Consider the following 284731-nt stretch of genomic DNA (forward strand, 5'->3'; position numbering starts at 1 on the left):
GATACAAAACATGCCTGACAATTCTGTAGGATTACTTCTTCAAATCTCTATGGAATCTGGATGCATCAAGAATTAGTTCGAAAATGGAAGACACGGATCATAATACACACACACAAAAAAAACCAGCTCTGACAGACCATTGCACTGTCGTCTATATTGCTAAAACACAGGAAAAACGAATTAAAAAGCGATTGGAATGGTGGGTAGAATCTTCATCCTCACTAACTGGATCTCAGTTCGGGTTCTGTAGAGGTAGAAGCTGCATGGACAACATTTAAATATTAGTTTTCTCCGTGTTAGTTGGCTTTGGTGAGAGCAAATGTACAGCAGAACTATTTTCGGATATTGCAAAAGTATATGATAATAATCACCCACATATACTATTAGATAAGTTACTACATCTAAGAGCTCCACCTCAGTTTATAGAAGGTGTGCCATCATCAATCAGTGAACGAACTGTATATATTAGAAAGGATACTGGATTCAAGGAACTGCACATGGTGGACAATGGCATAGCACAAGGATCAATACTCAGCCCACTACTATATGCTATACCTATGATATGGAAAGGACAATAAGTCAACCGGTTAGAATTATACAATTTGCAGATGACATATGTGTGTTTACCTCCTGTTTAGTGCTACAGGAGGTGATGAACAACCTTAGGTCATCAATAAAGAACGCGAGTCGGTGGCTTTGTGGAAATGGCCTGTTGGTGGCACCAGAGATATCTTAGATCGTCATGTTTATTAGGAATGGTGATGCACCAAGAAATTGTTTAATACATGTAGATGATAAAATAATACAAGTTAAAGCACTTATTCAGTTCTTAGGAATGCCAGTGGACAGCAAGTTTACTTGGAGGGCATATATTAACACCTTAATTGAAACCAGTGAGTGGGTGATTAATGTTATTCGATCGCTTACTGGAACATGGTGGGGAGTGCATCCTTCGTGCAGGTGCTCCTATATCTCTCCTTCATTAGATCCAGACTGGATTATGGTTGTGCGTATTACAAACAGACGACTTGCAAAATGTTAGAGAAGACGGATAGATTGCGTTATCACTGTATATCCACATGCCAAGAAGTTATGAAATCCACTCGATCAAATGCACTCCTGGAGCAAGGGCAAGAGAGAAGATGCGCATGGAACGATAAATAGTAAAGAAACTATCAGGCTCATAGCATCCAGTCCATCAGATTTTACGGTTGTATTGTCCGCCCCCAGGAAATTGGGGCAGTAAGCCTGTTGATTTCATTTCGACATATAATTATTTGGCACATAAGTGCAAAGATATTACCACAGGTACACAGTGCCCTGCTTACAAAATATATGACTATTTCATCATTAGGGAAAAGCATCTCACTCTAAACGATAGAAGGAAAGTCTGATTTCTTGGAGACAATTACAGCACTGCAAAGACAAAGGGAGGAAACAAGACAATGGGTAATCCACATATACACAGACAGATCAAAGACAGCAGAAGAGGACAAGACAGAATGTGCTATATTTAGTCCACAACTGCAGATAGCCCAAAAATATACACTACTGGCCATCAAAATTGTTACACCAAGAAGAAATGCAGATGATTAACGGGTATTCATTGGACAAATATATTATACTAGAACTGACATGTGATTTATTTTTCACACAATTTGAGTGCATAGATCCTAAGAAATCAGTACCCAGAACAACCACCTCTGGCCGTAATAACGGCCTTGATACGCTTGGGCATTGAGTCAAACAGAGCTAGGATGGCGTGTACAGGTACAGTTGCCCATGCAGCTTCAACACGTTACCACAGTTCATCAAGAGTAGTGACTGGCGCATTGTGACGAGCCAGTTGCTCGGCCACCAATGACCAGACGTTTTCAATTGGTGAGAGATCTGGAGAATGTGCTGGCCAGGTCAGCAGTCGTACATTTTCTGTATCCAGAAAGGCCCATACAGGACCTGCAACATGCGGCCGTGCATTATCCTGCTGAAACGTAGGGTTTCGCAGGGATCGAATGAAGGGTAGAGCTACGGGTCGTAACACATCTGAAATGTAACGTCCACTGTTCAGAGTGCCGTCAATGCGAACAATAGGTGACCCAGACGTGTAACCAATGGCACCCCATACCATCACGCTGGGTGATACACCATGACGAATACGCGATGACGAATACACGCTTCCAATGTACGTTCACCACGATGTCGCCAAACACGGATGCGACCATCATGATGCTGTAAACAGAACCTGGATTCATCGGAAAAAATGACGTTTTGCCATTCGTGCACCCAGGTTCGTCGTTGAGTACACTATCGCTGGCGCTCCTGTTTGTGATGCAGCGTCAAGGGTAACCGCAGCCATGGTCTCCGAGCTGATAGTCCATGCTGCTGCAAACGTCGTCGAACTGTTCATGCAGATGGTTGTTGTCTTGCAAACGTCCCCATCTATTGACTCAGGGATCGAGACGTGGCTGCACGATCCGTTACAACCATGCGGATAAGATGCCTATCATCTCGACTGCTAGTGATACGAGGCCGTTGGGTCCAGCACGACGTTCCATATTACCCTCCTGAACCCACCGATTCAATATTCTGCTAACTGTCATTGGATCTCGACCAACGCGAGCAGCAATGTCGCGATACGATAAACCACAATCGCGATAGGCTACAATCCGACGTTTATCAAAGTCGGAAACGTGATAGTATGCATTTATTCCCGTTACACGAGCCATCACAACAACGTTTCGCCAGGCAATGCCGGTCACCTACTGTTTGTGTATGAGAAATCGGTTGGAAACTTTCCTCATGTCAGCACGTTGTAGGTGTTGCCACCAGCGCCAACCTTATATGAATGCTCTGAAAAGCTAATCATTTGCGTATCACAGCATCTTCTTCCTGTCGGTTAAATTTCGCATCAGTAGCACGTCATCTTCGTGGTGTAGCAATTTTAATGGCCAGTAGTCTACAGTGGTTTTCTCAACCCCCAATATATGTGCTCCATTATGATCTGGTGTTTAAGAGTGCCAGTTTTTTCACGGCAGTTTCGGTGTGTAATTAGAACAGTGAAGCATTTTCCATGAGTTGTGATAGCATGTATTGACCTTCCTGAATTTCGAGCACCTGGGCCGCAGGGTGATTGTTGAGCAGTGCAGTAGGCGGCGTCTGCAGCGAACTCCAACGTCAAAAAACGACAGACACAGTCCTCAGCTGTATCGTTACAGGTAAAAACACTTATAAAGCTCCTCTCTATCCAACGCCAATATGTCGTCTGTTGAACACAATTCCCGAGAAAAATAAATATAGTACCTTCCATACCAGCCTTTTCCTGCCAGCTTGTAGGTGAAGGGATAATGCTATGTAGACTTTGAGTACAACAGCCACTAGGTTCGAGTGGTATTGTGAATTTTCTTTCCTAGCAGGATGACACCACTTGCATGAAATCGTCAATTTTTGAGCTGTATTGCGAATTTAGGCGCTCCTTCTATAGCGCAATACATATAGCTGTGTAATTAGACCTGATCTTTATGATTAATTATGTAATTAGGAACGATCTTTTCTTGAGTTTCCCACCCAAAATAAATACAGTACACTAACATCGCGTCCCTCTCCTGCATCTGGATGGTTTCTCTGTGTTGGGGGGTGCAACTGGGTTCTCTGTCCAGAAGTACCTGGGTTCGAGCCCCGGAAAGACCACTTATCATTTTGAATTTCCCGCCAGTTCCCAGGTGAGGGATGGAGTGAGACGTCAGCAAAGTCTTGATAGAAATAATCCCCCCCCCACCCGTTTTTGAAATTCTGTAAATTTCTAAATTCCTGGCATTCTTTTGAAACTCTCACCAAAATTCGAAATTCCTCCAATAGGGCAGGTGAGGGATGGAAGAGGGAGGGGGGGTGGTAACTCACGTGTCCGCTGGGGAAAGCCCATGATGTCATGTGGGGCTGGGGGATATTTAATTGATAATTTAACTAATTTCCATATGAATTTGATATCAAAATCCGGGTGGTGCTACATCATGTCAATACTATTGCGTATGTTACGGGTAGTCTCTGATTTCAACGTAGATATTTTAGAAGATTCAATATCGATCACTGACGTTGGCGTTGAATATATTGTTAACATCCAAATTCGAACCATTCTGGTCATCTCTGGACGCCCTCCGCGGCCGGGCGGTCATCTCCGTCGGTCTGAGCCCGGCTGCTGGTGTGGCGAGATAGCTGAGAAGCGCCTCCCAAGGCGACAACTAGCGCTACATAACTCTCTGGCCTGGGGCGCTGCAAGTGGACAACGAGATATGAGCGTACGGGGCGTACGAGCGTTTCAGCAATCTCCGATATCTAGTCATGTCAACTACTAATCTACTTTGTGGATTGGATCACGATTTTAGTATGTCGTGTTTAGTGCTTCTCAATACAGTGCAGTGGACTCTGTCTTCCTGTGGTATTTGTTGTTGTTGTCTCCATCCTATTGCGCAGTAGGCACTGCCTCCTACTTCTGAATGTAGCAGAGAGAACCAATTTAGGAGTTCTACAGTGCTTTACGAATTCAGTCGCAACGTGAAGTTCCCAGTTGGCGAATTTTACTATATCTGACAGTGTTACTGATAGCACACAGCTGTCCAGCTCCTCCTGCAGATTGTTCAAGAACGTAGTATGCAACTGTGCTGAAATCTGAAATTTTCAGCTACCTCCAACGTAATGAACTTCCTACCAGATGACTTAACTGTGCCAGTATCCATCAATATGATGCAAGGAAAAACTGGCCACACACAAAGGGTACCAATTCAATGCATAAGTCAGTTAATCGGATACAGTGAGGGAATATTTCCAAGACATCCACAGCTGGTGGGTGGATGGTGGAGGGGTGGGGGGACGGTTTTCTAGGTATCCACTAGTTTTTTCAGGACAAAAGTGGGGTTAGTGCGACACACGACAGATGCTACCTGCTTCTTCTAGAAATTCTTTGTTCCATCCACGGTGAGAACGAAGGGATGTACCAACCACCAACGCAAGGTCCACATGAGTGGCGAGGAGGACAGGGTGAGGGGTGGAAGGGAGGAGGGGTGGGAGAACATCTTGGTCTGCATGCGTTTGCATACATTGGTTCACAGAAACAGGAAGCATCCACTTGAGAGAGAGAGAGAGAGAGAGAGAAGAAGATGGAAAGCATGTGTTTCGACAGGAATTTCTCAGGTATCAGTATCAAATGGTTCCCACCACCTGAAGCTTTTGTTTGAGGGATTAACATGACTTCTGGTCTGTGCACCGCACGAGCTGGCACTATGTGCAGGTCTGTCTTTCAGGATGCGCATCTGGGAATATGTACGACCCAGCTGATGGCGGATGGCGCACGCTTCACGGTCGAAAGATTTTTTTAACAGTGTAATTATGTGCGGTGAGTTACGTTGACGGTTTTCCTTGCACGATCGGAAAAAAATGCGCTACAATTTCTTAAATATTCCACATTGCCTTGTGACCCTCAAAATGTTTAAATAAAGAATATTCTGTGCACTGCAGTGAATTTCCCAGCAAATTCTTTAAATAAATAAATAGACTACGTTCCAAACATAAATCCCATAAATTGTTTAAATAAACAGTATTCCACACATTACCTTGTCTGCCAGAAATTTTTTGAACAATATTCCATACATTGCAATCGATTTCCCTCCTATTTCTTTCAATGGTTCCAATGGTTCTGAGCACTATGGGACTCAACTTCTGACGTCATCAGTCCCCTAGAACTTAGAACTACTTAAACCTAACTGACCTAAGGACATCACACACATCCGTGCCCGAGGCAGCATTCGAACCTGCGACCGTAGCAGTCCTGCGGTTCCGGACTGCAGCGCCTAGAACCGCACGGCCACCGCGGCCGGCCATATTTCTTTCAATAAACTGTATTCCATACACAATCTTTTATCCAATAAAATGTGTAAATAAAGAATATTCCACACATCACCTTCTCTACCACAAATTGTTTAAACGATATTCCATACACTACAATCGATTTCCCGTCAAACAGCCAATCGACTGAGTGTTTTTCCAGCTAGTTTCCAGGTGGAGGAGAGAAGGAGCGAGTGGGGGTGCATGGGAGAGGAGAGATTAATTATTTGATCAATTTAATTAATTAGTCAGTCAAACTGATAGATAGAGTGGGAAGGATCTATTTGAACAACTCTCGCCTGAATGTTTGCTTGTCTTGGCGAGAGGAGGGGGGTGGAGGTTTCCAGAGGGGTGGGCGAGGAGGAGAGGGAGTGGGGCGGTGGGAGGGTTTTTTGGGAGGGCAGATTATCCCCTGTAGGTCATAAATCAACCCCAGGGGATCACAAACCACTTAGCAGAACAATAGGTTAAGGGGAGGGGGAGGAAATCATAAATCAATCAAGTCTTACAATTTAATAAATTTTCATATCATATCAAAAGTGCCACAGAACACAGGTTAGCCCACTACTAACATCATCAGATGGCCAGTTGCAATGCTCCCAATTTTTTGGTTGTGAACTCTGCATTTTGTAAACAGATCATTTGACAGGAAATACAAGGTGCTTCCAACGTGCGAAGCAACAAATGGGGAACAGACGAATCATTTTCTGAACAACGAGAGATACAAGGCACTTCCTTTCTTTCAGACACAAATTCCTTATAATACTTCATGTGTTACATCAAAGAATCTGAATAAGATGTATGGAGATATAGAGGGTCTTCGAAAAGTCTGGTTGCAAACTTCTAGTTGTCTAGTACTTGTAGAGCTGACTGAGTACACATTATTTTGAATAAGAACCCATGTCCAGATTGATAAGCTTGTTCACTTTTGTTTAAAGAATTTAATTACACATGACTCAGTACATTATGTTTCTAACAACCGAACACAATATGGTAACAATTCCGAGGGAAAAATAAATAAATTTTTCTATTTATCACTTTAACACATTTGTCTGTAGTAAAAGTACAATATTTGTACAATGCCTGAGACAGGATTCGAACCTGCGACCGTAGTGGCAGCGCGGTTCCAGACTGTAGCGCCTATAACTGCACGGCCACTCTGGCCGGCCCTTAATTGTAGACCACATTTAGTACCATTACTGTCTGTCCTGTGTACTGCTTTCTCTTCTATTATGGTAAGAGTCAACGGCTTTGCCAAAGTGATAACAACTGCTCAAGATCAGATTGCCGAAGTTAAGCACTGTCAGGTTTGGCTGACAAGCTGGGTGCACTCAGGTCTTATGAGGCCAAAAGAGGAGCTACGCGATTGAGAAGAAGCGGCTCTGGTCACAGAAGCCGAGAGCACCTGGGAGATTGGTGTGCTGATCACATGCCCATGCATATCTGCATCCAGTGACACCCATCAGCTGGGCATGATGTGGCAGTTGTGAGGGGGGGGGGGTGCCTTTGGGCCTTCTGAGGCCTTTTCACATAGAGTTTATTTCCATGGTAAGGGACTGCAGTGTTGAGACCCTATGAGATTGCGGGGAAAGGATAAGCATTTTCTTAAAGAAATAAGTGGGTCGTTAACTTATCAGTCCATAACTGAGTTTCAGCCTTGGGTAGCCAACACAGCAACCACATCCCCCATCCCACACACCCTGGGCAGTTCATGGGAGAACCATCTGCCAGAGAAAAGCACAGCACTGTTCGAAGAATCCTTTTACAAAGATAAAAAATTTAGCCAGGTGTTGCTCTCCAGATGCCAGTGTGAGAACCGCCATTGACTCAGCGGCTATGTTTATATTTCTGAAACAAGCATCTCTGGTCGTTCGTAGCGTTATTATCCGTAGAGTGCATACTTCTTCGTGAGTGTCTACGTGGAAGTCTCTTATTTGTGAGCTTCAGGATCGTATCATGGAGTAGGAGAACTTGCCTGGTTTCTTCCTGATACCATAACACTATTGGTTAATAATAAACGAAGTCCGAAAGAGTAGGAATTTGTTAACCTTATTTCTAAAATTTTACTTGAGGGAACTCGCAATGATTGCTTCTATTGGTTGGGAAGATTCCTGCTCCTATGCAAACAGCCAAGTGTCATGACATTAAGATGGAGAAAACTTGTTGCTAGGAGAGCATGAAGTAAGCACTTACTGCTAGACTTGTGGATGGGAGGTGAAGGAGTAAACACTTGTTGCTAAGCTATGGAAGAGTAATGACTTGGTGCTGGGAGATGGAAGAGACGACTATTGAGACGAGCCTTGCTGTTGTACAGAATGATGTCTCCACTTGGGTACAGAGGGCAGACTGAACTCAGAGTCTCCAGCCAATGCCGCCACAGCCTGCCACATTCACACTACCCGAGTTTGGTGAGATGAGCCAGCGTTGCAAAGTTAGTTTGCTCACTTCAGCAGCCAGTTGTACAGTCTTGCAGCCAGCTAGTTTCTCCCATCATGCACTTTGATGTTCTTTCTGTATTCAACTAATCATTCTTGCTATCACTGGTCATAGCCACAAAATATTTTCGTAACTATTCTTTTATCATACCCATCCAAACGTCCATTCGGTTATTTCAGTGTTTAACTGATATGTTGATGTTTAAGATAATGAAACTGATTATTATGGTGACCACTTGTTTCCATCATAGATAGATGACCCCTCCTCTCATTAATGTGTCGATGTGAATGGTGTGATACTAATATTTTCATGCCTGATTAGGCCACTCTATCAATTATGACTTCGGTAACACGTTCCCAGTTGCGTGACAATGTCATTTCCTTTAAATGAATTTGCATGATCGTATGGTGTGCTTCCCTTCTCTGTACATCACAAGAGGTCAGCCTATAGCATCTAGGTGTTTACTAAACAGCAAAGCCGACACCCCACACCATCACTATCGTGCAGTGAACATATTGCTTGTGTCTTGCCGTTGGTATACTTTACATACGACCACATTCTCTTTGGACTCTCTACCAGATTTCGAGGCAGAGTTTCGCTGTGGAAACTATTAAAAGAATCTCGCATTGAAGTCCGAATTAAATTTCGAGCTTCTGTAAAACTTTGCAGTCTTGGGGATTTTGCGTTCTTTTAAAGTTTGCTTATTTTTTTTCGTTGCTTCTGCAAGTGTTCTGACATGTTTTGTGTACCATAGAGGATCAGTTCGGTCATTTACTAATTTATTTTGTACAAATCTCTCAACTGCGGGCGATACAATGTTTTTTAATATAACCCACACCTTGTCTTCGCTTACATAATTCGGAAGGAATGGAGACAGTCTCTTAGAGAGGCAGCAAGCGAATTTTTTAAGTATATAATTCAATTTTGCGTTTATTTTTGGTTGGTTTTGTGTTATGGTATTCAGTCTCACTACAGTGACCTTGAGGTCATCTGTTATGATGCTCCCTATTTGCTCTGGATTATTTGTTGTTAAGAGGTCAAATATATTTTTGCAACCATTTATGCTTCGACTGGGCTCCTGAACTTACTGTAAAAATAATTTTAAGTAAAGCATTTAGTACAAATTTGGAGATGTTTTACGCCTACCAGCGGCCTTAAACATGTGCTTCGCTTACGTATCGAGTGTGGACTGAAGTCACCACCAACTACAACTATTTGAAAGTTACCTAATTTGTATTTGAAACTTTCAGCACCTGTATCATCTGAGTCAGATGATCTGTAAAAGTGAAACACCACAGCTAAATTTTGGGGATTACAAAATTGAAGCAGCACCCTGGCAGCCATGTGTGAGACAAGCAGGTAGGCAAAGAGAAATATATAACTTCACAAGCGAGCTTGTTTGTACACTGCGAAGCATCTGAGTTAAACCATGCAACCGTGATTGTTTTACAGAAAGACTTTGCAATGACGGAGCAGCCTGTGATATATTTCCACACCACTGGACACTGAGGTATTGATTTTTACATGCATGGAAGCAGTGTAACGGCACAAGTGTACTACTGATCACTATAAATGCCTTCTGATCCTAGCACTGTTATGTGTAGTCTGGCAGCATCCTCCACAGCACTGGCTCCATGTCATTCTCCAGCGTGCTATGGGCCAGCCAGCAGCCGACACCGGTCTGAGCATCCAGATCCACCAGACCAGCTCACGATTCAAAGTCCACCACCGTGGACGTGGGCAACAATGTTCAGTCATCCCACAGTGGCCACAACAGCACCAAACTTCTGCCTTGGAAGTAATGGTTCACAGACAGTGCGGTACTGCCGCCATTGCTCCACACCAGGGCGAGCTCCTAGCTCAGAAACTGTGGCTACCACAGGAAATTCAGCAGACATACATGCTGCTGGCACTGCTCACTTGAGCCCACATAGTGCTAACTCTGGCACGCACTGTTGAGTGGTATAACCAGTGTCAGCAAAGCAGGATGCACAAGTCAATCGGCCATCACACTGCTGCAGCTTTCTGGCGGTATTGGCATTGCCTGTGGACCATGTGCTTCAGAGGCGTATCAAGGGGTGCCACAGCACTCTGACATTGTAATCCAAGCTGAATAAAATATGTTTATCTTGTAGCGGGGTTTTCCTGGCCACCCCCAGGTAGCACTGTAGCAGCCCCATTCACTCCCTGGTCGCTATACAAGGTACCAATATAAATTAATAAATTTATTACATTCTGATTGTCAAGTATAACCTCTACCTATGCTAACTCACAGGAACTATCTTCTTCAGTTTCGCTAGAACGTAAATTGCTTCTAACAGCAATAAACACACAACCACCAACAGTATTTAATCAATCCTTTCTGAACACCGTTAAGTCCTTTGTAAAAATGTTGGGTTGGACTTATCTTTTGCTTTAGCCAGCTTTCAGTACATATAACGATTTGAGCATAAGTGCTTTCTATTAGCACTTGGAGCTCAGGTTCTTTCCCAACACAGCTACGACAATTAGCTACTATAATCTGCATTTACATCTACACCTACATAGATACTCCGCAAGTCACCGTACGGTGAGTGGCGGAGGGCACCTGGTACCACTATTCATTTCCTGTCCTGTTCCACTCGCAAATAGAGCTAGGGATAAACGATTGTCTATATGCCTCCATATGAGCCCTAATTTCTCGTATCTTATCTTTGTGGTCCTTACTCGCAATGTATGTTGGCAGCAGTAGAATCGTGAAGCAGTCAGCTTCAAATGCCGGCTCTCTAAATTTTCTTGATAGTGTTTCTCGAAAGAACATCGCCTTCCCTTCAGAGATACTCATTTGAGTTACGGAAGCATCTTTGTAACGCTTATGTGTTGTTCGAGCCTACTGGTACGAAATTTAGCAGCCGCCTCTCAATTGATTCCTAGGTCTACCATCGTCCTGTGTATGACTTGCATGTTTTGAGACACCGAGAGAAGTGGTACAGTGGCCAGCACATTGGATTCGCTTTCGGGAGGACAACGACTCAAATCCGTGTCTGGCCATCCTGATTTAGTTTGCTACGGTTTTCCTAAATCGCCCCAGGCAAATGTTAGGATGGTTTCTTTGGAAAGGGCATGGCCAATTTCCTTCCCTATTCGTTCTAATACGAGCTTGTGCTCCATCTCTAATGAGCATGCAGTCGATGGGACGTTAAACACTAATTTTCCTTTCTTCCTTCTGAGACTGAAGGCCTTTCTGTTCTTTTCTGAGGTAATCTAACCGAAAAAAACTGCCCAGTCCATCCCACACAGCCACCACCACCTGTGTAGTCGCCTTCCATGTGTAATGGAGCCTTGACCTACTAAGCTTAAGGTCACTTTTTACTGTTTCAGTCATGAATACAGAAGAAAATACAACTTTTAAGGAAGAGCAAAAAGCACAGTACTGTTCTATGGAAAAGCACAAACTCATGTTCGTCAAATTTATCAAAAGAGAATATTCATTTCTTATGTCAGTGACTGAAGTGTAGTAACAACAGCAGAATTACGATACAAGGTTCAAAACACTAAGAAACATTACAAACAAACATTTAAGTAAGATTAATGTAGATACTTTAAAGGTCAGTGTCTCTTGAATGTTCTGTGACAGAAACACTGTAATGTCTTGTGCATCAGCTGTACATGGTCTCTCGAAATGCTTATGGTGTACAATTTTTCCCATGTTCTTTTCAGAGAAAAGCCTTCTCAGAGTCTGAACACTTAATTCTCTTCTTGATGCAACAATCCAAGTATCAGTTCGTTGATGATCTATGTTGGAATCAACAGCAGCTAATGTAGCTTTGAATCTTGGCATTTGGCATTTTAAAACGTCCAGTTGGCTTGGAGAAGATATTGTATCAATCAGATCAACAAATGTTTGCTCCATTTTCTCCTTCTGTTGATTTAAACATGAAATCTCAATGTTTTCACGACTGATTTTGATCCATAGGCTTTCTTTCTCACTTAATAATTCCCCTTGTTCATACATGTGTAATGTATCTTTGAGGATGTCATCATTAACAGCATGAAAGTTATCGAGGTTCGTTGAACTGAATGGCTGGCTTATTTTGCAGAGACAAACGGAATGAATATAAGAAATATGACAACGAAGTCTTTCGCGATGGCACTGATATGTAAAACATTCTCGGTTTTCTTGCCTCGTTAATTCGGGATAAAATCTCGAGCTTTCGACGATAGACGCTATCGTCATCGTCAAGAGCAACTGACTGTCTTCATTGCTACTGTGGTGGCCTTATATAGCCCATGGACAGCATCTGATTGGTCGGCTTGTGATTGGTCAGCGATTACGTACTGCTGTCCCAGACGGTGTCAATGTCTCCGCTGGTGGCGCCAACGCTTCTGTGAGAACATAAACACTGCAAGGAATTTATCTGTTCCTCTTTGCATCGAGCTCACATTTACATGCACCGCTCAGATAATATCCGCTGTGACGGTTAAGTTCCTCTCGCTCATTCTTATTTCAACAGCGTCCTTAATAACAGAATCGCAGTATGTGGAAGCATGGGACAACATTTTTGCTATGCAGATATATGTATTCTATTTTTCAATGCATTCAACCTGCGTACTTGTGCTAATGCTACTGCTGGTACAATATCAGTATGCTCAAAACCCTGCTCTTTTATAATAATGTTTTTGGAGATACAATCAAAACTCAACTGTAAAAGTGCCTTCAGCGGGAATTCCTGTGCTTTTTATCAGACTACAGGCAGCTGGGTCCCAAGGCTGCATGATGGTATAATGTGTTGAGGTTTTGCTGCTGAGTGATTATTTACGTGCAATAATGTTTGTTGACTCCAGAGAAGCACCCTTAAATTTTAGATAATTGCAGATAAAGAAAAGCCTTGTGGAATGCAACTTGTAAAGATTACTAGAATAAAAATTTGAGATGTGATATCTTGAATGTCAAGTACTAGAGCAAAAGTCTCCATTCAATTTACTGTAAAGAATAATGTACCATAATTTTCTAAGTAGGAAAACAGAGAATAATAAGGGAAACAAATTGAAAAGCATCTATGAAAACTGTGGACAAATACTGGTATTCATGCTACAGTGACTTAATAGCTCAACAACAGAGGAGCCTGAATCTGAACAAACGAAATAAGGGGTATGTTCAGCTCCTCAACAAACTACTAGAAACAGGAATGAAGGACACTGATAACGCAAAATATACAAAATTGGAAAACTACCTCTGTTTTAGTGGATTGCGGCGTCTATGAGTTCCCCAAATTTGTCGTATCTGAGGATGTTAATCTACATACAAACTTCTATTATTAAGATTGTGTAAACAACATTTTTTATAAAATAAAATACAAATGATACATTGAAAGTTTATTTGTATTGATATTATCTGTTAAGTCATTGACGTGCAGCATATACAGCACGTTTCCCATCACACTTATTTGAGCATATGTCAGTGGCCCCCAAGATTATGCACTGCGTCCTCTCTATCAAGAAATTCTCAATTCAGTCACAAATCTTCTTTCACACCCTACATGATCGTACTTTCGATGGTGAGTGTATATGTAGTACTGAGTCGAATGCCTTATGAAGTTAAGAAACACGGTCTCTGACTGCTGTGAACCACAGCTTTTGGGTTGTCATGTGACAAAAGTGCAAGTTGGGTTTCACAGGATTAAAGTCCTTGGAATCCATGCTGTTTGGTACAGAGGAGGACATTCTGTTCGAAATAACTGATAACATTTGAGCTCAGAATATACTCTAAGATTTTATAGCAAATGGATAGCAAGAATATTAGATGGTAGTTTTATGGCTCAACACACTGGACACAGCCCCTTGTTCAAGGGATCTTCAATGTACTGTCGTTAAAGGAGGGACTAACTCAGCCACAAATTTGGTACAGAATATGAGAGGAAATCCATCATGTCCTGGAGCTTTGTTTAATTTTAACGACTTCAGCAGTTTCTCTACACCACTGACACTAAAATCCATTGCATCTTTTCACTGATACAAGAATTAAACTGGAGCATTAATCCTGAAGTTTCCTTTGTAAAGAAACTTTTGACAATGTAGTTAAGCATTTCTACTTTTCCTTTGCTACTCTCGATTTTAGTCTTGCCTTGTCCAAGAGTGTCTAGACACTAACTTTGGTGCCACCAATAGCCTTTACATATTCTTTGGGTTTGCTGAAAGTAATATCCTTCTATGGTAGTCATTGAAGGCTTCACGTATTTTTCTCTTGACAGCCAAACATGTTTCATTCAGCACCTTTTATCTATAGCACTGCACTTTGTTTTTAACCTCTTATGCAGTACTCTCTGTTTCTTTAGAAGCTCCTTTACAGTTACTGTACTCCATGCAGACTCCCTTCCTGCATGAAATGTTCTGTTAAGCACATGTCTGTCTAATGATTAACTATTCCTTGAAATTTGAAACATACCTCCTTTATGTACTGTTGTCCTGGACTAAAATTTCAAGTTCCTCATTAAGAGATGATTTAACACTTTTTTTATCTAGTTTACCGACTATTTAAAAACTTATAATTATTTTAGTTGCCCTTTGCACTTTGGTATCATTGTTGCTACAAACGCTGCATGCTCACTGGTACTACTTTTGATGCTGACATCCTGAAAGACGTCAGGTCTGTTCATTGCCTTTGGAGGTAATGTGTTTTCAACATAAGTGAGCTTGGAAACAATCCATTCCAGATAGATTTCAGGATGGTTTGTGATGCCCGTGACTAACAAAACTGCTATTATCCATATTGATTGTCAGATGATTAAAGCTTCCTTTGATGATTACAGTGTGATTAGGGAACTTACATACTAGTGAAGTCAGAATTCCTCCAAAGTTTCCAGTTACATCAGGAGGTGAGCTGGGGTCGCTAGGAGCATCTGATATAATTTTACGTCCACCCCTCATACTGAGTCTTGTCCAAACAATCTCACAGGCAGCTTCAATTTCTATCAAAGTGGATTAGAGTTTTTTGTATACTGACACAAATACACTGCTCCCATTTCCTATCAACCTATCCATTCGACGTACACTTAAATTTTCCCCAAAAATGTCACTGTCGTCAATTCTGGGTTTTAACCATCTTTCTGTCCTAGTATCGCGTGTGTTTCACCATGTTTTAGAAGAATTTAAGCTCTGGCAGTTTGTTGCAAGTGCTTCAGCATTCAAACACTGTGAGAAGCATTTCATCATATCTTACACTAATATTTCTGACCCTCCTACAGCTATCTTTATCTGGACTGGATAGAGAAATGCCTAATCTTAAAAAAAACTCTTTTGTTCACCCAACACTTAGTCAGCTACCTTGACAGCAGCATTTGATCTGTAGTGCACACCTGGCCTATTTACTGGTATCCTAAAGTTTTCCACCCAATGGAGCAAGTCCACTAAGACGCAGCCTAGTTTGTCACAGAACCTTTGCAGTTTTAGCTTCCAGCCTTCCGCTCATCTCTGGATCAGGCGCCAACATTCTGATCTGGAGACAGTACTGCAGATTGTGAATTTCACTGAAACTCCATGATATGCCTCTCCTCTGGTACTGCATGTGTGAAGTATCTCTCAGGTTTTGTTAATTCTTGACCTTAATTTCTCAGGGGCATATATATTTTTGGATAATCTTGCACAGGAGATGATACAATAAGTAACTTATACTCTAGCCGTATCGATGTTTGAGAGTTAATGCCAAGATAAAATTACTTATATCTGATAAATTTAGTCACCTCTAGCTATTGAGCAGATTTTTAAAAGAGTTTTAGTTCATTTTACAAGTTCCAGTATCGTCGAAACCAGTGCTAGGCAGCGATATCACTAGAACTCGAGAATTGGCATTCTATTGAGACAAGTGAACTGTGCCTACACTATGTAACGTAAATTTGCCAGCTTATACTACTGAAAACTTTCAGTTAATAAAGTTATTGGTTGTAAATGTCCACAAAACTATTCCAGATTAATTAGTTCTCCTTCTTAATTAAATCACTTCTATTAAGACTTGAAAATATTAGTTATATGTCCAGTTATATCCACAGCTTTTCACATGTTGAAGCTTTGTCAAATAAAATCCAATATATTCTCTGTTTTCAATATTTCTTCACAGATCAGAAATTTCCAGTACAATGATAGATACCATCCAAGTGACACACAAGCACACAAGGAACAAGAACAGGGAGAGAGAGAAAAAAAAGGGTTACATCACTACTTATAAGAAAAAGGATACAACAAGCGTCACATCTTTGGCTTCTACAGCTTTTAGTTTCTCAGGAATCTAATTATTCCAATATTAATATTATATATTGAATATTATTTTTATTATTAAGAAAAGTTATGACTTATGGCCATATAAGAGTGGTTACGCAAAAGCCCCTCAGACTAAGGACAGTAAAAGTTTGCTTCACTGGCCTCAATCCAGAAAGAACCATGACAACATTTTTTTTGTTTGCTCAAGACAAATAATGGCGTCTTAAATATTTCGTTGTTAAAGTTACATGAACCTAACAGGTTTCTCAACTACATATGTTTACTTATGATATGCATGTTGCTCACTACTTAATCTTAAATATTTCATTAAAAAACCACAAGAGCTTCAACAAGTGGCTCAGCTATAACATATGTTCAACTACACTCCTGGAAATTGAAATAAGAACACCGTGAATTCATTGTCCCAGGAAGGGGAAACTTTATTGACACATTCCTGGGGTCAGATACATCACATGATCACACTGACAGAACCACAGGCACATAGACACAGGCAACAGAGCATGCACAATGTCGGCACTAGTACAGTGTATATCCACCTTTCGCAGCAATGCAGGCTGCTATTCTCCCATGGAGACGATCGTAGAGATGCTGGATGTAGTCCTGTGGAACGGCTTGCCATGCCATTTCCACCTGGCGCCTCAGTTGGACCAGCGTTCGTGCTGGACGTGCAGACCGCGTGAGACGACGCTTCATCCAGTCCCAAACATGCTCAATGGGGGACAGATCCGGAGATCTTGCTGGCCAGGGTAGTTGACTTACACCTTCTAGAGCACGTTGGGTGGCACGGGATACATGCGGACGTGCATTGTCCTGTTGGAACAGCAAGTTCCCTTGCCGGTCTAGGAATGGTAGAACGATGGGTTCGATGACGGTTTGGATGTACCGTGCACTATTCAGTGTCCCCTCGACGATCACCAGTGGTGTACGGCCAGTGTAGGAGATCGCTCCGCACACCATGTTGCCGGGTGTTGGCCCTGTGTGCCTTGGTCGTATGCAGTCCTGATTGTGGCGCTCACCTGCACGGCGCCAAACACGCATACGACCATCATTGGCACCAAGGCAGAAGCGACTCTCATCGCTGAAGACGACACGTCTCCATTCGTCCCTTCATTCACGCCTGTCGCGACTCCACTGGAGGCGGGCTGCACGATGTTGGGGCGTGAGCGGAAGACGGCCTAACGGTGTGCGGGACCGTAGCCCAGCTTCATGGAGACGGTTGAGAATGTTCCTCGCCGATACCCCAGGAGCAACAGTGTCCCTAATTTGCTGGGAAGTGGCGGTGCGGTCCCCTACGGCACTGCGTAGGATCCTACGGTCTTGGCGTGCATCCGTGCGTCGCTGCGGTCCGGTCCCAGGTCGACGGGCACGTGCACCTTCCGCCGACCACTGGCGACAACATCGATGTACTGTGGAGACCTCACGCCCCACGTGTTGAGCAATTCGGCGGTACGTCCACCCGGCCTCCCGCATGCGCACTATACGCCCTCGCTCAAAGTCCGTCAACTGCACATACGGTTCACGTCCACGCTGTCGCGGCATGCTACCAGTGTTAAAGACTGCGATGGAGCTCCGTATGCCACGGCAAACTGGCTGACACTGACGGCGGCGGTGCACAAATGCTGCGCAGCTAGCGCCATTCGACGGCCAACACCGCGGTTCCTGGTGTGTCCGCTGTGCCGTGCGTGTGATCATTGCTTGTACAGCCCTCTCGCAGTGTCCGGAGCAAGTATGGTGGGTCTGACACACCGGTGTCAATGTGTTCTTTTTTCCATTTCCAGAAGTGTATTTTATGTGATAGTCTACGCTGTTGCTCATAACTTAACGTCAGATACATTTTTCAATTACATATGCACAGAAAATATTCCATTTTATATTCTATTGAGCCTAACAATTCGCTCATTAAAAATCTCATGTTTAAAATCGCAACATAATCATCAGTGTGTCATTTTTATACGCAATGAATATATGATGTTAATGTTTTTGTTGGTTTTTTCTTGCTTTTCGACGTCTTTTTCTTCTGACTGGAAGATTGAGTGCCATGTGGCAGACCTACTAGGTGTGTAGTTAGCAGTTATATGTACTGAGATCCAGTGGGATCCTTTCTAGAAGAAGTAATACTGACTTCCAAGGTGTGGAACTACTAGTTCTGTGGCAGTCGGTTATAACAAACGAGACCCAATAGGACCTTTTTTCAAGGAACTCCTGCAAGCTCCAGGGTTGTGGGTAAAGCAGTCTGTGTTGGACAGCTTCCAATATCCAAGCATTGAGACGAGGGACAGTTTTACAACAATCAGGATGGTATAATTACTTCAAAGACCGGGAATGCACACAAGTTTAAGGGTTAGCTGTCTGTCATTTCAGATGTACGCTTTATTTAAGTTCTCATATTTATTACTACCTTCACGATAGATTATCGTTCACTGAATCCGAATCATTTTGTCACTGCTTTATGATCACATTTTTGTTGTATCCTGTCTCATACATCACTGCGAACACTGTAATTCTGGTTTTTTCCACAATTTATGTCAACAATAGTTTGCTTTTGCGTCTGTATTCTTCTCACATGCTTCTGCGAGTCAGTGACTCACGTATTGTTGAGATATCTGTCAGTACAGTCTGCATCGCAAGTGATGCAAGATAGCATATTATTCGAGTCTCTTCACAGTTTGACAATTTAAAGGTTCAGATTCAAGTTAACTATAATCAATCTGAGAATTACAATGTTTTGGTCACAATTGGTTAAGTACAAATAAGCAATTACAGATCAGTACTCAGTTATCCAGAGATTAGTGGACATTAGTACTTGCGGTTAGCATTTCTCACCAAACACCACGAACAAGCCACTAACCTCCAAATGAATTAGCAGAAAATTCTGTTAGCAAAATATGTGACAGGTCCAAAAAAAACTTTTCCTGAATCCAACTTTGGACTTTAGACATGATGAGTCATTTTGTAGTTTTACATATGACACATCTTCAACATTCTCTTGTGAAGCAAGCGCTTTTCATTTACATAAATAATTCTTCAGTTGCATTTTTCGGATTAATAGGACATTTACATTGAATCCATTAAGACAGAGTTATAAAATATTTCCCATAAGAATTAAAGGGCCATCAGTGGAAAAACCAGAAATTATTTCAACTCAGAGCTGAAGGCTCACCGAGATAAAATCATTATTTCTTTCAATTATGATCTGAAGGATTGTCAAGACAAAGTCATCACTGGTTTTAAATAACAACTAAAGGTTCATTAAGACAAAATCATAAATTATTTCAAACATAAGCTGAAAACTCACTAAGACAAAATCATATGATTAAGAACTGATAGCTCATCAGTGATTAAAACTGTTCATGGAATTTTATTCCTTATCACCTATGTCGGAAATTATCCACACAGTTCTTTAAACTACAGTCATTTTATTTGTTTGAACTTCAACATAAATATGCTTTCTTAAATTATGCAATTAATAGTTAAAGACATGAATAATAAAGTATTTTTCATACTTAATTGCTTCATCACTCATTATAAGCCAATGAACATAATACATAAAAAACTTCTTATTCATAATATTTTTAACATATTTGTGAGAATACAATCCCTTTATTATTCCCATTTCAGGGTAGATGACTAAGTAACTCCTTTTATGAGGAATGTCAAGCATGGTATATGGCTAAAAATACATAGCTTGCCTTTTTTATTTTGTTTCTTTATTAATGAAGCCTTTGGATGAGTCTGAAGCAAAATCTGTCGATACATTCATTTCTTTCTACCTCACTTAGCATCAGTTCAGGTATCTTATGCATGGTGGAAGAGTGAGGCAAATGATTAAAAATACCTTCAAAAGTGTACAAGTAGTCAATACATTTGGTTTGTGGCCTGGCAGCATATGATCTGATAAACCTACTGAACTTCCTAAAGATACATTCCATGGGACTGGATACAGGATGAAATGTGGATATTAAGATACACTTAATATTCTGTCCCCTTAGAAATTCTTTCCACTTATGTCCTGTGAAATACAAAGCATCATCAGATATAACTGCATTGGGTTTCCTCAGCTGTAGAATATAGTCTTTAACAAATCTTGTAGAGGTGGCTCCTGCTACTCTTATAGGATACAGTTTTAGATACTTAGTAAATAAATCATATACTGCTACAATATACTTTATTCTAACCCTTGCATAGGGTAGAGGTCCAGTTATATTGCAAGATACCATTTAAAGTGGTTTAGTGATAATAACTGGATGTAGATTAATTTTACTAGATCTATTTATATGCTTAACCTTTTGACATATTAGACAAGATGGTATTAATTTCGATAATTTTTCTTCTTAAATTAGGGTTACAACAGTGTCTAAGCAACTTGGATGCTCGTAGCTCCACCACAAAATGTCCCCAGATGCAGTGAGTAAACTATATAAAGTTTAATTGACATTGGAAGGGAATACACACTTTACACAAATTTACAGCATTATTACCTTTATAAAACAACTCTTCAGAATATAATATAAAGTCATCCTTATCACTATCTTGCGTTAACAATTGCTTGATTCTACTCCTTTTAGGATCTTTGTCCTGTAATCTTGACATATTCTTACACATAGTCATGTGGTGTTGCCTAAATGGAGGGTTCTTTATTAACAGTACTTTAAAGCTACATGATTGTTCAACAATCTCATGGAAGGTTGTTAAAACATTGCAGCAATTAGGAAAGAACATCTGCACCTATATTGTCTTTTTCCTTCGCATGAACTATTTCTACATAGTCATTTTGTTACATTATGTGTAGGTACATGGTAAAAGACCCCCTGGAAAATGGAAAGTTAAAATTTATTACAAAAAAATGAAACAGCAATCGACCATAAGCGTTGACAAAGACATTAATTATAATGGCGCAGGCAGATGAACAAAAAACACATTCACTTTTCTTTGTACATGATTTTGTTTCACTCTCTCTTGTATGTAGAAGGATGGTTAAGATGTATTGCTGGAAGTATGACGTGCTACGAGTGTTGATTCTGAATAAGAGAAGTCTTAACAACAGTTCTAAGTATTTTTATTGAAGTGGAGCCAAGTTCAGAGGATTTTCTTCATTTTTTGACAACACTGTTGCCTTTGGATTCAGATGCCTTCATCTTCAACTGAAATTTAAGAGAGGAAGTCTGAATAGCACAATTTCGTACACACAGACCTTTGCTAATAATGCAGTTGTACTGTAATTTTTTCCATTTATTTATATTTTTTATTTATTATAATACAGCTGGTGACCATGATGGGACCAATTGTCAGGTATCAGTTGTATTTTAATAAATAAAAAATATATAAATAAATAGAAAAATTAAACTATAGTACAACTGCATTATTAGTAAATGTTCTGCATGTACGAAATTGTGCTATTAAGACTTCTTTTCTTACATTTCAATTGAAGATGCAGCCAGCCGACTCCAAGGACACCAGTGCATGTCAAGAAATGAAGAAAATCCTCCAAACTTGGCTCCACTTTACTTCAATAACAATACTTAACACTGTTGTTAAGTCTTCTCTTATTCAGAATCACATATAATACACAATACTCGTAGCTTTTCATACTTTGAGCAATACATCTTAACCACCCTTACATATGAAAGAGAGTGAAACAAAATCATACACAAAGAAAAGTGAATGGTGTTTTTGTTCATTTGTCTGCACCTTACTACCCATTCATAATTAATGTCTTTGACAACACTTATGGCCGATCACTGTTTCATTTTTCTTTTTAATAAATTTTAACTTCACCATATCTGGGGTTCTTTCACCATGTACCTATGCAATTAATACCCATGTGTAAGCCTCACATGACACAATCTACAAGATAACAGAAAACTTACAGATTGGCTATCACAATATCCTTTTATGTGGTTTCGATATATATATTAATTAAATTTTTTCAGTGACCATTTTATGGCAAGCACTTCTGATTCTCTAACTGTATAATTTCTCTCACAGTTGGAAAGAATTTAGCTGGTGAAACTGAAAAGACAAATTTCCTGTTGTTTGCTCACTGTTACTACTTGAAGCAGAAATGCACCCAAACAAGCTAATGCTACATCTACAGTCAAACAAAAATCATCATTCATATTTGGATGATATACAGTAGTAGTTAGAATTTACTGGAGCCATCTTAATTCGTTTATAAGACTCTACATGCACAGGCATCCAGTGCCATGGTGTGTTATTCCTCAACAGCCATTACAAATTATTATTGTTTAACAACTGATTAGGCACCAATTTTCTAAAAAAAATACATGAGACTAGGAAAGGCTTTAACTGCTTTTTATTAGTGGGATTTGAAATATTTCTTATTACATCTAGTTTCTTGGGGTCTCGCATCCGTCGGCCGTCGTAATTTAATATATTATTATTATTATTATTTTGATTGTTGCCGACTTACGTGGTGGGCTTTAATAAAAATGATATTTCATTCAATTTGGATTTACGGTTAATTAACAATATTAAGCTTAAATTATTTGTTACATTAATGAATGTTAGACTCGCTGAATCTTAAAACATGAGCATACACGTTGAACATTAGAATAAACTTTTCAAATTAATTTCTTCGGCTAGTCAGTTCACTTTAAAGCAAAAGATCTTTAGTTATTAATTACAATTGCGGCCCACACACGCGCGAGAGTATTTTTTCTTACCTCCGTTAACCATTGTATTGTAGTCGGTGTCCTGGCTCTGGCTCTCGGCTATGGTACTGAAAATAAGAATCTTAAAGCTACGTATTTTCTGCAATGTCGGGCGGCTGTGGAGAAAAATTAATATTATGTTAATAGCGGGCGAGTTTTTCGCTTCCGATAATTTTTCATAAGTTAATATCGCCACGTAATGGCGTCGTTGTCTGCATCGGCCGCTGCGATTGTTGAACTGTAAATTACTTGAATGCAGGTTAATTCAAGGAAGGCAGACATGAAATCGGGATCACTTCTTACAAATTAAAAGTGCACAATAATATTAAATCAATATATTATCTGCTTAACTCATACAAATATGCTTACATTTGCCAGCACTCGCAGGATGTCCGTCTACATGCAACCAAGACAAGAGAAGAAGTGAAGACGACTAAAAAATTAACAAAAGAGCGTACCTTGTCATCTCTTTAGATCATTTTGTTATATTTCTTTGCACTCGAAACCTACAGAGAGAAATTATTATTTTAGGGCTACATGATAAAAATATATTATTCAATTTTTAAATGTCTCTTCTTTATAAATACTGTTTTTTAAGTCTTTTCGTAATATAGCACTGGGGACGCTATAGGGGTCAGGTTTTATCCTCAAAGGTGATATGGTATGGCCCAGAAATTTAATCTGATTCTTACTGAACTTGGACTTCATTAGGTTCATAGTATCACCATATTCTGCGAATTTTTTAAAAATCCTGTCTAGCAATTCTCCACGCTCGTTCCTCATTTCTGTGACTATTAGTAAATCATACACATAGAGAAGTAGCCTTATTTAGCAGTTCTGGTCCTAAGACTTTGTCCAGAATTCCAATAAATACTCCTCCACTCACATTCTATCCAAAAGGTATACTCTTAAATTGTTTACTTCTTCCAGAGAAGATAAAAGCAGTGTACTTCCTGGGTTCCTTATCTAACATAATTTGCCAATAAGAAATTTAAATCCATAGAAGTCGAGAATTTAAGTCTTAAAATTTTTGTAACAATCCTTTTATGTTTGCTGGACGCTTACATATGGGCAAAAGGATTTTGTTTATGTCAAGCATGTCCAGAACTAAACGAATGCTTCAACCTGGCTCAGCCACAACTAACAATGGACTGCTATATGAATAATTTTATGGTTCCATGATCTGGTAGTCTAACATTTTGCATATTTCTTTGGTTACCGCATTTTTTTTTTACCAAGGGACAGAGTAATGGGCTCTATAAAATGTCTTATGAAGATAAACCTTCATATGATTAAGTAATCCTTTATGAAGCTGGTGCATCGTCTAAGACTTTAATGTGCCTAGACCACAACTGGTATAATTCCTCTTGTTGTTCATTTGTCAGGTATTCAGATTCAGCTACTTTAATTCTAATAAGATAACTTATTTCTAATACCTGTTCTCGAGTTGAGTTCTCTGAACAAATATCAACTGCGATGTGTAGCAGTTTAGGACCAACATTTCTAGTATTAATACTCTGAAAAATATTTACTTTGGTAGGTCCAGATTTGTTGATATCATTGTTTTCTAAATATAAATCTCCTGCTTTAAGGTCCATTATGGTGGGAATTTAAGGAGATGGGACCTGGATAAACTGAAAGAACCAGAGGTTGTAGAGAGTTTCAGGGAGAGCATAAGGGAACAATTGACAGGAATGGGGGAAAGAAATACAGTAGAAGAAGAATGGGTAGCTCTGAGGGATGAAGTAGTGAAGGCAGCAGAGGATCAAGTAGGTAAAAAGACGAGGGCTAATAGAAATCCTTGGGTAACAGAAGAAATATTGAATTTAATTGATGAAAGGAGAAAATATAAAAATGCAGTAAATGAAGCAGGCAACAAGGAATACAAACGTCTCAAAAATGATATCGACAGGAAGTGCAAAATGGCTAAGCAGGGCTGGCTAGAGGACAAATGTAAGGATGTAGAGGCTTGTCTCACTAGGGGTAAGATAGATACTGCCTACAGGAAAATTAAAGAGACCTTTGGAGAGAAGAGAACCACTTGTATGAATATCAAGAGCTCAGATGGCAACCCAGTTCTAAGCAAAGAAGGGAAGGCAGAAAGGTGGAAGGAGTATATAGAGGGTTTATACAAGGGCGATGTACTTGAGGACAATATTATGGAAATGGAAGAGGATGTAGATGAAGATGAAATGGGAGATAAGATACTGCGTGAAGAGTTTGAAAGAACACTGAAAGACCTGAGTCGGAACAAGGCCCCGGGAGTAGACAACATTCCATTTGAACTACTGATGGCCTCGGGAGAGCCAGTCATGACAAAACTCTACCATCTGGTGAGCACGATGTATGAGACAGGCGAAATACCCTCAGACTTCAAGAAGAATATAATAATTCCAATCCCAAAGAAAGCAGGTGTTGACAGATGTGAAAATTACCGAACTATCAGTTTAATAAGTCACAGCTGCAAAATACTAACGCGAATTCTTTACAGATGGATGGAAAAACTGGTAGAAGCCGACCTCGGGGAAGATCAGTTTGGATTCCGTAGAAATGTTGGAACACGTGAGGCAATACTGACCTTACGACTTATCTTAGAACAAAGATTAAGAAAAGGCAAACCTACGTTTCTAGCATTTGTAGACTTAGAGAAAGCTTTTGACAATGTTAACTGGAATACTCTCTTTCAAATTCTGTAGGTGGCAGGGGTAAAATACAGGGAGCGAAAGGCTATTTACAGTTTGTACAGAAACCAGATGGCAGTTATAAGAGTCGAGGGGCATGAAAGGGAAGCAGTGGTTGGGAAAGGAGTAAAACAGGGTTGTAGCCTCTCCCCGATGTTATTCAAGCTGTATATTGAGCAGGCAGTAAAGGAAACAAAAGAAAAATTCGGAGTAGGTATTAAAATTCATGGAGAAGAAGTAAAAACTTTGAGGTTCGCCGATGACATTGTAATTCTGTCAGAGACAGCAAAGGACTTGGAAGAGCAGTTGAACGGAATGGACAGTGTCTTGAAAGGAGGATATAAGATGAACATCAGCAAAAGCAAAACGAGGATAATGGAATGTAGTCAAATTAAGTCGGGTGATGCTGAGGGAATTAGATTAGGAAATGAGACACTTAAAGTAGTAAAGGAGTTTTGCTATTTAGGGAGTAAAATAACCGATGATGATCGAAGTAGAGAGGATATAAAATGTAGACTGGCAATGGCAAGGAAAGCGTTTCTCAAGAAGAGGAATTTGTTAACATCGAGTATAGATTTAAGTGTCAGGAAGTCGTTTCTGAAAGTATTTGTATGGAGTGTAGCCATGTATGGAAGTGAAACATGGACGATAACTAGTTTGGACAAGAAGAGAATAGAAGCTTTAGAAATGTGGTGCTACAGAAGAATGCTGAAGATAAGGTGGGTAGATCACGTAACTAATGAGGAGGTATTGAATAGGATTGGGGAGAAGAGAAGTTTGTGGCACAACTTGACTAGAAGAAGGGATCGTTTGGTAGGACATGTTTTGAGGCATCAAGGGATCACAAATTTAGCATTGGAGGGCAATGTGGAGGGTAAAAATCGTAGAGGGAGACCAAGAGATGAATACACTAAGCAGATTCACAAGGATGTAGGTTGCAGTAGATACTGGGAGATGAAGAAGCTTGCACAGGATAGAGTAGCATGGAGAGCTGCATCAAACCAGTCTCAGGACTGAAGACCACAACAACAACAATGGTTTTCCTCTTGCACAGGAAGTTCTATCTTCAAATACAGGATACCGACATTTTATTTACGACTAAGAAGGTGCTTTTAAGTACTTCCTTCTTGATGATTCCATTTACCTATTGCATCTGCCTAAATCTGAAACATTAGTCTGGTACTGTGCCCCAAAAGCTCTGGTAACCTTACAATTCTGTACCGGAAATACCGAAATTTTGCTATTCACAGTAACCTGGTTGTAGAAATTCACACTCATCATGGATATTACAGCTCCAGTATCTAAAATTACATCTACAGTTAAATATTTTATTGACACTTTAATCATGGTTTATATTATCTTACTCTTGCCAGATATACATTCCCTTATTCACTAATTAACTCACCCTGAATTTTAATTATTTTATTATACCATAGCATTAATACAGTACTTCCAACAGTACCTTCCCCTTCTCTTCAAACAGACTAGGGAGGCTATGATTGGTCAGGCCTAGTTTCATAAAGTGAAAGTGACTGTTCAGTGGTTTCAAAAATTTTAACATTATAATTTGGCTGTGTCCAAGACTGGGCTAGACCTTGTATAGTTTGTGAATTGCTACCTTTACTATTCTCTTGGTTCTGCATCTGCAAATTCTGCTCAGTCGCTATTGCAGCAGCAAATGACTGCCAAAACTCTGAATTGCTATTATGCCACTGGCTATTAAAATTCCTATTATTGCTAAAGTTATTGGAATTAAGTTTATGATCATACCTCCTTTTCCTGCTAGCATTGTGCTCCATACCATTATTGTTATTCTCATCGTCATAAGGATGGAAATTCTGATTAAAATGTATTGGTGATCCTGGAGGATATACAAAATTTCCGTTCCCATTACCGTAACTATTGTTATATCTGTTCCTATTACGATTCTGATTATTATTATTACCCCTGCTATGTTGATACCCATTACTATGGATTCCTCACACTGTTCGATTAGAACTATTGTTTCCATTACCATTAGGTTGTTTCAAGTCTTATTGAATCAAGTCTAATGAAGCTACCATGGACAAAAAATGCTACAGATTTGTGTCTGGCACATAAAACAGTTTTTCTGCAATGTTAATTGGTAATTTTGCTTTAAGGATTTGGAGAACTTCTCTGTGTGAGATTGGTTCAGCCCAATATCTAGTTTTGTTAATATAGTGTTCGAAATATTTTCTTAAGCTATATTTTTGGGTTGTAATATTTACAACTATATATCTCTATACACAATTTTCGTTTGTTGCTCATCGACCAAAATTTGGCTATAAATATTCTTTCGAATTCTTTGAACATTCTATAATGCTCTGCTGCATCGTTGCCCTGCAAAGCAGCATCTCCCATTACATGGAACACAATAAATCGTGGTTTAAGATAATCATTCTACGATCTAGGAAAAAATTTCCTAAAGCTTTTAATGAATATCATAGGATGTGGAATGCCCTTTTCAGATGAATAAGTTTGAAACCATCTACCTTTTGTTATGCTCTGTTCCAGTATTAATAACGAAAGTGATGGAACATTTTTTGCATAATATCCACTGGATCAGAATACATGCTAAACATGTTTTATTCATTGGTGTACCTGGTGTCTGACTTACATTCAGGTGAATAACTTTTGTCTGTTTTAAATCTACGTGGGAATGCGTTCTGCTCTTTCTTATTTTCAATTGGACTTACAGTTTCGATTAATTCCTACTTAAGTCTACTTCACATTGTCACTGAGGAATCTCCAAAACAACTCTGTCTTTGATCCGTCTAAACTCAACTTTAAGCTCTTCTATGATTTCATTAGTATTAAATCGAGATTTCTTGGTAACACATTGCATTGCTGACATTATCTCAGAAGCCATATGCATATTTATTTCAGTATTTTCCTTCTCTATCCATTCAGACACACCATCCTCCTACTTTCTTGACTTCTTCACTAAATATCATCAATTCGTCCGTTATTTTAGAATTCCATATTTTCCGTTTTGTGGGAGAGATCCTACTGTATTTTATGCTCTAGTTTGTGATGCTTTAAGATCTTTAACTGCAATCTGTAATTGGTTTAAAAGGTAGACTTTCATATTTTCAGTTTACTTCAGCTAAATTGTTGTGAATCTGTTCCAAGTCAGCAAAGATTTTCCAGTCTCTCTCATCTAATTTTCTATGCCATTCTGTTTCGAGTTCGACTGATCCTTAACCTTATATGGCTTCAAGTTCGACTAATCTTCAGTCTCATGCAGCTTCAAGCTCGACTTGCTTCCTGTTTCTTTCCTTATCTCTTTCTTCCAGTTTCATTAATAGGGCAGTAAACTGATAGGAAGCTCTATACCATATCGGTACATTATCTGATTTTTCGGGAATTCCCTCAGTTTATTAGGGTAATTTATGCAAAGTACACTCGGAACTTGCATTGCTATGCTCTATATCCGACGCAGAGTCACCAAGGTTCCATGTTTCAGTGACAGTTACTTTATTTCTTACAGGCATCGGACTATTTTCAATTTCAGGTTCATCCAGATCTGTTAAATTCTCTCGCTATTCTAGATCGTTTAACCTAACTTACTCAATTTTTTTCCTTTCCTTGTTTCTACCATTTCAAAAGTAAAACTCATTCCTGTAATTACAAATGTTGTTACTTGTAATCACAAAATCCAAAACCACTTAGACGAAACTCCCTCATAAATATCATTTCAGGGAATCCAACACAACACGTAACAAATGATTGCTGGTACAAGCTAACCACAACTACAAAGATTAATTACTATCTTTCCTTATTTAACACAAACTATTCTACACTGCATAATAACTCATCATGTTAAAGTATGGCAAAAAGGCAAGACGTCCAAATACCTTTGGTAGAGATGACCAGCAAGCAGTTGCTTGTCAGTATTCAGTTAGGTTCTAGCTAAGCAAAACTCATTTATTGAGGCTCATTTGGTTAAAAAAACAAATACAGCAAGTACATGGAACAGATAAAATTGCAGATTAGTTACATGAACATGCACATTTGTATAATGTCCAATTAGAAACATTTACTTAAATGCTGAGGCATTAAATAGCATGTATGACATGTGAAGTTGTCACAATATTTTTCAACTGTGAAGATGATCAATGATCGAAACCGGTTGTGAATAAATATATTGTAAGACAGCACAGTGTTTGCCATGAATTTCTCTAAGTATCCTGAGTTCTGCCTTATCACTGTCTACCTGTACAGAATTCCTATGCTACCATTGGCATGCTAGCCACATTCAGGTAGACAAAATGTGACAGACCCTGTACTCTCATAGAGCAGATAGTATCCACAAGAGGGGACAGTACTTCAGGTACCTTTGTTAGCACTGATACATGACTGTCTATGACTCTCCAAAGACACTCATTTGCAGCTGCTTCCAACAGTTTGACAGTAGTCAGGGCGATATCCAGCTGCTTCCAAACAGCAACTAACCAAAGGACAGTAAACATACTGGAGCAACACTGTGATTGGGGCAATATTTTCGAGAATAGTGAACAAATAACTTCAAACTAAGCTTGCTGATTTTCTATTAATTTATGGTTCTGATATGCTACAAGTATTTCCATTAACCTTTTAGAACTGAAGCGATAAACACTGGAAACGAGGTATCTATTACGAGAACAGAAAACTTGATAGCTTACAGAATTTAATGTTCCTCTGAATCGTTTTCCAGTTTATGGGCGCCAACAAATTCGACAACATCGTAAATTTGTGGTAAGTGCAGCTATCACAATCCACTTTTAAAAGAGGAAACTAATGTGATACAACATATTACTTATTTGCAGTAACAGTAAATCAAAAATGCTGATTTACTATGAAATAAATTTGCACATCACTCTTAACTTAATAAGATTATCAAAAATACATGTTTGAAAACGCTCAAAATTACCAAAAATATACCTTCTTCACGTAACTATACAAAAAATTTGGGAAACATTGCTTTCGAATGAAAAAGCACAAATTAAGGTTGCAGTTAATGATATAGTATGATGTTTTTTGCAGCACTGCCAAATGTTCAAGAATAAAAAAGATATCATATGGCTATTGACACAATGAATGAAAGGTTATGTGAAAATGACAGAAACACTAAAATATTGTAATCTTGAATTTCCAATCATGACTATGTGGAACATGCACTCTCATACAAATAAAAATTCGAAAATTGGCTTATGTGTGCAAATAAACGTATGAATTGCACGATATAACACGATAACAATGAGTATTGACACAATCAATGAAACATTACTCGAAAATGATATAAACAGTGAAGTATGGAAATTCACAATTTGGAATCGGACCTGCTGTAATTGGCATACACAGTCTAAAGGAAAATTGGAAATTGGCTTATATATATATATATAAATATATATATATATATATATACATGTGCCATAGATCAAAACTGCACCATAAGTTTACCACAGTTAAAATTGTGGAAATTATGGAGCACCAACAAAACATGTTTTCTGCTTGGGATGGCTAGCACAGTCTTGTGGCTTGTGAGACAACACACAATGGATATAGCTAGCGCCGAGTTTATTAAACCACCATCTTACACTGATACCATCGTCTTCATACCTCCTGAAATCAGAATGTAAATTATTACACAGCTCAACAGTGAATAAATCTTTCTTTGTGATCTGGAGGATTCTCTCTAATTCAGAATCAGATAACATCTCATATCTTGTCAAGAAATCTGTCTGTGATGTCGACATTTAATGTCTTTCTATCTGCTTCTGTCTAGCCTAAATGACTATTAAAATTTTAATACTCCACTTGAGCAACCACAAATTTTACTTTGAAGCTACCATCTCTGGCCTCAGTTGTTTCGATGTTGGAAGGGCAAGCGCCTCCTATTTCGTTAGTCCCTAGATTTTACATTTGGCATATGCCCTTACTTTAAGATATTTCAGATACATAATGTCCCGAATGATAATATGCAAAGAAATGCCACGAGACAATGCCTGAAGAACAATACAATCCACAGTATTTGACGTAAAGTGACAATGTATGTCTCTCATTCTGCTGCTTCCAGTCACTGAATTACTGGATAGATGTAGAATCAGTCTCGACACGTCAAGTATCGTTGATAGGCGCTCATTATAGTTTTTCTTCGAATGGACCAAAATATCACACAATGGACTTTCATTTTCCTACAACTACTTCCTGATTCATGTGTGTTTCCTTTGTGGCACATTAAATTGCACACCTGGTTGAAACATTTGTCACGTAAGCTACACAAACATTTATAAAAAATTTTGTACCTTTAATTATCGAGCACTTTGCAAAACATCTACCGCCAACTGTATGCAACACGTATGGCTGTATCACGCAAATGGGTCCGTAACAGGCCTGTCACAGGAGAAGCGGGTGCAGTTGGTGTGTTAGCTGCTGTTGCCATGAACCCACACATGAGTACACGGGACATTGCGAGGGCCGGTGGACTGAGTCAAAGTAGTGTCATGCGCATACTGCATCATCACCGCTTTCACCCGTTTCATGTGTCGCTACATCAGCACTTACATGGTGATGACTTTAATCATCGAGTGCAATTCTGTCAATGGCCAGCCGCGGTGGTCTAGTGGTTCTAGGCGCTCAGTCTGGAACCGCACGACTGCTATGGTCACAGGTTCGAATCCTGCCTCGGGCATGGATGTGTGTGGTGTCCTTAGGTTAGTTAGGTTTAAGTAGTTCTAAGTTCTAGGGGACTGATGACCACAGATGTTAAGTCCCATAGTGCTCAGAGCCATTTGAACCATTTTTGAATTCTGTCAATGGGCATTAACAGAGAATGCGTTGCAGTTCTACCTGTTTACCGATGAAGCGGGTTTCACAAACCATGGGGCAGTGAATCTACGGAACATGCATTACTGGTCCGTGGACAATCCTCACTGGCTCAGACAGGTAGAGCGACAGCGACCGTGGACTGTAAATGTATGGTGCGGAATCATTGGCGACCACCTCATTGGTCCTCACTTCATTGCAGGGGCCCAAACAGCTGCAACATACATCGCGTTTCTACAGACTAATCTGCCAACGTTGCTCGAAAATGTCCCACTGGAAACGCGTCGACGTATGTGGTATCAGCATGATGGTGCACCTGCACATTCCGCAATTAACACTAGGCTGACCCTTGACAGGATGTTCAATGGGCGTTTCATAGGACGTGGAGGACGCATAAATTGGCCAGCCCTTTCTCCTGATCTTACAACTCTGGACTTCTTTCTGTGGGGTACGTTAAAGGAGAATGTGTACCGTGATGTGCCTACAACCGCAGAGGATATGAAACAACGTATTGTGGCAGCCTGCGGCGACATTACACCAGATGTACTGCGGCGTGTACGACATTCATTACGCCAGAGATTGCAATTGTGTGCAGCAAATGATGGCCACCACATTGAACATCTATTGGCCTGACATGTCGGGACACACTCTATTCCACTCCGTAATTGAAAACGGAAACCATGTGTGTACGTGTACCTCACCCCTCATGGCAATGTACATGTGCGTCAGTGAAAAAGACCAATAAAAAGGTGTTAGCATGTGGACGTAATGTGTTGTTCCAGTCTCTTCTGTACCTAAGGTCCGTCACCGTTCCTTTTGGATCCCTACGTAATTCTGTGCTCGCCGATACACACGATCGAACAGTGGAGGAGTGGTACTCAAGCGTCTACTTTAGGTTAGAATATCTCCGGATGTAATTAACATTTTACAACGCAACAAACGGCACTGATTACGTATTTGTTTATATGTTCAGATGTGCTAACAAAACTAACGGGGTTCCATTTAAAAAAACGTAGGTTTGTGTTAAAAACACACTTCCGTGTATTTTTTTATGGTTTGTATTAACCAATTACACTAGCCCCTCTCCTCACGTTCAGTCTGTGGAATCGATTCGTCAGTATTTGATGTGGTTGTAACCTCCCCACAAAAATTTACAAGACAATATTATAGAAATGGGAGCCAAGTGTAACTTCCCCACAAAATTTTTTAAAAGAAAAGACAATTTTTAATACAAATCGGAGCCAAGTGTAACCTCCCGTAATGAAATTTACTGTCAACGACAATTAAACAAAAATTAGCAATCTGACTCACAAATAAAAATGAAAAACAATTCAGTGGTAATGAAAATCAGTGGCAGTGAAAATTCAATTAAACCGAAATATCGGTCTTTGGCCCTGTACAAAAATCAGAATTAAATTCTTACCTCATTGTAACTGCTAGTCAAATTTCTGCTTTTATTCTTGCGCACAGCTTGGAGGAACTGCATTGCAAATAATAATATTCCTTTTTTTGTAATTCAACTGAACTTTTGTTTAAGGGAAGTGGAACGAAATCGTTAAAATAATTTTTTTTTTGTAAAATTACTTTTGAAATCAAAATTATTATTGGGGCACTTGTTGGAAATTAATTACAATAAATAAACTTTACATTATCTGATAATTACCTTAATTAATAATATAGCTTATTCAGCATCTTGACCAGTGTTGCCGACAGACTGCATCACACAACCGCACTGGGCTGCTACTACTGACCGACTGCTCTGCACGACGACTACTCCATAACTGCTCTCAACGACAACTAACTGAGTACAGCTCTCAACTAGACAGAGCTACAGACTCGCAACGACTGACCGACAGACTGAGAACCGCTCGCAACACTCGCGCGGTCAAGCGCATACTCTCTGGTCACAGATGCTACAATGCCTCGCCATCGCTGCTATGTTACATACGTGTTTCATAACCCTCCACTGGGGGGGCAAAAATTTGGCAGCGATGGTGAGTCATTTGGACTTGCCATCGCAAGAAATTTTTACAATTTACAGAATATTCAAATTTAGTACATAAATTAAATGTTGTGCACACGCACTAAGTACAAAATATATCAGACAAAGACAAAATGTGAGTACAAAACATAGTAGCAAATCAGAAAAATGTATATACAAATTATTTGACAGATAACAAAGTGCACAGGCACTGAAAAAATTCTTTAGCATATTCAGAACAAATAAACAGACTGGGAAAAAATATTATGTTGACAAGTGACGTGAGTGCACATGCACTGCAGTTGAGAACATGTCAGTAAATGATGAAATGTATATACATTTAGTAACAAATGACATAAGTGCATACGCATTGAAGTATTGAATATACAGAATAGTACAAATCATATTGAAAAATGAGAAAAGTGCACAGGCACTGGAGTTCAGTAGAAAACATATTAACACACAACATAAGTGCACATGCACTGTAGTTCAGAACATATCATTAAAATAAAATACTAAAAAAAATGTATATACAATATAAAAGACAAGAGTGCACACACTGTACCTGAGAACAAATCGAAAAAATGTCTTAGGTATTTTTGCAATAAATAAACATAATGGCAAAAATCATATCGACAAGTGACATAACTGTACTCGTACTGGAGTTCAGCGAATCAAAAAAAAATGTATAGTCATGAACATAAATAATGTTAGCAAAAAAATGATTTTCACTATGTGACAAGAATTAGGATAGGAAAGGGAAGGATCGCATCATGGTTGTAGCACTTTAGATTGCACACAGCTGTTCTGAAAGTCCATATCTTTCCACAGAAGTACAACACCAAGTGACACAATTTGCAGTTCTTTTCCCATCAGAATTCATCAGTGTAGCCAAGACACTGAACTCTCGTAGTAATATTTCATGTTCTCATTTTGGCAGTACATTAGGTACACCAAACAGTGGGACCATAATAACGTCTTCATCGCTCATGGTGGTGGACAGCATGTCGTGTCAACACCACGCTTTTACAAGACACACCAACGTAGAAGTAGTGCAAACCCAAAGGTAGTGCTCCATGATCACTAGGATAGACAGGACAAATGGACATTGCAGTAATTCAGGGTAGTTAGCTCATGAGGTGAAGGACATTAAGTCACATAATATTGACAATTACAGTTTTCATTTGGGGCATTCATAGCCCAGTGTTGAACATTTCTGTACCATGAATGTAGTATTACAGAAAAATGTTCACAAAATTAAATTATTGGCATCATGGGTAATCGTATTACAATAAACAGTGGCAGTCCTTGGACGGTTACAAAGCATATTTAGTATGACAGAATAATATACATCATTGGCACTCAGTGGCCAGCAAGTATTGAATATTACAGAACATTACACTCATTCTTGGCACTCAGTGGCCAGCAAGTACTGAATAGTACAAAACATTACACTCAATCATTGGCACTCAGTGGCCCAGCAATTACTGAATAGTACAAAACATTACACTCAATCATTGGCACTCAGTGGCCAGCAAGTACTGAATAGTACAAAACATTACACTCAATCATTGGCACTCAGTGGCCCAGCAATTACTGAATAGTACAAAACATTACACTCAATCATTGGCACTCAGTGGCCCAGCAAATATTGAATAGTATAAAACATTGTTCCTCATTCAGTATTATTCAGATCATTAAGAAGTAATAACAATTCATTGAGTGACATTCAGATCATTACGAAGTCATTATTAAAAATCAGTTAATTACAGTCATAGCATTATAAGTAGTCTCATTACAATAAACAGTGGGAGTTATTAGCCAGTTACAAAGCATTATTTTATATATATATATATATTTTTTGTATCATTACGAAGCCATTACTGAAGTGACATACTATTCAGAGTTGATCAGTATTATTCAGAACTTTCTCAAACTGGTATCACTATTTGGGACTGGTAATACATTTTTTTGTTAGCAATGCATTGCGTTTGGTAATTATAAGAGAAAGCAAGAAGAGAAAAGGAGAAAAAAAAAATAATTGGTAGTGGGTTGTTCCTGTAAATGAAAAATGTTTAACGTCATTCGTCATGAGTCAGCTGTAGCAAGATTGTGAAACAAGGCAGTAATGTGATCACATGTATAAATGATAGACACAAATGGGTAAAAAAAAATAAATGCAAGTACTAGAACAGGTATAATAAGTAATAGGTTTAGTATGTATCATGAAAAACTTCTCCTGGAAAAAATATAAAATGGATTATTGACCTGAAAGAAGAAACGCACACTATGCTGAAAAGTAGTGAACTTCGAATTAACAAGTAGAGAAATGTGTATAAAATGTGTTCCATAGCTGTCCTTTCCAAAACTTTCCGTCATCCTACTATGCAATGTAACACCTGCTGTCAGAACAAACTGCAACAAATACTTAAACAACTACGTAGCATAAATACATAACTTCAACATTATCCTCATCTGCAAAGAAAAAAACTTCATTATCAATCACTTCATTATCCATATTATCATAACTTCATTATTATCATCACCTGTAAAGAAAAACTTCATTATTCATAGTAGCACACTCTTCATCATTATTCATCATCACTCATTATCATCTGCAAAAAATCACTTCATTACTCATTATACAACTATTCCTTATCTCTAGCATATTTCATCACTAAAACTAAGATGTGTAGTTCTGTCTGACAGCCTGCGTCAATCACCTTGTATTCTGAAAGAAAAAATTAGTTAAGACTGCTATTCTACGATGAGTATAGTATATTCTTGTTAATGCTTGTTAATCCTGATCCATTTACTCTTCTTCATAAGGTTTTTGTATCCTCTTTCGTCTATTCCGTAGGTGAAATTCCCATTTCTGTTGAATTTATTTCTTACACGCATCATTTCTTTCTGAAATTGATGAATAGAGAATAACGTCTTGCATTTAAATCATATACCCACTAAGTAATTACTGATTAACGGTAATATAATTAAGCATACAGCATAACATGACAGAAAACGTAATATGTCGAAAGCATAGACAGTGTTCAAAGACAAAATGTACACGGAATATCACAATGCAGCAGCAAAAAAAAAAAAAGAAAAAGAAAAACGTAAAATAGTCACGATGTTGAGACATCATAGGGCAAAAATGTCAAAGTCAACTGGTGTTTGCTATATCTTAACTAATTCACAGTGCATACAAACAAAAGAGGAAAACAATCATACACACAAAAAAATAAAAAATATGCACGGTCTGATGTGTAACGACAAGAAAAGCGACCTGCTAACCTTACCTTGCCGGGCACTTGCCAAGAAAAAATACGACACTCATCAGTAGGTAATCATATAATTGCATAAGTGAATGGCATCATAGCATGTTACATCATAAAGTGATTTCATTCAATGAACGGTTTAATGTTTGAGATATGGTGATTGCCTTTCGATTTTCTGGTTCTCAAAGTTTCGACGTGTACAACATTGGGGTGAGGAATGCTGCGAATCCGATATGGACCTGCGTATAGAAGTTCAAATTTACTGCACTTACCTTTTAATTTGCTGGATAAATAGTGTGTACGTACTAATATTTTCTGTCCAACGTGAAAGTCGCGGCGTGTACAAACCTGTTTTTGCTGTCTTCTCCGGCGCTCTGCGGCACGTTTGATGTTGTTCAGTGCAATGTCGATTATTTCGTGGTGTCGTAAGCGACGAGATGTAGGAAAATTTACAAATTCTTTAATTTTGTTTGGTGGTTCAACGTTTTTCAGTATAACAGACGGAGATAGCATAGTGGATTCATTTGGAATGGAATTAATTACATCTTGGAATGAGAGTATGTGTGTATCCCAATCAATATGTCTTTTGTGGCAGTATATTCGGCACAGCGTACCAATTTCTTTCATTAACCGTTCACAGGGGTTCGAAGAAGCGTGATACTTGGATATATAGATCGGAGAAATGTTTCTGGCTCGTAACATGTGTGTCCATATGCTACTACGAAATTGAGATCCATTGTCAGAAATTACTTTCATCACATGCCCTACATGAAATAGAAAATGTTTTACAAATGCTTTCGAAACAGTTTTAGCAGTAGCTTTGCGTAACGGAGTGAAAGTAACAAATTTTGAAGTGAGCTCAACAGCGACAAAGATGTAGCAAAAACCTCTGTTAGTTCTCGGAATCGGACCAAAAATATCTACTGCGGCCATGTGTCTTAATTTAACAGGTACAATGGGATATAAAGGAGGAATATGTGAAGTGGTGTCTGATTTAGCTTTCTGGCAAATTTTACAAGACGCTAAAACTCGTCGTATACGTTTCTCCATGTTGTTAAAATAACAGTTCTGTCTCAGTATAAGAAAACATTTTCGTGCTCCGTAATGTGCATAACTTAAATGAGTGTACCAGATTAATTTGTTAACAAGTTCGTCAGGGATGCATAATAACCAATTGTTGCTGTCAGGATGAGAACGGCGAAACAGAATGTCATTGCGTACAGTGTAATGGTTTCTAATCGTAACATTATTCCTATCTTGCCAAAGGTGTTTAATTTCTTTCCACACATTGTCTTTATTTTGTTCTTGTGCTATGTCCTGTAATGACGATGAAATAAAATTTTCAAATGCTACTTGTTGAATGTACATGACACTGAAATTTGTTTTGCAGAAGTTGGTTGCTACGTCTTGCTGATTGTTGCCGAGAGAACGCGATAGTGCGTCTGCTATAACATTTTGTGTGCCGGGAATGTGAACTATTGTAAAATTAAATTCCTGTAAATAAAGTTTCCATCTGCTTAATCTGTCGTGTGTGAATTTAGCTGAAAGTAAAATTGTATCGCTCTGTGGTCTGTGTACACGGTGGTATGTCTGCCATAAAGAAAGTGCCGAAATCTCGTAAAAGCCCATACAACACATAATGTTTCCAATTCTGTAACGGAATAATTTCGTTCAGCAGGTGACAAAATGCGGCTTGCAAATGCGATGTTTTTAATTACTGTAGAACCATCTTCTTCAATTTCCTGGAAAATGTGTACGCCTAACGCTGTGTTGGAACTGTCGGTGGCAATGGAAAAATTTCTGGTAAGATCTGGGTGCGATAAAAGTGGTGCATTCAACAAAGCGTATTTCAAATAACATTCTCATGAACAAAATTCTGCGTGTCAAAAGTATTGCTTACGTTACTGGAATATACAATCTGTACTGTATTTAATCAAATTCTATCTGACGTGTTATTCAATGTACGCTGAAAATTGTGCTCATTAATTTTACGTCTGTCGTGATAGTCACTTCTATACGGCGCATTGCTATAGGAATTAAAATACTGTGTTTTCGGTACGTAGTTATTTCTTTGCTGACGTGCGCTACTATTTGTTGTAGCTGGGACTATACGTGCACGCGGCGGAACATTAAAGCCTGGTTGACCTTGTGCATTACATTGTTGGTTACATATGCTAAGCGGCTGACTTTCATGCTGTTGTGGAGAAAAATGTCTATTGTTACAAAAATGCGTTTACTGTTACTGATAATTTTATACATACTGATGATTAAAATTTTGTCAGTTATTAAAATTACGCTGGTAGTTGTGATTTCGGGAGTGTCTAAAGAGAACTGTCACTTTCGGTATATACTTGTCTTATTGGGTTTGCGTTACATATTCTTAATTCTAAATAGAGCAATAGTTAAAGAGGGGTTTTGATAGATATAAAGGATAGTAGAAGAGAAGGCAGCAGTGCAGAAAACTAAAGATGAAACAGCACTACTACAGCTCGGGGCCCTATGCTCGCTACGGCACATATTCATTAAAGCATAATGAATCCCCTGAGGTTAATTACGCACTGCAAATACTTTTCAGCTTTTGCCTTACAGGCAATGCCGGTAAAAATTCAGAATTAAATTGCTGTATCCATACTAATTCAAGTTTTTGCATTACACGAAATGTTGGTAAAAATTCAAGAGCAAATTGTCGTATCCAGTTCAAAGCTAGTTTCTGCGTTACAGGTAATAGCGGTGAAAGTACAAGAATAAATCGACGTATCCAGTTCAAATCGTGTATCTGTGCTCTGTCATTATTAAATTCCTTAGTTTTTCTTACGGATAAAAACTGCTCGTAATCAACGTTATCGTCACTGAATTTGAAAACACGTTCGGGTTTGTGTGTGAATCTGTTTGTCTGTGTCATTTCGGATTTCAAGTTGCGTAGCTTTTCAGATTTTAATTCGCGTAATCTCTGTAAATTGCTCACATTATACGCGTTGCGCGAGTCTGACAAATGCTCGCAACGCGGCGGGTTCTGTGACGTATTGGTGACTGAAATAATTGTTAATTCTGTTACTGTAATACTTTCGTCAATTTGGTTGTTGTGTCGTGCAAATTTCTCGTCAACTTCCGTATTCGGAGTGTGTGAAACTTCCACTGACTCTAAATTAATTTCGTCGCGAATCTGTACTGCGTTTTTAGGGCATTGTTCGGTGACTGCATTAATTTTGTGTATCTGTGTTGCGTTTGCTGAACATTGTTCAGTGACTGCATTAATCTTGTCTTTATGTGATTCTGTTGTGTCTACACGTGTGCTACTTAATTCTTGTGCAACAGTGCCAACTTCTTCATTACTGTTATTAGCACAAGTCTTAGTATCCACACGTAATTGTCCTCTAATGTCCTGACATTGCACGGTAACAGCTGTATTCTGTTCACTAACTTGTATGCTCTGTTCGTTAAGGTTGTCTAGTTTTTCGCTCGTTAGTTTGAAACTCTCATCAATCGTTTCGCTAAGTTGTTTGTAATGGTTGTCGACACTTTCATTAAATTGTTTGAAATAATTATCCATCATTTCCTCCCGCTGTTCGTACTGTTCACTAAGTCTGTCTAGTTTTTCAAGAATTTGTAGCAACAATGCCTTAAGTGGATCCGATACAAAATTAGCATTTCTATTCTCCGTGCTGTTTAATGGTGGATCTGAAATTGTTTCGCTTTCTGTAACCATTTGGTTATTCTGAGACTCACAAAAAGGTTTGCCAGTCAAATGTACACTGTTGGATACAATTTCGGAATTAAATGGATCCGTCGTACTTTCAGTATCCTGTTCATTTTCATTAGACAAATTTGTCTGTACGTTACTTGAATTTTCCAAATCGGGTATGTTAGGCTGGGCATCGCTCATTACAATAGAGCATTCCGCATCATCGATTGTCGTCAAATCAACAGAAGACACAATCGAGTTCGTTCGTTCATCATTAAGACAAAAGTCATCATTAGTGGTTGGAATACACTGATTGTTAGTGAACGCAGGATTGTCATCATGACACTGCGTGTCACATGTCCTATCGGTAAAGTCGTTCGAGCCGGTAATTTCGTTCGTAATACCTCGCGATACACTATTCACAGTCTTTCGCGGCATTTTTACAATAGTCACAAATATTCACAAAACAAATAAGCACAACTGCAAAAACAACACACAAATACAACAGAGCAACAAATTGCCGTTGACCTGTAGAAAGAAAGTCACAAGTTAATAAAAGCGTTGCGCCAAATCCTAATTATATCTAAGCAAATAAGAGCAGATATCTGACTGTTGTTCAAAAGATTCTCCACGAAATACGATCCTGGACTGGGTGTCGCCAAGTGTAACCTCCCCACAAAAATTTAAAAAGACAATATTATATAGAAATGCTAATGGACATTGCGCTAAGTGTAACCTCCCCAGAAAAATTTCGTAAGACAATTATTTAATATAAATGGAGCCAAGTAAAACTTTCCCACAAAATGTTGAAAGACAATAATTTGAATGTTAACAAGAATAGAACCTAACGTAATCTTCCAGCAGATAAATTTACTGACAATGACAATTAGACAAAAATTCGCAATCTGACTCTGGTGTAAGCTTCCGCAAAAATAATGAAAAAACAATTCAGAGCTAATGAAATCTCAGTGATAATGATAATTCAATTAAACCGAAATATCGGTCTTTGGCCCTGTACAAAAATCAGAATTAAATTCTTACCTCATTGTAACTGCTAGTCAAATTTCTGCTTTTATTCTTGCGCACAGCTTGGAGGAACTGCATTGCAAATAATAATATTCCTTTTTTTGTAATTCAACTGAACTTTTGTTTAAGGGAAGTGGAACGAAATCGTTAAAATAAATTTTTTTTTGTAAAATTACTTTTGAAATCAAAATTATTATTGGGGCACTTGTTGGAAATTAATTACAATAAATAAACTTTACATTATCTGATAATTACCTTAATTAATAATATAGCTTATTCAGCATCTTGACCAGTGTTGCCGACAGACTGCATCACACAACCACACTGGGCTGCTACTACTGACCGACTGCTCTGCACGACGACTACTCCATAACTGCTCTCAACGACAACTAACTGAGTACAGCTCTCAACTAGACAGAGCTACAGACTCGCAACGACTGACCGACAGACTGAGAACCGCTCGCAACACTCGCGCGGTCAAGCGCATACTCTCTGGTCACAGATGCTACAATGCCTCGCCATCGCTGCTATGTTACATACGTGTTTCATGGTTTACGAAATATATCCAGCGGTAATGTTAGGTGACTCACCCTGTATACCTTTTTGTCTAGCAACACAACTTTTTTTAAAAAATTGTGCCAACTATTGTCTCATTTTACAGCAGTTTACCATACAAACTTTGTCGCGAAGATATTTAACGCATTTTGTTTTGGCCATTAATAAACTTTATTACAACTGGTTCCTTAATTCTGATGGCGTATTCCGACTGTTTGTATCATGTGAGGTGTCTCATAATCTCACTCTTACTGTTCAGTACTGGGCTAAGCGGAGTGACATTGACATTAGGTTTAGTATGAAATCACTGCCACTTGATGATGATGTTGCCTTCTGTTCCAGCCCATTCTGCAAACGTTCAGTGTGAGTCGACCTTTAGTTGCTTCTAATCCTGCTACTTCTGGTCATGTTGATGGAGGTGCAGGTGGTTGTGCTGCGCCTGCAGTATTGCCCTTTTAATTTGCTGATGATACAAGTACATTTGAAGCTGGTGCTAAAGTTGGTGATACAGATGAGAGTGGTGTTGCTGTTTGTTGATGTGATCGAAGCAGTTGTGGTAGTGGAATTGCCATGCATTCTAGTGTAGTAGATGCAAATGGAAAATCTGATGAATTTGGTGACTATGGAGACTTATGAGAAACTGTTGGGTTCACCCCAGACGTGAGGAAGGTAGGGAAACGGAGAGAATTCTCAATGGAGGTATAATGCAAACAGATCTAAAGTACTGTGGATGTAGTGGTTGTAGGAGTAACTATTTCTATCCATATAGTTGAACACATCTTGGTCACTGAGCGACAGGCTGTGACTCAGAACACGATGCAATTGATGATGGATGACAGTAGCTATGACACAGGATAATGCTGTTATTGGTGGTTACACTGACACTGACACAGCTGATGATGGCTGCATTCAGGTGACAGGAGTTGGTTAGAGGCTACACAGGTGATGACAGACATGTTGAAGATTGAAAGTGACAATGAAGATGTCAACAACTATGACGAAGCATAGAAGCTTCATTCAAATACGTCAGAAGCTCCTGGGTGTAGAGTCAGCGCAGGATACGGTAGCCAAAGTGCAGAGACCAGTTTTTATCCAAAGAGCTGGGCGAGTTCTTTGTTTGTTCGGAAGGGGGATGCGGCCGACATTGTTTGCCAACTTTCGTCTGGCCAGCGACGACAGAATCTGGGTGCACGCCCTGCAGTCTTTCTCAAACGATTTTAGAGAAACTTTTCCACAAAAAAATTTCATGGTTGCGTTACTTATAGCTTTACATGGCTGGTTCATAATAACATGCCTATCATTCAATTAATGATCACAGTTATTGTGATATTTGCATTTAAGTAACACACTGCTCGAAATTCGAAACGGTTTGCAGTCAAAAATTGGAGTCGCTACGATTTTGCGTTTGATGCATTTTACGATGTATGTTGCTATGTATGAAATTTACCTGTGATGCTGATTTTTCTTTAGACTTTTGTGGAGATCCCTATGTGTCATTAATCACGAGAAAACTGATCTGTTACAGAACACTTGTTTGCCATTGCACATGCCACCTACGAATTAAGTCGGAATAAATTATTCCCAATATTCCTTATATTTCATAAATTGTTTGAGATATCGAAGTTGAGATTTTAGCAAATGATAACGCGCAAAGAGGAAAGTATATTCCCATGTGGTTACTGGGTAAAATTTCATTATCTACCGCGTTATTCCACTAACGACAGACATTTTCTATGAAAGGATGTAATTTTTAAGGCCATCAATGGCTGATGAAACGAAAAATGCTGCGGGTTTGGGAAAAACATAAGTGAAGTTTATTTTTGTGCCAAGGATGTGCTTTCTCATAAGGTATTGGCTTCTCTTTTCCTCAGCTCCTCACTTAAAAAGTCACTGTTTCAGAATTCTCTCGCAATTACATGTGCACAATATGTTAGTGACGTGACATTGTGTAAACTCTGCTGTGTTTTGGTAAAAGGAGCAAATTTTAACATGTCAGCTGAAGAAATATAGGTTTTACTCTAAATTCGCCACACATGACGCTTCTCTGGAAGTTAAAAACAGTTAACAAGCAAGGCAAAAATAAATAGCTGCTTTTGATACACTTTCAGTGGAATTCTTCTTAGGTACTAACCAAAGCATAGGTGACAGTAGCACTTTTTGGATGGTCACCATGCAGGTGTCGGCGTGCATGGGCTCCACTTAACATTCACAAAAAATGACAGCGTAGGCCTCAGTTTAGAACGGCACTTCCCCTCCAGCTCTCAGCGTTCCCCTACAGTGCCTGCCCGCAAGCCTCATGACTGTACTCTGTGCACATGTGCCCTGCTGACTGTGCATCTACTGGTCACATTATTCTGCATGCACTCTAGCACAGGCTAATCAGTATGTGAGTGAATGTGGGGTCCCAAAATTGAGATGTTAAAGTATTTCTGTTAGTGTCTTTCATTCCCCTTTGAGGGTGGACTGTCAGCTGCTAAGTTCTGGCTCTTCATCCATCTTGGCTTTGTATGCATAATGACCACCTCCAGTGGATGGGTGAAGTGTCATCGCTCATTTTCTGATGGGAACTATTTTGAGGTATGATCGTGAGAATGTTGGTAAGTTTGAGGGATTGTATTTCTTGCTGCCTTCTCCTGAGCATGGTAAGTTTCATCAGCAATGAAGCTGGCACTGGTGTTGATGATGCTATAGATGTTGGTGGTGCAGATGTGACTGCTGTACGTGAAACATGGGCGGTTGTGACTGTGGCACGCAATGGCGATGTTGATAGTTGAACTGTTGGATATACAGCAATGTCAGCAGCTGCAAAACAAATGGTTGGTGAATTCGATGAATCTGAAGAAGTGAGGGGAAAGACTGTAGAGACTACCGTTTGGTGGGGTAGCTGGGAAAAACTAAGAGTACGGGATATAATGACTATGGTGTAAAGGTATATGTAATTGTGGGGTTGCAGCTAAAGGGTGTGTAGATAACAGTTGATGTGCTAGTAGCGAATGATCCATTACTGTTTTTGGTTGGTTGTTTGGGGAAGGAGACCAGACAGCGTGGTCATCGGTCTCATCGAATTAGGGAAGGATGGGGAAGGAAGTCGGCCGTGCCCTTTCAGAGGAACCATCCCGGCATTTGCCTGGAGTGATTTAGGGAAATCACGGAAAACCTAAATCAGGATGGCCGGACGCGGGATTGAACCGTCGTCCTCCCGAATGCGAGTCCAGTGTCTAACCACTGCGCAACCTCGCTCGGTTTATTACTGTTTTTGATTAAAGGTAGATTTATACAGTGTTGAAAGAAGAAATGGGGCGTCATAAGCACAGACATCAGACCCTCACATTGGAGATAGTAGCACCTATACACTAGACATGTATTGAAGATGGAAGAAAATGTGACGGAGGCTGCGGGAATGGCCACCAAGGTAACAATAGCAATGACAGGTGTTGACAGAGACAAAGACGATACAGATGACAGGGGATGACGTTAGCGGTGGCAGTTGAGACGACAACGATTGCGATTATGTAGTTCCAGCGGTGACATCGATGACACAATAAAGTAAATTTTATTCAAACATAGAAAAGACCCTGTGAGTAGGCAGGCTAGTCACACCAAGAATGGATGTGAAATTCCAACTGTCTGAATGTGCATAATGTAGGTACATTATCTTGTTTATAGCTCTTATGAGCTTCACCATGTTCGAACGGATTGTTGAATCCACAGTCACTCTTCGCGCTGGGTAAATCTTCTAAGCGGTTGATTGATAACACGCTTGAGAAGGAGAGTGGCACGTTTGATTACTACATTCGGATACTTTACATGATCATTATCTGTTTATATCTCGTTGAGAAGCAGGAGTCGATGAAAACAGTAGTTAAATAATCGATATAACACCCGCCAAAATGTGTGCCTGTGTACATGAAAGTGTCGCGTTTGTTGATTGTTGATGGTTTGGTGTTTTTACCCGAACAAGCAGTGAATAGAGAATATTCAGAGTGGAAATATAGCTGCTGAGTTTTTCTAGACAAATAATTATCCGAAGATGCCACCCAACAGAAGACCGATGAGATATGCTCACGCTGATGGCCACACAGACGTCTGCTATTCTCAGGATGGCAAGTGAGTTTCGTACCAAAAAACTGAAGGGATGTATCAGGAAAATAGTAATTGTAATTTCAGTCCATTATATTGGTATACCCACTGGTATTTTTTCATATTAGCAACTGGAGTACGTGTTAAATGCTAACATGAAGATTCTGAAGTTCTGACTCTTTCTTCCTTTCCGTAGATACATTCTGACTTGTGGAAGTGACGGCGATGTTCGTATATGGGCGGGACTTGAAGACGACGACTCGACGTCACAGTGTGTTGGTGAGAAAGCCTTGGCTGTCACACAGAAGGTAAATATGCAATTGAAATGCATTGAGAAGCATTTACTCTTATTCTATGCCATTGAAGAAGCATTGCTATTATTACAGAATAATTGTCAATCTCTTGTCTTCAGTCGACATAACTACATTATTGCCTTTATATCTTAATGCATTTTATAAAAGCAGGAGTCAGCGTTATTAGAAGGCTGGTGTGGTATAGTAGACCCTAAATCTTAAGGGAAAGTACGTAGTTCATTTGGTATAGTTACATACATAACGTTGATAGTTGTTTTTTCTATAGCCCATCTTTATTGTATATTTCCCCTAATTAAAAATAACCTCACTATAACAACAAACCGTCTTAGTTTTATAACAATCTGTCACGGATCATCATATGTTATGTACAGTAGATAATGTGATGGAGTAAGACTGAATAAAATAACTTAATATTTGGAAATTCTTTTATTCTCTTAAAATTTATAGTGTTTGGTTATTCTACATGTAGAATTAATACTGTAGTATTTTCCAATCTTAAGTCATTTAACTGTTTTTTTTTCCCCTTAAGTTAAATGCACCTCTTTGACTTCTTTCCACACCTCCAGCCAGTGAAAGGTACATGTTGGACCCCCCCCCCCCCTTCACCCCACTCCCACCCCATCCTTTCGCAATTTTCAATATACTGCAGATGTAATCATTAGGCTTCGTTACTGGTAGACTTGTTACAACAACCAAATTTTCTGCTTTTACATTTTTTGGCTTCACCAACTCACTACCATATTGTCACCTAACAACGTAATCTAGACCTCAGCTGTGCTACAGATCAATTGTGTCACCACAACCAAGATTTCAGATGGGTCCAATACGTAATCGTTGGTCCCCAAGCCACCATTTACTATAGGAACAATGGAATACAATGAATGTAATGTAATTACTTCTTGATGGCCAAGTAAACATGTCAGTTTCAACTGTGTTGCAATCATCACCTTATTTACTTTGATGTATGATTCAGAGTAGAGAACTAGCTGTGACCAATGTTACCACAATTAATGTATGTAGATCCTTTTAAATGCTTATGTATTCATTATTTTATATTAGGATTAACTTAAATTTGTTGTTGCTGAAAGCATTTCAGATTGAAATATTAGCTCATTTTTCAATGGGTTTGAATTCAGGTAATATGGTCTTGGCAATATAACTGCTGATGACAGAAGTGAAGACGATATATAATGTAGATAAGTGTTTGAAAGTCTCTTCTAAATTTATTTGTGTGGTGTGTAGCTGTAGCAATTGAGGGGTACTGAATAATATTGGTGAGAAAATGAATTTGTGGCATGATACAACTAAAGGAATGTAATAGTAATAGGACACATCTTGAAACATCAAGGAATAATTCATTTAATGATGGAGAGAAGTAGAGGTAAAGTTGTCAGCCCAAAGAATGGTTCGAACACCACAGTGCGTTACTGTTACAGATGATATGCTCTTGCCTTCCTGTGACACCTGAACTTACTTATACAGCTAGTTACAGGAGGACCTACAGTTTAATGTGGGCTCCAAACCACAGCGCATCTCAACATTTAACACCGTAGGAAGATTTGCCGGAGATGAAAGAATTTGTAAGTGACATATAAAAATCCTAGAAGTGACTGAGAATTGAATCTAATACCTTTAGATGCATAATCTGGCACTCTATCACTGAACTACCAATCTACACTTGTGCTGATAAAAACTGTAGTCAGGTTAGAGGGTGGTGTTACTGTGTATACAGGTAAGATTATTGCGTAAAACTGTAGATAAATGTAACCATAAATGAGTGGTTTTATTAGAGGACAAAACTAGAATACAGTAGAAGCATTACCTTTTGTCTCTGAAAGATTATCTTTTCACTTGTTGAAAGCAGTTGTAGGTGTACTGACATTTTTATTTTTAGAGATTGAATTAAAATAATACTGATTAATTAAGTTTCATCAGAATTTACATACACTACATGCTCCAAAAATTAAATAAAAACAGTCTCAGTCACATTTTCAGGTTTTTTTTTCATTAGCAACCAGTTTTGTACCGTTCCTCAGGCTTTTCACTGCCATGATGGTTGCTGATGGCGACAGATGGAGCAGGATTTGTAGAGGTACAGTTGTCACTACAGAGTTTTTATTTGACTTTTAGATTACATAATGACAGCTGTACTTCTACGGATCTTGCTCTGTCTGCCACCACCAGCAACCATAATGGCAGTGAAAAGTCTGAAGATATTTGCAGTTGTGAAGCTGTTTCCAAGAGCAGAAAATGAGATAGGTATTCTTTTAAGAAAGGCTGTGGACACTCAAGTACTTACATTAAAGCACATCAAAGCAGATCATCATTTGCTTGTATAGTGAAGCTATGAGTTACGGTAAAGTAGGGCGAAGATGAGGCTGGAGGAAAAGACATGAAGATGTGGTACGGATTGATGTGCAGATGCTGCGTAGAGGGCAAAGAGTAAGGGTTTCAGTGTTATAGTAAATTGGATGATGTACAAGAGAACATGAAATTTAATAGGCAGATAATCAACAATGGTGGAGTATTACCAAAGAAACAGCCTGAAGGATTGTGTTGAAGTATGATTTCACATAATTACAATCTATGCTGTTCGGAGGAATAGGTGCAATTTCTGGTGTTAATAATCATTGCATCCTCTTGGTGACGAAAGCTTTTGTTTATGACTGCTTAGTACTGATTTCCAGTATGAGAAGATGTGCTGTGTGAGATTTTTTGTGAATTTGGTCACAGGGTCAGTTGTAGGCCTAGTCTACGAAGGCTTTGTTGGGGTCTTTAGCACATTCATCTAGTGACTCACCGCCACTATATATATTGACTTGGTGAGTTTTAATGTATATAAATCTTTCTGTGAAATGTAATTACTGTTATGTGTGTGTCTGCACAGTACAACAAAGTTACAGATAAGTAGAAAAGTGATTTTCAGTACTCGCTTATCACAGTGACACTACATTAAGGTGACAGAAGTCATGGGATAGTGATCTGCACGTGTACAGACAGCTTGCCGAGTACAGGCTTGGCAACTACGGGGTTCCTGAGCTGGCAACTGGTAAGCACCGCCAGTCCCTTGTTACTGTAAACTCTGGGCATGCTTCAGCAACCACTGTATGGCGCGGCAGTGGAATGTTGTGTATTCTGGGGAATGGGCTTCTTGGCTTGACCGCCTGGATCACGAGGGTGGTAAAACCCTTTATAAGAAACCCCTCAATCTCAAGGTTTACTGCTCGCTGATGAGATGCATGGCTTTTGAGGTGGAATAGTCATTAGCGGGCCATCTCTGGGGAATGTGCCACACCTCAATTGTATAAGGCTTACTCAGGCACACAGGGCACCGTCTGAGTGGACCCATCTTTCCCTAGCTGCTCTGAGATGGAGATGGAACCTCTGAAATCATCTCCTCCTCCTCCCAGTGGGAAGGGCATACCACCTGGGAGTATTCACACCCAATCCTCCAAACAAAGTAGGGAGGCTAGCTCCTGTGGTAACCTGCATCAGTTGAATTATAGTAACAGGGCTCAAGGAGTCATAAATCAATATGTTATTCTGGTCTTTAAGAGGAAGGAGGGGACGTGTCCCCCTTCTATATCCATTAAAGGCTTGGAAGGACTTGCTGGAAGCCTAAAGTCTATTAAGTGGCTTCGGGGAATGCTTCCCTAACGACCAAGACTCAGGGCAAGGCTGGTGGAACTACTTACGAAGACCAAAAAATTGGATGAATATGATGTAACTGTTGAACTGCATAACTCCCTTAACTCTAGCAAGGATTTGGTCACATGCCATCACATCAATGTAGCCGAACTTAAACAGGAAAGAACGTTACAGGGGATAGTGGATGTGGAGCTAAGGATGCGTAGGAATAATGGAGACATTGAGAAGACTGCCACCTTCATTGTGACCCTTAATTCTCCGACGTTGCTGACCAGATCATGGCAGGTTTCCTCCACCTTAGGGTTAGGCCTTATGTACCTAACTGTATGCGATGCTACAAATGCCAGCATTTTGGTCACACAATGCGGAGTTTCGGAGGTGAAGCGAACTGTGGCAAATGTGGAAAGGCAGCCCATGAAGCTGGGACTGATGGTCCATTTCAGCAATCTGCATTGACTGCTCTGGGAGCCACCCAATCTGGAGCCGAAACTGCCCGCTTTTGCAGAGTCACCAAGCAGATGCCCTATACTGAAGCCAAAAAGGAATAAAAGGCAATGAAACCTCCCGTCTTTATCACTTCTTATGCTTCCATGGCGCAGAAACCTGTTCCTAAGGTCAACGCAGATGTCGTCCAGTGTACAACCATCCACCACCAGCACCTGTACTTAAATGTGTACATGCCACGGCAAAACGAGTAAGGCTAAAGCAGTCCAAGCAGCCACCACAGAAAAGACCAGCAACAGTTCAGATTGAGTGTCAAGAAGGCACACAACAAGCACAGTGCCTGTCAGCGCCATCTTTCCCCCCTCTCCCTTGAAGGAACAGGGTGCAGGGAAAGATTTGTGATGTTCTGGTTAAAAGCTGTCCTGAGCAATGTCAGACGTCATTCTTTCACGTCTGACTGATGAGGATGAAAACGACGATGATGTTTGGTTTGTGGGGCACTCAACTGGGCTGTTATCAGCGCTCGACCATTGCTCAGTCCAATCTCGCCAGTTTCATGAATGATGATAGCACAAACATCCAGTCTTCTCGAGGCAGGTGAAAATCCCTGACCGTGCCGGGAATCGAACCTGGGACCCGACTAATGAGGAGGACATCGTGAAGTTAGATGCCTTGGATCCAGGCAGCCCCTCCACTCCCCCACACTCTGCAAGTGTTTCCCCTCCATGGTGGAAAGATAGGGGTAAATTAAAACCACCTCTTTGAAATGGCTCCCATGCTACAGTGGAACTTGCGGGAGTTCAGGATGCATGTGGAGAAACTCCGTCCCTAATCTCAGGGTAGACCACTATGTCTGTTTCTCCAGGAGACTCATTTCCATCAATCGTACACCCCTGAGCTACAAGACTATGTACTACACCAGGGCTTCCCAACCTTTTCAGCTGGCGGACCTCTTCTACAGTCGAAAATCCTTGGCGGACCCCTAGTCAATCAAGAGCACAGTAACTTAAAATTTCAGAGCGAAACCCATGGGAACTGAAAGCTTCTTAATGCAAGTGCCATGTTCCCAATGACCCCCCCCCCCTCCCCCGAAGTATCAATAGTCTTTGGAGCTTCTTGTGATTGTTCTTCCTTTGGTCGTCCTCCCTCCTCATTCATTTCAACTGGAAACTTCCCTTGTAGTGAAGGCGATGGAGAAACCACATCCTTCTTCAATGATCCTGACTTCAGCCACGGATCCATGTTAGAAGTAATAAACTGGTCAAAAATCGACTTATGAAATAGGTAGTGCACTGACAAAGCAATTTTAACATTTAACGATGTCTGGATCCGCATATGTGCCAGAGAGCGCTGCGATTGGTCGACAAAGCTTGCTCCGCACATGCGTAAAAGGTTTCAGCGCATCTAGTGCCGTGAGCCGGCGCACAAACTACCCCGTTTTGTTGCGAAGCAGTCAATCAGAGAAGCCGCATTCTCCAGCACTAAACTGTGTATGCATTCTCACTTAGGAACCGCAAACGCTGCTTGGGAATACGACCTGAAGTAAAAGTACACGTTTTACACACGAAAAAAAAAATTGTGATGAATTTGATTTTCACATTTTTATTCAATAATTTTACTCATTATTTTACACAATTTGCTCAAAGGTGGCTGCGGACCCCCTAGAAAGAGCCGGCGGACCCCTAAGGGGTCCGCGGACCACACGTTGGGAAGCCCTGTACTACACAGATAGGATGACTGAATGGAGAGAGAGCTAGAGGAGGTGTAGGTATTTTCGTCAGTACTGACTACCACTCCTTGCCCCTCTCACTTATGATGACTTTACAAGCAGTTGCTGTATCAGTGCACATACGTCATCCATTGACAATATGTTTACTTTACTTGCCCCCACATGATGCACTTGATGAAGAGGCCCAAACCGACCTTACTCGTATTACACAGCTTCACTGCCCCTTCATCCTCTGTGACGATTTTAATGCACACAATATGCTTTAGGGCTCTGCAGCTACCTGTCCCAGGGATAGAGCTACTGAGAGGCTTCTCATGTCATGATGCACGTACTTGCTAAATGCAGGACAGAGCTCTCACTTCTGCACACCAACAGGAACTTCTGTGCCATTGCTCTCTTGCTTTGCTCTCCAGTTCTTCCCCCCATTACTCAATGGAAAGTGGTTGATGACTTGTATGGAAGTGATTACTTCCTGATCTCGATTCACCTGTCCAATGGGGTGGGACCCGAAAGGAAACTGCCACGATGGGAGAGCCAACTGGACACTTTATAGCCAGTTGGCCCAGTTCGAACATTTTGCGAGTGTCGAGGCATGGGTGGATCATATTACCAAAATGGTCCACCATGCCGCTGCAGCATGCATTCTACAGTCCACGGGACAACAGAAGAGGCAACTTGTCTCTTGGTGGAGTGCTGAATGCCACTCTGCCATCAGGACCAGGCATGCGTAGGTTTAAGTGTCCTTTTGGGTGGTGACAGCACAGTGTCACTGAATTATTCAAGAGAGCAAGAAGAGGTTGTGGTAACAGTTTCTGAACACCATTAATCGTCCCACCAAAAGTTCCATTGTGTGGGAGACCATCAGGAGAATTTCTGGGAGAGGAGGAAGGTGCCCCGTGATTGCTGTAATGGGGAAAGGCAATCTCCAAACTAATCAGCGAGGCATTTCCCAGACTATGGTAGCGTATTTTGCCACAGTTACTGCAACAGCCAGCTAGGATCCAGTTTCCCAGTGCCAGTACCATAGGATAGGACGGCCCCCATGAACCATGGACCTTGCCGTTGGTGGGGAGGCTTGCATGCCTCAGTGATACAGATAGCTGTACCGTAGGTGAAACCACAATGGAGGGGCATCTGTTGAGAGGCCAGACAAAAGTGTGGTTCCTGAAGAGGGGCAGCAGCCTTTTCAGTACTTGCAGGGGCAACAGTCTGGATGATTGACTGATCTGGCCTTGTAACACTAAGCAAGATGACCTTGCTGTGCTGATACTGCAAACGGCTGAAAGCAAGGGGAAACTACAGCTGTAATTTTTCCCAAGGGCATGCAGCTTTACTGTTTGGTCAAATGATGATGACGTCCTCTCGAGTAAAACATTCCGGAGGTAAAATAGTCCCCCATTCGAATCTCCAGGCTGGGACTTCTTTAGTGAAGTTCGGTGTCAGGAGGAACAAGACTTCAGGTCAGCTGAATACAGGGTTATAAATACAAAATCAAATAGGGGTAATGCAGGAGTAAGTTTAACAATGAATAGGAAAATAGGAATGCGGGTAAGCTACTACAAACAGCATAGTGAACGCATTATTGTGGCTAAGATAGATATGAAGCCCACACCTACCACAGTAGTACAAGTTTATATGCCAACTAGCTCCGCAGATGACAAAGAGATTGATGAAATGTATGATGAGATAAAAGAAATTATCTAGATAGTGAAGGGAAACGAAAACTTAATAGTCATTGGTGAGTGGAACTCGATAGGAAAAGGAAGAGAAGGAAACATATTTGCTGAATATGGACTGGGGGTAAGAAATGAAAGAGGAAGTTCCCTAGTAGAATTTTGCACAGAGTATAGCTAACACTTGGTTCAAGAATCATAAAAGAAGGTTGTATACGTGGAAGAAGCCTGGAGATACTGGAAGGTCTCAGATAGATTATATAATGGTACGGCAGAGATTCAGGAACCAGGTTTTAAATTGTAAGACATTTCCAGGGGCAGATGTGGACTCTGACCACAATCTATTGGTTATGAACTATAGACTAAACTGAAGAAATTGCAAAAAGGTGGGAATTTGGGGACCTGGATAAACTGAAAGAACCAGAGGTTGTAGAGAGCTTCAGGGAGAGCATAAGGGAACAATTGACAAGAATTGGGGAAAGAAATACAGTAGAAGAAGAATGGGTAGCTTTGAGAGATGAACTAGCGAAGGTAGCAGAGGATCAAGTAAGTAAAAAGACGAGGGCTAGTAGAAATCTTTGGGTAACAGAAGAGATACTAATTGATGAAAGGAGAAAATATAAAAATTCAGTAAATGAAGCAGGCAAAAAAGGAATACAAACGTCTCAAAAATGAGATCGACAGAAAGTGCATAAAGGCTAATCAGGGATGGCTAGATGACAAATGTAAGGATGTAGAGGTGCATATCACTAGGGGTAAGATAGATACTGCCTACAGGAAAATTAAAGAGACCTTTGGAGATAAGAGAACCACTTGTATGAACATCAAGAGCTCAGATGGAAACCCAGTTCTAAGCAAAGAAGGGAAAGCAGAAAGGTGGAAGGAGTATATAGAGGGTCTATACAAGGGCGATGTTCTTGAGGAAGATATGGAAATGGAAGAGGATGTAGATGAAGATGAAATGGAAGATACAATACTGTGCGAAGAATTTGACAGAACACTGAAAGACCGAAGACGAAACAAGGCCCCGGGAGTAGACAACTTTCCATTAGAACTACTGACAGCCTTAGGAGAGCCAGGCCTAACAAAACTCTACCATCTAGTGAGCAAGATGTATGATACGTGTCCTATTCCCTTGCAGGCTGTCATTTCCGCTCTACACAGGAAGTGCATGCAGTTGTGTGATGAGGAATGGCTGGTGGTGACAGCCAATAAGCTGCGGTTGGTGAAGTCAGCAACCCGGCTGTGGCATTCCATCTGCCAGTTGCGCAGGTGGGATGAAGTGACCCTCACGCGTCTTAGAATTGGGCACTGCCCTGTCACACATACCTCTTTACTACAGCGAGAGGATCCCCCATTTTGTGATGCTTGTGGTGTGCGCATTTCTATCTGCCATATTGTAACGGAGTGCATTTTATATCGTGATGCAAGGGAGATTCAAATATTGTTGGGGATCTGCACTCTATTGTAGCTAATGATGAGACGAGTGTAACTGAGGCTTTAAAGTTTTGTGACGTGTCTGGACTCTGGCCTAAACTTTTAGGGTGAAGATTTTAGTGTGTTGCTGAGTGGGTGGCTTCTCCTGTTTGCATTCTTGTGGTCAGCCAGCCATGTCCATCTGCTATATTGTTTTAGCTCCTTATACCACTTTCTTCTTGTGTCGTTAGTATTTTACTGCGCTCCATGTTTCTGTACCGGTATGTACACAGTTTTCCAACTTTCGTTCCTGTGTTTTATGTGCTGTTTTATCTTCCTGTTTTGTATATTTAACTGACACTCGTCTCAATCTGTTTTTACGCGGGCACTAAAGAACTTGCTGTCATATGCCCATACAAACATGTCCATGTCCATGTACAGATGGCGGTAGTATTGCGTACACAAGGTATAAATGGGTAGTGCATTGGCGGAGCTGTCATTTGTACTCGGATGGTTCACGTGGAAAGGTTTCTAATGCGATTATGGCCACACAAGGGGAGTTAACTGTGTTACTGTGGTGATAGGTAACACCTGAAATTTGGTATTCTCGACACTGTCTTGACACTGTGGATTCCGAGATACATGGTATCAAAAGTGTGCCTAGAATACCAAATTTCAGGCATTACTTCTCACCATGGTAATGGAGTGGCCAACAACCTTCACTTAATGACCAAGAGCAATGGCATTTGTGTAAAGTTGTCTGTGCTAACAGACAAGCAACATTGCGTGAAGTAACTGCAGAAATTAGTGTAAGACATATGACAAGTGTATCTATTAGGTTAGTGTGACCAAAATGGGGCATTAATAGGCTATGGTAGCAGACAACTGGCGCAAATGCCTTTGCTAACAGCATGACATCATCTGCAAGATGTCTCATGGGCTATTTTGGACTTAGACAACTGGAAAACCATGGCGTGGTCAAATGAATCCCTACTTCAGTTGGTAAGAGTCAATGATAGGGTTCACATGTGGCGCAGACTCCTTGAAGCCATGGGTTCAGGTTGTCAACCAGACAGTTTGCTTATAGACTCCGTGTTCCCAAACAACAATGGAATTTTTATGGACGACAGTGCGTTATGTCACCAGACCACAGTTGTTCGCAATTGGTTTGAAGAACATTCTGGACAGTTCAGGCCAGTTATTTGGCCAGCAAGAGCACCTGACATAGATCCCATCAAACATTTATGGGACATAATCAAGAGGTCAGTTTGTGTACAAAATCTTGCAATTATGGACGGCAATTAAAGGAACTCGCCTTGCCTTGTTAAGTCAAGGTCACTGTACTTGTGTTTTTACTTTATTTTATCTTGCTGTGAAAGAACATAGAATATTAACAATTTTCTGTTGGATCCCGTCTAGTTTCAAAGTATCTGAAAAGTCCTATGTTTCATCTCAGTAAAAATTAAAAATATCACAAGAAAATATAAATATTTTTATCAGGCTCGGAAGTTAGAGAAATAAAATTCATTATTGTTACATTTTCTTGACTTTAAAATGTAAACACCACCTATGCATTAGGTCTGAGGCTTGTTTTGACTGACCAACTGCTGTCTACAAGGAAGTAAGAGTAGCGTCCATGATCATAGGACAGTGGACAGCATGTCACCAATCCCTCCAGCTGTTACTGCCAGTAGGTGAATCCTTATGATGCTGCTACTTCTTTATTCAAGCAGCTCCTCATTTGGCCTCATGAGTCTGAGTGGGCCTTGTATCAGACCTTCCTACCTCAGAAAAGTCCGAGAATGTACCAGGAATTGAACCAAGGTCCGTTATAACTGAAGGCAGAGGTGCAATCGATTTGGCCATGGCAGAGATCTTTCATAATTTTATTGAAAATATTTGTTCTGTATATATTGTAAATGAAAGCCTCTTGCTATGGTATCTGTCTGTATGTGTAGGGTAATCTCAGGGTCTACTGTAGGGAATTTGATACGGTTTTCGCTAATGGATAGACTTAGTCACGAGGGAGGTTTGAGATTATAATTTGTTGCTCCTATGCCACACAAGTTGTCTGGATGTAGATACTTATTACTTACTGCTACCAAAAGGCAGAGGTGGATTCGATTTGGCCATGACTTCAAGAAGAGTATAATAATTCCAATCCCAAAGACAGCAGGTGTTGACAGATGTGAAAATTACCGAACTATCAGTTTAATAAGTCACAGCTGCAAAATACTGACACGAATTCTTTACAGACGAATTGAAAAACTGGTAGGAGCCGACCTCGGGGAAGATCAGTTTGGATTCCGTAAAGTATTGGAACACGTGAGGCAATACTGACCTTACGACTCATCTTAGAAGAAAGATTAAGGAAAGGCAAACCTACGTTTCTACCATTTGTAGACTTAGAGAAAGCTTTTGACAATGGTGACCGGAATACTCTCTTTCAAATTCTAAAGGTGGCAGGGGTAAAATACAGGGAGCAAAAGGCTATTTACAATTTGTACAGAAACCAGATGGCAGTTATAAGAGTCTAGGGGCACGAAAGGGAAGCAGTGGTTGGGAAGAGAGTGAGACAGTAGGACAGGTATACACTCTCTCACACACACACACACACACACACACACACACACACACACACATATATCCTTCCACACATATACAGGCACAAGCAGACATTTGTAAAGGTCTTTATAAATGTCTGCTTGTGCCTGTATATGTGTGGAAGGATATGTGTGTGTGTGCGAGTGTATACCTGTCCTTTTTTTCCCCTAAGGTAAGTCTTTCCGCTCCCGGGATTGAAATGACTCCTTACCCTCTCCCTTAAAACCCAAATCCTTTCGTCTTTCCCTCTCCTTCCCTATTTCCTGACGAGGCAACCGTTGGTTGCGAAAGCTAGAATTTTGTGTGTATGTTTGTGTTTGTTTGTGTGTCTATCGACCTGCCAGCGCTTTTGTTTGGTAAGTCTCATCATCTTTCTTTTTAGATATATTTTTCCCGCGTGGAATGTTTCCCTCTATATATATATATATATATATATATATATATATATATATATATATATATATATATATAAAGAAAGATGATGAGACTTACCCAACAAAAGCGCTGGCAGGTCGATAGACACACAAATAAACACAAACATACACACAAAACTCTAGCTTTCGCAACCAACGGTTGCCTCGTCAGGAAAGAGGGAAGGAGAAGGAAAGACAAAAGGATTGGGTTTTAAGGGAGAGGGTAAGGAGTCATTCCAATCCCGGGAGCGGAAAGACTTACCTTAGGGGGAAAAAAGGACAGGTTTACACCCGCACACACACACATATCCATCCACACATACACAGACACAAGCAGACATTTGTAAAGGCAAAGAGTTTGGGCAGAGATGTCAGTCGGGACGGAAATACAGAGGCAAAGATGATGTTGAAAGACAGGTGAGGTATGAGCGGCGGCAGATTGAAATTAGCGGAGATTGAGGCCTGGCGGATAGCGAGAAGAGAGGATATGCTGAAGGGCAAGTTCCCATCTCCGGAGTTCTGACAGGTTGGTGTTAGTGGGAAGTATCCAGATAACCCGGACGGTGTAACACTGTGCCAAGATGTGCTGGCCGTGCACCAAGGCATGTTTAGCCACAGGGTGATCCTCATTACCAACAAACACTGTCTGCCTGTGTCCATTCATGCGAATGGACAGTTTGTTGCTGGTCATTCCCACATAGAACGCTTCACAGTGTAGGCAGGTGAGTTGGTAAATCACGTGGGTGCTTTCACACGTGGCTCTGCCTTTGATCGTGTACACCTTCCGGGTTACAGGACTGGAATAGGTGGTGGTGGGATGGTGCATGGGACAGGTTTTACACCGGGGGCGGTTACAGGGGTAGGAGCCAGAGGGTAGGGAAGGTGGTTTGGGGATTTCATAGGGATGAACTAAGAGGTTACGAAGGTTAGGTGGACGGCGGAAAGACACTCTTGGTGGAGTGGGGAGGATTTCATGAAGGATGGATCTCATTTCAGGGCAGGATTTGAGGAAGTCGTATCCCTGCTGGAGAGCCACATTCAGAATCTGATCCAGTCCCGGAAAGTATCCTGTCACAAGTGGGGCACTTTTGGGGTTCTTCTGTGGAAGGTTCCGGGTTTGAGGAGATGAGGAAGTGGCTCTGGTTATTTGCTACCTACACAAGTTCACCACAGGATCAACATAGCCCAGCTCTAACCAACCCTTTTTCGCCTTTTTTCACACCAGATCTACTCCTCAAACCCGGATGGATATGTGTGTGTGTGTGTGTGTGTGCGCGAGTGTATACCTGTCCTTTTTTCCCCCTAAGGTAAGTCTTTCCGCTCCCGGGATTGGAATGATTCCTTACCCTCTCCCTTAAAACCCATATCCTTTTGTCTTTCCTTCTCCTTCCCTCTTTCCTGACGAGGCAACCGTTGGTTACGAAAGCTAGAATTTTGTGTGTATGTTTGTGTTTGTTTGTGTGTCTATCGACCTGCCAGCGCTTTTGTTTGGTAAGTCTCATCATCTTTCTTTTTAACTATATTTTTCCCACGTGGAATGTTTCCCTCTCTCTCTCTCTCTCTCTCTCTCTCTCTCTATATATATATATATATATATATATATATATTCAAGTAACAATGTTCATTTTACAAAAATAAACATTCAAACATAATTTAAATTTATTTTTCGAGTTTTTTTTAAATAAATGGCTATTATTTTGGCTCATGTATATATCAAATTATATCCATTGACTGTCACCTACCTACGTTCATAAAAATTACCGAAAGACCTTACCTTTTCATACAGTGGGTCCACATAGTTCTTTCTGAGCGTATATTCGCGAGGAATATCTTTTCCTGTGTATTGTTTCAAGAAGGTCCTTAATTCTTCATTCTCCAGCTTACTCAAAGTGATGTTTGCTTTTATTAAAGTCTTACAAAGATCTTCATTGAACTCATTTTTGTCGTCCATATGCTTCAAAAATGTGGAGATCAATGGTTGCTGTGAAGTTTTTAACCGTGTCTTGGTTACATTGTTGTGGTGCTGAGATGTCTTTTTATACTGATCCAGTTGAAATTTTTTCTCAACCCTTATCTAAAGCATCGGAGAAGTGAATAAATATCGTACAAAAATGTAAGAAAAGTGTGTACCCGCGAGATGATCACTCAAAAAAGTAAATGAAGACTACAAATAAGTTTCTAAAAATTGAAACTTAGATCCCCTCACGACATTTAACATTTTTTTTATTTTGAAGAATGCTGAAGGTAATTCCTAAAAATGTCCCCCCCCCCCCCCCCATTTGTACATAGAAAACGTGAACAGAAATTTACAAATGCACTTAATAATTGTTTTAATTTCTTTGAAAAATTATCAAAAAAGAAAAAAACAAAATTAAACTTGCCGCTTTTTCACATAGTTGGCAGAATATTATTTTTCCATCCGTTGTGAAAGTGCAATCGCTCCCAATCCATTTCCATAAATTATTGGTTTTTGGCCTGGGCATATTTTTAATTTGAACAGCACGGAAACACATGCAAGAATGATTCATATTCTGAAATACCAACAGTAACTAGTAGGGCATTCAGAATGAGATTTTCACTCTGCAGTGGAGTGTGCACTGATATGAAACTTCCTGGCAGATTAAAACTGTGCCGGACCGAGACTTGAAATCGGGACCTTTGCCTTTCGCGGGCAAGTGCTCTACCAACTGAGCTACCCTAGCACAACTCACGCCCCGTCCTCACAGCTTTACTTCTGCCAGTACCTCATCTCCTACCTTCCAAACTTTACAGAAGCTCTCCTGCGAACCTTGCAGAACTAGCACTCCTGAAAGAAAGGATATTGCGGAGACATGGCTTAGCCACAGCCTGGGGGATGTTTCCAGAATGAGATTTTTACTCTGCAGCAGAGTGTGCGCTGATATGAAAGTGCCCGCGAAAGGCAAAGGTCCCTAGTTCGAGTCTCGGTCCGGCACACAGTTTTAATCTGCTAGTAGGGCATTGTTGGCACATGCAGAGATCAGGTGAGCGGACTGAACATGCATTAACTGCGGGCAACAAATACCAAAGCACGTTTCTACTCCGATAATCTATCTTGCAACAATGCATCATCACAAGTCTTCAGCATCCTTATCTGAGAGACTGCCTAAGTGTAAAAACAAGACTATGTCCCTCCATAAGCTACCCACGTTAACCTGAAAGGCTTTTATTCTGATGGCTCGTCCCGTATTATCTCATTTTGGAAATTTATTGGCGTAATATTCTGGGAGGTTCTTTGGTTGTCAGGGAACAAAACAAACCTCAGTATGACCTCTAAATGTCAAAAATATGCATCTTTATGGCCATTTCCTTTAAGTATGACAATAATATGCTCAAACGCCAAAAATATGCAAATATATGCATTTTAAATTTGAATTTAAAGTAGCCTAGTACCTCCAGAATATCATAATACGTAAAGATACAACACCAGGTACCGTAAAAGAATGATATGCAAAATCCGAACTCCACTTGTGACTGATGGAGTATAGTCCTTCACTTAACAATTGCCTTCCCTGCTCCAACTCCAGTACTACACAGCCTTCTATTCCACCAACACACCCAGCAGTATTTTTCTCCTCCTCTACTTCCCTCCTTTACCACTCCCATTCTCCCCCACCCCTGCCCTCGCCACCAAACCTCATGACTGCTCCTAACAGTGGTCATGGGTGTTAGAGATGGCTTGCATGAATATGTTTGTGTGTGTGTGTGTGTGTGTGTGTGTGTGTGTGTGTGTTGTCTACTGTAGATCATCTTTTGGCTGAAAGTTCAAATATACAATAGTATTTTTATATTGCTCGTCTACAACTCATCGTCCCCTCCATATGGTGAGTAGCAATCTCACCTGGTCCGAGCTGCTGGAGTTGACGGTCATGTATGCATGAGGTGTGTGAATAAATGGTGTGTGTTTCTCTTTCTTTTTCTGATGAATTCTGTGGCTGAAAGCTAAAGTGTAGGTGTCTTTTAATTGTGCCCATCTGGAACTTAACATGTCATCTTTACAGGAAGTAGCAGTTACATTGAGGATAATCCAGCCTGGAGTTTCCATTGTTTAATCTATCCTTTTCATAATATTGTCTTTATTCCATCCTGGATATACCATCATGTGAATTTGTTCTTTTTTATTTTCTTGTATTTCAGTCAGTTTTCTTAAGGACAATCAACTCTCTTTGGGGAAAAATAGCTGTTATTTTGACCTAATCAGCAGTTTTTTTTTTTTTTTTTTTTTTTTTTTTTTTTTTTTTTTTTTTTTTATTATGCTTCGTACAAAAAGAGGTAAAGAATGTGGACGGATCAAAACCATGAAAGCTGATTTCATGTTTTTAAGCATTGTATATTGTTATGGCATTGATTTTAAACTGAGTATCATATTTGGTGATAAAAGCCTTTACCCAGTTTGAAATATTTTTGTAGCATGTCTTTCCTCAGATTGGAAGTCCTCAAGAAGGTACAACTTTTGTGTCGTCCATCCATAAAATGTACTGTAAGAGCATAGAAATTAAAGGTATATATAGCTGTCCACACTTCATTGACTTTGCAGCAGTCAAATAATTTTTTAATTTTATCGGATAACTAGGCATTATAAAGTTTGGTAATATGTTTCAAATTTGTAAATTATATGTTGGACAAAGTACATTCATAAATATTTTTAATGTTGAGTGTTTAATGCCGGAAATCTATTTAATGTGATTGGCTTAATAACATTGACAAAGTTACATGTGGGTTATTGAAAATGAAAAGCGATCGGAAGTGGGAGCATTACAAAAGAAAGTAAATCAGCATGTGGACAGGAATGAAAGTACTGAATATATATCGAGAGGAAGGAGAATGTCGTCTCAGTCGAAGCATACATCCCCGGGGAAAATTTGCAAGAACTGATTTCTTGAATGTCTGGGATGATTTTGATCATGAGTATCTTCCTGACTCACATTGTTCCAGAGAGACTGTTGGATGCACATTGTTCTAGAAAGACTGTTGGATGCCTGGACTTTAGGTTTGATGAGGGGCCAGAGAAGCAGGAAGTTATCTGCTGACAGTAACACCATCTTTTTACCAGTTTGGTGAAATGGTATCATACATTGCTGGAAGCTCATGTAGGTGAGGGCAGTGTGGTTGACTTATGTTCAGCAGCAGCAAAATATGTCAAATGGAAAAATTAAAGTACTATTAATATGCACTTTTTAAACAGTTAAAACTTGAAATGAAAACAAATGTACACACAGTATTCTTTAACTAACACATGCATTAATTACTATAAACAATATCCATGGTGAGCTGAATTCGAATGGGGAATGCTGTGTCGAGAAGGAATCAAGTTGACCTGCGAGCTTAATCAATGAAAGAGCCAAGATCACAAAGACTGGGATCACTCGTGAGTCACCGTTTGATCCACTCTGAGCAGTAGAGGAGCAGAGAGTGGCTGGCAGGACCTAGATCACCCACTCTGTGCAGAGTCAAGAGATGTAGGTGAGGCGGGTGGTGAGTGTCTGCCAGGAGCTAGTTCACGTGCAATCCGTTCTGTCTGGACTCAGGAGCAGTGACGAAAGAGCCTCGCGAGTTACGGTAATTCCTTGAGCTCTATCAGTTCCAGTGAGGTGCTGAGGCGTTAATGCAGCATTATGTAGAGATGAGCTATCTTTGATTTCTATTCTTTTCATGGCTTATGAAAGCTGCTCACAACAGTGAGATATGTAGACACTTACATACATATCTCCCTCAGCACATTTTTCTCCAGCTTGAGATGAATTTCTTACTCTAATGGTTAATGCCATATAGATTATTTCAACAGTTGTGTGGGACACTGTTGCACTGTCTACCCAAGAACTTCTATTCCATCACTGATGACACTCGAGAGACATTTCGGATCTAAAGAGCTACTGCTTCTTTTTTCTGAGTCACCAGTCACCCACTCCATAGAAGGATCTAGCTCAATGAATTAGTTCAGGAATGAATCGCCCATATCTAATAGTAATGCAGCACAAGGTGGCAGCACTGTTGACCTTGTGCAGGGATGCGGTTTGCGAGAGTGCAGCAGAACAGAGGAAGGGGAGAGGCTGGGGAAGAAGGAGTGGGTGTGGAAGGAGTGAATTTAGAGGGTCCAGTGGCAGGTAGGAGGTAGGTGTGGGGCAGGTGACTACCAAAGATCTGGGCCAGGAGGATAACAAGAGCAAAGGATATGTTGCAAGGATAACTCCTATATACATAGTTAAGGAAAGCTGGTGCTGTGGGTAAGAATCCAGATAGCTTGAGTTGTGAATTAGCCATTGAAGTCAAGTATGTTTTGCTAAAAAACATGTTCTGCCAGTGGGTGGTCAGGGCAGTCACCTGTAGACGGTGGCCATTTATTTGGATGGAAAGTTTGTTGGTGGTCATGCACAAATAAAATGCTGTGCAGAAATTGCAACAGGGCTAGTATATGACATGGCTTCTTTCACAGGGGTTCCTGCTTCTAATGGTATTCGATAAGCCTGTGATGCGGCTGGAGTTAGGATGTCGTGGGTGGGTGAATTGGACAGGTGTTGTACCTGGGCCTTTCACAGGGATATGAGCAGCGTGGCGTGGATTTGGGAGTGGTTGTGGCATTGGTATGGACTAGAATATTACTGCATAGATTTGGTAATTAGTGGAATGCCACTTAGTTGGTGTTGGGAGGATGTTCCTTATTTCGCAATAGGTGAAGTCATGATGGAGGATATGATTCAGTTTTTGCAGTCCGGATGATATTGGGTGATGCGAGGATTGCTCCTTTGCAGCTGGTTAATGAGGGTGGTGAGAGTATTAGATGCATGAGGAAATATGGAGCAGAAAATCTGTGGACCATTTTTGGTGCTGTAGTCGATTGGTGTAAGTTCATCCCTGAGTGCTAGCAGATTTGTTGCCAGCTTTCAACCTTGCCACACAGCACAGCTGATGGTGAGACATTGCCGGCCATGCAGTCCTGCCTTACGGCGTACTTGTCTTATAGCAACACTTAGCCAATACCATAGTGAAGTTTACAAAATCACATTACAAGAGGTAAGCGTGCAAAGCTGCCATGCGCAGCCCACTTTCAGGGATCAATGCTGACTCAACTATAGTGCCTGTCTGTGAATTCCTCAGTGAGACCGTAAACACACTGGGCAAGATAATTCTTGTCACTGCAGATGTGCTGCTCACAGTTGGCCAGACTATAAGTATGAATCGAAGGGATGACAGCTGTCAAAATACAGACATCATTACAATTAGTGTGTTTAATATGGATCTATCAGAGAGGAGGCGGTCAGCATCCAGGAAGGTGCCATGTTACGCTGAGGAGGCCACGGTGAAGTGAATGAGAAAGATGGTGTTCAGGCTCCGCAGGAATAAGGATAGGGTGCCTTGTCCAGATCATGAAGAATCATCAATGAACTAGAAGCAGACATGGGGATTGGAGTTTCGCGAAGCTAAAAAGTTTCCTATAGATGGCCCATACACAGCTTAGTGTAGGAGGGTAAATAACTGGAGAGCAGTCCAAGAGAAAACAAATCCATAGTGAGGTTCTGATGAATGAGATAGAGAGAAGGTGTAGGGGACTATTTATTGTAAATACAGCACTGGCCTCCGAGATGCAGAGTTGTTTCTTTTATATTCAGACCACCAAAAGAGGCGCTGCCAACAAGAAACAATGAGAGTTGTGTCTGGAGCCCCAGACTGGTAGTGTCCATGATGTGCACAAATAATTAAGTGGTCCATAAAAATGTCGGGGGGGGGGGGGGGGGACGACACCAAAATTATCCAACAGTTCAGATGATAAAAATGTTAATGTACCAGTATTACTCATTATGTTTTTAAGTTTGACCTGAATTTTCCAGCAATCTGTCCCCTGTGCAACTTGAACATCCACGGACATTCAGTCTGCAGTGATGAGGAGCACATGATCACATATCCCGATATTTTAATGACTATCTTCACAGACATTAGTTACCTTGACAGAAACTTTTCCGATCACAGCATCTTATACCCAGAACATTCCATTCTTTCATAGAGTGCATACTGTATTATCCCTTGTAAGCCACATCTCAAACGTACTCACCTCACTATACACAAGGATTTCTTCTTCCTTACAATACTTTGAAGTGAGAATTGCCTCATTGCTTCCTTCTTTGTCTCACCACACTTGCCATTCCCCTACCCTCCACTCCACTCACAGAATAAAAATTTGAAAATTGTAAAGGTTCCCATACAGTTATCATGTAGTTGCACTATTCATGGCTCCAGAACATTGATCACATATTTGATCATTTTGAATATCCGGTGTTCTATCTATGACAATATTACGAAAAGGATAGGTTGCTACTCACCATATAGAGGAGAGAGATGTTGAGTCGCAGACAGGTACACTAAAAAGACTGCTAAACATGTGAGGTTTTGACCAAAAGGCCTTCTAAAGTGGACAACACACACACCCATTCATGCTGGCACAACTCATATACGAGGGCAGTTCAATAAGTAATGCAACACATTTTTTTTCTGAAACAGGGGTTGTTTTATTCAGCATTGAAATACACCAGGTTATTCCCCAATCTTTTAGCTACACAACACTATTTTTCAACGTAATCTCCATTCAATGCTCCGGCCTTACGCCACCTTGAAATGAGGGCCTGTATGCCTGCACGGTACCATTCCACTGGTCGATGTCGGAGCTAACGTCGTACTGCATCAGTAACTTCTTCATCATCCGTGTAGCGCCTCCCACGGATTGCGTCCTTCATTGGGCCAAACATATGGAAATCCGACGGTGCGAGATCGGGGCGTAGGGTGCATGAGGAAGAACAGTCCACTGAAGTTTTGTGAGCTCCTCTCGGGTGCGAAGACTTGTGTGAGGTCTTGCGTTGTCATGAAGAAGGAGAAGTTCGTTCAGATTTTTGTGCCTACGAACACGCTGAAGTCGTTTCTTCAATTTCTGAAGAGTAGCACAATACACTTCAGAGTTGATCGTTTGACCATGGGGAAGAACATCGAACAGAATAACCCCTTCAGCATCCCAGGAGACTGTAACCGTGACTTTACCAGCTGAGGGTATGGCTTTCAACTTTTTCTTGGTAGGGGAATGGGTGTGGCGCCACTCCATTGATTGCCGTTTTGTTTCAGGTTCGAAGTGATGAACCCATGTTTCATCGCCTGTAACAATCTTTGACAAGAAATTGTCACCCTCAGCCACATGACGAGCAAGCAATTCCGCACAGATGGTTCTCCTTTGCTCTTTATGGTGTTCGGTTAGACAACGAGGGACCCAGCGGGAACAAACCTTTGAATATCCCAACTGGTGAACAATTGTGACAGCACTACCAACAGAGATGTCAAGTTGAGCACTGAGTTGTTTGATGGTGATCCGTCGATCATCTCGAACGAGTGTGTTCGCACGCTCCGCCATTGCAGGAGTCACAGCTGTGCACGGCCGGCCCGCACGCGGAGGATCAGACAGTCTTGCTTGACCTTGAGCGATGATGACACACGCTTTGCCCAACGACTCGCCGTGCTTTTGTCCACTGCCAGATCACCGTAGACATTCTGCAAGCGCCTATGAATATCTGAGATGCCCTGGTTTTCCGCCAAAAGAAACTCGATCACTGCCCGTTGTTTGCAACGCACATCCGTTACAGACGCCATTTTAACAGTTCCATACAGCGCTGCCATCTGTCGGAAGTCAATGAAACTATACGAGACGAAGTGGGAATGTTTGAAAATATTCCACAAGAAATTTCTGTTTTTTTCAACCAAAATTGGCCGAGAAAAAAAATATGTTGCATTACTTATTGAACTGCCCTCGTACACACACATGACCACTGTGTCTGGCCACTGGGGCCAGACTGTGAGCAACTGTGCATGATGGGAGAAGCAACATGGGTGGTTGGGGTGAGGCTGGGGCAGGGAGGGAGGGAGGAAGCAGGTTAGGGGTGGGGGACAGTAAAGTGCTGCTTTTGGGAGTGTGGGGCCAAGGTCGGGCAGCTAGATGCAGTTGGGAGATAAGACTGGGGGAGGGAGGAGGTAGACGAAAAAGGAGATAAGTACAGGCTAGGGAGAGAGAGAGAGAGAGAGAGAGAGAGAGAGGGGGGGGGGGTATTTGTGGACTAGAAGGCTATGTAGTGCTGGAGTATGAGTAGGGAAGGGGGTAGGTGGTTGAAGGACAGGGACTAACGAAGGTAGAGGCCCCACTCCAACACTATACAGCCACCAACACATTCACTAGTGTCTCTTTCCGCCCCCCCTCTCTTTTCCCCTCCTCTACTTCTCTCTTCCCCCTTCCCTCATCTTTTCCACCAAGCCCCCCCCCCCCCTTCTCCCCTCCCCTCCCACCCAACCTCCCAGCTGCATCATTTAGCTGCCCAACACTGTCCCCACCACATCTCTGCATGCTCCCACAAGCAGCACTTTACCCTGCCATCCCTCCCCCTCTCCAACCCAACCTCCTTTATAGCCCCAGCCTCTCCATTACCCCCACCACTCAGATTGCTTCTACCATCACATGCAGTTGCTTACAGTCTGGCCTCAGTGGCTAGAGACAGTGATCTTGTGTGTGTGAACTGGGTGTGCTAGAATGTGTGTGTGTGTGTGTGTGTGTGTGTGTGTGTGTTTGTACTTTTGAAGGAGGTCTTTCAGCTGAAAGCTCGTATGTTTGACTGTCTTTTTGATGTGCCTGTCTGCAACTCAGTGTCTCCTCTATATGATGAGTAGCAATCTATGCTTTTCATAATACTGTCATTAATTTCATTCTGGATTTTCAGTATTATATCTAATTATTTTTGTACAGCTGAGATGGTTGCAGTTTGAAGAGAATAATATGAACAGTAGTATGTTTTCTTTAAATAACACCTTATATGATAATGCAAATTTTGTAAAGTAAAGTTGTCCTCAATCTCAAATTTGGTTTCAACACTACATGGTCCTGTTGCAGGTGATGAGCTATTGCCTTCCTCCAACCTCTGAACTAACTTATCCTGCAAATAATAGGGGTACCTACAATTTAATATGAAATCTAAACCATGGTGCAGCTTGGAACTTTTTGTACTAACAAATCATTGCCATTGAAGTTTATGAAAATAATTTGCTTTATATATGATATTCATAACAACATTTGCACAGGAATGAGGGGTGGAGAAAAAAAAAATGTTTAATTTTCTCCCAGAATATATGCCAGGAAAAACTGAAGAATCACAATTTGTTTCTTATAAAAGAATTTCCTTAAGAGAATTAGTCTAGATATTATGTGTGTAGTTGTTGTAATTAAGCCTAACTTTCCTACTGCCTTTTGAGAAATAATTAGACTTTTATATTATAGAATTTTGGGCAATACATTGTCACTGGTTTGTTTCAGGGCAGCTATTTTTATGTTGGAACAGACAATAATAATGTTCAGGCATATACCTTCCCAGATGCGAACAGAGACCAGATTGTTACAAGATTTTCTGCTCCTGTGACCCATGTAGCTGTTAGTGAAAATGGGAAGAAAGTCTTTTCTGGGTCATTGTAAGTAATTCAACTTGTGTAAGACATTTTGTTTTGTCAGAAACATATGACAGCACCTGACAAATTGTATTTTGTAGTGACACGGAGATACACATCACAGATTTGGACACGTCTCAGTCACAGGTATTGAGTGGGCACACTGCACCTGTTCTCTCTGTTGCAGTCGACCCAGCAGAAAAATATTTGGTAAGTTTCTTGAACTTCTATGATTAGATTAGATGTACTTTTCATTCCAATTGATCCATAGTGAGGGGATCCTCTGGGAAGCACCTTCTCCAGATTCCAATAAAACCTGCCACCAAATATTAAATGTTCAGTGCAGTTAGGTGCATATGATAATTTTATGGCTGTTGTAGCCATGCACCATCAAATAAAAAAATAAATTAAAAAACATTTTACAGCACTTATTATAAATAACCACATTAGTGCACAGACTTAGTACAGAAGTCAGATTTTACTCAATATTAGTATGTGATATTATTAACAACATACATGGACCTTGCAGTTGGTGGGGAGGCTTGCGTGCCTCAGCGATACAGATGGCTGTACCGTAGGTGCAACCACAACGGAGGGGTATCTGTTGAGAGGCCAGACAAACGTGTGGTTCCTGAAGAGGGGCAGCAGCCTTTTCAGTAGTCGCAGGGGCAACAGTCTGGATGATTGACTGACCTGGCCTTGCAACATTAACCAAAACGGCCTTGCTGTGCTGGTACTGCAAATGGCTGAAAGCAAGGGGAAACTACGGCCGTAATTTTTCCCGAATGCATGCAGCTTTACTGTATGGTTAAATGGTGATGGCGTCCTGTTGGGTAAAATATTCCGGAGGTAAAATAGTCCCCCATTCGGATCTCCGGGTGGGGACTACTCCAGAGGACGTCGTTATCAGGAAAAAGAAAACTGGTGTTCTACGGATCGGAGTGTGGAACGTCAGATCCCTTAACTGGGCAGGTAGATTAGAAAATTTAAAAAGGGAAATTGATAGGTTACATTTAGACATAGTGGGAATTAGCGAAGTTCGGTGGCAGGAGGAACAAGACTTTTGGTCAGGTGAATACAGGGTTATAAACACAAAATCAAATAGGGGTAATGCAGGAGTAGGATTAATAATGAATAAAAAAATAGGTTTGTGGGTAAGCTACTACAAACAGCATAGTGAACGCATTATTGTGGCCAAGATAGACACGAAGCCCACGCCTACTACAGTAGTAGAAGTTTATATGCCAACTAGCTCTGCAGATGATGAAGAAATTGAAGAAATGTATGATGAGCTAAAAGAAATTATTCAGGTAGTGAAGGGAGACGAAAATTTTAATAGTCATGGGTGACTGGAATTTGGTAGTAGGAAAAGGGAGAGAAGGAAACGTAGTAGGTGAATATGGATTGGGGGGGAAGAAATGAAAGAGGAAGCTGCCTGGTAGAATTTTGCACAGAGCATAACTTAATCATAGCTAACACTTGTTTCAAGAATCATGAAAGAAGGTTGTATACATGGAAGAATCCTGGAGATACTAGAAGGTATCAGATAGATTATATAATGGTAAGACAGAGATTTAGGAACCAGGTTTTAAATTGTAAGACATTTCCAGGGGCAGATGTGGACTCTGACCACAATCTATTGGTTATGAACTGTAGATTAAAACTGAAGAAACTGCAAAAAGGTGGGAATTTAAAGAGATGGGACCTGGATAAACTGAAACAACCAGAGGTTATACAGAGTTTCAGGGAGAGCATAATGGAATAATTGACAGGAATGGGGGAAAGAAGTACAGTAGAAGAAGAATGGGTAGCTCTGAGGGATGAAGTAGTGAAGGCAGCAGAGGATCAAGTAGGTAAAAAGACAAGGGCTAGTAGAACTCCTTGGGTAACAGAAGAAATATTGAATTCAATTGATGAAAGGAGAAAATATAAAAATGCAGTAACTGAAGCAGGCAAAGAGGAATATACAAGTGTCTCAAAAATGAGATCAACAGGAAGTTCAAAATGGCTAAGCAGGGATGGCTAGAGGACAAATGTAAGGATGTAGAGGCTTATCTGACTAGGGGTAAGATAGATACTGCCTACAGGAAAATTAAAGAGACATTTGTAGAAAAGAGAACCACCTGAATGAATATCAAGAGCTCAGATGGAAAACCCGTCCTAAGCAAAGAAGGGAAAGCAGAAAGGTGGAAGGAGTATATAGAGGGTCTATACAAGGGCGATGTACTTGAGGGTAATATTATGGAAATGGAAGAGGACATAGATGAAGATGAAATGAGAGATATGATACTGCGTGAAGAATTTGATACAGCATGATAGACCTTAAGTCAGAACAAGGCCCCAAGAGTATACAACATTCCATTAGAACTACTGATACCCTTGGGAGAGCCAGCCATGACAAAACTCTTCCATATGGTGAGCAAGATGTACGGAGACGGGTGAAATACCCTCAGACTTCAAGAAGAATATAATAATTCCAATCCCAAAGAATGCAGGTGTTGACAGGTGTGAAAATTACCAAACTATCAGTTTAATAAGACATGGTTGCAAAATACTAACACGAATTCTTTACAGACGAATGGAAAAACTGGTAGAAGCCAACCTAGGGAAGATCAGTTTGGATTCCATAGAAATGTTGGAACACGCGAGGCAATACTAACCCTACGATTTATCTTGGAGGATAGGTTAAGGAAAGGCAAACTTATGTTTCTAGTATTTATAAGACTTAGAGAAAGCTTTTGACAAAGTTGACTGGAATACTCTTTTTCAAATTCTGAAGGTGGCAGGGGTAAAATACAGGCAGCAAAAGGCTATTTATACTTTGTACAGAAATCAGATAGCAGCTATACGAGTCGAGGGACATGAAAGGGAAGCTGTGGTTGGGAAGGGAGTGAGACAGGGTTGTAGCCTCTCCCCGATGTTATTCAATCTGTATATTGAGCAAGCAGTAAAGGAAACAAAAGAAAAATTTGGAGTAGGTATTAAAATCCATGGAGAAGAAATAAAAACTTTGAGGTTCGCCGATGACATTGTAATTCTGTCAGAGACAGCAAAGGACTTGGAAGAGCAGTTGAACGGAATTGACAGTGTCTTGAAAGGAGGATATAAGATGAACATCAACAAAAGCAAAACAAGGATAATGGAATGTGGTCGAATTAAGTCGGGTGATGCTGAGGGAATTAGATTAGGAAATGAGACACTTAAAGTAGTAAAGGAGTTTTGCTATTTGGGGAGCAAAATAACTGATGATGGTCGTAGTAGAGAGGATATAAAATGTAGACTGGCAATGGCAAGGAAAGCGTTTCTGAAGAAGAGAAATCTGTTAACATCGAGTATAGATTTAAGTGTCAGGAAGTCGTTTCTGAAAGTATTCGTATGGAGTGTAGCCACGTATGGAAGTGAAACGTGCACAATAAATAGTTCAGACAAGAAGAGAATAGAAGCTTTTGAAATGTGGTGCTACAGAAGAATGCTGAAGATTAGATGGGTAGATCACGTAACTAATGATGAAGTATTGAATAGAATTGGGGAGAAGAGGAGTATGTGGCGCAACTTGACAAAACGAAGTGACCGGTTAGTAGGACATGTTCTGAGGCATCAAGGGATCACAAATTTAGCATTGGAGGGCAGCATGGAAGGTAAAAATCGTAGAGGGAGACCAAGAGATGAATACTCTAAGCAGATTCAGAAGGATGTGGGTTGCAGTAATTACTGGGAGATGAAGAAGCTTGCACAGGATAGGGTAGCATGGAGAGCTGCATCAAACCAGTCTCAGGACTGAAGACCACAACAACAACAACAACAACAACACCAACATGCATTAGTCGGTTCTGCTAAGTAATTCATCAATGGAGTAGGAGGAGTTGGCTACCTGTAAATCCTGTACTCTTCTCAAACTTAACTTTACTATTAGTTAAACTTTTAATGACTATTGGCATGTTATTGAAAATGTGTATTGCTGAATAGTGGACTCCTATCTGAACCAAAGGAAGTGACTTTAAATTGCTGTGAAAGTTATTCTTATTTCTAATATTGATTCCATGAACTGAAGTATTGGTTTGAAAAAAAAAATTAATTAATTAAATATTTTAATGATAAATTTTATTAAGAAATAAATATATTGGGAAACAGTAGCTAGCATCCACAGTTCCATAAATAGCCCTCTGCTGGACATTCTTGAGTTCACCCCACAAATAATTCGTATTGCACGTTTTTGGGCTCAGAAAACTTCAGCTTGGCTTGATGTGTTACCCCAGAAAATGATCCCGTATGACATTACGGAATGAAAGTAAGCATAGTACACTAGCTTTCTTATTTTTATATCACATATGTAAGTCCGCTGCTCGTGGTCTCGCGGTAGCGTTCTCGCTTACTGAGCACGGGGTCCCGGGTTCGGTGCCCGGCAGGGTCAGGGATTTTTCCTGCCTCGAGATGACTGGGTGTTGTTGTGTCGTCTTCATCATCATCATTCATCCCCATCACGGTCGGAGGAAGGCATTGGCAAACCACCTCCACTAGGACCTTGCCTAGTACGGCGGTGCGGGTCTCCCGCATCGTTCCCCTACGCTCCGTCACGGAGTATGGGACTTCATCATCATCATGTCTGATAACATTCAAAAATCAAATAGAGATTTGTTTAGGTGCTTCAGCTATTCTGTAGTATGCTACTGTCAGTTAAATTTATTGTCAAGCTGTAATCCCAAGAATTTAACGTTGTCAACTTCTTCTATCTGTTTGCCATATACTAGCAGGAAACCTTTTACAAGTTGTGAACTGCATGTATGGTAATCACACAAATGTAGTGCACACTTTTTTTTTTACCACATGAAGCACTCAAAATTGGTGTGCGTGTAAGATTTGATGGCACATTAGATTTGCGTACAAACTCGACTCATTCACCTGTATTTCTTATCCTATGTGATCTGAAGTAGCAAAACATTCATTAAACTCTAACAAGAAAACATAGATACGATATCTGGTATAGAGTTAAAAGAGCTGCTATATATTTCCAGTTCTGAATTCTGTTCGCAGGCATCGTAACAAAGTCCATTACTGCCACAAGAGGAAATTTCCTTTTGTTGTGGGTTCAAATAGAACAATTTTTTTTTCTTTTTTTTTTTTTTTTTTTGAAAAAAAGGTGCTGTCCTGTATATTACAACGCACTGTTTTACTTCTCAACCTCGTTTCATTATTGTTGGCCTACTACAGTACTTCACATTGTGTTTGCATGAGGTAGTCACAAAATGGAAGGCAAACAGAGAAGAATGTCACATGAAGCTGCTTTCAAGCATAAAGTAATTCTAAAGTAATTCTTTATGCTGAAAAATATGGTAACAGAAGGGCAGGAAGAGAGTTCAATGTAGCTGAGAGTATTGTTCGCATATGGAAGAAACAGAAATTGGGATTATTTGCAACTACCACTACTAGAAAGAAATTTACTGGACCTCGCAAAAGAAGACATCCTGACGTTGAAGTAAATGTTTTGGAATTCGTCTGAGTAAGGAGGAAGAATCGCCAACCTGTGACCAGTGACACCATAATAAAAAAATAAAAAAAAAAAAAAAAAAAGAAAGCAAAAGAGATTTCTGCAGCTCTTAATATAACGAAGCAAGAGTTTAAGGCTAGCCGAGGATGGGTTGATCGCTTTATGAAATGAGTGGGCTTATCTCTGTGACATCGTACAACAATATGCCAAAAGCTTACACAGGATTATGAAAAGAAACTTCAAGAATTTTAGCGGACCAAGTAGGCAATGCTGATGAGACTCTAGTTTGGTTTGATATATCACATAATTACTCGATTGACAAGAAGGGTACAAAAAAAGTTACCATCAAAACATCTGGGTGTGTGTCCGCCGCTCGTGGTCTCGCGGTAGCGTTCTCGCTTCCCGAGCACGGGGTCCCGGGTTCGATTCCCGGCGGGGTCAGGGATTTTCACCTGCCTCGAGATGACTGGGTGTTTGTGTTGTCCTCATCATTTCATCATCATCATCCAAGAAAGTGGCGATATTGGACTGAGCAAAGGTTGGGAAATTGTACGGGCACTGATAATCACGCAGTTGGGCGCCCCACAAACCAATCATCATCATCATCATCATCATCATCATCATCACATCTGGGTGTGAAAAACAGCACTTAACAGTAATGTTGGCAGTCACAGCACACGGGAACAAACTTCCCCCTTTTTTAATCTACAAGCGAGGAGGAAAACCATTCCCTGATGATGTCATTGTTTGGAATCAAGAGAAGGAATGTATGACTGAAACTTTGATGCTTGACTGGCTCCGAAACATGTCGGAACTCATTCCTGGTGGGCTTTCCAAGCAACCATCAATGATTTGTCGTGATGCATTTTGTGATCACCTCACTGATGTCATCAAAAAGAAGATCCACAGCCTTCCCAATGACCTTGTTATCGTTCGTGGAGGAATGACTTCTGCATTACAACCCCTGGATGTTAGTATAAATAAACCTTTCAAAGGTTACGTTCAGGAACAGTACAGAAAAATGGTCTTGCAAATCAAATCGTGAACTAACTCTGGCAGGAAAAATTAAACGTACTGCACCCTATATTATTGTGCACTGGGTTTCGGCTGCCTGGACTTGCATCGAAGCACCAATGATCATAAAATCATTCAAGAAATGCTGTATTTCAAATACTCTGGACGACAGTGAAGATGATATGCTCTGGAATGACACGGAGGATGGTTGGGAAGGAGGAAATGAGTCTATTTCTGATGTAGACTCTTCGAAGAATTCCAGTAATGATGACATTAGTGCATAATGGTGAGTAATGCCTGTAGTTCACAGTATGTTTCTTTGTATGCCATGTTGGTAATCAAGTTAAGTGTTCTTTTCTAATAACGTACATTTCAATTATTACCATAATGAGTAACTTAAAAATAAATTATTGTTCTTTCTAAAGTTCATGTATGCATTGACTATTGTTTGAAATAAAATTAGCATTGTAAAATAAATTTCAACAATACAAAAATACCATACTGGGGATGTGTCAATTTTTTTTTATTATTATTATTATAATTTTTAAAATTGGGGTGCGCTTTACGTTCAGTGGCACATTAGATTCGTGTAAATATGGTAGTAAGTTTTTCAAGGTTTAGCGACAAATGTCTATGAAATTTTCAGTATCCAACCTTTCTAAGGCTATATTTGATTGACTGTTTATAGCAATGTTTGAATTATGTACAAACAAAACAAACTTGGCATCTGGTGATGTTACTGATGAAAGGTCATTGCTATACACGAGAAAAAGTAAGGGCCCTAAGATAGAACCTTGGGAGACACCTTATGTTATTGGTTCCCAGTTGGATGATGCCTGATAGCTTAAACATGTGTCCTTATTGACACCTTTTGTTTTCTGTCAGAGTTATAGGGTTTGAACCATTTTTCAGCGTATCCTGTTACACCGTATTATTCTAATTTACTTAAAAGTATTTTGTGATTTGTACAGTCAACTGCCTTTGACAGATCACAAGTCAGCACTGTTGATCCTGCCCATCCCCAAGCAAACGACAGGCATTAAACTAAGGACCTATTCAAAAATGTATCACTGTGTACCCTTCACATAAATGAACCATTATTAAAAATGTGACATGAGAGTGACTTTGGTTCTCTTGTACTAACACACAGTGCATGTAGCTGGGGTAACGTAACTTGTCCACTTGTAGAGTTGATAGTAAATGAATAGAAACACAACGAAAATGCACAAGAAAGTAAATTAGCAGAACAATAACTACAATAGTTTTGTCCTATTTACAATAAGGGTACATGTTGTAGAGTACTGTAGCACTTTTAAATGATATGTAGCATTTCTCCCTTCTCTTCATTGGAACACATAGTGAGTACACACAAACCTTCAACTGAAGACATTTGACAGAATGACTGGTGTGCATTTCCCTTGCATTTCCATTTGTTTACTGTCAACTCCAGCATGTGGATAAGTTATGTTACCATTGGTATCCTCTCTGTATGGTGGCACAGGTGAGTGTCAGTTTTGTGTCACATTTTTAATAAAGTCATGTTCATGTGAACAGTTCTTGAAGAGAGGAAGTGGATTAAAAAGTAAAAAATAGTGTCATATTTTAAAAAAGACATACTGCTGTTGTTTATTTCATAATAAAAAAAGTTACAAAAAATACAATCATGCTATTTGGTGTCCCCCATGGTAGCTAAGCAACAATTTCTTAATACATGTTTTATTTTGCTTCTGGACGAAAAGTTATTTCAGTTGGTCAAGATATATGGAACTTCTTGTAGATTATTAACGCATGCTATTAAAGTCCTTGAATCATATAGAGTGTGTGTATAGATTTTCTGTTGCGGTTTCTGTGAACATATTTACTAGAAAGCTGTTTAGACATTCTTGGTGTATTTAGATCATATAATACTATAAAAGTTCCTACATCCTTCACATAATTTAGTCAAATTGATGGTAAAATAGTGTGTGGGTTTGTGTATAAGCAACTAATTTGATACAATTGACCAATTAAGTTTGGCAGGAAAATAAACATTAGGCCTTGCTACAGGTCAATCTGTTAGCACAACTTTCTCTCACATTCACATTGACATTCATTAGCACTGGCAACTCAGCCTCTCTCACATTCACATTCATTGGCAATGGCAACTTTCAATCAGTTTATCACCCTTCAACCTAATCTAGATTTCAGGCTACGCTACAGATCGGTTTGTCACCACAAATTTTACGATTTCATACGAATGCCTGTTGTACTGTATTCACTTTAGTGACTCGTGTGTGTAACTTTGGCACAAGTATTTGCTTTTTAGATGCCCGATGCATTGTCTGTAATCACCAAGCAGTGTCATGAGAACATACTTTTAAAAGGTATTACAGTTTACAAGTTTCTGGAGCAAGTGGCTTCTTATTCTGGCAGATTGGCTGAAGGGGAAGGAAGAGTGGTGAAGGAAAAAGGACTGGAGAGGTTTAGGAAAAGGAATAGAGTTTGAAAAAGTCACCCAGATCCCCAGGTTAGGGGAGATTTACCAGGCAGGATGAAAATGATATTGACTACATTTTCTTAAACAGTAAATAAATTGTACAGGATTTGATATACCAGAACCACTTTCGAATTGCAAGTGTTCATAGATTTCAAAGACAAAGAGTAAAAATACATACAAAGAAAGCTAGATTGAAAGGAACAGATTTGCTACCAGGCAGCAAATCCAAAATGTAATTTATGAGAATTTATTAACAAGATGGTCTATCAGATTAAGTTAAGCAATGATTACCTCATCTTAGAAGTTGAATATTATGTAGATATAAATAATAGAGGCAGTTATGTAACAAAGGTACTTCAGAAAACAACAAAAAGTATTGGAGATATTCTAAGAGGACAAAGAGAAAGAAGATATCACATAGAATGAAGCAAGTATTAAAGAGAAAGTTAAACAAAAATATCAAAATAGTAAAGAGTATGAAAAAGACAAGACAGTAGACACAAAACACCATCACTTCGTCAGTGCCAATAGCAGACTGCACAATAACAACAGAGAGAAAATTGTACAAACACTCGGAGACTTCTACAAATGTTTGTGTAGACAAAAGAGTCGAATCAGAAATGCAGATACTATGTGATGAAAATAATGACTTTGTAGAGTTAATGTTGCTGAAGTTAATAAAGCAGTTCAACATAAAGAAATGAAAGGCCCTTGGAGATGGAGGTGTTGATGTGCCAATAGCTAAAGCTGAAGGCAAAGTGGTGCAAAAGGGAAGTTATAATATTGACTACAGACTGCTTTTGGATTTTTTTTCTGCAAAATGTCTTTGGCATAAAACAGTTCTTCAGAAGTGGAAAAATGCTAATAGTACTGTAAGTACTGAGACAGTTTATAGTTGCTGATGTTCTCCTGCATCAGAACTTGGCTGAGGCATTTCTCTTGTGAAGATGATACTCGGTGGATAAGCTCTGCCTTCAGCTGGTTGTAGGGATTACTCTCTGATGGTGCAATATTCCCATCTTGCAACTTGGCTGTTTACCGATGGTTGAGTTGGTTCATGACCAGTGCAAACTTGGTAGCATCAGTGGCCATTCCTGAATATAATAAACTGGCTTGAACTTGAGCACTGGTTTCTGAGTCCAGAAAGGTGGTAATTGTACAGCGAGTCTGAACACAGCAGAGTTGGTCGTTGTCAGATATTCCGTCATCCTGCGATAGTACTTCCTCTAATTTGTGCATCAGGCAAGCGTATGTTACGTCATTGTTAGATATTCTGTCATCCTGCAATAGTACTTCCTCTAATTTGTTCATCAGGCAAACGTATGTTACATTTGGGTCATCAGTTTGGCCTTAGGGCTGAGTACTGGCTTGTCTAACCAGTAAGCCTGCTTAATTTATGATAAATAATGTACAAACGGTATCTCCTTTGCTAGGATGACAAAAACTTTATTTGGTCATAGGTCAAGTAATGCAGAACATCTTTTGAATCACTTTTCATCAACATGAAGTGAGATGTAGAGTTTATGAAGGTTGCAGAGCATGGATAATATTGTGTTCTTTGAGTTAATGAAATTGACCATGTGTTCTGTAATTGTTGTGTCACCCACTAGTTGCATCATACCACCGCCTCCTTTTACACACACACACACAAACACACACACACACACACACACACACACACACACACCATAAGGTAGAAACCTGTTGCAGTTATCTTCATGCAAGAAACAATACTGCAGACTTTTTTTATTGCTTTTGTACTTCGTGCTGATTGCTGAGGGCATGGTGCTCAGTCTGGAGAACTTTCTGCTTAGTCTGACTTCAGGTGAGAAAATGTGCAAGTGGTGCTGGCTAGACAAATGGAGTTCAGAAACTTTTGCTGCCTGTTAGCTCTGGCTTTCTATAGTCCACACTTGTCAACCACTCACATGATTTGGAGTATTTCGTTTAATGAAGAGTTGTACAACTCCAAGGATTCACTGCAGATTCTTTTGTCTGGCATACATAATTCCACATTAAAAATAACAGAATTTGAGTGCAGGTAAAAGCACATTTACAACTTACTTTGTGAAGGACTGCTAATCATGATATAATATGTTGGATATATTCTTGTTTGAAAGCAATTTTAGTCTATCTTAAAATTTTATTTTTGTGGAGAGCCACGGCCTCAGTGAGTTTTGTGAATAAAAACCTGCTCCAGGTGGACTGTATTATAGAGCCTACCTGGACAATGTTTTCATTCACAAAATTTTAGCCTAGATGGAACAATATAAGCCTAATTACAAAAATGATAGTTTGAGTCGCGTGTTCTCTCAAAAGGCAAGGATACAGGATCTACAAGAGTAGACAGTTTATATAACAAAAAAATCTCAGATCTGCCCAAGAAATGAAAGATACTTCCTGAATAAGTTATGTGGAACACTTTTAAGTTCTCCCATAGGCTATTGAAACAGTAGTTTGTCTTCTTTAGCCTCATCAAAAATGCAAATGCATTGAATGGGTCACGAGGTAGTGATTTTGGAGCCACTAGGGCTGATAATGGTTGCAGTTGTTATTACAGAAACTGGTTTAGTATCACCAGTTGATGTTAACGGCAGTCTTGCCATCTGTCATATAATTTTCAGTTATTCACAGCACAGCTATATGCAACTTTCTCTCATATTTTTAAACACTGTTATTATCAGTTATTAGATTGTCCACTTTCTGAAATAGTGGGATATTTTTTGCTATCTTCAGTTTTTTTGGAATTGTGTAAATGTAAAGAATGATGGAAAAATGTTTGCAACAAGGTTATTGTCTGCAGTGAAAATAGTTTTGCAGTGCTTTTTAGGGTTGAAACTGAACTAATTTTGTAGCTTTGATTCACTGTATTGTGTGGAAGCTCTCCTGACATATGATGTGTTGTTCTATGTGGTCCCAGAGATTTTCAATACAGTTCCAGCCCCTGAGGACTTGTGAATCAGCGTAGAAATGAAAACTGAAATACTGAATACACAGTATATTTACAGGGTGTTACAAAAAGGTACGGCCAGACTTTCAGGAAACATTCCTCACACACAAATAAAGAAAAGATGTTATGTGGACATGTGTCCGGAAACGCTTAATTTCCATGTTAGAGCTCATTTTAATTCCGTCAGTATGTACTGTACTTCCTCGATTCACCACCATGATTTCATACGGGATACTCTACCTGTGCTGTTAGAACATGTGCGTTTACAAGTACATCACAACATTTGCACGTTGGAGCTCCCGCACATTTCAGTCGAAGTGTTCGTACGCTTCTCACCAACAGATTCGGTGACCAATGCATTGGTAGAGGCGGACCAATTCCATGGCCTCCACGCTCTCCTGACCTCAACCCTCTTGACTTTCATTTATGGGGGCATTTGAAAGCTCTTGTCTACGCAACCCTGGTACCAAATGTAGAGACTCTTCATGCTCGTATTGTGGACGGCTGTGATACAATACGCCATTCTCCAGGGCTGCATCAGGGATTCCATGCGACGGTGGGTGGATGCATGTATCCTCTCTAACGGAGGACATTTTGAACATTTCCTGTAACAAAGTGTTTGAAGTCACGCTGTTGCATTCTGTTGCTGTGTGTTTCCATTCCATGATTAATGTGATTTGGAGAGCAGTAATAAAATAGAGCTCTAACATGGAAAGTAAGCGTTTCCGGACACATGTCCACATAACATATTTTCTTTCTTTGTGTGTGAGGGATGTTTCCTGAAAGTTTGGCCGTACCTTTTTGTAACATCCTGTATATTGTATGGTCATAGTATGATTTGGGCAACAGCACAGTGGGATTGGTCAAAGTGGTATTGGAGCAACAGCCCAGTGGGATGTCCATCTTGAATCTGTTTGCTAACTTTGTAGTGTGATGAGAAGTAAAGGGGAGATTATGCTTCTGACTTAGTGCCCTACAATATCTGTTTGTTTGCCTTCTGTTAATACAGGTATCTTCAAGCTGTGATGGAACAGCAAGAGTGTGGTCCCTGGATACACTAGAGACAGAGTACACTTGGCAGTGTATTCCGGTGAGCAATTCTTTCTACACAACAGAGGTACTCTGTCGACCATCTTGGCAGCCTACCTCTGGCCGTTATTTGGCCTTACCTGAGGATCGTAATGTACGACTGTATGAGCGTGCATCCTGGCGAAAGGTGGCGTCACTGGGAGATGAGAAGGCGAGAAAGGTTAGTTGCTTGTTGTTGTTGTTACTCCATTGATGGCTCATACTGATAAAATTGTGAAGAATTATTACCTAATAAAGATAAAGAATTAGCTTCAGGCTTCAGAGAGGAAAAATGAACAGCTTGAAAGCACCTTATTGTTTTTGAATCTTTTTGACAACAATGTGCCAGTCTTGAATGTGGATCACTGAATTTTGTGTGCAGTTTTCTATCATCTGAACTCCCTGTGCCCAGATGGTGGGAACAGTAGTGTGTTGCAGATGACAGCCAGCAATCTGAGTTTATATTGCAGTGTACCATACATTTGTAATCAATTTTAGAGGTTTATTTCAGTAGACTCTTATCTGTAAATTGAGAAATTTGCTCTGAGATCATATCAATATTGATATCTTACTGCACTGTTCTTCTCAGAGGTTTTTTAAAATCAGTTTTATTAGTAAATATTGGAAGAAGGACCTGTTTTGGTACTTAGGTTTTTTGTTGAGCAGAGTGTGCAGCCGTGATGTGAAGTGTGACAGGAATGTCAACCTGTGTCTTGGCAGATATTTTTAAGTAGCCAGTGGGAGACAGCAAGCAGACATATTTGTTTCATAGTGATAAATTTAAGACAATCTCTTGTGTCTCATTGTAAACATAACACTTGACGTGCAGTGTATTTGGGAATAGTAAGGGTAGCCGGACACCTGTGGCAGCTAAGCATAACTGTAAAACTCACATGCTTTGGTTGCAGCAGTTTAAACCAGGCCATCTTCTTCCAACTCAGTGACAACCTTGTGTTTTGCTGACTGTTCAAAGAAACATCAAACAACATAGAGTGCTTTCAGTTTTGGTACTGTAAATACGTAATCTGTTTTGTATTGAAATTCTGAGAGAGAACATTCTGGGAAGTGCCAAATAACATATTACTTCCACATATGTCTTACGAAATGAACACAACAAGAAAGACAGGGACATTGCACCATTTGCAAATAAAACAGGAAAGGGGGAAAAAGATAGTGATACCATAAGTACCCTCTGCCACACACCATAAGATGGCATACAGAGTATGGATGTAGGTGCAGACGGTTATCTAAAACCACCACCGAGTGAGGTGGCACAGTGGTTAGCACACTGGACTCGCATTTGGGAGGACAACGGTTCAATCTCACGTCCGGCCATTCTGATTTAGGTTTTCCGTGATTTCCCTAAATTTGCTCCAGGCAAATGCCGGGTGGGTTGCTTTGCAAGGGCACGGCTGACTTCCTTCCCCATCTTTTCCTAATCCGATGAGACCGATGGCCTCGCAGTTTGGTCTCTTCCCCCAAACAAACCAACCCCAACCGAAAACTATCATCCTATTTCCTAAGTGAAACTGACAAGTCATCAAAGGGTGAAGTTGAGCTAAAGCATCCAGGCCTGCACTGACCCTCATTTGATCTACCAGCAATGCCTTTGCTGCTCCTGCCACAATGCTTAAGTGTCTCGCTTGTAAATTCTAATCTGTGTTTATGGACCAGTAGTTACTCCAAGGTGCTCATTGTTTACTATTTTTAGGCATTATTTGTCTCTTAATTTTTCTCCTATTTCTATTTCATAGAAATTATGATTGTTCATCATTATGTTTTAAATATTTGACATTTTTATCATCTTTGTTTTCTGAGCATCTTAACTCTTTAAATGTAGCTGCTGTCATGGCAAGCCTAATTTCATTACACTTTACAGTGCTATGAAGTTCATATACAGGGGATAGGCAAAATAATGCGAACACATGTACTTACTTGGGAACGGCGTATTAATGAGGGGTTGGACCCCCATTTGCCCATAATACAGCTGCGATTCTTCTTGGAATACTGGCATATAATGATTGTAAAGTCTGCAGTGGAATGCTGTGCCATACTCAGATCAGAACCTCTTCTAACTCCTGTAGTGACGAAGGAGGCGGAAATCTGCTCTGGACTCAGTGCTCCAATACTGTCCACAGATGTTCGATAATGTTCTAGTCCAGGGATTGTGCTGGCCAGGGAAGACAATGCAGTTCAGCTGCGTGCTCCTCATACCACAATTGTACTGTCCTGTCTGTGTGAATGGGTGCATTATCATCCCAAAATATAGCATCATCGTTGGGGACGACAATTGAATCATGGGGTGCACCTGATCACCGAAAATGTTCACATAATTGTTGGCAGTAACACAGCCTTTGAGGGTAATGATGGGAACAGCAGAATACCCTGACATGGCTGTCCACACCATCACACTTCAACCTCCATGCTTAACCGTTGAAATCAGGCAATCAGGATTGTAGGCTTCTTTTTGGGGTTCCCCAGACTTAAACCTGGCCCAGTGTTGGAAATAATGAAAACGTTGACTCGTCGGATCATATGGCGTGTTTCAACTGATCAGCCGTTCAGGATTTGTGCTCCTGACACCATGTTTTATGCTTCTTTGTGTTGGTTGTCGTTACTAATGGTTTTGGTATAGCAGCTTGTCCATGAATATTCGCTTTATGGAGTTCTCAGCAGACAGTGTCTATAGATTTGGGGTCTCGAAGATGTCTATTGAGCTCTGCAGTCACTTTAGCCACTGTAGTTTAGTGTTGTTTTGACACAGTTGGTGACAGTGTACGACCATCTCTGTTATTTAGTTTTGATTTGCACCCACTATTACGTTTACACGATGATGTCTTTCCATGTTTTTTGTAGACTGTCATGATAGTTGAAATCTGGAACTGTATTAGATCTTTCATTGCACATTGACTTTGGCCTTTGAATGCAAATACGAAGTGTGCACTACTCATAAACAACCTGCGTTGTTGACTATCAAACACAACCATCCCATTACTACCACTGTTTGCATTATTTTGCCTATCCACTGTATGTGGAATAATTATTTCTGCTCTGGTGTGTTACTTTTCATTTTATGAAGTAGGCCATATAGACGTAAATTTACGTAATGAAGCAGTTAAATGAATGACTTAAGAGCTTAAAGGCATTAAGAGAGGTAACTGAGTGTCAAATAAATATATATTAAGAGTAGTCTTTGGAATCGGTGATGAGACCATTTTATTACACAACTTTTAAGGCAAATTATAAATACTTTAGAAACCCATTATTATAATGTAGTTTCCTGTATTTCATGGAACATTCTCACAATGAGATATCTGAAGGACACTCAGGGGTGCAAAATTAAAGATTAAACCTAGATATTAGCCCCAGGTTATTAAACCATTGCATTACGTATTTCTTTTTTTAAAGGTGGTAGTCATAGAAAAGGCCTCTGTGGAATTTGTAGTTGTGGAAGTGAAGAATGGACAGATTAAAGTTGATGATCATTGTAGAATGCTTACGTGCAGACAGCTTGTCAAGTTCAAATCCCACTCTTGTAAAATGTTTTAATATGTGGCAGAGGTTCAAATTAATGAATAATATGATAAAAGGCAACACTTTCGAATGTTGTCGTAGTCTAGTTCCTAAAGAAATGTTTGCCAGATGGAACTGCTGATCATACAAATTGTGCCACTTAACTTTATTTAATATTGAATCCAGCAAATGCTTCACAATTGCTAAGTATGTGTTAGAATTGAGTATGGGTCATAATCTTCTCCTCCCGCCCCCCATTGTTCTGTCCTCCTCATCCTCCTCCTCTCTTTATCCATCACCTCCCCCTCCCCTCCCTCGCTGTTCATCTACTCCCCCCCCACCCCCCCCCCACCCCGTCTGATGTTGAGCGTTGTTTATCGTTATTGCAGATTGATATTCTGTGGTAGTATTATAACCATAAGCTGGTAAGCCATAAATATGCTTTTTTATTTTCTGTGAAAACCAACTTTTGAGGAAAAAAACAAAGCAGCACTTTGTTGAGTTTAGAATTTTTGTTTAAAAAATGTATGTTGTGGTTGTTGAGTTCAGTCCAGAGACTGGTTTGATGCAGCGCTCCATGCTACTCTATACTGTGCAAGCCCCTTCATCTCCGAATAACTGCTGCAACCTATATCCTTCTGAATCTACTTACTGTATTCATCTCCTGGTCTCCTGCTATGATTTTTACCCTCCACACTTTCCTCGTGCACTAAATTGGTGAGCCCTTGATGCCACAGAATGGGTCCTACCCACTGATTCCTTCTTCTTGTCAAGTTGTGCTACAAATTCCTCTTCTCCCCAATTCTTTTCAGTACCTCCTCATTAGTTACTTGATCTACCCACCTAATCTTCGGCACTCTTCTGTCACACCACATTTCGAAAGCTTCTACTCTCTTCCTGATACTTAAATCTATACTTGATGTTAACAAATTTCTCTTCTGCGCAAATGCTTTCCTTGCCATAGCCAATCTAAATTTTATATCTGCACTACTTCAATCATCATCTAATCTCATCATCTAATCTAGTACCCTCAGCATCACCTGATTTAATTCGACTACATTCCATTATCCTCGTTTTGCTTTTGTTGATGTTCATCTTATATCCTCCTTTCAAGACACTGTCCATTCCATTCAGCTGTTCTTCCAGACTCTTTGCTCTCTCTCTGACAGAATTACAATATTGTCGGCAAACCTCAAAGTTTTTATTTCTTCTCCATGGATTTTAATTCCTACTCCAAATTATTCTTTTGCATCCTTGCACCCTGTCTCACTCCCTTTTCTACCAATGCTTCCATTTCATGCCCCTCGACTCGTATAGCTGCTATCTGATTTCTGTACAAAGTTTAAATAGCCTTTTGCTGCCTGTATTTTCCCCCTGCCACCTTCAGAATTTGAAAAAGAGTATTCCAGTCAACTTTGTCAAAAGCTTTCTCTAAGTCTTATAAATACTAGAAACATAAGTTTGCCTTTCCTTAACCTATCCTCCAAGATAAATCGTAGGGTTAGTATTGCCTCGCGTGTTCCAACATTTCTATGGAATCCAAACTGATCTTCCCTAGGTTGGCTTCTACCAGTTTTTCCATTCGTCTGTGAAGAATTTGTGTTAGTATTTTGCAACCATGTCTTATTAAACTGATAGTTTGGTAATTTTCACACCTGTCAACACCTGCATTCTTTGGGATTGGAATTATTATATTCTTCTTGAAGTCTGAGGGTATTTCACCCGTCTCCGTACATCTTGCTCACCATATGGAAGAGTTTTGTCATGGCTGGCTCTCCCAAGGGTATCAGTAGTTCTAATGGAATGTTGTATACTCTTGGGGCCTTGTTCTGACTTAAGGTCTTTCATGCTGTATCAAATTCTTCACGCAGTATCATATCTCTCATTTCATCTTCATCTATGTCCTCTTCCATTTCCATAATATTACCCTCAAGTACATCGCCCTTGTATAGACCCTCTATATACTCCTTCCACCTTTCTGCTTTCCCTTCTTTGCTTAGGACGGGTTTTCCATCTGAGCTCTTGATATTCATTCAGGTGGTTCTCTTTTCTACAAATGTCTCTTTAATTTTCCTGTAGGCAGTATCTATGTTACCCCTAGTCAGATAAGCCTCTACATCCTTACATTTGTCCTCTAGCCATCCCTGCTTAGCCATTTTGCACTTCCTGTCGATATCATTTTTGAGACGTCTGTATTCCTTTTTGCCTGCTTCAGTTACTGCATTTTTATATTTTCTCCTTTCATCAATTAAATTCAATATTTCTTCTGTTACCCAAGGATTTCTACTAGTCCTCATCTTTTTACCTATTCGATCCTCTGCTGCCTTCACTATTTCATGTCTCAAAGTTACCCATTCTTCTTATACTGTATTTCTTCCCCCCCCCCCCCCCCCCTCCCCCCCATTCCCGTTCTTGTCAATAGTTACCTAATGCTCTCTCTGAAACTCTCTACAGCCTCTGTTTCTTTCAATTAATCCAGGTCCCATCTCCTGAAGTTCCTACCTTTTGCAGTTTCTTCAGTTTTAATATGTATAAGGAGAGGGAATATGTATGGGAGAAACAGTTTTCTAATGGTGTAAATGCTCTGCTATTGTAGTGAAAACTGATTGCAAGATAAAAATAAAACAACAGACATTTACAACAGAGTAAAGCACAGCATTTTCTTTTTGGCAATCAGTTTTAACAGAAAATATGTACTTCGTCGTTTAAAAAATATATATTGCCTTTGTTCACATGAATGTTTATTAGTGTCCTGTAAAAATTTGAAGTAAATTGGTCAAGAACTTTTCAAGATTTTTGGTAACGATGGTTCCCTTTATATATTACATATATATTTGTATATCTTAGGATTAAAGGAGACCACTCATCGAAAAGCAGAAACATTGAGTTGTCAATGGACCCACATGAAACAAAATTTGCTAGCTTTTGGAGTTATCCTTTGATGGGCTAGAGGGAGGGGGGGGGGCATACACACACTCCTATGCCTCTACATGGTGCGGGCTTGACTAACAGTGCCAGTGCTATGAGGGTCGTTCTGACCTTAATGCCTCGTATTTTTACTCAGGGAAACTACAGGAGATACATAAATCACAACAACACAGTTAATAAAGCAATATTTCATTTACAGACTGCCATTTTTCCACACAGCCACCACCATTCGTTACGCACTTTTGCCAGTGATGAACCAGGGCCTGCATGCCACACTTCTAAAAGTCAGAACCAGCTGAGGCTAACCCCTTTCTTACAGCTTTGACAGCAGCATCCGAGTCTTGAAAATGTTTGCCATGTAGTTCATGTTGCAGAGGCCCTAGGAGATGGAAGTCTGAATGTGTTAAATTGGGACTGTACAGTGGATGAGGTAAGACAGTCCAGCCGAATTTTACAATGAGTTGTGTGGCCGCAAAGCTGGTGTGGGTCCTGGTGTTGTTATGTTGCAGGTGAAAGTTGGTCTTCTTCTCTGGTCTTACCCTGGAAATTCCGGCTTTCAACGTAGTCAGTGTCATCTTGTAGCTTGCTGAATTGACAGTTTCTCCAGGCTCCAGAACATCCAAAAGAACCACACCGTGGCTAGCCCAGAAAACTGTGCATATCACTCTGCCTGCAGACAGCTGTGTTTTGAATTTCTTCTTTGGCAGAGAATTCGCATGTTGCCATTCCGTGGACTGTCATTTGGATTCCGGGTCGTAGTGGTGACACCATGTCTCATCCCTGGTGACAATGCTATTCAGAAAATTGTCATATTCATTTTCGTATTGATCCAACTGGTCCTGACAAATTTCCATTTGATGAGTTTTTTGCTCTTCTATAAGCATCCGCTATACCTATCTCGCACAGACTTTGCGATAACTGAGATGTTCCAACATTGTTTCCAAGACATTACAGCTGACATTTAGCTCGACACACAATTCTCAGGTTTTTTTCCACCGATCAGAACAGATGAGTTGATCAAGATGCTCCTCATTGGGGGAGATGGTAACTGTGCAGGGTTGACCCGGCCGTGGCTTGTCATGCACACCCTTTTCACCACCTTGAAAATGTTATACCCATTGCCTCGCATTGCTCACGTCTATTATATTGTCTCCATACACGATTAGCAAGCGACGATGGATTTCAATTGGTGCAATTTCTTCAGCAGTGAGGAATTCAATCACACATTTATACGCATGTCTACACCAGACTCCATTTTGAAACACTCCTCTGCTGCCGCCAATACCACATACAAAGGAACCACGTGAAAATGAAAGAGGAATGTTCAAGCTTTAGCACTGCACCAATGACATCTGGTGCGGACATCTAAAGTCACCACAAAAAAATAGGAGGCATTACTATGAGAGTAACCCTTGTATTTTTCAGCAGGTGGACTGGTTATGGTGGGGATAGTGTGTTGGGATGGGTAGGAGGAGAGGGAGGCAGGGAATGGAACTGGGGGTGGATGGATAGCAGCTCGGAGGGAGCTAGCAGTTTGCTGGCTATGAAAGTGGGAGGGAGGGGTGGCAGGTACTCGGTGGTTATATTATAAGTGCGGCTGCTCACTGAGGTCCAGAGTGGGCTGTAATTATTGTATGACAGTGAAACTTTGTTGATGGCTTAATGTGGAACCAATTTGCTCTGGAAAAAAAGTAGTTCCAATTTTGGCCACCAGGTGCAAATCTAGCCCTGTCAATTCGAGAAAGACATATAGAAATGTTTGCAATGTAATGGATTAGAAGTGGGACGTGGGCAGAAAAAAATCAAACGAGTGAGAAAGGCATAATGTTGCTATTATTTTTAACCACCACTCACACAGTTTGTTCAGTATGAGCACAGGAAACGTTGACAAGATGCTGCATCCGAAAATTGACGTGGTCAACAGTTGCTGACAGCAGTTTCAGTGGAATCTGAGCAACGGGTTCCAGTATATTGGCCTTTAGATCAGGTAGAGACTGAACGTGTCCCTGGTAAACACATTCTTTTAGATATCCCCAAAGCTAAATGTCACATAGATTCAGATCTGCCCCATTTTGCATGAAAGTGCTGGTTTCCACACAGTTGCACTCTTTGAAAGCAGGAATAAAATGCCATACAAGTAGGGCTCGATAACATGCAGAGTCGTGGTACACCTGAGAGGCCCTTTGGGTGTATTCTCTTGAAAGAAGAGTGGACTGAGACTGAAGATGCTTGTGAATTTGTACCACAGAGTCACATATGACGAGTGCAGTGGCTCTTCACACACAACACACAGTTTAACAGTATCCCAAACTCGGCAGTTCGCCGTATTCATTACACCCTGTAGTGTAAAATGTGACTCCATAGAATATTGCCTGACCACATGTCATCAACTTCAATCTGTTCCAGAAACTGAAGAACGAATTCAGAACATTGCAGCAGATCGTGAGGTTTCAGTTGCTGAACCATCTGGATGTTATACGGGTACCAGTGTAAAATAGACTGCAAAACATTCCAAACTATTGACCATGGGGTAGACAATTCTAAAGACACTGCACCAGCCCTTCCTGGGATATGTGTGCATTGTCAGTTACAGCAACATCAACCTTGTCAATAACTGGGATGGGATGCCTTCGTCTTCAGAGTGCCACCTCAAACTTACCCATATTTTTAATTACATTATCGTCTCCTATAAACCATTCAGTGACATCACACCTCTCAGAGCTTTCAGGTGGCGATAACCTCTCAATGCAGCGCTGTAACTGCCGGCATTCACATGAAACATTTTCACTAAGAGTCTTCTCAGTAGCCATAATGGTGACTCATGTTTGGCTTGTCAAATGACAATGTGAATATCATATTGTCAGACAAGTAGTGTACAGTGCCAGGTTTGCACCTGGTGGCCAATATTAAAACTAATTTTTTTCCAGTGTAAATCAGTTCCTTATTAACACATTAGCATGTCCACCAAGTTTCGATGCCTTACGATAATTACACCCACACAGGACTCTGTGAAAAGCTGCACTTTCATTACAACCACATGTTACATGGACTGGAATGAATGTTGCAGGGGGGAGTGGCACATGCTGAAGATGATGTGGAAATGTGATTTGGGAGAATGGTCAGGATGGAGGAAGGGGAAACTGTTGGGTAGAGGGTGCAGCGCCAGTGAGTTAACTGAGATTGAGTCCAGGACAATTAGGGGAGCGCGCATGTGTTATAAGGATCTCTCTCATCTGTGTAGTTCAGAGAAGCTGGTGGTCGAGGGAGGGACGCAGATTGCTCAGCTTGTGAAACATCCATTGAAATTGAGCATGTTGTGCTCACCTGCATGCTGTGTCCCCAGGTGGTCAACTTTGTTCTTGACCATAGTTCTGTGGTGGCCACTCATCCTGATTGACAGATGGTTGGTAGTCATATCAACATTGAAGGTTGTGCAGTCATTGCAGCAGAATTGGTGTATGACATGGCTGCTTTCACAGGTGACCTGGTCTCTGATGGTCTTTGGTCATCTCTTATCCTGCCCTGAAATGATAGACATTTACCGAAAATCCTTCCCATCCGATCTACACAACATCCTAGTCAATCCCCATGCCACTCAGATTTCCGACCCCTTGCCACAGGGATCATATCCCCATGTCATACACCAGTTCTGCTGCAGACATTGCACAGCCTTTGATTTTGGTGTGACTACCAACCAGCTGTCCATTGGAATGAATGGACACCACCAAACTATTGTCAAGAACAAAGCTGACCACTCAGTGGCACAACATGCAGCTGAGCACAACATGCTGAATTTCAATGCCTGCTTCACAGACGGAGCCGTCAACATCCTTCCCTCTACTGTCAGCTTCTCAGTAGTAGCCAGGTGGGAGTTATGCTTACAGCACATCCGGCAATCAGTCATCGCCACACCCTCCACCCAACAGTTTCCTCTTCTTCCATCCTGTCACCCCCTCCCAATTCATGTTCCCACGTCGCTTTCAGCCTGTGCCACTTCCCATCAACCACAACAATCGTACCATCCAAGTATCTCCCACCCCTCATTCCCGCATTCCTAGCTAGCAAACACACCTCCTCCCTCCGAGCTGCTAGTCACCCATTCCCAATCCTTCTCCGTGCCTCAGACCTTCCTCTACCAATGTGTCCCTACCTCCTCCACTACCAGTCAACATGTCAACAAATAGCATTGGCATTGTTAAGCTGGCCTGCATCAAAAAATGTGTGTTTGTGTGTGTGTGTGTGTGTGTGTGTGTGTGTGTGTGTGTGTGTAAATAGCATTGGCATTGTTAAGCTGGCGTGCACCAAAAAATGTGTGTGTGTGTGTGTGTGTGTGTGTGTGTGTGTGTGTGTGTTTTACTCAAGCTTGTCAAAGAATAATTCTGAAATCTAGCAAGTTCTCTTTATTTTGTGTCTGCCTATCGACAACTCAACATTTCTGCTTTTCAGTGAGTGATCTCCTTTAATCCTAAAGTATTTGCATTTTACTTGAACTTTCCTGTAACACATAAATATTTATCTATTACATATATTAAAAATATGATGTAAATCAGTCAAGAACTTTCCAAGAGTATTGGTAACGTTTCCCCTTTATACATTACCAGCACACCTAGCAGTGCTTGGCAATTTCTAAAGGTTTATAGGAATTGGATACATGTCGTGATCTTCTTCGTCCAACCACCTCCCCTGTCTAAATCCTCCTCCTTTCCTCTCTCTATGTCATGTTCATTTTCTACCTCCCTTACTCTGTCCATCTCTCCTTCCCCAACTCTCTGACCTTGAGCTTAGTTTATTGTTATTGAAAACTAAAACTTGATCAGGAATTGAAGTTGCTTAAAATGATTGGGTAAGAACTTGCGAAAGAACTTGCCCCCTTGTAAAAGCCATGTACCGAAAGTCTCTAGAGGAACGGAAGGTTCCAAATCATTGGAAAAGAGCACAGGTAGTCCCAGTCTTCAAGAAGGGTCGTCGAGCAGATGTGCAAAACTATAGCCCTATATCTCTGACCGATCTGTTGTAGAATTTTAGAACATGTTTTTTGCTCACGTATCATGTCATTTCTGGAAACCCAGAATCTAATCTGTAGGAATCAAGATGGATTTCGGAAACAGCGATCGTGTGAGATCCAACTCGCTTTATTTGTTCACGAGACCCAGAAAATATTAGTTACAGGCTCCCAGGTAGATGCCATTTTCCTTGACTTCCGGAAGGCGTTCGATTCAGTTCTGCACTGTCGCCTGATAAACAAAGTAAGAGCCTACGGAATATCAGACCAGCTGCGTGTGAGAGTTTTTAGCAAACAGAACACAGCATGTTGTTCTCAGAGGAGAGACATCTACAGACGTTAAAGTAACCTCTGGCATGCTACAGGGGAGTGTTATGGGACCATTGCTTTTCACAATATATATAAATGACCTAGTAGATAGTGTCGGAAGTTCCATGCGGCTTTTCGCGAATGATGCTGTAGTATACAGAGAAGTTGCAGCAAGAAAGAAGGATCCTTTATTGTATGATTATATGATAGTGGAACAAACACTGGTAGCAGTTGCTTCTGTAAAACATCTGGGAGTATGCGTGCGGAACGATTTAAAGTGGAATGATCATACAAAATTAATTGTTGGTAAGGCGGGTGCCAGGTTGAGAGTAATTGGGGAGAGTCCTTAGAAAATGTAGTCCATTAACAAAGGAGATGGCTTAAAAAACACTCGTTCGACCTATACTTGAGTATTGCTCATCAGTGTGGGGTCCGTACCAGGTCGGGTTGACAGAGGAGACAGAGAAGATCCAAAGAAGAGCGGCGCATGTCGTCACAGGGTTATTTGGTAAGCGTGATAGTGTTATGGAGATGTTTAGCAAACTCAAGTGGCAGACTCTGCAAGAGAGGCACTCTGCATCGTGGTGTAGCTTGCTGTCCAGGTTTCGAGAGGGTGCGTTTCTGGATGAGGTATCGAATATATTGCTTCCCCCTACTTATACCTCCCGAGGAGATCATGAATGTAAAATTAGAGAGATTCAAGCGTGCACGGAGGCTTTCTGGCAGTCGTTCTTCCTGCGAACCATACGCGACTGGAACAGGAAAGGGAGGTAATGACAGTGGCACGTAAAGTGACCCTCCGCCACACGCCGTTGGGTGGCTTGCGGAGTATAAATGTAGATGTAATTGGTACAGGTCTTTGGTACCCGGTGCATGAGAGAGACGCTTCCAGCTCTGGGATGGGTGAGGATAGTAGCATCAGTGACAATATGTTGCATGGCTTTAATATGAGAAAGAGTAGGATTGCAAAGTTTCTGGCAGTTCAGATTGTGTGGTTGTAGTTCGTGATGATCTTGATGGCCAGGCTGTAGGGAAATGATGGCTGATAATTCTAGCATTTCCGAAATGCCTCTGCAGTAGCTGCTTCATTCACTGTGCAATGTGCCGAGAAGTGTCATTTTGCATAAAAATAGTCCTCCCCACACTGTTGAAAGTTTGGTGCGCAAAAGACTCCAAGAGCATTTCCTTGACAGTACAGGTAACAGGACCTTCAGATTTCATCTCTACAGTAAACGATACTGTCAACCTGTACCTGTACCAGCCCATATTCTGCAATTTTGCTTGTTGACATGTCCTTGGAGATGGAAATGGACATCGTTTGTCCACAGAATGTTCTATGGGCATGCATTGTCCACATCCATCTGAGCAAGCAATTCCAGAGTGAATGTTTGTCTTACTGGCAGGTTAAAAGGAAGCAACTTCTGAACATGGATGGTTTTGTATGGCTAACAGTGCAGAATGTTTCATAGGATCTTATGCACCATGCTCACAGGTGTGTCCAGCATTCAGGTAATTTCCCATGCACTGCATATTTGTACACACCTCTTGACCACTCCTGCAGTTCTCTGGCCACATCTTCAACAGATGTCGGATCAACTGCTTTCCTCTCTCTGCCACATTGCACATAAAAAGAACCTATTTTTTCGAATTTTGTTATCATTTTCTCCAGACTCTTTGCAGACATCAGACCAATGCCTTTTTTTCATACCCTTCTACAGCACTATAGACGCACAATCATATTCTTGGTAAAGAGATTTAGCTCAGCACATGATTCTTCATGGAAATAGTCATGTTTGATGTCTCAGACGCAAACTGAAGAACAGCTGTGTGTCGCTTGTCTGTTGGTTTGCATATTCTGTCTCTTAGAGCCCAATGTATTGATGAGATTATTATTATTATTATTATTATTATTATTGTTGTTTTCCGTGATGTTTCCCCATGTGTCAGTAATATACTGCCCAAATTTGACATGTTTCTGAGGAGTGGGTCTCTTCCTACTATGTTTTGCAACTGGAACATTAATTATGGACATCCTATTTATAATGAGAAAGAATATACATGACAGTTTTTAATTATGGGGACCCTATATCTAATAAGAAATAATATACATGGGAGGAATAGTTTTCCTGATGCTTTAAATGCCCTGCTATCATAGTTAAAACTGATTGCGAGAAAGAAAAGACACACACACATTTTCAAATAGAGCACAGCACGACACTGTCTTTCTCACGGTTGGTTTTAATAGAAAACCTGTAGATTCTTGTTTTAAAAACATATAGCCTATGTCCATTTGAACGTTTGTAATGGTATCGCGTAAAAATCTTTGTTATAGTATCATGTAAAAATCTAAAGTACATCAGTCAAGTATTTTCCGAGATTTTGGTAATAATGTTTACCCTTTCTGATGTGTACAGTATTTATGTATTATATATATAAAAAGGGTATGGCCAATGTCTGTCCCCTTTTATATATTAGATATACAAGGTGGTAATAAACAGTCTGAAAAGTGTGTAAGGGTGTTGCAGGGTAGATTGTGTTGATAAATAATTGTTAAGAAAAAGATTTGACACATTGTGCCATTAACGAGTTAATTAGCATTGAAGTTAGACAATCAGACCATTGGCCGCACAAATTCAAGTGGCCGCCAGAGATGGTTCCACCAAACTTGTCCTTCATTTGGTTTCCTAAAACTGAACAGGAAGGTAATACAAAAGCTGGGCATGAGACGGCAGTAAGGATCGAACCTGAGCCGAAGACCGAACAGTCTCATGCGCTATCACTTAAACTATGAGAACAACTGACACTAATTGTATCTGGTGGGCTGCTTGAATTTTTGTGCGCAGTGGAATGATTGGCAAATTTCAATGCTAATTACCTCGGAAATGGCACAGTATATTGGTTTTTTTAATAATTGTTTTTCAGCACAACCTGCCCTACAATGCCCTTACAAGCTCTTAAGATTGTTTCTGACCACCATGTATATTTATATATTATATTATTAAAATATATTAAAATATATAGCATATGTCCTTCCAAATGTCCATAAGAGTATCATGTAAAAATTTGAAATTATTTGGTTAACAGTTTTCAAGATTTTAGGTAACAGTAGCTTCTGTCTATCCAAATGTTCATTAGAGTATCATTCAAAAATTTGAAGTAAATTAGTCAAGTACTTCTCACGATTTTTGGTAACAACAATTAAGTGATTCTCTCTCTCTCTCTCTCTCTCTCTCTCTCTCTCTCTCTCTCTCTCTCTCTCTCATAAGAACCATCAGGCAAATTTTTCTGATGTGTTTGTAGGAGGCAAGTCTTCAACTTTGATTTAAAAACTTGCAGTTTGTTATTAACAGCCCTTATACAAACAATGATTTTTTATTAAAGTTAAGTGATGTATTATTCTTTGTACATGTCTGTATACTGAAGATAATTTCTTCTGTTTGATGAGTAATCTATCATCACATACAAATTGCAGGCTTTTTCAATCTGCGCTTTCTCACCTTGTGGCCAGTATATCGCAGGAGCTACAACAGGTGGTGACATATGTATCTGGAATGTCAATAGTCAGTCCAAAGTTGTAATAGTGCAGCATGATCAGACTGTGTGCATATGTGGACTGGTGTGGAACCCTTTGAGCAATGGAGAAATAGCCTACTGTGATTTCACTGGTCAGCTGGGCACAGTGGAGGACTGCCTACCAGTGGAAGAAGCTAAGGTGAGTGCTGAAAGTAGGGGACTCTGATGGAAATTGGAGAGAATATGATTAGTAGTAAAGAGTCCTTTTTTCTACAACTTATGCTTTCTTCCTTCTGTCCGTAGGAACTAGAATTCATCATTTAGTTAAGCGTTTTGTCATATTGTGCACATAAGTGATTTTAGTCAGCAGGGTATTCATGAATTAATCTATTCAGTAACCAGTTGTTTAATACCTGACTTCCCTACAAAACTTTTATATTGGACGTTTTATTATGTAAGATAATTAATTCTGATCTAATTTTAATATAAATAAAGTAAATAATTACTATTTTATGATGATTGTACACTTGCGATATTGATTTAATTGTTTTTCTTGTGAAGGGCTATGGCCACTTCATTCACACCCTGTGGGTCTGGGGGTTAGAATAGGCCCAAGGTATTACTGCCGGTTGTAAGAGGCGGCTAAAAGGAGTCTCAAATGTTTCAGCCTTTACGTGATGGTCTCCTGTAGGGTTTGACTTCCATTTTTCAAAATTGTTTTCTGCACTGTTGACGATGATGGACTTCTTAGCCCTTTTGTGCCTGATATCCAGCACTGTAGCCAGTCCATTGTGCTGGGGCCGCCTTGCACCCTGTTGGTTGTAGCCCCCTGACCACACAGTGATCACTCTGCTGATGCCTGCACTTTTATGTCCCCACGTATGCCAAGGAATATATGCCTGTCACCCTGGGGCATCGGGATTCCCGGCAATGGCCATCCTGTCAGGTGGCCTTTGCTGTGGCTGGGTGGCACCCGTGGGGAGGGCCCCTGGTTGGAGTGGGTGGATGACATGCCATGAAGCATAGTACGTCATCTCTTGCTGGTGGTCAAACACCAGCAGCCTCTAAGCGGTCAAGGTCTAACTTCAATGCTAAGAAATATGGCCCCAAATCGTCCCTCCCCCCCCTCCTCTCCCTCCCTCCTGGCCACACCATGGGAGGAACGCCAGGCTAAGGACGGCAGCGAAGCTTATTTGCCCTGGTACCTCATATGTACAAGAGTTGATGGGGAATCTTTCTTGCCAATGAAACCTCAGTTTTTGGTGGAGCATTTAGAGGACAAGTTGGGAGGTGGAGGGCTTGTCCATAATGCGTTCAGGGTCGGTCTTGATCAAAACAGCATCTTCTGCCCAATCACAGGTGCTACTCACATGTAACAAGCTGAGGGATGTTTCTGTTTCCATCATGCCCCATAAGAGCTTAAATATGGTCCAGGGTATCATATTTCACAGGGATCTTTTTCTGCAGTCTGAAGATGATATATGCCAGCGCATCCACCGAGGTCCAAGTGATAATCAGATTGCCACCAGTGCCTTCATCTTGGCCTTCGAGGGTGACACATTATCTGAGAAGGTCAAGGTGATGGTCTACCACTGTGACGTGAAGACATACCTCTCCCCTGATGCGATGCTTGAAGTGCTTGAAGTTCGGCAATATGTCTTCCTGCTGTACTTTCAGTGTCACCTGTCGAGATTGTGGATGTCCTTCACATGCCAATACTCCCTGTGCCCCGCCTCCCTTGTGTGTCAACTGCAGAGAGCACCATTCACCTTGTTCGCCTGACTGCAGGATTCTCCAGAAAGAAAGAAAAATAACGGAATACAAGACCCTGGGCCGGCTGACCTACTACACTGAGGCTAAGAGAAAATATGAGAGCTTACATCTTATGTACACGATGTCAACCTACACCGCCTCTATGACAACAGTTCTACCATCTTCCGTTCCGCCATGTGCAGTTGGTTATCAGAGCTGTCAGACTCCATCTGCTCCCTTGATGGTGGGGGCCACTTCCCTCCCTGTTGCTCCTGCACAAACTACTTCAGGAGCAACCCCCCCCCCAACTATCGGGGACATCAGTCTCAGCCAGAGAAGCATAAGTCCTCTTCGGCTCCTCTCGCCTGGAAGGGATCCCTTGAGTTACTCCCTTTCCAGGTTCCTACCAGTGGCAAAGATGACACACGTCAGTGGCTGAAGCAACCACAGTTAGTTGGTCATAAGGCTTCACGGTCCTCCTCAGTCCCTGAGACTGAATCAGTGAAGGCCTCCCAGCCGGACAAACCTAAGGAGCAGTGAGAGAAACCTAAAAAGAAAAAGACCCCCAAGAACCAAGGCAGTGCAGTGGCACCCTCACCACCACTACCTACAAATTCTGTGTCTGAGGATGAGGTAGCGATTCTGGCATCAGCTGAGGACCTACAGTATATCTCGCTGGTCCCTCAGACACAATGGATGTCGATCGCAAAGGTACTCATCTGGTGGCAGCAGGTGACCCTGAGGTGTAGACTGCCTTATTGCGTGTTTCATGCCTTCTCAGTGATCAAGTAATCCTCCAGTGGAATTGCGGCAGTTTTTTCCACCACCTGGCTGAGCTATGCCAACTGTTAAGCTTTACACCTGCTTTCTGCATTGCCCTCCAGGAAACCTGGTTCCCGGCAATGCAGACTCCTGCCCTCCACGGCTATAAGGGATATTACAGGAACAGTGTGACTGTTATAGTGTGTCGGGTGGAGTTTGCATCTATGTCCTAAACTCAGTATGTAATGAACTTGTGCCCCTTCAAACCCCTCTTGAAGCTGTGGCTGTCAGGATAAGGACGATGCAGGAAATAATTGTCTGCAATGTATATCTTCCTCCAGATGGTGCAGTACCCCTGAAAGTATTGGCTGCACTGATTGATCAACTCCCTAAAACTTTCCTATTTTTGGGAGATTTTAACGCACTTAACCCCTTGTGGGGTGGTGCCATGCTTACTGGCCGAGGTAAGGAGGTCGAAAATTTACTGTCACAACTCGACCTCTGTCTCTTAAATACAGTTGCCTCAACACATTTCAGTATGGCGCATGACACACATTCGGCCATTGAACTCTCGGTTTGCAATCCTGGCCTTCTCCCATCTATTCACTTTAGAGCACATGATGACCTGTGTGGTAGTGACCACTTCCCCATCTCCCTGCCACTCACCCGGCGTCACGCCCCCAGACGCCTACCCAAATGGGCTTTAAACAAGGCAGACTGGGAAGCCTTCACATCTGCTGTCTCCGTTGAATCTCCCCCACTTGGTGCCATTGATTTTGTCGTTGATCAGGTCGCGATCGTTTCTGTGGTGGAAAATGCAATCTCTCGTTCTTTAGGGTGCCCCCGGTGAAAGACAGTCCCTTGGTGGTAGCTGGATGTCGCTGAGGCAATTAAAGAGCATTGGAGAGCTTTACAGCGACATAAGTGACACCCTTGCCTAGAGCACCTAATAGCCTTTAAGTAGCCCACGTTCGCCAGCGTATAAAACGATGGAAACGGGAGTGTTGGGAGAGGTACCTGCCGACCATTGGGTGCCATATGTCTCCTTCCCATGTCTGGACGAAGGTCAGCCATCTTTTTGGATACCATACTCCAAAAGGTGTCCCTGCAATTAACATCAATGATGTGTTATCTATCGACGCAAACATGATTTGCTGAGCACTATGCTAGAGCCCCCCCCCCCCTCCCTTTCGCACCCTCAAATGGTGGATGGAATGGAAAGTCCTCTTGTTCACTACACGCCACAGTGAACCCTATAACTCCCCATTTACAGAGTGGGAGCTCCTCAGCGCCCTTGCTCATTGCCCCGACACAGCTCCTCGGCCGGATCAGATCTGCTTTCAGATGATGAAACATCTCTCGTCTGACTACAAACGACATCTCCTCATCATCTTCAACCGGATTGGGTGCAATGGCACCTTTCCATCACAGTGGTGGGAGAGCACCATCATTCCGGTGCTCAACCTTGATAAAACCCTGCTTGATGTGGATAGCTATCAGCCTCGCCAACGTTCTTTGTAAGCTACTTTAACATATGGTGTGTCGGCGGTTGGGTTGGGTCCTGGAGTCATGTGGCTTATTGGCTCCATGTCCGGGCACTTTCCGCCAGGGTCACTCTACCAGTGATAATCTTGTGTCCCTCAAGTCTGCCATCCGAACAGATTTTTCGAGACGCCAACATCTGGTTGCCATCTTTTTTTACTTATGTAAAGCATACGACATTCCGCAGGGCACCATATCGAGTGTCTCTCTATTTTTAGTGGCTATTAACGGTTTAGCAGCAGCTGTAGGGCCATTGGTCTCACCTCCTCTGTATGCTGGTGACTTCTGCATATCGTACTGCTCCTCCAGTACTGGTGTTGCTGAGCAGCACCTACTGGGAGCCATTCACAAGGCGCAGTCATTGGCTCTAGCCCGCGGCTTCCAGTTTTCAGCCACAAAGTTGTGTGTCATGAATTTATGTCGGCATCACACCGTTCATCCAGAATCAGACCTTTACCTCGATGACGATCCACTCACTATAGTGGAGACATATCGATTATTAGGACTGGTTTTCGATGCCTGATTGACTTGGCTATCTCACCTTCGTCAGCTTAAGTAGAAGTGCTGCCAGCATCTCAATGCCCTGCGCTGCCTGAGCAACACCAACAAGGGTGCAGATTGCTCTACGCTGCTGAAGCTGTACAGAGCCCTTGTTCAATCCCACTTTGGCGATGGGAGTCTGGTTTATGGTTCAGTGGCGCCCTCAGCGTTATATTTGCTCGACCCAGTACACCACTGTGGTGTTCGCCTAGTGACGGGAGCTTTTAGAACGAGACCAGTGACCAGTGTTGTGGTGGAGGCCAGAGTCCCTCCATTGAAGGTTACGCGTGCACAACTGCTCGCCAGTTACTTTGCACACTTCCGTAGTTCTCCTGCGCATCCAAATTACCGTCTCCTTTTCCCTACCACGGCAGTTGATTTCCCGCATTGGCGGCTCAGGTCAGGCCTTACGATTGCAGTTCATGCCCGTTCCTTTCTGTCTGAACTGGAGTCCTTCCTGTTACCAACTCTCCTTGAGGTCCATTCCTGTACATCTCCATGGTGTACACCTAGGCCGCAGATTCTTCTGGACCTTTCGCATGGCCCTAAGGACTCTGTTAACCCTGCAGCTCTCCGCTATCACTTCGTCTCGATTCTCAACATGTACCGAGGCCGTGAAGTGGTTTACACCAATGGCTTAATGGCTGATGGTCATGTAGGCTTTGCATATGTTCATGGAGGACATACTGAACAGCACTCCTTGCCAGATGGCTGCAGTGTTTTCACTGCAGAGCTGGCGGCCATACCTCATGCTCTTGAGCACACCCACTCATGCCCTGGTGAGTCATTTCTCCCGTGTACTGACTCATTGAGTAGCCTACAAGCAATCGACCAGTGCTACCCTCGCCACCCTTTGGTAGCATCCATTCAGGAGTCCATCTATGCCCTGGAACTGTCCCGTCATTCAGTGGTGTTTGTGTGGATCCCAGGCCACATCGGAATCCAAGGCAACGAACTTGCCGACAGGCTGGCCAAACAGGCTATGCCGAAACCTCTTCTGGAGATGGGCATCTCCAAAACTGACCTGCTTTCTGTCTTACACTGCAGGGTTCTTTGGCTTTTGGAGACGGAATGGCATAACAGTACGCACAACGAATCTGCGGAAGTCTTCTATGAGGTCCTCTTGCAGGGAATCAGTTGTCCTCTGCTGGCTCCGCATTGGCCATACATGGCTAACGTATGGTTACCTTCTCCGTCGCAAGGACCCAGCTCAGTGTCACTGTGGCTCCCAAATGACAGTTGTCCACCTCTTGCTGGACTGCCCACTTTTAGCCGCTGTGCGGCAGACTTTTAACTTTCCCAGCATACTACCGTTGGTGTTGGGTGACAATGCCTCAACAGCAGCTTTAGTTTAATGTTTTATTTGTGAGGTTGGGTTTTATCATTTGATCTAAGTTGTAGGGTATGTCCTCTGTCCCTCTGTGTCCTTCACCCTAGTGCTTTTAGGGTGGAGGTTTTAATGTGTTGCAGAGTGGCTGGCTTCTGCTCTTTCTTCTCATGGTCAGCCAGCCATGGTAATCTGTTCTCTTGTTTTGATCTCTTGTACATGTTTCTTATGTCTCTCTCTGGTTTTCTTGTCCAATTTTGTCCATTTTAGTGTTTGTTGCCCTTCTGTCAGTCGTGTGGTTTTCTCCTTTATTCCAGTTGTGTTTTGTATGTGTCGATTATTTTACTCCAACCCTTGTGAAATTATTTTAATCGGAACGAGGGACCGATGACCTAGCAGTTTGGTCCCCCCTCCCCGCCCCCATCTTTTAAACAAACCAACCAACCACTTCATTTTTAACTATTAAGCCAGTTGTGTGTAATGTGTGTCTTAATTATTTCAGGTTACAGAAATCGTTAATGGTATACCTGCTATTGACAGGGTATTTGAGAATGAAGAAGAAGATGATGCGGAGAACGTATTCTCTCTTGAGAAGATAAAAGCATCTGTTGCTGTACCAACACAAGAAGGCAGTACCCTAGGAGATGAATTAGATATACCTGATGCTTGTAAGTTTCCCAGTCGTTCAACAATTTTATAAACTGTTTGTTGGCTCAGTACGACCTTTGACTTGCTATTTCCGTTTGCTTTTGTCTTGATTTGACATCAGACTATTTGTAGACAGCATTTCCCGACAACTTTCTCTTAAGATATACTTATCACTGTAATAACTTCCATAACTGTGTGCCATTGAGACACATGTACGTACTCTCAATCTGGTACTGCTACTATCACAGTGAACTTACAAAAATGAAACAGCGTCTGGAAATTAAACAGTTTATGATTAACACTGGGTTTATTATGACAGCAGTTCATGAAAAAATCCCTGTGTTGACCTAAAGTCCACTCAGAGTATGTGAACACACACACTATTTACATTTTCACTTGAGTTAGCCATTGCCTTTTTTTGGATTATGTTTGGTCACCATGAAAAAAAAAAAAAAAAATAACCTTTGAATATTACACAACACTAATCACACAATAAATACTTCATGCCATCGTTTCCACACCCCAACTCATACTTGTTCACTTTGTGAACTAACCCCTCAAACTGTCTACCCACCTTTTCTGCAGGGTCGAAAGCTCACTTCACTCCCTAGCTGAGGGTGCCTCCCTGTGCCACCTGTAATCTGGGGTCCACCGGTGGTGGGTAAGGATAAGATTCAGTACTTTATGAAGTGTCAGTGTCTGTGTCCATACTCTAAATGTATAGAGTTATACATTGTTGTGTACATGCCTCTTTATTTGGTGCATTTAGATGAAAAAATGAAATAGGTATAGATAATCAGAAATGAAAGTAGTGATGTGTAGGAAAAAGTAAGTGCGTGTGCTTCCTGCAGTGACAAGTGCGAGTACCCAAATCCAGGTATGTAGGGAAAGTAACAGCTGTTTGAGATTTTACTCTCTTCATAATTTGTCTTAGCAAATGCCCTTAGTGATCTACACATCTACACTGACTTCCCCTTTCTCCACTTAAGTCTCTCTGTCATCACCTGACATTGTTGCCCCTTCTTTCTTTTCAATCTTCATATTATTTGATGTAAATATATCTGTGTGTTTGTGTATTGTTCTTATTGTGTTTCTTCTCACAACAGTAGATGATGAAGACGATATCGAGAGCAAGAAAAGTACTCTTGCGAAGGCTGATCTGCTAGATGTTGTTTGTGAAGTTCAAGCACCTTTCCAACCATCGTCATCTCCAGTCCATCTTCAGCATAGATATATGGTAATATTTTTATATCTTCCTTTATAATCGCATATTTTGTGAAAGCAGTGTGTGTATAAAGTGTTCAACTTTCAGGTATGGAACTCTGTTGGTATTGTTCGTTGCCATGACACAGAAGAAGAAAATTCAATTGATGTGGAGTTCCATGATACATCAGTTCACCATTCAATACACATGCCCAACTTCCTGAAGCACACACTTGCAGCCTTGACTGAAGAAATACTTGTACTAGCTTGTGAAGCTCAGGAAGAATCCAGCAGGTAAGATTGAAGATCAGTAAGAGTAGGCAAGAGGAGTTTGATATAGGAGTTAGTAAATGTAAGTGTAGTAATCACTTCTTGCATTTTTATGTTTCTTTATATGTGTGTACTAGTTGTATGCCCGTGCTTCACAACGGAAGTTAAAGAAGGTTGTTTGCATACTATCGCTTCTTAGTGTTCTGTACCTCAGTCAGTAGGATTACTTTGTCAGTAAATTCATTTTTGCTAGCCACAAAGTCAAATATGAATAAAACATATCAAAAGAAGCAAAGCAATATCATTAAGTTTTTAATACACGAAGCGAAATGAGTAAATATGTATATCCCAGCCAAGTAAATTCAGTATTTGTATTCTTAAAGATAGATTGTGGTGCTTAACTATGTTGCTGAGGTAAACTTTTGAAAACCGAGGTAAAAAAATCATTGAGGTAAAAAAAAAAAAAAAAACTAACAGCACCATTTACTGGTTCTTTAGTCTAATACGAAACCACTGCTGTGGCACAGTTAAGGTAAACATCCAAACTATTAAGCTGTGCTGACTCATAAAACTTTAAATTATGGTATTTTTTCCGTGATCTGATTTTGATTATATAAAGCCTATACATTGCCCATGCTACTCTCATGTTACCTGTGAAAACCCTATGCAAATTTTAGTTTTTTTTTTTTTAAAAAAAAAAACAGGTAGACATGGCAGTTCTTTCTAAAACTTTTCTGTGATCTGATTTTGATGAAATAAAGCTTACACGTTGCCCCAAGCAATGTTCAAGTTGTCTGTGGAAACCCCAAAAAAATTCGTGTAGTAATTTTGGAGATTAGCATGTTCCAACAGCCAGACACAACGGTTAAGCTTTTTTGTATTGGTATAAATGAAATGACTTCATGCATTAGGTTCGAGTTACAGTCTGGGGCACAGTTTCAGTTGTCTCTACATATTCATCGCATTTTTTGTGTATATTCCCATTTGTAAGTCCATTTTCTTCTTCACTTAAATCTATAATACAGTGTATCTCTAGTAATATTACAGCTACTATTGCTGTAAAGCTAAGTTGTCATTGACCAGAAGGATAGTTTGAACACTGTGCGTAGTCCTATTAGAGACACACTTTTTTAAATCCTTAGCTTTTGATGTATATACCACATAACCAGCACAATATTATATAATGTAATTGAATAGATAAAAAATCTACTTTCCAAGTAGTGACAGGAGAACATACATATAAAAGAAAAGGTTTTTTACGTACAAAAGCTTTCAGAGCCAATGGCTCCTCCTGGCAGAAGGATTGAAGGGGAAGGAAGAGGGGTGAAGGAAAAGGGCTGGAGAGGTTTAGGAGAAGGGGTAGAGTTCATAAAACTCATCTAGAACACCAAGTCAGCATAGACTTCTCATCCTGTCCGGTAAGTCTTCCCTGACCCGGGGTTCTGTGTGACTTCCAAACTGTACCCCTTTTCCTAAACCTCTCTAGTCCTTTTCCTACACCCCTCTTCCTTCCCCATTCAACCCTTCTGCCAGAAGACGGAACCACTGGCTCCAAAAGCTTTCATATATAAAATCTTATATATAAAATAGAAAGAAAGCCTCGACTGACATCTCTGCCCAAACTCTTTGCTTTTAAATATGTCTGCTTGTGTCTGTATATGTGTGGATGGATATGTGTGTGTGTGCGAGTGTATACCTGTCCTTTTTTCCCCCTAAGGTAAGTCTTTCCGCTCCCGGGATTGGAATGACTCCGTACCCTCTCCCTTAAAACCCACATCCTTTCGTCTTTCCCTCTCGTTCCCTCTTTCCTGATGAAGCAACCGTTTGTTGCGAAAGCTAGAATTTTGTGTGTATGTTTGTGTTTGTTTGTGTGTCTATCAACCTGCTAGCGCTTTTGTTTGGTAAGTCTCATCATCTTTGTTTTTAGATATATTCTCTGGCAAACACTTGGTAAGTAAATTTTTTACCTATCCAGTTACATTATGTTGTCAGAAATTGATTATTTTTGTTACAATATTATATAAGTAGTACATTTGATGACTTAGACAAAATTGTGTAAGTGTGTGGGTTTCACATTATTCTGGCAAAAGCTTGGTACATCAACAGAGAGAGTCTTCACAAGATATCTTACAATACCATAACGGGAAAGGTGTAAGAATTGATGAAAGGATCAGTGAGAAATACAGTATGTGCACTGCAGTAATGATATAGGTGTTCTGTTCACTACAGCAGATAATAGGGAAATACTACAGCAAAAGTACTTCTAAAGCTAATCAAGATACCACTTTTCAAAGTCTGTGCAAATTAGCTGAAAGAACACAGTTGGACTTGAACCCCAGTAATAATGAAGAGCGCAACCACCCCTTTCGTATGGAGGTTGCGCTATCTGTTCCTCGCAATGCACCAGAAACCAGACAAAATGCACTATGACATGTAACATTTGAATATTGAATCAAAGAATTACTTTCTCTTGGTTTTTCACAGACAGTGCCTTGATCCTTGACTGGGTGTAGTCATGATCTCCTCCTGATGCCCGAGAGGGATCGCACCAGTCAGAGTAGTTACCACAGGGTAGCACTTGCCAGCTGTTTAGGGAAGACACTGGAATAAATTACCAACAACTGCTTACCATGGACTCTAGAAAAAGAAAACATTTGTCACCTACAATATGGTTTCCATAAGTATCACTCTACACTCACAGTCTAATACACCCCACTCAGAAGCAACAATGCAAGACGCTTTTTTGAGACACCTTGTGAGAGGCATATTTTTGTATATTCAAAGGTATATTGCACTTCAGTGAGATACAATATCATGTGGCAGCAGCATGAGGTTGTCCTCTCATTATAGTGTGCTCTTTCTTTTCATGGTCGTATTTTGGGTTCTGAGTTGGCACTGCACTCTCAGACCGACATACCCAGTAGAATGGATTTGGTCACGAGAATGTGGTGACTGTTACTGTTTCTGCAAGTGCCATTAGCAGTGTAGTTTCCACATTCAGGGACCCTGCCTGATGCTCTCTTCTTGTGGATGATTTTTCAGTCTTTTCCTTGTCTTCCACATCTACATCTACATCCATACTCTGCAAGCCACCTGACGGTGTGTGGCGGAGGGTACTTTGAGTACCTCTGTTGGTTCTCTCTTCTAGTCTTGAAACAACTGCTTGGCACTGAACTACAGTGCACCTTGACGTTCGTCACTTGGCATTACTAGAAATGAAGGAATTCTGTTCATGTATGTTTAAAATACAGGCCAGGAGTGGGAATTGAACCTGAACTTCCCATCTAAGAAACTAGAATCAATCCACCAGGCCACTGAAACACGCATATGCTAAATTCATGATTGTGTTGTAACGTGTGGTGCAGTTAGCTTACAAATTACTAGGGACCAGAAAATGTAGCATCTATCTTTGGTAAAATTCGCATCAATTTTTTGGAAAATTGTCATCTATTTTTGTCAAAATTCACATCTAATTTTTTTGTAAATGATTAGACGCTCAAATTTAAATGGCTGTCACGTTACATGAGTGAAGACAAATAAATTGTTAGTTCTTTAAAACTGACTGTTGAAAAAAGTCCTGATGGGGTACTGTCTGACTGGAATATTTGCTTTTGCAAAAGCTTCAACACCTTTTTCTTCCAAAATGGCATTTGCTTTCTTCGTTTGGGTGTATTTAAGCTTTCAAAACTTATTGTTCTTTTGAAAAGCAGCAGCATTTTCCTGCCAGTTACATGAATGCATCTTCGATATAAGGTGTTTCTGGAGATGATTTGTCTTTTCCTGGCAAATTAGAAGATTAAAAATCTGCAGACTACTAATTTTGATATTTTGTGGGCTTTCATAGTCCTACATCACCTGCTTGACAACACTACAGATAGAACTGGCAAGGCAATTTGCGTAAAAATAGAACCGAACGTACTGCAACCTGGTTTTAGCGTTAGGGGGAGAACTTCGGCACTGTCGAAAAACGTTACAGATTCTGTTTTCCAGTCGCTATAGTGCAGAGGGCAGGCGCTATAGGCTATAGTCGCAGAGGACCGTGAGCATAAACAGACTAGAATTTTGACATTAACATGAGAAGGAATGGTGTGGAGAAACAAACCTCACCTCAATTTTCATTGGGCAGCAACCTACAACAGAACAGACACATTGTCACAGGGATTGCTGATCTCTACTGGTGTTGTAAGGGTCATAATCGAAAGCTGTGATGGACCAGGATTAGTCACTTCACTTATGTCAAAAGAAGAAAAGAAAACAACGAGCAACACACAGCATTCAGGGAAAGCTACCGCGCAATTGCTTGTGGAAGTGAAGTGAGCAGAGTATTGTTAACGACAAAGTTAAGGCCCGACCTCTAGCAGTGTTCAATGCAACTAGTTTCCACATAATTTGCTATGTTAAAACTGTCCACATTATACATCTTTTGAGCTTTAGGTAACAAACGTACCTATGCGTTTCTTTTTTGTAAAATGCTAGGTATCCTGACTGAGTATGCGATGTGTACCTTAAACAGATCATTCAGCCATCCACGATTGGCATGGTGCCAGATCATTGAGAGCATTAATACATCGTTTTGAGTTCATACACTTTATTTTGCAAGTAGGTTCTTGCACACGTTATCTTTTCAAATTGGGCTTCAACAGATGATGTACAACGCCAGTAACTGCTTACATTTTCAATAAGTATTGCAGAAAATAAAATTATTTCAAACTATCTCTGATAAATAGTTCACATGGATAAAATTCACTATGAAACAGCATCTATTAATAATTTCGCATTTTGAGACAGAATTCTCATCTATTTCACATTTATCAGAAAATGCTAAGTTTTCTCGTCCCTATAAATTAGGCACAGTGGAAAAATTTCAATTCTCCCTAACTGGTTAATCATCAACAGGCTTCTGACGTGGAAATTATGCTAGTCTCGTGTCAGCAGGATGCAAAGATGCTTTTAGACGTAATAGTCTCGATTCAAAGCTATTTTGAAATTTTCATTATTTCAAGAAATATCTTAGATTGAGAAGTAACATTGCAGAGTATGAAGTTACCAAATACTTTTATTATTACTGTTGTTATTGCTATTAACTTCTTCGTTCTGCTGCTGCTAAATGTGTGCTTGAAGGAAGAATTTAATACTTCTTTGTCATTTTTTAGAAGCAGTTGCTCAAAAACAGGTAAATATTTAGCCCACAGTAAATGGTTGCAGTGTTCTGTGGCAACTGAACTGTAACAAGTAGTTATTCAGTTCTTTCCATACCTAGGGAATACTTTTCAAGTTAATATCAGACATCTCCAATTATTCATAGATTACATTAAAACTTAATTAACTGACGAAGACCTTACTTTGTATCAGAAATTGTGTAGCATTACTTCATTTACTTACGCATACCAACAAAACTTGTAAAATGCTAAAACTGGTGATAAATGCCACTTTCAAAGCCAGAGGATGTTAATGTCTTCCAGTAATTTCATGATCATTTCCTCCAAATTACTTGCTTGCTGTTACCCAAAAGAAGAGAAAGAGAGAGGGGGGGAGGGTCGAGGGGCAGAAGATCAACTATTTTCTGTTACACTAAACCCATTCTACATGTTCCAAGTTCACATTTTTGTGGAACTACTCTAACTGTAGTGCCCACTTCAACAATACAGAAAGATATTTCGATGTTGCAAAACTTCTGTCTGACTCATAAGTCTCACGCTTAGTCACCAACCAGAAATTCTAACTGTGGAACGCTAGTGTCGGTAAACTGATATAACAAAGACTGTTTACCAATACTCTTTCTCACTGGAAAATAAGCAGTTGATTTACTGGGCTCTATACCTATAGTGCAACAACAATTTCTTGAGCAAGCAACACATACAAATTGCAGAATTTAATAATGCCGTGGCTTCCAGTTCTGTATATTCCTGACCTAAACTGGCTGTGCTCATTTCAGGCCCCAGGTTCTCAACATCATGCTGACACCAGCACTGTGCTTGTACTGCCAACTTCATTGTTTGTTCCACTTGATGTTGTAATCACATTAATAAAAGTCACATGACCTCCCAACATACGAGGTTTCATTTTGCTTCTCCTTTCCTTCAGGGAGATTTGTTTTGTGGTCAGTAAGTTTTTCCATTCTAAGCAGTGAAATGCGGCAAGGTGATGCAAGTAATCGCTTCAAAAACTGCTATTTAGTGCTGTTAAGATGATTTATTTTATTTGTGTTATAGGCAAATGTATTTAGTTTAATCTTAAAACATCATAAGCGGCAATGTCCACAAATTCACCGAATAAGAAACGCTGATTGTTCAGGTAGGAAAAGACTTAAAAACAAAGTGTTCACAGTCTGGGCCAGTTCAATCTTTTCATCTGATAGCTCTGCATTATAGTTTGCTTAAGAGGTTGTAACGATATTCTATTTTCGAATGGTACTTAATTTAATTGAACTTAGCCTGAGATTCATTGATGATTGATGAGAACATCACGAAAGTTTCGAGCTTCACAAAATTATTTATTGACATTAGTTGACAACCGAACTGCACAGGCTCCTGAGGTAAACAAAACACAGTGCCCTGACTGACCTGACCTCTTTGACTGACTTCCTTGCCGCCTCGCTGCATCGCTTTGTGCACAGATTTACACTACTGGCCATTAAAATTGCTACACCAAGAAGAAATGCAGATGATAAACGGGTATTCATTGGACAAATATATTATACTAGAACTGACATGTGATTACATTTTCACGCAATTTGGGTGCATAGATCCAGAGAAATCAGTACCCAGAACAACCAACCACCTCTGGCCGTAATAACGGCCTTGATACGCCTGGGCATTGAGTCAAACAGAGCCTGGATGGCATGTACAGATACAGCTGCCCACGCAGCTTCAACACGATACCACAGTTCATCAAGAGAAGTGACTGGCGTATTGTGATGAGCCGGATGCTCGGCCACCATTGACCAGACGTTTTCAATTGGTGAGAGATATGGAGAATGTGCTGGCCAGTGCAGCAGTCGAACATTTTCTGTATCAGAAAGGCCCGTACAGGACCTGCAACATGCAGTCTTGCATTATCCTTCTGAAATGTAGGGTTTTGCAGGGATCGAAAGAAGGGTAGAACCACGGGTCGTAACACATCTGAAATGTAACATCCACCATTCAAAGTGCCGTCAATGCGAACAAGAGGTGACAGAGACGTGTAACCAATGGCACCCCATACCATCACACCGGGTGATACGCCAGTATGGTGATGATGAATACACGCTTCCAATGTGCGTTCACTGCGATGTTGCCAAACACAGATGCGACCATCATGATGCTGTAAACAGAACCTGGATTCATCCGAAAAAATGACGTTTTGCCATTTGTGCACCCAGGTTCGTCGTTGAGTATACCATCACAGGCGCTCCTGTCTGTGATGCAGCGTCAAGGGTAACCGCAGCCATGGTCTCCGAGCTGATAGTCCATGTTGCTCCAAACGTCGTCGAACTGTTCGTGTAGATGGTTGTTGTCTTGCAAACGTCCCCACCTGTTGACTCAGGGATCGAGAAGTGGCTGCACGATCCGTTACAGCCATGTGGATAAGATGCCTGTCATCTCAACTGCTAGTGATACGAGGCTGTTGGGATCCAGCACGGCATTCCGTATTACCCTTGTGAACCCACCGATTCCATATTCTGCTAACAGTCATTGGAACTCGAAAAACGCGAGCAGCAATGTCGCAATACAATAAACCGCAGTTGCGATAGGCTACAATCCGACCTTTATCAAAGTCGGAAACATGATGGTATGCATTTCTCCTCCTTACACAAGGCATCACAACAACGTTTCACCAGGCAACGCTGGTCAACTGCTGTTTGTGTATGAGAAATCAGTTGGAAACATTCCTCATGTCAGCGCGTTGTAGGTGTCGCCACCGGTGCCAACCTTGTGTGAATGTTCTGAAAAGCTGATCATTTGCATATCACAGCATCTTTTTCCTGTCAGTTAAATTTTGCATCTGTAGCACGTCATCTTCATGAAGGAGCAATTTTAATGGCCAGTAGAATAGATATGGTAATGGAACATCTTTGGCGAAATATGATAATTTGAAGAGTAAAGGTAAAATGTCTCAATGCTGCTTTGTTGATAGACACATAAACAAGACTGACAACTTAACAGTTTTACAGTCTGGAGTACACAAAGGGAGGAAGGAGATGGGGAGTGAAAGGGAGGGTTTGCGGAATGCTGGCTGACAGCTGGAAGGGTGTGGCAGCAGGTGTGCAATATCAGAAGCAGCTGCAGTGATTGTGGCCACAAGCTGGAGGAGTTGTGCTCAGTGTATTAGGATGTGATCGAGTGTATCGGGAGGCAGAGATAGAAGAGAGGAAGAGGGAGACAGCAGCGAAGAGGGTTTCAGGTGTACAGTGAGTGAATTTAGGGTCTTGGGGCAGTGGTGGAAGTGGATGTGGAACAGGAACTAGCGTAGGTTGATGCCAGGAAGGTTACGGGGCAAGGGATGTATTGCAAGAACCACTCCCATCTACTTAATTGAAAGTAGCTGATATTGGTGGCAAGGATCCAGATGGTATGGCTTGTAATGCAGCCATTGAAATTGAGCATGTTGTGCTCAGCAGCATATTCTGCCACTTCGGTGCCCAACTCTCCTCTTGGCCACAGTTTAGCAGTTGTCGTTCATTTGGGTGGGCAAGTGGTTGGTGATCAGGCCTACATAAAATGCCACACACAAACGTATGGCTGAACAGACACATCTGCTTTCATAGGAGGCCTTGACTTGGATAAGGTAAGCCTGTAACAGAACTTGAGTAGGTTGTGGCTTTGTCAGGCTTTCGCAAAGGAACAATTGTATCTTTCAGATGAAGTTGTTCAGAGAATGCAAAATCTGGATGGGCAGGTGTGGAATTGAAACCTGTTCATCGCAAAGTTCAGTACCTTAACAATGGTACTCCCTCACATGGTGCTATAGAACCTAGCAGTCATATAGTATGCTGTACCATTTTGTAGTGTTCACTTAGTGCCGGTATAATAGTTTGGACATATATTTCATAAAATTTGGGATGCAGGATATAAAACAATGAGAATTAAAAACTTGTGAGCTGATGTTATTCTGACACACACACACACACACACACACACAACACACACACACACACACACACACTAGTGAAAAATATAGTTGCTAGTCACCATGTAGCAGAGATGCTGAGTCACAGATAGGCACAACAAAAAGACTGTTACAAAATAAGCTTTCAGCCAACAAGCTCTTTGTCAAAAATGGCACTACACACAAATGCAACTCACACACACATGATCACAGTCTCTGGCAGCTGAAGCCAGACTACAAGCAGCAGCAGTAGTGCATGATGGGAGAGGCAACTGATTGGGGGTGAGGAGGAGGCTGGAGTGAGGAGCGGTAGGGATAGCAGTGTATGGGAGGGGGCAGTGAAGTGTTGCTGGGGAGTGTGCAGGGACAAGGTGGAGAGAGTGTAAGGGAGCTAGGTGCAATTGGGGGGTTAGATAGAGGGCGGGGGAGAGGGAGGGGGGTAGTAGGAAAGGTGAGAAGTAAAAAGACTGGGTGTGTTGGTGAAGTAGAGGGCTGTGTTGTGCTGGAATGGTAACAGGGAAGGGGCTAGATGGGTGAGGACAATGACTAACAAAGGTTGAGGCAAAGAGGGTTATGGGAACACAGTACCTATTGCAGGGAGAGATCCCACCTGTGCAATTCAGAAAAGCTGGTGTTGGTGGGAAGGATCCATATGGCACAGGCCGTGAAGCAGTCATTGAAATGAAGAATGTTATGTTGGGTGCTTAGCAACAGGGACCGGGTGCTTAGCAACAGGGTGGTCCAGTTGTTTCTTGGCCGCAGTTTGTTGTAGACCATTCATGCAGGCAGACAGCTTGTTGGTTGTCATGCCTACGTAGAATGCAGCACAGTGGTTGCAGCCTAGCTTGTAGATCACATTACTGGTTTCACATGTAGACCTGCCTTTGATGGAATAAGTGATGTTTGTGACCCGACTGGAGTAGCTGGTGGTGGGTGGATGTATGGTACAGGTCTTTCTTCTAGCTCTGTTACAGGGATACGAGCTATGAGCGTAAGGAATTGGGGGCAGCGGTTGTGTAGGGATGGCCAAGTATATTGTGTAGGTTCGGTGGACAGCAGAATATCACCGTGGGAGGGGTGGGAAGGATAGTGGGCAGGACATTTCTCATTTCAGGGCACGATGAGAGGTAATTGAAACCCTGGCTGAAAATGTAATTCTGTTGCTCCAGTCCTGGATGGTACTGAGTTAAGAGAGGAATGCTTCTCTGTGGCCAAGTGGTGAGACTTTGGGAGGTAGTGAGGACTGTGAAGATAAGGCACCTCATACCTGCACGCTCCCCAGCAGCACATCAGCATCCCCCCACCCCACCCCCAATCCCACACCCACCCCTTCCCCGTACCCCTATCCTGCTTTCCCTTGCCCCCATTGCCACAGCCTTTTCCTTAGCCTCATCCCGTTGCCTCTTCCATCGTGCACTGTTGCTGCTGCTGCTGCACATAGTCTGGCCTCAGCTGGCAGAGACTGTGGTTATGTGTGTCTGAGTTGCATTTGTGTGTGTGTGTGTATGTGTGTGGTCTATTTTTGACAAAGGTCTTGTTGGCCGAAAGCTTATTTTGTGACAGTCTTTTTGTTGTGCCTATCTGCGACTCAGCATCTCTGTTATATGGTGAGAAGCAACTATCCTGTTCATAATATTGTTATATTCCATCCTATATTTTCCATTGTTCGGTAGTTGTTTATAATTTTATAAATGGTTCCTCATGTTCTCAGTCATCCCTCTATCCTACGTTTCCATTATTTTGTTAGTAAAGAACCTTATAGGTTCATGAAATAAGTAATAGAGGAAGAACATCAAAGGAAAGTGAATAAGTGTAAGGAATGTCTCCCATATTTTCAAACCAAGGGAACTGAGCAGAGTAGAGAAATATAAATTAAGGAAAATGTTGTAGGTTCAGTTTGAGACCCAGAAAATTATCTGTCCAGTTCTTGAAATGAATTCTGCTGAAGGATGAAAATTTGGAAAGTAGGATGGGAGTAGTTTCAATGCAAATACTGAAAAGGAAGCTGAAAATCTGAAAATAGAGAGAAGGTCAAGAACATATGAAGGACAGACTATGCTATTGTAATATATGACAACCCCTGAGGTAGACAAGAGTTTTAATCTATGCTTGAGGACCATGCATATCCCAATTTGTGCTATAAGAGATATTTTTGTTTGTTTGGTTGAACATATTTATTTTTCTCTACAATATGAAACTATTTAATTACAGCCATAAAATGCACCAAAAGTTAATTTTTTAGTTTACTTTCTTTCTCTAACGTACAGTTCAAATTATTTTCTAATTCAGAAGTGTGGTTTGGCATTAAACAGCTTTTTGAGATTCTGCAGTCACAGTGAAACCTGCTGATATTGTTGCCTGTACTGATAGCAGACTTTCACTTGGCCCATGAGTGGCCTTCTTCTTTCAGAGCAACAAGTTCATAACTTATAAAAGATGCAAATGTGTAATGGAGACAGAATGAAATTTTCACTCTTCAGCAAAATGTGTGCTGATATTAAACTTCCTGGCAGATTAAAACTGTGTTTTGGACCAAGACTTGAACTCGGAAGCTTTGACTTTCACAGGAAAGGGCTCTACTGACTGAACTACTCGAGCACAACTCACGACCCATCCTCGCAGCTTTAATTGCATCAGTACCTCATCTCCTACCTTCCAAACTTCACAGCTCTCCTGCAAAACTTGCAAGACTAACATTCCTGGAAAAAAGAATATTGCAGAAACATGACTTAGCCACAGCTCTTGGTAGAGGACTTGCTTGTGAAAGGCAATGGTTCAGAGTCAGAGTCTCAGACCGGCACACATTTCTAATCTGAATGTGTATCATTAACGCATTGCAGAAGTGATAAAAATAGATAGCAGGTTGCTAAAAGGATCAGGTACCACCTCTTCACTCATTTTCTTATATAATATTAACAATCATTATACGCAAAACCACACACTGGTAATGCTATATTTACAATGGCTACTTATTGTTATGCCGCTCAATACTGTTGTGTAGTTAAGGTTGAAATTGAGTGTAAACATTCCAGAATGACATGCAGTTAGCGAACTTTCATTGATCACAGAGGGGCTAGAATAAAGTGTCAATCAGTGTAGGGGAGTGTGAGATATAGAGTAAACACAATAGTGTGCTGTAGATTACTCTGTCAGTCATAATGAATTTCATGTGTGTTGAGTTTCATATTTAGTGTAGTAAATTAATGAAAACTGCACAGTTAAGAGTGGCAAAATCTTTAGATACAAAAATATGATAAGATCTGCCAACCGCAAGAACTGACAGTGTACAAAACAGTTTTTATTGTTATGTTGATTATGACAATTTTGGTTGGGGCTGAGGAAATTTTAAATTTTTGTTATGGTTACTGGATCCAACTAACAACAATAGGCCACTATACGACATTCACAGCATTTAACTACATTCCGAGGAAAGAAAAATACATTCGAAATTAATTAATGTGTGATTAAATTGCTCATATTATGTAATATTCTCAGATGCAATTTGGATGGTGCATTAATTCTATCTGGCTTTGATACAGAATATGACAGTGGCAGCAACGGGCGGGGAATGTGGTAGTTTGAAGTTCTGAAGTCCACAGGCTTCGAAGAGTGCTGCTATAAGAAGTCCCCGGAACAGGTTGCTTGACAGACTTCCATAACAGAAGTTCATAATAAAAGTGTGTTTAAGCAAAAACCTCTCCATGTAGTAAATTACTTGTTTGTATTAACGTCAAGCCTGTCTTCCGGGGCTCTCCCTAGTTCTGATTAACCTGTTGCGAATTTTTCCTGATGATGCAAATGTCCGTTATTTGGGAACTTCTGTTACCACCTGTAAACTCATACCTAAAATTACACTTGTCGTGTTTTTATGATTGCATCTAATTATGTGCCTTGTCCTTTTTGGAACCAAAGCTTTGTCCCTCAGTTGTCCCCAGGATCATAAAATTTTTGAAACTTTAACTTAGCAGAAAATTGACATAATCAATTTTCTGCTTGTTCATCAGTCTCCTCCTGATTTATTTTGAGTAATACATGCATTTCTCACCTCCTGTGTTTAATTACCGTGACAAACATTGTCACTCTTCAGTATCTTGTGTATTCAAGTGAAAACCTACCTCTCTTCCTGGACCTCCATCAGTGCACAGTTGACAATTCAGAAAGTAGGAGTTTACTGAAACCCTTCATTGTCTGATAACCTTACTTTTAATGTCCTTTAGTGTGGCAGGTGTCTTATGGTGCAAGTCTGTAAATTACTTTGTCACATCTGTAAAGCAGACCATTAATCTCTCTGTTTAGCAAGGTGGTGTGCGTGTTGCTGTCTTCGTGGGATGGATCTCGAGAGTGGACAGTTGAGATGCCTGCTGGGGAGGAAGTGCTGGCTGTTGCTGCAGGACAAGGCTGGCTGGCAGCTGCTACTGACATTCGCAACCTGAGGCTGTTCACATCAGCAGGCACACAGAGGGAGGTGGTATCACTGCCAGGTCCTGTGGTGTGCCTCGCCGGAAGGCAGAAGCAGCTGATGGTTGTCTGTCATGGAGGAGCTGGTAAGGAGGTGTCTCATCCATTTTGCAGTCTGTGGTAATATTCTCCAGATACCTGCGCACTATGTAGTGCATGCAATTTTGTGTTTTATCTTATTCCAATCTGCAATAGTAAACATCCCTAAAGTGGAGCATGCTCTTATTTATTTCCAATAATGATTTGCACTTGGACTATATTTAATCCTCCATCAGAGATTTGTACAAGGGATCTTTTTAAAAAGCATCTGAGCTGCTTGTGTTGATATAATACTAAACTTTGAATCCTTCCACTAAATGGCCTGTAAATTTTCATGTCGTTCAGCAGATAGCTGCAGCAGAGGAGAATTTACAAATGGTGTATGACATTGAGATGCGAATAAAACAGATGTGTCATTGAATTACTCACTGCCAAACAGATTGAACCAATCAAAATCCATCAGTGCTTGCTAAAGGTTTATAGAGACTGTACTGTAGATTTGAGTAATAAGAGATAGTGGGTAATATGTTGTGCACTGCATGCCATCTCGTAGTTGACCCTGCTCAACTGCTATTCGTCATAAGGAACAGCGTCTTGATCAACTCCTTTGTATCCAACAGTGATTCAGATTCCCCACCTAGCATGGACGTGGACATGTCGGATGTACTAAGACTGCAAGCTAAGGCTGCAGGCTGCCATCATATGGAGAGCCACTGCTGATATATGTGTGTTATACGGTGCCACTCAGTGGCAAACGTTTACTGCTGAGCCTGTTGTTTTGGCTTGCGGACTGGCCCACTACTTGCTGTACTTTGTAGTTATTCATATTGTGACATTGCACAGCCAAGTTGACTCAGTTTGTTTTCCAGTCTCGACTGGTTACAGATTTTCTGTTGTATTTCTACACTGACTTTGCTGTGTCCCAGATTGGTTAGAGGTCATTCACTTTGTGAACTCAGTCTATTGTGGACTGATAGGAGCACACATTTATTTCCCTGTGGTTTGGTGTACTCTATCTACACTACACGAGTTAGAAAAAGCTCATCTGCTGTATTGTCTTGGACAAAATGTTTTGCAGATTTGGCTACCACAAAGTGAAAATTTTTCAAAACTTGCTTTATGAATACAAAGCTGAAGATGACTATTTTCTAGACACCATCATCAACTGGAGATAAGACTACAAACCAGAATTCAAGTGATAGCCCAGGGAATGGTGAATACAAATTCTCCAATGGGGTAGTAGTTCAAGACACAGCTATCTGCAAGAAAGTTGATATGCATAATCTTCTGGGCTAGGCAGTGTGTAGGCTTTTGAACCTAAAGCAATTGTCAATTCAGAGTGCTACAGGATGACAGTGAATGGGCTGAAAGTCTAAAATTCCAGAGTTGGGTTAGAGAAGACAGCAAATTTGTTCTCTCAACATGATAATGCCAGGCTCCTCAACAGTTTTGTGACCATGGAACTCATTGACTAATTTTGGTGGACCGTCTTGCCATGTCCACTATACTATTCTGATTTAGCACCTCCAGGCTTCCATCTCTTTGGGCTTGTGAAAGAAGGACTACATGGCTAACATCTTCCAGACTCAGATGCTGCCTTCAAAGCTGAAAGAAACTGGCTGCCTGAGCTGGTGCAGAGTTCGACATGCAGGCTATTGTTCTTGAATGACACAAACATGCAGGCTCTTGTTCCTGAATGACAGAAGTGCGTAACAAATGGTGGTCAATGTGCAAAAGAATGACAGTATGTTGCTGAAATCTTTTGCTATTTAACTATGTTATTGTTGTTTCTGTATCCATTGTACTTTCCATGGAAATAAATGAGAGCTATTTGCTTCAGTATGACTTTCGTGGATATTTCTCAAATTTGACTGAGCTCCGTCACGTTTTTAAGAATATAAGAATTGTTTTGTAACATTTTCGGTTTACAATTTGCATGTTGTTGTTGTGGTCTTCAGTCCAGAGACTGGTTTGATGCAGCTCTCCATGTTACTCTATTCTGTGCGAGCTGCTTCATCTCTGAGTAACTACTGCAACCTACATCCTTCTGAATCTGCTTAGTGTATTCATCCTTGGTCTCCCCTACGATTTTTACCCTCCACACTTCCGTCCAATACTAAATTGATAATCCCTTGATGCCTCAGAATGTGTCCTACCAACTGATCCCTTCTTCTAGTCAAGTTGTGCCACAAACTCCTCTTCTCCCCAATTCTATTCAATACCTCCTCATTAGTTATGTGATCTACCCATCTAATCTTCAGCATTCTTCTGTAGCACCACATTTCGAAAGCTTCTATTCTTTTCTTGTCCAAACTATTTATCGTCCATGTTTCACTTCCATACATGGCTACACTCCAAACAAATACTTTCAGAAACGACTTCCTGACACTTAAATCTATACTCGATGTTAACAAATTTCTCTTCTTCAGAAACGCGTTCCTTGCCATTGCTAGTCTACATTTTATATCCTCTCTACTTCGACCATCATCAGTTATTTTGCTCCCCAAATAGCAAAACTTCTTTACTACTTTAAGTGTCTCATTTCCTAATCTAATTCCCTCAGCATCACCCGACTTAATTAGACTACATTCCATTATCCTCGTTTTGCTTTTGTTGATGTTCATCTTATACCCTCCTTTCAAGACACTGTCAATTCCGTTCAACTGCTCTTCCAAGTCCTTTGCTGTCTCTGTCAGAATTACAATGTCATCGGCAAACCTTAAAGTTTTTATTTCTTCTCCATGGGTTTTAATACCTACACCAAATTTTTCTTTTGTTTCCTTTACTGCTTGCTCAATATACAGATTGAACAACATTGGGGAGAGGCTACAACCCTGACTCACTCCCTTCCCAACCACTGCTTCCCTTTCATGTCCCTCGACTCTTATAACTGGCATCTGGTTTCTGTACAAATTGTAAATAGCCTTTCATTCCCTGTATTTTACCCCTGCCACCTTTAGAATGTGAAAGAGAGTATTCCAGTCAACATTGTCAAAAGCTTTCTCTAAGTCTACAAACGCTAGAAACATAGGTTTGCCTTTCCTTAATCTTTCTTCTAAGATAAGTCGTAAGGCCAGTATTGCCTCACGAGTTCCAACATTTCTACGGAATCCAAACTGATCTTACCTGAGGTCGGCTTCTACCAGGTTTTCCATTCGTCTCTAAAGAATTCGCGTTAGTATTTTGCAGCTGTGACTTATTAAACTGATAGTTCGGTAATTTTCACACCTGTCATCACCTGCTTTCTTTTGGATTGGAATTATTATATTCTGCTTGAAGTCTGAGGGTATTTCGCCTGTCTCATACATCTTGCTCACCAGATAGTAGAGTTTTGTCAGGACTGACTCTCCCAAGGCCGTCAGTAGTTCTAATGGAATGTTGTCGACTCCCGGGGCCTTGTTTCAACTCAGGTCTTTCAGAGCTCTGTCAAACTCTTCATGCAGTATCGTATCTCCCATTTCATCTTCATCTACATCCTCTTCCAGTTCCATAATATTGTACTCAAGAACATCACCCTTATAAAGACCCTCTATATACTCCTTCCACCTTTCTGCTTTCCCTTCTTTGCTTAGAACTGGGTTTCCATCTGAGCTCTTGGTATTCATATAAGTGGTTCTCTTTTCTCCAAAGGTCTCTTTAATTTTCCTGTAGGCAGTATCTATCTTGCCCCTAGTGAGATAAGCCTCTACATCCTTACATTTGTCGTCTAGCCATCCCTGCTTGGCCATTTTGCACTTCCTGTTGATCTCATTTTTGAGACATTTGTATTCCTTTTTGCCTGTTTCATTTACTGCATTTTTATATTTTTCCTTTCATCAATTAAATTCAATATTTCTTCTATTACCCAAGGATTTCTACTAGCCCTCGTCTTTTTACCTACTTGATCCTCTGCTGCCTTCACTACTTCATCCCTCAGAGCTACCCATTCTTCTTCTACTGTATTTCTTTCCCCCATTCCTGTCAATTGCTCCCTTATGCTCTCCCTGAAACTCTGTACAACCTCTGGTTCTTTCAGTTTATCCAGATCCCATCTCCTTAAATTCCCACCTTTTTGCAGTTTCTTAAGTTTTAATCTACAGTTCATAACCAATAGATTGTGGTCAGAGTCCACATATGCCCATGGAAATGTCTTACAATTTAAAACCTGGTTCCTAAATCTCTGTCTTACCATCATATAATCTATCTGATACCTACTAGTATCTCCAGGATTCTTCCATGTATACAACCTTCTTTTATGGTTCTTGAAACAAGTGTTAGCTATGATTAAGTTATGCTCTGTGCAAAATTCTACCAGGCGGCTTCCTCTTTCATTTCTTAACCCCAATCCATTTTCACCTACTATGTTTCCTTCTCTCCCTTTCCCTAATCTCGAATTCCAGTCACCCATGACTATTAAATTTTCATGTCCCTTCACTACCTGAATAATTTCTTTTATCTCATCATACATTTCATCAATTTCTTCATCCTGTGCAGAGCTAGTTGGCATATAAACTTGTACTACTGTAGTAGGCATGGGCTTTGTGTCTATCTTAGCCACAATAATGCGTTCACTATGCTGTTTGTAGTAGCTTACCAGCACTCCTATTTTTTTATTCATTATTAAACCTACTCCTGCATTACCCCTATTCAATTTTGTATTTATAATCCTGTATTCACCTAATTCCCACTATTCTCAATATACAGATCGAATATCATCGGGGATAGGCTGTCTCACCCTCTTCCCGACCACTGCTTCCCTTTCATGCCCCTCGACTCTTATAACTGCCATCTGGTTTCAGTATAAATTGTAAATAGCCTTTGGCTCTCTTTATTTGACCCCTGTCACCTTCTGAATTTGAAAGAGAGTACTCCAGTCAGCATTGTCAAAAGCTTTCTGTAATTCTACAAATGCCTTTCCTTAATCTAAGATAATTCGTAGGGTCAATGTTGCCTCCCGTGTTCCAACATTTCCACAGAATCCAAACTGATCTTCCCTGAGGTCGGCTTCTACCATTCGTCTGTAAAGAATTTACATAGTATTTTGCAGCCGTGACTTATTAGTTCAGTAATTTTCACACCTGTCAATACATGCATTCTTTGTAATTGGAATTATTTTATTCTTCTTGAAGTCTGACGGTATTTCACCTGTCTCACACATCTTGCTCACCAGATGGAAGAGTTTTGTCAGGGCTGACTCTCCCAAGGCTATCAGTAGTGCTAATGGAATGTTGTCTATTCCCGGGGCCTTGTTTCGACTTAGATCTTTCAGTGCTGAGTCAAATTCTTCACGCAGTATCACATCTCCCATTTCATCTTGATCTACATTCTCTTCCATTTCCATATATTACCCTCAAATACATCGCTCTTGTATAGACCCTCTATATACTTTGTCCAATTTTCTGCTTTCCCTTTTTTGCTTAGAACAGGTTTTCCATCTGAGCTCTTGATATTCATACAGGTGGTTCTCTTCTCGCCTAAGGTCTCTTTAATTTTCCTGTAGGCTGTATCTATCCTACCCCAAGCGATATATGCCTCTGCATCCTTACATTTGTCCTCTAGTCATCCCTGCTTTGCGATTTTGCACTTCCTGTCTATCTTATTTTTGAGACATTTGTACTCCTTTGCGCCTGCTTCATTTGCTGCAATTTTATATTTTCTCCTTTCATCAGTTAAATTCAATATCTCTTCTGTTGCCCAAGGTTTTCTACTAGCCCATGTCTTTTTGCCTACTTGATCCGCTGCTGCCTTCATTATTTCGGTTCTCGAAGCTACCCATTCTTCATTTACAGTATTTCTTTCCTCCGTTCTTGTCAGCCATTCCCTAATGCTCTCTCTGAAATTCTCTACAACCTCTAGTTTTTTCAGTTATCCATTTCCTTAAAATGCCACCTTTTTGCTGTTTATTTATAACCCTGTATTCACCTGACCAGAAGTCTTGTTCCTCCTGCCACTGAACTTCACTAATTCCCACTATATCTAACTTTAACCTATCTATTTCCCTTTTTAAATTTTCTAATGTACATGCCTGATTAAGGGATCTGACATTCCATGCTCTGATCTGTAGAACGGCAGTTTTCTTTCTTCTAATAACGCCGTCCTCCTGAGTAGTCCGTGCTCGGAGATCTGGATGGGGACTATTTTACCTCCAGAATATTTTACCCAAGAACCATACAGTAAAGCTGCATGCCCTCAGGAAAAACTACAGCTGTAGTTTCCCTTGCTTTCAGGTGTTCACAGTACCAGCACAGCAAGGCCGTTTTGGTTAATGTTACATGACCAGATCAGTTAATCATCCAGACCATTGCTCCTGCAGCTACTGAAAAGGCTGCTGCCTCTCTTCAGGAACCACACGTTTGTCTGGCCTCTCAACAGATACCCCTCCGTAGTGGTTGCACATACAGTATGGCTACCATGGCTACCTGTATCGGTGAGGCACGCAAGCCTCCTCACCAACGGCAAGGTCCATGGTTCAAAGTCCTGTATATATTAAATTAAGTGGGCAGAATGTTCTGTATTTTTACAGGGTGCTGCAAGGCCGTAGTGGTGACCAGACATTCATTGCTGATAAGAATTTTCTACTTGACCTGAACCATGGCAGAGCATGCTCTTCAGACATACGTGTAACAGTTTACCACAATCTAATTTTAAACATAAAGTCCACTTTAACTAACAATGAATTTTTATTTTCAACAGCCATTTGTTTGCACTGACAGTATGCATTCAGTGGACTGTGGAAGGAGCCAGGCAGTGCAGAATTACCATGCATTTTGTGACTTGACTACAGCATGAATTTCAAGGCTGTGGGGGAGCAGTGATTATTCACATGAGAATATGGCAATTGCTGGGTTTTACATCTATTGATGATAAATGGAGTTGGGTAGGAGTGAGATGTGGGTGAACATAAAGGGAAATGGCTTCAAATTCAGAAAAGTGCAAAACTGATATAAGTCATGAATATGAATTTAGATGGAATGCCTCACTGCATTGCCTTTGTTGATTTTGAAAAGGCGTTTGACTACATTAGCCATATAGCTGTCCTCCAAGCTTGGAGTGAGCAAGGAGTGGGAGCAGCGTACATTGAAGTGCTCAGCAATATCTGCGAGACTTCTTCAGCTTATGTTAATATTGGTGAATCAAATCAAGAATTCCACATCATGACGGGTGTCAAGCAGGGCGATCACATCTCCCCAAAACTGTTCTCGGCTGTACTGGAAATAGCTGTGTCAGAGCTGAGCTGGGAAGGTAAGGGAATTAGAATTAATGGAAGAAGGCTTACCAGCTTGAGATTTGATGAAGATATTGCCCTACTGGCCAATGACTTTGCAGAGCTCCAAAACTTACTTACAGATCTTGCATCGGAATGTCAGTTGGTTGACTTGAACATGAATCTTTCCAAAACAACAGTAATGTCCAACAAATGGGACCCAGCTGGAGATGTGAAAGTCAAGGACAGTCCATTAGAGGAGGTCAGTGAATATATCTGTCTTGACCAGATTATAAATATGAAGGGAGATGCAAAGCCAGAAATCTATCAGCGTATCCAGCTTGGCTGGCAAGCATTTGGAAAGAATTCAACAGTATTCAGATCAAAAATGACAGTAAATCTGAAGAAAACAATATTTGATCAATGCATTCTTCCTGTGCTGACGTACGGTTGCTAGACATGGACACTGAACTCATTTACAAAAGCGAAACTTAGGACAGCACAGAGAGCCATGGATTATACCAGAAAGGACAGGAAAAGGGCAGATGACATCCGGTATGTGAAGAAGGTTAAGGACATCTTAGAGACAGTAGGCTCCTTGAAATGGCAGTGGGCTGGCCATGTCGCAAGAAGAAAAGACGGCAGATGGACGAAGTTAGTACTGGAGTGGAGTCCGAGAGAGCATCGGAGGCCCAGAGGAAGACCACTGGACAGATGGGACAAAGATATCAAGATCGCTGGTAGCACCTGACAGAGAACTACCCAAGACCATTCCACTTCGAGAGGACTGCTGAAAGCCTACCTGAATCCACGATTTGAAGAGGCCACATCATTTAATGATGGAATTGGCTGGTGGTGGTGGTGGTGGTGGTGGTGGTGGTGATGGGTAGTAGGGTATGTATTTTGCTACACTGTACGAGAGACACAATAGTTGTGTAAGGTACAAAATCAGGAATTAATGTGGCAGTCTGAGTTGTGAAACCTGTGCATATTTGGATACGAGTGAAGGATTACTTTTTTAATGTTTTTTGTGGGTAAAAGCTGTTTGGACGTAAGTTTGAGATGTTGAGAAGAGCCTATGGTTCTTAGGAGCTTTTGCAAGTATGTTTGAACAGTGAAGATGAGAACATATAGGCAGGCATTGTCAAGAAGCTGGCACTAACCTCCCCCCCACCCCCCCCCCCCCCCCCAACCCCCACCCCTCCACACACTCCTGTTACCCAAGTACAACAGTAGTATACACTTCATGTTAGATGCAAGGAATTCCTGGAATGTCCACAGAGAATGTCCCTGTAACAGTAATTGTAAAGCAATTATGATCGTGAGAGAAACAATTATTAGTGTTTTCCATTAAAGGTATTAATTTTAAAGAAGTTCCATGATTGGATGACAGAAATTTCTCATTAGATAGTGATGGAGCGAAGCAAAGTAGTTTGGTTAAAAGGTGTACCTTCGCATAGTACAGGCAAGATGTAGCCACACTTCATCAGATAAGATGTGCTAATGTCCTTAATTGATAAATAAAACAGTGCCATGCCCAGCCAATGAAACAGCACTAAGTAGTGTCAAACATAATAGTCATATTATTATTACTCTACATAAAATCTTTTAATGTCCATACCATAGCCTCTAAAAATTGTCTTCTTTTTTTGTTATTGTAAAGTGAACTTCAGTGTGAAATGTTGTATGAATGCAGCATCACACTTTTTTGTTCAGAGATGCATAATTGGTTTTTTAATGGTTTTTCTCCAACTACACAGCTTTTTCCCACAAATCTTTAGATATCTTCTTGTGGTTCTGTAATGAAAATTGTAACATGCATAATTTTATTTCTAACATAAATGAAAGAGCAGTCTAAAAGCTTTTCCAAACTTATTCTTTAATTTTTTTGTTTATTTGAAAGAATATATTATTGTACTCACTTTGCTAGAATCAAGTTTTTAATGAAGACGCAAAAGGCCACAGTTATCTTATAGGTGCAGCTGTAAGAAGCAGAGTAGCATAGGTGTCAGAACCAATTGTTGCTATGGCTTAACCCAACTAAATTGTAATCTTTATTATATAATACTTATTACACACACTGGTTAGTTAATGCCTATTTTCAAGCTCATCATTTTTGCAGATATTTATGACAGCATTTTAAAATTGTTTCAGGATTGATATTTTCATTGATAGCTGTGAGGGATAATGTTGTAACAACAGTCTCTGCATATGAGCAGCTGCCACTTGCTCCAAAGGCACAGCTGCACTGGGTAGGTTTCACTGATGAAGGTACTCCCTGCACCACAGATTCAGCTGGAGTTGTACGTTTCCTTTCTCGTAAAGGATATTGGAGTCCTGTTTGTGATACATCTTCCCAGGTACTGCATATTTTGTAATGTATATCTCTTTTACACTTATTTTGTTGTGTGTCTCAGTATGTGGTGCGAGCCTTTGTAAATGATTCCACTTGGCCAGCATGGATATCAGCTGTCTTAACTGTAACTGTATGGTATAAGAGACTGATGATTATGTTGGTGATGAGAGTTGGAGAGGGTGAAACCTGGTTGTGGCACACATTCTAATCCTCTTGAATATCACAGATGGGGCCGCCAACCCTTATGGAAGGATCACGTAACTACTGTCACATACCCATGCTTCATTAGAAGCTGCGGAGAAATGTGTTTTAGCCCAGGACATTGGCACAAAGCCTAGAGACCAGTTATCTCAAATAACCATCTTCTCTTTCTGTATCAATCAGATACTGATGATGAGATACTTTTCCGCTACCAGCGTTTGAATTGGCAACCTTTATGGAGTACCACTGCACAAGCATGCATTAGCATCCTTTGGATATGGTGATGGTTTGTCTGTGTGTAATACGTGTCTGAGAGTTATAATAATGTGCTTCCTGAGCTCTTTCTTTCCGTCTCTACCTTCATCCTCTTTAAAGGTGGGTCTCTCTCATCCTGGGGTCTGAGCGACCTGCCCTTCCTTTTTACACTTCCCCAAAATATCCCTCTTTCCTCCCCAACAACAGAACTGTTACAATTGAATCTCGTCAGTATAGTTTTGAAAGGACCCTAGATTTTTTGAACATCATAAGTGGGAAAACATACTATCAAAAAATACTTAATTTGGTAATGATTCTCCCCCTCCCCCCCAGTGAAAATGCATAATTCAAAGTAGCACATTCGTGGTAAGATGTGATCTCGTAATGCCACACTTCCTGACGTGCTATATTAGTAAATTATAATTTTAAATGCACCTAATCAAGAATACATTTGGAATATCACACCCAGAAACTCGAAAGTATGCATTAATGTACAAGAAGCAAAAATATTTTACAAATAGACCATGGTGTTTCACTGCCAGTATTTCCTAGTGACATGAGCAGTTACGTAATTTCGTAATGGTGTGTGTTTGCGGAGATTGCTTACCTGAAAACTAATGACATACTTGCTGTGTGAGAAGTAGAATGTTCATATCCTGGGAAAAGATCTTGCAAACTGAAACCCTTTTGGTGATAAACTGATTAAAAGTAAGTCTACATGTTCCAACAATCCAGTGATGAATCTGTCAGAATGGAGGAAAAAAGGATCAGTAAGTATTTTCTCACATATTGTTCCTTTCAGGATTATAATGCATTGATAATATAAAATTGTTATATTTCTATGTTGGTATTGACCCATAATATGTAAAGATTTTCTGACTCCGTAGAGTCCGAACAAGATACATGTGACAAAATAAGCTGAATTATTTTATGCCTTTCAGATAAATAGCTTTGTAATATGACACAGTCATGATCAAAACGTTAATTTGTGTACATAACTTGGAGACAGTGCTGTGAAGTATTGGCGTCAGTTAATTGCCCACAAACCTGGGTGAGCACCAGAGTGCAGATAAATTTCCTGGATGATCCTAATTCAAAATGAGGCACAGAAAATTGCTTTTACTCCTTTGTAAATGGAGAAGTGTTTTCACTGTGAACTTTATCATTTAGATGTATGCTTTCTTTGTATGCAACTTTCACATACATGACAAAATTGTTTGGATGTGTGCTGTAGTAATGGTATTCAAGGGACTTATGACCTTAGCTGTTGGACTTTGTTCATATAAGTAACAATCACGGTGACTACTTCAGGCCCTGACTGTTTTCTTTAGTGAGGAAGTTTTCTTGTGTGGAAAACTGCACAAAGATGTGCATGCTGATGACATTGCCAGTGAGTTACATTAATTGTGATACCTGTGAGAACTGAGGGGGAACTTTCAGGTTTGTGTGAGTGTACTGAAACCACACTTTACAAATAACAATGGTCATGGAAAGGAGAGGATAGCAGCACTTTTAAGGGTCTGATATGTGATGTGTACTTCTGTAGAGTCATGTAACATGCAATTTCAGACTGTATAAATGAGCATTAAATACTTTTGTGAACAGACACAGCATAGGTTTTGGAGGTTTACCTTGGCTGCAAGTAAATACCGGAGCTCTCTCCAAAAGGCTCCCCAAACTGAAGTCCCAGTTTGGAGATAAAAGTAACACCACCACCAACAACAACAACAGCAACATCCCCTTTCCCATTGGTAAACCATAATCAGTTACAGCAAAGCGCTACATAGTACTTGTGTTGCTTCGTGGATTGATAAGGGTGTGTTAAATGCCCTGTAACAACCTCTACTCTTTAAGGGGAATGAATGAGAAACAGCAATCGCAAGGGGAAAGTTCAGTTCTGTAGGGTGCTTGCTTGAGTGTCTCCCACTTGAGTTGACGTAATGGATGATGTTGGCCTCCCAGATCGACCATCATCTTGCGTTGAATCATGAACAACGTGGAACTTGGCACACCATTTCACAACGATGGCTTTTGACAGACTTGCTGCCCCGTACACGTTCTTCATTCTACGATGGATGTCTTCTAGTATTTGTCCCTCAGTAGTCAAGAAAAGAATAACAGCACATTGGTCCTGACTGGATGCATTTGGTGGTAATGACACCATAGTTCATGTTTCCCCATTTACTGCATGCACGTCAGAAAGACACGAATGCCTCACTAATCTCTTGCCTACGTGTTGGTGCTTATATACCCACATTGGAGTAGTATTGGACAGCATATACACTGCAGCAACATCCTCAAATGAAAACTTTTTGGTTGCCCATTTTATATTGCTGTTATCAACAATTTCATGTGCTCTTTGGAGCTGTATTATTTGTGCATTTCCTACATTTTGTAAAGTAAATATTATACTGTAAGGCTTAGAAAATTGCATTGGAGGAAAGGTATTGTGTGTTTAGAATTATTTAATTCAAATAAATTTCACAATTAAAACATATTAGTTGTACTTAAAATGCATTGAAGACCATGAAATTGTGCTTTTATTAGCAATTTATGTAGAAACCTTGCGAGCTCTTAAAGTCTCATATTTTGCTTGAATGGTTCTTGAAATTATGTGTCTTATTGTGTTCGTCTCTTCCCAGACTAGTGGCAAGTCAGACCATTACTTTGTGCTGGGTGTGAGTGAACGGTACCAGAACGTGAGATGTGTGCTGTGTAAGGGAGCCAGGTACCCGCCTACTGTGCCACGGCCAGCTGTTGTGGAACTGTCCTTAAAGGTAATTTTTTTCCTATCCAGACAGATGACAAAAGAGGATCATGTTTGCTATATTTAGCTGGTTTAATGTTGGTTTATTTTACTTCTGTAACCTATCACCTTATGTTATAGATATGGTAATTGAAATTGATATATTTTATGGTTACCTGTTGTACCTCCAGATCTTTGAGTCATTTAACACACACTTCATCATATTGTTAAGAAACCAGTGTGCTTAGCAGTAACATGTGGTACTTTTTTTGTACAAAATCACCACCTATTGTTGAAACATATGTTCTTAAGTAGGCAGTTACTGGGTATTGTGAAAACATATCTACATTTGACATTTGCAGTCATGCAGGTGTGTTTGGGGTTGTATTTCTTGATTTTTATTTGGGTATAGAGCAGTTGACACAGAGGTTCAATAACAAAACAATTCTTACAGCACCAGGCCAGGAAATTATAGCTCTGTGTGTGTGTGTGTGTGTGTGTGTGTGTGTGTGTGTGTGTGTGTGTGTGTGTGTGTGTGTGCGCGCGCGCGCGCGCGTACGTAACTATAAGTCGAGTGGTTATCTTTAGTTATTCCATATGTTTGTAAATAACAAGTCTCGATTGTCTACTGGCTTTTTTATTTTTGTCAGGAACATCAGATTACTAACTAACAGAAGAAAGAGGAAGTACACATTATTGGAATAGAACTGTTCTATATGTGTGGGCACTTGTAACACAAATTGTATATTGCAAAACTGTGTGTGCTGATGGGACTAAATTAACCCATGGAAATGGAAATGAGCGTTTGGCGTCATTGGCCGGAAGGCTCCTTACGGGGGAAGTCCGGCCGCCTTGGTGCAGGTCTTATTACATTCGACTCCACATTGGGTGACCTGCATGCCGGATGGGGATGAAATGATAATGAAGACAACACAACACCCAGTCCCTGAGTGGAGAAAATCCCCGACCTAGCCAGGAATCGAACCTGGACCCCTTAGGATGGCAGTCCGTCATGCTGACCATTCAGCTATCAGGGCAAACAATAAGTGGGTGATGTCAGTTGGCGTTAGGAGTTACTGACATTAGGTCCTGAAAATGGTAAACAATTTAGAAGTAGAAAATAGATCTGAAATGAGTAAACACGTGGCAGTTTTCTGCAGTAAAAAGGCAAATATCAATACTTCACAGAATCACACAGTTGCAATGTTAACAAAAATGAATTCTGCAGGTATCCGGGGACCAAAATAAAACTGAAACCTGTGGAAGACTGGTGCTGTTTTACCAAGTGAAGAAATACCTTAGGTGATTTGGGGGTAAAGAAAAGAGAAATTAAGGTAGTTGAAGTGATTATGGTGTGGTGTGGTGTTAACGCAATAAAGAAGCCACACCATTGCAGTATAAACAAAAAGGGAATATTGTATAAAGGATACAGAGTAATGTGGAGAATAGCTTGAGGAGATAAATCAATAAGACATCATGAAATCTAAATGTAACCAAAAAAAAAAAGACAGCAGAGTTCCTACAGACTACTGTAAAAGAGTTGAAGAAATATGAGGGCAGAAGTAGAGGTGTTTTTGAATTGTCAGAACATGATCATAATTGTCCACATTAGATCTCTTTTGACCTTGTTGTTCCCGCCCACAGTTTGTTGTGTTAAGGGATTTCCATATTTCACAATTTTCATGATAGTCAGGGGGGTAGTTCTTTTGATGGTTACATCCAGTGATAGTCTTCTGAAATTGAGCACATCACCACCTTAGGATGAGTTTTGTGTACATAGCCCTTGGTTGCCATTAGGGGTTGTTGACATTAGGTCCTGTCTTCGGAAACTCAGTTGCAGTGATGTGTAGGACTTCTTTCTCCCTTTGTAGGCAATTAACTCCCATCAGATTGTCGGTAGACTGACCCCAGCCGCTGGTAGAACTTATCTGTGGTACTAAGTTTCAGATAGCCAGTGATAAGTGCACACATTTTGTTGAGTGTGACGTGAAGTTGCTTATCATGGCTGGATTTGAACCAGAGAGGTAAGGCAAGTTCACCAGTAGAATAGCAAAATACCAGTGCTTTTAAAAAATACCAATGCTGTTGTTTTTCCACTTGTGGTTGAGCACCCCAGTTTGAGCATACAATGTTCTGGGTGATATTGTTTCTGCCACTGACTTCGATTTTGGTGTCTACACAGTCTTACTTGTAGGTAAGAGCCTTACACAATCCCTCTTAAGCTTATTCCCACCAACTTGAAGGTACCACCAATATAAAAGTAAAAATAAGGTCTGGTTACAAGGCTGTGACACAGAAGGGAGTAGAGAAAGAAAGAAGGGGAGAACACAAATGTTATTTTATGAAAATCATCTTCGTCCAGGTGAAAAAGAAAGAAAATGGCTGGGGTAAATGGGACTTTTTAGGAGTTGAATAGTAAACTTGCTTGTGTCCTACGTAGAGAGATACATAGCAGGACAGAATATAAGGGAGATTGATAACGAAATGCTGATGCCACACAGGATTTGCAAATCAGAAGTTAGAAGAAGTAGACAAGGCAGTCAACAACTTAATAGTAATGGAAGAATATACTAAAACTAAGAACTTAGAGAAGACAAACAGGGAAATACACTACTGGCCATTAAAATTGTTACACCACGAAGATGAAGGGCTACAGACGTGAAATTTAACCGACAGGAAGAAGATGCTGTGATATGCAAATGATTAACTTCTCAGAGCATTCACATAAGGTTGGTGCCGGTGGCAACACCTACAACGTGCTGAGATGAGGAAAGTTTCCAACCAACTTCGCATACACAAATAGCAGTTGACCGGCGTTGCCTGGTGAAACGTTGTTGTGATGCCTCGTGTAAGGAGGAGAAATGCGTACCATCACGTTTCTGACTTTGATAAAGGTCGGATTGTATCCTATCGTGATTGCGGTTTATCGTATCGCGACATTGCTGCTCGCATTGGTCAAGATCCAATGACTGTTAGCAGAATATGGAATCGGTGGGTTCACAAGGGTAATATGGAACGCCTTGCTGGTTCTTAACGGCCTCGCATCACTAGCAGTTGAGATGACAGGCATCTTATCCGCATGGCTGTAACGGATCGTGCAGCCACTTCTCGATCCCTGAGTCAACAGGTGGGGACGTTTGCAAGACAACAACCATCTACACGAACAGTTCGACGACGTTTGGAGCAACATGGACTATCAGCTCGGAGACCATGGCTGCGGTTACCCTTGACGCTGCACCACAGACAGGAGCGCCTGCGATGGTATACTCAACGACGAACCTGGGTGCACAAATGGCAAAACGTCATTTTTTCGGATGAATCCAGGTTCTGTTTACAGCATCATGATGGTCGCATCTGTGTTTGGCGACATCGCAGTGAACCCACATTGGAAGCGTGTATTCGTCATCGCCATACTGGCATATCAGCCGGTGTGATGGTATAGAGTGCCATTGGTTACACGTCTCGCTCACCTCCTGTTCACATTGACGGCACTTCGAACAGTGGACATTACATTTCAGATGTGTTACGAACCGTGGCTCTACCCTTCATTCAATCCCTGCGAAACCCTACATTTCAGCAGGATAATGCACGACCGCATGTTGTAGGTCCTGTATACGCCTTTCTGGATACAGAAAATGTTCGACTGCTGCCCTGGCCAGCACAGTCTCCAGATCTCTCACCAACTGAAATCGTCTGGTCAATGGTGGCCGAGTAACTGGCTTGTCACAATACATCAGTCACTACTCGTGATGAACTGTGGTATAGTGTTGAAGCTGCATGGGCAGCTGTACATGAACACGCCATCCAAGCTCTGTTTGACTCAATGCTCAGGCGAATCAAGGCCGTTATTACGGCCAGAGGTGGTTGTTCTGAGTACTGATTTCTCAGGATCTATGCACCCAAATTTCGTGAAAATGTAATCACATGTGAGTTCTAGTATAATATATTTGTCCAATAAATACCTGTTTATCATCTGCATTTCTTCTCGGTGTAGCAATTTTAATGGCCAGTAGTGTATATACAAAGAAAAAAAGGAAGGAAATAGTGGACAAGAGGCAGAAACCTAGGGAAAGAAAGACAATAAAGGATGCAGCAAAATGTAAAAGAGAAAATCAGTAGTATCAGTGAGTGAAAAGATGTTAACAGCAATGAGGGAAATGGCTTGATAAGTGGCCCAAATAATGAAGCATTCACCAAGTACGCAGGGTCTGTTTTGCAACACAATGAATCGTGTTAACAGAGTAAGCCTTAGCTTTGTGCATTCATTGTTATTGGCAGTGTAGTACTTCTGTTACTGACATTGAAAACTGAACAGTTGTTCATTTACATTTACATCATACTCAGCAAGCCACCTAATGGTGTGTGGCAGAGGGTACTTTTGTACCATTAACTGAGCCCTCCAACCCTGTTACACTCATGAATAGTGCGTGGGAAGAATGATTATTGGTTAATGTCTGTATTATCTCTAATTTCTTGAAATTTCTCCACATGGTCGTTACGTGAGACATACGTGGGGGAAATGATATGTTTTCCAATTCTTCCTGGAAATTTCAGTAGTAAATATCTCCGTGCTGCACAATGCCTTGCTTATAATGTCTGCCAGTGGAATTTGTTGAGCATCTCTGTAACACTCTTGTGCTGACTAACGTTTTGTGATGAAATGCGCTGCTCTTCATTGGATCTTCTCCATCTCTTGTATCAGTCCTACCTGGTAGGGATCCCAGATAGATGAGCAATGCTGAAGAATCAGTTGAACAAGTGCCTTATAAGCCACTTCCTTGTGGATGATCTACATTTCCTTAAGTGTCTTCCTATGAACCTGAGTCTGGCATCTTCTTTTCCCACTATTTGTTTTATGTGGTTATTCCATTTGAGGTCACTCTCCATAGTTACTCCCAAATATTTTAAGGTTGATACTGTTTCCAGGGATTTTTCATCAAGAGTTTAGCTGTACAGTAGTGGATTTCTTTGCCTATGTACGTATGTATGTATGTTACATTCATTTACATTCAGGGTCAACAGCCAGAGGTTGCACCATCCATCAATTTTCTGGAGGTCATTCTACAAATCATTACTATCTTCTGGTGTTGCTACTTTGTCATAGACAACTGCATCATCTGTGAACGGCCTTAAAGAGCCATCGTTTATCTGTGTAAACAGTCACAGTCCTATCACACTTCCTTGGTGTACTCTGGAAATTACCATTGCATTTGTTGATTTTGTTTTGTTGAGAGTGATATGTTGAGTTCTATCTGCAAGGACGTTTTGAATCCAGTCGCAAATCTGCTCCGATACTCGATAAGCTCGTATTTTTTTCACTTAACAGAGTGCGTGACAGTGTCAAATGCCTTCCTGAAGTCAAGAAACATGGCATCGACCTGAGCACCATTGTCTACAGCACTGTGGACCTTGTGGAGGAACAGAATGAGCTGAGTTTCACAGGATCGGATGCTGGGATAGCTCCTCAAGAAATGTCGTAGCTATTATATTTTTCTCACCACTGTGGTGTGTTGCGTTACTTGTGGTATTAAAATTTTAAAGCAAATAATCAGATAAACAATTGCCTGCCCTGCTATAATGTCAGTAGTATCCTACTGAACCATGTTTAATAGTAGTCACTCTTGCACACACTCTCATCCCCCCCCCCCCCCCCCCCCCCCAAATGATTATCACTGACTTTATGCGTGCTATAATAGTTATAGAAATAGTCTGAGTTGTGAAAATGTACTGTGCCACACACAGTGTGCTTATTCATTTTTAAATTTTGTATGAAGAGGAAGGTTTGTGGTAAAGTGGATATCTGAATTAGAGGCATAACTTTCATGTGGACAGGGTTTTGAGTGTACCTGTTCATGACATTACAGTGTTCAATGAAGTAACAGAAAAACTGTATACAATCTACACTCAAACCAAGTGTATCAAGAGTACTAGCCTTAAAATTTTTTTTGTTATTTACATACAACAATTTAAGGAAAACGTAGATTGCTACTCACTGTATAGATGACACATCAAGTTGCAGACAGCCACAATTAAAAGACACTTACACATTAGTTCTCAGCCGCACCTTCGTCAATAAAGGAAAGAGAAACACACATCACTCAGTCACACAAACAAGCACGCCTCATGCACACATGACCACCAACTCCGGCAGCTTGGACCAGAATGCATTGTGGTCTGAGCTGCCGGAGTTGGCAGTCATTTGTGCGCGAGGTGTAATTGTTTATGTAAATGAATGTTGTTTGTGTTTCTCTTTCTTTTACTGGTGAAGACTGTGGCTGAGAGCTAATGTGTGTCTTTTAATTGTGCCTGTCTGCATCTTCGCATGTCATCTGTATGGCAAATAGCAGTCTATCTTTTCCTTACATTGTTGATATTTGTTTTTTACTGTTTACATTTTTGTAAGCTAAAAGAGAGCATCCACTGTTGTATTGTCAGTTGTTATGCCTTTTTGTTATAAGAAATATCGGAATATTTTGTTAATATGTACTTTCACAAAGGACAATTTTATATATTAATCTTCTGTATTCGGATATTGTTAAACTAGTATGCTATTTTATCCACTGTGTTCAAAGCAGTTGGTCAGCTAACATTTTTTGAATCTCCAGATCCCACTCTGTGAAGAAGCAACTGAAAAGGCTGGACTAGAAGAAAAATTTTGGCGATCTCAGCTACTTTTGGGTGGTGTAGAAGCCTTAAGTAGAACTGATGACAACTACTTGAATGAAAAAGATGCAATTGAAACTACTATAAAGGAGACCATCATCAAGTTATTTGCTGTAAGTAAAATACATGTGCTATGATTTTACCTTTAGTCAATAAAATTGTGTGAAAATTACGATACCTAACAACTTCTTTCCATTTGTATTTAAGGGTGAATAACAAACACACTGTTTTTGTTCTACTGATTGTATTTGCTTTTACTTTATTCTCTTCTACAGACAATTAATGTAGGCATTAAACAACAGACGTTGTTTTGAATCACTTTAATTTGGCTGGAAGAATTTGAAGTGAACTTTGTGTGGCAGTAAGAAATAATGGACATTTCATCAATTTTAATGTCATGGGATTAAAATAAATGCACTTGCAACATAAAACAAGTCCTATGCATACTCTTAATGACAGCAGGATCGCCCAGTTAAAGTATGTGACATATTTACAACACATGGAAGGAGTATGATATGCCAACTACAGTAAAACCCCTTTTCAATGAATCTCAGGGGACCGAAATATTTTTTCGTCTTCTGGATTTGCAATTCTTGTATTTCTTTTGCGTTTGTAGTTAAAATATTTGGATATAGGTTCCACCTTTTATTTGCAACCTAAAATAACCCCAATAAACAGCATTTGGCACCACAGTGACACAACTAACGGTTACCAAATCAGTTACCTCAAGGGCAGCTCCAAGCCAGACACCTTGCAACGTGCATTCCACTAACCCCAAACCACGCCACCATTAGCAGCAACTTCAGTGGTGTCAAGCGAGAGCTCATTGGAGGTTAGGGTCAAGGTTTGTTGTGTTTTCTGATGAAAGCTGGTTCTCCCTCAGCACCAGTGAGGGACGTGTGTTGTGTAGGAGGAGGCCAGTTGAGGGCCTACAAACAATCTATCTCTATGCTAGACACAGTGGACTTACACCTGGAGTTATGGTCTAGGCTGCAATTTTATGTGACAACAAGAGCACTCTCTTGGTTATTTCACACACTCTAACTGCGAATTTGTATGTCAGTTTGGTAGTTCGACCTGTTGTGATGCCATTCGTGAATAGCATTCCAGGGATGCTTTCCAACAGGATAACATTCGCCCATATACCGCTGTTGTAACCCAGTATGTTTCTAGAAGAGCGCCAACATGTAGCCTTGGCCTTCTCGATCACCAGATCTGTCTCCTGTCGAGACATCATCGGACGACTACTCCAGTGTAATCCACAAACAACATTAACTGGCTTTGCATTGACTGATCAAGTGCAACAGGCATGGAACTTCATCCCACAACCTGATATCCAGCATGTGTACAACACAGTGCATGCACATTTGCATACTTGCATTTAACATTCTGGTGGTTACACTGGTTATTAATGTACCAGTGTTTAACATCTGCAATGGCTTATCTCACATTTACATTAACCTGTGATGTTTACATTAACCTGTGATCTTCCAATGTTAATCACTTAAATATGTTATCTAGACAAATGTGTCCCCAAATTTTTGTTATTCAGCATTAATTATTTTTTGTGTTGCTATTTTTTTCCATCAGTGTATATTCTCTTGCATTGTTGTATACTGCTTTTCTTCACTTTGAAACATAAATTGCACCATTCACACTATATAACTGACTTCCATAGCTTGCCTGCAAGAGTGGTCTGGAACAACGAGCAGCTGAACTTGGAGCATTGATGCCATCTCAGCAAGTTCTTCAGTTAGCCATGAAATATGCTACCAAAGTGGGCAAGCATCATCTTGCTGATCGCCTTTCTGAGGATGCTGCTAAACGTGAACGTGAGCGCCTCACACCGGAGATTACTGCCATCATGTCGGGGAGTGGTGCATCTCACAAGAGGTACAGTGCTCTTACTTTTGTTAGCTTTGGTGGTTGTTTTCTTTCTTTGTCTTGTTTTTAAGAAAAATGTGTGTTTTGCAGTCTAAGAAAGCATTACAAAAAAGGGTAAATATGTTTTTAGGCCTTGCCTAGAATACATTATATTCTGGATAAGCTAGTATATAGATTAACTACTCAAGAAGCTACATTCAGCATGTTTTGCACTTGAACCCAGTACATTGTCCTCGATGACGAGTGTTAATCAAAGATTAGGTTATTGCAGCAAAGCCCCAGGGAAGTGTGATAGGACAGCTATTTTTCTCTATATATGTGAGTGGTCTGGTGGATGGAGTGAACAGCAATTCACGACTGTTTGCTGATAACACTATGGTGCACGGGAAGGTGTCATCCTTGAGTGACTCTAGGCAGATGCAAGATGACTTGAACAGAATTTCTAGTTGAATAGTGATTTGCTTTAAATTTAGAAAAATATAAATTAATGTGAATGAGCAGTAAAAACAACCCCATAACATTGGAATACAGCAGGAGTAATGTGCCGCTTGACACTGTTGCATCAATTAAATATCTAACTGTAACATTGCAACGTGATATGATAGGGAATGAGCACCTCAGATTGGTAGTCGGGAGGCAAATGCTCAATTTTGTTTTATTGAGAGAATTTTGGGAAGTGTAGATCATGCGTGAAGGAGGCGGCATGTAGAAAGCTAGTGTGACCCCCGTCTTCAAGTACTGCTCTAGTATTTGGGATCCCCATCAGGACAGATTGAAGGAAGACATCAGTGCAATTGAGAGATGTTATGCTAGATTTGTCACCAGTAGGCTCAATCTCCAAACAAGTATTACGAAAATAGTTCGTGAACAAAAATGGGAATCTCTGGAGGGAAGATGATGCTCCTTTTGTGAAGCACCATTCCAGAAATTTAGAGAACCGGCGTTTGAGGTTGACTGCAGATTGGTTCTACTGCTGCCAATGTACATTTCATTTAAGGACCACAAAGATAAGAAGAGTGAAATTGGGGCTCACCCGAAGGCTTATAGACAATCATTTTGCCCTTGCTCTATTTGCAAGTGGAAAGTAAATGACTGGTAGTGGTATGTGGTACCCTCCACCATGCACCATATGGTTGCTTGCAGAGTATGTATGCAGATGTAGAGGTATCGATCCATGTGTTGGCACCCAAGGGTGAAAGTGGTTCATTAGATTGCATACTTTTACTGCCTTTTGTCTTGTGATCTTATATCTTGGGGCAGTGCAGTAAATAAAGTATGTATTCAGAAGAAGCAAGCAATAAGAACATGATGTGAAGTAGATAACTAACTGCACAGGCCTCTTTAATGACATATTATGAAAAGGATAGACTGCAACTCACCATATAGTGGAGATGTCGAGTCGCAGACAGGCACAACAGAAGGACTGCTAATCAAGTAAGCTTTCCTCTGAGATGGTCAAAACACACTCACAGCCCCATGCAGGTCCGGGGTTAGAATAGGCCCAAGGTATCCCTTTCTGTTGTAAGAGGCGACTAAAAGGAGTCTCACGCTTTCCGGCCCTGTAAGTTCAGGTCCCATTTTATGGCTTGACCTGCCACTTTCCAAATTCTACAGAAGTGTGAGCCATATGGGGAAGAACACCTTATGACTGGGTGTTGTGTGGTGTCCTTAGGTTAGTTAGGTTTAAGTAGTTCTAAGTTCTAGGGGACTGATGACCATAGATGTTAAGTCCCATAGTGCTCAGAGCCATTTTTGAAGAACACCTTACGTGGTGCATGAGTTACCCACAGTGCCCTTAGCTTCGATCTCCTGAACCTCTTGTTATGGCTTTGCATCTCCACCTGCAATTCAACTATTTGGGCAAGGACACTTTCCAGGGTATGTCATGTTCTCCCGTTGTCTCCTGTCCTTTCACCTCCATGACAATATTGGATTTCTCTGCACCCAATATCCAGCACGGTAGCCAGCCTGTTGTGGTGGGGCTGTGATGTACATATTTGGTGCTAGCCCCCTGATATAACACAGGGATCGCACTGCTGATGCCTTAGCTGTACGCTCCCCACATATGCCAAGGAGTAGATGCTTGTCTTCTTGGGGCATCAGGACTCCTGGCAACAGCCATCTTGCCAGGTGGACTTTGCTGTGGCTGAGAGAGCCCCTGACTGGAGTGGTATCAGGGTGGGTGACGTGCAATGAAGCGGGCTAAGTCATCTCTTGCTGGTGACTGTGCGGTGCCAGCAACATTATTCCTAATTACATAATACCATGTATAGCTGCTAGTGCTCTATTTTAAGACTCTTGTAGTCTGTTTTTACATTCAGGATGAAATACTTGATAACCAGTTTGTGTGTGTATGTGTTATATATAGGAGCAGCCATTTGATAAAATTTCTCATAATTATCAACATATTTATTGACTGTCATACCATTTTTTAATTTTTCTGTATTACTTATATACACGTTTCGTCAATGACTCAACCAGCAGTTGTTTTTCTTCTCATCCAGTATCTCTCACAGATCCAGTCCAATTTCTAAACACAATACTAAGCATCTTGCTAAGTCACAGGTGATTCATGTAAAACATTCACCTTGTAAGGGGTCTGTAGGCCCTTACTATAACTTTGCACTCGGCACGGGTCGATAGGGTGAACAATCGATTGTGACATGTTGCGAGAGCGAGTGTCGAGATGCGCCAGTGTGGTTGGCAGGATTGGTGTGTGTGTGGAGGCCATTGTTGAAATACAGGGTTTTTAACTGAGAAGGGTGTCACCATCGCCGTGGTTAGACCCCTAAATAATAAATAAATACCGGGAAAGTGATGAAGTGTCATTATGAAAGTGATCAGTGACGTTACTAGTGCCGATATTTGGTTTCGCAACTACTGCGCCGGCCTAACCTTGGATTGCAGTGTTGGATGCAGTGATGGAATAGTGTGTGACCATAATGGAAAATGAAGAAAGCCTGTGCTGAGATTAGCCGTAATTAGATATGTATGACGAAGGCAGTGGCTGTCTCCTTTTTTGTGTTTTGAGAAGAATACTGGGTGAGTCACCTAACATTACCACTGGATATATTTCGTAAACCACATCAAATATTGACTAATCGATTCCACAGACCGAACATGAGGAGAGGGGCTAATGTAATTGGTTAATACAAACCATAAAAAAAATGCACGGAAGTATGTTTTTTAACACAAACCTACGTTTTTTTAAATGGAACCCCATTAGTTTTGTTAGCACATCTGAACATATAAACAAATACGTAATCAGTGCCATTTGTTGCATTGTAAAATGTTAATTACATCCGGAGATATTCTAACCTAAAGTTGACGCTTGAGTACCACTCCTCCGCTGTTCGATCGTGTGTATCGGAGAGCACCGAATTACGTAGGGATCCAAAGGGAATGGTGATGGACCTTAGGTACAGAAGAGACTGGAACAGCACATTACGTCCACATGCTAACACCTTTTTATTGGTCTTTTTCATTGACGCACATGTACATTACCATGAGGGGTGAGGTACACATACACACGTGGTTTCCGTTTTCAATTACGGAGTGGAATAGTGTGTGTCCCGACATGTCAGGCCAATAGATGTTCAATGTGGTGGCCATCATTTGCTGCACAAAATTGCAATCTCTGGCGTAATGGATGTTGTACACGCCGCAGTACATCTGGTGTAATGTCGCCGCAGGCTGCCACAATACGTTGTTTCATATCCTCTGGGGTTGTAGGCACATCACGGTACACATTCTCCTTTAACATACCCCACAGAAAGAAGTCCAGAGGTGTAAGATCAGGAGAACGGGCTGACCAATTTATGCGTCCTCCACGTCCTATGAAACGCCCATCGAACATCCTGTCAAGGGTCAGCCTAGTGTTAATTGCGGAATGTGCAGGTGCACCATCATACTGATACCACATACGTCGACGCGTTTCCAGTGGAACATTTTCGAGCAACGTTGGCAGGTCATTCTGTAGAAATGCGATTTATGTTGCAGCTGTTTGGGCCCCTGCAATGAAGTGAGGACCAATGAGGTGGTCGCCAATGATTCCGCACCATACATTTACAGTCCACGGTCGCTGTTGCTCTACCTGTTTGAGCCAGCGAGGATTGTCCATGGACCAGTAATGCATGTTCCGTAAATTCACTGCCCCGTGGTTTGTGAAACCCGCTTCATCGGTAAACAGGTAGAACTGCAACGCATTCTCTGTTAATACCCATTGACAGAATTGCACTCGATGATTAATGTCATCACCATGTAATTGCTGATGTAGCGACACATGAAACGGGTGAAAGCGGTGACGATGCAGTATGCACATGACACTACTTTGACTCAGTCCACCGGCTCTCGCAGTGTCCCGTGTAGTCATGTGTGGGTTCATGGCAACAGCAGCTAACACACCAACTGCACCCGCTTCTACTGTGATGGGCCTGTTACGGACCCGTTTGCGTGCTACGACCATACCTGTTGCATACAGTTGGCGGTAGATGTTTTGCAATGTGCGGCACGTTGGATGCTCTCTGTCCGGGTACCGTTCTGCATACACCCTGCAGGCTTCAGCTGCATTTCGTCGACACTCGCCATAGATGAGTATCATCTCCGCCTTTTCAGAGTTGAAATACACCATGGTCACAGTTCCTACAACACTACACTATCACAGACGTCTGGTAACACTGTGTACCACAGATGGTCTGCGTGTGGAGACGAATGCAGAATAACAATAGCAGCAAGCGCTACATGCGGACACTGCAACAGCTAGACCAAACCACAACAGTGCACTACAGCCACACTCGTAAACACAGTCGTCATCGTAAACATGTCCCTGCAGATGCTGCTCCCCGACCGTGGCCCGTGTTTGTTACAACACGCAACTGAACGTCGGAGGTTTCAAGCGTCAAGTTTAGGTTACAATATCTCCGGATGTAATTAACATTTTACAATGCAACAAACGGCACTGATTACGTATTTGTTTACATGTTCAGATGTGCTAACAAAACTAATGTGGTTCCATTTAATAAAACGTAGGTTTGTGTTAAAAAACGTACTTCCGTGCATTTTTGTATGGTTTGTATTAAACAATTACAGTAGCCCCTCTCCTCACGTTCGGTCTGTGGAATCAATTAGTCAGTATTTGATGTGGTTTACGAAATATATCCAGCGGTTACGTTAGGTGACTCACCCTGTATAAGTTCGTTAATTAGTAAAACTGTGTTGGTGTTCCTTATTACCAGACATTCAGTATTATAGTATTGAACAGAACAAACTGGAAAGTAACAACTTCCATAGCAGCCAATTCCGATTACCAGCCCCATTAGATTCATGGTCATGTTAATAATAAATATTGGACTGCTATTCGATCAGATCAGGTCGGGATAATAAACGGAGGTGTTACAACCTCAAATATTTACTGAAATATTTAAGTTATCAAAATTGTTGTAGGAAAGTTCTAGTGGAATGTAAATACTTTTGGATTAAAGGAGACCACTCATCAAAATGCAGAAGTGTTCAGTCATCAATAAACACACATCAAAAGAAGTAAGACTTGTTAGCTTTTGGAGCAATACTTTTTTGAGCTAGACTAACCCCCCCCCCCCCCCCCTGTGGCTCAGAAAGGGTCAGCCAATTTGGCAGCTAGGAGTGCAGGGGAAATGGGGGAGGGGGGGGGGTGATGGCACATGCACAGGAAAGGCATGTGATGCACAGTTATCGGACCTGGTGGGGAACGATGCTTGCTGAAGGTGACGTAGGGACAGGAGTTTGGAGGGATAACAGGTTGTAGGAAGGACAGACTGTTGTGTGGAGGGTGTGGGAACAGTGACATTGAGATCAGGACAATCATGGGAGTGAAGGATGTGTTGTAAGGTTAACTCCCATCCGGATAGTTCAGAGAAGCTGGTGGTTAAGGGAAGGACCTAGATGGGACAGGATGTAAAGCAACCATTGAAAGTGAGCTTGTTATGCTCTGCTGCATGTTGTGCCACTGGTGGTCAACTTTGCACTTGGCAACTGTTAATCTTGGCCATTCATCCTGGTCAACAGCTGATTATTAACCGTACTAACACAAAAAGCTTTGCAGTGTGTGATGAGCCACAAGATTTGATGGTTTTTTGTACCTGGTAATTTTGTTGTCTTAAGTTGGTAAAATATGGTAGAGTGGGTTCCAACTATCATTGTCACAATTGGTTTTTAATGCAGGATAGCATTGCTAGTATGGAGTGATCTTGTGAAATAACGGTATAAGGAGAGCTGGCATGTATGAATTGGTAGGTTATTGCAGTATTGGGCTGATAGAACTGTATCTTGACCAAGCAAGTTTATTTGTAATTTTTAATGTGAACAACGGTTGTTATCAGACAGTGATCTGATTTGTTTCGTATCTTGTGGCTAGTGTACCTGTTCAGCACCCTCTAAGGTAATTGAGTGGTTGCTGTATTTGTTTTGGGATTTAGCACTCTCTGAAGTAACTGAAAGGTTGCTTAACAGGCACAAGAGACTTTGACAGAACTTATCTTTGTCATGCACCATATGTTGCCTGCAAATTAACAAAGACGTTTACCTGATTTATTTTATGGTTGCACCATATTGGAACTATTAAGGTGAGCCCTGTGTAGATTTATCATTGCTTGCAGAATGATTGTGGCGAGTGACAGTCAGTTCATGTAGGACTTCAGTGGGGTGTGTTTGCCAACATCTGAAGAGGTAGAATTTTGCTTTAGTTGTTTAACTTCATAGTCTAAAGAGGCAGCACTTAGATTTTTTTTTGTTTGTAGTTTTTTATAATTCACTATCGTTGTTTGGGGATTAGTTTTGCTGGCACTCATCCATATCCGACAATAACCTGTTCTAAGAAAATAGAAATCAAATAAAACTTTGATTAATGAAAATGTAACATGAAAATCCTGACTATTTTGAAGCAAAATAGAATTTGCCACTAATTAATATTGGAACTCCATAGAAAGAATGAATAAAAGAAAATATGTCTTAAAATTAGGCAGAGATAGTAAGAATTTTCTGTAAGTTATTTTAGAGAATAACAGTTCAGAGATGCTATTTAACTTTTTTATATCTGTTAAACTATATTTGATGAAAAGAGATAGAAACTGAAAAATAATTAATCAGTGTAGGTGATAAGCAGAAAAGAAGTAGTTGATCGTAATTCTTTAATACAAAAAGAAGGAAAGAAAAATATGTGTTTGCAGTTGGTAAATAACAGAGAGGATACTAAAATTGTTTCAATGACTTGTCGGTAAATTTGAGCTGTGCTGTAAAGTTAGCATAAAGTACAAAAAAAGAAGGAAGGTTTACATTTATTATACCAATTTCAAATAACTGTAAGTAAAATAAATTTTATGTTGCTGGGCTTGCTTAATATTTAATATGTTTGCTGTTGAGACCCGGGAGGTAGATTATATCGCAAGTATTAATAAAGCTTGGATGTATTATTAGCGTAATTCAGCGATATAGTTACGGTCCAACTGCGCACTGTTACATGCTAATAACTAAACTATAAATAACTATACATCAATTATTATTGTGAAATATTGCAAATTATTATTGACTCAAAAGAAGTAAAAAGAATCTACACTTACTAACTTGGCGTCTGAACTAAGCTGTAGTAAAATGTGCTTAATGATTTGTTGATTTGAATTTTATACAAATAATTAGGCCGGAAAAATGAAGTTATTGGCTTTACTTTATTTCAATAGTAATGAATACATAGACTATAGGTGTGACATTAAGTATAAAGAAAAAGGAGTAGTACTGATACATTGTTCCGAAGTCTGCATTGAAAGAAATTCACAATTTAATATTAGAAATTAAAACATATACATGCAATATGCTAACAGTATCTGGGTCTTTGTACTAGATATGCATTCAGTCAGATACAAAAATGTGGAAAATTATATAGTCAAAACATGTGCTGGAAAGGAGTAATGTAGGATCAATACTAGAGGAGCTTTTACTCACCACTTTACGCACATAATTGATTATTTACAGAAGTTCTCCTCACAATAATATACACTGAGGTGACAAAAGTCATGGGATACCTTCTAATATCAAGTCGGACCTCCTTTTGCCCAGCGTAGTGCATCAACTCAATGTGGCACGGGCTCAATAGGTCATAGGAAGTCCCCTGTAGAAATACTGAGCCATGCTGCCACTATAGCTGTCCATAGCTGCAAAAATGATGCCAGTACAGGATCTTGTGCACAAACTGTCCTCTTGATAAGGCCTGATAACTGTTTGATAGGATTCATGTCAGGCAACCTGGTTGGCCAAATGATTTGCTCAAATTGTCCAGAATTTTCTTCAAACCAGTCGTGAACAATTGTGGCCCGGTTACAATGGTGCATTGTCATCCATAAAATTTCCATCATTGTTTAGGAATGTGAAGTCTATGAAAGGTTGCAAATGGTCCTAAGTAGCTGAACATAACCATTTCCAGTCAATGATCCATGTAAACACAGTTGACATAATTTTGGAGCAACTACCAGCTTGCACAGTCCATTGTTGACTGCTTGGATCCATGGCTTAGTGGGTCCTTGCCATACTCGAACACTACCATCAGCCCTTACCATCAAAAGTTGGGACTCATCTGACCAGGTCATAGTTTTCCAGTCATTTAGAGTCCAACTGATACGATAATTAGCCCAGGATAGGCACTGCAGGTTTTGTCATGCTGTTAGTAAAGCCACTGACATCAATCATCTGCTGCCATAGCCAATTAATGCAAAATTTTGCTGCACTGTCCTAATTGATAAGTTCGTCATATGTCCCACATTGATTTCTGAGACATTTCATGTAGTGTTGCTTGTCTGTTAGCTCTGGCAACTCTATGCAAATGGCGCTGCTCTTGATAATTAAGTGAAGGCCGTCGGCCTCTGCATTGTCATGGTGAAAGGTAATGCCTGAAATTTGGTACTCTTGGCACACTCTTGACACTGTGGACCTCAGAATATTGGGTTCTCTAATGATTTCCTAAATGGAATGCCCCATGCATGTAGCTCCAACTACCATTCTGTGTCCAGAGTCTGTTAATTCCTATTGTGTGGCCATAATCACATTGGAAACCATTTCACATAAATCACAGTAATATGGCCAGTTCACTGTTGGTAAATGTTGATAAACTGCATATTGGTTGCAGGCATACACAGCATACTGCTACAATAGTTTGCTGTTGAACAACTATGAGCAGTAAAAACCTAACCACATAGTTCACAGTTCTTGCAGAATAATAAGGTAGATGTGACACTATATCTAAAATAATTTGAACAGACATTGTCATTACTTGATCTAACACACGGCGTATTTGTGTTACACTTATTCCACTATTTTAAGTTGATGAATTATTGTTAATTTAAGAAATACGTCATTCCTGTCTGAAAATAGTTACAGACTGACTGTGTCGGTACAAAAATCCATCCTTTATATATCCTAACAATAAGAGGCACTGAAACTATACGTTGTTTGATGTTTAAGTTACAGAATTTACAATAAAAACAACTCACTCAATTAACCGAACACATTGAAAAATTCCTCCTTTTTAATAGTTTCTTCTACCACAAAGGCTAGGCCGAAATATTTGTGTAAGTGATGAAATTAACAGATATAGTTATACAGACAATACTTTCGACAAACCTGGTAATTATTTTGGAATTAATTAAGGGCTGGCTTTGCAGATATGTTCTCGATTAGAACCAAATAAATACTTTAAGAATCCTAGTAGTTCTTCTTCCAAATGTTTATAATTAGTACACAATTTATATTTGTTTATAAGTCAACAATAGAATGTAAGTCACGAAACAATTGCTGATTTGCCGATTTCACCCTGTAACAAAGGTGTTAAACTAGGAATGGTCAAAATAAAGTAGGAAATTAATGACACACACAAAACTAAGCACAAAATTAGCACTGATGCCATATTCCTTAAGACTGAGGGCCAACCTTTCTTCTTGTATGGAAATGCAGATTATACTCATGCATGTTAATGGTAATTAGGCAAAAATGAAAATAAAATGAATTTAAGGAGGCAGATGGCAAAACAAGAGAGGAAGTAGAGAGATCCCAGCTTGCTTCATCACAAGCTCCCCTTACAGTTTAGGCACCACAAAACTATTCAGTTTAAATAATGATAGTGACTTACAGAAGGGTACTGGGACATAGCATATAGTCCTATTAAAGTAATTATAAGTGTTCATTCACAATTGCTGTCATAGATCAAAGAAATAGAAGCAAATGCAATTAAGTTGATTGAAAACTCGTCCGAAAATATTGTATGGCCATTCAGACACAGTTTTAAAACATAACATAATTTTTCTGGGATGGAAGTGGAAGTGAAATTAGAAGTACCATACTTGCTGGTATTTTTAGCTTTCGGTTTGGCCTACCTGTGTAACAGTAAAATTACTTTTTTTGAGTAATGATGGGAACAGTTACACTGAAGCCATTTCGTCAGAGGATACGTTATTTATTAAGCCCAGTCAGAAGATTTTTCTTGTTAGTACCTTACAAAGGAAGATACTTATTCATGTAGAGCACATGTTATCTTTTACAATAAAACCAGGTTATAAGGTTTGTTAGTAAATTTAATTTTACATAATTAAGGAAATAGCTCTAAGTTGTCATCAAGAAGAAAATTGAAATGAATCAAAAACATTTAAAGTGAAATATTGCTATTGATACGTGATGGTTCAGTTTAATTGAACAAAAAAGTAGCTAGTGAACTCGTTTTTATCATCAGTGAAAAATAAATAAATAATTAATGCAGATAAGATGCTTACGCTTCATGGTCTGCCACATTTCACACGTATTTGTAAGAGCCAAATGCTGGTCCCCGGCACATTTAAAGCCTAATTTGTATGATTATAGTGTGTTTTTAGATATTTTATCATACTTGTTTATGACAAATGCATTGCAAATGCATGGCGAGTGGCGTTACAAAATTAAGTTGGTTACAGTATTGCTGTACTGTGGAAATTATACACCATTTCTTTATCCCATTTTGTCTTCTTCTTCTTCTTCTTCTTCTTCTTCATCTTTTAAGTGCCTAATCCACTAAGAACGTTGGTAATCGGTTGCATGATTTGTAGTTTGTACATGGCTGTTCTGAACAGCAATTTTGTGCTCAGTCCAAACTACTGGCTTAAGTTCTGTAGCCAGAATAATCGTCTGTGACCATGACTGTCATCAATCTTTCTTGGAAGTATTAGTTGCAACAGTTGCACATTATCTGGCCAAAGTATTTGAGATTTCCTCTCTTTATGTTATTGAGAGTTTCTGAATATTTTTACATAAGCACAGTATTACCACATTTGTGGCTTTATCTGTCCTTGGTATCCTTTACATCCTTTAATATATCCACATTCAGATGGTTCCAATTTCTTACCTAATACTGCCAGAAGTGCCCATGACTCAACTCCATAGAGTAGGATGCTGAGCACATAGTGTCAAAGTAGTTGAGTGCAAAGTGTGATACTTATGTCGCGGCTAGTCAGAACTTTCATTTTCTGCAAAAAATGTGACTTGGTCGATTAAGACGCAAATTTTTTGAGAGATGTCCCCATTAATCATTGATTTGACACCACAAATATTTATATGATGAAACCTTTCACTGCAGATATTTTGTCTTATTGCTAGTATTAATTCCAAAGCTTGTTGGCTCTGATACTTCGCTCTGTAATAAGAAATGCAGTGATGTATTCATCTTTTATGTACTTGGTTTTGATGTAGGTATGTCTTGGAGTCTTCAGAGAGCCAGAATGGATGGTCTAGCTCAAATGGGGATGCCGTTACAGATGATTACGATCCATTCGCAAGCACCCCAACAAATAATGCCACACCCGGTAAGTTCTGTTGGCATTTAAAAATGTAATGCATTAGATATTAAGCTTGTCTCACCTTTGAGAACAGAATGTCATATACCTGCCGGCCTACCTATGGTCTTTCTCAAATGATTGTAAAGAAACTATTCAGTGAAAAAATTTGATTCTTGCACCTCTTATAGCTCCATTCGTCAGCTTCATGATGAACTCACTATCATTTCATTAATGGTCATGTTCACTGTGGTGTTTCAGAATTAAGCAAACTACTGAAAGAATTTCAGAAAGCCAGCAGTGGAAAATAGAGTACACTATGAATTTGCATTTGGTACATGTTAGGTTGTATTTTGCTGCATATGGAAGGTAGCTAACACATTGAAGTTTTCTTTGAAGAATTTGCTTTCTTTCATCAGTCTCAAGAAAATTGTTTTATCCCAGCGAAAAAACCAGAATGAAATAGTCACAAAATTCCTCGTATCTTGTAAATGGTTTCAGAAATCAAAACAAGATTTGGACAAAGGGTAGTACGCAAAGAGGAGAGTATTTCACCAGAAGATTAATATGCAAAACTTTATATATACCGCTATATTGAAGTGACTACATTTTTTTCCTGTGTAACGATGTAATATTTAAGCACCGTCGATATCTGGGGAAATGAATATTATTGTGGGTTTGGAAAAATATATATGTGAAGAGTTTACAGGGTCAATCCATACCGAGTGGTCCAAGAAAAACTAATTGGTTGCTTGACCATCTCTGAAACATATTAAATTTGCTGGGTGAATCCCCCAATGTTTAGTACCGTATTTACTCGAATCTAAACCGCACTTTTTTCCGGTTTTTGTAATCCAAAAAACCGCCTGCGGCTTAGAATCGAGTGCAAAGTAAGCGGAAGTTCTGAAAAATGTTGGTAGGTGCCGCCACAACTAACTTCTGCCATCGAATATATGTAGCGCTACACAAGCATGCTTTGCAAGCACAAAGACAAATACTGGCGCCAAAACCTCTGCGTCAGTAAATAAATTTAAAAAAGTTGGAAGACGAGCTTTTTTTCTCCGCCTCGAGTTTCGACTACTGCATTTTCATACATTATCCAACGAAGTAAACACAAATTCCGTATTGTTCATCTTCGAATGTAACAGCATTTCAATGGGCTACGAAAATCCGACTGGCAAGACTGGGATGTTTGTCAATATGGCCAACTCTACGTTCTGAATTTTTTCCTACCTGTGAGAAGAGATGGTTGCTAATAGGAACCTGATGAATTGTGAATCACATGCAGTATTCTCTTCACCATAAGATTAATATGAATATAAACATTTTGCCATGTATTCTTTCGTGTTTGCTGCTATGTCATTTAAATCCTGTCTGCCTAATAAACTACGAAACTAGTGTGAGACAACAGCAAACGCGGAAGAATATACATACCATGTCATGTTTATATTCGTATTATTCTTACGCCTAATAGTGATACAGCCAGAAACGAAGCATGGCACTTGACTAGATTTTTAAATCTAAGATGACTCTAATTTCTGTGCAGAATGTAATGTACTAAAGAGGCGTCTGCAAAGATTTTCAAACGGAGAAAAATTTTCGCTAAACTCTCGTTCAGAACATCATCTGTCATACGCAGTCTATTACTTGGTTCTTGTCGATCATTATCAAAGAAAGCAGCAGTGTAACTAACAACAAAGAGCAGTCTCTTGCTATGGTTCGCTAATGTGATGATTCTTCTCTCTCTCTCTCTCTCTCTCTCTCTCTCTCTCTCTCTCTCTCTTGCGGTGGTAGCGCGCACACAAAAGCAAGCCATGCCGCGAACGGCGATAGGCTGTAAACACTCATTATCAGAATGCGACAAACAATGCAGGACACAGTACAGTAATGCATTTTCAGCTTAGAGTGATGTAAACACCAATAACAAAGAGAACGGCACTTATCAGATCAAAGAAAAATAAGCAATCAATTCAAACCAGACGAAGCTCGTGAAAAAGGAAGGGTACCGGTATAAATGCGGACGGAGCGCCTGACGCATAGCAATGGCTACCTGGTAAAGCTTAACTGCTAAGCTTACAACTCGAACCAAACTACTGTAGCTGTATCGTCATTCATTCGACCTAAATTGTGTCTCATATTACAATGGACCAACTTTGTTTCGATTTGGAGGTGCGGCCTAAAACTTTTCTCTCCCCTTGAATTTCGAGTCTCAAATTTCAGGTGCGGCTTAGATTCGGGAATTTTTTTTTCCCTTGATTTCAAGTCTCATTTTTCAGGTGCGGCTTAGATTCGAGTGCGGCTTAGATTCGAGTAAATACGGTAGTTACAAAAATATTTTTTTTAATTTATTGCTTATTATTTAGAAATGCGGCCTTATTGGTCCTGGAGGGTGATAAAATACAATATGTACATCTTGGTTTTGACAGTCAATATTATCAACTTCGCTAATCCACCACTGCTCATCGTAAACACAACCCACTATGTCTTTATTTTGAAGAACCACTTGTACAAGTTTTCCACACTGATGAAGTTCACTATCAGGCGAAGTTGATGTGATCTTACACTTCAGTAAGTTGTGTGAATGGGGTACAAAACAATGAAAAGACAGAGTGCCTTTAATCTTCTGACAAATGTTGTAACCTTCCTTCAAGACACTGTCATAGACTTCTTGTATTTCCTCACATTGTACAAAAACATAGGTAATTCCTTTGATATGTTTTTTTACAGAATTTAAACATTTCTTGTGGTGTTATGATTTCATCAGTCCGCTGCATACCCCCGACACCCTCACAAGCATTCTTCCCATGGCATGAAGCTAAAAAGTGCCATTCTACATCAAACCCAAAATCTTCTTTATGAAAGGAGATGTTAATAATATAGACTTGCTACCCCATCCGAAAAGTAAATCAGTTTTTTTATCGAAGGGTGGTGCTGTTTTATGTAGTTTGTTAATTTTAGTTGAAAAATGTGCACTGCTGTAGTGTTGTGTTCAAGGTAGTCACCTATGACTCAAAAGTTGTGGCTCATTAGTTTATCTTCATCTTTATAGTAGAATACAAATGGATGAACTGTGGCCTGTTTGTTTACCCAGTGGTGCCCTTGTACTTCATCTTGAACGACAAAGGAATAATCTTCCGGAAAGTCAGCAAGAACTAAGCATTCATCAGATGCCAAGGTTTGCTTTTTGTCTTTCAAAAATTTACTTTGAGCTTTTGCAATAAAATTATGCATTTTCAGATTTTCCAGGTTATCCACCAATGCTTCAAAAAACTCTTCTCGTAATTTTATGACTCTCACCATTTCAGTTCTGTCTTGTGTCAGCCATTGTTTGTATTTTATATTGTCATGCATCAAATTGTCTTTTCGGATTCTTCAAACATGCAAGTAAGGCTTGTTTGCCAGGATAATCTTCACATTTTCCCTTGATCATAGAATTGTAACTGTCAATATTGCATACCATAACTTCCAAGAGGTCTGTATAGTCAAGTCTGAGATTGGCCCTATCTATCGTCAACTTTACATTCTGATGATACAAACACACACAAACATTATGGGTGACAGATGCCCCTGCAACAGTACACCATCTTGGTTTCAACTCGCAAAGCTTTGATCTTCCAATTTTAATGTCAGGATTTTCTTTTCTAAATTCAGTGAATAGTTCATTTAAATTACACAATATTAACCTGTTTTGTCTTTGAATCTTAGAACCATTTTCTTTCACTTTAACACAGTCTTTCTTGCCAGACATCAAACGGCTGTTCTTGTCATCGTCATAATACTTAATAAAGTGTTTTCATCTACCAAATTAGATGCACTTCCCTTTTGTAATTTTGGTAAAATTCCCTGTTCTTTTACGAATTGCCTTGTTAACTTAACAAGATGTTCTGACACATTAAATTCGTCACTAACTTTTGCTCGACTCCAAGAATTCGGCGGTAAACTGATAATCTTAATTTTATCCTCTTTGTTTGAAGTACTGCATTTAGTTTTTAGTTTTTTTATCAAATCATCATATTCAGTTGATGAAGTTTTAGAACTTCCATCTGTTTTAGTACAAATTGTATTTTGAAATAAAACTTCCCAATTCTTTTTGAATGTAGCTGCCACTTTCTCTATTTTTGTATTCAAGGCACTTGGTCTTTTATCTTAACTTAGTTTTCTAATTTTACTAGTAGGCGATATACCCAGGATTTCACAAGCCGTATCTACTTTTTTAATGGTTGCTGGTAAGTCACAAACTTCATTACCTGAGGTTTCACTATCCATTCTCTTGTGAATTACAAATATCTTATAATAACGTGTTGTACACAATGATTCTCTGGTATGAGATTGACAAAAGGACTTTTATTTTTAGAATAATGAGCAAATGTTATTTCTTGCAGACCTTTTGTTATAGGTTTCCTATGTTTCTCAAAAGGGTCCATGCAAGACTGACCAATAAGTTGATATTTTAAGTATTTCATTTCATGGTACTTGCATGTTGATTTGACCTCTAGGCCGACTCGTAAGTAAAACAACACTTTTTCTTCTTCACTGTAATCTTCGATTAAAGTAATGTCTTTAGGATGCACTCCATAAACACTTTTATGACATGCTTCGTTAATAACAACACCAACAGAACACTGAGACACGATTTTTCAACTGCACACTTCAAGAACTTCTAGCTAAATAAGTGAGAGTGGACAGTTGTTGGTGTAAGGGGGAAGACAACAGTCAGACTTGTGTAGGCTTACAGATGCAATTGTTAGTCTGCTGAAACAATTACCACAGCATTGTTTCAACAAATAATCATTAGCTAATATAATGTGGTGTGTTACATTATGCGATTGGTATACTTTATTTGATTAGGCTACCAGATATCGCAGATGTTAAAAAAACGTATTTTTGACTCGTGTTTGTGATGTTTTTTCCATAACTTCCAATTGAATCTCAAAGTTGAAATTTATGCTGAAGTTTGATATCATTGAGGTCTATTAACGGTCAAATTTTTAGATTTTTATCTGGTCCCACAACAAAGATATTGCAGGCCACAAAATGGAAAAATTTTTAAAATCCATTTTTTAAAATAGTGTATTTTTTAAAGTGCAAGCTGCTCACCTTTGATACTCTATAAAAAGTAACTATACTATACAGTGTAATAGCAGAAAAAATATTAAAGCTGAGAAATTAATCTTTCTTTGGAAAACTACTGTTCAAAATTTGTGGCTAATAACTTTGAACTATTAAAAATATATTAAAGAATACATTCAGCTAAGTGATAATGATGTTAATTTGTAGCCCAGAGTGTGTTGAACTAAATGCATTATATCTGAAAGGCTTAGGACAATCCACTACTGAACAATTGTAAAAAATGTAGATGCTTGCGAACACGAAAAAACACATGCGGTCTGGGACAAATATGGCCGCCATTTCAAAATAATAAGCAGTACATTTTTAAAAAAAAAATTTTTTGTGACTACTAAACGTTGGGGAATTCACCCAGCAAATATAAAAATTTTTGAGATGGTCAAGCAACCAGTGCTAGACCACTTGTTATGGATTGACCCTACGTTTATTTTTATACCGAGAATGGACATTTTCATAAACTATTGACTTGTCTTTCCATTAGATGCTTTTACAATATTGTCTCGCAATTTCAAATGCATTAGAATGTCTTAAACGGACGTCAAACATAGAGTGATACATAGAGAATTGACTATGACAACGAGAAACCAAAAGGGGGCGCTGCAAAGCAAACCCGCCCTCTATGCAAAAAAAATAGCTAAAATAAAAATGAGAAGAAGAAATGACATACAAAGTGCAGTAAAATATAATAAAAAAATACTGAAAAATTTTCACAATGGATACATTGACAAAGATTTTGTCAATCACATAGTACAGTTATATACACCAAAAAGCGATTGTACAAATAAGTAAAAATAGGTACAAACATAGGTGAGAAACACACCATATATAAAAAAAAATTTAATTATTTATCATATTATCAAAGAGCAAAAGTTAATCATAATGCCAAAATGTAAAAATGGTGTTGGCATCCATCTAGTGTACAGTAAATGATATTCAGGAAGATCGGATTTTTTTCCCGGCAGATGGCGCCACATTGCTGAATGCACATGTAAAGTAAACTAAGTTGAGATAAGAAAATTACGGACATGAACAAAACAAACTTATTAAAGAAACAAGATCAAATGTAGAAATACAGTGCTAGCACATTTCATACATGGGAAAATTAACACAGGCTCTATAGGATGAATTGAGAACTCATAGGGGCTCTTACGGTGTGCTTGTATATCATGAGACGTGAATCCACACGTCTGTTGGTGTAGCCGACAAAGACGGCAAAAGCCCAACTAAAGGGCACCAACACAAACTTAGTCACAATAACATAATTCGTATCACTGATCTATTTATCTCCCCCCCCCCTCCTTTCACTCTTCCCTCCTCCCCACCCCACCCCTCCTTTCACTCTTCCCTCCTCCACCCCACCCCCCTCATTCTTCCTTGTCCTATCATTTCCATTCCCATCAAGCAAATGCTCGGCGAATAGCTCCCAAAAATGAACTCCCCTCACATTCACTTGCTCATTGAGAAGGCACACGCTACCTGACCTATGATGGCAAAAGATCTCCATATTCTGTAGCAAATCAAGATAATTTCCCTTTTCTGCTCTATGTAATAACCTCATATGCATCTCAATTTGAGGAAGTTCATGTCCACTATTTATAACACGGGCTGCAAAATTCGACCTATCAGCCGCGTCCTTTCTGTCAACAGCGACATGTTCAGCAAATTTAGTTTCAATTTTTCGTCCGGTCTGACCTACATAACATGCTTCGCAGCTTGGACAAAGTATTTTGTAAACCCTTGACTGGTGTAAAACTTTTATGTTATCTACGCCATGATCTAAAATTTGTCCCAAATTATCCTTAGTTGAAAAAGCAATCTCAACCTTGAGTTTCCTAAAAATAGCTGCAACTTTAAGACTAACTGCCCCATAGTATGGTAAAGAAATATATTTCATTGCTTCATTTTTCCCTACAATTACTTCACTTGCTTGCATCTCTTTATATTTATTGGCAAATTTTTCATAAATTTTTTGAACAAAGGGTAGCAGATAATCATTAGATTTAGCTGTGGAAAAAATAATGTCTAACTCAGTTTCACGATCCTCCTCAGAAAGTGGGGTACAGAAAACACGATTAAATGCAAATCTGAACGCCACTTTATACGAGCTTTTTTCTCTCAGTAACTGTAAAATTTTACCATGAGTGAGAAGTGTGGACTCTGTCGTAGGTTTGTGAGTTGTGGGTTAAAGTGTGGGATTTGTTCAAAGTATTTTCATTGGAAGAGGGGGGGGTGGGGGTGCAGTGAAGAAGCCAGTGGTCATTTTAGTGAGATCCTCTCCTGGGAATGCATAATCTGTAGTAAAAATAAATTGATAGAGGAGCAGGAGCGTAAGATCTGTGCCCTTCAGGTGCAGTTACAATGCGCCGAGGAGGAACTAGATAGGTTGAGGAGGGTGAAGGGTGGTGGGGAATGGGAACTAGCAATTAGCAAGAAGGCAGCTAGGAAGAGGAGGTGTTCAGTTTTACTTTGCCTTTATGCAATAGATTTGACCAACTGTCAGAGTTCAGTGGAGAGGAGCCTCGTGTAGCTGTAGATGTAGGGAACATGCAGCAGCCCTCAGCAATTAGGAGGCCTAGGCTAGTCGCGAAGTCTAGCAGGAAGAAGGTTCTGCTGCTAGGTAGTTCTCACGTTAGGGGTTTCTCAGGGAGTTCCCTGTGGGGTGGGGGAGTGGCTATGTATGTAAAAAACAGTATTCCATTTGAGTCCATAGGTGTATGACGACACTGCATTTGAATGTTGTGCAGTGGCAGTTGAATTTAATGAAACTAAACTTCTAATTGTTTTGTTTATAGGTCCCCTAACTCCGACTTCAGAGCATTTCTGCTCAAGCTAGAGAGGGTTCTTGATTCACTTTGTTGGAAGTACCAGAAATTAGTTATATGTAGTGATTTCAATATTAATTTTGTATATGATGGTGCAAGAGAAAGGATGTTGGTAGAACTCCTAAATTCATACGATCTGATGTAGACACTGTTTTTTCCAACTAGGGTGCAGGACGACAGTAGTACAGCCATATACAATATTTTTATTCATTATTCATTACTAGATGGGAATTCTGTTAGTAGAAGTGTGGATGGCCTTTCAGACCCTGATGCACAAATTTTAGCACTAAAAGACTTTTGTATTCAGATCAGTGTCATTTTTACCCTCCACCCTGCCTTCCAATACTAAATTTGTGATACCTTGATGGCTCAGAATATGTCTATCGCGATCCGTCCTTCTAGTCAAGTTGTGCCACAAACTTCTCTTCTCTCCAATCCTATTAAATACCTCCTCATTAGTTATGTGATCTACCCATCTAATCTTCAGCAATCTTCTGTAGCACCACATTTCGAAAGCTTCTATTCTCTTCTTGTCTAAACTATTTATCGTCCACTTTTCACTTCCATACACGACTACACTCCATACAAATACTTTCAGAAACGACTTCCTGACACTTAAATCTATACTCGATGTTAACAAATTTCTCTTCTTCAGAAACGCATTCCTTGCCATTGCCAGTCAACATGTTATATCCTCTCTACTTTGACAATCATCAGTTATTTTGCTCCCCAAACAGCAAAACTCATTTACTACTTTAAGTGTCTCATTTCCTAATCTAATTCCCGCAGCATCACCTGATTTAATTCGACTACATTCCATTATCCTCGTTTTGCTTTTGTTGATGTTCATCTTATATCCTCCTTTCAAGACACTGTCCATTCGGTTCTTCTGCTCTTCCAGATCCTTTGCTGTCTCTAATAGAATTGCAATGTGATCAGCAAACCTCAAAGTTTTTATTTCTTCTCCATGGATTTTAATTCCTAATCCGAATTTTTCTTTTATTTCCTTTACTGCTTTGCTCATTATAAAGCTTGAATAACATCGGGGATAGGCTACAACCCTGTCTCACTCCCTTCTCAACCACTGCTTCCCTTTCACTCCCCTCGACTCGTATAACTGCCATCTGGTTTCTTTACAAATTGTAAATAGCCTTTCGCTCCCTGTATTTTAACCCTGCCACCTTCAGAATTTGAAAGAGTATTCCAGTCAACATTGTCAAAAGCTTTCTCTAAGTCTTATAAATACTAGAAACATAAGTTTGCCTTTCCTTAACCTATCTTCCAAGATAAATCGTAGGGTCAATATTGCCTCATGTGTGCCAACATTTCTACGGAATCCAAACTGATCTTCCCTGAGGTCAGCTTCTACCAGTTTTTCCATTCGTCTGTAAAGAATTTGTGTTAGAATTTTGCAGCCATGGTTTATTAAACTAATAGTTCGGTAATTTTCACATCTGTCAACACATACTTTCTTTGGTATTGGAATTATTATGTGCTTCCTGAAGTCTGAGGGTATTTCGCCTGTCTCATACATCTTGCTCACCAGATGGTAGAGTTTTGTCAGGGCTGGCTCTCCAAAGGCTATCAGTAGTTCTAATGGAATTTTGTCTACTCCCGGGGCCTTGTTTCGACTTAGGTGTTTCAGTGCTCTGTCAAACTCTTCATGCAGTATCATATCTCCCATTTCATCTTCATCTACGTCCTCTCCCATTTCCATAATATTGTCAAGAACATCGTCCTTGTATAGACCTTCTTTATACTCCTTCCACCTTTCTGTTTTCCCTTCTTTGCTTAGAACTGGGTTTCCATCTGAGCTCTTGATATTCATGCAAGTCGTTGTCTTTTCTCCAAAGGTAATTTATTAAATTCAATCTCTCTTCTGTTACCCAAGGATTTCTGTTAGCCCTTGTCTTTTTACCTACTTGATCCTCTGCTGCCTTCACTATTTCGTCTCTCAAAGCTACCCATTCTTCTTCTACTGCATTTCTTTCCCCCCGTTCTTATCAGTTTTCCTTAATGCTCTTTCTGAAACTCTCTACAACCTCTGGTTCTTTCGTTTTATCCAATTCCCATCTCTTTAAATTCCCACCTTTTTGCATTTTCTTCAGTTTTAATCTACAGTTCATAACCAATAGATTATGTATGGTCAGAGTCCACATCCGGCCCTGGAAATGTCTTGCAATTTAAAACCTGGTTCCTAAATCTCTGCCTTGCCATTATATACTCTATCTGAAACCTTCCAGTATCTCCAGGCTTCTTACATGTATACAACCTTCTTTTATAATTGTTGAACCAAGTGTTAGCTATGACTAAGTTATGCTCTGTGCAAAATTCTACCAGTTGGCTTCCTCTTTCATTCCTTACCCCCATTCCATATTCACCTACTACTTTTCCTTCTCTCCCTTTTCCTACTATCGAATTCCAGTCACGCATGACTATTAAATTTTCATCTCCCTTCACTATCTGAATAATTTCTTTTATCTCATCATACATGTCATCAATCTCTTCGTGATCTACGAAGGTAGCTGGCATATAAACTTGTACTACTGTGGTAGGCGTGGGCTTCGTATCTATCTTGTCCACTATAATGCATTCACTATACTGTTTGTGATAGCTTACCCGCAAACCTATTTTTTTATTCATTATTAAACCTACTCCTGCATTACCCCTATTTGATTTTGTGTTTATGACCCTGTATTCACCTGACCAGAAGTCTTGTTCCTCCTGCCACCGAACTTCACTAATTCCAACTATATCCATTTCCCTTTTTAAATTTTCTAACCTGTCTGCCCAATTAAGGGATCTGACATTCCACGCTCCGACCCATAAAACGCCAGTTTTCTTTCTCCTGATAGCAACGTCCTCCTGAGTAGTCCCCACTTGGAGATCCAAATGGGGGACTCTTTTACCTCCGGAATATTTTACCTAAGAGGACACCATCTTCATTTAACCATACAGTAAAGCCGCATTGCTTTCAACCGTTCGCAGTACGAGCACAGCAAGGCCGTTTTTGTCAGTGTTGCAAGGCCAGATCAGTCAATCATCCAGACTGTTGCCCCTGCAAATACTGAAAAGGCTGTTGCCCCTCCTCAGGAACCACACGTTTGTCTGGCCTCTCAACAGATACCCCTCCATTGTTGTTGCACCTACGGTATGGCTATCTGTATCGCTGAGGCACGCAAGCCTCCCCACAAATGGCAAGGTCCATGGTTCCTGGTTGAGGGGGGGGGGAGGGATGAACTATGTGGGAAAGTTAATCCAACAGCAATAAAGGGTTTTTTTAAACCTTGTCAAGGAACAAGAGTGGCAGGATGTTTACAGTGCTGATAGCATAGATGATAAATACTGTATAATGCTTTTCTTAATACATTTCTCATGCTCTTAGTGTGCTTTCCATTAGAACATACCTCTACGTGCTATCCAGCAGTCATCTGCACCATTTGGCAAACTTGTGACAAACCTTACTCCATGTGAGGTGGGCCTTATATGTGGAAATACACAGCTGTGTGTTATTCCTAAAACCTACAGAAACACCACTACAATTTAGTGTTGGGTTATATAGTTTCTTAGCATCTGCTAATAATGCGCAGGGCACACTGATAACTGTGTATCTAACCATGATGCAGAACATTAAGGAGAACAGTTAGTAAACAGGAATAACAATACTCTGAGGTAAATGTCCTCTTGTAACAATAACCTTTCATAGACTCCTAAAGCAATGACTGGTAAGAAGTACAAGAATCAGTGTGTTGGAATGGCAAGTGTAATGCATTTTCTTTGGTCCCTTATCCATCCTCAAATGACTTGAATAGAAATCTTGTAATACTAAATGTGCCAATGTGCCAGTTGGCTTACCAGAATCGTGGATAATTATCAATATTAATTGTAATTCCATAAGAGCAAAGGAAATTGCTGCATGGAAAAATAAGTAAAACAGAGGAAAGGCAACCACTCACCTATAGCTGAGTGATGTGTGGCACATAGAACTGCTCAAGAGAATGCAGTTTTACACTAGCTTTTGACCAACTGCTCTTTCTGTAGCAAAAGTACACACTCACACCCACAGACACCCAAATGCTCACAGCCACAGCGAGACTGACTGTTGAATATCGATCACTGAGGGAAGTTGCCTAGGTCGATGGAGGTGGGGAGGGTGGCAAGATTGGGGGGGGGGGGGGGAGCAGGATGGTGTGAGGCAGTTCTTTCAACAGATGAATCAGTGGCTGCACAGTAAGGTGAAAGGAGTTCATGGGGTACAGTATGTAAGAGATAGAGAGAGAGGGGGGAAAATGAAGGGGAGGGTGGAGATGAAGGGGGAAACAAGAAAGGAAGAGAGAAAGGGAGAGGGCTGAAAAAGAGTAGAGAGAGAAGGGGGACAGAAAATATTGCATGATGGGGGGGGGGGGGGGGTTGGCAGTGATGGGAGAAGACAGTACACAATCTGGACAATGGAGGAGTGGTGGAGACATAAGAGAGAAGAGAAAATGTAAGATGAGGCAGTGGTAAACAGGTTAGTGGAGGCTTAAGCCAGAAGCATGTCGAGAATGCAGGCTATGTTGGAAGGGAATATACAAATATTTCATGCAGTAAAGCAGCTGTTGAAGTCATTTGTGCCATGGTGTTTAGCACGTCTGGCAACTGGTGGTCAAGTTTGAATTTGTCACAGTTTTGTGGTGGCCACTCACGGAAGTAGACTGCTGGTTACTTGTAATGCCCACATAGAATGCTGTGCATTAATTGCAGCATAGCTGATAAATAACATGGCTGCTCTCACAAGTGGCCGTACCTTTTACAAAATAGGAAATGCCTGTGACTGGACTGCAGGAGGAGGGTGTGGGTGGTTATTTGAGACAGGTTTCACGCCAAGTTCTGCCACAAAGGAATGGCCTGTGGAGTGCGGGATTTGAGTGGGGATGGTCAAGGATATTCTGTTCCTCTCTCTGCCTATGCTCTACGCTCTGAACTCCTTTTGATTTATTTGTCGAAAGACCTCCCTCATATCATCCCACTATCCCCCTTCTCACTTCATGCATTCTTCCCTACCCATATCCCTCTGCAGATATTCTTTAGTAACAAAAATGTAATTATCTGAAGGTGAAATTGAGAGATCTGAGCAGAAATGAAGAGATGTGTTCAGTAGGGAGAACCTGATATTAGAAAATATATTTCCCATCAGTATTCCATTTACACAAATATTTATTTATTTGGTCCTTACATCTGATAGTGTGAGGTGTACAATGAATTAGACAATGGAATGTTTATGCTTAGAACAAGAAACAAAAGCGAAAAGAATTTATGGACATAGTTAACCACTGTGTACACCGTACTTTCAGAATACATTTTTCTTAAGATTTAAATTACTTGGAGGAAAGAATATCATGTAGTTAATGCTAGTCTTCTTTTGGGTACTAATCAAGAGAATGAAAAATGTGTTTCATTAGCATTTCCACTACACTGCTTCTAAAGTATTGGCTTCATCTCTGATTAGCAGCAATAAATTTTTGAATAATGAGCTACCTGTATGTTTTACACCATCATGACTTGTGCTCAACCTTTGTGTGTCATGTTTGTGCAGTTCTCTATTTGATGTAGACAAGTCAAGGATTTTTCTCCAAAATAGACTGCTTCTACAATGTAAATACAGTTCATTGGCACTATACTTAGTTCTTTGAATATAGATTTGATGGTTTATCTCATCGGTATCCCTTCATAAGAATTTGTTTTCCATAAGTAGCCACCAGAAAGGAATGCCATATGCGATTACTTTATCTACGATTCCAGTGCAACATTTTATTTAGCAGAGCAATATGACGCTGTTTCTTCCGACATTTCGTGTGACGCTTTTTGGTTGGCATGCCTTTCTTCTGTTCAATGGAACTGTTGCATCCGTGGCTCTTTGCACAAGAAGGCTTTAAAAATTAATGTGAATCACAGTTCTTTTTTGAAGTAACGGATGTGAATTCTCAGTAACTATTACGTATTCGCATAATAAAAGGGGACTGTAAATTCACAATAGCATGGCATAATAAAACCTTGGTTAAAAAATATAAAGGTTTTGTTTTTGATGAAAGAGCCAAAAATTACAATGGTCGACAGATGATTTGTACACGATTCATTGTTATGATCTTCAAGATGCACTTTGTGCTTAACTTGCAGACCTGGAGCACTTGATGAAACTGGTGGTATGAATAGTAATTTTTTTGAAGTCACCTGGATTATTACACCATTAGTTTTAACAATTTGTGGTGGAATTTAATGAAGAGTGTGGAGACCCTATATTTTACTATGAAGTACTTTGGGTAAGTCAAGAACTATGCCTGGAATGATTTTTCAATTTAAGACCTGTTGTTAAATTTCTGAAGAAAAAAGGAAAGCAAGAACCAAAATTAGTGGATCCAGAATGGATTGGAGACTCTGCAGTTTAGATGGACTCAGCTGCAGCACTCAGTACGAAGTTGTGAGGTGACAAGTGACTTATTTTGATTTGATGGAGAAATTGGGTGCATTTAGGAAGAAAACCACCTTGTGGAAGGGACATCTTCTGACAAAGAACACCATCCATTCCCCTGAGCTCACTGCCATTAAAGAATTCATTGTAGCATTGAAAAGGAAGTTTTCTAAATTTTTCAGGCCACTGCCAGTTTTTAAGCAATTTTCAAGACAGTTTGCCATTTCAGTTGAAAGTGCTCCTGTGCATATTCAGATGGAAATGATCGATCTGCAGAATAATTCCCCTTTGAAAGACAAATTCTTTTATGTTAAAACTGAACAGGAGTTCTACAGGGTTTTCCTCTGGGAGAGTTTCCACTTCTCCATAATGATTCTACAGACATGACAATATTTTGATCAACATGTGTGTGAAAGTACTTTTCTTCAGTGATGACACAAAATAAGTTACAATTACATGGCAGCCTGAGTAACAAACATATGTGAAACTGCCTGTGTCTGTCTCTATGCCAACAGTTTATGCCAGCTATAAATTTTACTATGTCTTAAGTAGACCAAAAATAATTAAATAATACTGAAAATTTGCTTTGTTATTTATGTTGTTGGGAAATATGAAGCCAAGCCACAGGGAAGCTGTTCAATATTTTTTGCTTGAATGCTTTGCAATCTAAAGCTGCATCCACACGAAGCAGCACCGTGCTGTGTGGCTCTGCACTGTGCACAAACGCGTGGTGTAGAGCATTGCAGAATGGCGCAGACAAGGGCAGAATGTAGCAGAGTGCTCATAGTCCTGCAGCAGTGTTCCAGTATATGCACTCACTGTCAATAAAAACAGAAAACGAGAAATGCCATCCAGGCAGAGCATGTTCAGACGAAGCATTTCGTTTGATGTACTGATGCAGGGTGGAGCTTGTTCTTGGTTGTGCAGAATGACAGGGTTTGACATCCACACCAAATGTGCAGTGCAGCACCAAACCTCTTTCCTTGGTTTTACGCGGTGCAGCACAGCCGATGTGATCACAGCTTAATGCGGTGTGTTTGCAGTTTCCCTATCTTCCCACTCAGACAGCGTGGCATAGTAGTCAGACAGTCATGCATTCAGGCGAGAGAGTGTGCAGAGTTCTTGGCCACTTCCCTGCACTAAAATGTTCTTGGCCATCCCTGCACTAAAATGTTCTCTCTGTCCACATTCACAGAAATTCTGTGTTGTTACATGTTCAAGAATTCTGCCTAATTACATGTTTAACTTTTAAGGGTTCTGTGTTGGCAGGATAGTTTCTGGGTGGGTAGAAGAGAACATGAACTGTTTTGCTTTGTGTAGTAACAGATTATTCTTGTGCAATGAGGGCAGGACCCAATTGCTTGTGTCACTAATTTTGTACTTCAATTTTATAGTTTAGTCGGATTGGAAGAACTAATTTGTGTCATCTGTAAATAACACATTAATAGTTTGAGGTAGAGTTCCTTGGAAGGTCACTGATAAAATGTGGAAAGAGAAGAAAAGGCCTTGTACTGAGTGGGACCCCACAGATTATCAGAGCTGTATCAGTGTAAATTTTTTTGTATGTTTTAGACTTGTAATTTCTACCATTTGGTTTTGGTTGGTGAGATATGATTGAAATCACCAATTTGCTGTACCTCTGATGTCATATATTTCTGGATTCTGACACAATAATAACTGTTTAACGAGGTTGTAGGTATTTATGAGCTACGCTCTGCTGCGAGTATTTTCAAATATGCATGCAAATGCAGTGTATAGGAGAGTATTTGCTTATGTCATTGTACATTGTATTTTGACTTTGACTTGTATTGTTTTCAGGAATGCTCATTCACTATTTTCCATTCCTTAAATAATGTATCATGCAGACTCGGGATGAAGTTGTATATAATAGACATATTTGTCTGATTACGTAGTTGTTTATTTAGTAAATGTTTCCTTGATCATTTCCATGATTTCTCTTGTAATAAAGTGCAGTGAGCCAGTTTATGATTTGTTTGTTTTGATAGTTTAAATGTATTTTCTTTATTTTAACGACAGTGGGATCCTGAATTTTGTATGGTTTTATTTATTTTGTGTGTCCAGGACACGAAATTATTACAATGCTGTTAGAACATTAATAACATGCAGAGATTAATTACACACAGACTATCCATTTCAGAGACAATTCGGTAAAGTACAGACAGAAAGTAATAACAGTAAAAATACAAGAATTTATGTGTACAACACAAATTTATGAAATACAGACACGAAAGTAAATAAAAACAAACAGCAAGATAATTCTCCTTATATTCTGTGGAGAGCCCAGTATTCAGCAGTTTTAACGTGTTTTGTTAGCTGCAGCAGGATCACCAGAAGTACAGATATGTGGCAGATTCCTGCAGACTAGCAGATGTTGTTGGTCCTGCACATCACCACAGTGGCAAATTATATCACAGCTCCTGAAATCCCATTTCCTGACATTGACTTTGAACTGTGACACCCCCATTGTCAACCTGTTCAGCATCATCCACGTCCCTTAAGACACGTGTGAGGCTCCATCTGGTTCCTCTCTGACATTCACTCAGTGTGCCTCAAGCAAAGGACCTTGTCAAAGTTCCACTCAGCGAGTTCCGAGAAATGAAGGTATTGCTGTAGTTGTCTACATGATGCTCTTTCTTGATTGGAGTCTTTAGTCATTGGGGCTCGTGACCAAACAGAATGTTTGGGATTGTTCCCTTTTCTTCATCTCCACTGCTGCAACTGCTTTCCTCCAAACACTTGGTGGTGATTTACTCATAATTTAATAATACATCAATGCTGCATTGAAACATGTGTAAATTAATCAGCATGTTAATCTTTTATACTACACATTATATTAATTCAGTCAGCTAATTGATTCCTAATGTTACATCTCAAATTAGAAGACCTTATTTGATTTATTTCACTGTGCAATACCAAGGTTTTAGCATCTTCTGCTCTTTTTCATGTAATGTTAGTCACAACTACGATATTGCAAAGAAAGCTGACACCAGTGTTCATTGAGGGTGGACCACAATAACACATTTGAAAACCACATACTTCACAGTGTATTATGCTGTTTTAATATCCCCGCCAGTAGATAGGAGGCATTGCAGTTAGGCACCAACAGAGGTGCGATCGATGAGTTACATGAGCTTGACTGATAACAGCTTGGTGCTAGGCAAGATGCATGGGCCAGTCTAATATAGCACACCACATGCTCTGACAAATGACACCTAGATTCTATATGGATACCCAATCCTGCTCTGTGCTTGGATATTCTGATTTTCATTCTTGGTATTCTTTTTGTGTTTAGTTCATGAAGAACTTGGCTTTGTTTACAGATTACATGTTTGTTTTCAGCACAGACACAAAAATGGTGATGAGTTCTTACACTGTGTTTACAGTGATGTGCTTGGAACCTGTGCCAGTGTTATGGACCTCAAGGTTTTGAACTTTTTGGAGCAACAGCTGTCAGTGCAGCAGCAGCAGCAGCAGCAACAACAGCAACAGTTTGTGGCTCAAGAACAATGGCATGCATAAAAGAAGGCCACTCTCCAGCAGTTGCTGATGCAACATTATTTGGTGGCCATGGCTACACCTCCCACTGTTCCCTCCTCAGTGTCGAGTGAGCTTTTTCGTAATTTTAATAATGCGAATTAGGAAAACCCTTCCGCCTCAGTGCTGCAACATCTTTCACACATCAGTCCAGTCCTGCCCGTGGCAGCTGGCCTGTCATAATCAGATGCCTGCATCGTGCAGCAGATTGCTGGTCCTGTGGCAAGCACAGTCGCCTGGCCGTTTATGTCATAAAGCTGCCCGTCACTTGCATGCTCAGTCGCAGCACGAGGACAAAACTGTGGTCCACTCAGACAGGGTTGTGGAGCTGGCAGTTTCCCTGCCACTGCAGAAGCTCACTTTAGACATAACTCTGTTCGACCAGTCTGTGGAATTCCAACTGGTCACCTGCACTCCTGTCTCTTTAATCACTGAGGATACACATTGCTGGTTGGATTCGCATCTGCTGCAATGGGCCCAGTGCCAGGTCCTGCCTTACTGCTGCAGCACATTCTTCTCCTCAAAGAACTGTTGCTGGTGAATTACGTACAAAAACATCTTCATAGTTGTGCGCTATCCTATTGCTGGTTTAGACAGCTTTACCAATTTTGGATCGAAAGTGGTGGACCAAGTTAGTCTAGTGTCAGACACGGTGCATTTTTCTCATCATGATGCACTGTGCCTTTTGTATAAGGAGCACTTTGAACTATTGCTGGGATGTGTGTGTAACTTTATTGCCCATATATCTCGGAAGCATTCTGTGGTGCCTAAAATTAGTCAAACTCACCTGCTTCTGTTTGTAATTTGTAAGGCTGTTCTGGTGGAACTCGCACAACTTCAAGACCAAGGTTTTAGTGTTATTTCCCCAGGTTCTACCACCCAATGGGCAATACCTGTGGGAGTCATTAAGAAACTGGACAGGTCGTTTAGATATTTGTGGTGATTTTAAGTCCACTGTTAATTCCAGTGTAACAATGATCTTTTTTGACTACCTTACCCAAAGTTGTAGACAAAACTGGCTGGGGCCCACTATTTTTCAAAAATAGATTTAAAGGATGCATATCTGCAGTTGCCACCTGATGGTGATTCACGTCAGTTGCTAGTTTTAGTGCACTATTCGAGTTATACAGGTACTGTTGCTTACTGTTTGGGGTTGAGAGTGACTTACCATTCTCCAAAAGGTATTTAGAGCAGTTGATTCAAGGTATTCTGCACTGTGTTAGTTATTTGGACAATATTACTGTTACAGGGCTACCAGACATAAAACATCACAAGAATCTTGAATCATGTTTTAAATGGCTCCAGTAAAATGGTTTGTGTTGTTGGTTGGAAAAGGGCAATTTCTTTGCACCAGCACCGAACACTAGGACACATTCTGTCACAGTGGTATTACACCCAAGCACAACCACCCTGAGGTTATTATAAATATGCCAGCCCCCACTAACCTTAAAGAGCTGCAGTCATTTCTAGGTAAAATCACATATTATGCCAGGTTCCTTACCCAAGTGGCACAGATTGTGCACGCTTTCAAGTAGCTGCACCAGCAAGGTGCTCATATTTTTGTGGTTGGTCACCTGTCATCAGGCTTCCTGTGATATCAAGGCTGTGCCATGACTGATGCCATATATGCCGGGCCTGCGACTGACACTGGCAACAGGCATATCCCAGTATGGCATCCCTACTGTTTGCTCCTGCAAATTGTCCTAGGGTTCTGAGCAGCCAGTCACCTTGTTCCCTTCAGTATATAGGCAGAGAATTAGTGAGGATTTCTTTTCCAAATCAGAAGTTGTTTAGAAACAGAATAACTTCAAAATAGGTCTGAGTGACAACATAAGTGTGTCATGGCTCCAGAAAGTCGACATACAGTACAGAAGCAAAAAAATCTGGGTCAGTGCAACGTATCAGAGAATCATATCTTGTCTTTCTGGAATGATTGCCTTACATTTATTGTGAGTATGGTATCCAAGATTCTGGCATATTCTTGTACAAAGGTCTCCAACGAGCTCCCGTCAGGACGTAGCGAGCTAGCTTAAAGCTGACAACAGCGCCATTTTCCTTGCTTCCCACACCACTATTCTTGCCAGTTCCCACCTTTCTGCAATGCTCATTTTTGGCATAGCAGATGTTAATGTTGTTCTGTAGTCAGATTTCTGTGGTTTAAGGCTCAACGCCTATTGAAATCCGTCGCCAGTTGACCGATGTGTATGTAGAAAAGTGTATGGATGTAAAAAAATGTGTATAAGTGGTGTCAGGAGTTCGCAGATGGCCATACAAATGTGCACGACAAGGCTGGCCGTGGGCGTCCATTAGTTTCATACGAGACAGTGTCGAAGAAGACCAGCACTTGACTGTGTGAGAGATTGTCGAACTGATAGGTGACATCTCTAACGCTATCATGGACTTGATTTTGACGGACATTTTGAAGTACCGCACGTGTGTGGTAGGTGGGTGCCATGGATTCTCACTTATTAACACAAAAAAAGCGTCTTGGAAGTGCCCACAAATTTCTGCACTGTTACCGGGAAGAGGATGAGGAATTTCTGGATTCAATTGTAACTGGGGACGAGACTAGGAGCGACTACTTCACACTGGAGACTAAGGAATGATCAGAACAATGGCAGCATTCGGGTTCTCCAAATGTCAAAAAGTTAAAGCAAGTGCTGTCAGTGGGGAAGGTGATGGTTTCATTCAGTATTGTGGGATAGGAAAGGCTTTCCCCCCCCTCCCGCGGTCGAGTACCTGGAAAGAGGTACAACAATAAATGCAGCAGGATACTGCGAGGTGCTAACAAAGCTATGCTGGGCTATACAGAACAAAAGAAGGGGTCAGCTGACAAAGGGAGTTCATTTACACCTTGACAACATCTGCCCTGACGTCACCTGCACCACAACAGACCACACCATCAAATTTGGGTGGGAAATTATTATTGACCATCCTCCATACAGCCATGATTTATCTCCCAGTGACTATTTGTTCCCCAACTCGAAACAACATTTGGGGGGGGGGGGGGGGCGATAAAATTCAAAAGCATCGAAGAGTTGAAGGCAGCTGCCCATTCCTTCCTGCATGAGTTGGCAGGAGAGTGGTACAATGCGGGTATGAAAAAGCTTCTGGAGTGTCTCCAAAAATGCTTCGATCATGATGGGGACTATGTTGAAAAGTAGTTAAAAGTGCAAGCTTTCAGAATCTGTAATCGATTTTGCAATAAAATAATGTTCGTTATGTGAAAAACCATAGGAGACCTTAATTTACGGACAACCATCATAACTCAATGCATAACCCCCATTATGTATATTGACAAAACTTTTAGATTTTATAGTAAAATAATCCAAAATTGGTTAGTTACTAAACGCAAAATGACCCTGGAAAAATACAAAAATTTGCCTGGAAAACTCGGAGATGATTAAAAAAAAGGAGGAGGAGGAAATCACTAGATACTCTGGGATGAGGAAATCTCTGGATACCCTGGTTAGGGTAGCATGCTGCATGAGCCCAGACAATTCAAGCCTAGCTTCTATACTGATACTGATCTTGATCCTGCTCCTGCTCTGTTCTTGGAATTTCTGGTATTTGTCCTTATCATTTCTTTTGTGTTTAGTACCTACCGAACTTGGCTTTGTTTGTGACTTACATGTTCATATCAGGCATGGACACAAAACACGAATCCACAGTTAAGGTTCTCCAATATGTGAAAAGAAGTCAAGGAGGAATGTTTTCTTTATATGCAACACAATGAAATGACATTGTTATGATATTATAGTGCTGTTATTTATTAAAATGCAACGTAAAACATTAATTTTATGAGTTTCTGTAAAGAAACTCTGAATTTGGTGGAAGATAAAGCTTACTTGATTCCAAAATTCTGCTTCCAGATTTGTTGATGTTAAGCTAGTTTACATACATTTAATGAGTCCATAAAACATTTGCATTTAAATACATTAATGCTATTGAGTTGTCACAAATAATAGATCCCATATAAACAGGAATGGTGTGTGTTGCTTTTTTTTTTTTTTTCAGAACATGGAAACCTTCTTCTGGCTGCTAAGCAAAGAAAGAATAGTGTGCCTGAAATCCGGCCGACATTGTCTCTTAGCCAACGGAAACACAACCCATTCAGAAAAAATGCTGAACGACGAGAAATTGGCAAGGGCTTAGAGAATATGAATAATGCTTTCCTTGAAAAACAAAATTCCAAGAACAAACAAAATTCCACAGAAACAGCACAACCAACTGTGAAGGTATAGAGATCATTTGCAAACCTAATCTCCACCAAAATGTGCAGTATCATGTTTTGTGTACCAATAATTGCTATCTGGATCTTTTATCATACTTAATTTGCTGATAGGTTTGTGGACAGGACAGAGTTTACACAAGAAAACTCCATGTTATTTTAAATGCAGAGTAATTGTGTTTTGTGTGCATGTGTGACTTAACTCTAATTTGTTCATTGTTCGTCTATATTTGATGTACCTGACATACTTTAAATTTCAGATTTTGTTCCTCATTGTTTTAATTGAGGTAGTTGAAGATATTACTGCCACGTAAGAAATGTAGCTGATAATGTCATGCAGAAAGATATTTGACATAGAAATGACAAGAGATTAAAAACAAATTTTTTTGAAGTTGAGACAGAAAGATGATGTGACAAATATTATGCAGTTTAATAAAAATATGATTCACTTAGAAATTAAGCATTAAATAAAGCTTCTGGGAGTGAGAGAGGGGTAAGGGGGGAGAGGTTTATCAAAAGTCCACACAGGTAACAACTTAATAGATATTTGCAGCAGAAGCGCTTTATTGTTCTGTGATAAGGCCTCAGAAAATGCAACTGAAGCGTTGTATTGGTCGAGTAGGAGTGTTGAGACAGCTTAATTGTAAAGAGTGTAGACCTGAGTTCAAATCATATTCAGCAATGCCACACAAAGAGGGTAGTGGTTAAGGCTCTGGTCCCATACTAGGGAGGAACGGGGCTTTAAATTCTCATCCATCCAGTTTTTCTGTGGTTGCCAAAAAGAACTTTATCTCAATCCCAGGGGGGGGGGGGGGGTTCTTTTAGCAGTGTCATCTAAAAAACTTAAGTCAATTAATAAAGATGCTCAGAGATAGGAGATTCACTCTTAGTTCTAGTTTCGAAAGTGATTAATTGAGATCACTATGTAACATTGAAGCACAACTTCATTTCTGTGGAAACAATGTTGGAAATTAGAATAATTATGACTAGTGATTGTTCAATGAGTGAAAAGAATCTTAATATGATGAAACCCTCACAGGTGGACATCACATCACTTTTTGCATGTGCGTTTGCAAGGGGGAAAGATGTTGCAACGTAGGGAGGAGTCTTTCATGGTAATGTCTTGAGTAAATGTTTCAGGTTAATTCCACTTCAGCAGCAGGTGTTGTTTCTGTTATTTAAAAAAATTGTAAACAAATCAGACTCAAGCTTTCATTTATTGTAACCAGTTGGCTGAGAAACTTTTGAACTAGTTCACTGTCTTTGTTACTTCTGAATCCTCTTCCAGAAAACGTTGAGCAGTTGTGGCTTTTATTGTGCTGATATTTTTTAGACATACATAGTGGGTATTAACAATGAAAATAAGCAATTAGTGATAATGTAATGTAAATGTATAGATATAAAAATCTGCTCACCAAGTGGTAGCAGGGGAACACACTCATAAAAGGATTTAATTTTTACAAGCTTTCGTAGCCAGTGGCTTCAAAAGCTTGTAAAAGTTGAATCCTTGTGTGTGTGTGTGTGTGTGTGTGTGTGTGTGTGTGTGTGTGTGTGTGTGTGTGTGGGTGGGTGTGGGCGCGCGTGCGTGTGCGTGTGTGTTCATGTTCCTGTGTTCTTCTCCCACCACTTGGTGAATAGATTTTCTTTTCTTTTTTTTCCCTGTGTGTGTGTGTGTGTGTGTGTGTGTGTGTGTGTGTGTGTGTGTCCATTGACAGATAATGGATATGGGAGTTTTCAGCATTTCTCTTTGTTACTGCAGGATTTGCTCCAACATTCATAATCAGTAATGTTTTGTGGTTTTTTTTTTTCTGTTAGGGTGAGTTTAGCTACTTCTTGTATTATTACCAAGTGAGGCGATGTGTGTGTCTCAGGCACTGACTTTTGCATTTGGGAGAGTTCAGTTCTCCATCCAGCCAACTTGATTTAGTTTTTCGTGATCTGTATACAAACGGCCTTGCCGCAGTTAATACACTGGTTCCCGTGAGATCACCGAAGTTAAGCGCTGTCGGGCGTGGTCGGCACTTGGATGGGTGAACTTCCAGACTGCCATGCGCTGTTGCCAATTTCGGGGTGCACTCAGCCTCATGATGCCAATTGAGGAGCTACTCGACCGAATAGTAGCGGCTTCGGTCAAGAATACCATCATAACGACTGGGAGAGCAATGTACTGACCTCACGCCCCTCCTATCCGCATCCTCCACAGAGGATGACACGGCGGTTGGATGGTCCCAGTAGGCCACTCGTGGCCTGAAGACGGAGTGCTTTTGTATACATCACTTTAGACAAGTGTTGAAACGATTCCTTTGAAAATATCATTGCAGATTTATTACCCCATTCTCATCTAATTTGCGCTTGCGGTCTGTCTCTAATGACCGTATCTTCAATGAAACTGTAATCTCCAATTTTCTTCCATTTTTCTTGTGTCACCTTGATTGTCCAATCTGTCCCTTACCTCTTCTTATATCTCATTAATTCTTTAAAAAAATTTTTCGTGTGAATTCTATTTTTCATTGTTAATGCATATCCTTCTCGCACATCTTTGTAACTTATTTACCAGACAATGTATGTATGACCAGTACAATCACTTGGATCTATGTTTTTTGGATATAAACAAATGTAAAAGTGTGACATTCTCAAATGCCAATAATAATTATTTAAGTATCCAAGATAACTCATTTTTACCCCTCATTCAGTACTCTGATATTCTCATTTCTCTGTTTGACAATACATAGTGCTGCAAAAGAAAAGGGGAAAATTTGAAGTAAATCTCCAAAAAAAAAAAAAAAAAAAAAAAAAAAAAAAAAAAAAAAAAAAAAAAAAAAAAAAAAAAAAATTGTGGTTTTTTGTTGAAAGGAAACTGCAAATTACATGGCATCAAATGTCATAACAAAAACACAACAAAGTTAACAATACAATGTTCTGGAAGTGAATACTGAGATTTTTCATGTTGCTTTGAAACAAATACCATGGTAATTGCAGCAGTTTCTTGATAACTGTTGTTGAGCAAGTGGGATACACTTGGCTTTTGAGGTCACCCCACAAGAAAAATTGCACACAGACAAATTGGTGATCTTGGAGGCCAATGAAAGTCGCCAAACTAGAGCTGACAAACAGCTGCCATTGATGTTCTGGCAGTATGAATCAAGGATCTGTCTCGCTGGAACAAGGTGTTATGAAGATTGAGAAAGTTTTGAAGTTTTGCTACAAAAGTCTTGAGCATATCCACATATTTACACTGCATCCTCTCACTTATCCTCAAAGAAGTAAGAGTCCATTACACCCTTCATTGTTACAGGAGACCAAACTGTAATATTTATGCTGTGTAATGGCTATTCATCCATTCCTCGGTATCTGAAATTCTGGTAGTTTACATACGTGCTCGAATAAGAATAAACCTCATTTGCTAACGAAATTGGGTTCCTCATTAATCTTTCTCATAATTCTTTCACAAAATTGTTGCACCATGTGGTCCAATGGCTTCAGTTACTGTACAACATGAATTTTGTACAAGTAACACAGCAGGTTGTCGTGGGGTATTTGACGAACTGTTGTTGATCTCTGATTTAATGTAACCTCATGTTTTCTTACCAGTCACAGTGAAATCAGAAATTACTATGATCAGGGAAAACACAAGGAAGGACAAGGCTCCTCTAACAAACATCATTTATCCCTTTGACAACAAACATACTCTCTCTCTCTCTCTCTCTCTCTCTTTTTTTTTTTTTTTTAAGGTAACAGTAGCTGCTCTTTAGGAAAAACAGGTCGGAAAACTGCAAGTTAATTTGCCATGTTCAATTTACAGACTTGAAGGCATTAAAATGGTGAATGACACAGTCACAGAATTACGATAATAATGACTTCAAACGAGATGTAAGAAAATAAAACTTTAACAACACCAGCCTTTAAAAAATTAAACAGACCCGCCAATAAAAATAACTAAAACTGAATTCTAGATAAATTGCTTTAAGCAAGCTCAAATCTAACACATTAGGCAGTCCCCTTCCCCACAAAAGATAAATATTAACTAGTTAACAAGACATGACAATTTGCCTTTCAATTGACCCAAAAGGCTTACACCAAATAATTTACAATAAAATTTAAAACAAGGTTACAGCATGTATTAGAAAGAACAGTAACATTAAAGGGAAAATTCCCTATGCTATGCCAGTTAATCCAAGTTCTGTTGACCAACAGCAAAATTTCACTTTCATTGTAAGTGAAATAACGTAAGGTACTCAACTTGAGCACAGACAGATAAGGCGCACAACTGCGAACAATAGCAACCTGAGCTAGGAAATGCTCGAGAACCGGCCACAAGCAGGCCAAACCCAAGTAGCAAGAAGCTGCCAACATGGAAAACCCTCTTGGCAACTGAGTAGATGCTGTTAAAATGTCTCACAGTATAACACTGCAAGTGAAAGTTATTGTTTAACCACAATTGCATTTAGAGAACCTTTCCAATAAGGAAATAAGCTTTGCAAAAAATGAAAGGTGTAGAAAAGGACTACTCAAAGAGAGCTGTAAATTCCTCCAGGAAGGAATATAAATAACTACTTACTAAGGTTTTAACAATTAGCTGGTGGTCATAACAGACAAACTTAAAGGGCTGGATAATAACAACACCAGAGAGCACGCCAGATTGTAAAACATACTGAAAACAAACATTAAAATGCAGAAGCATGTTTGTTCTCTCGATAAAACAGTTTAAAAAATTTAAAGAAACTAGAAAATTAATGCCCATAACAATATTAGCCGTGGCAAATTTTTAGAGAGAACGCTGGCTGGCAAATTAACACAAATCACTTTCAAAAACCCACAGAGCAAACAGAGCAATAAATTGGTTCTAGAATCACATAGGGTCAAATAGAAAAGGACTGTATGACAACTTAATGAACATAAATAGGAACATCTGCTCAAATGGCTTGCGGACCAGGAACTCGGTGCACAGAGCTGAACACACCGATATGCGTGGCATAAGTGAACCAGACCTTTTGTCTTCTACACAGTCCTGGCAAAGAAGTGTGAACAACGACCTGGAAAAGACATGCTGATCCCCACCGTGTGTCCCTCACTCACAGCACTGCCACGGGCCCCAGCTCCACACTGTGTGAAGACTACACCTAAACTGCCACACTGTGCTGTTCATAGCCCCCGGTGCCACTCTACTGGTCACTTTTGAAGTGTAGCTGGGACAACGATAACTGCACAAGGGAGTAATATGCACCACCTGGTGGGATGCCAACTAGAAGTTACCGACAGGAGAAGGTGAAACGAGCCGCCACGGCTCAACCTCCCCCACTCAAGCCAAAAACCTCACCTCCATTTTTTAATGAGAGTGGGAGGAGAGAAATGAATCACTTATCTGGATTTTTATCTGCCTTTCATATACCTTCAAGGTCTTCCCAGTCACCAGGTTGGGCACTAGCAGATTAAAGGGACTTAAGGTCTTAACAATGGCACAGGGTCCCACAAACCTGGGAGCAAGCTTCCTGGTAATACCATACCCTGATTACCACCCATGCCAAAATTCTGAACAAAAATCTTGTCCCCAACTCAGCCACAAATGAGTCTCCTTCCCTGATTATAGCATCCGTCTTAATGGTGATGGACTAGGTCGATGCTTTTCCTGGCTCTATTGCAGTTTCTTTAATCAGACAAGTGGTAATCCGCTCAGACAACAGATTCTTTATATTCCACAAATTAGCCGGGCAGAATTAAGGGAGTAAGAAAATATCAAACCAACAGAGACCGCATTAGAAGCCTCATGCTGGGGAAAATTGAAGGCAGCGTTAATCCAAGGGATGGAAATGTCCCATTTGGTCTGATTCTTAGCGTGATAAATAATTGAAGCAGCCTTAAGATTACGATTAACTGTCTCAGGAAAGGAAGGTTGAGGGTAATAGGAGGTGGTCACAATGTGTATAATGCCATTGCCATAACAAAACTGCTTAAAATCTTGTGACACAAAGGCAGGGGCATTGTCACTGATAAACACCTTTGGTTAACCGAACCTGGAAAATACTCAAGTTAAATGACGAATAGTTAGTAAGATGGTAACGTCTGTACTTCGTAAAAGTCACATAGAATGAGAAAAAGCATCAACAACAACTAATATATAACAGTTCCCAGCTTTTGTTTGAGCATGGGACCCACATAATCAATTAATGCTTTTTCCACAGGGCTCCGCTCTCACACAGAATGCAGTAAGCCTTTACATGTGTTGGGATTGGGCTCGGCCATTTTGCAAGATTCACACTCCTGAACCTATTGGTGAATATCCTTATACAAGGATGGCCATGTAAGACAAGCACAGGTCTAAGCAAGGGTTTTAGAGAGGCCCAGATGCCCACCTAATAAGGAACTGTGAAAAATGCAGATGGCATTAGTTCAACAGGTAAACAAATTTTGGGCTGGTTGATATCCCAACTTCACGACAAAGTATACCTATTCAGAAGGAGTAACCAGGAAGTTCCTCACCCGCCAACAACTGCCTTCTTATAGGTCCGAAATAAGGATCTTGCTCCTGCTTATTCCTGAGATCAGAAAATAATTGATGTATCCAGGGTGTATACGACCCGGGGCAACCAGGAGATCCGGGAAAAACCTGGGAATTTTTTCATCCGGGAGAAAACCGGGAAAAACCCAGGAATTGTTTAGAATTCCGGGAATTTTTCATTGTTTTAGTTTTGAGTTAAATTTTTGCCATTTTGTCTGGTAAGAACCAATACTCTAACAAAGGATATTATTGTATCCCGTTACTGCAGAATAATACTGCAGCAACAAAACATGAACGGGAGAAAAATGAAAAACGAAAATAAAACTTAAGTTGCAAAGGAAATGTGCTGTATACAACAACAAAACAGTGCTCATACAGGCGCCTGCCAACAGTAAAGTATGTCAAAGGCTTTAGGAACACTATGCAGTGCTTTATAACAACAAACTGCCTCCGATGAGCGTGACGTGACAACTGTTTAGATTCGTTTGAGCATTTGCAGGCGGGCTCTTGCGCATGTGCAGTTGAGTCGCGTATGAGTAGTACCTTCTCCCGCTTCTGGTTACGGAAGTGTGGCTGGGTGCCACTACTTAATATTGACCCTGTTTGGAAATATCGAAGATCCGGGGCTGATGTACAGAGCAGTCTGAGTTGTGGTGGGGAGGTGGGTCGTCTCCACGTGACCTGTGTTCACGTTCAGTGATTTTGTTGTTTCCTCTTCGTTTATTGCTCTCACATTAAATGATAACAAAATTGATTTTTGTGGCCGGGAGCTATCAAATGAATTAAAATACGTTCGCATAATTACGGCAGACTAAAATATGTTAATAGTTTCAGATTTTATTCCCACCTTTGACAGTCAAGCATTAACCACCTTACAGAACAATTAAGTTATTTTTTCTGGTTTACTAAAGAGATTTGGCTTTTATTAATCCTTTCTACTGAGGCAGTCAATTTATTTGAAATGAAGTGTTTAATTTCACACTATTGGCTAGTTTCAACTGTTCGCTGCATTTCAAGTGCACGTATGGCATTATGCTGTAATAAAGAACCAAACATGAGTACTGGTACGCCAAGAAAATTTACACACGGATGCACATTTTAAGCCGAATTACGCATTTTAGTATGGTTCGCGAAATCCCGACGCTCTTGGAGTATCCTTTGGTGTCTTGTTTCTTTAATGACATAATGTAAGATCTTTTAATGTTTTACACGTACGAACATATGGGCTTCCTGCGTCATCATAGCTGCGCAAGTGCGGTGACGCCAGGTATCTGGCGCTTTCTTGCAAGTGCTGTAACGAACCCATTTCTAACAGGTCGCGGGAAAAGATTGCGAATGGTGGTTTGAAAAGCGTTACATTCAAAGCAGATTTCCTTTTACGCAAGATGAACTATGTGCGATAATGTACGATGAATTTCTTAAATCACAAAGTGTTTGACTCTCATTTAAAAATCAACTCTTTGAGGAAGACCAATTAGAAGAATTTCGAGCCCAGATGATGAGACTTGCGTTGTTATTAAAAATTTTACTGGCACATTTGTGTGATGTATCTTAAAGTGTATCACGCGTAAAAAAGATCAACATTATATGTGGAAGCTTAGCTTCTCTTCCAACTTATTAATCTTCGAGACCAATATTATATGTGAATGCTATGTATATTAATTTAAGCCATTAACTTTTCTTATTTGTGTATTCGCGCTACTTAAGTGTGATCTTGCTATTGGCTGACTACATCACGTGTCCTATTGCTGTCATCAGCTGGCGAGATCACGTGAATGAGCTATGACGCTTACAAAAGTGCATCGCATAATGGTTCAAATGGCTCTGAGCACTATGGGACTTAACTGCTGAAGTCATCAGTCCCCTAGAACTTAGAATTACTTAAACCTAACTAACCTAAGGACATTACACACATCCATGCCCAAGGCAGGATTCGAACCTGCGACCGTAGCGGTCGCACATCGCAATCTCGATTTCAGTGCTTCAAGAAAGTGACATACGTTGTTTGGTGGAATTCAAATTTATACCTTCATAATACGAAAATATGCAGCGTACATGTTGCTGCACATCAAAGGTATTTCAAAACGTGTTTTTCCCCCTGAGTTTCATTTTCTAAAGTGCCGGGAAATTCTAAGTCGGTATATAAAACCATAAACATTCAAATGGTTGATGACTTTTACAGAGCCGAGGAAGAGTATACTGTCACGTAACACGGAAAAAGTGTATTTTCACCCGGGAGAAAGTGTATTTTTAACCAGGAAATCCGCGAATTTTTTTTCCTTGTCCGCGTATACACCCTGTGTATCTCAATCAACATTTTAAAAACAGAAGACCTGATGACTGAACAACACTTCCTGGTCATGGGTGCTCTCCTCAGATGTGCAGCTGAACACATCAGCTGCGTGGTTATCTGAGCCTCTGATATGGTGAAGCTTGAAGCGAAAGGCAGATATATGGATTACCCATCTCCATCCCACCAATGTTTTTTTGGCAGCCCAAATCCCAGCTCAAGGCTGGCTGTCTGTCTCTAGGTCAAATTCTCTATGTTGAATATAAAATTAAAATTTTCAAGAGCCAACAAAACAGCCAGAGCCTTGCACTCATACACCAAATACTTAAACTCAGGTCCCACCAATGTTCACAAGGTAGGAGCAACAGGTCATCTCCGACCTGCGTCTTCCAGTAAAAGGACTGCGGCCACCTTGGTGTTACATGTGCCAGTCTGGAGAATGAATCTCTTCCCAAAATTAGGTATGACTAATACTGGTGGTTTACTTGGAGCTATCTTAATCACCTCAAATGCGTCCTGCTGGCGCTCTACTCAAACAAATTCGCATCCCGTCATACGAAGATCATTAAGGGGGCAGCCAACTGAGCGAAATTAAGGACAAACTTCTGAAAGTAGTTGTCCGCCCCAATAAATCGGGTGACTCCCTTTTTTTTCCCTCCGAGGTGGAAATTACCTAAGGTCAGAAGTACGTTCTTGATCGATTCTGATTCCATCTTTAGAAACCAGATGTCCCAAAAAGGAAATTGCTGTAATGGACTTGAAATCTTCACCCAAAGGTATCTGATGATAAGCCTGATTTAAATCAAGCACAGAAAAATAGGAGGCATCAGTAAACCAAGTAAAGCAGATATAGAGATCCAGAAGGGAAATTGATTCCAATACAACTTTTCCATTGAGGAACCTATAATTAACAACTGGTCTGTAATCTTTGCCCTGTCCCTTAGGCACAAAAAATATAGGTGAGGCATATGGAGAAGTTGAAGGTCTAATTACTCCATCGCAAAGATTGATCTCAATCTTTTGCTTTAAAATCTTAATTTTAGATGGTGACAGACGATAAGCAGCCTGGCAAATGGGAACGTCATCCACTAAACAGATATTATATTGAATCTTGTCAGCACCCCCAACTTATCCGAAGTGATTGGGAAACACACTTGAAAGATCCCTTAACTGAATAGCCTGAGGTTCACTAAGATGACCGAGATCCGCTAAGTCTGCAAGGTATTAATATTATAGTCAGTAGCAGAACACGAAAAGAAGGCTATCTTCTCTGGGGGATGCAACCTAAAGAAGAAGGTGTTACTGGCGGAATCGAGGACCAATCCAGTATGATCGATAAAATCACATCCGAGCAATAAGGTCACAGATAATTTCTTCACTACTAACCGGCGAAGAAAAACTGAGAATCGACAGGCTCACTCTCACCTCACCTACCAGTGGTAACTTCTGCATTTTGGCAACACAAGGCGGCTGGAGTGGCCGAGCAGATCTAGGCGCTGCTATCTGGAACCGCGCGATCTCTATGGTTGCAGGTTCGAATCCTGCCTCAGGCATGTATGTGTTTGATGTCCTTAGGTTAGTTAGGTTTAAGTAGTTCTGAGTTCTAGGGGACTGATGACCTCAGAAGTTAAGTCCCATAGTGCTCAGAGCCATTTGAACCATTTTTTTGGCAACATGACTTCTCTGGGGGGGGGGGTCAGAGGCCATCTTACACAGGTGTAGAAACTCAAGGTACCAATCACAATAAAATGAAGAAACAGAACTTCTGGAGTCAGGCAGACCGCACATTGGTTCTCTATTAATTTGGGCAATACATAAGGAAGAAGCTGTTTAATACAAGCACTATTACATACACAAAATCCAGCAGGCCTTTTCACTCGAGCAATTACTCATTTACGATGGCATCAGCTGTTGGGCCTAGGTCCGCGTTCAACCGGGTTATTCCACACCAAGTGATCCTGGGAACCACATGGGAAACAGGATTTACTAGATGATAATTTAACAGCTGACCCATGATAGTTGTCACTATAATAAGAAAAACAGATGGCCTATCCTCACTTCGTTTACACTGCTCATTAGCAGATGTAAATGCTTCCATAGAGGCTACCGAATAATTGATTTGAGCAAAGGTGCCTGGATTCTGAGTGAAGACGAGCCATGATTGATGCGCAGAACTTTTGCCCTCTACGATGTTGGAAACACAGTCCTGTTCGGTGACGTTCATACCAAAGCCAAGACAGCAGTATGGACACACTCAATGCATTGAAACAAGGTTTCATCTGAAGCCTGTACTTGCCAATAATACAGGCGATAAAGTCCGTTACTAATACATGATGGCAACTTCCTTTCAGTTTTATGGGTCCTAAGCTGCCACAGATTTCCCCACTCTCACACTACACCTGATTGCAACTCAGTTAACAAACCATTAGATAAAGGATAAAGGAGAGAAAGAATGATTAAATGTGGGGCCTGTAAGGTGTTAGCATGTAATTGAAACTGCACGGTCTACCATAACACTTAACAAAACATGAACGGGAGAAAAATGAAAAACGAAAATAAAACTTAAGTTGCAAAGGAAATGTGCTGTATACAACAACAAAACAATGCTCATACAGGCGCCTGCCAACAGTAAAGTATGTCAAAGGCTTTAGGAACACTATGCAATGCTGTATAACAACAAACTGCCTCCGATGAGCGTGACGTGACAACTGTTTAGATTCATTCGAGCATTTGCGGGCGGGCTTTTGCGCATGCGCAGTTGAGTCGCGTATGAGTAGTACCTTCTCCCGCTTCTGGTTACGGAAGTGTGGCTGGGTGCCACTACTTAATATTGCCCCTGTTTGGAAATATCGTAGATCCAGGGCTGATGTACAGAGCAGTCCGAGTTGTGGTGGGGAGGTGGGTCGTCTCCACGTGACCTGTGTTTACGTTCAGTGATTTTGTTGTTTCCTCTTCGTTTATTGCTTGGTTCAGCACGTCAACTGCTATTTCGGTGATACCATTTAACAAATGCCAAATAGGATTTGGCAATTTAGCAAAAGTATCCGAGATGGATCCCCCAAGAGCTTGGGCTTCAGCCTTTCTAACTTGGAACTGGTCAGCTAAAACACTCCCTTCCCCACTCTGCCCTTCATTCTCTAAATTTAATGCACCCTTCCTAATTTGTAATTCCTTAATCCTTGCACTTAGCTGTTTTGCAACACCTCCCTGCTGATCGCTTGAGTTCACAGTTGGCTAGATCGACAAGACAGTTATCGAAATGTCACAGCTGGGTTGAAACACTACGCACCTGCTCACAGGTTGTTGGTTACCCTCTAAGAATTTAATGTTTTAAAATAATTCGTCCAGAGCTAAAGAAATGATGGAAATAGTGGCACCTATCTCACTGACCATTTCAGATGAAATGTGGTGAGGCTTACCCAGTGTCGCACGCGACCCTACTTCCAGCCCTGAAACACCCTCCTCAGTAGGTGTACGATGAATACACAGTTCATATTGAAGATGTTCATATTTGAGATAACCTGCGTGTGCACAGCTCCTTGCCTCGACACTGGCCATGGTTCTCTGAAACAAACCGAAATCAGTTATAAACATTACATTTGAACTGGACAACTGATGTTAACAGAGGTAGACAATTTCCCTCCTCCCTGAACATAAATGTCCCAATTGTTCAACCACGATTGCACTTAGAGAACTGTTCCAATAAAGTTGTATGCTCTAGAAAATAAGTTTTGCAAAAAGGAAAGGTGTAAAAGAGAACTACTCAAAGGGAGCTGTAAATTCCTCCAGGAAGGAATATAAATAACAACTCATGAAGATCTTACCATTAGCTGGAGGTCATAACAAACAAACTTAAAGGGCCGGATTATAATAACTCTAGAATGCACACCAGTTTCTAAAACATAGTGAAAAAAATAATAAAATTCAGAAACAGATTTTTCTCTTGCACAAAACAAGTTTTGAAAAAACAAAATTAGAAAAAAATAGAAAATTAATAATCCTCTGATATAGTTATACATGAAAGCTGAGCACTTTACAAAGCCAGAACAAAATTAACCATGCCAAATTTTTAAAGAGAATGCTGGCCAGCAGATTAATACAAGTCACTTCCAAAAACACAGAGAGCAGATAGGGCAATAAATTGGTCCTAGAGTCACATAGAGTCAAATAAAAAAGGCATGTATGTTGAATTAATGAAAATAAACACAAACATCTGCCCAAATGGCTTGCAGACCAGGAAATCAGTGCACAGAGCTGAATAACAAAATATGCACCGCATAGATGAACCGAACCTTTTGCCTTCTATCCAGTCCTGGCAAAGAAGAGTGAACGACGACTCAGAAAATATGTTGTGGCTATCCACACCGCATGTCCATCGCTCCAAGCACACTACTGGCCTTGGTGTGTCAGATGAGTGTTTTGTCAGTTTTGTGTAGACTAACTGCATTTTCCTGGTATCATACCAATCATTCCATTTCATATTGACAAACTGACTGATTCTAAGTGTGACAGTATTGATAGATACTCCAGAAAGCTCATTTTAGTTTAATAGAGAAGAGGTTTATGGAGTGTATGTCTAGTTGAATTTGAACTCCTCAGTTTGTTTTGTACTTGGAAAGATTACTGTTGTATGTTGGCTTAATTGTTTTAAATTTAAAAAAGAAAAAAAAATTAAACTCTTCATCAGTTGTAAGTACACAGATAAAATCTCATGCACCAGTAGTCAAGTCTATTGTCTAGTTCACAGCTATGAAGATTGTGACCTTACGAAAACATTTAATGGATTTTTAGTGAATTGAGAAGATAGTAAATTAGAAAAGAAAGCAAGGAAACGCATGGCAAGACATGAGGAACTAATCATTTTGGCCTCACTTAAACAGTTCCACTTCACCCATTGTGTTACTACAGATGAGTATACAGGTGTGGCAATTAGGATAACTTTGCAGTGTTGTTGAATATTCTTCAAGATTGTTCAAGTGTCTGAAATCTAAATTGGAGCCATTGAAGATCTCTCATGTCATCCACAGTAATAAAATTGTAATACATTTCAAACAGTAAAATATTCATTAAAAAATTCATTAAGATGGACTCCTTATATAATCTCGTGGAAGTGTACTAGAATTGTAATTCTTCAGTCTAAAATTGTTGGTTTGGTCTGTAGGCTGCCATGATAAAAGAGACAAAAATATTTACAGAATGATGATTTCCATATTGTATGTGAAATACACTTGAGGATACATTATCCGCTTGTAAAGCTGAAAATAATTTGTTATGAAAAGCCCTGAGCAGGTCTACAGCAGCCTGTGATGATTGCCGTGTGTGTGTGTTTCCGAAGAAGGGACATGTGTGAAAGCTTAAATGTTTAGTAGCCTTTTCACTATGCCTGTCTGTGACTCAAGTGACTTCTATATGTGGTGTGTAGCAATATATTCTTTTAATATTATTATTATTATTATTATTCTGTTTTGGACTTTCCATTGTTTAAAAGAATTTTTATATTTTGATTCTAACCTATTTGCCTGGAGTTTGTCATATTAGTTACACAGTGTTGTTTTTCCCTGGCCCTGTTTTGCGTATTCATTAGTTCATTTTCAGTTTCTGTTTTCAGAATTGTATGGTTTCATTGTTGCATAAATTGTGTATGATATGCTCTCTTTTCAGTTCCAATTATTTTATTTCTTGTGGGCATGAATACGCTTTGCTACAATTCTGCAGCCTCACCTATCATCGATAGTCGATATAATTAATAATAATAATGTTTCTCACCAGTTGTTAGCACAAATGAGATTACATTATAAACAGAGGTGTCAATAACGTGATATTATTCTCTTTTACAGACAAAACAAACAAAACTGATGAGCAAGCCTTCAAATGCCCAAGAACCTGCTAGTAAGAGTCCACTTCCTTTCGTCCAGTGGTTCCAGAAGGAAAGGCCAGCAATGCAGGAAGAGTTCCCGGATATGAATTCCTCCGAGTTGACGAGAGAGGCTATGAAGCGATACAAGGAAGTGAGACAGAAACAAAAAGAACAACAACAAGAACAGGTGCAGCTTTCAAAGACACAAAGTTTTCCATTTCGCGCATCGTATGACACAAAAACATGAGGTTAAAACCCTCTGCTAGCAAATACAATAGATGTAATCCCTCAGACTTTCTTCGTAAATTGATTGTTTACAAGTTTTTGGGTTTTCATTAATAGCTGTTTATATTCCATCCAAACAGGAACCTAAAAGAAATCTGTGCTTGGCACCTGAAGTTGTTGAAATTTCCTGAAAGAAAAACAACAACCAGCAAATACAAAAACTTGTAAACCATACAAAAGATATCTTGCAATATCATCGTATGTTGAAAAAATGCATCTCAACAAAAGTAGAGTATTTGAATTTCATACCAGTTTCATTTTATACAGATGAACATTGATAAAAATGACGAACTGCAGGGTTGGATTCCTGACTGGAAATGGAAAATCAGACATGAAGTTCTCCATAACACATTCTGGAACGTGGCATGCTTCACTGTGCTATCTAGAGCTTATGTTTCCATAATTTAATTGCAAATTAAAGTAGATTCGGTGAAATTATTACCTGTTGTCTGCTTTATGTCTTTTTTTGTGTACTTGTCTCTACTGTAAACTGGTGCAAAGAAGTATTAGCAATCATTTTTGGCATATGCAGGGTGATTCAGCTGCCCTCCCCCTACTGACAGTGTTTTATGTAACTGACGTTGTTATATCTGTCAGTTGTCAACCATGCATGAGATTTTCACATTATATTACTTGTTACGTGAGAACTATCAGTCCTACAGAAAAAAATGAAAAGCACCTTTTTGTAGAAAATTTAATATAGTTAACTTTGTACCAGGATACATTTTTGCTAGAGGCCGTAGTTTTTGAGTTATTCAAGAAAAATGTACAAAAATGGCCTTCAAACACACCCCCACTCCCTCGCTCATTGCTCGTTAGTCAGGATCTCTAGGATGTTGAACACGGCACTCCCTCACTGTACAAAAATTTGTGGCTGGTGAATTATTTCCAACATTTGATATTTTTTGGTCTTCATTGACTGGTGTTTATGCCACCAGCTTAGTCGAGCACTTACAAATTGTAAAACAGACATTTGTGTAAATTTTACGTAACAATTTTGTGAATTTTAACAGCATAAAATAAACAGTTACATTGTTGTATTCGCCAGGCCATCTGATTACAAATCTATTGTGCTTGTAAGGATTAGGCTTGGATGGATTGAATTGTCACCGTAGTTAGTTTAAGTATAACATTTACAAAAGACATTTTTCTTTCAATACTCACAGGCACATGTTTCAGTTAATGATATTAGCGAAATAGCTGACTGTGCTGGTGGTGTAATAGCTCACTCAATAGAGTCCAAAAAACGGCAAATATCAGGAATAGTTTGTGTTTCGAAAATGTTTATGTGGTGATAGGAGGTAGTGCCACAAACAATGTACTAGAAATACTGACCGGTGAGGGATGAATGTAGAGGTGGGGGTGCATTTAAAGATCGCTTTTGCATGTTTTTCTTGAGTAACTCGAAAACCATGGCCTTCAGTGAAAACATATCCCAGTACAAAATTTAATTACATTAAATTTCATCCAAAAAGGTTCTGTTCATTTTTTCTACATTACTAATAGTTTGTGCTGGCGAACAAGAGGATATGGAACTCTTGTCGTGGTTTATGAAGACCAGACATAACATTGCGGGTTGCATAATATGACAACACTAGGGGCAGCTGAATCGCCCTGGAGGGGGAGGAGTCATAAATGATCTCAGCTTTATAAATTAGAGATACTTAAAACTTGAGCAATTACCACTTCTTTTCAGAACATTACTGACATTATTAAAGTAAACTGGATGCCTAGCTCTATTTCACAGCTTATCATACTCTGTCAATTTCAAAAATTGTCTTGTTAACTGGCAGGGCATAAAAATAACAGTTAATTCGGTGTCATCCAGCAGTTTGTCAGTATCAACAAAGCGTGGTGAGAGGTAAATGGTGTATTAAAAAAATCTTATTGTTGATCTGCCCTTTCATGAGTCCTTAGATACTCATTAAGAATGAAATAGTCATTATCAGTATTGCCTGGTGGGTATGTAAGTATTATCTTGCAGCATTAATTTAATTTCTGTATTATTCATTGTTTTTTGTATATGCTCTAAGAGGCAGAATTTTTGGAAGGAATGTCTTTCTTTTTGTTTCCTCCAGAATGGTGAATGTGTGCAGAAGTTAGGTTCCTTTGAGAACTGGTTTGAGGAAGAGAAGAGTAATTTGCAGAAGGAATTTCCAGGTGTGACACAACAAGAGTTAGCAACTGAGGGTCTTAAAAGATATCGAGACCTACTGCAGAAGAAGAGGAGGGAAGAAAAAGAAAAGGAGGTATAGTGTAGATTTTCTTCTCAGCAATATCGCCTATTATTTTCATTCTTTGTACTAAAAACAGGTAACCACTCCACTTGATACTGTATTCTGTACCAAGCACTTGGATTTGTTTGTGCTGTTACTGAAACTACTTTGGTATAAGTCAGTATGTAGCTTAGCATAAAATAGTGTCAATGTGTCAGATTGCTGAAAAATAAAGAGCAACAAATCATTAATAGGGGAAAAATAATAACAGATCAATAGAGGAAGCTTGAGGGAAAATAAAAGATACAGCAACACCATCTTTTGAGTAATTTTTGAGGACCCAACTTTTTGTAGGAGGGCGGTGGTGCTCATCATTAGGGGTTTCCCGAGGTGGAAAATTAACTGCTTTTTTTAAATATGTTGCACAATATTACTAGTTGTTGTAGTTGAGTTCTGCTTTCTTAAATTTCTGTCCATTGTCATTGGGGTAATAATTCTTATTCTTGGTTTGCTGCAAATGTAACTTTAGTAATTAGGGATTTTTTGCACATGGGAATGTGCAGTAAAACATTAAACTGTCAAGACTTTTAAGTTTGGCTACCTGTGTATTAATAAAACCAGAAATTACATCATCCTTCACAAACATTGCAGGCACTGATTCACGTCTGAATTGACACTAAACTGAACTAAGACTGGAATGAAACTTTTTTTATGTGATCACTCCCACACTATCTTAAATAGTTTTAAAAAAATTGCTTGTATTTTTTACATTATTGTGAACAGCAGGTTAATTAAGTCACAGTCATTAGTCAATGTCTTGTAAAAAGTTACACACATTGTCAGCTATTGCACATTAAATGATTTTTTTACAATTTAAAATATATTATGACCCCTCTATGAAATGGCTCGTGTATCGTTTGTCAACATTGTTTCATTTAATGTTTTAATTACAGAATAATTACTTCCAAGTGTTTTATTGTTAACATTTTTTGTGTTTGTTGTATCCCAGATAAACCATTTAGAGTGAGAAAACATTTAGGTGCGATTCTAGAACTATTGACATGACAACAGTTCTAGAACGTTCTGTAATTCGAGTAACAAAATTTAATCAGAAATTGAGAGTTATGGTGACATCAAACAGATTTGAAAATAAAGCCTGTATAGAAGGAAAAATACAAATAGCCAAAACAACATATCTACAGGATGTGCGAGAAAAATACGTGACTATGGCATCTAAAATGTCACTAGGCCTGGTATTGGTCATTTCAATAAGTGCTGTCCCATTCTGTCACATTACAAGCTGAATCAGATTCTGGAAATTAAATATGGCTTAGCATAAAAATAACTGCTCGTAGCAAACCGTAAAATACTGTTGAGGCACATTTATTGCGCCATTCAATAAGTGATGCAAATTTTTTCTGAAAGCAGATTGGTTTTATCCCGGATTCCAGTAAAACATATTATTCCCCACTCTTTTGGCTACAAAACTCTGTTTCTCAGCATAATCTCCATTTAATGCGATAGCCTTACAGCATCTTACTGGGAGGGCCTATATACTCACATGATTATCACCGAGAATTGGCAGCCCTGCAGCCAGGCGACTAGCGCGAGTTTTGGTGTTCTCGTAAAGTTAAATCATTTTAGATTATAAAACATAGAGTTTAGTACTGATTATGTGGTAAATAGGTGTATTAGTGTGCCTTTTTAAGTGTACTATTAAAGGTTTCATCGTTCTTTACGTAGTATGGCAGAAAATGTGAAAAGATCATACAGTCGTATTTTCTGTTTACGTTTTGCTGCAGCAGCAAATCTATAGAATTTCGTTTAGCTGTTCTTTGCTCTCTCCAGCAGTTTAACTGTAGCATACATCTTCACTATTTAATTCACATTTCTGGAAAGTAGCGTAAAGTTTAAGTTGTTCTTTCAGAAACTTTGCACTGTTGTTTTTGTTTACACACAGTTGCGTATAGGCCAAATTTGTGGAATCATATTTTCGTGTTTATCTGTAATTTAACTGACTTATTCTTAATACTACTATTACGTTTATCATGAGTGAAAAATGCTTGACTTGCCGTAGAATTGTTAGATCGGGGCTTTGGTGTGACGGGTGCTGTAGTTTTTTTCCATGTAGGTGACTGTAGTGGCATGGGAATAGGAGAAGTAAACGAGACTGATCAGTGGTTTTGTAGGATATGTAGTAGAGATAGGAAGATACTAGAACAGGAGGGGAAAATTGCCACCCTTCAGGCTGAGTTAGGCAAGGCCAGAGGAGATCTTGACAGGTTAAGGAGGGAGAAGGGTAAAGAGAGGTGGGAAGTGGCAACGGGCAGAGCAGGCCTAGAACGTGGAAAATAGATTAGACCTGTTGCTTCAGTTAGAAGCTGGTGAGCCTCAAGCAGTTGTAGGTGTAGAAAGGGCACAACTAACTTTCAGCAGCAAATTGAAAAGTAAGAATGTAGGGAAATCAGTAAAGAGAAAGAAAGTGTTGTTGTTAAGTAGTTCCTATGGAAGATGTGTTGGCCAACTTTTGCAGGATGAACCAGGTCTCCAGTTTTTTTAAACCTAGTGCTGGTCTGGAGCAGGTGACAGAGGATTTAGGATCACTTTGCAAAAATTACACTAAGGAAGACACTGTGGTTATAGTGGGTGGGCCAGGTAATAGTATTGACAGAGATCCTGCTGGATACAGTATAGAGTGTGACCTGGCAAAGATTGCTTCAGCATCGAAGCATACTAGTGTTGAGTTTGTATCTGTTCTTGGGTGCCATGACCGACCTCATTTGGACTCTTCCATCAAGAGAGTTAATTTGAAGTTGGCCTTCACCTCATATTTGTACTCTTCCATCAAGAGAGTTAATTTTAAGTTGGCCTTCACCTCAACAGGAAAGGGAAGGATAAACTGGCTCGGAAAATAGCAGGAAAGTTAAAGGGGGGAGACACTGTTATGACTGATAAAATACCAGTGGTTATAGGGTTCAGGAAAGACCCTCTTTTAGGGTAAGGGGGGACAGAAAGAAACCAAATTTTAAGAGAGGTTAGGGCTGAGACAAACCTTCAGTTTGAGAAAAAAAAACATAATTCTAACTTGTTACATCAGCATAAACAGCTATTGGTTAAGAATTTTCAACAATCAGCAGATATTTCAACTCTACCCAATTTTAACTCAGTCAGTGTGAAATGTCAACTATCTTTATTGCATCAAATGAAGAGGGACAAATAGCATCAATAGTAAATGATACGTTGGTGACAGATGTGTATAGTGCTGCAGAACTGTCACTGAAAAGATGGGGTTGTCAGGTTCTGTAGATGCTGCTATGGAATACCTCAGACCAGACATTTGAAGTAACTTCCATAATATGAATGTGACCCTCACTGCCCCAGGAGAAATAATGTCCATCATAAAATCTTTAAAATCAAAAACATCTAGTGGGTATGATGAAATATCAACAAAATTAATTAAAGAATGTGATTCTGAGTTAAGTAACATATTACTACAAAAAAAAAAAAAAAAAAAAAAAAAAAAAAAAAAAAAATTAAGCTATCTGTGTAACCAGTCGTTTATCAGTGGAATATTTCCTGAATGGTTGAAATGTGCTAAAGTTAAGCAACTGTTTAAGAAGGGAGATAAAGAAATAGCATCAAATTTATGTCCAATTTCACTTTTGATAGCATTCTCTAAAATTTTAGAAAAAAGTAATGTACAATTGACTTTATAACCATCTTATCTCAAATAACATACTGTCAGAGTCGCAGTTCGGATTTAAAGGGTTCTGATATTGAGAAGGCTATCTACACTTCCAGTGAAAATGTGCTTCATTCATTAGACAAAAAATGGCAGGCAACTGGTATATTTTGTGATCTGTTAAAGACATTTTACTGTGTAAATCACAGTATCCCTTTAAGTAAATTAGAATATTATTGTTTAACAGGAAATGCTGCAAAATGATTCAAATCTTATATCTCTGGAAGGAAACAAAGGGTGTTGTTAGGAAAGAGACATGTATTACGCTATCAAGCAACATCCGTCTGGGATATAATTACATGTGGGGGTCCCCACAAGGTTCCATTTTAGGGCCTTTACTTTTTCTTATGTGTATCAATGACCTTTCATCAGTAACATTACCAGTTGCCAAGTTCGTTTTGTTTGCCGATGATGCAAACATTGCAATAAATAGCAAATCAAGTGTAGTCTTAGAAAGATCGGCTAATAAAATATTTGTGGACATTAATCACTGGTTCCTAGCCAATTCCTTGTCACTAAACTTTGGGGGGGGGGGGGGGGGGGGACACTATATGCAGTTCAGTTTGTAAGGGGTGTCCCACAAGTATATGCCTAACATATGATGACAAGCAGATAGAAGAAGTAGACAGTGTTAAATTCTTGGGATTACAGCTTGATAATAAATTTGCCTGGGAAGAGCACACCACAGAACTGCTGAAGCGACTTAACAAATCTCTATTTGCAATGCGAATTGTGTCAGACATAGGGGATATAAAAATTAAAAAGCTGGTATACTATGCTTACTTTCATTCCATAATGTCATATGGGATTATTTTTTGGGTAATTCATCAAGCCAAGCTAAAGTTTTCCGGGCACAAAAATGTGCAATTAGAGTTATATGTGGTGTGAACTCAAGAACATCCTGAAGAGATCTGTTTAGGGAGCTAGGGATTCTAACTACTGGTTCCCAATATATTTATTCCTTAATGAAATTTGTCATTAATAATATATCACTTTTTCAAACCAATAGCTCAATTCATGGAATCAGTACTAGAAGTAAGAATAATCTTCACAAGGATTTAAAGTCACTTACTCTTGTACAAAAAGGTGTGAATTATTCAGGAACACACATTTTCAATAACTTGCCAGCAGCCGTAAAAAGCTTAACTACCAGTGAAATTCAATTTGAACAGAAGACTAGAGGATTTATTGGTGGCCAACTCCTTCTACTCCATTGATGAATTTATCAGTAGAACCAACTAATTTGTGTGTGTGTGTGTGTGTGTGTGTGTGTGTGTGTGTGTGTGTGTGTGTAAACAACTTCTGCACCATTTCAGTGCAGTAATGTGTTCATTGTAAATAAGTATTGTAGTAGTTCTATTACATATTTATTAACTTGTAAATAAAGAAAACTTTTTTTATTTTAAATTCAGTGTATTAGGGTTTGTAAAATGATTCTTTCATACGGGGTTTATTAAAAAAAATGACAGTCATTCCATTTGGGACCTGTGGGAGGTACATTAGCTTATTTGTTTCAGTTGTAAATATTTGTCATTTATTATTGTTTTTCTGACATATTCTACATCCTGGAGGACCACCTCACTACGGATCAATAGGAATGAAAGTAAATCTAATCTAATCTTTACTCAATTGACATTGGAGTCAACGTCTTGTTGCATCAATAACCTCCCCATCATCCACATACTGTTTCCCATGGAGTGTATTCTTCCTTGGGCAAAACAGATAGAAGGTGTGAGATCGAGGCTGCAGGGTCCAGTGAAGTTTTGTGACTCCTCTTGGGTGCACAGACTTGAGAGACCTTGCATTGTCATAAAGAAAGATAAGTTCATTTGCATTTTGTGTGATGATGAACACGCTTCTTCAATTTCTTGAGGGTTGCACAATTCACTTCAGAGTTGATTGTTGCATCATGAGGGAGGACATCAAACACAATAACTTCTTTGGGATCCCAGAAGACCAGCTGAGTGTGCAACTTTGAACTTTTTCTTCGTAAGTGAGGTAGTGTGGCACCATTCCATGGATTGCCATTTTGTTTCATCACCTGAGATGATATTTGGCAAACATTGTCACGATCAGCCCCATAACATACAAGCAGTTCTGCACAGTTCTGTTAGGCAATGAGAAACCCGGCAGGCACACACCTTTGAGTAGCCCAACTGGTGGACGAGTGTTAGCACAACCAACAGAGACATCTAGTTGTGTGATGAGGTATTTGATTGTGATGCATTGATCACCTGGAATGAGAGTGCCCACATATTCTAACATTACAAGAGTCACAGCTGTGTGCGGCTGGCTGGCATGTGGGAGATTGGACAGCTATGCACAACTTTGTTGTGATGATGACAGGCACAACACCCAATGACTCGCCGCGCTTCTGTTCACTGCCTGGTCTCCATAGACATTCTGCAAGTGCCTATGATTATCTGCAATACTCTGATTTTCTGCCAAAAGAAACTCAGCGACAACTCTCTGCTTGGAATGTATGTCCATTACAGACCATTTTGAAGACTATGTATAGCACTGCCACCTATCAGAACTTCACGAAACTGTAGGGACTGAGGCAGGAATATTCCATGAGTCCCACAGAAAATTCCTCATTTTTAACTGAAATTTGCCAAGGCGGGAAAAAAATTGTGTTGCATTACTTATTGGATGCCTCTTGTATAATCACAAATTGGTAGCTTCATTTAAAAGCAACCAGAAAGAAGAAGAAATTTTATTCTGCAAAGACATTATTCATGTAATGGTACTGGGTGAGCATGACTACAAAAAAAATTAAGGAAAAAATCATTCATTACTGTCTTTGTTTCTTCCTTTGTGTGCTCTAGCTGGTTGATGCTAGCAAGAACGACTTGCTCATACTGAAGTATAAAACGTAACACCTGATGGTATCAAATCCTTGCACAGCTGTACCAAAACTTCTGCAGGTGAATCTTCTTCATTTTCGTCGTCGTCCCTGCGACTACCATTATAACATATTTTGACATGTTTATTCCAGGAGTATCATATGCTTAACTTAGATCTTTTTGCACTTAGTTGTGGAAAGGCACATAAGGACAACTAAGTGCCTCTACTATTGGAGGATTTGTTACCTTTACTGCGTAAATTATCACATATCGCCAGGACTTCCCATTACCTCACTCACTTCCATTTACAATGCGGGAGTCAGGATGTTGTCATAAGAAAGAAAAAGAGAAAAGAAACAAAAGAAAGAAAGAAAATTGTAAAATGTCTGACGTGCTGAATCATCAGGAAAGGCATTCCATTCTTCTTCAGAAGATAGTCTTTTTCTACTGCAATCGATGATGTACTACAGCAAAATCAATGTGCTGAATCACACTATATCAGGAAACAACAAGTGTCTGTAGCCCTTAAAAAGTTAATTTTCATTCTTTACTTTCTCTCGAGGAATGACTTCTGCCTAATAACAATTCTTATTTTGCTTTCACAGAATCAACTGTGATCAGATTTAGAGGCTGCAGACAACTGGTGCAGATGGCAGGAAGGAATACCACAACAATGTTCATGAGAGATGTGGGTAGTTTTATATGCTGAACTCATCTGTTAGTGAGAGCAGCCTTTCTCATTTTGTTCCCATCTTGACATTTAATCTTGTAAGAAACCTCATACAAAATAAATGCAGTTGAAGTGCAGGATAGTGTTTTCCTGTTCATAAAATACCTCATAGTTTTCAACTTTCCATTACCATTGCTATTAATACAGCAGTGTTGTCATTCCCTCGTTGTTCTTTTCACCATGCTGACATTTTCCTCCTTAACAATGTACATGTTTTAAGGATATCAACTGGAAAAGATAGAGTTTCATCTGAATGTCACTGTTTATGGAATTACATGTTCTTACAGCAGCGTCAAAGCATCTTTTCTTGAATGTTCTTCACTTACTATGACACAGATTCACTTTATCTACATGTTCAGGTAAGAGAACTTGTAACATTTTTTTAAAACTCACCCAGCGAATTGTTCAATACACAGAATCTTCTGTCGTAATTCAAGTGCTTTCTAAGCTGTTCTTTCACAATACATTTCCATCTGTAGAACTGATGGGAGTATCAGATCATGCAGTGCTACCCAAGTGCTCAATAATGTGCTGAGAATAGGCTTGAGCAGTCTTATTAACACAAAATAGCAGAAGGGAAAGAATCAATTGCTATAGGTGACTTGTCAAAATACAGCAAGAAAAGAACAGAATAAACATATTTAATGAGTTACAACTCCATGGAGCGAGTGATAAACATCAACACAGTGCTCCAAGTGGCTATTGATGCCATTCATTTGTCACCACACTGTCATGCAGCTTGCGCCACAACTACATCTCTTAATACCACAAACAGAGCTAATACGTGCAACCGCAGCAGTCGACATGTGTAGCGGTCCCTACAGGAGTCCCCATGGTGAAAATGGAGCATATTCTCTGCATTGACTTGTTGTGGCAATGGGGCTGGAAGGCAGGGTGTCATATCTATCTCATGTGTAGCTCTTGACCACAAGGTGGGTTATGCCTGCTTGAAAATGTGAATGGGCTTCACTCTGCTAAGAGACACGGTGGCCTGGTTTCCATTCACTGTGGTAACCATTGCGTGCGTGTGTGCGCACTAATGCGCACATCTCTGCACAGGTTGTGTTGGGATCCAGATAGGGTGTTTGCAGTGGTGGCTTGATTCAGTCTGTACATAACATGATGTGCAAACAGCTGTCAAGGTTTGTAGGTTTCATGTGGTTTACATGTTCCCGTAACTTGCAAAGGAACTGTGGTTGTTCATCTGTTTCTGACAGTAGGCTGGCACCAACTAACTCTCCTGGCAGACACAAAGTCTCACCATAAACCAATTCCGCTGCCGAGGACTCTATATGTGGTCGGTACATGGCTCAAAGGCCTAGCAGGACAGTGGGCAGTGCAGATATCCAGGGCATCCCGTGGCATGTTAGCACAGCCTTCAGTGTCCAAAGCCAACATTCCACCAAGCTGTTGCTGGCCAGATGATAAGTGGTCGTCTTGTGATGGATGTTGCCACAGAACTTCATCAACTGTGCAAACAAGTCTGAACCGAACTTTCGGCCTCTGTCGGTAGTGATATGGAACAGACAGCTGAACCTCGCCAGCCAGATCAATGTGAAAGTGGTGGCTAGTGCGTCTGTGTAGATGTTGTCTGTAGCTGCTGCGTTCAGGTCATCATGTATACTGCCAAGCATTGTGAATATATAATGTGGGCCGTCTGGCAGAGGAAGTAGTCCTACCATCTCAAGTTGAATGTGGGTGAAGTGTGAAGAAGCATCCGAGAACTATCTGATCAGGGAATGAACTTGGCAAGTGACTTTGCAAAGTTGGCAATGCTGGCAAGTTCTCATCCACTCGTGGCAGTTTCTTCCTGTCCATGGCGACACAAACTGCTGAGATACTTGCTTGAATATTGTTCAGACTCCACGATGACAAAGATTATGTAAGGCCTCAAACAATAGTCAGCAAAATGCAACAGGGACAAAAGATGGTGATCTGTCATGTGATGCCTTACAATATAATTTCATATTCTTGCTGGGCTTGTCAACTAGCTATAACTTGAGTTCTGAAGTGTCATTGTGCAATAAGGTATGCCGTTTGGGATCTTCTTGTTGCGGCTTGGCAAGCACCATCATGTTCACAGGCTGTGGGACACTGGCCACTTGAGAGAGAATCCACATCACATAAGTGATGCCTGATATTGGTGCATGCCCATACTGTACTGGCTAATGAATTCCAATTGGGTTTATTGCCATGGGGAACAAGTGTTGCTGTTTTCCCTGGTGGCGTTTGCTAAGGTCTAGCAGTTGGTGTATATCACGAACCCTCTCACCTCAACCTCAACCTCAACCTACAGTCAGACGTACTTGATTGCTTGGTATATGGTTTAACGTTCCCAATTGTATGTACTCCATCTTTACTGGGAAGGTGATAGCTTGTGCGAAAAATTAGCCAGAAGCTGCCATGCCTTGTCCAACCATTGGTGGAAGTCTGCACCAATGGCTGGTTTATTGGCATCTACCATTACTGCCATTGGAGCTTGGGGCATGTCAGCACTGCTGCTTGCGGTACCTCGTTTGGCTGCTTTAAAAGCCTCATTTGTCCCCTTGGTCCAATGTACAGCAGAACTGCTCTTAACTTTGGAACCAGTCTGTTGTTCTACAGTGCGTGGTAAATGCCTGCATTAAAAATTGAGCTCTCCTAAGTATCTGTGTAGATCTGTTATTGTAGACTGTTTAGGTATTTGCAATATGGCTTCAACATTCTCAATGAATGGTAATGTGCCTGCTGAAGCTATTCGATGACCCAGGAATTCAACTTCTGGTTGTCCAGGCATGCATTTCACCTTGTTCAGTACCGCGCTGTACTTCTTAAAACACTCAAAAACTTCTCAGGTGCTGATGATGTTGATCTGTGGACAGTGAGTACACTAACATGTTGTCCAATTAGGCAAAACAAAAGGTTAATGTGTGCAAGACAAAGTCTGTAAACCATTGCCAGGTTTGTGCATCATTACGTAGGCCAATCTCATAAGCTTACTCACATACAACCCAGATGGTGTAGTAATTTCGGTCTTCAGAATGTCCTCAGTTGCCATATGTTCTTGAATGCGGAATGAGTTGGTTGATGTTCGTAAGAAGCTGGAAATCACCCTGGCTACTGTGTCAAACAAGTGGCAGCTGCTGCATGTTGTTGTGTTGGAAGCACTCCCGAGAGTCATGTACCTGTGGTACTGGTGCCAAGGGTACCTCGAGTATTATTTGCTCCTGTGGATCCTGTCTCCTTTGTAGAAAGTACGGTATCTGTCATTATTCATCCACTTGACTGCAAGTGACATTTCAGTGGTAAATCTGGGCACCCTGTGCAGGGTGGATGGGGACCAAGAAGGACTCAGGGTGTTGTGCTGATCCCCCTAACTGACAAGTTTGAGGTGCTGTCTTTCACTGAAACTGAGCCAGTGGAGCTCACTTCACCTGTTTTGAGGAAACCTTTTTTGTCCAGTGTCATGAGGAGGCAAATGCTAAAGGTTAGGTATCTATGATTTGTCGGAAGTTTAAACATATGGTGGATGAAAAGGTACCTCTTTAGAAAGTTGCAGCAGGGGGCAGGAATGCACACAAGGTGCACTCAGTGTGTATGCTTGGGGGCCTAATTCAACATGTTGAAGAGGCTATTCCAGCAGCTGTTGAGGGAACAGGATGCAACCAACTACAGAGTGTGGCTGGAACAAATTATGCCAGTTGTCTGGGCCCTGAGGTCATACTTGGTCACTCCAGTGACTGGCAGATAAGGTTCAGAAGATCAGTCTTACACACATGGAGTTTCGATGAAGCTCACAATTTGCAGCATTGTCCCCAGAATTTATCATGGCCCTTTGGTTCTGAATCTAGTGGAAGGATTGAACCACAGACTTTGAAATTCTGCGACAAGCTAGACTTCAACTTCCTGGACTTGGGCCGTAGTGTTGAGAATTGTAGGGGCCCCCTAAATGGGTCACGTGTGCACTACACATCAGAGGCTGCTACTCAGCTAGCTGACTGTATGTGGAGTGCACACAGGGTAGTGGTTGTTGTTGTTGTTGTTGTTGTTGTTGTTGTTTTCTTTTGGATTAGGCGACTCTCCATCCAATCAAAATAATGATAGCTATAAGAAACCCAGTTGTATAAGCGTAAGATAAAAAGAAATACCTCCCACAGGTGGGAGTATTAAAATCCTATTGGTTAACTGCTGAAGCACTCACAACAAAGTGCCAGAGTTTAAAATGCTCCTGAAAATCAGTGTAGCTCTCATAATACTAGGTACGGAAAGCTGATTGAAACCTGAAATTGATAGCAGTGAGAGTTCCCAGGAAGATTCAATTGTATATTGAAAGGAATGGGAAATGGAGGTGGCGTATTTGTTGCAGCAGACAAGAAACACAGATCCACCACAATAGAAATTAAAGCTGCATGTGAGATTGTGTGGGCAAAAGTTAGAATCACGGATGGGCATAAAATGATAATTGGTCCTTCTATCGCCCACCAGATTCATCTCCTGATGTAACCGAAAACTTCAGACAAAACCTCAATTCCCCAGTCATACTTTAATCATTGGTGGAGACTTTAATCGTCCAACAACCAAGTTCACACTTTTGTTATTGGTGGCTGTGATAAGACATGAAACATTACTAAATGCGTTCTCTGAAAACTACGTAGAGTACATAGTTTGGAACGCCATTCACAATGGAAATACAGCAAAGAGCCAAATAAACTGGTACACCTACCTAATATTGTGTAGGGCCCCTGCCGGCACACGTAAGTGCTGCAACACAATGTGGCATGGACTCAACTAATGTCTGAAGTAGTGGTGGAGGGAATTGACACCATGAATCCTGCAGGGCTGTTCATAAATCTGTAAGAGTACGAGGGTGTGGAGATCTCTTCTGAACAGCATGTTGCAAGGCATCCCAGACATGCTCAATAATGAAACTTCCTGGCAGATTAAAACTGTGTGCCCGACCGCGACTCGAACTCGGGACCTTTGCCTTTCGCGGGCAAGTGCTCTACCAACTGAGCTACCGAAGCACGACTCACGCCCGGTACTCACAGCTTTACTTCTGCCAGTACCTCGTCTCCTACCTTCCAAACTTTACAGAAGCTCTCCTGCGAACCTTGCAGAACTAGCACTCCTGAAAGAAAGGATATTGCGGAGACATGGCTTAGCCACAGCCTGGGGGATGTTTCCAGAATGAGATTTTCACTCTGCAGCGGAGTGTGCGCTGATATGAAACTTCTGCTGCAGAGTGAAAATCTCATTCTGGAAACATCCCCCAGGCTGTGGCTAAGCCATGTCTCCGCAATATCCTTTCTTTCAGGAGTGCTAGTTCTGCAAGGTTCGCAGGAGAGCTTCTGTAAAGTTTGGAAGGTAGGAGACGAGGTACTGGCAGAAGTAAAGCTGTGAGTACCGGGCGTGAGTCGTGCTTCGGTAGCTCAGTTGGTAGAGCACTTGCCCGCGAAAGGCAAAGGTCCCGAGTTCGAGTCGCGGTCGGGCACACAGTTTTAATCTGCCAGGAAGTTTCATATCAGCGCACACTCCGCTGCAGAGTGGAAATCTCATTCTGGATGCTCAATAATGTTCATGTCTGGGGAGTTTAGTAGCCAGCGGAAGTGTTTAAACTCTTAAGAGTGTTCCTGGAGCCACTCTGTAGCTATGTTGGGGGGGGGGGGGGGGGTCCATGGATTCATGAGGCTGTCTCCATACCTGTACACATCCATCTGCTCGATGCAATTTGAAGCGAGACTTCTCTGACCAGGCAACATGTTTTCAGTCACCAACAGTCCAATGTCGGTGTTGACAGGCCCAGACGAGGTGAAACACTTTCTGTCGTACAGTCAACAAGGGTACACGAGTGGGCCTTCGAGTCCAAAAGCCCATATCGATGATGTTTCATTGAATGGTTCACAAGCTGACACTCGTTGATGGTCCAGGATTGAAATCTGGAGCAGTTTGCAGAAGGGTTGCACTTCTGTCACCTTGAATGATTCTCTTCATTCTTCGTTGGTCCCGTTCTTGCAGGATCGTTTCCGACCGCAGTGAAGTTGGAGATTTGACGTTTTACCGGATTCCTGATATTCATGGTACACTCATGAAATAGTGGTACAGGAAAATCCCCACTTCCTGCCTACTTCTGAGATGCTGTGTCCCATGACTCTATAACACCATGTTCAAACTCACTTAAGTCGTGATAACATGCCATTGTAGCAACAGTAACTGATCTAACAACTGTGCCATACACTTGTTGCCTTATATAAGCATTACCGACCATAGCCCCGTATTACATCTGTTTACATACCTCTGTATTTTAACACGCATACCTGTACTAGTTTCTTTGGCACTTCAGTGTATGTTGGATTTAATGGCAACAAACAGATCTGATGTCTTTTTGGATGTCCACAGTGACCATGATGTGGTTGTGGCAACAATGATTACCAAAGAACAAAGGACATCTAAGACAAGCAGAAAGATATATATGTTCAGAAAACTTCGTAAAAATCAGTAGTGTCATATCTCAATGAGGAACTTGAAACCTTCTCACAGGACAGGAGCTTGTAGAGGAACTATGGCTCAAGTTCAGAAGAATAATTGACCATGCACTGGAAAGATACGTATCCAGTAGAACATTTCATAATGGGAGAGACCCTCCGTAGTATACAGTCACTGTGAAGAAACTTTTAAAGAAACAGAGATTACTGCATACTAAGTGTAAAACAAAGCATAGGGTTATAGATAGACAGATGCTGTATGAAACGTGTTTATCTGTCAAGAGAGTAATGCATGAAGGTTCAGTGATTACCATAGCAGAATATTGTGAAGTGATCTTTCACAGAACCCAAAGAAATTATGGTCATATGGAAAGGCTGTTGGAAGCACCAAAGGTAAGTGTCTAGTCTGTAGCGAATGAAGCAGGAACTGAAATTTAGGGTAGCAAACAAAAAGCTGAAATTCTTAACTCAGTTTTAGATTGTCACTTTGCAAACGAAAACTCAAGAGAATTGCCCCAATTGAATCCATGAACCATGGACCTTGCCACTGGTGGAGAGGCTTGTGTGCTCAGCGACACAGATAGCCATACCATTGGTACAACCACAATGGAGGGGTATCTGTTAAGAGGCCAGACAAACATGTGCCACTGGTGGAGAGGCTTGTGTGCTCAGCGACACAGATAGCCATACCATTGGTACAACCACAATGGAGGGGTATCTGTTAAGAGGCCAGACAAACGTGTGGTTCCTGAAGAGGGGCAACAGCCTCTTCAGTAGTTGCAGGGGCAACAGTGTGGATGATTGACTGATCTGGCCTTGTAACATTAACCAAAATGGCCTTACTGTGCTGGTACTGCGAATGGCTAAAGCAAGGGGAAACTACAGCTGTAATTTTTCGTGAGGGCATGCAGCTTTACTGTATGGTTAAATGATGATGTCGTCCTCTTGAGTAAAATATTTCGGAGGTAAAATAGTCCCCCATTCAGATCTCTGGGCGGGGACTACTCAGGAGGACGTCATTATCAGGAGAAACACAACTGGCGTTCTGAGGATCGGAGCGTGGAATGTGAGGTTCCTTAATCGGGTTAGGTAGGTTAGAAAATTTGTAAAGGGGAATGGCTTGATTAAAGTTAGATATGGTGGGAATTAGTGAAGTTCGGTGGCAGGAGGAACATATTCAGGTGAATACAGGGTTATAAATACAAAATCAAATAGGGGTAATGCAGGAGTAGGTTTAATAATGAATTTAAAAAAATAGGAGCGCGAGTAAGCTACTACAAACAGCATAGTGAACGCATTATTGTAGCCAAGATACACACGAAGCCTACACCTACCACCATAGTACAAGTTTATATGCCAACTGGCTCTGCAGATGATGAAGAGATTGAAGAAATTTGTTATGAGATAAAAGAAATTATTCAGATAGTGAAGGGAGGTGAAAATTTAATAATCATGGGGGACTGGAATTCGATTGTAGAAAAAGGAAGAGAAGGAAAAGTAGTAGGTGATTATGGAGTGGGAGTAAGAATGAAAGAGGAAGCCGCCTGGTAGAATTTTGCACAGAGAGTAACTTAATCATAGCTGAAACTTGGTTTAAGAATCATGAAAGAAGGTTATATACGTGGAAGAGGCCTGGAGACATTGGAAGGTTTCAGATAGATTATATAATGGTAAGACAGAGACTTAGGAACCAGGTTTTAAATTGTAAGACATTTCCAGGGGCAGATGTGAACTCTGGCCATAATCTGTTGGGTATGAACTATAGATTAAAACTGCAAAAACATGGGAATTTAAAGAGATGGGACTTGGATAAAACAAAAGAACCAGAGGTCGTAGAGAGTTTCAGAGAGAGCATTAAGGAATAATTGACAAGAATGGGGGAAAGAAATGCAGTAGAAGAAGAATGGGTAGCTTTGAGAGATGAAATAGTGAAGGCAGCAGAGGATCAAAGAGGTAAAAAGATGAGGGCTAGTAGTAATCCTTGGGTAACAGAAGAGATATTGAAGGCAGCAGAGGATCAAATAGGTAAAAAGATGAGGGCTAGTAGAAATCCTTGGGTAACAGAAGAGATATTGAATTTAATTGATGACAGGAGAAAATATAAAAATGCAGCAAATGAAGCAGGCAAAAAGGAATGCAAACGTTTCAAAAATGAGATCAGCAGGAAGTGCAAAATTGCTAAGCAGGGATGGCTAGAGGACAAATGTAAGGATGTAGGGGCCTACAGGAAAATTAAGAGAGACTTTTGGAGAAAAGAGAACCACTTGTACGAATATCAAAAGCTCAGATGGAAAACCAGTTCTAAGCAAAGAATGGAAAGCAGAAAGGTGGAAGGAGTACATAGAGGGTCTATACAAAGGCAATGTACTTCAGGGCAATATTATGGAAATGGAAGAGGATGTAGATGAAGATGAAATGGGAGATATGATACTGCGTGAAGAATTTGACAGAGCACTGAAAGATCTATGTTGCAACAAGGCCCCAGGAGTAGACAACATTCCATTAGAACTACTGATAGCCTTGGGAGAGTCAGCCCTGTACCACCTGGTGAGCAAGATGTATGAGACAGGTGAAATACTGTCAGACTTCAAGAAGAATATAATAATTCCAATCCCAAAGAAAGCAGGTGTTGACAGGTGTGAAAATTATGGAACTATCAGTTTAATAATTCGTGGCTGCAAAATACTAACACGAATTCTTTACAGACGAATGGAAAAACTGGTAGAAGCCGACCTTGGGTAAGATAAGTTTGGATTCTGTAGAAATATTGGAACACTTGAGGTAACACTGACCCGACGAATTATCTTAGAAGACGGATTACGGAAAGGCAAACCTGCATTTCTAGCATTTTTAGACTTAGAGAAAGCTTTTGACAATGTTGACTGGAATACTCTCTTTCAAATCCTGAGGGTGGCAGGGGTAAAATACAGGGAGCAAAAGGCTATTTACAATTTGTACAGAAACCAGGTGGCATTTATAAGAGTTGAGGGGCACGAAAGGGAAGCAGTGGTTGAGAAGGGAGTGAGACTAGGTTGTAGCCTATCCGTGATGTTATTCAATCTGTATATTGAGCAAGCAGTAAAGGAAACAAAAGAAAAAATTGGGATAGAAGTTACAATCCATGAAGAAGAAATAAAAAAAATTGAGGTTTGCTGATGACATTGCATTTCTGTTGGAGACAGCAAAGGATCTGGAAGAGCAGAAAAAACGAGGATAGTGGAATCTAGTTAAATTAAATCGCGTGGTGCTGAGGGAATTAGATTAGGAAATGAGACACTTAAAGTAGTGAATGAATTTTGCTTTTTGGGAAGCAAAATAACTGCTGATGGTCAAAGTAGAGACGATATAAAATGTAGACTGGCAATGGCAAGGGAAGTTTTGTGGAAGAAGAGAAATTTGTTAACATCGAGTATAGGTTTAAGTGTCGGGAAGTCTTTTCTGAAAGTATTTGTTTGGAAGTGAAACATGGACGATAAATAGTTTAGACATGAAGAGAATAGAAGGTTTTGAAATGCGGTGTTACAGAAGAATGCTGAAAATTAGATGGGTAAATCACGTAACTAAAGAGGAGGTACTGAACAGATTGGAGGAGAAGAGCAATTTGTGGCACAGCTTGACTAGAAGAAGGGATCGGTTGGTAGGGCATGTTCTGAGGCATCAAGGGATCACCAATTTAGTATTGGAGGGCAGCGTGGAGGGTAAAGATCATAGAGGGAGACCAAGAGATGATACACTAAGCTGATTCAGAAGGATGTAGGTTGCAGTAGTTATTTGGAGGTGAAGTAGCTTGCACAGGACAGAGTAGCATGGAGAGCTGCATCACACCAGTCTCAAGACTGAAGACGTCAACAACAGCAACAACAACAACAACAATGGTTTTGGGAAACAGCTCAAAACACCAAAACTGAACAAAGCTCCAGATTCCATACTGAATTTGCGGCTGAGTTAGCCACTCTTTAACTATAATGTATCATAGATCCCTCGAACAAAAAACCGTACTCATTAGTTGGAAAAAAACACGGATCACACCCGTCAACAAGAAGAGCAGTAGAAGTGATCTGCAAAATTATCATCTGGTATCATTGACCGATTTGTTGTAGAATCTTGGGAATTCGGAGCTCAAAAGTAATGAGTTATCTCGAACAGAATGATCTCCTCCATGCCTACCAGCATTGATTCCGAAAAAATCAGTCATGTGAAAGCCAACTCGCACATTTCTCTCGTGACATACTGAAAGCTTTGGATCAAGGCAGTATTTCGGAAAAGTGTTTGACTCAATACCCCACCTACACTTATTGTCAGAAGTATGATCATGTGAGGTATCAAGTGAAATTTATGACTGGAATGAGGGCTTTTTGGTAGTAAGGATGCAGCTTGTTATCTTGGATGTGAAGTCATTGCCAGACATAGAAGTAACTTCGGCTATGCTCCAGGGAAGTGTGTTAGGACCATTGCTGTTTATGTTTCTGTTAATGTCCTTGCAGACAGTGTTAACAGTAACCACAGGGTTTTTTCAGATGATGCAGGTATCTATAGTGAAGTACTGCCTGAAAGAAGCTGCAAAAATATACAGTCAGATCTCAATAAGATTTCTAAGTGGTGCCAGTTTTGAAGTGGTTCAAAGATTGACAGCTTGCTTTAAATGTTCAAAAATGTAAAATTGTGCACTTCACAAAACGAAAAAACATAGTATCCTAAGTCTATAATACCAGTGAGTCACTGTTAGACTCAGCCAACTGGGTGTAACATTTTGTAGGAATATGAAAGGGAATGATAACATAGGCTCAGTCATGGGTAAATCAGTTGGTAGACTTCGGTTTGTTGGTAGAATACTGGGGAAGTGCAATCAGTCTACAAATGAGATTGCTTACAAATCACCTTTGCAATCCGGTTCTGGATTATTGCTGAAGTGTGTTGGACCTGTACCAAATAGGACTGACGGGATGTAGAACGTGCACAGAGAAGGGCAGGATGAATAATCAAAGGTTTGTTTGATCTGTGGGAAAGTGTCAGACATTCTGAATAAACTGAACTGGCAGACTCTTGAAAATGATGTAAACTAACCTGAGAAAATCTACTAACAAAATTTCTCACATAGGAATTCTGAGGACAGTATTAAAATAGTTACCACTTGCATGGAGGCATTCAAATAATTATTCCTCCTGTGATCCATATGTGAATGGGACAGAAAGAAACCCTAATAATTGCCATGCAGTTCACAGTGGTTTGCGGAGTATAGACGCAGGTATAGAATTCTGGTATATGCCTTCGCACAATCTGTAACATTGTATCTAATGGGTCTGTACAGCCATGATTATAATCTCTTAATAATAGCACTGGCTAGCGATCAGGCACAGTTCGCGAATTGAGTGCTCTGTAATCACCACACAGACACCAGGCATCTCCTTTTTTGGGTAGTAAATTCAATGCAGGTTCCCATGGATTGCTGGAAGTTCGGATGATGCCTTCTCGCAATGTCATGTTGAATTCCACTTCAGCAGTGGTGAGTCGTCTTCTAAGCTGGCAAGGCACAGACAGTCGGTCCGTGGTTTTTACACAATTGACCATATCGTACAAAACTTGCTGTGGCGCACCTGGAGGTCTTGTTAAGGTTGAGAACTTACACAGTAGTGGGCAGTACTCCTCGTCCGCAATCTGTATGACCTTGATGTCATACGTTCTAACACTGGGATGACACTCAGTGGCCGTAAGTCTGGTAATATTGTCCACAAGGCAGGTATTTGCTACATCCGGCAGGAGCTGGTAGTGAGCTAGGAAACTAGCCCCTATAATTGCCTTCAGCCACATCCACTACAATAAAATCCCATGTGAATTGACAGTGGAGTCCCAAATTCAACTCCTCATGCCATGTGCCAAATGTCGCAATTGCTGAATTATTTGCCGCAGACAAGATAAACAAAGTGGACAGTCAGCAAAACTGCAGTGATGTTCTGGGCAGGATACTAAGGTTGGACCTTGTGTCTGTTAACAGGACTTCTGGCCTGATACCCTGTCGGTATTGTATAGGTGCCGGGATGTAGTTGGGCAGTTGGTGGAGCCTACAACTGACCACCGTTTGTATTTGGGCAGGCACAGAGGCTAGTGTACTTTTTAGCCTGAGCTCTGAATCTTCTTTGGTACCAGCAAGATGATGCAGGAGCATCTGATTGCTTGTGGTATGTCCTCTGTATCGACTAAGACCTCCTTGCGACACCCGTGTGCCAGTCTCTGTGCTCGATGCATCAACTTTGGCAGACAGAGCATCATCATCTTCATGTGAGATAGAAGGGTCATGGATGCATCACTACCATACATTGCCACAGCACTAATCTGTTGGTTCAGAGCTATGACTTCTAGGATGCGGTCAGCCAGTTCCACAGTAGCGTCCAGGGCATCTCTGTCTGTGACACGATTGCCTTCACTTCTGACGGCAGACAGATACTCCAAAGAGTGTTCAGGAGATGTCAGACACTGTTCCAATGTCCACCTTGCTGCAAAGGTGATTCAGGTACTGGGACAGTTTTTGTCACCTATGTCTTGCCTGATATGGTCTTGCTGTGACTCTGTGAATAAGCTCAGTCTTTAATCTTTCGTAGGCACTCTCAGCTGGTGAGCTGTGATCGTGCCCTGAACATTGAAAGCATAGTGTTGATCGAGCTGACTCACTATCGGTGTAAATTTAGTTGCTCCTGCTGTAATTCCAGCATAGCAAAAGTTGACCTTGACCTGGACAAACCAGTGGACTGGATTATGTGGCGAAGATCGTGGGAGACGAATCACCAGTGCATTACAGCAGGCAATTCCATCCAGTAGTCAGTATTATTGCGGAACCAGTCTTCTCAGCGTTGACCACATCGGGGTCGCCACTGATGGGAGTACTAGGTTGTGTAGTGCCAGCCATACTTAATAAGTGCTCAGTCACATGCTGAGAATATCCTTGAACAGTTTTTTTAATGCAGAATAATAGAAGGGAAAGAATCAGTTGCTTTAGGCGACTTGTCAGTATGCACCAAGGAAAGAACAGAATAAACATGTAATAAATGAATTACAACTCCAAGGAGTAAGTAATAAACATTAACAGAATGCTCCAAGCAGCAGACACAAACTTGGCGGTTGATGCCATTAATTTGTTACCACACATTCCTTCAACACATTCCTTCAACTCATGCAACAACTGCATCTCTGGATGGCAGGAACAGAACTAAAGTAAGTGACCACAGCAGGAAACGTGTGTAGCGATTGCTACAGGATTGTTACCACTTCATATTCCATGGAATCATTTTAGGGGGACGGTTTCTAAATCTTTGAATGAAGATTCTCAATTGTTTTTTCTCTTCAGTGAAGAAAACATTCAAGAAGGCAACCTTGTTTTTCAATATATTGTAAAAGAAGATTGTGCTAAATGATATTTCATAATTATATTGATCATTTTAAACATAATATTGCCTTAATATCATGTGGTAAATGCCCTTTCTTTCTTTCTTTCTTTCTTTCTTCTTCTTCTTCTCCTCCTCCTCCTCCTCCTCCTCCTCCTCCTCCTCCTCCTCCTTTTTTTATGTGTTTGAGATACAATCAGCAAATGTTGCATGAAGGTTTGGAGGGTCTTGCAGGGGCGCATGTATCTGTCAAGAGGCCATGTAAGAATTCTCTGCCACGTTGGGAATTCTTATTCATATTCAACTGCCTTCCCCCCCCCCCCCCCCCCCCCCCCCCCCCCTCAACTTGCAAGTGGTCCATTATGCAGTCCACTTCTACACCCAGTTTGTTAAGATGCTTGACTAAAATCCACTGTCTCTTAGGCTGTGCCTCCTGGCCCAACTCAGAATTTTCATGTCTTTCAGAGTCCCCCCCCCCCCCCCCCTGCCCCCTGTGTGTAGACACACAGGATTTAACATCACAGGAATGGCACAATTGCTAAGGAACTGAGGTGGAGGTATTTGGCTGATCTATATATAAAGTGTTCAACATTTAGGAAGGAACATAGTGACTTCAAGAATTTGGCTTGAGCCACTTGTGTGCCAGTTTTACCAATTAATTCAACTACTCATGGAGGGCAGGGTACTCAAGTTTAATTCCTGTTCTTAGCACAGATAAACAAGTTTCATGTAAGGCCAAAAACTTATTTTCCTCTCCAAGTCACTGAGACATCACATTGTTAGTATATTAGTTTCATGTGCTGTTACATAATGATTGTTCATAGTGAAGACAGTTCCTTCTTACTACACATTTACCATATGACACTGTTCTTGTTCAACATCTTAATAGAATATGAGTGATTTGCATACATATTAATGAGTCTTATTTTTCAGTGAGTGGCTTTTTTTTCTGTAAGCAACATTTGTGTGAGAGTATATTAAACACTGTTAAATGTGACTTCCATTCTTAGTCTGGGAGACAGTTCTTGACTTCTTGAGCTGTTTCTGTAACTGATCATAGTCTTCTCCTGTCATGTGTTTTATCTTAAATATTGTGTTTGCAGGAGATGTCTTGAATAATTATGTATGTTTTCCATGTGCTTTTGCAGGCAGCTAGCAAGTCTGACTACTCTGAAAGTGTAGAAGTCGGAAGTGAAAGTAAAAAGAGAAAGGCCCAGGAGGAGGCAGGATCACAAGACAAAGTGGCAAAAATACTATCATCAGACATTGCACAGTTTGCTTTCAAGAAGTCATAATGGTTTCTCATAGCACATTTTTTTAAATCATTGTGTGTATATATCTTGAAATGTCCTTGTATCAGGGATGTTTACTGCCCGCTCTTTCGTCACTGTTGAATCAACAGATTTTTCATATTTCACTTGAAAAGAGAACATTGATGAACTTTTGTACCAAGATATTTTTTATGTGGAGAAAGAATGAAAGTGACATTTGAGAAAATTAATTGTAGTTTCTATCATGAGAACAAAAATGCTAACAGTATGACAATATAATGTGTCTTTAGTAATATTGTGGACAGTTTTATCCCCATTTTCATGAAATTTAAAGTTGCTTTAAAGCACAGATTTATGTCTCTAGAAAATTAAAATTTTAAGAGTTAAATATGGGAGACTGGCACTTCCTTATAATGCTTTACAGCACTTGACTGATCTTCACAAGACGTACTGGATGACATTGAGCACTGTGCAACAATGAAGGTTTCTAGTCATTCCTTCACATTTTGTGTTCTATAGGAAATTTTAATGTAACTATTATAATAGTCTGACTTTCTTTGCGTCTTTATAAGAAATTATATTAATAGCACATTTGTACTGTTGGGAATGTTATCAATAAAGGTGAAAGTAGATAAAAAAAATTAGTAGCCCTCAGGGAATAATCTACTGCAGGAAAGCCCAAGTTTCTATTTTCAGAACGTGCACCTCATAAATTTATATAAATGGTCACATAAGTATTTTACTTCTCTAATGTTGGAAAATACAGGATGGAATAATGTCAATATTATGAAAAGGATAGTTGCTACTCTCTCCGTATAGCAGAGATGCTAGTCACAGATGGACACAACAAAAAGACTGTCAGAATGTAAGCTTTCGGCCAACAAGGCTTCATTGCGCATGCTCACACACACACACACACACACAGAGAGAGAGAGAGAGAGAGGATCTTTTTTTTTTATTTTGTGTGTGTGTGTGTGTGTTGACACACACACACACACACACACACACACACACAGAGAGAGAGAGAGAGAGAGAGAGAGAGAGAGAGAGAGAGAGAGGATTTTATTTTGTGTGTGTGTGTGTGTGTGTGTTGGCTGAAAGCTTACTTTCTTACAGTTCTTTTTTTTAGTTTAATTTTATATTATTTTTTATTTTTTTAATCTAGCATATCCACTATATGATGAGTAGCAACTATCCTTTTCATAATATTGACACTACTTGTCTGACATGTTACATAAAGAATTTTGAACACCATTTTCCATCACAAGTGCCTGCAGTGCAAAATTTCACCGCCTACCAAATTCAAGTGAATACAAATCACCTGTCAGATGGAGGAGATCTCAGTCATTTACTGTATGCATTGAGCAAAATGACGTATCTGAGTTAAAAGATGATGAAGTATGCAAAGAATTTTAGTCACCTGTGAAACATGGAGTATACAGTAATGCCAAATTCCACCAAACTTAATATGGAGTGGTAATTTAAAAGACATGGAGAGAAGAAAAGTTTTATCTGTTGTACTTGTTGGCTGTAAATATGGAAGGTAATTGTCAAACTTTTTATGTACTGATTAGGTTACAGTGGTTCTTAATTTATATGACACCCACTTTTGTAGTGCTTTGTTTTAATGTAACACCCTGAAAAAATTAGTTAGTGTTGCATTCAACATCTCATAAATGATTAATAAATTGTGTTTTGAGAAAAAAATACTTTTAATATAATTTTTAATTTTAGAAGTAGGAAATTGAATTCTCTTGTATACAAACTGTGATAAACAAATTAATGTGAAGCATCAATAAACTGTACTTACACGAATTTAATCTACGGTATGCTCCTGCTTTCTTTTCAGAGAATAGCAGTCATTTTAAAAATATCAGTAATATCCTGCCACATGCATCTTCCAAACCTGAATACAAAATCTCTCAGTAGATGGACCTTTTTTTCCCTACTTGAGAGGTTTGAGCTATTTTCTTTTTACATCCACCAAAAGTTTTTGTGGCAAAATGTGTTCTTGTTCTCAAAGTAACATGCAAAAACAAGTAGTTTGATGCTACAGTGCAAGAATGTGATTTTAATCTGTCTCGTCTCACTGTGAAAGCTTTACAGTTACTGTTATTCCTAGTGTTACATCACACTGTATGCCTTTGTGCATGATCAGTAAAAACGTGGTAGCAGTGCAGTAAAGAAGTTGCTGACAATATCTTATTTCAAAATTTCTGTGAAAATGTCATAATAATATGCAACAGTATCTGTGACTGTCGCCATTTGGTACTATACTGCATATAATTGAAAGATAAAAAATAGAAGTGACCAACAGTATTTCATATTTTGTAAAACATATGTGCCCACATTAGCAACATTTTGTAGTCACTTGAGAAACAAAATTTGAATTGTTGTTATGAACTTTGACAAAACGTTACATTATGTGGATGTAAAGAATGTTGTGAAAAATTGTTATTCTTGTAGGGTTTCTTTTATTAAAAAAGATAGAAAGCCTAACCTTCATGACTTGTTCTGTTATTTGACCATTTCTGCACTTCTGTTCATTCTCATAAAACAAAAATGACCACATATTCATTGTGTGAGAGAGAGGAGAGATGGGGATAGAAAATGTTATACCCTAAATTTATAAGTCCAGAGGAGTAAGAATTCATTATAAGTCACTCATAAAGCCTTCATAACTTGTCTGTTTTATTTAACTTTCATTGGTGTCGAATAGTTTTATGCGGAGAAAATTAGTGGTTAATGAAGCTCTCATACACAGAGCAGCTTCTACAGAAAACAGAATTGACAGGAACAGACTCTTGGTATCTGTCTGTGAAGGCTCAACTTCCATATGTGGGGCTGTATAGCCACCTCTCATTACAGATGTCAGACATAGTAGGCTGGGTAGACTGGTAAAACAGGACAGGCAGCAAATTGTGGTGGAGCTAACATCAGACTTCAATGCTAGCCAGAGTACAAATGTGTCTGAAAACACAGTGCATCGAACACTCCTAACGATGGACTTCCGCAGCCAATGACCCATACATGTGCCAATGTTAACACCACAACATCAGCAACTACAATCAAAATGAGCATGTGACCATCAGCACTGGATGTTGGCGCAGCGGCCGAGCATTGCATGGTCTGATGAATCCTGTTACTTTCTTCATCGTACCAATGAGAGGGCGTGTCCCTGTCATCTTCCAGGGGAACCTCTCCTTGACACCTGTACTGTGGGACGGAGACAAGCTGGTGGTGGCTACATTATGCTCTGGGCAACATTCATGTGGGCATTCCTGGTTCCAGTGGAGTTCGTGCAAAGCACAGTGACGATGAAGGAGTATTGTACACTGGTTGCAGCCCATGTACACCCCTTCATGAACCCGATCACACATACCTGGGATGTTATTGAACGTGGTGTTCGAGCTCATCGTCGCCGCCGCGATTCGGTAATGTGAAAAATGATAGCTTGCTCCATGGTTCAGTGAATACATTAAACTGCAATGCTCTTTATAACTGGCTGTGTCAGTCAGTTCAGGGGTCGTAGGAGTACTGCCTTCAAGAGGACCATTCCTAATAACACACCATGGTGTTCAAAACAACCTTCAGGGTATTCCGTTTTATTTGAATGACAGCGTAATAAATGTAATGTAGATGAATGTTAGTACATGGCCCAGTTCAACTGACCTCTGCATTTAGCAATATTTCCTTTTCTCCTGCCATCAGTCAACATGCAAAAGCACTGGGTGTAGCTAGGCAAAGATAAGAATGCAGTCAGTAGAGGCTAATTTACAATACTTTTCTCAGTTGTATGAAGACTGCTAAAGCTAATGGATGTGGATCCACTTCCCACAACTAATCAATTGTCTTACATATGTAGTACTAAAAAATGAGGGACTTTCAGTTCATAATAGTCAACACCAGTAGACTTTAAATGTGAGTTCTCCAAAAACAGTGATATCAAGAAGCTTATGTAAAAATGACCCAACTTGACAGTGAGATTTACAGGCTACAAACTGAAAAGTTTGAACAAAAAATGTATTGTGGCTACTGTCTGGAATTGCTGTCTTGGTGCCATTTGAATTAAGGGAGGTACTAATTGAACATAGAACATTTTGAGGAACTTAAAATGAAAGCATTAGTTACAGGCTGTTGAAGAAAATCATTTTTGCCCTAAGCAGATGCAAAAAGTACAAAGAAGACTTGAAACTGTCAGTCACAGAAAAATTATGAATTGTTTATGTATGTTTTACAAGATACGTTTTGAAGTAATGCACACCCACTTGAAAGTCGCATGCACTAGCAGTGTGTTGTCATCCGCAAGATTGCACCACAAAAGACCAGCACTGTGAACTTCCTATAAAATGTGCTATGCTCCTGCTCAGTTACCGTGTTACTACTGCTCACATACATCAGCCTTATCTTATTGTGTTCAGTCTATGTTATGGTGATTGGCGTACAGGCCACAGTGTAATAAAGTTATACTGACATTCTTGGTTGTGTTGTGTGTCCAAGTCACAACACATTTGATAGTGAATTTGTTAAGTTTTTCATGCATTCCATGACCCCAATTAATGCTCCTGAAGACTCATTTTTTACCAAAGTGCTATTTTCATCAGGAATAAAGTTATTATTGCAGGGCATAGAGTATACATGTGAAACTGTCAACATCTGGTTAAGTTGAAAAAGGAGTTTTTTTTGGAGTCATACTCCATTGGATTGATGATAACATCAATAGACAATTCAAAACACTAGCATGTTAGAAATTTTCTGGAGCTCATACCTACAACTGTGTAGTCACAGTGCTAGATGAATTTCTGAGAGAATTCCATGTAGACCCTAAAAGAGTCATTGCAATGGAAGCAATGTCGTGAACACATCTCGAGTTTATTGTGTCTATCAGTTTTTCAGTGGAGTCTGAGGAAGATGTAGACATGATAGTGAAGACAAAACTTCTGCAAGTGTCAGACAATTTCCAATTCAGTGGCAATGCAGATATCGCAATATCGTTAATATCCAATTACACTCACACTTATAATACATTGCACATACAAATGTTTGCACTAAAAGGAAATTGTGCCCTACAAGGCCTAGAAGAAGAAGGAGAATACATGGCATTATACTATATGCATTGCAAAACCGTACAAAAATGTAATTCTTTGTTGAAAGCTGCTGGATATCCATTGTCGTGTGCTATGTCATTTGCAATGCACATACGAGCGGCGTTTGAAAAGTCTGTGCAAAGTCCAAGAGATGGCACCACCGGCACGTATCAGCATCATGTTTAGTTAGTAGAATCTTTGGAAAGCACACACACCAAGTTTCAGCGATATTGGTCCATTGCTTTGTGTTTAGCATTCGTGTGTATCAAGAAAGTCGAGTTCAAAAAATGGACAAAAAAAAATTTTGTGTGGTGATTGAACATTACTTTATGAAAGGCAAAATGCCTCGAGACTAAAGAGAAGCTTGATAAGCGTTACGGTGACTCTGCACCTTCGATTAGAACAGTTTATAGGTGGTTTCAAAATTTTCGGAGTGGCCATATGGGCACAAGTGATGTTGAACGTTAGGGACGCCCTGTGGAGGTTACGACTCCAGAAATCATTGATAAAATCCATGATATTGTGATGGATGACAGGAGAGTTAAGGTGCATGAGATTGCTAGTGCTGTGGGCATCTTGAATGAATGGGTACATAATATTTTGCATAAGCATTTGGACATGAGAAAGTTATCCGCAACACGCTTGACCAAAAATGGAATCGTGAAGTGTTGCAAGGATGGTTTGCAACTGTTCAGGAAGAATCTGCAGAACTTTAAGCGTCGTTTCATCACTGTGGATGAAACATGGATACATTACTACTATTCTGAGACCAAACAACAATCTAACCCAAGGGAGAATCTGCACCAAAAAAGGCACAGACCATTCCTTCGTCCAGAAAGGTTACGACGACTGTCTTTTGGGATTCACAAGGAATAATCCTCATTGACTAACTGGAAAAGGGTAAAACTATTACAGGTGCATATTATTCATCATTATTGGACTGTCTGAAAACCGAGCTGCAAGAAAAACGCTGGCAATTGGACTGCAAAAAAGTCTTTTTCCATCACGACAATGCACCAGCACACACCTCAGTAGTTGTGGTCGCAAAATTATTGGAAATAGGTTTCCAACTCATTTCACATCCCCCCTGTTCTCCAGACTTGGCTGCCTCGGACTACTATTTGTTCCCCAATTTGAAGAAATGGCTGGCGGGACAAAGATTTTATTCAAACAAGGAGGTGATTGCAGCAACTAATAGCTATTTTGCAGACTTGGATGATTCCTATTATTTGGAAGGGATCAACAAATTAGCTCAGTGTTGGATGAAGTGTATAAATCTAAAAGGAGACTATGTTGAAAAATAAAAAAGGTTTACCCCAAACGTGTAAGTAGTTTTTATTTTTGCACGGACTTTTCAAACGCCCCTCGTACAAATGTATGCACTACAAGGGAATCACGTCCTACAAGGCCTAGATGAAAAGGGAGAATACATGCCATTATACTAAGTACGTTGCAAAATCATACAAAAATGTAATTCTTTGTCGAATGCTACTGGATGTCCATTGTCATCCAAAATAGTTGAAAGTGTTTTAGAACAATTTTTAAGTAAGGTTGGCATTAAAAGGCGGAATAGGTTGTATGATGCAATGAAAAAAAAAGTATTCAATCCAAGATGAGTCATTTAAGTTACTTAGAGCTTCTGGTTTGAAAGATTTCATAGGAGAATGTTCCTCTCACCCACACACCATTTAGTAAACTAAAGTGGTCCTCGACCTGAAGATTGGCGTGTAAATTTTGGTGCTTTACTAGGAATGCTCCTGTTGGAGGTAGTATGTCTTTGCCTTCATGTGACCTCTGAAATGATGTACCCAGCTGGTTACAGGGCACCTACAATTTAACATGGACCCCAATCCATAATATAACTTGACATTTATCCTTTTTTTAAGGTATAAAATTATTGACCAACAGTAGAAACCAGTTGAGAGAAACAACTGCTAATGATGGATTACCTTTGTGCACTACATTTTTGCTGAATGACTGTCAGAAGGGCACTGAGGTTACAAAAGATAAAATTCCGTCATCTCTTCATATAGTACTTAGGTGACCTTGTCTAAGACAATAGTTTTAGAGCACTGGCAGGAAAGAAGAAAATAAATCCGGTAAATAGAAACAGCATGAGATTAGTATGTGCATTATAAATATATATTGATTTATGGCAGAGGTAAAATTACAAAGAAACAAAACGAAGTCCAAGAATACCTGCATAACATCTGAAAATAGCAGCTAAGTCTACAAAAGCAAATACGTAAAATATTGTTAAAAGAAAGATAAAGCATACATATAAGATCACTGTATTTCTTCCAATGAGAATTTGTAGCACATGTTTTTAATATTCACTTTTTGAACACGAAGAAATTGATCAGGAGCTTAACAATGAAAAGTGGAACTTTGTGCTGAACAACACAATATGTACAAAATTTTCTGAAACTAACAAGATTTCCCAAACTTTTAAGAACTAGTAGAAGGCATAAACTTTATAATAATGAAAATACTGTGATTCTCCAATGACATACTAAGCTGCAAAATCAATTTCTGACAAACACACTGAATGGTTGTGACACTGCTAGATCTAATGTTCCATTTATTCAATGAAATTTTGAAGCACAATTTTAAATACATCATACTTAATCATCACTAAAGATCCCAGAGAGTTCAATAATTACCAACCATTTTTTACACTTTTGTCATAAAAACTTTTTCAGAAGATAATGTATTCAGCTCACTAAGCACGAGTATCCTTGCCCCAGATTTATATGCAGTGTATTTTGGACTGGGGTTTGTTACATTGTTGTTGGTGACCTGTCTATTGGCTGGAGATGTATCTCCTTTGAAAGCAGTGCACTGTATGTCAGTCTTGTTCCCCCACCCTCGTTACTTCTTTTTATTTTCATAATTAGAATCCATTTTCTGCTCAGATTTGCATTAACATATATGTCCATTGGATAAATTAGTTCAGATGATGTAAGATTATACTAAAAAGGCAGGAGAAGGAAGTGGTATTCTACTTGGTTCTAGGATGGGGGGGTGGGGGGTTGAGGAAATTTAAGGTAGCTGACGAAGCAATGTGACACAAAAAAACTACTGTTGTCTTAAATTTTTTTCTGCAGGACATTGTGACATGGGTAACACAAAGGATAATGAGTGAGTGGAAGAGAAAATTACGGGAACTGGGAAACCAAGCTGAAGCCAGGAAGGCCACAATCTGTGGTGCAGCTTTCTCCAGCCTCATGGAAAGGATGGCACAGTCCTCACCTGTCTTTATATCAAACAGTATCCTTTGATGTGTTTGTCTAGCGAAATGATTTACTTGTGGGACATCAATTACACTGCACTACATTTCATCCTGTGTGTCATACACTGTCAAGCACAAAGCCTTCACCCTAGCAAGAAATTATGTGTTATGATGAAAAATGAATGTGAGACAATCACTAAAATTTATTGTGGCATCAGAGATTCTCTCTAATTTGTTTAAAATCCATGCTTGTTCACACATGGGCTCCACAGTACTAATAACACCTAATAATGTGTAAATTAGATCACTGAAGGTGAAAGAGCATACTGGGACAGACTACACTGTGAATTAAAAACATGCATTGAATGTACTCTCATGAGCAGTTGTATTAGAGAGACTGTTACATTAAGGAGAGAACATTTCTGTTAGCAGAGCAAGGGGGTGTAGTGAAGCATGTCATCAGATCTTGTACTGGCCATCATTGTTACACGCACAACCAGAATGGACACAATGTCAGCTCTTGCATGCACTGGGCTTCTCATGTGCCTCCATGTCAAAAGTGTACAATGAGTGCCCAGATTTTATGAAAGCCACAGTTGGCAAAACCAATAGCCATGGAGTGTAATGTGTGGATGGCAGGATTCACCACCAACTATCACAGCTTATGATAGAAGCTAGACAGGTTACAGTGCATCAGATTGATCTCCAGTTCAGTTCTTGATAGCAACAATCAGTGAGTAAATATACCATGTTGGCCACCATCTCAGACATGTGTTTCTGTTCACTGCCTGTTGTCAGGCTCAGAGTTTACCATGGACACATGAACACCACGATTAAACTCTTGAATACTGGAAAAAGACTGATTGAACTGATGAGCTATGCTATGATACACATTTATGACAAGTACAGGTAGGTAGAAAAGTACATAATGTGATTCATCCTTTCTGTTAACATGGGTCTGGTGCTGGTATTATCCTTGTTTGTGTGTGGGATGGGGAGGGGGGGGGGGGGCTGGACAGGGTCTCTAATTCATCTGTCATTGTCTCACTTCCAAACAATACAGGAACCTACTTTCTAATTATATACATCTGCTTGTTCACCTATAGCAGCCCCCTTCTTTCCTCAGCACTCTGTACACACCCAAATAGAGTCAGAATGATTTGAGAAACATTCCACAAATATTGTAGTGTATGTGTGGACAGTCCCTTCGACCTAGCTCTTGCCAGTCTCCTTCAGTTCTGAGTGGCAATTTAGTGGTTATGGATCAGGGCACTCCTTAAAACTCTGGAGTCTCATGTAGTGCATGCAGTGACACGTAGCTGCTGTTAGTCAGGGTGAAAGGAGGTACTTTGTGCTGTTCAGGGATGTGTTTCTACATCAGATACCCATGTGTGTAAATGGAACACAGTGCTGTGAATAAGTGACAAAATTAAGTTTTAACAAGCACAAAATGACAAGTGATATGCAGTATACAAAATTATTAAGCAGCCATCATCCCCTTGTACTATACCCCAAGGACAGCAGCACAGATTCATGTAGTAATAGTCTTGGACTGCTAATAACATGCATGTGCCTGGTGTTTCAGACTGAGCAGCAGTACGAAAGTAGATATGACACACAGAAGTAGAGCTTAAGTGTTGTGTGAAAGCATGTAATCGACACATTCCTTTTTAATAATGGTACAAATTCCATTTCAGTTATCGGAAGCAGCAGTGTATAATATTTTCATTGCTTGATTCTGTGTTCTAAGTATTTCTACAAGGAGTCTTTAACTCCCACAATGTTCCAGTAATGCTTCACCACAGTGTCTGAAACAAATGTGCAATATGACATTCGCTACATACCGAACGGATATTATGCTGCTACCTACAATATTGATATTAAGACATTCATAACATTGGGAATCGCTAGAAACAAAGCACTAACCACCCAAAATCTTCTATCTAATGCTTATTTCTATTTGTTCAGAACTAGGGAGTCGAGAAACATGGAAATGTTCGACAAATTGTAGACAAGTATCTCATTACATTTAAACTGGCCATATGTGGGTGCACTGCATCAAATTCCACAGAACACAATGTGTTTCTAGTTCTGAATAGGACCCAGTACATTAACAAACTGTTCTTGTTTGATCCCCCAATGGTGAATTAAGTTCACCAAACAAAATATTAGTCACTCTCTTAAAAGATCACACTGCTCACTGTGAAGTGCTTTTGGTACTGTAGAACTAGTACCAGGCAGTCATGTGGCACTCCACCACTGATTTAAGTTACGACAGTGAAGTGATGCACATGTACCAGTCAGCTGTATGGAATAAGCACAGTATGATGGCCCAATATGGAGATACGACAGAGTGGCATAAAAGATGCATCATGTTTTGATGTGGCTAAGACAACACCATGGATGATGATGTCCGATTTGTTAAGAGTATCAACGAAGACCATCCAGTATCCCAACAAGAAATGATTTGCCATAGTCATGTAATAGCATGTAAGAACAATAGTTATAATAAGGTCTTGACCCTCAGGGACCGAAGACAAGCGTCACACATTGTCAATGATAATATGTTTCAAATCTGATAGGAATTGCTCCTGTCAGTGAGGGTAAGTCCATCTCAACCAGTTTCTGAACATTGTGAAAGGAACTGAACACAGTCGACATTTGATGTTTGGTACCTTGCAGAAGGCCATTAACCACAGCAACACACAAGGCCAGATTTACGCCAACATTGAAAACATGTTTCTATTCCTAATAGTGTTACTGATGAAGTTAGCCACATGTTTGCAGCTATGTTCATTATTTGGATCCATGTCCACAATTGCAACAAACAGTTCAGTATGTGTTTTTTATTGTCTACTATACCAAAGCTTGTAGCAAATATTTCACTTTAGATACCTGCAGCATATGTTGTGCTATACTGAACAAAGAATATGACGCAATGATACCTGCTACTGCATTAATGATACTTGAAGATATCAATAGACAAAGACAAAGGTGAAACACAAAGGAGTTATGCAAATTGGTCACAAACTGATATTCAAACAGATCTCAACAGGAAATGCAAAACTCTAAACTTTGGCAGCTAATGGACGAATGTGTGATGCTGCAGTGCAATTTCACTATGTAGCTGGCAAGAACAGTAAACAAGGGACATAAATTCTTTGCAAATTTCATTTGGTGTACTTAGTTGGACAGTAACTATCTCTCGCAGAAGGCATGTAGACAATATATGCAGATGTCAGCACTGGAGAAAGAATGTGTAGTTGGGCTCAAAGAAGCTGGTTGGAGTAGTCAGCAAATCATTCAATATTTGAATAGGGGTGATGCTACTATTTGACAATGTTGGCAGGAATGAGTGAACCATGGCCGAACACAGCATCAAGAAGGAAGCAGTCGACATAGAGAGATGACAGAACAAAGAGGACCATGCAATTCTCAGAGAGGCATTCAGAACCCTGGATTCATCATCATCATTGATCTGACATACAACTGATGCTTCAGTGAATGTAAGGACCACTAATAAGTGGCTTGCAGAAAGGGGATACTGAGTTCATGGAACCCCTTTGTAATCTTACCCTCCCACACATCACCATTAAATTTTTCTTAGTGTCTTCATTAGTTTCAAAAGCTTCGAGAGGTGTAAGATATACAAAGAAAAACTTTTTACTTCTTCATTTTGTCTTGTTGTTGGCTCCAGTTCTTGCATTTAGGGGTACATTCTTGTGGTTGAAATTTTGATTTATAACGTTGTAGGTTCCTGATGACTAAATAACTGATGAAGATTTGCCTGTATTATTCTTGAATTTTATTCTTTGTCTCATTTTCCAATATCACTTGGTTTTTACAATTTCCACTTAATATTCCAAATTACATTGTTAGTGTCGATCATATAAATATGTCTGTCTCAAATCAGAGGCATGCCCACTACAACTTACATTCTGCTCTACTCACGATATTCCAAAGGGTGTACAAGCTTCCTTGACAAAAGAAGAATCATCACCAACATATAACAGTATTTTATGAATGAATACAGAAATAAATTTAATAATTAGCGTTAGATTGTGTAAATAATACTATGAATTTTAAGTATGCCAGATATTTCGTAATTTCAAATATTTCCAAAAGAAGAGTAATTTTAGCCATACATATAGAGTGTAACAAATTAATTTATTTTTATACATTTTAGTCTGAAATATACTACATCATATACAAAATCAAATGAAATCCTTTCAGTGAAACAGTCGAGATTGTTCGCCTATACCAGATTCGCGATTAATCCTGGTATCGGCTACTTCTTTAGAAAAAGGTTATGTTAGAAAAGGATATCCCATTACAATATCCCCCTCACAAAATTTGGGAGCAGGGTGTTTACAATAATTTGTGACAGATTATAAGGTCTGCCAAACACTACAAAATGATGCCCAGGATAGCAGATAGATGTATAGAAGTATCTGATACATAACATATTACAGAAAACTTAAGAAAATTATCTACTACACAAGTCATAATCTATACATATATCAAGATATGGTTTTCAGATTTGTGTAACATACTGTCACAATACAAATAATACAAAGTCAAAACTACTACATTACACTACTAAACTATAGAAATAAATACAGAGACAATGTAAATTACTAGAATTATAAACTGTACATCAACATCCATACAATTAAACCTTCAAAATCTTAAAAAGAGAAGAGAAAAAATGTCATAGCCTAAGTGTACGACAACTGAGCGGACTCGAAAAACTCACGACAACAGGTACAGACCAGAAGAATATATTCAGTCATGAGGAGGAATCAATCAGCCACATATACCATAGTAGTCAAGGATATGTTGACTCATGAAAGGACAAAACAATGGAAAAATATTAGGGCCTAAGTTTACGATGTGGGGATCGACTCAAGAATCCAAACCACACCGGGTACAAACTACCAAAAAATGTTTCGACACAACAAAATGAATAAAGTTCATAATCATATCAATAAGTTCAAGTATATGCGAAGAGTAAATGTAAGAAGCATCTAGCCTCAATCAATGGTTGTACACTCTCCGTAAGCGCGCACACACACACACACACACACACACACACACAGTCGCAATGACCAAGGGCACCCAAAACAGAGCAAAGCATGAGTTTGTCCACAACTCAAGTTCTAGTCAGATACAATATTGCAATACTCAGGATAAAGTCAGGTAAAAATAGTCATAAATAGCTTTGAATGATGACACAACCCAGTAGTTTGTGAACCAAAATCAGTATTTGCAAAGCAGACATGTATACATCTTGTTATATTGTTTATACTAGTAGATGTCTTCCATACTGTTTGCTAATTGTCTTCACAAACTAACCTATGTACACAAAGACCTAGAATATTCATATACAATTGATAAAAAATATACATAGTGATTTAAAGTTACATAATACATTGGAAAGTCAATCCACCTACTTGAAAAACACATGCATTTATGCTGAATAACACTGTTTTTAGCAGTCTTGGCTAACAATTCACGAATATAAGCCACAACACAGATCCAGTCGACAGATGCTGGAGTACGTTACCCAGCACCCATGATATCTTGTAAGTTGACCGGTCCAGTTGGGTACGGCCATACAGCAGAGTGGAGAGTGGATCCGCCCATATCTTTCAGTTTCCTCTTTAGAGTTCTTATCACACACTCCAGTGGATAGGTAACTTCCTGTCTAGCAATCACATCAAATCCTGAAACATTGTTTTGTGTACTGAATATGCTGTTCAATACCTTCTTCACATCACATGAAATATGTTTTCCTTAGTACCTTTTCAAAGTCAATTATACAGGATTTATGTCAGGTGCAATTAAAAAGTGTTCACATATGAAACATTAATATTCAGAGTTAAATGTAATGGAAAGAATGGACTAATAAGGTAATACACACAGACATGCTCAGATACAATTCCTAATCTTTGCAGTAAAAATTATGAATATTGTCCCATTTCAAAATTGCGAAAAGATCTACTTTAGTCTCATGGCATGTACCGGTATGTATCAAATTCTAAAGCATATATCTATTACAGAATACAATTATATATTGTATCATTGATTTTAACTCAGTCAATAGGTAAGACAGAACTTCAAAAATCACATCATCTTATATACTAAATTCCAGAAAAACAAAACACAGTTATATAGTCGTATAAATCTACAAACATAGTGAATATTTTCTTCTAGACTAGGTAGCATTATGCATCCATGTTCACAGGTCTTGTCCTCTATACTAAATGTTAACAGTACTTGACATTTTACATACTTACTTTGCTTACCAGTAGCTCCTCTTATCTTTATATGTGCAATGGACATTTCCACAAAATTCTTACTATATTGGATCTCATCTCTAAATTGTTCAGATATGTCACAAATTGGGCTACTTGTATCAATTAAACAATTCCCTTCCCACTGATCAGTCTTAATCTTAATGTAAGGACATCCAAAATCTGAATCATCATCTCTGCTATTAGACATTTCATGTAAGAGATTACTTTCAATTTCATCAAATGCTACATCCACACTGTTTTTGCAGTTTTATCAACTTTACTGGTGTCATAGCATTACTTTGGTTACACACATGTCAGGTGAAGATTGTACACACTGAATGGGTTCCATAGCACAACTAACATCACTTATTACTGAAGGAACACAAAATATATTACTGTCAAAATTACATTTCCTACTTAGATCTTCTTTCGCTTCATTCCACCAATTTGGATACAAATTTTGACTAACTACAGCTAACTTACTCCAGAATGCACGTTTATCTACATTATCATCAATTTGGTCCCAAACAAATTTTTAAAAAATTTACCTTTATTCTCTAGGCATACAGGTAACACACCTTTACTGTTTGGACCATTGCTCTGAATGATATTAATGAAAAACTGCTTTGACTGGACTGGTATTTTCAGTTCGTATTGCCGTGAACTGATCATTGACTGCACTAAATTTGCTATTATTATCTGTTTTTACTTCTGTTACCTGATCATTAACTGCACTCAATTCTGTCAAAATCACCTGCATAACATCAGTTTTAACTGTTTCTTTGCTGACTACACTTTCACTTGGTTCAAACATGTCTAGGCTACGTCCTACATTTTCCCATCATCACTACTACCCTCATCTCTGTTCATTTTCCTAGCAATCACACAAGTCCACAAAAAAAAATTAATTTCACAGAAGGTCTGTGCTTACCTTTTTCTTATTGATGTCCTTCATCATAGTTGTAAAGTCCTCTTTCAATTCGTCTGATCCGCCATTGTTGACATTATATCATCACTGTTGATCTGACTTTGTAGGGCAGCTCTCGGGTCTTCTTTCATCGCGTGATTGGGACTTCATTAATATATAAACTACAAATGATACAAATCCCTATTTTTTCTGTAACAGACAAAAGTTGGTTATCAGTCAACAGATCAAGGCTGATGCCCCCACTTGTAATCTTATCCTCCCATACACCACCATTAAATTTTTCTTAGTGTATTGATTAGTTTCAAAAGCTTCGAGAGCCGTAAGATATATAAAAGAAAAACTTTTTACTTATCTTCAGTTTGTCTTGTTGTTGGCTCCAGTTCTTGCATCGAGGGGTACATTCTTGTGGGTGAAATTTTGATTTATAATGTTGTGGGTTCCTGATGACTAAATAACTAAGGAAGATTTGCCTGTATTACTCTTGAATTTTATTCTTTGTAACATTTTTCAGTATCACACTGTTTTTACAATTTCCACTTAATATTCCAAGTTACATTGTTAGTGTCAATTATGTAGATATGACTGTCTCCATCAGAGGCATGCCTACTACAACTTACTTTATGTGGTACTCACACTATTCCAAAGAGTATACAAAGCAAAAGAGTTTACAAGCTTGCTTGACGAAAGAAGAATCATCACCAACATATAACATTATTTTATAAATGAATCCAGAAATAAATTTAATAATTAATGTTAGATTGTGTAAATAATACTGTGAATTTTAAGTATGCCAGATATTTTGTATTTCAAGTATTTCCAAAAGAAGAGTAATTTTAGCTGTACATACAGAGTGTAAAGAATTAATTTCTTTTCATACATTTTAGTCTGAAATATAATACATTGTATATAAAATCAAATAAAATTCTTTCAGTGAAACAGATGAGAATGTTCACATATACCAGATTCAGGATAAATCCTAGTATCCGCTGCTTCTCTAAAAAAAGGTTATGTTAGAAAAGGGTATCCCATTACACCTTGCACCAACTGCCATTGACCTCTGTACACCAACAAGTTTGTGTGCAGTAGTTTCGGGCATATTTAACCTGGAATCTTATTGACTGGATAGAACTGTTTTCAGTGATGAGTTCCACTTCAAACTGAGCTCCGATGACCAGCAGAGATGTATGTGGAGATGGCCCGGATAGCAGTGGGATACCAACCTGACTGTCATCCACCATGTGGCCTGACAACAAGAAGTGATGGTCTGGGGTGCTTTATTTCATAGCATGACCCCTGTGGTAGTCATTTACAGTACCCTTACAGCAGAGAGGCATGTCGAGGATATTCTATGCCCCATTTTGTTGCCTTCCATGGGAAGCCATGCTGGGCTTATATTTCAGCAAGGTAAAACCCGTCCAATGTGGTGAGGGTTTCTATTGCTCATCTTGGTGCTTGCCAAACCCTAATTTGACCAGCAAGGTTACTAGATCTCTTCCCAGTTGAGAACATTGGAGCATCATGGGTAGAGCCTGCAAACCAGCCCAGGATTTTGACTATATAATGTGCCAGTTGGACAGAATTTGGTATGACATGCCGCAGGGGGAGATACCACAAATCTGTCAGTTGGTGCCAAGCCTAATAATGGCTTGTGTGAGGGCCAGGGTTGGACCAATGTGTTATTGACTTGTTCAATCTGTGAAGCTCTTTGCTCTTAAATAAATTGTCCAATTTTTCTGAAACTGCACAATTTGTTTGTCTGTACATGTACACCACATTTACTGATTTCCAGCCCTTTCAGATATTTACTTTGGGGTGTGTCGAATTTTTCATCTAAGAGTGTACTGTAGAAGATACGGTATGAGTTACATACTGCATGAGTTGAATTTGGAAGAGCTGATGCTTTTCTTCACTTCATTAGCATGTCACTGTCTGACTGAAATTCTAAAAGTTATGACAGCCATTTGTTTCAAAGAAAGACATGAATTTCAGAAAATCATTCCCTGTGCGGCAAAGAATTGCTTTTACTCTTTAGTTTTTTGCAACAGGAGATTCAGTTTAAGGCCTTGCTTGTTTATTCCATATTTCAAGTCCAGCCATATCTCAGACTGTTCCTGTGGTTTATGAAGTATTGGTTGTAGGACTAAAGGGTTATGTAAAGATAATTCAGTTGTGTAAATACCATTGATTTTTTTTCCCATTGAAATACTTATAATACTTTCCACAGGGAATTAGGCCACATCAAAAAAATTACAGTTGGATATTGTGATACAGCATAGAATACAAATGAAGGTAACGATGTGCCTCTTTACCTTTGGATCTTGAATGTTACCTAGGAAACGTAAGTATTGAAATGTGAACCACTTCAGATTGTGCAGTGATTCTGCACCAGTGGCCAGACCATGTACTGTCTTCTATCTTTCACTTTTCTTGTCTTAACTGAGTTAGCAGAGACCTAAATTCTTTTTTACATCACAGTTAATGATGTTAAACATAGCAGTGATTTCCTGAATGCTTTACCATGGAATTTTTATAGTCTGCACTTTACACATTCCAGAGGCCCACCTCTGCCTCACAGAATATGATACATTCAAATATCTGTTGTCTTGTTCACTTCATTATTAGGAAATACAATTGCTGCACTCTGCTACATGAAACATGTCACAACATAAATGACACCAGCACTATAGAGTACCATTTAACGGAAGCAGGTCAGAAACAATGTTTCCTTTGATTGGTATTGACACAGGCATGGATAACTGTTCTTGTGTTTGCAACATTGATACTCCAGCAATAGCTCCAGACAATGTTGCAAAACATGTTTCAAACTCAGTGTAAATGTGTCTGAAAGCTATGCATCTTCTGAGTGCCAAACAACACAAAAGCTGTACAGTAGCTGAATGGACACATGTGGTGGTGTATGACAGAAACAACTTTGCCTCTTTTCAAATTAAGCAAGGTTCTCAGTGCCCCTGGCTAAATGAGGTGTTTAATCCACAGTATATGGAGGGTCTGGTTCATGCTGGAGGTGCTTCCGTTATACTTTGGGAGTGTATTTCATACCAGGACTTGGGTCCTACCAGTCTTGAATGTTACCTAGGAAACGTAAGTATTGAAATGTGAACCACTTCAGATTGTGCAGTGATTCTGCACCAGTGGCCAGACCATGTACTGTCTTCTATCTTTCACTTTTCTTGTCTTAACTGAGTTAGCAGAGACCTAAATTCTTTTTTACATCACAGTTAATGATGTTAAACATAGCAGTGATTTCCTGAATGCTTTACCATGGAATTTTTATAGTCTGCACTTTACACATTCCAGAGGCCCACCTCTGCCTCACAGAATATGATACATTCAAATATCTGTTGTCTTGTTCACTTCATTATTAGGAAATACAATTGCTGCACTCTGCTACATGAAACATGTCACAACATAAATGACACCAGCACTATAGAGTACCATTTAACGGAAGCAGGTCAGAAACAATGTTTCCTTTGATTGGTATTGACACAGGCATGGATAACTGTTCTTGTGTTTGCAACATTGATACTCCAGCAATAGCTCCAGACAATGTTGCAAAACATGTTTCAAACTCAGTGTAAATGTGTCTGAAAGCTATGCATCTTCTGAGTGCCAAACAACACAAAAGCTGTACAGTAGCTGAATGGACACATGTGGTGGTGTATGACAGAAACAACTTTGCCTCTTTTCAAATTAAGCAAGGTTCTCAGTGCCCCTGGCTAAATGAGGTGTTTAATCCACAGTATATGGAGGGTCTGGTTCATGCTGGAGGTGCTTCCGTTATACTTTGGGAGTGTATTTCATACCAGGACTTGGGTCCTACCAGTCTAGTTACCATGAACATGAACCAGAACATTTATTTCAACATTCTCGGTGACCAAGTATTGTCCTTTCTTCTACGTCTTCATTATGAGTATGCAATGAACATTCACATCTTCCAAGATAACAAGTCATATTCACAAGGTTGCAAGCATACGTTCCTGGTTTGATAAACATTCATGTACCCAATAACACCTTGGCTGGCCTGCTAAATCACCTGATTTTAATCCCATAGAAAATTTCTGGGGCTATTTCGAACATGAGGTGAGATGTAGCAATCAATATTCCCACCATTTGGTAGCTTTATTGGATATAGTCAGTCAATGAGTGGCTTCAGCTGGGTATGACATATCACAAGTGTGTTAGACCTGTACCAGAGAGATCTAAGAGATTATATTGAATGTATACAGAGAAGGGCAGCACAAATGGTCACAGGTTTATTTAATCTGTGGAAGAGTGTCACAGAGATCCTGAAAGAACTGAAATGGCAGACTCTTAAAGACAGATGTAAACTATCCCAAGAAAGTCTATTAACAAAGTTTCAAGAACCGGCTTTAAGTGATTACTCTAGCAATATACTACAGCCCCCTACATATCCCTCACATAGGGATTGTGAGGGTAAGATTAGAATAATTACTGCACATACAGAGGCATTCAAACAATCATTCTTGCCACTCTCCATACATGAATGGAACAGGAAGGAACCATAATAAGCAGTAAAATGGGACATACCCTCTGCTATTCACCTCATGGTGATTTGCAGAGTATAGATGTAGATGGACATGTTGATGTAGAACTCGCTACAGCTGCACTGCCATCTACTATACTCAAGAATCACTCAAGCAAACAAATCAACTATCTCATTATCTTGGGCAAGCAAATGTATCACATTATGTCATCAGTGAGAGATTTTGCAGTTAACACTTATGAAATCTCTGGAAAATTAATTTCTTCCGCTGAGCCCTGACCGAGTACCATGTACTTAGGAGAGGAAATGAATGACCGAATAAAAAATACAGGGTGCCATTTAAAAAAGTCATACCACTGTTCATATCTTTGTAAAAAAAACAAAGCTACAATGAAGGCAATCATGCTGATTGATGTCCCTCTGATGGCTAAAGAACATTTGCTTGAAACATTTTGTAATTTGCATCTGGACAAACAGTTATTTAGGGTGGTCAAGATAAATGGGACACCGTGTATATTAATGACTTGCCACTCTATATTGATGAAGATGCAAAGCTAGTTCTTTTTGCTCATGATATAAGTATAGTAATCACACCCAAGAAACAAGCATCAGCTGAGGAAATTGCAAATAAAGTTTTTCAGAAAATTATTAAGTGGTTCTCTGCAAATGGACTCTCACTAAATTTTGAGAAAACACAGCTTATACAATTCTGTACAGTAAATGGTAAATGGCATAACACCATTGATAAATATAGACTATGAATGGAAGTCTGTTGCTAAGGCAGAATACTCAAAATTTCTGGTTGTGTGCATTGATGAGAAATTGAATTGGAAGAAACACATCGATGATTTGCTGAAATGGTTAGGTTCAGCTACTTGTGCTATTAGGGTTATTGCAATTTTGGTGATAAAACATATCAGTAAATTAGCCTACTATGCCTATTTTCATTCACTGCTTTTATATGGTATCATATTTTGGAGCAATCCGTCATTAAGAGAGAAAGTATTCATTGCACAAAAGTGTGTAATCAGAATAATAGCTGGAGCCCACCCAAGATCACCTTGCAGACATTTATTTAGGGAACTCGGAATATCTTCACAATACACATATTCACTTATGAAATTTGTCATTAATAACCCATTTCAGTTCAAAAATAACAGCGAAGTGCACAGCTACAACACTAGAAGAAAAGATGATATTCAGTATTCTGGACTAAATCTCACTTTGGCACAGAAAGGGGTGAATTATGCTGCCACAAAAATCTTTGGTCATTTGCCAAATAGTATTAAAAGTCTGGCAGATAGCCAATCAACATTTAAAAGCAAATTAAAAAAAAATCTGTATGACAACTCTTTTTACTCAATAGATGAATTCTTAGATATGAAGTAGTAACTGTAAAAAAATTAATTAATTAATTAATTGTTTTGTGTAAAGAAAACTTATGTTAAAGTGACACGTTCCACATCATTATGAAATGTTGTATTCATGATCTATGGAAAAAGGATTAATGTATGTATGTAGTACAGTACATCTTTTCTTCAGTTTGAACTCAATGTAGCTGGCACATTTCAATAGAAATCCTTAAAGTTGGAGGGAAAATAATAACAAGGAATTTGGGAAAAGTTATCTACAAAATACCTGTTGAGAAAGACAGTTCCCACAAACTGTACCACCACTGTAAATGTTCTACTTCCCAAGGAAAGAGACAAAAAAACTTTGACCTGTCAGCTTTTTCTCAGCAATTCACAAGATATTCTCTAACATTATTGGCAACCATGTAAAAACACCCTTGTTTCTTTCTGTCAATGAAATGAACAAGTTTGGTTTGAATGTATATGCAGAACAATGGATCATTTGCAAGTCATGAGCGAAATTATAGAACAAATCAGTGAGTACAATTTACCACTTTGTCTAGGGTAATAGACTTTGACCTCGTTTCAATAAAACGTGTACACATCCCAGTATTAACCACTTCCATTTGTCTTCATAATCATAGTGGAAAACTTAGAACTGAAAGAGCAGTCAGGGAAGGTGATTCTATGTCACCAAAAGAATCATCAACAGTCCTAGAGGAACATTCAGCTCCTTAAACTGGGAATATAAAGAAGGAAAACAGATTAGTGAAACACATTGGAACATATTTCTTCCTGATAGAGCTGTAATAATGTCAAGGGTGAGGACACCATGAATTGCCAGGATGGTCATGTCTAACCCACAATGGCACGTGTAGTCGATGGGTTTTTATAGTACCAGCAACTTGGTGGTCACGAAATCACCAGAGCTCAATTAGCAAATACATTATTTATTGAGCAAGATGCTCATACAGTGATTTGTTGGCAGTGATTTGATGGCATGCACTGAGCCCCAGGTAGCAGTGGATACCTCAGTATAGCTGAAGGCAGCATGTTCGGCCACAGCCATGTGTGGACTCCAAGCAGGAGCACAGCTTCAGCGAAGTGGGAGCGGCTAGTGACGGTCTTTTAGACATGAGCCTGACAGATATCGACAGGCAGCAGGCACAAGTGTGCTGAACAGCTGGCTGCTCCAGTGTCTGCTCAGACCTATGACACACAAGCCCTAAATCCAAGACCTCTCGGAAATGCGACCAGAAAAAGTCACCCTGGAAGTGGCTCTAGCTCAGATCTGGGAATCATCAAGTCTAGCAGCAGCTAGTAGATCAGCATCTAGCAAATGAAGCAGATAGATGTAACACAAAGCTGGTTGGCACACATTGGACTGTCGACTGGTGTGAAATGCATTTCAGCTTCGGTATCAGTGGTGAACAGCCGTCTTGCATTGTGCTGTTTCAGTAACATTCCAGCCCTCAGAGCAGAATTTCACAAGCAGCTACACTATGTGATTAAAAGTATCCGGACACCCCCAAAAACATAAGTTTTTCCTATTAGGTGCATTGTGTTGCCACCTGCTGCTAGGTACTCTATATCAGCAACCTCAGTAGTCACTAGACATCATGAGAGAGCAGAATGGGGCGCTCCGCGGAATTCACAGATTTCGAACGTGGTCAGGTGATTGGGTGTCACTTGTGTCATAGGCCTGTATGCGAGAATTCCACACTCCTAAACATCCCTTGGTCCACTGTTTCCGATGTGATAGTGACGTGGAAATGTGAAGGGACACGTACAGCACAAAACCGTACAGGCTGACCTCGTTTGTTGACTGACAGAGACCACAGACAGTTGAAGAGGGTCATAATGTTTAATAAGCAGACATATATCCAGACCATCACACAGGAATTCCAAACTGCATTAGGATCCACTGCAATTACTATGACAGTTATGCAGGAGGTGAGAAAACTTGGATTTCATGGCTCACTGGCTGCTCCTAAGCCACACATCACACCAGTAAATGCCAAACAACACCTCACTTGGTGTAAGGAGTGTAAACATTGGATGATTGAACAGTGGAAAAATGTTGTGTGGAGTGACGAATCACAGAACACAATGTGGTGATCTGATGGTAGGGTGTGGGTATAATAAATGCTCGGTGAACATCATCTGCCAGTGGGTGTAGTACCAACAGTAAAATTTGGAGGCAGTGGTGTTATGGTGTGATTGTGTTTTTTGTGGAGGGGGCTTGCACCCCTTGTTGTTTTGCATGGCACTATCACAGCCCAGGCCTACATTGATGTTTTAAGCACCTTCTTGCTTCCCACTGTTGAAGAGCAATTCGGGGATGGTGATGGCACCTTTCAACATGATCAAGCACCTCTTCGTAATGCACTGCCTGTGGCAGAGTGGTTACATGAAAATAACATTCCTGTAGTGGACTGGCCTACCCAGAGTCCTGACCTGAATCCTATACAACACCTTTGGGATGTTTTGGAAAGCGGACTGCGTGCCAAGTCTCACCAACTGACATTGTTACCTCTCTTCAGTGCGGCACTCCATGAAGAACGTGCTGCCATTCCCCAAGAAATCTTCCAACACCTGATTGAACATATCCGTGTGAGAGTGGAAGCTGTCATCAAGGCTAAGGGTGCGCCAACACCATATTGAATTCCAGCATTACAGATGGAGGGCGCCATGAACTTGGAAGTCGTTTTCAGCCAGGTGTCCAGATACTTTTTATCAGATAGTGTAACTTGCCTGCCTTGCCATGGGTTATGAAGTCAGTACAGAGAGGTGTTGCCACAATTCTCCTCACCTCCTCAAGGAAATTTGGTCCACTGAATCCCAGACTATTGCCAAATCTATGAATAACTTCAAATAAGACAATATTATTTACATTCTCATTTACAATTTCTGCACCGTCTTTTCTTGTGTGTTCTCTCTGCTGCATGGTGTATGGTGGCTGGTACTCTCATAACTACTTAAATATTATGGGTGTTCCACCTGGTGAGTATGTAATGGAATGGGAGTTCAGAAGGGCATACAGTTCTCTACCATAGATAGTCAAAGGGTGCACAGAAGAAGGCCTGATTTCTTGTGCAGTGAATCAACTTGTATTTCCTTCCAAATGTCTTCACTTCTGGTGTGATCTTCTCTGTGTGCCCTTAACACTGTGCAGGAATCTCATTTCTGTAGCCTGAACCCTGCTTGTATCGTTTTGTGTGGGAACCAAGGCTTCAGGTCCATAGAGCATAGAAGGCAATGCCATAACTTTGTGAAACTTTATCTGTCTCTCTCTCTCTCTCTCTCTCTCTCTCTCTCTCTCTCTCTCTTTTTTTCTTTTTTTTTTTTTTTTTTTGTATTGATTTTTAATTGTCCCACAGATTTTGTTAAATTTTATGAGCTTGTTATCAATTTCATTGTTGAAACTTCATGCTATCTCACGACCAAAATATTGGAAAGTGTGTTACTTGCTCCAGTATTACATTATCTGTTACAACTGCAGGTCAGACAGACGATTTTCCACTTGTTTTATTAGTGGCAACTCAAACAGGGAAAAACAGTACTTTTACAGAGTTACTGGACAAGTACAATAATGGATATGTTAGATATAGAGCCATAGTCCCTGTTATTGTTGTCAGAAGCTGAAAAGTCTGTCACAAAATGTCACACTCTGTACAGTCCAGTAGTATCCTGCTGTCCCATAGTTCTAAGTGTTCTTTTCTCTTTGAAAATCCCTACTCATAGCAAGTGGGATAACTTCAATTGCATCATATACTGAGTATACCCAGTGAGATCCCAAATTACTATGCTAAAGAGAGACAATTCAAACAAACAATATGCATGAAACCCACAAATAACCATTAATATATCACGAAATGAAATTCATGCACACATTGTAACCTGTGTATTAATGTCTCAAGAAAATACATACACTTATAAATAAAAAGGTAACTAAACAATAATGTACACAAAAGAAGGCAAATAAATGCACCTCTACATTGGCTTAATCCTAGGTCTTAGCTCATGAGGCAAAGCATGCACAGATTGTACAGACACTGTTTGTTCTACCTGTCATGTTGCCTTCCCTTTCCTACCTCCTTTTCCAGGTCTAGTGCTGGCAATGGTGATACATACACAGTTCACCCCAAAAAGGGACAGTTACACCCAATTTGTGTTGGGTATGGTTGGGAAGCTGTAGCTTTAAATTTGCTAGTAAGATCATTCCAATCACTTGATTATGAGTGAAGAATTTTTTCATTTCTCCTTTGGGGTTATGCAAGAGTCCCCATACCTGGGGGCGAGTGGGACCTCAACTCCCCAGCCCTCTATTTCTCAGGTAAAGTAAAAAATATGGTATAGTCAGGTGTTTGGTGCAGGTTTTTTAACAGGGTCAGAACTGGAACTTTTTTACGGCTACTTACAAGTTGCTATTCATCTTCCAAAATACGAAAAATACTTTGAGGAGGAAGTTCAGGTCGGTTACACCAAACAACACTCCCATTTTATAGTAGTTCATTTATTCACGTCTTCACACAAGCAAGGCTTACACAGAACTAACATGGCAGAACTGCAGAAAGAAAATGTTTAGCTTAGTTCAAAAACTATACTCAGGTCGATACTGGTGTTGATCTCAACAGCACCACATAGCCACCCAGTACAAAGTACTCTTGAGAGGCCGGAGGCAGGGGGGTGACTATGACGTCGGTAGATGTCATGAAGGAAGGTTCGGCCACTGAAGCTGGAAGTTGTTGAAGCGAGCCGGGCGTCGTACTGGGTGTGCTGGTTGTGCAGCAACAGGTAGGCCGGCGGTTTGCGGGTGGAACGGAGTGACAACGATGATGTCTCCGGTGGGCGTGGCAAACACACGAAGCATGTCCAGGTCAACGTCGGGCGAGAGGGGAACACATTTCACCAGGTGGCAGGGAATGGTGGAGGTCGTGTCATGAGCACCAGATGAAGGGAAACAGACAACAAACCATGTATCATCATGTAGTATTATAGAGATGTCGTGGATTATGTCCAGGGGAACAGGAACAAACACCTCGAGCGAGGGCACGTTCAAGATGGGGGGCGTGAGAAACCTCGACAGGGTGAGCCGGTGAAGGGCCTGGCGGCGAGGGCATGACCGTAGGTAAGCTCGACATTAGGAGCATGGGATCACTCGACGAAGTGCGTGAGACCGGCGGAGAGGGCGAGGTAGGAGAAGAGCTCGATGATTGGAACTGGAAGTCACTCGATGGAGTGTGTAAGTCCAACATGGAGGGAGTGGTCGGAGCATCATGAGCCATGACAGTGAGTGGCGTGGTCATGGCCTGAGGGGGGATAGAAGCGGGCTCGCCATGAGCAGGCTTAAGTCTGTTGAAAAAGACTGTAACAGCTGAATCTTTTATCTGGATGTCATAGGTGTTGGCTGAGCGCCAGGGAACTTGGTACGGGCCGGTATATGGAGGTTTGAGGGGAGCACGGACAGTGTCATCTCGGAGCATGACGTACTCACAATTGTCCAGAGGTTTCAGGACGTGAACCTTAGGGTGGGAATGGCTGGCGGGCGGAGGTATGTGTAGGTTGATGAAGTGGCATCCGATGCGGTCTACAAAGGAAGGTAAGTCGGACTGAGGGAGAGAAGCGGAAGGGCTCACAAGTTCGCCAGGGAGAACAATGTTCTGGCCGTATACGAACTCAGCTACTGTGCCTTTGAGGTCTTCCTTAAAGATCGCACAAATGCCGAGTAGCACAAGGGGAAGGGCCTCCATCCATAGAGAGTCATGGCATCGAAGAGCCACCTCGAAAGTGCGGTGCCAGCGCTCAACAAGCCCGTTCCTTTGGGGGTGATATGCTGTGGTATGGATGCGCTGGATGCCGCAAATGTTACAAATCTCATTGAACAGGGCTGACTTAAATTATCTGCCCTGGTCAGTCGTGATGATAGCTGGACATCCGAAACGCGATACCCTTGACTCGATGAAAGCTCGAGCAACAGTTTCTGCTGTGATATTGGGGAGGGGGACAGCCTCGACCCAGCAAGTTGTTCGGTCGATAGACGAGAGAACATAACGAAAGTCGTTAGAGGGGGGGAGAGGGCCGACACTGTCAATATGAATATGCTGGAAACGCCCAGGAGGGATCGAAAAGGTGCCGAGGGGGGGTGAAGTGTGCTTCTGTACTTTGCAGCGTTGGCACGCGACGCCTTGGCAGGTACTCCTTGTTGACATTTCTCCACACAAAGCACTGTGCTACAAGGCGGGCGGATGCACGAACATCGGGGTGGGTTAAATTACGCAGTGCGTTGAAGACAGCTCAACGAAGCGTGGTTGGGATGAGGGGGCATAATGTGCCCGTACTGTCGTCGCAACAGATCTCACCAGAAATGCCAGGGAAGGTGGTGCGGATGAAGTGTAGTGAAGAGGTAGAGTCTGAAATCAGGTTTTGCATGTCCTCGTCGGCAGGTTGGAGGTTAGGCAGTTCAGAGAGGTCTAACAGCGAATTAACAGCGTCGACTCGTGAAAGGAAATCAGCAACTATATTGTCAGCACTCTTTATGTGTCTGACATCGGTGGTGAACCGAGATATGAAATCTATGTATCTGAAGCAGCGAGGAGGCAGGTTAGCTGGCGGGTTGTAATGGCCACAGTCAGAGGTTTGTGGTCTGTTAAAACATAGAAAGGGCGTTCCTCAATGTCAGTCTTAAAATCCTTGATCACTTCATAGACCGCGAGCAACTCCCTGTCAAACATGGAATATTTCTGTTGTGCATTGGTGAGGTTGTGCGGGAAGAACTGCAGAAGCGAAGTTTGACCGTCGACTGTCTGGCTAAGGACAGCTCCAATGGCAGTATCGCTCGCGTCTGTGGTGATGAAAAGCTGCGCATTGGGATGAGGATGTGCGATGGTGCAGGCCTCAGCAAGAAGATTTTTGAGGGCAGTGAAAGAGGCAGTCATTGCAGGGGTCCATAGAATGGCCCAAAATCCAGGAGTCTTGGTGCTTGCCAATGCATCCGTCAGTGGAGCCTGAATCTCCGCAGCCCGAGGTAAATGTTGGCGATAATAGTTAACAGTCCCCAGAGAGCGCCAGAGCTCTTTGAATGACGAAGGTCTGGGTAGGTTTAGTATTGTTTGTACTTTCTCAGGGGGTGGTGAAATGCCGTCGGCAGAGACCCGAAAACCAAGAAGAGTGACAGCGGGTTGATGTGGCTGCATTTTTTCCTGGTTGGTCTCGATACCTGCTGCCACGAGAGTGTTCATAACAGATTGCACATGTCGACTGTTGTCCTCGATGGAGGAGCTGAACACAAGAATGTCATCAAGATATGCAAACAGAATTTTAGGTCGAATAGCACTTCCTTGATGAAGCGTTGCCAGGTCTGGGTTGCGTTTTTGAGACCGAAGGGCATGAATCGAAACTGAAATAACCCGATCGGGGTGGTGATTGCTGTATTCTCAATGTCTTCAGGTGCCATGGGGATCTGGTGGTAAGCCCGTTTGCAATCAATGACAGAGAACGTGGTTGCATCTGCGAGGGAACTGGTAAATTCGGCAATGTTGGGTATGGGGTAGGTGTCCATAATTTTTCGTGCATTTAGTCGACAGTATTCTCTACACATGCGCCAGGGACCTGTCTTTTTTTGGTGTCATATGTATGGGCGTAGACCAGCTACTGGCAGAGGGTTCAATGACGCCGGAGCTTAGAAGTTCAGAAATCTGATTTTTAAGGCCAGAGAAGCGCTCGGCACAAAGTCGATGTGGTTTACTGGAGATCGGGGGACCTGGCATGAGGCGAAGCTTGTGAACCGTGCCACTGGTGTCGACAGAAATGTTGCCGGCGGCACGGGAGGCAGAATGTTTACAATGTGTGGTGGGCGGGGCTGGCGAGGCGGGGTCCTGGTGTTCGGAGCCACTCGGCGGATCCGACGGCAGCCGAGGCAGCAAAGTGTCCCAGGAGTCAACGTGACTAGATGGCCGACGGCCCGAAGCAGTGGCACTGTGGTCGGGTGAGCTCGTGAGCTTGGTAGAGCTCGTGAAGCGTTAGTGAGTCCATTGTCTCAGGGCGGGCTAGTGGCAGCACGGCGAAACGCTTGGCGCAAGTGCACTGTTTGTGTTGTCAGTGGCGGTCGCACGGCGTCCCGCAGGAGCCAAAATTGCATTGTTTGAGGTGCTGTCCGCGAGGGGTGGGTAGGAACTGTCAGTTTGGGAACACGTGACACTCATCGCGCATGCACACCTGTGTCCGGCCGAGTGTCAAACGCTGCCGTATTAGGAGGGTGTGGCCCTGCGGATTTGAAAGTACACGTTATGGCAGTCTTGATAGCACAGTTGCGAGGGGTAGCGGGAGGTAAACACACGGAAGCTCGATTGCTGGGATTGCAAGCAGATTCGGCACACTTACTCACCTTGCTGTGGCCTTGCTGTAGTGTCTGTAATTCCTCTGCTGCATCGGAGAGCTGTAACTGTGTTTCGTGGATCCAGAGGGAGAGCTCAAAGTTTTCCTTGTGTAGGTGAGCGACAAGGCACTTATGCATGGTTTCTTGTAACGTCGTCGACAGCGACAAGCATGTACAGATGACATGAGCCTGGATCAATGTGTCACGGAGTGGGATGCTCGACGGAGCACAGGGGAAGTGAGTCTTGGACGGATTGTGAAACACGGTGTTTCACACCCGTCCAGTGAAATTTGTGGTGTCGCAAGAAGTCAATGCCTAGTATAGGTTCGTCAATTTCGCACACTAAAAAAGTCCACTAGAGTTTGCAGTTTGTGAAGAGTGAGACAACGCGTGAAGTTGAAACCGAGCATTGTAGTTTAGTGGAATTCACAGTTTGCAGTGAAGTATGATGAGGGCAGATGTTCCACGACGCTAACGATGTGGGTAACAGTGAAACACCGGCACCTGTATCCACTAGGAAAAGGTATCCCAACGAAATGTCTTTAATGTAAAGTCGTCCACAATTATCCGGTCGTTCCCGGACAGAATGGAGCACTGGGGGGTGGCTGTCATGTGCGCAGGAGGCAGCTGCCGGACCTATCTGCGATTGGCGTTTGGGAAGTAGCAGGGTGGTCTGCAGCTCCGTGCCGCCTCACCAAACCATGTGTCAAAGTAACAGTATGGGTAGGGTGACTGCATTTCCTGTGGGAAGTTTGTTGCCAGTGGCGGTGGCCGAGGTTCAGTGGCCACAACAGGTTCGGTTGCAGGAGGGGGTGTGATGGTGGTCAGAGCCGGTGACGTCCCAGTTGCTTGTTTACTGCTTCCCGGCCACGTCCGGCCGCAGTGCGATGAGCTTGAACCTGAGACTTGTCAGTTAGGCAGCGGCTGGAGAGATAGAGCAGTGATGCATCGTGTAGCTTGTCAGCAATTGTCATTCTCTGCTCGACAGGTTCAGGAGACCTTTGAGCCAGAGCACAGTGGATGTGAGAAGACAGTTTATCTGACCAGATGGCGAGGAGAGCTGTGTCAGAGAATAGATTGGCACTGACCAGGGCACGTAGCTGGCTCCAGAGCTGGGAAGGTTTGTTGTTGCCTAGTTGCTCGACGTAGAGCACTTGCCGTATTGCTGCCTCAGTTGAGCGTGCATGCTGACGTAGAACTGTCTCTTTGGCTAGAGTCTACCGGCTAGATGAGTCCCGGGCGCCGACCAGGTCAGCAATCAAGTCCTCCTGGTCGTGCAGGTGGGTGATGAGGCACAGAAACCTGGTTGACTCGTCGAGTTTGTAATGGTCAAACACTTCGTCCACAATTTAGAACCAGGTTGTTGGTCTGTCAGGATTAAATGGCGGCAGCATCGGTAAGCATTGCAGAATGTTCAGAAGAACAGGTTGAGTTCATCGGGGCAGTGGCTGAATCGAGCTGTTGTTGCTATAGTATTGCAGGAGAGTGTGCCTCCAGGGGATGTGGCAATGACGGCTGTTTGGGTGGCAGCGTGAAGGTGGTACATTGTGGTTGAGTGCGATCCATCACGACGCGGAAGGCCGACGCGGTTGAGACACCATAATGTGTTGATTGCGGCTTCGGAAGCTCAACACGTTGCGAGTGTGCTAGAATTGACACGTCGGGGAAGACTGATGTGGATGAAGCACCAAGATGTGCCGAGAACGGTAGAGGAAGATAGACTGGAACCGGCGCGTGTGCGACAGGTGAGAAAAAGTTCAAAGTTTTAGTCCGTGGAAAGCTCGACGTTTGATCAGAGCCAGGGCCACCTGCATTGCAGGGAGGCTGTGGAGGTGCGGGCTGTTCACAAGCACAGTGTGGGAAATGATGTCGAACGTAGGACGGGATGTGTGAATGTTCACTGTTCATAGTCACTCCACTCAAAACGATGTGCGGATAAGGTGAATGTCGTGGCACAAAACACTGCGGTGTAGCAGTGGGACAGAGGTGGAGGTCAGGCACAGATAACAAGTTATTGTTCCTGTTGCAGGTCGAGGTATCGAAGTAGGAAGGCTGATGCTGAACTGAGGCATGCGCGGGTGTGGTCAGATGATGAGGAGGTTGACCTGTGAACGAAGCAGTTCCAGCCACGTGGCAGGTATCCGCATGGTACGGCACGGATTGTGGCATAGCAAATCATTGTCCTGGCAGTGGTAGTTTGTCCAATGAAGCATTTGCAGAAATCGGCATTGGTCCCGCACTGCACAGAGATCTGTAAGTGGTAACTGCACAGTCGACGAGGGAGGGCATATGTGGAGGGAGCAAAGGTGTTTGATAGCCGGAGTCATGCACACTGCTAACCTCACTTATTGTTGCAGGCTCGAAAACGTTTGGCGAAATCGAATCGTTGAGTGAGAGGCATCGTGTTGCAGTCCTGGTGGGTGTACACCGCCTGCAACACATTGCATGTCAATCACAAAATCCGGCGTTAGGCATTGGGCTGAAGTCATTGTTCAAATGTTGTGTTGAAGTATTGAAGTAATACACGTGAAAATAACCGCCGCGGAGGCCGCGGACACAGTAAAACAACGAAAACGGAAGACGTTACAACTCAGGGTCACCAGTGAGGAGGAAGTTCGGGTCGGTTACACCAAACAACACTCCCATTTTACAGTAGTTCATTTATTCACCTGTTTACACAAGCAAGGCTTACACAGAACTAAAATGGCGGAACTGCACAAAGATAATGTTTAGCTTAGTTCAAAGACGGTAATCAGGTCGATACTGGTGTCGATCTCATCGGCGCCACAACTTAATCTCCCTCCCCCCCCCTCCCACCACCACCACCACCACAAACTATTGTATGGATGCTCTTGGTTGTATGGCCTCTTTAATATCATCCATTGTCCTACATCGCATTCAGGTATAGAATTTTGTTGTCACATCCGGTCATGTCATTTTAGGGCCTATGCAGTGGCTTTTTGTACTTGCTTCCATATCTCCCATAAATTTCTTGCAGAATTTCATACCAGTTCTCCATTCCTGTCTCAAATGGTGATGCCATTTTCCTGCCATATACTTCCTCATATGGATATAGGCCCTTACTTTCATGAACCTCAGAAATATATGTTGGAACAAATTATGGTAACATGATTGTCCCAAGCTTTATGATGACTATTTATGTGATGACTTAATGTTTTCCCTATTGTCTGATGAAATCAATCTGTTCTCCATTTACTTTTAGTTGTAATGTGCTTACCCTCAGCTTATGAATAAGCAATAAATGACAAAGATATTTCATTAACTGAGACATAAAATTGGTGCTCTGATCTGTAATTAATGTCTCCAGAACACTGGGCTTCAGCTACTAATTATTTACCATGTCCTGAGCTACAGTATCAGCTTCCTGATTTGGGATGGCTACCATTCTCACATGACATAAAAAATGATCAATTATTGTCAGGTCATAGTGATTCCCTGTTGGCATTTGTCCAAAAGGATTCATACCAATAACTTCAAATGGGTTACTCACTTCCAGTAATCTTTGTAGTGGAATACGCTGATAGCTCAATTTAGCCCTCTGTGCACACGTCTTCACATATTGTTTCAAATCCTGTTTATGTGTTTGCCACCAGTAATGCTTGATCACACACTGTTCCGTGGTTCTTTGATTCCCAGGATCCGATAACACATGTTCTTGTGCCTGTCTCAATACTTCTTAACTCATCATGGATGGAATCTCAACACGACATCCAAGTTTTTTTTTCTTGCATAACACTATGTGATGTACAATAAGCTGCAGCTCTGTTGCAAATAGCTTACAGTCTTCAGTCACTCCACAATGGTGTGACCTACTCCTTGTAACACACAGAGCTTTCTGCGATGTCATCTGCACTCACGCGATTCTTGTCAGGTTGATGGATTACCTCAAAATTGAAATTGTTATGCTTCAGTGCCCAACAGGTTAAGCTATGTAATTAATCTTTTAATCCTAGTAGCCACTTTAATGCCGCATGATCCTTTATAATTTTAAATTTTCTACTATGTAGATAACACTGGAAGTAAGGTATCGGTGTGCCGTATATGAGGAATCTCCATGGTAGAATAACTGCAATCCATTTTATTTAATCGATGTGAGGCATAGCCTGCCAGATACTCCACTTGGCTTACTTCTTGACTTAATACACAGCCAAGTGCATGTTTACTTGTGTCACAGGACAATATAAACTCCTCCTAATTTGGAAAAAGACAACACCAGACCAGCTGTTACAATTCTTTCAGTTTTCTGAATGCACCTTCACCCTCTGATGTCCAATGAAATTTCACTACTTTTTTCAGTAAGTGAGTTAGTGGTCCTACTATTTCTGCAAATTTCAGAACAAATTTTCTCTGTACAAGATGTTAGAAAACCCCGTGCAGCCTTTACTAATATAGGATCTGCCCCAACACCATCATGATCCTAAATTCATACTTCCTAAAGCACAAAGTGACACTTCTGTATATTGAGAGTCAGGTGCACTGCATGAAGCCTTTTAAACACCTCCCTTAAACATCGCATACGTTCTTCTACAACCTTTGCAAAGACAATTATGTCATCCAAATATGCCATACACAGCCGTGGTTTTAATCCACGAAAAACTCTGTCTGACAAACACTAAATTGTGGATGGTGTATTTTACAGCATATGACAGTATTTTTAATGTCCTAAAGGAAGTGTAAATGTTATTTTCAGCTGGTCCTCCAGTGCTACTTCTGGGTGACAATAGCCACTCTGCAGCACCACGGCAGAAAAATAGTTGCACTGCTCTAAATTTTCCAAAGTTTCTGTTACATTTGAGATTGGATAAGCGTCCATAATTGTATGATTATTAAGAATACAATGGAAAGTAGCCTCTTCCATGCACCTCACAGTGGTTTGCAGAGCATAAATGTAGATGTAGATATAGACATCAGTAATCATAGCAAAAAATGTGTTAGTTCCATCCATTCTTTTTTTGGAATGATCACCATTGCTGCTTCCCCCACCCATTCTTTTTTTTTTGAATGATTACCATTGCTGCTTCCCAATGACTGGTACTGTCCTCAATAATACCATCCTATGACTGTTGATTAATGAACTCCTCCATCACTGGTTGTAGGTGCTGATGGGCACAATATAGTTTACAATACACAGTTGGCTCATTCCCAGTTGTGATTCTGTGTTGTATCACCAAGGTTGCTGGCAAATCTTCATGAGGATTAAACTAATCCTGAAATTCTAACAACTCCTCCATTGCTATTTTTTTCATTCCTTCTAAGTGTTTTACTTTCTGCTGTAATGCTGTTAAATTGGCCGCTTGCTCATGTTTAGGGTCTGGATTTATCCTATCCAGATCATCTTCTACCATAAACTCCAAACTGGTAACCAATCAGCATGTAGACAAGTCCATACTTTCAGTCCCAAAGTTATTTATTCTGACAGGCACTACCTGCTCACCATCTATCTCCCATACGCATGTAACAAAAAATGGTTCAAATGGCTCTGAGCACTATGGGACTTAACATCTATGGTCATCAGTCCCCTAGAACTTAGAACTACTTAAACCTAACTAACCTAAGGACATCACACACATCCATGCCCGAGGCAGGATTCGAACCTGCGACCGTAGCGGTCTCGTGGTTCCAGACTGTAGCGCCTAGAACTGCATGGCCACTCCGGCCGGCCACATGTAACACTCCTGCATATAAAACGTTATGCTTTATCCAGTTCCTCATTCTCCTTCAGTGTCTCAACTGCACATAACACATTTACCTGTAAACCAGCTCCTATGATCATCCATCATTGTTTCCCTGTTCTTTGTGGTACTTTATTCCTCAGATGAAACAATGTGCCATGGAGATCCATTATAGGCTGTCCAAGATCAATTTGAGTGTGATGTTCCTATAGGAAATCTAACCGTATGATTGTGCAGTGATGGGGTATCACTACCTGATGAATATGATTGTCTTCTTTGAAGCTTGGTTTCTATGGGATCTTAAGTGACTGTAGAGGTCAATCCTGGAGTTGCAGACTTTTCCACATTGTTACACACATTTCTTCTGGTGGGGACTGGTTGCATAGCATTGCTTATCTTCAGGAGTTGATGTTGTTTCCTAGCATTGTGCCACTCAGTTTCTGTTTTACGCCTCAGTTGCTCAAAGTGCTGAGGACCTTCACAAACTTTGCAATCACATGCTGGATAGTTAACTGCAGCAGTTTCCCAGCTATCAGTTTCAATTTGACATCATTTCATGTTGTCCTTTAGTAAATCTTTGTTTCTGTGGTCTTCCTAGTTTCTGTGTCATCCTTTAGCTGGGAATAAATAATTTATTTTGGTAGATGAGATTAAAGCATACAAACAATGTGACCTGTCCAATGAAGTTGATGCTTGATGATCATGGCTTCAATGCTAATAAAGTTTGCTTCTTCCACAACACCGATGTTAGTGTGCCAATCTTGCCATTTCACCCTTAGGATCCTTCTCAGGCAATGCTGATGGTACTTTTCCAGACTTTGTATGTTCCTTCTATAAGTAGTCTATGCTTCACAGCCATATGTGGGAGATGGTACAACAGTAGCCTGGTATACATAGAGATTGGTCTTAATGCTGATGTTTTATGGTTATCAAAAACCCTTTCCCGAAGATGACCAAAAGCCATACTGGCACATTTGAGGTGATATTGCATTCCAGCATCAATATTTTCATTTGCTGAAAGATGGCTGCCAAGGTAGGCAACTGCTCTATGTTCTGCAGGATTCTGTCTTGGACTGTGATTCTTGGAGCTATGATGATGGGGTTGGGTGCAGATTGGTGAAATATCTGCATCTTTTGAATGTTAAGGCTTAGACCAATGTTTGTGTATGCTTCATCAAATGCATTTAGGATACCTTGTAGGTCTCATTCTGAGTTATCAAGAATGACATTATCATCTGCGTACTGAAGTTTGATGATGACTGTAGTGGATGCTCCAGCCTTGGCCCATAGTCTGCTGAGATTGAATAGACCACTACCAGTCCTGTATTCTATTCCTGTGCCATTTGGCAGCATCCCATTGACAAGATAAAGTATAGTACCAACAAATAAAACAAAGTGGGAGCTATCACACATCCTTGTTTCACACTTGTGATTTCGAAATTCTCCCCAGGGCTATTGTTGACATGCCATTCACGTTATCATTCAGTAATCTAAGAATGTTGGTGTACTTCACAGGACAGCTGTTTTAGCTAAGATCTCCCACAAGGCATCTCTCTTGACTGAGTTGAAAGCCTTGACAGGATCTATGAATGCCATGTACAGAGGATGTTGTTGTTCTTTAGACTTCCCTTGCATTTGTTTCTCACAGAAAATCATATCCACAGTACTGCAGTTAGGTTAAAAGCTGCACTGTGTTTCAGATAAAGTGAGAGGTATCAGTGGTTGGAAAGAATTTGAGTAAGTATTTCTCCAGAGCAGGTGGAATGGATATTTCATGGTAGTTACCACAGTCAGTTCTGTCACCTTTTTTGAAGATGGTAACTCTCAGTGCAACTTTGAAATGGGAGGAATGGTTTCAGTACATCATATTTTGACAGTGAGAATTAGTATATATTCAGTGAGGATACATCCAGCATCCTTGAAAACTCAGCAGAGATTCCATCTGATCCAGCTGCTTTGTTTTTTTTTGAGTTGTTTAATAGCTTTCTCATGGCCATTCATCCTCGTGGACAGCTGGCTGGTAGTCATACTGATATAAAAAGCTGTGTCATGATTGCAGTAGAGCTGGTAAATGGCATGGCTGCTTTCACAGGTGGCCTGGCCCCTGATGGGGTAGGATAAACCTGTGACAGGACTGGAATAGGAAGTGCTGGATGAGTGGATTGGGCAGGTTTTGCACCTGGGTCTTCCACAGGGATATGATCCTTATAGCAAGAGGATGGCATTGGGAGTGGCATAGGGATGGATTAAGATGTTGTGGGGATTGGGTGGGCAATGGAACACCACTTTAGGAGGGGTGGGGAAGTATCTTGGTTTGGATGTCCCTCATTTCAGGGCATGATGATAGGTAATCAAAGCCCAGGTATGAAACCTGCCCAATCCACTCCTATTCCAGTCCTGTCAAAGGTTTATTCTACCCCATCAGGGGCCGGGCCACTTGCGAAAGCAGCCATGTCATTTACCAGCTCTGCTGCAATCATTGCCCAGCTTTTCATATTGGTATGACTAACAACCAGCTGTCCACCAGGATGAATGGCCACCTCCAAACTGTGGCCCAGAGCAATGTTGGCACAACATGCAGCTAAACTTAACACACTTGATTTCAATGGCTGCTTCACTAGCCGGGCCATCTGGATCCTTCCCTCCATCACCAGCTTTTCTGAGCTGCAGAGGTGGGAGTTATCCTTACAACACCTCTGCTCCTGTAATTATCCCGGCCTCAACCTATGGCAACATACTGTCCCTGCACTCTCCACTCAACAGTTTCCATCCCCTCTGTCCTATCACCTCCTTACCATCCTCATTTCCCACCCTGTCTATTTGCCACCTTCTACCAACACATCCATCCATCTTTCCCCACTCCTCTTCTTTTTGCTCCTTTTTTCCCCACCTCCCTGCCCCACAATTTCCCAGCACTGTGCTTGTTGGCAATCTAGTCCCTGCATGCTCCACCAGATGTCTTCCCACCAGTACACTTCTATCCCATCCCCTTTCCCATCCCTCCAGACTGCTGCTTGTATCCCATGTGATGTTGCATTCTGGCCCAAGATTCTGGAATAGGCAGTTGTGTGTGCATGAGGTGTGCTTGCTTTTGTGTGTACATATATATATATATCTGTGTGTGTGTTTTAGTGATGACGGCTGTGGCCAAAAGCTATATGTGAATGTCTTTTAATTGTGCCTGTCTGCAGCTTTATGGTAAGTAGAATTCTGTATTTTCCTCCTTTGTTGATATTCCTACCTGGAGTTTCCATTGTTTGATTTCTCAGTTTCTTGTAGAGAAAGAACTTCTCCAAGGTGAGATTTTTTAGGTTCTTGCAGAATTGTGGAAAGTGTTATTTCATTGATTTCTTGGTCTTTATTCAAGAGTTCATGGAAATGGTCCTTTTACTGTGTGTTAATGGAGTTGCTGTCCTTCAGGAGGGTAGTACCATCTGTTAGATTTAAGTGGCTTTAGACCTTGAGTTATTGGGCCATATGTAGTTTTCATCATGCTGAAGAAAGTTTGGGCGTTGTTAGTTTCTGCTAGATGTTGCATTTCTTGAGATATCATAATCCACCATTTGTTTTTGAGAGCAAGAGTTTTATTCTGTACTTGCCTTCGCTTCTTGATATTCTCTTTTCTTGGTGATTGATATAGGATTGCTCTGCCAAGCCTGATGTGCCTTTCTCTTTTTGTTTAATAGTACCTCAATTTCTTGGTAATTCTCCTCAAACCAGACTAGGCATTGGTCTTGCAGTATCCACTTGATTCTTCAGCAGCTGACATCATTGCAGCCTTCAGTGTCATCCCAGTATTTTTCAGTGCTTTCAGGATATTTATCTAGTAGCCTTTCATCCAAGATTTTCTGGAATTTTTCTTTATTGCTACTATCCTTTAAGACAGCCTGCATTCATTTTGGATCTTGCATGTTTTCTCTGCTCCTATGTTGTAAGTTAATGTGAAGGATCGTCACAGACATATCAGTTGGTGGTCCATCCAACAGTCATCAGCACTTGTCAATGCTTTTGTGATAATGACATCAAATTGGTCTCTGGCACACACAATTACATAATCAATCATGTACCAGTGGTTTGACTGTGGGTGTTGCCATGAGGCTTTAAATTTATCCTTCCACCTCAAGATGGTATTAGTGATAAATAAGTTGTGCTCTGATCATTTCATGAGCAGAAGCATTCCATTAGAAATGGAAATCCCTACCCCCACTTTTCCAATTATTTTGGGCCATAGTGATTAGTCTCTAAAAACTCAAGAATTGAAGTCTGGCCAGGGGGTATGCACTGATAACTGTAACACATTAGTTACTGGTGGGTTTGAGGCGTAGGCTCATGAGTCTTTCGCTTATGCCAGAAGATAGTTCATCAAGGCAAGGAACAAGTACATTTGTGATAGCAAAGCCAACACTATGAAGGCAGGGTTCATAAATTTCTTTTCCTTCCCAAAAGACAGTGTAGCCACCATCTTGTTCTCTGATTTGTCATTTGCCTGGTCTTTTAGTTTCACTCAGTGTGGCAGTATCAGTCTTAACTCTCTTAAGTTCACAATAAACAATAGCTTGAGGGGAGTCTTCAGGTTGGTTGTACCAATAATAACTCCCCTTTTGCAGTAGTTCATTTATTAACCTTAACACATACAAGGATCACAAAGAACTGACTGACTATGGCGGAACAGCCAAAGATAATGGTTAGAGTCCAAACATGAATGCAGATCGATGTTGGTGTCGATTTCATCGGCGCCACATAGCGCATCCCCCCCCCCCCCCCACCCACATAGTACAGAGTACTCTTGAGATGTCGGGGGGGGGGGGGAGGGGGGTGACCATTTCACCAGGCGGCAGGGAATGGCAGAGGTTGTGTCATGAGCACTGGATGAAGAGAAACACATGACGAACAGTGTATAATCGTGCAGTATTATTGAGATGTCGTGGATTATGTCTGGGGGCACAGGCACAAACATCTCGAGCGAGGGCTCGTTCAAGATGGGGGGACGTGAGAAACCTCGACAGGGCGAGGCAGGCGACGGTGGAGGGACTGGTGAAGGGCCCGGAGGTGAGGGCGTGATTGTAGGTAAGCTCGATGTGGGGAGCATGTGGTCACACGACGGAGTGTGTGAGACCGGAGTAGAGGGCGAGGTTGGAGGAGAGCTCAAGGCTGGAGCTGGAAGTCACTCAACGGAGTGTGTGAGACTGGCGTAGAGGGTGAGGTCGGAGGAGAGCTTGATGATTGGAGCTGGAAGTCACTCTATCGAGTGTGTAAGTCCGAGGTGGAGGGAGTGGTCGGAGAGTCGTGAGCCATGGCAGTGAGTGGCGTGGTCGTGGCTTGAAAGGGGGGGGGGGGGGGGGGGAAGGAGAAGGCTCAACATGAGCAGGCTTAAGTCTGTTGAGAGAGACTGTAACAGCTGTATCTTTCATCTGGATGTCATAGGTGTTGGCTGAGCGCCGGAAAACTCAGTACGGGCCAGTATATGGAGGTTGGAGGGGAGCACGGACAGTGTCATCTTGGAGCATGACGTACTTGCAATTGTGCAGAGATTTCAGGACGTGAATATTAGTTTGGGAATGGCTGGCGGGCGGAGGGATGTGGAGGTTGATGAGGTGGCATCTGACGCGGTCCACGAAGTAAGGTAAGTCAGACTGAGGGAGAGAAGCGGAAGGGCTCACAAGTTCACCAGGGAGAACAATGTTCTGGCCGTATACGAACTCAGCTATTGTGCCTTTGAGGTCTTCCTTATAGATCACATGAATGCTGAGTAGCACAAGGGGAAGGGCCTCCGTCCATAGAGTCGTGGCATCAAAGAGCCACCTTGAAAGTGCGGTGCCAGCGCTCGATTAGCCCATTACTTTGCAGGTGATATGCTGTGATATGGATGCGCCAGATGCTGCAAATGTTACAAATCCCGTTGAACAGGGCCTACTCAAATTGTCTGCCCTGGTCAGTCGTAATGATGGCTGGACATCCGAAATGCGATACCCATGACTCGACGAAAGCTCGAGCAACAGTTTCTGCCATAATATTGCAGAGGGACACAGCCTCGACCCAGTGAGTTGTTTGGTCGATAGACGAGAGAACATAATGAAAGCCATTGACAGGGAGAGAGGGCTGACAATGTCAATATGAATATGCTTGACATGCCCAGGAGGGATCGGACAGGCACTGAGGTAGGGTGAAGTGTGCTTGTGTACTTTGCAGCGCTGGCAATGCAGGAGCGTGCCCATTGCTGGCAATCCTTGTTCACATTTCTCCACATAAAATGCTCCGCTACAAGGCGGGCGATGCACGAACACCAGGTGGGCTAAATTATGCAATGCGTTGAAGACAGCTCGACAAAGCGTGGTTGGGATGAGGGGGCATAATGTGCCTGTACTGTCGTCGCACCAGATCTCACCAGAAATGCCGGGGAAGGTGGTGCGGACGAAGTGTAGTGAAGAGGTAGAGTCTGAAATCAGGTTTTGCGTGTCCTCATCGGCGGGTTGGAGGTTAGGCAATTCAGAGAAGTCTAACAGTGAATGGACGGTGACACCTCGTGAAAGGATATCAGCAACTATATTGTGAGCACCCTTTATGTGTCTGACATCGGTGGTGAACTGAGATGTGAAGTCTATGTATCTGAAGCGGCGAGGAGGTGGTTAGCTGGTGAGTTTGTAATGGCCGCAGCCAGGGGTTTGTGGCCTGTTAAAACATAGAAAGGGCGTCCCTCAATGTCAGTCTTAAAATGATTAATCGCTTCATAGACTGCGAGAAACACCCTGTCAAACGTGGAATATTTCCATAGTGCATTGGTGAGCTTGTGTGAGAAGAACTTCAGAGGCAAAGTTTGGCTGGTGATTGTCTGGCTAAGGACAGCACTGATGGCAGTATCGCTCACGTCTGTGGTGATGAAAAGCTGCGCATTGGGATGAGGATTTGCAATGGTGCAGGCCTCGGCAAGAAGATTTTTGAGAGCAGTGAAAGAGGCAGTCATAGCAGGGGTCCATGGAACAGGCCGGGATCCAGAAGTGTTGGTGTCTGCAAGGCATCCGTCAGTGGCGCCTGAATCTTCGCAGCCCAAGATAGGTGTTGGCGATAATAATTAACCGTCTCCAGAGAGTGCCAGAGCTCTTTGAATGATGAAGGTCTGGGTAGGTTTAGTAATGTTTGTACTTTCTCAAGGGGTGGTGAAATGCCGTCGGCAGAGACCCGAAAACCAAGAAGAGCGACAGCGGGTTGATGTGGCTGCAATTTTTCCTGGTTGGTCTCGATACCTGCTGCCACGAGAGTGTTCATAACAGATTGCACATGTCGAATTTTGTCTTCGATGGAGGAGCTGAACACAAGAATGTCATCAAGATATGCAAACAGAATTTCAGGTCGAATAGCACTTCCTTGATGAAACGTTGCCAGGTCTGGGTTGTGTTTTTCAGACTGAAGGGCATGAATCGAAATTGAAATAACCTGATCGGGGTGGTGATTGCTGTCTTCTCGATGTCTTCAGGTGCCATGGGGATCTGGTGGTAGGCCCGTTTGCAATCAATGACAGAGAACGTGGTCGCATCTGCGAGGGAACTGGTAAAGTTGGCAATGTTGGGTGTCCATAATTTTTCGTGCGTTTAGTCGACAGTAGTCTCTGTACATGCGCCAGGGACCCGTCTTTTTTGGGTGTCATATGTATGGGCGTAGAGCAGCTACTGGCAGAGGGTTCAATGACGCCGGAGCTGAGAAGTACAGAAATCTGATTTTTAAGGCCGAAGAAGCGCTCGGGACAAAGTCGACGTGGTTTACTGGAGATCGGGGGACCTGGCATGAGGCGAAGCTTGTGAACCATGCCATTGGTGACAACGGAAATGTTACCGGCGGCACGGGAGGTGGTTTGTTTACAATGTGTGGCGGGCGGGGCTGGCGAGGTGTGATCCTGGTGTTCGGAGCCACTCGGCGGATCCGACGGGAGCCGAGGTGGCGAAGTGTCCCAGGAGTCAACGTGACTAAATGGCCGCCAGCCCGAAGCAGTGGCACCGTTGTCAGGTGAGCTCGTGAGCTTGGTAGAGCTCGTGAAGCGTTAGTGAGTCCATTGTCTCAGGGCGGGCCTGTGGCAGCATGGTCGCGGGCGAAACGCTTGGCGCAAGTGCACTGTTTGTGTTGTCAGTGGCGGTTGCATGGTGGCCCGCAGGAGCCAAAACTCCATTGTTTGAGGTGCTGTCCGTGAGGGGTGGGGTAGGAGCTGTCAGTTTGGGAACACGTGACACTTATCGCGCATGCACACTTGTGTCCGGTTGAGTGTCAAACGCAGCCGTGTTAGGAGGGTGTGGCCCTGCGGATTTGTCAGTACACATTATGGCAGTCTTGATAGCACAGTTGCGAGGGGTAGCGGGAGGTAAACACACGGAAGCTCGATTGCTGGGATTGCAAGCAGATTCGGCGCACTTACTGACCATGCTGTGGCCTTGCTGTAGTGTCTGTAATTCCTTTGCTGCATCGGAGAGCTGGAGCTGTGTTTCGTGGATCCAGAGGGAGAGCTCGAAGTTTTCCTTGCGTAGGCCAGCGACAAGGCACTTATGCATGGTTTCTTGTAATGTCGTCGACAGAGACAAGCATGTACAGATGACATGAGCCTGGATCAATGTGTCACAGGGTAGGATGCTCGACGGAGCACAGGGGAAGTGTCTTGGACGGATTGTGAAACACGGTCTTTCGCACTATGTCCAGTGAAATTTGTGGTGTCGCAAGAAGTCAATGCCTAGTAGAGGTTCGTCAATTTCGCACACTAAAAAAGTCCACTAGAGTATGCAGTTTGTGAAGAGTGAGACGACGTGTGAAGTTGAACCCGAGCATTGTAGTTTAGTGGAATTCACAGTTTGCAGTGAAGTATGATGAGGGCGGATGTTCCACGACACTAAGGATGTGGGCAGCAGTGAAACATCGGCGTCTGTATCCACTAGGAAAAGGTATCCCAACGAAATGTCTTTAACGTAAAGTCGTCCACAATTATCCGGCCGTTCCCGGACAGAATGGAGCACTGGGGGGTGGCTGTCATGTGCGCAGGAGCCAGCAGCCGGACCTATCTGCGATTGGCGTTTGGGAAGTAGCAGGGTGGTCTACAGCTCCGTGCCGCCTCACCAAACCGTGTGTCGAAGTAACAGTATGGGTAGGGTGATTGCATTTCCTGCAGGAAGTTTGTTGCCAGTGGCGGTGGCCGACGTTCGGTGGCCACAACAGGTTCGGTTGCAGGAGGGGTCAGAGCCGGTGATGTCCCAGTTGCTTGTTTACTGCTTACCAGACAGAACAGAACGGTCGGCACAGTATGGACCTGGCCGCGTCAGGCCACAGTGCGATGAGCCTGAACCTGAGACTTCTCAGGTAGGTAGCGGCTGGCGAAATAGAGCAGTGATGCATCGTGTAGCTTGTCAGCAATTGTCATTCTTTGCTCGACAGGTTCAGGAGACCTTTGAGCCAGAGCAGAGCGGATGTGAGGAGATAGTTTATCTGACCAGATGGCGAGGAGAGCTGTGTCAGAGAATAGATTGGCGCTGACCAGGGCACGTAGCCGTCTCCAGAGCTGGGAAGGTTTGTTGTTGCCTAGTTGCTCAACGTGGAGCACGTGCCGTATTGCTGCCTCAGTTGAGCATGTAAGCCAATGTAGAACTGTCGTTTTGGCTAGAGTCTACCAGATAGATGAGTCCGGGGCGTCGACCAGGTCAGCAATCAACTCCTCCTGGTCGTGCAGGTGGGTGATGAGGCACAGAAACCTGGTTGATTCGTCGAGTTTGTAATGGTTGAACACTTTGTCCACGATTTTGAACCAGGTTGTTGCTCTGTCGGGATTAAATGGCGGCAGCATTGGTCAGTGTTGTAGAATGTTCATAAGAACAGGGCCGGCCGCGGTGGTCTAGCGGTTCTAGGCGCTCAGTCCAGAACCGCGCGACTGCTACGGACGCAGGTTCGAATCCTGCCTCGGGCATGGATGTGTGTGATGTCCTTAGGTTAGTTAGGTTTAAGTAGTTCTAAGTTCTAGGGGACTGATGACCACAGATGTTAAGTCCCATAGTGCTCAGAGCCATTTGAACCATTTTTGAAGAACAGGTTGAGTTCGTCAGGGCACTACCTGAATCGACCTGTTGTTGCTGTAGTATTCCAGGAGAGTGTGCCTCCAGGGGATGTGTCAATGACAGCTGTTTGGGTGGCAGTGTGAATGTGACACATTGTGGTTGAGCACGAACCGTCATGACGTGGAAGGCCAACGTGGGTGAGACACCATAACGTGTCGATTGCGGTTGCGGAAGCTCAACGCATTGCAGGTGTGGTTGGATTGATGCGTGGCGGAAGACTGATGCGGATGAGGCACCGAGATGTGCAGAGAATGGTAGCGGAAGCTCAACTGCAGCCAGTGCATGGGCGACAGGTGAGAAAAAGTTCAAAGTTTGAGAATGCGTGTTAGTCCATGGAAAGCAACGACGTGTGATCAGACCCGGGGCCACCTGTGTTGCAGGGAGGCTGCGGAGGTGTGGGCTGTCTAGAAGCACAGTGTGGGAAATGATGTCAAATGTGGGACGGAATGTGTGAATGTTCACTGTTCATAGTCACTCCACTCAAAATGGTGTGCGAATAAGGTGAATGTCGTGGCACAAAACACTGAGGCGTAGCAGTGGGACGGAGGTGGAGTTCAGGCACAGGTAACAAGTTATTGTTCCTGTTGCAGGCTGAGGTATCGAAGTAGGGAAGGCATGTGCTGATGCTGATCTGGGGCACGCGTGGGCATGGTTGGATTCTGAGGAGTTAGACCTGTGAACGAAGCAGTTCCAGCCACATGGCAGGTATCTGCGTGGTACTCCACGGATTGCGGAGTGGCAAATCGTTGTCCTGGCAGTGGTAGGTTGTCCAACGAAGCATTTGCAGAAATCGGCACTGGTCCCGCACTGCACAGAGATCCATAAGAGGTAACTGCACAGTCGATGAGGGAGGGCACATGTGGTGGGAACAAAGGTGTTTGATAGCCGGAGTCATGCACACTCCTAACTTCACTTATTGTTGCAGGCTCGAAAATGTCCGGCGTAATCGTCAAGTGAGAGGCATCGTGTTGCAGTCCTGGCCAGTGTACATCGCCTGCAACACAATGCATGTCGATCACAAAATCCGGCATTAGGGGCTGTGCCAAAGTCATTGTTCGAATGCTGCGTTGATGTAATACACGCAAAAATAACCGATGCGGAGGTCGCTGACACAGTAAAACAGCGAAAACAAGACGTTACAACTCGGGGTCACCAGTGAGGGTAGTCTTCGGGTTGGTTGCACCAATAATAACTCCCCTTTAGCAGTAGTTCATTTATTAACCTTAACACATACAAGGATCACAAAGAACTGACTGACTATGGAGGAAGAGCCAAAGATAATGGTTAGAGTCCACATGAATGCACATTGATGTTGGTGTCAATTTCATCGGCGCCACAAGCTGTTTGCCTTTCTGGTCGATTTAGCATATCATTATCCATTAGAGTTCAGATGTTCCAAGTAGCAATTTTCATCTTTATTTTCTGTTGACTGTATGTGGTGTGCCCCCTAAGTACAGCTTCCCAGTCAGGTTAAAATTTTGCCTGCCTATGTTTAGGATACCTATTATAGCCCTTCCCCCTTCAGGGTGAGCAGAGTGGTTCCTGAATAGGACTGCACAGTCACAAATGCAGCACACAAGTTGCTTTACAGCCTCTTCTCAAGTAAAGCAATGCTCACACATTTGTTACCTATGTGCTGGTTTATCTCTATGAGCTCCCAGATTACACAGTCCTGTTGCTGTCACAACTCCCTGGTCCCTGCAGGACTTGTGGTGTTGTGCTATGTTCTTCAGAAGATGCCTGTGTGGGATATCATTTAGTGTGGGAGTACTGCTGCACAACAACAGTCACACATTTCTTGACGGGGTTGGGACCTGTGCACAGTGGCATATTAGTTATGATGACAGGGGATTCCAAACCTGCTGCAGCCTTTGTCTGCCTTCCCAACCACTGCAAGAACTTTGGTTGTCCTTAGGTCTGGTCTGCTGTTAAGGACTTTGAGCCCCTACGAGCTCATCTGCCTTCCTAGGAAGCCGTTGGTTTAGTAGAGGGGACTCTTTATACTGAGAGTATATCGAGAATCTTCTATCATTACTTCCTTAGCCTTCAAGGATCACTCCTCATCCCACATGACATTGGATTCTATCTGTATTAGCCCCAGAAAGACAGGTTGCCTCTTCTGCCAGCTCTGCCGTTCTGCATTCCACATTCTCCACCTTTGCACCATTGTGACTATGCAATGGCCATTGCCTATCTGAGGCAAAATGTACTTACATTTCCAAAAATATTTTGTGTCTATCCAGAAATTCAATATTGCCAATCTCAGTGAATGCACATCATTAATACCCACTCTGCATAACTTATATCATAGTGGGCTTAATCACAAGATCCAAAATTGCCATAGATCTGTGTCAAATAAAAATTTGTGTTTTCTTCCATACACTAAGCAAATAGCACCGTTTGTCCATGTACAGATAAACCACAACAACTGATGGAAGAAACTGATAATGAAAGTCTCAAAGTATGTCTGAAAATCAGTTTAAAAAGTGTAAAATAATATATAATCAACATATCAAAAGGAAAACAATACAGACTAATAATGAAATCATATAATCAGTTGATGGATTTTTATTTGGACCACAGCACAGTAAAAACGCTCAGTGTTGCTTTAGTTAACTAAATATAGTTTTCCAAAGTAACTAAAAGAGAAATGTTACAGTGTATATTATTAGTTTTCATTTATAACAACAATGAAAGTGCCCGCATCTCGTGGTCGTGCGGTAGCGTTCTCGCTTCCCACGCCCGGGTTCCCGGGTTCGATTCCCGGCGGGGTCAAGGATTTTCTCTGCCTCGTGATGGCTGGGTGTTGTGTGCTGTCCTTAGGTTAGTTAGGTTTAAGTAGTTCTAAAGTTCTAGGGGACTGATGACCATAGCTGTTACGTCCCATAGTGCTCAGAGCCATTTGAACCATTTTTTGAACAATGAAAGTGGGGCTTTGAATGCAAAAATCATTCAAAAACTGAGGGTTGCTGAATGAATGATTCAGAACATTTTCCACCCTGAGCTGTAATTGTCGTTTATTTTCCAATGATTAGTCAATTTTGGCTACTATGCCATTTTCAAGTGTGCAAGTAGGAGGTGGAAGATCAGAAAGGTTTAAGACAAAGAGAGGTATTCAGCAAGGCAGTTCGCTCTATCCTTTACTCTTGGACACAATCATGAAAGAAATCAAGGAAGAAGAAAATGAAGATCTCAACACTTTTGTATTTGCTGATGACACCATCATTTGAGGAGAGATGGAAATGGAGGTTCAGAGGAGGCTAGATTACTGGAACACAAAATTTAAAAAAATAAAGTTAACTGTGAGTAGGAACAAGACAGTGGAATGAAGGTGAGCAGGATACCCACACCTTGTCACATCATACTGGAGGGGGAGAAGGTTGAATGTGTGTAAAGCTTCAATTATCTGGGTAGCAACATATCACAAAATGGAGGTTCCAAACTAGAAGTCTTAAACAAAATAACAAAAGTCTAGCTTCTTCCACCAAGTACAAAATCTAATCTGGCACAAGGAAGTCCTTCAAAGAGCCAAACAGACCACGTATAAAACTTATCTCCTGCCAATCATGATGTATAGTCTAGAGGCCTGTGTCATAAATAAGAGAGAAGAGAGTCAAATACAAGCATGTGAAATGAAGTTCCTTAGGTCAGCTCTACAAAAAACTAGGAGAGACAGAGTCAGGAATGATTTTGTAAGGAGAGACCTGCAGGTGACATTGACTATAGAGAGGATGAGTGCTTTGAGATTGAAGTGGTTCAGTCTTGTGAAGCGAATGCACCTGACTCGAACTCCAACCAGTATTTGGAGATGAAGGTACCAGGAAGAAGACCAATTGGGCAGCCTAGAAAGATTTGGACAGACCAGGTTAAGGAAGATCTCAAGAGGAGAGAAGTAACATGGGATGTAGTGGAGAGGGAAAAGCTATACCAGGACAGAAACCAATGGAAGCATATCATTCACAAAGTTACTACCCAGCTCACTGAAAGGAAATCCTGATGATGATGATGATGATGCCATTTTCAACCAGTAGCTGACATGTACAAGCACTGGCCAGCAACGTATTGAATGTAAATATAAAAGTTAGGAAAACAGTCATTTGCCGAATTGGTATAAAACACTTTAAAAGTAATATCTGAGATGAAAACACGGTGAAGGTCAGCTGTTAGTAAAATAAACTGTCATAGCATCAGCAATCATCTAACAGTCTTTGTGTTGATACCATAGGAGCCTGCCAGATGTGGCCCCTTCTATAGGTGTAGGATAGTTGAGTGAAACTGCAGAGTTGTGGTTCTGTGGTGCTCCAAGGCACTAATAAGACAACATTCACTTAATAGTCATTTTTTTCCAAGAGTTTTACAATCACTCTGTCTTCTTGCAAGTGCATCCTAGCAGAGGCTGTTATGCAGTGTAGCAGGTCAGTGCCCAGCAAGGAATCGGCATAGTCAGAGGTCAGTGCCACAGCCCCATTGCAGAAGGTTACAGTGGCCAGCATGTCTCTGCAGTCTGGTGTGGCTATGGACATCCGTTGCAGCCTCAGTGCTCTCATTGAGTGTGGCTGCTCTTTGGCTTGGCCTCATAAATCTGCATGACCCTGTTGTTGGTTGTCATGATGGACATGTAGGCAAAAGACCCGACAGCAATATGGTAGACAACCCAAGACATTGTCCCAGCATACAGCCAGTAAGGGAGTACTTGTACTGCCCAGGAGTGGTGGCAGAGGCACCCTGCACCCAAGTTGAAAGCTCCCAGATGGGAAGATCAGTTCTCCATTCACAGAAGATTGGCCCAGCACTCATTTTTGGGTAGTCACATGTGTGAATGACAGGAATACAGTTTACAGAATTGAAGTTCCCTTTGCAGCTGGACACCTGTGGACTCACAGCAGTAGACTCCAAGATGATGGTGGTTGGTAACACTCTGTTGTATTCACTTGGTCATCCTACAACTAGTACAGCTGGACATCCATTAGTATCAGTGGCCAGACTCTGAGAATGAGTGGAAGGAAAGCAAGGGTTTTAGAGCAGTTGATGATGTGACCCCCTTACTGGTGTCCGGTTGTGCTCCCATTTTACAAGACCCTGTCAGCATTCTCAGCTGGCCTAATGTTTAGTTTCAGAGACTCAGAGTGCTCTTTTATCCAAAGGTTGCAGCCTGAAAGGTGTTCTTGGTTCTCCACAAGTGTACTTATTACACACAGCCCTGTTGTCAGAAAACATTGTGTCTGCTCTGCACTGTCAAGGTGAATCAGGTGTTCCTGATGCTCTCTCTTCCCCAGTCTGAGACAATGAGCTCCCTGCTCATTTGTACTTCAGCTATTCTGAGTGTTGACATTGGTTGTGCCATCATTGTTTACTCAACGGGCATGCTCCAGTTAGCATCATCCCAGTCACTTTCAACAAAATCTCATTCCCACTTAATTACTGTTCTGCTGTGGAACATTCCCCCTCTCCTTTATGAAATTCATCACAAAATTTTGCACTGTAATTGACATACAGGTTCTGTTAATTCACCCTTCATGGGATATCTCTGTTTTTTAAATTGACAGTGGCCTGTGTCATGAAAAGAAAAAAAAGAAGAGCAAGTTGTGCTGGAGAGTCTGTGCTGAAGCCTGTTATGGAGTGGACACTGAACTGTTAATAATTTTGTTAATACTCGATGTAATTGTCACAGCTAAGTTACAGACAATTGCATATGGGAGTTCCCAGAGCTGCATAAGTTGGATGAATAGATGCAGTTCTGCAGAAATCTGCCCCTTCTGTTGTGCTGTTAATTGGTCTAACAAGTGAAGGACATCCAGGTTTAAGGTATCACTTTAAAATGTTAGGTTTTGGACTGGCTGTATATGTAACAGCTTCTCTGGGCCAAAACAGCAAAGGTTGTGACAACTTGATCATTGTCATATCCATAACTGTGAGTGGTAGGCGAAATGTTGTCTCGGCTATGTTATAAATTGTAACATTTATTAGGATTACACTGTCTCTTACTTCCATCTTGGATATAGCAAGTGGCTTTCCTTTTTTGTAACAATCCAGAATTAGAACTTCAGGAGTGTATATCAAATATGCCAAACGTCTGCCCATTCTTTGAAAATGCAGATAGGAGGTTTATACTTCCCTCCGACACTCTTTTGCTTCAGATTTTCCAGGAGTAGTTGTATCTCACCTGTTGTTGGACAGGCCATGATACTTTCCAGTTGATAACGCTGTAAATCTTCTACACTTTCAAAGTCAATCCAATCATTCATTGATGATTTTTTAACAGGATGCCAGGTTGTCTTGGGAACAGTACTCCAGATTCAAGAGGCTGGTTCCATAATTCATCCCCTAGTCCTCTCTGGATGAAGTGTAGGAACAGCAAGATTACCACATTCTTCAAAACTGCTCATGCCGCACGCTATCTAAGGAAAAGAAATTTCTTGTCACTTCCCCTCCCCCCCTCCCAACAGCATTGGTGCACACTAAAATACTACCAAATGCTACAATAATGTGAACCCCTAAACTTACCTAGTGCAAACAAGGAACAAAACCTTCAAAACGAAACAACGCAAGCCCCAATGGTTTAGAAATAACAAATAAAAGTATACACAACAAACAAAACAAAAGTAAACACATGGTCTTAATACACATGATATGCTGCATGAACTTTGGCCATTTTTAATTACTGGCTTCTTTGCCTTAGATACTTTGTTCTGTACCACCTGTCGTGTTGGAATCTAGGGCAAAGTGTCTGCAAATCCATTGAGGCTCTGACTCGGCTTATATGGCTAATAGAGATCTTCTTTGGAGGCTGCAACTTCTCATTTATTGGCAACGTCATTTCTATTTGATATGGACCCTGTACTCTCTCACGCAAATGCAATTCACACAAACGATTGCAGCATCAGCCAACTGAAATCACACTAGTATGCTAGTATGTATTTTGTGTATTTTAGTATTTAGTATTGTATGCTGAGACAATGTATTGGAGATTTGTGTCCCAATTATCATGCTGATTATTTACATTATGACTCAACATTTTCAAAATTGTGCTATGAACCCTTTCAAATACTCATTCACCTGTGGGTGAAAAGTACTAGTGTGAAGTTTTCGGATACAAAGCAGGCAACTCAACTGCTTCAAGAGATCTGACATAAAATTTTCACCCTGATCTGTAATTATCAGGAATGCCAAATGTTAGTATCCAATTATTAACCATCACATTTGTGACTGTAACCACTATCATTGCTACGAACCGGGAAACGTGACCTGTTATTGTCAGAATATACTTATTCCTGGATGATGTCCTATTAAATGGTACAAGAATATTCAAACTAATCATTTCAAAGGGTTTTTTCACTTCTGGCAACCTTTGTAATGGCATATGCTGGTGACTAATTTCTGCACTTTGCACACATGACACAGTGTCTTTCACATACTGTTCAATATACTGAGCAAGGTGGCACAGCAGTTAGCACACTGGACTTGCATTCAGGACAATGATGATTCAAACCCACATCTGACCATCCTGATTTAGGTTTTCTGTGATCACTTCAGGCAAATGCCGGGATGCTTCCTTTGAAAGGGCATGACCAATTTCCTTCCCCATCCTTCCTTAATCTGATGGAACCAATGACTGCACTGTTTGGTCTCCTCCCCCAAATTAACCAACCAACCGTACTGTTCAATATCTTGCTTTCTGGTTCTCCACAGAAACTTTTCGGCTATGTATCTATCTGCTGTCCTCCCATCCCATGATCTGCCAACAGGTGGTCATACGCCTGTTGCAATACTTTTTTTTTTTAACAATGCAGAAACTACCTACCACATGTGGTCCAAATTCCATACTTCTGCACAGCAATCTGTCATGTGTCACACTTTGTGTACTCTGTGGCTTTACCTTAACTGCTGACTGTAATGCACCATTCTTTGTAACGGGTGTAAATATATAACTTGTATTATTCCTAAATCTTTTTGTATTCAGAATTACTAATTTTGCTGCATTATTTTCAGTAGGTTATGGGCCCAGGCAATAGTGAATGCATTTGCAATAAGTATTCTGACACACAGAAGGAAGTATCATCAGAATAGCCCTGGAAGTGTGTAGTTACAGCTGTCAGGATGAGCCAGTTGTGGCATAGTTTAATACTAGCAAAAGTAATAGTGAAGATGAGTTCAGGACAAATACCACAGACAGAGAGACTTGTACATCATGAGAACTATGCTACATGGAAACTTGCTGAGGAAGCATACTTACACATGGACAATTTATGGGATGATGTGAATTGTTCACTAAAGCCCACTGAGCAAAATTACATAAAGAAGATCTGAAAGGCAAGATCAAAGCTGATATTACTGATTCATAAAATGAACTATGTACACTTAGAGAAAGTTGTAACTGCAAAAGTAGTTTGGGACAAGTTACAAAGTTCATTTAAAGATGGTGACCTCACAAGAAAACTTGCTTTACTCTGTGAACTTATAACACTCAATGGATAATTCCAATAATGTGTACAAGTGTGTCAACAAGATAACATTGACATCAAATCACCTAAGGAACATTGGGTTCGAGATTGCTGCTGAATGGGTAGACACAGTATAACTAGCAGGACTGACCGAAAAACATACATCCATGATTAAGGGGTTAGAAAGCTCAGGCATACCAATTATGTGAGACAGCGTAAAAGTAAAGATCCTGTAGGACATGTAAAGTATGTTAGTGTGCCTTAATTTGAAGAAGGAAACAGCTACAGTAGTTTACTCTAAGAAGAAAACAGTCAAGTGCTACAACTACCAGGAGATGGGTCACGTCACACCTCAATGGCACCAAAGGCCAAGTAAGAAGTAAAAAAAGATATGACACAACAAATAGTCCAGAAAGGAAAACAGCTGATTAAGGTAAGGCACTCTCCATTTATTACTCTTTTGGAGTAATGAGTAATAGAGAGCCAGAATGGGTATTAGATTCAGGAGCATCAGTGCACATTATTAGAGACAAAACAGCTCTTTATGATGTCTGTAATAAAATGGACATGGATATATCCACAGTGGATGGTTCCAAGTTACAGTGTAAGGCTGCTGGGAAAGTTGATCTTAAGACAGCTGTAAATGGAGACCGAGGAAATATTTACTATGTAAAAGATGCTGTAACTAACTTGTTATCTGTAAGTAAAGTAGTCAAGAAGGGAAACAGAGTAACCTTCAATATAAATCAAGCAAAAATAGGGGGAAGTTATAGCTACGTTGACAAATGAAAGGGACATTTTCAAGTCAGATACTGCTAAAGATGTAGGTGAAGTTGTACACCAGCCTCTGTGCTCTGAAAAATGTTTCTTATGGCAGAGAAGACTTGGGCAACTAAACAGAAAAGGCATGTCATTATTAAAGGATATGGTGACAAGAGTGGAAGATTGTGGTAAATGTAAAGATATATGTATACAAGGGAAACGGACTGGACTACACTTTAAGCCCAGCAAAAGCAGAATTGCAGATGTATTGGAGTTAGTATATATAGACTTTTGTGGACCAATGGATTGTGAATCTTTAGGAAGAAGTCGTTATGTTCTTGCCTTCATAGATGACTATTAAAGATGTAAACCATGTTTATTTTTTAAGTTATAAAGATCAAGTGAGTCATATTTTTGAGAAGTTTCATAATATGGTAGAAAGATAAATGGGAAAGAAGATTAAAATCATCAGATCTGATAAAGGGCAAAGTATACCAATCAAAAATACAAGAAATGTTTGAACATTCTTTGGAATGGCTGTATAGTGTGTACTGATAAATGTGTGAACAATATAAGTTACTTTGATCATTTAACGAGATTAAGTTAAACATATTATGGTGTGTATATGTGGATTAGTAATTGTTCTCGGTGAGTAACTAAAAATACGGCGATCTGTTGAAAGAACAGGGACATATTGTGCTTTGAAACTAACTAGTGCACAATGGCCACGACCAGTTCGGAAAATTTGAATTCTATTTACGAAATAAGTGAGGAAGTGTGGAATAAACCATGTTCCTGTAACAAAACAGCAAGAAAAAGCGTGTGTTGTGTAAAGTGTAACAGGAAATTCCATTACCCGTGTGTAAATTCAACGAATAGAGTGAAAAGCTGGAAATGCAGTGATTTTTTTCATACTGACGGTGATGATATGGACGAAATCAAAACAGACCCGTTAAAAACGTGTGTGTGCGAAAAGTTACAGAATGAACTCAGAATAGTAAGAAAGGAACTTAAGTATTCGAAAACAATTATATGTTTGCTAACAAACGAACTACAGAAGCGAGAATCAGGCAAGATAGAAGTGTGCAAAAATTACAGATTTGATGCACCCAACATAAATCACGATTCACAACACAGTGTGCATACCACAACACAGAACACAGTTCAAAAAGGAAATCAATCTATGGGTGCAGCAATGAAAATGCAAACCTTTGCTCCTGAGAGTCAGTCACTGAATAGGAGACCCAAAATATTCATTGCCTCAGATAGCCATGGCAGAGACTGTGCAAGGAACATTTTAAACTTAGCTTCAAATAAAGATGATGTTGAAGGGAAGGTGATACCAGGTGCCCCCACTAGTGTAATACTAAAAAAATGCAATGACCTCCATAAGTTGACAAGTGAAGATTTTGCAGTTATCTGGGCAGGGGCTAACGATGTAGCAAAGAATGAAACCAAGTTGGCAATTCGTTCACTACATAAAGGCTTGTCAGCATTACAAAATACAAATACAAAAGTGATTGTAGTTGGTGTACCACATAGACATGACCTGCCTGAATGGTCTTGTGTAAACCAAGAAATTCAATCTGCAAACAGAAAACTAAAAAAACAGTGAAAGGCTTCCATAACACTTGTTTTATTGATACTCCTAGTAACAAGGAGCTTTATACAGCACATGGACAACACCTTAATGCAACTGGTAAAGAACTAATTGCCACAAGGATTTATGAATCAGTGGAAACAAACAGGAAAGTGTACAAAACAGCAATAGAACTTAAATGGAAGGATACTGAAGTCTCAGATAAAGAATCAGTGAGAATTGTTATTGACACAACTCCAGCACAAATAACAACAGAATCCTTAAAAGTGAACTCTGTTTGTGCGGAGAGGACAATTACTCAAGCAATAAACTTACCCAAGAGGACAGTGCAAAAGTTTGAAGAAGCAGCAAGTAAGGTGGCAGGAAAGAAGGCACCATATAAGAAGTGAGACCTACTTGCAAAAAGAAGAACAGCAAATCAAGCTCAAAGGATGAGAATACCAACACGTGGAGTACGGCAGTCAACCCGAAAAAAGAAACCACAACCGAGGGACCAGGATTTTTGGTGGGATCAGCAGTGGTTTCACAGACAAAAGCAGTTAACAAAGTGATTCATCAAGTGGATGAACGGGTATGTGACTATCATAACACACATGATCACAGTGCATCAAGATTAAAGACATTAACGGAACCTACAACTTCAAATATAAAGTCAAATTGCTCTCAGAGGAATACAGACAGAGACAAACTACTTACTTTTCTACAAGTTAACATACGTTGTATTAGAAATAAAATTTTAGAATTAGAACATTTATGTAACACTGAGCATGTAGATGTTATATGTGTATCTGAGCACTGGTTAACACAAGAACAAGTAAATATGTTCATTCCCCAAGGGTATGTTGTGGGAGACATGATATGTAGAAAACAGAGAAAGAATGGTGGGGTGGGAATTTTTGTCAAAGAAGGAATAATGTTTTCCAGAATTGATGTATCTACATACTCCTCAGAGCTAGATGGGGAGTTTAGTTGTGTCAAACTAATGAATGAAAATATAGTGGTAGTTAGTCTATATAGGTCGCCAGATGGTGATGTAAATTTGTTTATTGAAAAATGTGAATTAATAATTAAAAAAATATTGAAGAGTAAAACGAGAATTGCTATATGTGGTGATTTCAACATAGAAATGGCAAACACACAGAGACCAGTTGCTAGGACATTTTTGAATATGCTAAGATCATTAGACCTCTATTGTACAAATAACTGTGCCACACGTAAGAATGCCTGTATAGACAATATTATTGTGAATTTGCATAGGGAGGATTTTACAGTTAGATTTGCAGGAAGTGGACTTGCAGATCATGAGCCACTACTCCTTACCCTCTGTAAGAGGCAGCCAGTTAAAACTGAAGAATCTAAAGTAGTAGTGGTACGAAGGCAGAAGGAAGAGTACATAAATATGTTTGTTGATAGATTAGGAAGTGCAGACTGGGACTTAATATATAATTCTCAATCTGGAAAAAGGGAAGCTGAAATTAGCTTTGGTAACTTCTTTAAAAAGTACACATATTTATGGTATTCTTGCTCACCAGTAAAAAAAATTAGATATCCAAATGAAATGAAAAAGAAAAGTCTGAACTGGTTCACACAAGAGCTAGTAGAAATTAGAGGAAACTTGCATATGCTGTACCAGATGCATAAACAAGCCTCTGACCAAGGGGCAGAACAGAGTGTGAACATTCATAGGTCATATCTGAAATGCAAAAAATACTATAAAGCTAAACTTCTTCTGGCAAAAAAGCAAGCAGTGGAGAACTATATAGAAAGAGCTCCCAATAAATGCAAGGCAGCCTGGAAAATAATAAAACAAGAGAATACACTGAAACACACAGAGACAGCTCTGCTTGATCCTGAAGAATTAAACGAGTACTTTTTAAACTCAGTTAAAGAAATAAGTAACAGTATCAAAGCAACAAATTCATCTGCAATGAACCTTGTTGGAACACCACTGCCTGTTAACCTGGCATTTCAATGGAGGGCTGTCACACCTGCTGATGTTATAAAAGCTGTATCCAAATTTTCATGTTCTAAAAGTATGGACTGTTATTGGTTATCAAATAACATAATTAAAAAGACAATACACTCAATCGCCAAACTATTAGCTTATATTTTTAATAAATGTGTAGAATTTGGAGTTTTTCCGGATGCACTCAAAGGTATCAAAAGTTGTGCCAGTTTTTAAAAAAGGAGACAAACATCTCCCCCAAAGCTACAGACCAGTCTCCATTGTTCCAATATTCTCAAAGGTATTTGAGGCGCTGATACACACACAAATAAGCAACTTCTTTGAAAAACACAATATCCTATGTAACAATAAGTTTGGCTTTCGAATAGGGAGGAACACAACAGGGGCCATCTTGGAAATCATTGACCAAACCTTAACAACTTTTGAAAATAATAACATGGTATTATGACCTAAGCAAAGTTTTCGATTGCATTCCTGTTGACATACTACTGGGGAAACTAGAGTTTTATGGGGTGAGAGGGAGCACTTTATCTATTTAAGTAACCGAAAACAATTCGTTTCAGTCAGAAATTTAAATTCTTCCATCATGGAAATCAGCACAGATGTACCACAAGGGTCTATCCTTGGCCCCTACTTCTTCATTGTTGCTATTAATGATTTACCTAAAAATATAGCTCACCCTGTTGTGTGTTATGCTGACGATACAACACTACTTACCACACATCAGAACATTTCAGATCTGAATAACCTAACAAAAGAAACACTAGATAAGGCCCTGGACTGGTTTGCAGCCAATAAGCTCCTATGCAACCCTGACAAAACACAACAACTTTTAATGGGAACATCAAATGAAATAGGCAATAAGTCGGTAAAACTCTTAGATATTCACATTGACTCAAAACTATATTGGGAGGAACATGTCAATCATGTATGTGAAAAAATATCTCGGGTGGCATACCTTCTCTTGAAACTAAGGGAGGTAGTGAGCTTGGAGTACCTTAGGGTGACATACTTTGGGCTATTCCAGTCACATATTTCATATGGTCTTATTATATGGGGGCACTCCCCTCACATCAAAAATGTATTGAAATTACAAAAAAAGGTCATACGTATAATATGTAAAAGAGGTCATAGGGAGCACTGTCGTCCTCTTTTCTCCACACTCAGAATACTTACAATTATAAATTTATACACCTATGTGTCTGTACTCTATATTAAAAATAATATTTCAGAATTTATTGCCAGAAAGGAAATACACAAACACAACACCAGGGCGAACGGTAATTTAGACATACCGCGCCACAGATTAGCGAGGACAGGAAATTCCCACAAAGTTAACCCACTCAAAATGTTCAATAAACTGCCAATTCATGTTCAGTCTATGGATACAAATTCTTTTAAAATTAAGTGGTACAGCTGGCTGTCAGATCATCCATTCTATGACATTAAAGAATTCTTTGAGATGCCTGAGGAGAATATAAGCATCTAAAGGTTGTCTGTGGTTAAACATATTATATTGTGCTGTGGTTAATCGTGTGTAATTACAAAGTTTATACTATAAACAATAAAATACCATATTATATTAGATTATAAGATAGCTTGTTGCATTAGCTTTTAAAAGCTATCCTTTGTAATTTGGTACACTGCCATGCTTCAGATGTATTTATAATGTATTGACAGAAGTTTATTTTGTTATTCTGTATGTACTAGTACATCTTGTATGACGAAGCCAATATCATTGTAAAATGATCTATGGTGAGTAAAATTCTTGAAATTCTGTTAGACACCAAACTACCAACAGATATACTCCAGAAAGAAGTTGCAGAGAAGAGCAAATATGACTATCATTGAAAAAGCAAGAAGTATGTTAATTGCTGCTGGGTTACCTAAATGTTTTGGGGTAGATAACACTTTACATTACACTAATACTTATTCCATAGATCATGAATATGACATTTTGTAATGATGTGGCATGTGTCAGTTTCATGTAAAGTTTCTTTATGCAATATAATAATTTTTTTTATTTTATTATTTTTTTTTTACAGTTGTTACTTCATATCTTAAGATTCATCTGTTATGTAGAAGGACATGTCATTCAGAAATTCTTTTCATTTGTTTTTAAATGTTTGTTGGCTGTATGTCAGACTTTTAATTCTATTGGGTAAATGACTAAAGACTTTCATGGCAGCATAATTCACCTCTTTCTGTGCCAAAGTCATATTTAATGCAGAATAGTGAAGATCATCTTTTCTTCTAGTGTTATAACTATACACTTTGCTATAATTTTTGAATTGGGATTGGCTGTTAATAACAAATTTCGTGTGTGAATGTATATAATGTGAAGGTCTGTGAATATCCCTAGTGGGAATGTGGCTCAGATCATACCTGACTTGCAGAAAGCAGAGGGTATTGCTGAATCATGAAGATGGCTCAATAGCTTCATCTGTCTGGGGAACAGTTAGTGTAGGCATGCTGCAAGATTGGTGCTTGGCCCTTTGCTCTTTCTTATTTTTATTAATGACCTTCCTCACTGTTCAAATTTACTCTTTTCCTAGATGGTACATCCCTTGTAATTGAAAAAAAACACCATAAAATGATATTGCATCATCTGCCAACTTGGTGTTCCATGACCTCCATAAGTGGTTCAGATGCAACAGCCTAAAAAAAAAAAAAAAAAAAAAAAAAAAAAAAAAAAAAAAAAAAAAAAAAAAACCACATACATTTCCATGGGTCTCACAAAGTTTAAGATGACATAAGTTCAAATGGCTCTGAGCACTATGGGACTTAACATCTATGGTCATCAGTCCCCTAGAACTTAGAACTACTTAAACCTAACTAACCTAAGGACATCACACAACACCCAGTCATCACGAATGACATAAGTCTAAGCTGTGATGATCAAGATATACATCAAGTTTATTCAACAAAATTTTTAGGCCTCCACATTGACAATAAATTAAATTGGTCTTGCCATATTTTGGACTTGAGAAAAAGACTTAGTTCAGCAATTTATGTTATATGTATTATAGCAACTACTGCTAATAGTAATGCTGTTAAGGCTGCTTATTTTGTCTGTTTCCACTCATTGTTATCCTATGGCTTAATATTCTTGGGTAACCAACCAATGGCAAATAAAGTATTTGTAACTCAGAAAAGAGCAATTCGAATTATAAGTGGAGTTAACAGGAATCATTCATGCAGAAATCTTTTTAAAACACACAAAATATTAACAATGACATCACAATATATCCTATCCCTCATGTGCCTTTCAGCTAAGAACCTACACATGTACAAAACCAATACTTCTTATCATGACTATAACGCAAGAACAAAACATGACTTTCATGTTGACAGAAAAAACTTGAGCCTGATACAAAAGGGAGTATACTACTCAAGCATGCTGTTGTGGTCTTCAGTCCTGAGACTCGTTTGACGCAGCTCTCCATGCTACTCTGCCCTGTGCAAGCTGCTTCATCTCCCAGTACCTACTGCAGCCTACATCCTTCTGAATCTGCTTAGTGTATTCATCTCTTGGTCTCCCTCTACGATTTTTACCCTCCACACTGCCCTCCAATACTAAATTGGTGATCCCTCGATGTCTCAGAACATGTCTTACTAACCGATCCCTTCTTCTAGTCAAGTTGTGCCACAGACTCCTCTTCTCCCCAATTCTATTCAATATCTCCTCATTAGTTATGTGATCTACCCGTCTAATCTTCAGCATTCTTCTGTAGTGCTACATTTCGAAAGCTTCTATTCTCTTCTTGTCTAAACTATTTAATATCCACATTTCACTTCCATACATGGCTACACTCCATACAAATACTTTCAGAAACGACTTCCTGACATTTAAATCTATACTCGATGTTAACGAATTTTTCTTCTTATGAAACGCTTTCCTTGCCATTGCCAGTCTACATTCTATATCCTCTCTACTTCGACCATCATCAGTTATTTCGCTCCCCAAATAGCAAAGTGTCTCATTTCCTAATCTAATTCACTCAGCGTCACCCGACTTAATTCAACTACATTCCATTATCTTCGTTTTGCTTTTGTTGATGTTCATCTTATACTCAAGCATAAAGGTGTTTAATGCACTCCTGTCTGACATAAAAAATCTTACCAGTGAAATGCCAAAATTTAAGAGTAAATTGAAGGAATATCTTCTGGAAAAAGCGTTTTACTCTCTTAATCAATTCTTTAATGTAACATTATAACTTAGATATAATACTTTACTTGTAATATTTGCTATTGCCACTTTGTAACTTAATACATCTTGAAACTTTCTGGCAGATTAAAACTGTGTCCTGAGTTCGAGTCTCGGTCGGGCACACAGTTTTAATCTGCCAGAAAGTTTCATATCAGCGCACACTCCGCTGCAGAGTGAAAATCTCATTCTTAATACATCTTACTCCAGTACGGGAATTCGTGTTCAGGCAATTGGCACTATCAAATTCCTGCTAATGTATAGTTTGTAATATGGAAAAATGTAATTTACTATTTTATTGTTTTATACCTCTGTTTTACCATAGAAAATGCTTAAGCCTGTAACTATTAACATACTTTGTTTCTTATACACCAATTGCAATTTACATTTGTTAGCATATACAAGTAGGCTACTGTGTTAATTTATATTGTGACTCGTTCCATATCCATGCAATTCTTTTGTATACCAGATCTATGGAACACGAATAAATAAATAAATGAAGTTCCCTACATAAATGTCTGAAAAGTTATCTTGGGTGGGCTCCAGCTATTATTCTGATTACACACATCTGTGCAATAAATATTTTTTTCTTAATTATGAATTAATATGATGCCATATGAAAGCAGTGAATGAAAATAGGCATAATTTACTGATATATTTATAATCAAACTTTGCAATAACACGAATAGCATAAGTAGCTGAACTCAAATGTTTCAGCAGATTATAAAAGTGTTTCTTGCAGTTTAATTTCTCATCAGTGCACACACTTAGAAATTTTGAATATTCTCCTTTAGCAAGAGACTTCTGTTCAATGTCTACATTAGCAACGGTGTTATGCCATTTACTATACACAACTGTATATGCTGTGTTTCCTCAAAATTTAGTGAGAGTCCATTTGCAGAAGACCACTTAATAATTTTCAGAAATACATTATTTACAATTTCCTCATCTAATTCTTGTTTGTTGGGTGTGATTACTGTACTTGTATTATCAGCAAGAATAACTAGCTTTCCATCTTCATGAATATAGAGTGGCAAGTCATAAATATAATATCAAGAATAATAAGGAACCTGAGACAGAACCCTGTGGAACACCGTTCTTGATACCTCCTGATTTACAGGGCTCATTTATTTTTGCAGGCTATCTGTGCACTGTTAATTTCAATTTTCAATGTTCTTCCAGTTAGATATGAATTAAACCGTTTGTGCACTGTCCCACCCATACCACAATACGTAAGCTTATCTAGAAGAACTTCATGATTCACACAGTCAATAGCCTTTGTTGGTGCCGACAGCTGAGTATTTGATCAATCGATCGCCTACCAGACCGGTAAAAGATTGAACTCCCTATGAAGTGTGGACAGGGAAGATGCCAAATATAAGCAACTAAGAAGTTCCTGGGTGCGAGGCTATGGTATGAATCCCAAAACAGTTGAGAGGAAAGTGAGACCCAAAGTATAAGAAATATATTTTTGTAGGCTATTGTGAAGGCTCAAAGGGTTACTGACTCATGAATCTTACGAAGATACTGACCAATAGACATGTTATATTCCTTGAGAATAATAAAAACGAAATACAAGAGGTCATCAAGACAGAGCAACCATTCCATTAACGTCATCAAGTTCAAGAAATACTAATTCTGAAAAAAATCAGAAAATGAAGAAGAGGAATAAAAAGATGACAATTAACACACGAAGATGAATGTCTAGAAGGTGAAGAAGAGGACGAAAATATTTTGAGACGTTCTTCTAGTATACCTAAATCTAAAGAATACACTCATTATGAAAGGTACATAGCCTAACCATTTAGTGATGAACCTACAACAGCTGAAGAGGATATGAGTGGTCCGAATTCTCAACAATGGAGAGAAGCTATGGCGTCACAACCGAACTTTTCAAAATTTTCCCCTCAATTTTATTAATGTAAATATGCAGAAACAGACATTGTGTAGTAAGCAAACGAAAAGTATAAAACTGTAGGTATATATTAACGGCATCACAGATACCAGAACTGTAACCATAAATGTAATCTCTAATCGAACAAAGATCATCGACATAAGTGATTATACAAACCATTGTACAAGGGTACTCGATCTCACTTTTTGATCTCATTGTCTGCTTATTTTGCTCGCTCGCTTTGTTACCGTAGCTCGCTTGATTAGATTAGATTAGATTTACTTTCATTCCAATTGATCCGTAGTGAGCAGGTCCTCCGGGATGTGGAACATGTCAGAAAAACAACAATACATGACAAATATTTACAACTAAAACAAATAAACTAATGTACCATTCCACAGGTCCCAAGTGGAATGATCGTCATTTTTTAATGAACACTAAGAGTCATTTTACAAATACTATTGCACTGAATTTAAAATAAAAAAGTTTTTTATTTATTTATAAGGTAAGAAACATGTAATACAACTACTGTAATACTTATTTACAATGAACACATTACTGCACTGAAATGGTGCAGAAGTTAGATTATACTTACACACTTACTTACACACACACAAGCACACACACACACAAATTTTCAGTGAACACATTACTGCACTGAAATTGAGCAGAAGTTATGTTGTACTTATATACAAATCAGTTGGTTTTACTAAGAAATTCATCAATGGAGTAGAAGGAGTTGGCCACCAATAAATCCTTTAGGCTTCTCTTAAACTGAATTTCATTGGTTGTTAAGCTTTTTATGGCTGCTGGCTGTGCTCTGATGTTAATTTAGCTGGATGTTCAGCTTTAATTCTTAATCAGATTCTAGGAATAATGAAATGTTTAGGAATTATATAAAAGTATTGCGTTCACAGACAACATTTTTGTCGGGGGGGGGGGGGGGGGGGGAGCGGCGGCGGCGCAGTAAGTAATGCGCAGAAAGTAATGAGTTTTGCAAGTTGTGTACATATCGTCACAGTGGAAGCAACTGCGCTAAACAGTAAACTTCGTTTCTGTGTGTGTCATGGTTTTTGCTGTATTTGGTGGAGTACTTTGATTGAGTTCTTCCCTCGGAAGTACATGGTCAACAGTGGAAAATTTAACGAATTCGGGAATGTTACGGTTGTTGCTGTTATTGTAGAGAGATTTGAGTCAGAACTTAAATTGTTAGCGAACTGTGGGCAGCGAATCAACATCGAGTTCGGCAGCTTTATGGTTTGTTCTGTGAAATACTCGGTGCAGAAAGTACTAGTGAGTGTGAAAATTAATTTTTACGTGTAAATGATGCGCATGCACGAAAATGCTCTCGCCATTTGGCAGAAGCAGATTACATGAGGGATTTACTACCTGAATTGTTCAATTTGCCCCGAAAAAGTGTGTTTAATCCAGAAGCAGCCCCGTCGTGCAATTTACAGTGCAGGAGTGCGATTGTCAACGTGTCACCTGCAACAGAAGACACAAGCTAACGTGCAAGAAACGTAACGTGAACTACGTAAAAGATCTCTCCAGACTCTGGAAAAGCTGTCACTAAATAAGAAACACCCTAATAAGTGCACATTTACCGATGACAATCTTTCTTCTGGCACAGATAAAGTTACTTTGATGAATGCTGTAGCGGCGTAGAAAGAAGTAATGTTGCTCTTACAAACAAGTGTGTGTCATTTCGAGCGCGTAATTAAGATCTTCGGAGTCAGCTGTCAAGAACACGACGACTTCTGCGCGAAGTTGAAATTAATAAGGGTGTCTTTTTGTATAATGAAATTACTCGTGTGTTGGGGAAAATATTTTCACCTAATCAAATAGGGTTCGATAGAGTAATGAGGACATTTGTAAAGTGATTGCTCTGGGTGCTACATCGTGGAAATGTTACAATTTTCTGACGAAAATGTCGGGTATCCTCTGCCGGCAGTGTCGACGTTGAGGACTCGGATAAATCGATCTATTAGTTGCTGTCCTGGCATTTTGAAAGATATTTTAATTATGATGAAAATGCAGGGTAAAACATCCGACGACAGGGAACGTGTTTGCGTTTTGTCCTTTGACGAAATATACAATGACAGCACGATTTGCTGTCTTCGTTGATATGGGACGCGGGCTGTTTGCAAGTTTGAAACAACCTGTTTATTTTGATTTTGATATTCACATGACAGCTGTCCTCTTGAACGAAATTGTCGCCTTAGCCAGTAAATCGTAAAGTTGTAGCTTGTCTAGCAGACATGGGAACAAGAAACATTTCCGTTTGGAACGAGCTTTGCGTGACGCATATAAACAGTTATTTCCCTCATCCTAGCGGCACACGGAAACGTGCATGCATGTTGGCATATGTCCCATAGTTGCTTAAGCTTGCACGGAATCATTTGCTGGATGAAGGCATTATCGTAGAAAGTAAGGCAGTGACGAAATCCATGTTCGAGAGACTTTTGGCTTTAGACAGTGGCGAGATGAAAATGGCCCCAAAGTTACCTCAGGAACACAACACTATTACGCACAGAGATCGACAGGCAATGCGTCTAGCAGTCGAATTTCTGTCTCACCCAACTTCCCACACCGTTCGGTATTCAGTGCCAGACGAACACGCTAGTGACTTATACAGCTTGTCGATGATATTTTAGATGTCCTCAGTTCAAGGACATTCAAAAGTAAGAAACCTCTGGAATGTAGGTTCGGAATTAATTTCGAAGCATAAGAACGGTATCTGCACAAGTTCTACATATGTCGTGTAAACATGCGCGTTGGCTTATCGAGACATTTGTTACCTTTACAGAAAGGATTCATGAAATGTATTCAGTCACTTTTAAGTCTATTCATTGACTTAAGAGAATATAATATCAAATATATACTTACTGCCAGCCTGAATGGGGACTGTCTGGTAAACTTCTTTTCTCTTGTAAGGGGTCTGGGACATTTTTATGACCATCCAACACCAGCAGACGTAAAGAGAATAAATAGAATAAGGCTATTATTGTTAAATGTCAATGGTTTCTATATTCGTCTATCTAATTCTTCTTTTGTTGAACCTGATGAAAAGGAACATTTGTGACTGCAGCATTGTTCAGCAGCATCCTTCCCGATATGTCTGAAGCAGTCAGTGGCTGAAGGGCTGAAAGAAATTGAGGGGATACAGGTGACTGAAGAAAATTATGAGTGTTCCTCAGTATCCATGGATTTGGACTGTAGCGTGGACGGATTTCGGTACCTTGCCATATATATAGCTCATCGGATCAGGCAGTAAGACATTAGCCACACCTACTGAAGAGCTATGTCAGTCCCAGAGGAAAAACCTGTCAGCTGGTTGTGCATGATTCCTAGGGGACGTTTACTTGTGCGTTCAGAAACATGGCTCGAGACAATAAGCCAATAGACTTTTGCTCAGTTTCAGAGCAGTGACGATTTGTCTAGAGAAAAGGGCATTCATTAGTTAACTTGCGTGCAACACTTGGTGAGTGGTTCCCCAATATACACAAAGAGATAATTAGAATTTACGCTAGAGCTAGAACATTTATTCTTTTGCGCTGTCGTTCATTAAAAGACTGAGTAAGAATATCTGAGCTAGCTCATTGAAAAAAGGGAGAAAACTGCATATCTCATCGCAATAATCAGTTCAATATGTAGTGTAATTGTTTTGTAAGTATAAGTTGAGTATGTAGATACGTCCATTTTTGACAGAACCTTTGTATATAAAGTGTAGATGAGTGTGATATTTTATTTGTAAACATCTCCCAAATTTTTTCACGATGTTACAAGACAGATGTTATGAATGTATTTGCATATTTACGACACTGCTTGGCAGCTTCACCGCAGAGGGGGAACTGGTAAGTAAACATGTTTCTTATTTATATAATCGTAATTTACAGGCTCTTATATAAATTTATTTCAAAGCGATTAAATTAATAGTTTCTGATCAATTTGAGCCAGTGTTTCGCATTTCAAGTGTAGTTGTGATCTGATATTTTGCCAATGAGTAAGGCATAAGCTACGATGGAATATAATCAGTTTAAACTGTAACATTTTAGCACCGGAATAGCAGTTTAGACATCTAAATTCTGCTATAAACAAAAACTTTCGCCAAAAACTAGATGTAAGCATGCATGCCGTGTCATCTGCTTGTGAGCGCCTGCTTCCACACTAACGCCACACCGTCAGTCAATGGCGGGGTAGAGTGCCAACTGCCCAACTTTATTAGTTACTATCCTTGATTTTTTGTTTGTTTTCCGTCATAATTATCGACTAGTTGCTGTGATGATCAAATGTATGTGTGTGTGTGTGTGTGTGTGTGTGTGTGTGTGTGTGTGTGTGTTTTAGTTACTTTGAATATATTGTTAAATTCATTTTTTATATCATTTAAAATACCACACCTTTCCTTCCAAGATTAGTAATTGTGGAATATAATTACATTTTTTCCCTGAGACATTGAAGTTTCTTCTTTATCTGCGATAATGATTGAAG

The 284731-nt window shown here is 40.5% G+C and overlaps 1 protein-coding gene and 1 long non-coding RNA gene across 3 annotated transcripts; one reads left to right on the forward strand and one right to left on the reverse strand.

Annotated features, from left to right (window-relative positions):
* The first annotated feature begins 47117 nt into the window (after positions 1–47117).
* LOC126162679 (WD repeat and HMG-box DNA-binding protein 1) lies at positions 47118–216728 on the forward strand. Of its 2 annotated transcripts, none has more exons than XM_049919332.1 (19): positions 47118–47369; positions 47539–47650; positions 70931–71082; positions 71160–71268; positions 83993–84232; positions 99276–99515; positions 105742–105907; positions 106997–107124; positions 107200–107384; positions 120744–120991; positions 130282–130487; positions 133582–133716; positions 140291–140461; positions 142027–142241; positions 153966–154078; positions 176018–176238; positions 190855–191061; positions 193238–193408; positions 215679–216728. In XM_049919332.1, exons 1-19 carry the CDS (start codon positions 47293–47295, stop codon positions 215823–215825), a joined length of 3243 nt encoding a protein of 1080 aa, XP_049775289.1. In that variant the 5' UTR covers positions 47118–47292; the 3' UTR covers positions 215826–216728. The 2 variants fall into 2 exon arrangements, with proteins under 2 accessions (XP_049775289.1, XP_049775288.1); XM_049919331.1 differs by having other exon boundaries at positions 47119–47369; positions 106994–107124.
* Positions 216729–227910: 11182 nt separating this feature from the next.
* LOC126148445 (uncharacterized) lies at positions 227911–231575 on the reverse strand. The gene is made up of 2 exons (XR_007530445.1): positions 231351–231575; positions 227911–229846 (listed from the first exon to the last, which is right to left on the reverse strand). It is a non-coding gene; the product is annotated as an uncharacterized LOC126148445 (long non-coding RNA).
* Positions 231576–284731: the final 53156 nt, after the last annotated feature.

This window comes from Schistocerca cancellata, chromosome 2 (assembly GCF_023864275.1).
Source record: "Schistocerca cancellata isolate TAMUIC-IGC-003103 chromosome 2, iqSchCanc2.1, whole genome shotgun sequence".
Classification (NCBI taxonomy): domain Eukaryota; kingdom Metazoa; phylum Arthropoda; class Insecta; order Orthoptera; family Acrididae; genus Schistocerca; species Schistocerca cancellata.

Coding starts and splice junctions, on each gene's coding strand:
- LOC126162679 (XM_049919331.1), top strand. CDS start 47,293: ATGCCACCCAACAGAAGACCGATGAGATATGCTCACGCTGATGGCCAC. Junction 120,992..130,281: donor TGTCTGTCATGGAGGAGCTG/GTAAGGAGGTGT, acceptor AAATTGTTTCAG/GATTGATATTTTCATTGATA. Junction 142,242..153,965: donor AGTGGTGCATCTCACAAGAG/GTACAGTGCTCT, acceptor GTTTTGATGTAG/GTATGTCTTGGAGTCTTCAG.